Source organism: Ambystoma mexicanum, chromosome 2p, assembly GCF_040938575.1.
Source record: "Ambystoma mexicanum isolate Mex_15411 chromosome 2p, UKY_AmexF1_1, whole genome shotgun sequence".
Classification (NCBI taxonomy): Eukaryota; Metazoa; Chordata; class Amphibia; order Caudata; family Ambystomatidae; genus Ambystoma; species Ambystoma mexicanum.
The window spans coordinates 73423849-73712206 of NC_090923.1; the positions used below are offsets into that span (position 1 = coordinate 73423849).

Sequence of the window (288358 nt, forward strand, 5' to 3'; positions counted from 1 at the left end):
ACATTGCTGACAGAATAATTAGTGTGGTTTCGAGGGAATATCTGCTGTTATTTACAGTGCATCGCAATGGCAAAATTCTGTGGTAGACAGTGATATATAAAACCAAGCTAGTTATTATTACTATTCAATTCAATGTATTGATAAACATTGTATTGGTGTCATGGAGAAAGCAAAAATAGGCATCAATCTTTGAAAGTATTAGAATGAAAAAGAAGGGATATCCACAAAAATAAAAGTATATGCCATGGATGGTGAAAAGCAATGCCCAGTCAAAATGAATTGCCATCACTTGCCAAATGACGTATGAAACTCCAATAGGAATGGTGCTGAAGTGAAGACTAGATCTTAATGCAGCATTAAATATAAATCAAGCATATTCAATCTGTATTCAGAATGTTAAATAATAAGATGTACGCAATACAATTTAGCAACTTTAACTGAAAAGAAGGAAATCGAAAAAAATGTAGCAGTGGCCACCCATCCAGGAACAAAGTTTAACTTAACACAATATTGTGTAGCATAACTTTGCAATGAAATGAAAAAAAAACAATTGGGAAAATCTACAGTGGGTGTCAAGTAGACGTCTTTCATTCCAATTAGTCTATTTATCAGCTTAGGGCGGCTGCAGTATTAAATGCAATATATAAAAGGTGTTATTGTATGTAAATGGTTAATATATATATATATGTATAAACATCAAACTAGATTAATTATATATCAGTTAACCTTTAATATAGCAGTTACAACTACAGCCTTTCTAATTTGTAGCATAGTAATGAACAGAACAGGCGTTAAGGACATACAATTTAACGGTAATTAATGCTTTGCTTTGAAAGGATGTACAGCCGAGTCGGCCACAAAAACACTATGCATGGAATTCTTGTTTGGTGCTTTAAATATCAATGATAGTATCTAATTTAATATTATCCATCTTTTTGAATTTGTAATGATGAATTGCAAAGATGAAATGCTGAGCAAACCCTGGCAGGATTTCAACGTATTGGCAACATAGACAGAACATTTTTTTTTTTATCAGGGGACACATGTACAAAATGTACAATCTTCAGAAAAACAGGTAAATGTTGAAAAGGGCCAGTATTTTAAAGAGAGTTGCCAAGGTAATTTTAATGGATAACAGTTGTTCTTCCAGTGTACAAGTTATCATGAAAAGCCATATCTGTATTTCTGGGAAAAGCCAAAGGTATGTGAAGAGAATAATAAGGAGATGTTGAAATTCCTCAAGGATATCCATTTGAGGAAGAGGAGTTGTTAGTAACTGTACACATATTACAACTCTTGTTCAAACGGGTTAGACGCCAGCAAACATGAACAGCAGTTTAGAGATATAACTTATAAAGTTGGGAATATGTCACAGGGGCACTAAGAGACAAGAACCCCCAGGGAGTTGACACCAGAGACTGCCCTCAAACAAAGATGGCTCCTGAGGCCAGCTTAGGATGTGTGACTAAGGGTGAGCCCTGACTCCAGGGTGCTGGGCCGGATGCGGAAGTGGGCGGCGCTTCCGGTGCTCAGCGGGGCGGCCATCTTGTATCGCAGCAGAGGCCGAGAGGGGGCTTGTTCTTACTAGCCCGGAGCAGAGGGCCTTGGTCGGGGGGGTGGGGCGGCAACTACAGGGGTTCATTTTATCCCCTGGACAGAACACGCTGCCGCCGACATAGGGGCGCGGCGAAGCACTTCCGGGTCACACACACACCCCCTCTTCCCGGGCCGATAGAAAGGAGGAGGAGCCGGGGGAGGAGGAGGAGGAGCAGCAGCAGAGCGGTGGAGCGTCCCCAGGGCACTGCAGCAGGTAAGAGGAGCCGCTGAGCCGAGACCGGAGCCTCCTCCCACGGCGGGGCGGCAGGGGCGCCGCCGCCCCCGAGTCAGCCCTCAGTGCTGTAGGCCGGGAGGTGAACAGCGCCCCGAGGCGGTGGGGGAGGGGAAGGGACAGTCAGTCAGGAGGGCGAGCAGAGGAGCAGCAGCGCCGCCGCCCAGTGCTGTGCCGGGGGGAGGGGCTGTGCGAGGCATCCCAACCCTGGCAGCCTGCGCAGCAGGAGAGGCACAGCCCGCCTGCAGCACTGGAGGTTCATTATTAGGTCGTGGCGCCGTTACAGACCTGCAGAGGAGCAGGCAGAGCCTGAGCCAGGGATTCCTAGAGTTCCTTCCCTCCCTCACAGATGGCAATGTCCTGCCCCTTGTAGGTAAGGAAAGCTGTAGATGCAACCTGCTTATTCTTTCATCGGGAAAAGTTGCGGCCTGGGAATAGAGGAGCAGGCACATCCCACGGTGGCCCCTGCTCATTTGGAGACATCCTGTCCTAAATTGGCAGTGCTTGTGCAAGGTTTCCAATCATGTATTCCTCGGATAAGTTACTGATCTGCGGCTGGAGGAGCAGGGAGAGCCTGTCACAGGGAGCCATCGCGCCCTCAAAGAAGTTAGTGTCCCGTCGGCATCCTGGAATGCACGGTCAGCTGGTGTTCAAGGTTTCCTAACCCTTTAAGGTTCTCAACCTTATGGCTGGAGGCGCAGGCGCATCCTGCCACAGGGATTCCTAGACGGTCTTCCTTGCGCTCTGTGGGTCTTCCTTGTGCTCTGTGAAGTTATTGTTCGGCCTCAGTGAGTGCCACACGTCCCAGGGATTGGCCCCCCACAGAAGTTTGTGTCCTCTGTCAATGTCAGCAGGAACAGGCCTTTGTCAAATGAACACTATAATGCTCAGATAAAGTGCTAAACTGTGGCTGGTGGAGCGGGCACAGCCTGTCAACTGGATTTCTAGATGGCCCTCGCTTTCACAGAAGTTATTGTCCTGTATTAGTCTTTTGCCCATGTAGGCCAGATACTTACAGTACCCTTTATTCCGTGCATGCGTCTACTGATCTGCCACTGGAGGTATAGGAGCAGCATGTTGCAGGGATCTGCCGGTTTTTTTCTTCCTTAAATAAGTTATTGCCTTGATGACTCTGCTGAGCATGTGCTCAATTGCTCTTTCTTTCTCACAGGAATTGTTTGACCTGTGGTGAAAACAGTAGGCGCGGCCTGCCCCGTTTTTAAGCAGTCCCAACCCATGTACTTTCCTCAGTTCTCTCTCTCATTGCATACCTATGTTTATTTAAATACTGAGGAATGCTCTTTTGATCACAAAAGAACTTACAGTAGATAAGAATCGGATTTGACAGGAAGCAGTGAGCTTCTTACAAGGGATCGAGTTTGAGGGGCATTCTGACCAGGCTGTGGAGTGGAGTAAATGGAGTGCACATACATTGTTCAAGGACAACAAGCATTGGACTTTAAGTGCAGGTAGGCTGTGCTTGCGGCGTGGCCATGATTGGTGTAGTGCTAGAATCATATGATATGGCATTCATAAAGGGCCTATACACAAGTGTTTCAAGGCGTGCCGAGGCAAGGGGGGGGATAGATGGAAGACAGACAATGATCTTACTAGGCCAGGTGACATTGAGATCGCAAGTGCATAGGGAAAAGGAATGTAGGGGTTGGAGACGGAGGCATGTTGGAGGTGAGGGGGGAAAAACTGTGTTTATGCACTAGGGTTTTGGGTGTAGGGGTTACATTAATAACCTATGCGTAATTGGGTTTCCCGGGCACATTATCACCAAGAAGTGATCATGTTTGGGTGGTGCACTACATAAATGGCAGGAGTTAAAATCAGCTCCTTGGTGTTGGGCATCACCCAGTAGGATGGAGCTGCTGCTGGAATACTAGGGGTGAGTGAGTACCCAGCGTAATGTGTAGCCAACTTCCACTTGGAAACAGTTTTGTTTTTCCCGTTCTGTATGATCTATTATGTTCAAATGCTTCTAACATTTTCAAATTCCAGGTTAACGTTACACATTGCATGCTTGTAGTGCACTAGTTGGCACTGGGGGCTGGTAGCTGTTGGTTTCGAGCTAACAAGGCTCTCCTAGGCTGATGTCTTTGCAGAAAGTTTATTGGTGAGGGGAGGAGGATGCAGACACCCGCTCATTTTCTGTCTGTCCCTACCTTCCAGAAATTAGCCTTCCTCTAAGGTCTTTTGGAGCCAGTAAAGCCTCTCTGGTAGGAATTCATACATGCATTTACCTCCATTAAATCCACATCCTGCCTTTTTGGAAGAGTTGCTGACTATGAGGCCTATGTGCAAGACAAGGGTTATTGAAAACAAACTATATCTTGCAGAAACTATGGTGGTGCCTGTGGGAGCAGGTGTAGTCTGCGTGTAACAGGGAGATGCAGGCATTATATGCCCTTCCAGATTTTGGCATACAACACCCATGATTATTCACTATTACTATGCTGGGTAGGCCTAATGGCAGTTGAAGACTACATATGTGGTGCCACATGAGTCATGGTATGAGTAGTTATTTTTTATTTAGTATGGAAGGAGATGTGTAACTTGACTGTCTCCATGTGGTAGTCAGTGATTGTAGCTTAATGTCTTTTTAATCCGTATCATAGAATGGGGATCTGTGACCTTTGGCCCTCCAAATGCTTTGGGGTTCACCTCTTCCACAGCTTTGCCCATCATTGTCAGTGATGTGGGATCATAGGATTCATGCTGAGAGCTGCAGGTCCATGCAATAAAGCAATGGGGCAATTAATCTAGTTATTGATATTTTATTTCTATCGCGCTCGTACGCAAGTGTTTCAGAGCGCGGCAAGGGAGGGGAACAGGGGAGAACAAAACAACGATATTACTAGGCCTAGTAACATTGAGAATGCGCAAGTGCATGGGGGAGGGAAAGGTGGATAGAAAGGGGAGAAGTGGAGTGCGGAGCAAAGGAGAAACAGATAAATAATAAAGGCAACAAACAGTGGTAGTGCAGCCAGCAATTGGCAAGTGCTGGGTTTAAGGCAGCAGACAGGATATGCCTGAGTGCAGGAAGAAAAAGGGAGGGGGGCTGTATGGGTACAGATACAGACCCCAGTGCAAGGGGTGGCCCGGAGTCAGTGCGGCAGGATGAGCAGGTACCTGGGCCCAGACGGTGGCCAGGTACAAGGTGCCAAGAGATCAGCAGGGGTACCAGTTGTTACAATCCTTTCTCTTTGCTTCTCAGTGAAGTCGTTGTTATTCTGCTCTTGGGGCTGGTGGAACAAGCACACCTTGCCTGTGCCCTAGAATTTCTGACGGTTGAACTCTAACTCACTGGAGTCCTTGCTGGGGGCGACCTGGTACCCCAGGGGTCTAGGAACAGGAGCTCCCGGGCTCAGCTGCCCCGCCTCTCTAAGGTGAGGGGACAAAGGCCCACCCTGCCTGCGGGCGGGGTCACCAGACCCCTTTCTTTCTGGTGCTTTATTGGCTTTCTCGCAAGGGTGACAGAAGCGTCAAGCGGGCCAGCCCAACCAGCGATGGTCGGCCCCAGACAGTGCACGGGTGCGGTTCGAAGAGGCATGGCTTGTGCTTTGCCAGATGACAACGCCAGAGCTCCACTGTCGCCTCCTTTCCAGGAGTTGGTCTTCCTTTATCCTGTGGGCAAGCGCTGCTTCCCCTTTTCCGTGTATTCTACCGTTCCTCAAGTGCATTAAGCGCACATAAAGGGTGAGCGTTCTGTCTTTTTTGAAGGTGTGTTTTGAAAGGTACTCTTTTGTTTATATGTGTTAAAGTGTGAAGAGAGCTCATTTGATTATCGATTAACGAGCGCGGAAGCTGGTTTAGAGGCCTATTGGCTCGCAATGAAAGTTCTCGTTTTACACGTGTTGAGCGAAGTCAAAATCTGAGCGCTGAATGATTGGGAAACTGCAACTGTGTTACAAAGCGGAACGTTGTCTTTGTTACTGGTGGTAGTTGACATGTGTTGTATGTCAGCAGTGCCCTTTTTTTATTCTCGGAGCTACATCTGACGAATACAGATTTTGCACTCTATTCCGTTTTTTTCTTCTACAGCATTTCTACAGCACTTCTACAGCATTTGGATACATTGTCTGCACAATTCTTCGATGCTTGCATTCGCCCTGACATTTTACGATTGTCGGAAGGCTAGTCATATGATGCATTTCGATTTTGCTCTGAATATCTTACTTGCCTGCAGAGAGGCGCATACGTCACCATGTCGGATCCTAAGAGTAATTTTTGGAAACCTAAAAACCTCCTCATTCGAGGGCAGTGCGGAATTGAGCGCGCAGACTTGGTTCAGGGAAACGCACTTTGAGGCTTAAACGACCGTGAAATAGTGTTTAGAGAACAAAGCATGGCCTGGCCCCACGTAACGGCGTCTATTTAATCGTAGTTTGTGTTGGACAATCTTCTTTTGGCACCCAATTAATGTAGTGAGCACAGTTTCAAGTTGGAAGTGATTCTCAACGTTTAAACATCAGCATACTTTACCATGGCACCACCTATTGGTTACTGTAATTATGTGAACATTTGAGGGCCTGTGTATCCGTTTACTTCTCCTACTCTCCAGGCCACGTGCAGCCGCGCTTACTTTTGAATTTATCCCCTTCAATTGCTTGCCCACTGCAGTGTTGCCAACTCATCAGTGAAGAAAGTAGCTATTGGCTCCCCTAGAAGTCGCCAGACGTAGCTAGATGAAGCCACTGCCTAATTTGCATAATTACCTCCGCTTTCCCCTTACATTTATGGCTTTTACTGTGGCCCCCTCCCCTTTTAACCATTTTATTTAGGTCCATCCCCTTAATATACAGTTCCCCTAGAGCGTTTCTGGGGGCGGGCTGGCTACTTTAAGAACAATAAAATTTCTATGTTTCACAGTAAACACCTCCATTTTTAAGTTTACAGTGTGTTTTTGCATTGCTCCCGTTAGAAAACGGGCGAATGACCACACGTTTTTCAATTTGTTTGGAAACTTGCATAAATGAGCAAGTCTCCAAACCAATTGAAAAAAGTAGCTAGATTTCTCGCTAGCGAGAAAGTCGCTGTTGGCAACACTGGCCCACTGTGGCAGGGAGGCCTGATTGCTTCTACTTAATTTGCCCTCGGATTCTGTAAGTCTGTCTGCGTTTGTAACTCAACTCTTGTAATTTGAGCCATCTTGACTGTTTTGGGATATACCAAGGCTGTCTATGGTTAGCTCTCCCTTCTCGCCCATTAAGTCCTCCTCCCAGCAACACCAACACTTGGAGCGCCACAACGCAAATGTTTTGTATTGGATAGATTGCAAATAAACAATACCCACGTACTCTGTGGCATATTAATTTATTCACATGGGCCCTGTATCTTGCTGTTCTTATGGGTAGAGCATCCATGCTTTACTTTGGTTTCCCTCAGGATTGAATTTTTGGGTTATTAGGTGGTGGTTTATCCAAAACTATTGCATTGGGGAGAAATGGCATTGAGGAGAAATGGCATATGAGTAGAGAGAGACACGGTTTGCAGGTGTTTGGGTTTTTCCCCACCCATTAACTGCCCAAGGCCATGCTAATACCATGACTATTTGCGCCCACTACCTGCCCTTCCTCGCCCAAAACACCTCATGGAAACTCATGCTTTAATCAATCCTTACCATCAAACTTTACACTCAGTGTCTGCCAGTTTTTCTCAAGAGTTAATTACTCAAAGGAGTTGTGAACGTGCTACTGGTTTAATAAAAATGTCTCCACCCGGTCTGTTAAGTTATATTTATAGACTAAATGATTACACACCCCATCTTCTGTGTGGCACAAAACTTCAGGAAAGCTTGAGCATTTTTCAATTTGGAACTACACATTGTTTCTTTTAGCCAAGCACTTCTCGACCCAGCACCAACAACCCTGACCGTCGGCACCCCTCTGCATAAAGGCCAGGTTCGTTTTTAGATGAGGACACCTGCTGCCTTTAGGGAATTCTGGGATTGACAAGGAAATTTGGTGTACCCAATTACATTAACAAGACTACAGTTTGTATTCACGCTGGGATAGGTTTGTCAAGAAGTTAACCCAGCAGTATTTGGCTATAGGGGAATTTGAATTATTATTTATCAAAATATACTAGGTATCTACTTCCATAACCCACACCATTAACTAAGTGGAAAAACAAATCCCCACACTTGGTTTGGTTAGACAAGCTACTTACTTTGAATTTCTGGGTTTATGGTGCACCGGAAAGCCATCTGCTTTTTCAGGACCCTCTCTTGAGCAAGCACAGATATGTGGTCAGGCACTTCAGTCATGGATAGCCGCCATCATTCATCCCTCTATTTTTCTCTTTATAAAAATCCCAGCCTCTTTAGTCTTTCCCAATTGCTGTCTGCCTGGCAATGTTAAATTTCCACCCAGCTTTCAATGGTTCCACCCAGAGGACTTGTAGATGTCCTGGCAAGGTTACATTCTGCATCCCTCTTTCAGTATTCACACAGGTGATTTTTAGGCAGGTCTGCCAACCAGACGCCACACCTCTGAAATATTAAAATGAGCAGTTGCTAGTTTATTAGCCCTGAAAATTTAATTGGATCCCTGCGGTCCTCTCCACCTCAAATATGTGGCTAGGCACCCAGAGTTCTGAAGTTGACATGATGGGAGGGATGAATCCGCCCACTAGCATTTACATTCTTTTTACATGTCCATTCTGCGCTTAAAAAGTCCTACATTTCCCCCTCCTCCCCCCACTTCGGTCACGTGATCTTTTTGGGGGAGCTAGAAATACGCTTCAGATTGTAAGGCTTCCTGAATCGAATTTTCATAACAATCAAATCAACACCTGAATGGCCTCTGTAAGAAAACCCCATAAGTATGATTCTATTTTTTTATTTTTTTTTATTGTTTTAATCAATAAGATTTTTACAGTAGAAGACTTTTCATTTTCAGTGCGAAGCTGTAGTAGCATCAGTGATGATAAGAACGGGAGAAGTATTGAGGCCGGAACTCATCGAAGGTCATTGGACGGACCGATCAACCTGAGGACGTTCGGCTGAGAAGTTCAGTGTTTACATAGACCAACATTTTGTAGGTGGTCAGCAGCCACGAAGGTCTGTCTCCGGCCATCAATCTAGACCAACAAACGTCCTGGTCACTTAAAATGTGCTCCGAAAAGATCTTCGTCAGGTAGACTGTTCGGATCCTGACTGTGCGAGGACATGCTAAGAGCAAATGCCTAATCGATTCTGTTACTCCATGCGTTTTGCAGAATCGGCACTCGTTCGATGGAGAAAGCCCTCTGATTGCTAAGATTTCGTTAGTTAACAGGCGATTTAGCCGCGCTCTCATTATTAAATCGCGAGCGTGTCTAGAGGGGAACTTTTTGATGTACGGTTGTAAGTCGTTGAATCTTCTGATGTTTGGCGGGAGGTGCTGTGTCAGTTTATTCTTTAGAGCTGCCTCGTTGGTTTGGATCCAGTCGATTTCTTTCTGTTTTTTTTTAAAATTTTTGTAGGGTTTCTGACGAGTGTCTCTTCGTCACACTCTGTAGTAGCCAACACAGCCTGGTTTATTTTTGTCCAACGGTTTAGCGTATTGCTTTGGCCGTTTTCACATTCTTTCTTGATTAGATTGCAAATTGATGGATCAGGCGAAATTCTGGTTTTGCGATAAAGCATGAGCATACTAGATTTCACTGTTCCCCCGAGTGATAGTTCCTTCCACTGAGGTGGAATTAGGGAGACCCAGTGTCCCTCTCCAAAACATCGCTTCCAGTCTCGGCCACACAACAGTGGGTAAATTCGGAAGGGCGTTGGCGCCGTAGGTCAAGGTGGGAATAACCTTTTTCTTGTAGAAATCTACAACAGGAATTAGAGAGAAGCGACCGAATTTTCTGTTGATTGCTTTGGCTTGTGCAATCAGCTTTTTCGTTGTTCTTTTGAGGTGGACTTGCATTGCCAGTTCGTTTCTTGAGCCGTCGAGTGTCACTCCAAGGTATCTAAATTCAGAGACTTTTTCGACCCGCTGCTTTTCCAAGAACAGAGCGTTTTTTTTCCACCTTCTTTGGTTTTGTAGACAGGATCATACATTTTGTCTTTTTTTTCGTTTATCTCCAATTTGTTGTCAGCCATGTTTTCCGAGAGTTTCTTCAGTTGATGCTGCAGGCCCACGAGAGTGTGGTCCAGGAGTACCAGGTCGTCTGCGTATAGGATTCTAATGGGTGTCGCTCAACTTTGGTGGGAAGCAGCGGACTTCTTCGAACGTTGTTTGCAGGTCCCCCAGGAAGGAGATAAATGGGGCCGGGGCCAAAGGGCACCCCTGTTTCACCCCTCTGGCGGTTGGAATCGCTGGAGACAGGAGGCCGTGTTGGTTTAATCTTACTCGTATGGTGGTGCCGGTGTACAGTGCTTTTATCGGCTCCAGGATCGGGGTGGGGCAACCCCAAGTTTCGAGTTTCTGCCAGAGCCGCGGGCGCTCTACTTTGTCGAACGCCTGGGTGAGGTCGATGAAGATTAGGTAAAGTCGCGGTCCACCCTCCCAACACTCTCCCTTTGAGCGCGCTGAGCATCAGTAAGTTGGCTGCTGTGCCCAGTCCTTTTTTGAAGCCTGTTTGTAGATAGTCATGGCAGCCAGCCGTTTTGGCCCAGTTGTTGAATTCTCTCAGAACGAGAGAACCAAACACTTTTCCAATACAATCCAGAAGGGCGATCGGCCTATAGTTTTTTGGATCTTCTTTATCGCCCTTCTTGTAAATTGGTACGAATGTGGCCGTTTTCCATGATGGAGGAATAGATTGTACTTGAGCACATCTTTGAAAGATTTTGCTAAGAAGAGAGGCCCATTCTTCCTCGAAGGACTTCAGGTCAACGTTCGAGATGACGTCCGGGCCTGGGGCTCGGGAGTTTTTAAGTCTCTTAATTTGTGTTGTGATGTCCTCGATGTCATCCACTCTGATCCATGGTAATGATGGCTCTGCCAGCTTCTCTGTTTGCTCTTCTTCAGACTTCTGAAACAATGCACTGAAGAATTTGACCCAGGTAGCTTCGCCGATGTTTGAAATCTGCTCACTTGTCCCCCGTTCTGCTTGTGCCTGGTATTTGTGTCCTAGTTCTTTTATTGCTTTAGCCGATATTTTCACTCTTGTTCGTTGGTTATTCGTGGAGAGCTGTGGCAACGCGTAATCTCTTTCCACCTGCGTTGTTGACCAAACTGTCACCAGCAAGTTATGGTCACTAGCCGGCGCATTGATCACGTCAAAAGAACTTATCACTGCCAACAACGGCGTGGACACAAATATGTGGTCTATTGTGGCGTTTGCTTCTCGCCTTTCCAAGTCGGCAGCCGTTTTGGATCTGGAAAGGCTGCGTCCAGGTTATGGAGTTCACGAGAGTTCATCAAATTCGACCACTGGGCTCCTCTCTTCGCTCCCGGGCTGTTCTTGTCCATATGGGAAGTGAATTTGTCTGAGGACTGGCATGTGGCGTTGATGTCTCCACAAATCAAGAGGTTAGGGGTTAACTGGGCCGACAGTGCCTCATGGATCGCTCTTTCCATTTGTTCCAGAAAGGATGTGTCACTGATTCCAGCTGGATTCCAATACGTATTTATAATGATCAGTGGCTCACGTAGTTGGTTGGCTGGGTGTTCTTTGCGATCAGTCTGAACTGCTTTGGTCATCAGGATGGAAGGACTGCTAAATAGCGTGGAGTCGAGTGAAAAACCACAGCCTTGACGACATGCTGTCAATATTCCAGAGGATGGACGTCCTGTTTGTCCTTTTGTGGCAGGTGAAAGGATAATTTCGTATCCCTCAAGTGTCTGGACCTCTGTGAGCCAGGTTTCTTGTAGACATAGAAAATCATAATCTCTTAGTTCAATGGCTCCTGGTCGCATTAGATGCGAGTATCCCCTGGTGTTCCATGAGCCTAGTCGGATGCAGGATCTCTCAGCTTTCTTGACTGTCGTGAAGGCTGAACCGGACTCATGGTGCTTGGACTGCTATTTCCTTGGTCAACCAGTCGGTGCTTTGGATAACCACGACTCAGGACCCAGGACTAGGTTGAGTCTCGAGTTTCACCTCAGCGAAGGTTGTATTTGGTCTGCCAAGATCGTTTTTGTAATCGTGAGGTCCATTTTCCTGTTATTTTGTTCTTGGCTTATTCTTGACAGCGCTTTCTCGCCTCCCTGGACCTTGTAGGCCTTCTCCTTAGTAATAGTTTGTGACTCGTGTCTATGATTTGATTTTTCCCCTCTTGTCTCGTGCCGATGGTTTTTTGTGTACTGACGATGTTTTGACGAGGGGCTTCTCATTTCCAGAGCGGCTGAATGATCGCGTTTTGAGCTTGGTCGGTTGAACCGTGTTGATCTAGTTGATTCTATGATGTTATATCCAAGTTTCAGCAATGCTTTCGTCTCGGCTATCAGGAGACGAAACACAGATTTAGAAGCCACGTAGAGGTGTGAGATGGATTTGTGCTGGCTCTGGCTGGGGTCCACTAGCAGCAGGTCTTTCGTGTTTATAGATCTGAGATTTGGCACGAAGCTCAGTAGTTCTAGCACTGCACCTTTTTTTAGTACTACCTCGTCATCATTTCCCGGGATCTGCTCCAGCTTTAGTATCCTTTTTTTCCTTTCTGTGTTTTTTTTCATCCTTGCAGTATTTTTCCGTCTTGGAGGTGAAGTGCGGCACTTTCTGTTTCCTAGATTCTGTGCTAGGTCGAAGGCTTATTTTGCTTGTTTAGTGCGGCTCCGCCAAGGCAGAAGTATGACTTGGGAGCTTGAACGAGTGTCGATTTTCTTTCTCGTGTGGAGGATTTATGGACTCCTGGTTGCCCTTGCTCGCTGATCCCCTCGGGCTCTTTGCTTTCCACTGCACCCCTTTATTCAATTTCTTACAGCAATCCTCAAGTGTTAAGAATTCTGAGCTAAATGGTTCATCCTCTGAGTTGGTCCCCATGCCCGTGTGTGCCTCCCTGTGGACGTCTCTTGTTGCCATGAGCTGAGCACACCCGTTTTGTACTTGGGTTGGCTCTTCGTCCAGGTGTTGGCTCATGTTCATCATTGAGTCATCTTCAAGGAAGTCTTCTGCAGATTTGGGCGAGCTCGCCGCTGTTCCGGGTTTGGGGCTCCCACTTATAATGAACAGTTGTTGGGCTGGAGGCTTCTGTCTCGTTTCTGCCCCCTGCTGTTTTTTATTTTGCTTAGTGGTAGGCTTGGCTTTCATAGCTGTTGTTGATGAGGGGGGGTTCTTTCGCGATCAGATAACTGAGCACAGTTGAGCCTTTTGCTTTTCCGATTGACTGTTTAGGAAGTTGAGTTTGCTTCTTATGGGGTTTACTTGGGGCTTCTTGGGCTTGACTATTCTCTTTGGAGGTTTCACCGCCCAGCCCCTGCGCCGGCTTATGGAGGCCTGTCTGAGATCCCTTTAAGTGCGGTTCTTTCTCTTGGTCCTGACCGATGTCACTGGTTAGGTCTATAGTTATGTCCGTTTGCGTAGCGGTGGATACTGCGTGCCTCTTTGAGACTGTTGTAGTTATGTTCTGCTCCGTTGTCAGGATTGGTATACTTATCTCGGTAGGTAGGTTGGGAGAGCCTTTATCTCTGGCCATGGTATATGCCTCTAGAAATATCAGTTTGCTATACATCATGGCTTGTGTTGTGCTAAGGTCTTTTAGGTTGTCACTCATGGCCTCGTATAGCTTCATAAAAGGCGCCAAAGCGATTGTTGTTGATGACATAATTGCCAGAATGTCTGCTTTTTTCGAGGGGGGGGGGGTTCAGCGCATGTATAATTTGACGAAGTCGACGTTCTTGTTTTTGCAGGGGTTTCTAGCACTGTGTGCTGATTTTTGGACCCTAGCCGGGTCTCTGAGCAAGAAGAGTCTGTTGGCCTTCTTTGATTTTCGTTCACTGCAGAGGCCCTTGCCGATCCAGTATACCTTGGGATGTTGCTAGTTGAGGGTCCTGTTATTGGACTGTTCATGATTCCCTGCTCCCCTGATCAATTGTGTCGCCGCCCGGGTGCAATTGGACTCCCTCAGGTGGAGGGGCAGGCGGCCGCGGGCTCCTCAGGGTTGAGAGACCCTCACCCTTACAAGGGCTCTTTTCACCAATGGCTACTGTGGCTGTCCGTCTGAATTCTGCTTGTTGGAGTGTGGGTTCACCTTTGTCTCGTTCTGCATCCATGCTCGCGTCTGTTGACTCTGATGCAGGATCGATTTCATGTGACCCATAAGTGTTAGGTGGGGTTTCGACCGCTTCCTTGTCCCTATGTGTGTCTTCCACCACTGGGCTCGGGTACTCTTCATTTCTCTTCTCTTCAGGGTCTAGTACGATCGCCTCTAGAGAGGAGACCTTACCTAGGCCTTCCTCTTCGTTAGCTTGTGTCACCCGGGCCCTTCCTTTTCTATGCTTGTCTTCCTGCGTTGGCCCGGGGCCACCAGGATGCCCCGTCCTTCCTGCAGTCCCTTCTGAGGGAGGACTCATATGTGCGACAAGCTGCGCCTTAGTGGGCAATCTTGATGTATCGTCTATTCTCTGGCATTTCGCCTGCGGCCAGCAATCCTGCAATGCTTGGAGGATTTCCGTGTCTGACAGTTCCACAGTATTTCTACTTCTATGTGTTGAAGATGGCTTAAAGTAGTATTTTAGACTATGGGTTACTGGTGGTTTTCTTATAGTTTTAATCTCGGGTGTCATTTGTGGAGGTAGATCCCCCTCCGCTGCCTCTTGGTTTTTGTATGGCTTCGCTCGAGGCCGTCTGCGGTTACCAGTACCTTCCTTCATCCTTGTTTTAGAGGCCCAAGAGCGTGCATTCTCATTTCTTTTTCTCTTGGCTTTGAATCTGGTTGGTTTGGATGTGCCCACTCCCAGTTCTGTGGAATCGGCTGTCCCCTCTCCTCCTTCCTGGGAGCCAGGCAGAAAGTCATTGTTAGTCCATTGGGTAGGGGCGTGCACCATCGCCAGCACCGACAGTGCTGGCCGCCTGCTCTCTTCGCTGCCTGCAGATGGCGCTCCCTGCATACCGCTCGGGCGCTCCTCTGCTGCCAGCAAGCCGACCGCTTTGAAGTCTCTCCCCTCTCCCTTGTTCGGACTTCAAGCCCGACGCCGTCCTCGGCTGGCATGCTCGGACCTCCTGACAGATCTTCCTCATGATCCCGGACCTCTGCTGGGCTACCGACGCTTTCCTCTCCCATGCTCGGCCTCTCCGACGGCCAGACGTCAGCTTCCCCGCTCCCCGCGAGCTCCTCCCCGGGCAACCGCCGCACCGCCACGGCCTCAACGCGGACCCGGGTCGGCGACCTAGGACCCAGAGAGGTGCTATGCGGGCGGGTGGTCGTAAGGCGGGTTGGGGGCTGCGAGTTGTGGCTGCTTAGTGGAATGTTAACTGTTTCGCCCCAAGCTGGCTCATGGCTGGTGCTAGCGGCTGGGGCAGTTTTGGGAGTTTTTGGTTTGGGACACTGAGTGGGACACGGAGTGATTTCCTCCCCACTCGGTAGCCCCCTGCGCCTCGCTCCTCAGCCCTTCCATGTATACTTAGGGGGCTAGGAGTAACTTTGCTGTCTCTGTGGGGGATTCCTTTGCGCTCACCTTTTTTTTGCTGTAGCAGCTTTGAGGGCGAACGGCTGTCCAATTGTGGCGCTCTCTGTGCCCGCTCGTGATCTCAGACTTTTCAGCCAGCCGCCGCAGTCCTCGCCTTCTTCCTCCTGACTATGGCGTGGTGGAGACTATGTTTCGCTCCTGGCGAGCCTGGCCGCCATGACTGCAGGACTGCATCTACTCGTCACCTACTCCGCTCCGCTGGGAAGTGGGGTTTTGATTGTTCACTTTGCACCACTTTGCTCCACCCACTGAAGAGACTGTAGAAAGACTGCTCCAGAGTAGACTGCAGGACTGCACCTACTCGTCACTTGCTCCGCTCCATAAGTATGATTCTATATGGAACCCATAGCAACTCATATATTCTTAATTTCAAAACTGCTTTAGTTTCTCAATAGCTCTGCATCTGCTGCAGTTGTTGACATTAGCTTACAGTTAGTCATTAATCAGTCTGCAAAACAGGGTCTGTAGGAGAGATCCTCCTCTTTCATGCCACATGGGTCACCTTTGCCCTCAACCATATGAGGCAGTGGCAGTTCTGTAATTTTTCATTCAAGTTTTAAACGCACCATGAAACTACACACCATGAAACAAATTTAAATGCATGTTTTTTTTAATTTTTTTTTTTTATAGCTCAACCCTGACAAGTGCAATACTCCAGTCACTTTGAGCCACCATCTGGGGTGCTGATACTTTAAGGGAACCAAGCTTTGCGTAATTCTAGCTTCCCCTAGAAAGAAATTACCATTATGTCCACAATAGTATTTCCAGGACCTGGCTTTGAGCATGGGCATTTGTCAAGGTAATGGGTAGTGGGCATTTGTCAAGGTGTGGCACTGTCCAATGATACTGACAAGACTGGGCAGAGGCGCAGCGGGCCAGCATGATATGCAGGGAGCTACTTGCATTCCCAGTCTCCGGATTAGCCAGTTCTCGATTGGCCAGCTGTCTCCCGCAGCTGCTAAGATACAAATGCAATGTAATCGTAGAACAAAGTGAGCCATAAAGTCTATGGTATTGCATTAGAGTTACAGACCAGATGGAACTATAGATCACTACCATCTAGTTAGTCTCTTGCTTTCTTTCCTCTTACATAATGAAGATGCAAAGCTAAGTAGAGTGGTGGCGCAGCAAGCAGAGAACGTGGCAAACTACATGGAATATTGTATTTGCTCTCTTCTTACTTTCCGGATAACTGGTATAAAGCAACAGAGTATTATGATAAGAATGTCAAGGAGTTTGGTTTAGCTCATGTTGAGCTCGAGTTGCACAGATGAATACAGTGAGCCGGTCACAGAACTACAGTTGCCATCAAAAGCATTTGGCTGTGGGATCATGTACATTTTCACACGTCAAAATGATGCACATTCTTCCACCCCCCAAAAATTAAATCTCTGCGCTCTGAGATTTATATACACCAACTGAAACTTTACTGAAAAACATCATGGAGAAATTGTAGTGTTTTACAGTCGCAATACTGTAATTATTTTGTAACAATTTATACATTTTAAGGAAGGCAAATGCAGGACTGTCTTAACAAAATAAATAAAGAACACTTTCCGTTCTTTGCCAGACAGGATATAGTTGGCTTAATAAAAATATTTTCCTGATTACTTTGAAAAAGAGAACATTTCTTGCCTAGCATTCCCACACAGGCCTTTAGTATGGACTCGATGATTATTGCTGCACTCTCTCTCCATTGGCCTCTTTGAGCGTGCAGTGAACAGATAAGGGGGTGGATGGGCAAGAGAGGAATGCCGGGTGAGTTGTAAGTTCATTGAGCAAGACACAAATGGCTAGTTGTGCTACAAAAGCGTCCATTTAATTAGCAAATCTACAGAACTGCCTTGCAAATTTCTACGCAACACTGCTTATTTTATGCCCTGCCATATATTCATTTCAAGCTGCAAAATGTCCACGCTTCTATTAAATGATCAGTTGGTGAATACCTCACTTTTTTAGATATCAGGATACTTTTGTTACAAAGTAGGCCATCTCGAGTTCTGCTATGACTTGCAGAGCCCAATCAGTAAGTGAATTCCTCTTTATTTACAGACAGTATTCTGTTATGTGGCAGCTAAAAATTGGAATGCTTTGTTTTTGTCTGTCGGCTCACAGTGTGTTTACCAGGTTTTGGCCCACCTGGCTCAATGCATTTCCTATAGTCTTGCGCCGAAGTATCCTACAGGTCTGCCTTCAGATGCATGTCCTTCACTGAAGTCCTGTCACAAACAAGCATTGGCAAAGCCAACAGTTCTGCTTTGTGTGTATTTGACATTTGTAGGACACTGCTCTGGAATGCCCATGTACTTTCACCATTTTTACACCTGCTACCATCAATAGCCATGTAATACCAGTCCGGCAGTATCTGGCAAGTACCTTTATCATGCCTACACAATCCCAAAATGTTGCTTTTTTAAATATTCACAGCTAGTATTGCCAATAGTAGTCATGCTAATAGTCACTACTGGCAGTGCAGTTCTACTTTTAATGTTGTTAATAGAACTAATGCTACTTGTAATAGTAATGGGGGTTGTAGCAATTCGATATAGTTAACCTAAACAATATCAGTAATACTGTGAGCTGTGATGGGAATACCAGTAGATGTAATACTGTCACCAGCTGTAATAACACGGGTGGTACTACTACTATGAATAGTAGAACGAAGTGTTCGTAAACCTGTGCTACTGATGGTAGTACTGTTAGTAGTGGAGTAGTCTCAATACTGGCAGATTTAGTGGTACTGAATACTTGCTCTACTACTGTCAATAGCACAGCACATTATGCTGGTGTAGTAGCAGTGTTGCTGGTGGTAGCAGGAACAACCTTACTGCTATTGGTCTGAGTGCTGCTGAATAGTAGCACTATTTTGTGTGGTACTACTGTTATTAGTGGAGCTGTATTAGTAACATTGATGGATTTAAGGAACATTAAACCTTCTTACTTTGCTCCCCTTGCTGCTAAAATGGACTTTTTCTACTTCTGATGTCACTGTTCAGCGTACATGAAATACCTCACAAAATGGAGGCCTGCCCCATTGCAAAAAAAGGTCGTCCTTTTGGGCACCCGACTTCCATGTACCGATTTTATCTTGAGAATTGCGTCCTGCAAGTCTCGTCCCCACCATCCCTAGAAATGCTACTTCTCTCAAGGCAGTGTTCGAGCCAGCTGCAGATTTTAGTGTTGCAGTTCGAAAGTTGTCTTGGCGCGTTCAGGGCATTTTTTTTTCATGTTTATATTGTTTTTTTTCCCCTATAAATACACGTGTATGCCCTATTTATATTGCCATGTACCATCTTGGCATATTTTCAGTTGTTTAAACATTCAGAAACTTGATGGTGAAAAAATCTTAAAACATGTTCTACCATTTATTTTAATTATTTTTTTCACCACTATCGCCACTGATGACTAATGCACTACAAAAACATGCTGCTTGTTTTTTTTGCATTCCAGGCCCTACACCCTTTCCTACCAAGTGTGTGTGTGTGTGTGTGTGTGTGTATATAATATGTATGTGTATATATATATATATATATAATGCCTTTACACCGAGCAACTGCACCCTCACTTTGCAAACCAGCTGCCTAGTTAGACATGCACCCTAGAGAAATAAATCTATTTTTTGGAAAAACAAATGCTGTTGTGGAAGAGATTGAACCTCCGGCCAGCCGAATGACCTCTGCAGCCTACACAATTGACTCTCTTTAAAGTATACTTAGCTTGGAGTGGTAGGTAGTGTTGGTCCACCATAGTGTGCTCTTGGTCTAAAAGATTTAGCACCACGGAAACTGATTGCAGTGGCATTTTAGCCTCTGGTGCTATGCATCGCCGTCATTATTCTCCCCAACTCTTCTTTTCTTTACAGTGCCAGTTTCCCGCCTTCACTGTTGAGCTACTTTCTGTCTTTTCATGCTAAAGTTTTAGAATGCTAAAACCTCTTTGTGAACAGCTTCAAGGGCAATAGTAATACTCTTCGATTCGTTTTTTTACACAGTGGCTTGAACATTACTTCTTTTACCCAACTTGCAAGGCTTTAGGCCCTCGCATTGCCTAACTTTTGATCTCTCAAGGCAACAATTCTCCAGTTTTCAGACATTCTGGAATAGTTATTCCTAAAGGCCATAAGCCAGGTTTTTATGTCGATGTCCTTGAGTTGGATTGAGATACCCTTGAGCAATGCACTCTTTTGATTACTGTCTTAATTATGTGTAAACCTTCATACATGAGATGCCACTGCTCCTCATTCTCTTAAACTGTTCTCCAAAATCTGGTAGTTGAATGTCTGGTCCTGTGAGATGCTTCATTCTCTCATCTTTGATGTATGCTCAAACAGCAGGGCCAGTTCTTTTAAGGCCGTTTCTTTAATATCCAGTCTGTCGCCAAACCCTTGGGTTTCAATGCTCTAATCGGCAACTGAACTTGTTGACACCTGTTTCAATACATTTTTTGGGGTGGCTATCATAAGGGCTGGCTGTATTAAGTCTGTAATAACGTTGGAGACTGAGAAATAGAGGGGGAACATATCTTACTTTGAGCCAATGTAACTTCATATTTTCAAATTTTAAAAAGTCGAGTATTGTAAAACTTGATTTCAGACAGAGCGTTCGTGATTAATAAGTCATTACATTCATTTGAATGCTTGAAAGCCGCTGACGAGCACATAGGCGGTGCATGTAAAGGAGCTAAAGAAAATGAGTAATCTGTCTCTAAATGCCTCCCCATGAACACCGGGCGTATGCAGCACGTTTGTCCTCGTCTATGCACAGCCTATGGACTACATGGTCTATGCCGGAATTACCAGCATACGTTCGTACAGATGTTGTAACTTTGTTGCTGAAACATGCCAAAGGTAGGGAAGAAGTTGGTAATTTTCCCCCTTTGCCTCCCCTGGACTCAATATCTTCTCCGAAGCAGGCAACAGAGTATACAATTGTATGTGTGCAATTTCCACGCCAACTCCCCCAAACAGGCTCTCAATCGGTGGCACTAGAAGGTGAAAGTGTTACTGCCAGTAACATTACTTGATCTGACATCGGGGGCAAGTTAATAGATGACTGCAAGGCCAGAGCGAACCCACTCCTCAAATTGTACTTTCTTAAAACTCTGCGGGCATTTGAAGCTATTTCAAAACGGTCACAATGCTTGGGTAGTGTTGGTGGTGGCAAGATAAAGCACTGAGTTTTTTTCCATCAAGCAGCAAGTGTAAAGGGTACTTGCAGTGAAACCAGTAGAGCCGAGCAGGTGTAGGGCTATGGATCCGTCCAAGAGACCACAGGTCCTCGCGACTGCAAAACAGCACACTGCTTGAATTCTGTGCTGGGTAAAGCCTTTAAGGTGGACCACCTCAAAACAGCTGACACTGAAGGCAGACTTGGTTCCCATCGCACTGCTCCAGCCAAACATCACACTGCTCTCACACTCATTTCAATAGCAAATGTAATTTATATCGGTGTATTTATCTCTTATAGGTGCACTTGGTTTGGCTCTTGCTGCCCATGGAGCTTAATATTCTGTAGACCAATTGATAACGTGTGAGGTCTAGCTTGAGCACGCTGAATTCTGTAACAGAGAACCTTGATACTGATTTATTTCTTTTTTTTAGTTATCTTACTATAGAGGCTGTACCCGTGCTTCGCACGGTAATTCATACAACAAAAAAATTAGAGGGGTATATTCATATTTTATACTTTTTTACATTGTCTACACCATGGAACCTACCCACATGCCTAATTTCAGGTTTGTGGCATGTTGGGACGTATTCTGAACAATTCACACATGCACATCCCCAAATTTCCCTTTTTATATATATATATATATATATATATATATATATATATATATATATATATATATATATATATATATATATATATATATATATAATCAGAAAATTTGATAGTATTGGCCAAGGAGGATGCCAAATGTGCACTTGGCACTAGCTATTGGCTATTGATGATTCACTCTTGGCGAGTGTAGTGCTATGGCAGGCCTCAGTTTTCCCTGGTGATTTGTAATTGGTGTTTTGGAGAGTTTGGAATGACTAAATGGAGAACTGAAGGAGCCACATGTTTTTGGTTGATGCATGGCTGTTAGCTTGCAATACTATGGTAGCGTTTATTTCAGCACTTAATACATTTTCTACACACTCTATTCTGGTGTCTTGGGCATACATTGACCCCCTTGATAACCAGGACCATGTGCATCAACTAAGGGTGCTACTGGCAAATCTAATGGCCTAATACACGCAGGATACTGCACGTGTGTAGAGCACTGTGATTGGCTCCCAGAGGGACATGTTGCACACTGCCACCCTAATTCAGTCTCTTCTGAGCATCCAACCCCGGCCTCTGCAGCAAAAGGCCTCTCCCGGCTTGGACTTGTAGAGGCAGGAAAGAGCCTAGGGACCGACTCCTTTTCGAGTTTTAATTCTGAACGCGGTGAAGACTCGCAAAGTCACCACCTCGGAAGTTCCCCTAAAACGTAGTCCCACCCAGGAATGCTAAAATCACTGAGCACGCTGAACTCTGCAACAGAGAACCTTGAAACATGGGCACGAACATAGCTAATCTGTAAATTGGGTGCCTATCTGTCTTGTTTTCCGCGGCTAATTGTGACGTGCAATCCAGATAATTAAAGCGCAGCACGATTCACTGCATATTCTGTTTCTAAGATGAACAAACTACTGAGTAGACATGCAGACTGACCTTTTAGCTTAGCACAAACATAGATAAAGTAGCGCGCGCAATGTTACCTTGTACTGAAGAAAACAATGTCCTCCTACATCCTTTCTGCTTTGCTTCCCAGACAGTAAATAGTCTTCAGGGTGACCTGGAGTGTTCGACCACATGTTACCATGCTGAATTACCCACGTTCATGGGTCTTTAGGTTGCAAGTTATTATCGTGGGATGAGCTAGCTCGAATTTGTCGTGGTATTGTAAAATTGCATAAAACGCACTTATGCCCTTAAGTTTTGGCTCCCTTTTCCTATGCTTGTATGTCGTGCATTTGTAAAAGTCGGTCCGCACTGAGTGTGAATAAACTGTTTATACCTTAGTACCTTGTGACTGGTGTGTCTTCATTATTTTACAGTAGCCTCCTTTTTTTCTGACTAACAGCAGGGGTATTGAGTTCCTTATTAATAAGGATACTCAACACTGTCCCTTTACCACTGACACATCAGCAGCACTGGGGTGACCCATGCCCCACTTAGGAGAGCCATAATGCTGGTCCCTCCTCCCCCTACTGTGGGATTTATATTTTGTAATTGGAGGGGAGTTGGTTCCTGGCTACCTGCATTGACTACAACTACCAGAATTCCCTGAGGACAAAATTGGTATTAATCAACACCTGAACAGACTGCCTCCGTGAAGATTGGAAGAGGCATGAAAGCGCTTGGAGGAGAAGAGCAACTGAACTGCAGAAGGTACACACATCTGGGAAATAGAGTGCGAGCCTCACCCCCTCCTTTTTATTTCTAAACACTGACACCTCAATCCTCAAGGCAGCAGCTCCCGGGAGTCAGGATTTCTCTCTGACCAGGATTTAGTCCTCATAACCCAGAAGTTATTAAAGTCTAGTATCTTGAATTGGGTGCTGAAAGATGGCAGAACTTTGTTTGCTTTCCAGGCTTAGCCCTCCCTCCAGCTCTATGTTGTACTTTGTTGAGAGTTTCTGTGGAATCCTGTCTCTTGCCATGTTGCTTACGTGTCTTTGCTTTTCATTTTCTCTTTAAAATGATTTCCATTATGTTTTCTTTTGGTTCCTCATCTTGCTGCTTATTCTCATTTTCTCTTAACATGTTGGCCTCTACATACGAACTCTGCCACCATATTTGTCACTGCATTTTTCTGTCAGTGCCACTTTACGGCCACAGCATTTTTGCCTCTGTTGCTACCCCTCTCTGTGATGTGTCATTTCTCTTTCTTTCGCTTCTGCAGAATGAGGTACTAATACTTATTATACAACAAATGTAACTTCTAACCCAGAATACACTTTTAACTTGGCGTCCAGTATGTATGACTTCTGTATCACATGCCTTCTAGAGGTTCACTAATGCACCTTTTATGCATATTCCCATATACTTTGAGTTGATGCCAGCTAGGTACATTTGTGTTGAGCTTTAGGGGGCCAAAACTAGCACTTGGTAGCTGTTGGTGTCAAGCTACCCAGGCTCTAAAAGGCCCTATCCAGGAGCCTAAATGGCTCCCTGCAATTTCAAACTGTGCTCTCTGCCGCACCAGACACTTGAATTCCTTCCCTGACATCCCATTGTCGTGCTGAGGGAGTTTAATCTCTGCAGCCACCTGCCTTGAACTTACCTCCTTCCTATCTGACCACTCGCAGCACAACCAGCCTACCCACTTTGGTGGGAACTGTCTTGACTCATTTCTTTTTTTCCCTAACTCTCCTCTGACCTCTCCTTCGACTGGTTCACTATGGCTTTGGAGACCCACTTCAGTCATAGTAAACCCTCCACTGAGACTGCACACGTGCATGACTCCAACTCTCTAATGCTAACAACTCCAAATGCTCTTCTATACTCATTCTTTTGGACCTTTCTGTCACTTTCGGCTACTCCTCTCTTCTTTCACTCTCTGAGATCTTGAGTTTTGTAAATATGCTCTTGCATGGATCACCTACAACTTAGAGAGTTGATGCTTTAATATCTTGTAGAACTTGCACACCTCTTCCTCTTGGTGCTCCCCAAGGATCAGTCCTCAGACCTGCTCTTCACCCTCTGAGCCAATGGACATTAGAAGGGTTCACATTTTTATCACCTTACTGTTGGTATGTATTTTGGTCATTTACCCAATCCTCAAGTGCTCTACTTGCTAGTCATGTGATGGGGCTAATTGCTAGAAGACTGTACAACATAGCATGTAGATGCATTTTAGCCTCTGCTTCAAGGAGTATATATCGACCAATCAAATACATTAATAGACCATTCTTCACCTCCAGGCATATCATGATAATCTATGGTTGTGAAGTAATTCTCCTGCTTGCTTTATGCATTAATAGGTTTCGTTAGCATGCCCATGAAGTACAGCTGTTATAAAAAATCCTTTTTCGTTTGTCTGCATTTCTGGTTTTTCTGGAATGTTGCTATTCTGGCTGTACTGATCTTGTAGGCATCACGCTGCCAAGATTGTATTCAGTTAGCTCCATTATGTTAATGATAAAGGGATTTATATAGCGCACCGTCGCTAACGGACTTGGTCCCAGGGCGCTCAGGCGGGTCTGCAAACAAGGAGGTTGGGCGGGTTAGTGGGGTGAAGAGGGCATAGGAAACTGAGAAGGTGGTGTCCTGTTGGCAGCTTCAGTTCAGTTTTCACGGTGCGCTGATCTTGGGTGAGAATATCGGATCGATGCGAGTCCTCGTGTGCAGTTGGCATCTGTTGCGGTGTGGTGTACGGTTTGCTGTGCGAGAAGTGGTTGTGTGGGTTAAGTATGCAGAAATATGTATTTTGGGTTAGTGGTTAGATTACAAGTTAGATGCACTTTGTCATCCACTCAATGGATTTCAATACGTTGGGATAGTAATGACCTTTTTTTTCTGTGGTATACCAGTCCGGCTGAGGCGCAACTACTTCCGGTGCTGTGATGTCTTGGGCACCGAAGAATGCACCCTCCCATGCCCCGGGACTGGTTTGTCAGCGCTGAATAAAAGCCCAGAAGGTGAACACAAACCTTCTGTCTGCTTCCTTGGTAAGGTGAATGGCAGATCTGCAGATGCACAAAGTGGTTTTTGGGTATTTTGTGCCTTAATTGCACACAGCTTCGCGAACAGACCAAAACCTGCGGGCACAATTCGGAGATAATGGCTGGCCTTCATAAGGCATCACTCTTCCAACAGAATCCCAAAATTACCTTTGGAACAGGTGGGAAGTGCAACTGTCCTTTCACCATACGGTTGTCATCAATGTACAAGTGGATTGAGATCACGTGGCCAATGGCCTGCCCACCTGTCAATGACTGCTAAACTGTGGGTGCCTTCCTGTTTTGCCTCCCCCTTTTCCCTACTTAAGCACCCCTCCAGCTGCTTGTTCTTTGCATTTGATTAGCAGGCAGAAGTGCATCTAGGCCACGTGGCCTAAGTACCACCCACCTTCTTAGCCATGTCTCTTCCTTTCTGCTCTTAAACTCTTAGATCAATGGCGTCTCGCCCTGGTGTCTGATGTGAAGGGCAGGCAAAGAAAAGGGCAATTACTGTTGGGACCTGTTTGGACCGGGACCACCGAAAACCCTGCTCAGATAACAAGTAAGCACGTACGACATGTTTCCTCCCTATTGATAAACCAAAACCGTAAGCACCCTGGGACTCGCAAGAACTGGACCACGGCAAGTCATCAGGAAACGAGACAACCTGGCACCACTTAGGGCTGCATCCAACCTGGCGCTTCTCAAGGAACTCTGAGAAACCCGCCAACAAATAATCAATACAGCCAAGGCCTCCTCATCAGAACACCATAGCAGAAGCTGACAAAAAGCAGAGCCCTCTTGCGGTCAAGCACTGAGTCAACCCGCTACCCAACTATGCCGTACCACACTCTGTCGAAAAATCCACTGTCGAAAAATCCACTGCCATCAACAACACCTTCGTTGACAAAATCAGCAAGATTTGACAGCACATATGCACCAGCTCTGGACCCACATCGCGTCCCTCTGCATGAAATCTCCACACCCTGGACAACATTCAAGACACTCTCTACAGAGAATGCCTTGCTGACTCATCGTATACATCCTCCCTGCATCCATCTTCGAGACCTTCCCGCAGAAGCTTTTCGTCCCTACCTGGAGATCATCAAAAGCTCCCGAACAGGCACCTTCCCATCAACCCTAAAGACAGGACAGAGCCTCATTCTACTAAAGAAACCCACTCTGGATCCCGACAACCTAGGTAACTGTTGCCCCATCACCCATAGTCCCTTTGTTGGTAAGATCACTGAGAAAGTGGTAGCTGTGCAACTGCAGCAACACACTGGCACCAACAATCTCCTCCAAACCTACCAATTCGGATTCACACCCATATGCAGCACGGAGACCGCAACTATACAGGTGGTCAACACCCTCAACATCCTTGAGGGCCACTCCTCCTGGTTCTACTCTGCCTCCCTCCCATCGTCCTACCTTGTGCCCTTCATGCAGCTGCACGCCTCATCAATGGTCTATGCAGATATGGCCACATCGCCCTGGCCTACATCGACCTTCACTGGCTCCCACTGCACGCAATAATCCCCTTCAAGTCTAGCTGCATCATCTATAAGGCATTCGTCCTCAAGTCACCCAGCTACCTCCGAGAGAAACGCTCAACTCTGGCGGACAGCGCACCACCAGAAGACGGGACACGCGCAAACTTGAAATATGGTGCTGTCAAAAAAAAAGGAAAGGACCAGAAAACCTGTCATCTCTACCTATGTCCCAAGATTACGGAACCTCCTGCTGGTCATCAGATTCGCTCCTACAGTTCAGAGAAGAACGAACGGTAGGTAGGTAAGGTAATGTTTAATTATATAGCACCTATACCCAGGCAAGTGTTTCAAAGCACCCAGGAGGGTGGGAACAAGGAGAAAAGTCGCTCGGAGCCCTTGAATTTCTGAGACGATAACCGTCTGCACGGACATATTAAGTGAATATGATACATTTAACAGTTTAGATAGAGCAAATAGGCCCGACAGTGATTCAGCATTACTTCTGAAGTGCACATTAAGGGGTGAAGACAAGGGAGAACAGACAAAACGATCTTCAGGCAGGGCTGTACACAGACCATGCAAGTGTGGGAGGGGACCAAGTGCACCCAGTTGGTGGAGACTGGTGAAGTGCGTAGAGGGAAGCTCAACTTTTTATTAGAAGTGCAGTGGGGGGGATGGGGAGGGTTTTCATTTCTCTGAGGCAAGTGCAGAAAGACTGGTAGGGGTGCCTGGGACCTGTGAGACTCTTGAGGTACACCAGGCGGACGGCCAGTCAGTGAGCTGTGTGGAAAGGAGGGAGAGAAGGTAGAGCAGAGAGCTAGGTTAGCAGGGTAGGGTGAGGGAGAAGGAAGAGGAGAAGGGGAAGGTCTTGAGTTCCGGAATTTAAGATGATCAGGCTCAAGATGGAGGTTGGCAGGAAGGCTGTTACAGAGGGTGGCACCTACTGAGGAAAGGGATCTCCCTCCAGATCTCTGCTTTTGAGAACCGGCTCACCCGCAGACGGTTGGATGTAGATGAGCGGAGGGCTCAACGGACAGTATTTAGGAAGGAACCGTTGAAGATAAGTAGGTCCCAGGCCCCAGAAAGCCTTGTGGGCAATGCAGAGGGTCTTGAATTCTTGCGGCCTTGTTGAGCCAGTGAAGGGATTTCAGCGCTGGAGAGGTGGTTCCTGGGCTTGAGACCAAGGATAAGTCTTGTAGTTCTGTTCTGGATGGGTTGCAGAGGGCGCAGGGCGGACACAGGGAGGAAGCAGGTAGGTTGAGGAAGAGGCTGTTGCAGCAGTCCAGCCTGGGAAGAGCCAGGGCTCTAGAGACGGTGAGCCGCTGGGGGAAAGTGAGAAACGGTAGGGTGCCTCTGAGGAGGTGTAGTTGATAGTTATTGAGATATCAGAAATGTTGAGAAGAGAAGGAGAGTGGAGTCGAAGATGACCCCATGGTTTCTGGCCTTACAGCTGGTGGTCGGTGTGTGCCAAGGGAGGTCGGCCATAGTGAGAGGGCAAAAGTGGGAGCAGATGTCCTAATGCGAACAATCTCGGTTTTACTGGCATTGAGAAAAAGGTCATTAGCAGCACACCATGACTAAATAGCGGACAGTCAGGTTTCAAGGATAAGGATAAGGAGGAGGACCTGAAGGATAGTTGCGTGTCATCCGCATAGCACTGGAAATTGGAGGTGAGAAGTGGCAATCGCATGTGCCAGGGTAGCCATTGAAAAACCAGGGGGGATGGGTACGAACCCTGAATAACGCCGCAGGTTGAGAAGGTGGTAGTTGAGAGAAAGGCACCAAGTTCCACTTGGGATGGGCGGTTGACGAGAACAGAGGTTAAGCCGTGCGATCAGGATCCTGTCGTTAACTGGGTAAAAAGGCAGAGAAGAGATCAAGGAGAATGAGGACAGAGTTGGTGTCAAGCTTTGAGAGCAGGTCTTCAATGGTGTTCAGAGGAGCAGTTTCCGTGCCTCTGGATGCTCTCAAGCCAGTCTGATAGACGTGGAACCAACTGATTGATTCTGTGTGGAGGTTTAGCTGAGAGATAGCCAGCTTCTCCAGGAGTTTGCCCAGGAAGGCAGTGATGGAGATCGGGCGGTAGTTTGAATGAATGCAAGGGTCAGCAGAGGGTTTCTTGAGAAGAGGGTGTGTTTGAGAGCGGTTGGGAAAACTCAAGTGTAAAAGGAGAGGTTGTAAAGGTCGGCCAACACAGGTGCGAGGGAGTCAGTGTTGGCCTTGATGGTTTTGAAAGGGCAAAAGTCAACTTGGATGAGGCCTTCATCAACCGTGTGTGTGTGAGTGCCAGTGCCAGTGCCAGCCAAGAGTTTGGCTGGTGTGGGGGAAGGGAGGAGAGGATGTTTTGTGGTGCTGCCAGAGCCGATCAGAGGTCCTGGTTGGGAGTGACTGGATGCTGCAGGATTGGCCAGTTCCTTGCAGACTTTGAAAAGTTTGGCCGTGTTGTTTAATGCTGCAGAGATGCAGGCTTGAATAAAGGATGCAGAGTCGATATTGCCTTTGAAGGGGTCTGCAGGCTAGTTTCACGAATTACATTTCCGCTCAGCTGCCCTGCACTTGCGTTTAAGGGCTGCCAGGTCGGAAGAGTTGCACTTTTTGGAAGGCTTCAGTAGGGCCCTCATGACATGGGCAAGAATATCAAGAGTGTTGGAGATTAAGGATAGTGAGGGCTGTGTTGGGGTGGGAGTCAGCCGCAAGGGGGTCTCCAAGAGTTTACAGGTCTCCCTATACTGCGAGATCTGTAGACCGTTGCTATGCTTTTGTTTAAGTGGGCTTCTTTTTGCCTATGCTTCATACATTGCAATACCAGTTTGACAGTTATTAAGTTTACCAATTCTGCTTTTTCGCAAAGAGCATCACATCTATATACAAAGCCAATGTGGCTTGAATAAAGAAGCCAGTAACGGGCAAAACAATTCCTGACCTCCAAATAGATGTGAACTGGTGACCCACAAGCCACAATGCTGTGCATAGCTGGGTAGCAGATATGTTTAGCCCAGCAGGCCTATCCTCATGTTCCCATAATGGGGATACTATGTCAAGACCATACTAGCTGCAGAAGCTCTGAGTCCCGGATTGGCACTGGGAGTAACAAATGTTTGTCCCTTCAATGGCCTCTGTATGGAGAACAATCGTCATCAAACAGAATGGTGACAAGTTCTAAGCTTCCAAGTACTGTGACCTACCTGATGCAAAGTTCTAGAATTGTCTGGTTACCATGCTACCACTGCTGTCGGATCATTCAAACATGCTGAATAACTGTGTCTGCAACAGAGCTCGGGCACTCATCCTTGCAGGTGAGCCCTATTTTATTAAATTCCACAGCCTGCGGTTTGCTTCGGGGGGGGGGGGGGGGGACAAGTGACGGGAAACAAGAGGCCAAGTTAATATTGTAGGCAGGCTGGGATTTTCTATTGGCCTCTTTGGATAGCTCTTGAGATATATATATATATATATATATATATATATATATATATATATATATATATATATATATATATATATATATATATATATATTTTAATGCTGTGCGGCAAATGCAAATCTTAGCAGCATAGTAGTTATTATTTTTTTTTATTTTTTTCTTTGCCTCATGGTTTCAATTTAAAATTGTGGTGGGTTGGTGACTTTGAACAGTGAATTGAATTATGGCCGTGTTTTTAGAGGATTTAATCTTGGTGTCAGATAATTGGCATGCTGGATAATTGGGTTATAGGATTGGAAGTTCTAAGTTATCGTTATTCTTGATCAACTGCCTCAAGCTCCCCTCCAACACTCCCTGCTTGTCTGTACAAGTTTCAGTTGAACGTTCCTGGTGATTGCAGTATGCTTTTATGTAAAGCAATGGTCATGTGTCTGCACAGCATGCCACCAGGCATGTGCTGAATGCCTAACATTTGGATCTTTGACCTGCATAGTTGGATTTTCTAGGGTTCAACATTTGATGCGCAGGAGCTTAAACCAGTTCCTGTGTGTGGGGCATCACCCACTTGCAAGGTGATAACTGTTGGGGTACAAGGAGGAGTGCCCAGCACGCATCAAATCTAACTTTCCCATGAGAGCATTTTGCCCATCGTGTACAATCCATTATGTTTAAATGTGTGCTAGGCATGTTCTAATTCCTATTGACGTTCTCAGATACTCAGTTAATGTCATAAATGCATGTTTATAAGTTAGCTGTCAAACGTAGCTGCTGGTTTCAAGCTAATCGGGCTCTGCTTGGCTAGAAGCAGGAGCTAAATGCCTCCCAGCAATTCCGAACCCGTATTTTTCATTTTTAAATCACCTTCATTTGTTGATGCCACTGGAATTGGCCAGAAGTTTTGCATTGCTCCAAATTTCAGGACAAACATTTAAATGTGGCAGGGCGGTACAGAGCTAGGCAACACTTGCACTCACATACATGGTAGCACATTCCTAGCTAGAGCAAACCAGGCGTAACTGCTAATCGCAATGGAGAAGAGAATTTACATCATTTGTTCTTCTCAAAAAGAATTTGAAGTTGAAAATGGCTTAAGTGGCAGTGGAGAGGCACTCAAAATCTGAACATTATGTGCTGCTCGCAAGCATATTCTGAGGAGGGAGGAGACCAAAAGTTCAGCATAAGTACCCAGGATAATTGTACTAGAGAAGATCTAATCAGGCAGAAAAGATACAAAGGTTACCGAGGGGATTAGAACGTTTGACCACTTTGGATTATACTGAATCGAGGAGGTGGGGGGGGGGCGGCAGAGGAGATGTCTGGTTGCTGGTGACTTCTGATGCTAGGAGACTGGGTAGTCTGGCGATGGATTAATTTAAGGAGTACTGCTTAAATATCAAAATCTAACGTGGATTGTCATAAAGTGACATCACGTTTTGAATTGTGGAGGTGCATACAATCCCATTTAGAGTGGATCTGCTAGTGAACGGGCTACTAGCTAGTCATAGTCACTCACCACCTCAATTCTACATACACACAGCACACCATTTCCTACGCTCCAAGAGTGCATTATCATAAGCCAATGGCTTGTGCGGAGTGAAAAATGTGTGCCCTGAATATGGAACACAGGACCATCATTGAAGCGTTCATATGACATTTGCACCTGTAAACCTATTGATGGGTGTTGAAAATGTATGTGGATGGCTGCAAGTGTTACTGCAGATTATTTAGTTTCAAGGAGTCTGGAAATCCGCAGGTTACTGTCAAGGTATTTTATTCCAGTCTTGTTACAGGTAAGCTTGTTTGAGGTACCCTCCAAAGTTGTCTACACTGCCACGTCTTGCACTAGCTATGAACAAATATTTCCTTTTACTACAGTGATAGATCTTACATGATGCAGGATACTTTGGAAAGCGGTAGCTGAGATGAGTCTAATTTCCAGATGCTAAACGGTGCCAGATGAAAGCTGCATGTCTTTCACCCGCAGAAGAGGCTTGCGTGCTGCCCTACTGAAGAAAGGACAACCCTCGGACCACCCCTTTTCTGCGATTTCTGTCACGTGCTCAAGTAGCCATTGCGCTCCAATCTTAGCATGCTTAACATTAACTGCATGTGACCAAATGATCTTCCCAGTGTATGTAAGGATGTCTTATTAATTACTCCAGCCCCTGAATGTGGAAGAATATGTTTACATTTTTTTATTTGGGTAGTGCAGACCCTGCGCAGCCTCAGTTGTTTTAAATGATGCTTGGGGCAATACTGGCTCCACTCGATTCTAGAGTCCGGGGCATGTTGTTGACAGCCACTGTTGGATTAGAGCATGGAGAACTAATGAGAATACAATATAGATGCCACATATCCCTACCCCCATCTATGACATGAAGGGTAGGAATCTAGGTGAAGCAATAGAATAAAAACCCAATGAGGGAGGACAGTAAGTGCACTTCTCCTCTCAAACTCCTTCTGGGCAGGACATGCTGCTCCTTTACGACATCGGCACCCTCCCTAGTTCTAGTTCACTTAAACCCCCCCCCCCCCCCCCCAGATCAGGAAACCTCACCAAGCTTGCTAGTTGCTAGACCTAACTGCTTCTTCCATGGATGAAATTTGTCCACACCACCCTGTGACCCTCCTCGAAGCAAACCTCACCTTATCACTGGTTGTCTTGCTGACTTCAAGGCTGTTAATCACAGCCTGCTCAAGCATTCCCGTGACCACGCGATTGAACCTTTCAACCAGCCTATTACTCTTGGTGAGGTAGTGTCTTAATTCACACCTGCTAAGGCCCCACATCTATCCCACTCTAGCTCCACGGATCCGCTGGAGCAGGAATGGGTGTCTTTGTTTCATGATGCCTGTGTCCAAATTAATACATGGCCATCATTCTCTCACTAGCCATTATACTAAAGGTCAACACCAGGACACTTCTACTTTCACAAGCCTTTCTTTTGTACCGGTTGATACATGATGGTCTTCAGGTGTGGTATGGCACAATCTCTCTTCTGGTGATAATGGGGGTATCTCCTTGTTACCACATGCAATTTAAAAGAGTTCCTCTAGAGCCTCAGAAGGGCAAGAGATCTACCAACTCTGATGGCTGCCCATTTTTTTTCTTTTCTCCAGTAATCTCAACATCGTTTATGCCCAAACATTTTACAGGAATGCCTCAAATCTTCATCTTGGGTTGCACGGATGGGCACCTGTGAAAGAACCTGTAACGGTTTTATATTCTTTAAACCGCAAGCTCTTTCAAACGATCCTTTGGGTGGTTTTAGACATTCCATTAACTGTCAGTACTTCTATCCGACCTTTTGTATGCAGCTTCTAAATGTCTTTTCCCCCATGACTATTTCTTGGAGCCACTTGCGCATTCTAGATGCTCTCTGTAAGAATGAATATCTGGACTGTCTTTGTCACCGGTCAGGAGGCATGACATGTTCCTCCCCCAATACCTGAGAGAACTAACACCCAACACCCAATTTCAATGCTAGGTTACTACTATCTAGCTGGCCTTCCTGTGTCAATTCATGTTTGGAGCATTGCTAATCCCTTTTTGAGGGATACTTTTTTAGCAGGAGTTGTCGCCGGTGCATACGTTTCCAGTTCCCGACAAGCTTAGCAGACTACTACATCCTTACTTGTTGGCGAGGGTGCATCTCTTATAGCTTGTATTGTATCTTGTTTTAGCCCATAACTTTTTATAGTTGTGTATGAAATAATCCACATTGACTTGAAATTTGAACTTCCTTGTCTCTGTGGCTAATCCCTTCTTGATTTATCCAATACAGCATTCAGCCTGGCATTGCGTTCCTTCAAAAGTCCATATACTAATGTCATCTTTGTATACTAGGGTAACTGGAATACCTTTTGAGGACACAGTTAATTAACCTTTGGAAGACAGCTGCTCTTTGGAAGACAACCGCCATGGAAGCCAGTCTGTTACGTTATTAGGTAGAGCCTAAATGATGTGTTGAATGTGAAACGTCTACTTTCACCTGTCATATTTGGTGATATGCTGCAGCTGTAAATACTGGGATGTAAACAAATCTGCTACACGAACATAATTAAACATTTCTGCATTAACTGTTTTAGGACATTTGTCTGCTAAAATCTTTATTCAAGCCTCTAACGTCCATGTTAACTTTGACCTTGCCATTCTTTTTTTGAGCCACCTCCATTCGGCTGATGGTCCCAATGATGCTTTCGCAAGCTGTTCCTTTTCCATGGTCGCACAATCATATGGAAGCATCCTATGGGGAATCGTAGCTGGTTTTAGGAGAAGCATTAGCAAAGGATTCATACCACATGCCAAACTCCCATAAAACCACATTCCTCCCGCCCCCAGCCCACCCCGCTCTGCCAATGGATAATGCAGCATCTTTTTTATACCATGGCGATGACTCTAACTCTGCCATAATATTTGTGAGATTTTAACTTTAATGTTGAGGCATACGATTAGAAACCAACAAAGAAGCTATAATGAAACATTTTCTTGATTGTTGCTGCATCCGTTTTGCGGTAGGTTACATGGCACCATGTAGGGTCTAGTTGTACCTTTGCAGCCGAGTTTAATAGAAGCTGTAGTGACCCCCTTTCTCCTTTGAGCCAGACCAGACTTCCTCTGATGAATATTCACCAGCACCTGCCTACAGGGAATGGTAGGCCACAGTCGATTCCGTGTGTAGGGTAGCCTTAACCTTACTTTGAACAGAACTGACATAAGAACTCACACGCTTCCCATCAGTCATGTAGGCTAGACCAGTGCTCCAGATAAAACGTTTAAAATTGGGAGTAACAATTTTTAGAGTAAAAGTGGAAGTCCAATTCCCAATGGGAGTATTTCATAAGTGAGGATATTATTATTAACAGGAAAGTGGAAATGTTTTTGTAATTTCTTTGCACCTTCTTATTCACACACATTAAAAAAGATACAAGTTTACTTCTTCCGTTCGGGCAGTAATGGTAGTTTCTTCCTGTGGTACTATGTGCACTACTGCTCCAAACATATCCATGGAACTGTGGGTGAAAGCAGGAGCACACGGTCCTATGTGGCTGTTCTTTCGTTGGGAGTTTTTTTTTTTACTCCGTTTTAATAATTGACCGATACACCCCTTATTTGTGGGGCTGGGCTAGAATCAGATTTTGGTGGTGGAATGGAAAGTCTCATGGGTCGACCATCTCAAGGGTGGCAGTCCCAGTTTTCTATAGGAGTGCTTCTGATGCTGAATAACAGGAGAAGGGCAGCAGGCCACATTTCAGTCCCATTTCTTGGTACATTTTAGACCACTTATTTTTCATTAGACTATTCATTCTCTCCACTGCTTCTACTGCCTGAGGATGGTATGCGCAATGTAGGATAGTTAGGGCTGCCAATGGCTTTTACCACAATCAGACCTGTTTATGCTAACTGGTATACCAAACCCAGGTACCATGTCCTGCGTGCACATTTTGACCGGAACATCGTACCCTACAGGCTATGCTGCCGGAGAATATCTCCACAATCGCAAGGAGATACTGCCGAATATTGCAGCGGGAACCTGGCGCAAGTATATCTGGAGATTCTAAATCTCTAAGGAGCAAGATGTGCTCCGTGTGTGGTATTTACCATTTTACTCATGTTATTCTATAGGCAAATGAAGTATTTTCAGTACTCCTGAGACATTCTTGAAAATTAGGTGAACTAGTGTTTAAGTCAACCATCCTTTCCCCACATGAGCGTGGTGGACAAGCTATGTCCTAATGCAGTGTTGGGGGTATTTCTGGAGCCACCATTCAACCATGCTCCGCTCTCCACAGAGTATCTTTGTGTAACCAATGCCTTTTTCCAGATTTGTCCCAAATTGTGGACTTACCCAAAAGCATACCTCGAAACAGTATAAATGTTAACTGAGCGGTCAACTTGCATGCCTGTGTGAATGACACTAGCTCTGCAACTTGCACGGAAGTGACCCAAGGTAACTTCCCACACTCCACTACCTCTGCAGGTTTGCATACTGCACTACCCGCAGCCAGTTTACCCTTTTAATCTCGGAACCGCGACCTATCCACAAAGTAAATCGGGTCTATCTCAGTGGAGGGGGGGGGCATAAATCAGTTCATAATGTCGGTAAGCAATACATAATAGCACCACAATCATGATGTACTTTATCGTGCTGTTTTCCATCCTGGCGAGTGGGAAGCAGAGGTGCTTTGTTCTGCAATGGGCATCTGGTCAGAGTAACAGTGACAGAGTTCAAAAGAAGGATCTCATATTTGTTAGCCGTGATACAGACCTGTGCTGGGCTTTGGTTTGCAAGAGGACGGAGAGCACAGATGGTGGTAGCACAATGTCTGGGGCGAACCAATACGCCATTGTCGCATTGTTCTACTGCCAGGGCAGCGCCGGCAACTGACCAAGCAAGGCAGCGTTCCAGCTACATCTGGGCCTAGACCCTTGCTATAGTAAGCTACTGGTCTGTACAGTGATCAAATAAGAATTTAATTAGCAGGATCTGAAAGCTACTAGTGGGTGTTCTGCATCACTCGGGAAGGAGGTGCGACTGCTGGTGAACCAGGAGCTATTATGTGGCGTTGCACACTATTGTGCATTTGTGAGGTGCTTATACAAGTAAAGTGCCCACAGGGCAACGGGGAGAGACTATGGGGAATGAAAAGTAGAGGCAGACTTAGTAGAGAGGGAGAGCCCACAAAACCACCAGCTCACTGTTGAGCAAAGCGCATAACACACGAGTTGGTGCCGGAGGAAGGTAATCATGTTTGACATCTAGGTGTGTCCAAATGCACATGTATGCACTTTCCCAAACGAACAGGTGTAGTTTCACATAGGTATGCTTCCATAGCACCAGTTGTGCCTTATGATCCAAATTCATCTCATGGCAGCTGTTGGTGTCAAGCCAACCTGCTTTCTCCCAGGCAAGAACTAAATAGCGCCCAGCAATTCTGAACGTTTTCTGTATTGAATACCATGTCTCTGGGTGAGGATGACCAAAGCAAATCCATTGCTTTCATGGCAATACAAGGTAAAGCCTTTTAAGTAATCGTGGCGACCTGAAGCAGGAGCAACAGTTGCATTCCTTTTTATCTTTGTGAATGCCTCTGCAGTCACTGCAATGGTTCTTTGATGTTCCGCCTAGTGAACTGTTGTAGGGGTTAACAATCTCTGCATAACAGAATCCATTTCTGGCAATACTGTACTACCTCTAGAAATGCCCTCATCTATGTGAAGTTATAGGATCTTGTACACTACCTCCTTTTCGGATGATGCTATTACTCTGGGGTCTTGTAATATCCTTTCCTTTTTGTTTTGATGACTGCACTTTTTATGCATTTGCTTGCTACAGTGTCCAGTGTCCTGTTCGCATCATAGGGCGGCAAAGCTATCAACAAGTCATCCACTTGTCTAACACTGACTGCTATCTAGGTCTTTTCTGCAGCTGTTGGGAGGGGGGAGGAGGGAAATGGGGTGGGCAACTCGGTGTAGCCCTGGAGCAGCCTTGTCCTGGTGTACTGGATTCCTCAATGTAAAAAGTTACTGACTTTCTTGGTTTATGGGCACTCAGCAGAATGCTGAGCACAGAACTACTAAAAAGGATAGCTTCTAGAGGGATGCATGGTAGCATGATTTGATACAACTGCAAATGAAGGGGCTACCACAGCATGAACAGCTAGCTCTTGCGTCTTGCACAACACCACATGCATCTTTCCCTGACAGGCATTATTATTATTTTGCATGTGCAAGAAGTGGGGACAATGATACCCTAATTGACGAGTGCTTCAATAACTGGGATGATTCCCTTTTCCGATTCTGGCTTTAATGGGTGTTGAATACAATGTAATTTCTTAAAAGTGTTAACCTTTATCTTAATGAGTTCTTCATTGTGAATCCATCCAGCCTCATTGTTATGAGTGGACCTTGGAGGAGGTGGTTTAGAATTAATCCTTTCAAATCCTCCGACCACTGTGCCCCACTTAGTTCTTCCTGGGGGCACACCTTGAGGCTTGTGAGAACAACCTCTGCATTATTATGGGGAACGGTGAACAATACTTTCTCTGGGTGCATTGTATATTGCATCAAGATTGCATAGAAAATCTTTACTTCATATGTTACTGGGGGCTGACTGGTTTAAAAGAAACTATCCATACGCAAGGCTGATCTACAGGCACTGCACCAGTGTGCACTAAACAAGATACTAGTTTTCCTCCTTCGCTCATTTGTACCGATCTACTGGTATTAAGGGATCCATCCGTACCCCTCCTCCTCATTTAGTTGAAGGGATCCTGATCATTATGTGGTATGAGAGATGGGCCCGAGAGGGTAAATATGTGCATTGTGATTTGGGATAGAAGCTGTGACTTTAAAATTTTCATCTGGAAAGGGGCCAGGGTTATTTGCTGGTGGCAATGTGGAGCATTTTCGTGTCTGGCTACACTAAAAGCTCTATATGGGCATTCTTTCTTCCAATTTCCCACTATTATGAATTACACACTGATGTTTTTTGTTTTCCTTGCTGTCCATCCTGCTTTTGTGGCCCTTGCTGATTCAGCTACCCCTCTGCCACCCATCTGTCCAGGGGCATTAATATGTACTGGATGTAGCACTTAAAGTACACTGCCATGACCTTTACACTTACTCTGGGCTTTATTCTGCACTTACCAGTGTCGATTATTTATTTGAATGGATTGTCAAATGGTTCCCTTTTCTGATCTTGATGATTATGCAGTGGTTCCTCTAGGTACTTTTTATCTGCAACCCGATGCACACATCCTTAAATTGTACTTGTATTTAGGCACCAGACCCGCCGCAATGGAGTTATCTATGGCGTCCTGGCTGGCCTCATCCGGTTTGGACATACTGGGGTAAACACTACCTTAAGTAGATATAAGCACACCTGCAGGTTTGTTTATCTTAGCCTAGTCTTTTGGGAGCAGACTTCTGGCCACTAGTTTTCCCTTGCTTGGTTGAGGGCATCCCTGTTACCCAGCACCTGTGGTGGCAGATTGGCGCGCTCTGTAAGCCGCTGTCCTACCTTCGGTGTCCTTTTCACAGTTGAGCTGATTACTCTCTGCCCAAGCAGGTTATTATTACTGTGAGCAATTCTACCCACCGCTGGAGTGCTGTTTTTAAAATTGGGAATTTCTTTCGCCAGCCTTGGTAAGTGGCTTGGTGTCGATGGGACATGCACCATGATTTAGTAGGGTTGCTGCTCTCGCCTCTGCATCTGCCTGAGAGGTGCTTGGATTATCGTAGAGAGACACATCCGCACAGAGTACATACCTGCGAGAGTTGTTAACCCATCTACTACTTCTTGTTTGAGGTAATGTATGCAACATTTATCTATAGGAGTTGCATACCAACACCATGAAATAACTAGCTGCTTCTGCTAAGAGCTGAAGCTGTTACCAGGGGTAATATTTTAAAGTTTCACACCACTAGCCTTGCTGTCTCAATTATACATATGCACGGCACACCATTTCTTGCTGCCCAAGTCAATTATCACTGGTTAGTGGCACGTGCATATTTTGAGCCCCCTCTGGTTAACTTTTCTTTCTCTAGGTACTTTGCCCTGACTAATTGATAACGATGCATAAAGTCTATACATTGAAAAAGCTTGTGAGAAATTGTACCTCCAGAGGCAACAAGTTGGTGCTCCAAACTTGTGTGTTGATCCTCAGCCCTGCATTCCTGGCTGTTTGCACGATACATTATTGCATGCTAAAACGCCTAGAGACATTCTTCCCCCAACTAGTACAATGTGTTGCATGTTAAAGTTCTTTCCTCTGCTGCCAAAGCACAGCTATATGTGGCGCTTGAACACTCCTGATCAAAGACTGGCTGACACTAGTTGGCCTGATTTCACGCTGCAGAGGAAATGGGGGACACATGAGTAGTTAATTTTAAACTTCTGTTCGGCTAATGCGAAGTACAATTTGCTTTTTCTTAGTCATTTCTTTTTTTTTTTATGATCTCTTGTCAGTCTCTTAAACTACCTACTTTCCTTCTTGGTCAAGACTAATTAGTATGTTCTAAGCCAATGAAAACAATATTGGTGGATTCATCTTAAAATAACATGTCCCACCAGTGTCTCCTTCTCCATGTCCCAATAATCAAACTTAGTGGTCGAATGACGCGGTAAATAGGCCTTAAAAGCTTGCCTTTACTTTAATCGTGTTAGCATTTTGTGTGTGGCAAAATCCGCTGCGGAGGGTGATTTTTGTGCCGAATCTGCAATCCCAGGCGAGCTTTGAGGGAAGTGCATGCACAGTGATTGTTATTTTTCGGTGTCACAGATTGGAGATCACATGTTTCGGCAACGAATAAGTAATACATTTTATAATTCAAAATCATTTATGAAATACATTTTTCTAATGGAGCCGAAAAGAACCACAGCGGTTTCAAATTGCCCAGTAGAACATTTTTACCTGGGAAACAGGTTAGTGTCCCTGATCCGCAACAGTATGTCTGTGGTTCAAGGCTCTGCTGTTGTGGTGGAAGGCCATTCTCATGAGAATCAGGATCAGGCGACCAAGGCAGTTGATTAAAGTTCTGTTGGTCGTCTCAAATAGATCAATGATTTAACTTTGTGCTGTGGGAATTGATCGCAATGTATATTTTTCTATAAGGGATCAAAGTGTGAAGTCCAATCAGATCTGTGTGCAGAGATTTTTTTCATGTTGCACGATCACGTATACTACGTACTTGCAGTATAAAAGTTCTAACCCTAGGGGCGTTGCTTTAACAGTGCCTTTTCATGCAGTTCTGCTCTCCGATCTGTTTGATTCCGCTGTCCCAGCTGCGTCTGGGGCCCTGAATAAAACTGCGTTGCTTCTTGCACCAGCATACACTCCTTTTTGACTAATGTTTTGGTGAGTTCTAAGAGGCGATTTACCCCCCCTCCCCCACCCACCCACCCAATACATTTTTGGAGGCCCCAGCAAGGAATCTCTGCCGTTCGACCAAGGCATGAGGATTCCAGCCGTGCTCCCGGAGGAGTGCGGGACCAATTCCGTTGGCCAATACTAAGAGCCAGAGCCAGAAGAGGTCTGCGGACACCATTCCCAAAGTTCCACCTGGTCCGACACTCTTCACTCCGAATGAAGTGAAGGCCTTTAAAGGGAGACGAGGTTGAGGGAGGATACGTGAGTGTACCCGTGCATGGTGCTGGGGACGGGAGGTAGTATTTTTATGGTGTATAGTACGCACCATCATTGGTGGTGGAGGGCGATTGACTGAAGTAGTATTAGATGTTAGGCCTGCTGTTCCGATGAGGAGCAGGTAGACTGTGGCACATCTGCGCTAGAGCAGAGTATTGCATAGTAAGTGGCAGACCCTGTTAGACAAGAGTTGCATGTAGTGCAGGCAACTGGTATAGTTGTGTCATTTTCTTTTCTTTGGGGAAAACATTCTTTTGGGGTATATGTACACACGTGTTTCTGGAGTAGCAGCTGCTTTAGTGTTGTGGAACGTGACCATAATGTCCGTTTTATGTGGCAGTGGAGAAAACAGATGAGCCAGAGCCAACAAAACTTGTAAATGGTGCACAGCCGAATAGCGAGAGTAACTGGTGCAGGTAACCGCTTTGTGTAACTTACTAACATGGGGCCATGTTAAGGTGGTGGACCTGCCGAGAAGGCCATTTCTGTACTAATACGATATAACCAGGCATGCCTGTGGCGAAGGCTATTGAGTGCAAGGTGTGAAGGGTGGGGCCTGTGGATAAGGCCGGAGTGAGTGACACTAGGGCGATGGAGTTAAGTGTAAAAATTGAGCGAGTGAGATTGTTTGAATTGGGAGTGAGAGTTTAAATAAGGGTAAGGAAGAGAAGAATATTCCAATAGAGGAATAAGGCGGAGAGAATGGCATACTATTGGATGGATGCTACGTTTAATCACATCTGCAAAAAGTTGCACCAATATCGTAAATAGCAAAGGACCTTTTGAGAGTGGGTGCACAACACAGTGGGGAAGTGTTATAAAGAATGGCCCACACAGGGGACATTGGATAAAAACATATTAGAAAGTATATATTCCTATTTGGCAGCTATATATAAAGGAGCAAAGCTTAAAAAGAGACGCGACTTTGTGGGGCTTTGGAAATTGTACGTAGAGGAGGAGCAGGTTAGTGCACTGACCACTCCCTATACAATAGACCTGTTCTTAAAACCAACTGCAGGGTATACGCATCCTAAACCAGTGTCTCAAGATAAGGAAGGAGCACATAAAAGAAAGAAGAGGGCGAGAAGGGAAGAGGAAATATTTAAAGGACATAAAAAATGAGCGTACAGCAGCAACTTGTGTTCAAGGAATCAGAAAAAGCAGTGGAAAGGGAAATGGAGGAGAAAGGAACACAGGAAGGGAGCCAACGAACAGGGGTGGACAAGACGCATGAAGTTTACAAAAGACAATTGGGGACAGGACTCGAGGAAGGGCACACCATAGGAAGACCGTGTTGACATCGATCATGTGGATGAAGAAACAGCCATGTAATTTGACATATGGAGTAGGGACAGAAGAGGAAAGAAGAGTCACTGGGAGACTGGGGAAATGAGCGTTGGCGCAGGAAAACAATAACAGTACCAAAAAAGACCACAACGTGGCAAACGCAGAGCTCACACCCAAATGCCCTTTTTACAGAAGGCGAGGAGCGAGGTTCTTTACATACCATGGCAGACAATGGGCAGGGACAATTTAGTGTACAGTTTACCTTCATTGATGGTGGGGGGGGGCGAGCAAGTGGATTTGAGACCGCGGGAATCCCATTGGCGATAGGAGACATACAAAGTTTATCTATATAAGCAAAATAAACTTTTGGCAGTATTTTTCGGTGTTGGGTAAGAATTGATGCAGCCCAACTGGGTGGGACTACACAAGACTAATCTCATGGTATTGGGTAACCCATCTTTTAATATAGGCTTATTTTAAGAGGTGTAATAAGGTTGTACAATGAAATCCGTAAACACTAGTTATAGTATACATATTTATTTATATATACACAAGATGTTTAAAGCTAGCATTCAATTGAAAAAAGTGAACAACAAAGCAGGCGAGTATTTCTTTCATGTTATACACTTTCCAGCATACTGTCATTTGAGGTCAGTAAGAACACTTATTTTGTATCACCTTTGCAGTATTGAGTTATAAGGGAAGGAAAGGTTATGGTTAGATCCGAACATATTGGTATTGTACAAAAACAGTTAGATTCTCGCAGAGGGATGCAGGCAGACTTTTATTCCAGCCAGCAATAATAGTGTTCAACAATTAAAACCTGTAAATGAACAAGCCAATAGGTTCAGAAGGGGACCTTTTAGGGAGCCAGGACGGCCAAATTCAGTGGGCCTGTTCAAAGTTCTGATGCCCTCTTAGAACTAAATGTTCTAACACAAAAATCACAGCAACTCGGGAGGAGTCGCCTTGAAGCACAAGCTGAAAGGCTAGTGCAAGTGAGCTGAGCTCAACTCAGAATAGGGTAAAATAGCACTCCCCAAGGTAGGAAGTGCCACAAATGCAAAAGGTTGATGTACCTGTGAACTGAAGAATTTGTTCCAGCTGGATGCCTTCTGGTTGCAGTGCAGCAGCCCTGTTTACTGGTCCTTGCTCGTGGTGACGAAAGCTAGGACGTCTGGCGGACTCCTGTGGCAGCATTCGAGAGAGGGACTCTGCAGAAATGGATTCTCCTTGATTCAGTGGCTTTGTGGTTTTGGCACCATTTCAGTGCCGAAAAACCGACAGCTCCAGTTAGAAGTTACTTGGTCCTGGACTCTGGTGGCGGAACACTAGACAAAGATTTTGTGCTTTGTAGGGACCTCTGGATGGCCACTAAGTTTTGGCTGGATTCGTACTTAAGACCATGCAATCGATAATGGCCAGGAGTCCCGGGTATTGGGACTCTGCAGCCTTCGCTAGTCGCAGCAAATCGGATGTTGCGCCTAAATGGAGTTTGTTTTGAGGCTAGTTGGTCCCATCAGCCTAAGGGAGGAAGTCATCCCGTACGGGATTTCTCAGTTGAAATGAAAACTGGGTCAGCACAGCTGCAGGGCTTCACCAGGCCCTTTGTGGTCCAGGTGTGTGCTGCTGGTGTCTCTTCACGTCTTCTTCGGATGTTGTCCTCCAGTGGTTGACTCTGCCTCTAGTCGCTTAAAATGTGAGGTTTTTTGGAAGCTCCCATTCATTCATATCACCTAGCAGGGTGGCGGCCCTCCCGCACTGCCAGCTGGCCTATCGGAACTGGCTTCACTCGGTCACACCTAGATACAGAGAACAGGAAAGTTTTGGGACCCTCCATCCCTGCCTTTCCAGACACATTGGAGCCAGAGCGGGCTTCAGGGCTGAAGCCCCCAAAGGCAAAACACGCTAAGGATTCAGCCTGCAGATACGTGGCACAAGGTAGTAAAAAAGAAACCACTGCCACCAGCCGTTCAAGTGAGTTAGTGTAACACCATGTTACAGGAGCTAAAGGAGTTGCTATGTATTGCACCTCCCCCCGCCCCAGCGCTCCACATAGGGTGGTGTGTTCTGCATCCACAAAGGAAAAGGTAAGTAAGACAGGTGTCATCTTACTATTCTTGGGAACAGTAGTTCACCCAAGAGAATGTTGTTCAACATTAAGAGGAAAAAGTCCAAGGGACTTCTCAGTGGCACTGCACAAAGGTGCTATGTGTCACACTACAAAAGCATATGCCCATGAGGTTTACCAGACTACATTAAACGCAAAAATCCTAGTAAGATAAACACGTGCATGTGAGAAAAAAAGTCCCACTCTGGAGTCCAGCAAAAGAGCTGGGTGTCTCTAAGGTTAAAGAGAATTGGGGTAGAAATCAAAATTCTTCTCCCCAACAGTCCAGGAGAGAGATGACAAAATATGGCAACAGGCTGGTTACGCGGGTTTAAAATTAAGCTCAAATATGCACGATGGAGTACCTTTTAACAACTATCGCGCATTTTATTTGGAAGGCTCTATGGGAGCTGTATCCAGATACGTCAAAACACAGGATAATAGGTCGACTACCCTACCTTCAGTCCCTGAGGAACACCAGGTTATATCCAAGATAATATAATGAGATTTATTTAAGATTACTCATACCACAAAAATTGTACATTTGAAAAAGCAGTTCATTTTATTTTAGGGCATCTTATGCCAGGAACAAAAAAGGCTCACAAAAGGCCTATACATATCTGTGCTATGCACTTACAATCTAGCTGGTGTACTGACACCAGACCTTTCATAGTGACTAAATTCAGAAGAGGAAAAAAAAAGAGAACGGGAAAAACAGTATAAATTACTGTGGACATAAACACATATAGTAAAAGGGGGGATCAGTAGTCTTGATCCTTCAGCATTTATGCATGCCTCATGGATTTTAAGGGAGTAGTTGATGGTTTTTTTCATATACTTCATATTACAGCCACTCTCCTTTGTTTTACCTTGTCGATGTAGGGGGAAAAAGGGGTTTCTTGAGAGATAGGAAAAAGATGTACAGAATTCCTATTAGCAAGTTGACCTATGTTTCGTCCTTTCTAGCTCATACGGTACACTCCCTCGGTACCGTTGGTTCTGATGTTGATGGCCGTCTTCAGGAGAAAATATCTAGTCTTTTCAGTAGTTTATACTTTCCCATTGATTCTTTATCTAGAGGTAAAGATACATAAAAAGTACATGTTACAAAGGATTCATAGACAGTTATATTAACACAAGTTTAAAAATTGTGTTACTGGACAGTGTTTTCACCGTCACTTCCTGGACGAACCTGTGTGTGACTCAAATTTCTTCAGGACGTTGTAGGTCAATTTTTAGATGACTTCATCTTGGCGGATGCCGAGCCTACAGAGTGTGTTCATTCACCATATCTGTGTGTGTGTACATATGTATGTATGTATGTGTGTATATATATATGTATATATATATATATATATATATCACTCATATTTTGCACCACTTCTTTAGTCGAGTGTGCTAGTTTACCGATCATATAACGGTAGCTTTTGTATTTTGGTATCGTGATTGTAAAGACTGGAGGGGGGGTGTCGGTACTTCCACTCTCTATATGGTAGAGGAGAGGCACAGAGGACCCCAGCCAAGATTCTCTATTATTGGTAACGTAGTCGAGCAATCAAGGCCTAGCTTCTCAGGAAGTGATGCAGGCTGGTTCTTAAGTACGGTGTAGTCCCCGAAAAGGAATGTCCACACACTGCATTACTGAAAACAGTCTTTATATAATTATTCAAAGGTATGTACACGATCACAATAATGCACTTTGTACTTGGAAATCAACAATGATAAATATATACAATTCTAAAGTGGTACCACCAATGTTATCGAATCTCATTAAAGTGCATCAACTGTACAATTAAAATGTCACACAGATCAATAACGAGGAAACCATCAATAGAGATAGGAAGGAACGTAAGATGGTTGAAACAGCAGAATGCTGGCCTCTACCGATAGACACAGTTCTGTGTCGAGAACTCACCCACCCCACCTGAGCAACAGGTAAAATAAAGATATATATATATATATATATATATATATATATAGCACAAGCCCAGTCCATATATTGTTCAATAGCCTTATTTCCTCCTATTAAGGTTTTACCCCCACCAATGTACCTGGTGGAGTAGAGTTCTTCGAAGACGCTTCGAAGGATCCTTCTTGAGTGACTCCCTTTAAAGCAGGAGCCACGGATCGTCAAACGTTGAAGATGGTGAACTTGTCGTCGACTGCGGCAATGAGAAGTTCAAGGGTGCCGAGACCCCGGTGTCTATCCAGGCGGTACTCGTCAGCGACGTCCTGCAAGGATCCTCGGCGACGGATTGTTCAGGACCGCAAAGAGTTTCAGAAGAACTGTGGCCCAACAAAGGCGTCGAGTCGTCGAAGCCTTTGTGGCCTTCAGGTGGCGCGAAAGCTACCGGCGGATTCTCCTTGGCGCGTTGGTCGTCCTCGACTTTCTCCGGCGGGACAAAGCGGTCAATGTTGCGGGCAATGGAGTCCTTGGATTCAAATGCTCTTAGGCAAAGGAGCGGGCGGCTCCGGTCGGCGGCGGCACGGCCTCAAGTAGTCCTCACGGCTGGGCAACACAACTTCGACGGGCCTCCAGCGGTTACACAAACCTGCGAACCCTGGTCGACGGCAATAGACTTAGACAGCGGCGAAGTCCGGGTGCTTTGCTTCGTTCTCCTCAGCGGTCCCGTCTCGGGTCAACAGCCTTTCGAGGGTCTGACTTCCAGGGAGCTTCGGCAAAGGTTAGCGGTGCTCGATGGTCCCTCGGAGCACGGGAAGAGGGCGCCTTACCAGGTCCTCTCTCGGATCAGTCCTTGACGAGTTCCGCAGCTTTCAGATCAGGTAGAAGCAAATGCAACAGCAAGTTTTCGTCTTCCAGCTGGGCGTCAAGGATCAGCAGTTCCAGTTACTCTTCAAGTGTAGACACAGCTTCTGAATAATTTCCAGTGGTGAGAGGCCCCCAGATATACTATCTTGTCTCTCATCCACACTGCCGGGTCACTCTCAGCAGCCAATCATACAGAAGGGCATTCATTCATGCAGTCAGTCAGCCAATCGGGCACACAGTGCATTCAGGCCATCCTCCTCCCTCTCAGACACTCGCAACAAGGAATGTGGATTGGGACAAGTACCCAGCCATTCAACACTACACACTGCATTCATGCCAGTTTCAGGCAGGGATGTCTCAGTCTTTGTCTCTCATACCAGAAACCAGACAGCCACAACAAGAAGTGCATATTGGTCACACACTCCATTCACCCAGGTCCCACCCACAGGAGGTACCCACAACATACAATCACTGGGAAGGCTCCATCAGTCTGGACTGGACTTCACAACAACACCATATATGGAACTTCCACCCAACAGCCAGTCGGAGGAAGGGACAGAGTCGGGGCTTCCCAGGACTTTGGGAAAACAAGGTAATAGAAAGCAAGAGGCCACAGGGGCCATCTTGTTTTTTATCAGGAATCAACTGATTCCAATGGCAGGGCCTGGGGATCCCAAAATGGAGGATACTCGGCGCACCTGTCAAATTCAGCATGGAGCTGCCACCAGGCCATACCCCGCTCTGCGGGCCACCCACAGGTGCCCAAAAACATGCACTAGGGGCACAGGTTTGTACCCCCACCAATGGGTGCTATAAGGGTGTCCCACGGGTCTGTTCAAACGAAAAGAGCGAGAGCTGCACCGCCGGGAATCCCACATGAACTCCTGCGCGGAAAATATGACAGAACACACAATAAAAAGGCAGTAAAGGACAAGGATACGGAGGCCCTGTCCCTCCGATGCATTTCCAGCATCACAGTGATGGAATTGGAAAAAGAGCTTTTCATGATATTTCACTGGAAATGACACTTTGTTCAGTGTGGTAGTAATTCTGTCTGTTATTATGGGAGATCACCAACTAGAAAGAAAAATGACAAACAAGACAGTCCTAATTCTGTTTCCCAAATACTATATTTCTGCTATCGTTAAAAAAATGTGAAAAGATAAACCCAATGGGGGACCAAGGTCTACCTTTACATTTACTGTTTTTTAAATGACCAATGTAACTGGCGTTTTTTTAAAATTCACTTCAGTTAAATATGCAGAAGGATAAAGGACGGAGCTCCCGTTACTGAAAAGATGTTTCTTGCTGCATCTACAAAGTGGCACCAGAAGCGAGTACCGTCTGCTGTTCTGCTTCCCACGCTGCCTGGATCAACACGGCACTGCAACTTTAACTTGGGTATAACCGCCATGCTACTCGCATAAGCCACTTGGAATACAAGGGCCCCTATCAACACTTATGAACTTTATGAACCTAACATCAAGTTAACGAGCTTTAATTGTATATTTTCTTCTCGCCCTCTAGCCACGCCCCTGCTCACGTGACCTGCCTATAAAGCACCAGCCCGCGCGCGTACACCAGAAGCGAGTACCGACGAACTGTCTGCTGTCTGCTTTTCGTTTTCTGTCTGTCCTTGCCTCTAATTCTGCCTTTAAGCGTTTTTTGCTTAGCCCTGGCTTTTCCTCTATCCCTTTTGCTGCCAACTCTTTTTGCCAACTCTTTTTGTTAAGTGGTTGCCTCCCCTTCCTTTCAACCCGTGTTGTATGATAATCTCTTCCCGTCCTTCTCCAAGTCTCTGACGCTGACCGGCGTGCTCCCTTTTATATCTGTTTCTTGCTTTCACCCGGTGTACACCGCCGTGTTTTAGAGTATCTAGTATTCTCTAAAACTAATTTCAAACCGCTGTCCCGATTCTAGATAAATCGGTTGATAAGGGTGTGCCAACCCTCGCACTAGGGGATCCAACAGTGTCAGCTGTGCTGCTAACTGTTACGAAGTGCCCTGCGGTTGACAAGCTTGTGTACCTTTCCTTTCAAGAAGCCGGCTGCTAGCATCGGGGGACGGACAAATCTACTTTGATCTTCTTTGCAAGAACTTCGTCCTAATTCTCCCCAGCCGCCAACAAGTGCACTCTGTCTTGCAGGCCTGCTGAAACTCTGTCTGCTCTCGAGCCAAGTGCTCAAATTAAAGGCTTTCCCTTTCACATTACTAGTTCGTGGGCAATCTTAAACGAACAATTGTAAATTTAAACTGTGCAATCTTTTCAATCCTTGTTACCTGAGCCGTTTACTGCTCCATTCATTAGTGGTGCCTTCTTAACAAAGGAGTCAAGCTTTGTCTGCTTAACATACCAGACATACATTTTTTTTAAAAAAGCCTACAGTGTTGCGGCTCACGGCCGGCATGCCTCCCCCTCCATTCTGTTATCAGCGGATGCCCTTGACCACACGCCCTGGTTTCCATCTAGCCTCCTTGGCCCCCCCCCCCGGTTAGACCTCCCGCTTCCATAGACTGACTATATCACCAGAATTATACCCCACAGATCGTCCAAATGACATCATTTCTTCACCTCAGCCTAACACGTCCCTCCCTTTTTCTTATGCCAAACCTCTAGCAAGACCCTCATTTGGGTTCCCGCCTGTTCCCAACCTTGTGCTTGACATAGCACTAAATTATTTTTGGAATATTAGAAATGAAGGCTACGACCCAAGGGAACCAAATGACAATGCTTACTAACAAGGTCGATTGGTTGGCATGGAATCTGACAGCTATACCAAAAACTGCCCCAATCGATGCATCTCTGAATGTTGAGCAACAAGAGCTTCCAGTGTCCCATCCTGTCGACGCTGCAGTGACTGAAGAGAGTAATTCCTCAGTTGAGATTCTGAGGCAGTCTTCGTCCGTTCTTGAATGCAATGATGATAGTCCCATTGCCAAAAATCAAGCAATTACAATCGAACCCTCTCCTCGGGCCAAGGTCGACCCGCCGCTTTACGACGTCTTTTGTCACCAATCTCAGAAGATGCAGAGGAAAAAAAGACGAAATCGGAAGCCGAACGGATGAGCGAAGAGCGGTGTTAAATGCCTCCAATGAGCCCAGCAATCTGAAAAAGTCAAAGAACATGCCAGTCTCAAAGAAAAACAAAAAATCTAATACGAAGGCATTTGCTGCTAACCTTTCAACACTGAGCAACAATGACAAATCCCCCGCCCCTGCTGTTTCCGAGTCTCCCGCGCTAGTGGTCCTGGCAGTTGAACCTGCGGCTACGCCCGACCAGGCTGACGTCCCAGGTAAGACACTTGAAGTTCTTGTTGTTCCTCCTGTTGATAAAAACTTGCCGGAAGTCTCGTGCCCCACCATTGGGAGTTCGGTTACTCAAGATGAACGAATTAATATGTCTCTATACTTGCACAATAATGATTTAATTGCTGATGTTGTCCATCAAAGTTTGCATGATCCAAATCAAACGAATCACAGCTCCAAGTTCTGTGTGAATTTAAATAACTTCAGTATTCCCTTCAAAACCCTTGAACAAAAATGAAAAGATATAATAAAAAGAACTCCCTTTACAACTTCCCCATACGTCGGTGTCAATTGGACAAGCGGACAAAATTAATCTTGCTCCACAAATGCCCTCCTTATGTCCCCCAGTCCGAGAGCCTGAACAGTTGCAATCATGTCCAACTGGGAATTTGGCCCCAGAGGAGAATTTAGACAAATCTAACATAAGAATAACAATGATTGACAGAATTCATTCTGACCCATTTCCTAACCGAGTCACTTTGACTGTGTTCCAGTGTATTCCTGCTTTACGACACATCAATTCCAATGACATTCAACGAGTTTCATATCCGAAACCAGCATACCAAGACACCGTTGACATTGAAATACCTTCATTAATAATCAGGAATTACATCTGGCAACAGAGACCTCTCCTTTATGACAATGGCTTTGCTCTAGAAATAGTGAATCGACCAAAGTTGAGCCAACCTGACCCGTCCTTTGCTGCTACAAACATAGCATGGGACGAAACTTCCAACAAAGGAGAATCGAACTCTGGCTGGAAGTGCAATTAGTCAGTTGCTCCAGTAGCGCCTGATCCCATCTCCAAATGGTCATGGTTGGCAACTGCTAAAACAGCAAACGGCCATTAGCTGGCGGGGTCAATAGACTGCATACTTGCTCAATGGCCTCGTGGAATACACAAGGGTTCTCACATTTACTCAACTCAAAAAAACTCAACTGAATAAATATGATCTCGTTTTACTCCCAAGAATCGTGGATGACTACTTCTCCGGTTTGGCCAGACCACCAAATCCTTGTTCCTGCTTCTAAACAGGCCAAAGGGAGACCTGCTGCAGGGCTACTAATGGCAGTTTGCCTTGACTCCCAACTATACATGGAAGCCTTACCATCTCCTGATCACGGTATCCAACCTGTTATTATTCGAACTAAAAATAAAAATCACCCTTTCTTCCCTATGACAACAGTAATAAATATCTACTGGAACCCCTTGTCTCCTTCTGAACCTCTCTTCTTTAATAAAATTGAAGATTTACTAGACAATATTGTTCTAAATACCAACAACGCTGTAACTATTATTGCTGGTGATTTCAACATGGATCCAGTAAATTCCTCTAAGAGAGTTAAAAACTCTAGAGTGGACAAATGGAAGGCTTTAATGGACATAAGGCAGTTCTATGTCCTCAATGGTAATTCTAAACGCGATTCCCCGCCACAACCGACTTGGTCTAGAGCGTCCTCTCATTCTGTACTTGATTACATATTTGTTTCAAGTAACGCAAATAGACTGGTACAAGAATTCAGTCATTTCCACCAAGGCAAGCGATCACAACATCCTCTAAGTACAGTGGCTCCCCTTCAAACTAGTCCAGAAAAATACTTTCAAGGTTCCATTGAAATAAATTCAGCTAAGAACCGTATCAAATGGAACTCCAAATCCATTCATTTCTTACAAACCAAAGTTGAATCCGCAACTATTGCTGAACTTCAACATGCCCAGTTGTTTTATAATGATCATATTCAGATTATAGCTCAAAACAATGCAAAAAATTGGAAACCTAGGCTCGTATACAAACACAGACCAAACAATGAAATTACTAATTTAAAAAGAGAACTCAGGAAAGCTATAAGAGTTTTGCCTCGGAACGCCAACTCTGCCTTGAAAACATCCCCAAAAACAAAAACAAAATATAAAAATAAAATTAAACTGATCCTGCATACTCAAAAACCAAATGATGCAGAAACCATGTTTAAAGCCTTACTGAACAAATCTACAACGCAGATACGGCAGACCATAAACTCAACTTCTAGAAATGCACATAATTCTACGCAGTTGAATGGTATTAACGAAGAATCGTGGAGTACATTCTATCGAAACTTTCGACACTACTGACCTACAACTTCTACAAGAGCCAACTGATTTATCAGAATTAAAATTTGATATCTTGGATATTGTTATTATAATAAAAAAACTAAGCTCCTCTAGAGCTCCGGGCCCGGACATTCTGTCAAATTTCATCCTTAAAGCAAATCCTGAAGCATGGCCGGAATTGTTGAATACAATATTTTAAAACATCTTACAATCTACTATAATAACGCCATCTTGGCAAGAGGCAATTGTCATTCCAATCTTTAAGCAAGGTGACGGGCTAGACCCAGGCAACTACAGACCTATTGCACTCCTAGACGTGCCTTGGAAGATCATAGCAAGGATTATCAATCGTGACTTTACCAAATGGCTGATCCAGTATGACCTGATGGATCCATTTCAATAAGGATTTGTCCCAGGCATTGGAACAGCTCTAAATATGCTCATTATTGTGGCCATAAAGAATGATGCCTTCAGGAAAAAACATCCTATTTTCATCACCCTGTTTGACCATGATTCGGTCTCTAGAAATACACTATGGGAAAAACTAGATAAAGCCAACTGTCCTCGATACATTTTTTATTTAATCCAACAATTTTATCTTAATACATCTATCAAAGTAAAATTAACAACGGATGGTGCTCTTTCGGAACCCATTGAAACAAACCTGGGCTTGAAACAGGGCTGGGCTGTCCATTTGCATTTTATTTAATTTCTACATCTCTGATTTTTATAAAGCCCTGTCTAACACGCGTTCTTTCTCTCCCCGACTCGGCAACCATCACATTCCATACTTACTATATGCTGACGACTTAGTCTTGTTCGACAGAACCCCGATTGGCTTGAATAAAAAACTAGCTGCACTTACCACTTTTGCGTAAGATAACAACCTAACCATAAACACCAAAAAAAATCACGTGATCGAGAAATTGTGTATCTTTGTGTAAAATGAAAATACATTCAAACTAGGTTGTGTTGTGTCACAGGAGCATGACCTAACTTGAAGATGACACGTTTGAGAAGGCTAAATGTCATTAATCACGAGTCCGTATTTCAAAAAATGAATGAAACCTAGTCACGTGCCCCTATTATTTGAGAAAGAAACTACAGCCAGACTGGGATTTGTCGTTTCAGAAAAAGGAAATGCCTTCGTTTTAAGCATTTCCAATAGGTGAGTAACAAAGATCACATGCCCATGATGTTTTGGAAATACACAATTATTGGAGTATGTGATTTGAAAGGGGCGATCCTTCATAAAGGATCATGTGCTGAGAAGGTTACACCATCATTTCGTTCTTCAAGTGCCGTGTTGTGTGAGAACTACAGCCAAGCTGGAATTTATGGTTTCAAATAAGGAAATGCCTTCATTACAAATTAAGCATTTCCAATAAGTGACTAATGGCGATCACATGCCCATGATGTTTTAAAAATACACTATTATTGCATTATGTGATATGAAAGGGGCGAACCTTCATAAAGGATCATGTGCTTGGGAGGTGCACCCTCATTTTGTTTTCAACTGAAACCCTACGTAGAAAAGGATTATACCAGCAAACTCATCCAGTTCAAAGTCATTGTGCACAGAAATAGTGATATCAGTGTACATAGTCTTTTTTCTTTATATGAAGAACAATTCCATAAGGGATTGTGATTACTCTATATACTTATCCTATTATGGCATTTATATTTTGCCACAATACATTTATCTATATTTACTCAGCATTCTGCATTAAGCTGGTAATGTATTTTCCAGCACTAGTTCAAATGGATGTACTGTTTCGACAGTGGTAACGATATCCATGGTCAGACGATTTTTACAATTCATACATCAGCAGAGGATGCTTAACTTTTGCAGTTAAACTTGGAAAAATGAGCTATGTCTTAAACACCAAACGGACTGAGTACAGTATTTTGTAGGTTGCTCTATTAAAAGAGGTGACGTACAGAATGCTGAACCAAAAAAGCTAACCAAAATTCTGCTATTGTCAGATGCTTCACCCAAGTGACACTTCATAGAAAAGTTTTTTTCTCTTTTCATTCAACACACTGAGTAAAGTATTTGGTCGGTTGTTATATTAACAAGAGTTACAAACGGAATACTAAACCGGAATCACTGACTAGACTTCTGCTATTTGTCAAATTCTTCGCCTGAATGACACGTCATAAGAGTTTGTTCCATTCAACAACCACATTTAGGCCTTCTTTTACCGAAGTGGTTTCATAGATCCAGCGTTGTTCACATCTGGTTAGAGATAAATCACGGTTGCCTCCTCTGGGGGCTTGCTGGATAACCTGTAGGACACACCAGAGCATATCTGTGACTTAATGCTGTTTTTTCACATAATGGGCTACCATAGGCTTGTTGTCTTTGATTTTTTTTATGCACGATTTGTGCTTGCAAATTTGTTGTCTCACCTGCCTTTTTGTTTTGCCAATGTAAGCTAAGTTGCAAGGGCAAATGATTACATAAACTGCCCAAGTTGCTGCGCAATTTGTAAAATCCCACAAAGGGACTACTCAGGTGCCTAAGGTAATATTTTTCATATTTCCAGTCTGCATTCTCCGCATTTATGATGCCCTGTCACTGGAGGGAGACCCCATAGTGTATTATGGATAGCTTTAGGTGTGCGTGATGATGGATAAGTATGTACAAGACTATCTTTTAGATTCTTTTGCTTTTTGAAGGCAAACCAGGGTTTTGCTGGGTTAAAATAATTAACATGTCCTAAAGTTTCAGGATAATGTTACGAAGTGGAGCACTAATTGGGCTGAAGGTACCTACACATGTGATCTTATTCAACGTGGCTTTTTGTGTCGGATTCAAACATGTCTCCCTATTCATATGCTGCGCTCTTTATAAGCTCTTTGAATAGTCTGTTTTGGGTAGCCTCTGTCTTTTAGTCTTGTTTTCCAAGCTTGGCCGGGGGTTTTATAATCGGCTATCTGGGAACAGTTCCTCTGACTATGTAGGAATTGGCCAAAGGGAAGTCCTTCTTTTAGACTTTTTGGGTGAAAACTTGCATAATCTGAGTGTGTTTCTGTCCATGGGCTTCTTATAGAGCACTGTTTGTAGCCTATCATAGTTAGTCTTAATGATTTCTAAATCCAAAAAGGGGACCCTGATGAGTGAATTGGATACACAGATTGAGTATTTAACCAAGAATGAAAGTCCATCAATTGTGAAATAGAGCCTGGCCAGATCATGAACACATCATCGATGTATCTGTACCATGCTTGAATATTTGGGTTTGAAGGGGTTATTACAATGATAAATGAACTTGGCCTCGAAATCATCCGTATAGAGGTTGCAAGGCCGGGCGCAAATGTAGCACCCATACCTGTCCCTTGTAGTTGGGTAAAGGAAGTAGTTCCATATAGAAAGAAGTTTCCTCTTAGGGCTAAACGTATACATTCTAAAAAAAAAAAATAATCGCATATGGTTTCTTAAAGTCGAGTTGGCATTCCTTAGTTGAGCTTGTTTATTGAGATCATCATAATGGGTCTCCACCAAATAAGGATATGTTTTAGTTTCCTTATATTGTTCCCCATCTTTCTTCAACTTTTTTTTCTCGATAATGGTTTTATTGAACCTTTCTATTTCCTCACCCATCTTGGCCAGGACATCTTTAAGATCTTCAATTACATTTTCCTGTTTTATTTTCTGTTCCAACTTGTCGATTTCCTCGCACTGTAGTTTTGTTTCCTCAGCTGAGGTTTCAGTGAAGAATCAAGAGGTCACTGGGGCATTTATTGCTCACTCTGCTAAATTTGCCTTTGAATTTACTGCTGCGAGTGAAAACTCTTGGAATATTCCTAATCTGGAATATTCCTAATCTGTAGGCCTTCCAGTATTTCTCCGGCCTTTAAGTAAGCTAACAAAAGCTGACCCTAACTCTGTTCTTACCAGCTGTTTATTTTTTTGAAGCAGTATTTCCGCCTCGATGGATTGTATATTTACTGTTGGTGCACTGGTGCCGTCCCCCAGCAGAGACGGCATACTCATCAGTTTGAGGTAAACCTCCTCTGTAAATGAGACTAAATTAACGTTATCCATTCTGTTTAGTATAGTTAGGACAACAATTTTGGTCCAAAAAAGGACCAAGACAATTTATTGCAAATCAAGATTTTTTGTCATGATCTCTGCTTCCAAAAGGTCAGGGTTTTCCCAACTCCCTTGGAAGCAGATCCATAACCCAGGTTCCGAGTGCCAACCAGTCCCAATTGGGACCTTTTGGACCCAGTCCTGGCGCCAGTGGCACCAGGCTCATAAATATGCCCAGTCCCAGCGCTGGAAGCGCCGGGCTCATAATGCTTGGGTGGACTTACCTTCAGCAGACCATGCTGCTTACTTGCCTGCCAGTTGAGCCTCTGATCCTCTTCTGTTTGGAACTACTTTTCCTGTTGGGTGGGGCTGGAGCCACTCCCTAGATTCAGAACACTGGAACTCTTCTGGATGGCAGGAACTCTTTTCTTACCAGGAACTCTTTTCTTACTTAGGCGTGGCTGTGGAAGGAGACACCTAAGCACTACAGGAGGCTATTTAAACCACACCCGGTGGATGAATCTTGCTTTGCGTTATTCTGCAACCTCTGCAGCAGAACGCTCGTGTCTTCTGCATCCGGTCCTGGGCCTAAGGAAAAAGGCTTACCATCCTGAATCCAGTCTTCAGCAACACCTATAAAGACAAGAAAGAACAGGTTCGCATTCCGGCATCTGAAAGGCAAAGGCTTACCATCCTGAATCCAGTCTTCAGCAACACCTATAAAGACAAGAAAGAACAGGTTAGCATTCCGGCATCTGAAAGGCAAAGGCTTACCATCCTGAATCCAGTCTTCAGCAACATCTATAAAGACAAGAAAGAACAGGTTAGCATTCCGGCATCTGAAAGGCAAAGGCTTACCTACTCTTCGTGCGCTCCGGAGGTCTTCACACTGCATTCCGGCATCTGAAAGACAAAAGTTTACCAACTCTTTGCACGCTCCGGAGGCCTTCGGCGCTGCATCCCGCATCTGAAAGACAAAACAAGGTGCGTTTAAAGACATTGGGGAACTTTAATACTCACGTGCCATTACTCCTTTCCACATCTAATCCAGTGGGTATTCCGGCACCCTGCAGCCGCTCCGAACTCGTACCTGCAAAATAAAAAGACAGAGCGCATAGTGAAGCAGGCAACAAGCGCTTACTTACGTGCTTCCAGGCGCTTCTATTCATCACACGGGCTCCATCTTCAACTCACTTCAGCCCGTCATCCGCCATCGCCGGAACCCTGCAAAACAAGAGACATCATTACTAAAGACTTTAAAGACATTTGAATGACTCGAAACTTACCGTTCGTGCAGTAAACGACGGACAGCAGTCCCCTGAAGTCAAGAGGCCTGCGCTACCTATCCAGTGAAGAAACTGGTTACAGCATCCTGCCCCGAGGCAGATGGAGAGCTCGGCATTCACTTACCTAAGGTGAGAGCGTTAACCTTTGGGGGTCTACAGGAGAGGAGAAGAGGAAAGAGATAGGGACATCCCAATAACCCCAGTTCATTAACCCCATATTTTCTATCTGCAGACATCTTACTCTACACGTCAGGCATACAGTGCACAGAGGTCCAGCCCAAAGAGCCAACCGGGTGCTACACATCACCTTTGAAGATACGGTAGTCGCCCAGTCAAGACCGGCGCCTCTGCGAGAATCAGGTGAGCGTTACATTTTTGCACAGTAATAACTGAACCCAACAACCAAAGGGTTGTCCGAAAGTAGTATTTAAACAATGGGTACTCCCTGTTTTTTGTTACCGGGGGTTCAACGCGGTATGAGTAATCTTAAATCTTATTAGATTATCTTGGATCTAACCTGGTGTTCCTCAGGGACTAAAGGTAAGGGTAGTCGACCTATTATCCTGTGTTTTGCCTAATAGTCTCCCATTTGATAGCGTTGACCCCCCTCCCCCCCGGGTAACAAAAAAACAGGGAGTATCCATTCTTTAAAAACTCCAGATACGTCAGACATGAGTTCTATATTCGCTCAAAATATACAAGAAATGTGGACGTGGGAAAATAAACATGGGATGAAAAAAATACCCTTGTACCACATCTTAGTGAGGGGGCTCCCCGCAGATGTTTAGGTCTCTTTAGAAAAGATGATGGGAATTCAGGAAAAGGGATGGCCTGAGAAAAAGGCGACAATTTTACACTATTGCAAAAAGAAGTGGGAGAAGGATAAGGAGACGGTCTACACTGCAACCAAAGCAGAATACAAATTGGTTCAGAAAAAAAATGAATACATATGTGGGGAGCAGTACTTGGAGGGCCAGTTCCACAAGCTCAGCAAGGAGGGCTTTCAGTGGCCATGTTAATGCAACCAGGAGGCTACTCGGGCGCCACCCAACCAGTAGTGGGGAGCAGTACAGATGCAGCAGCAGCCAGGGGTCATGCAGGCAGAAGGGAGGGATGGGATGGGAGGGGCACATGGGACAGTATCCGAATGGGAGAGGATATTGTGCACTTGGAACGAGAATGGCATGCAGGGGAATCGCTCCACGTTTCAGAGTAGTGCTTCATATGTGGGAATTTCGGACATTTTGCATGAACATGCCCACTAATTCCGCAGGCGGGACAGCAGCAACAGCAGGCATACATGCAGCAGACTCAACGGGTGCAGGTCATGCTGCAGCAACAGCAATTACTGATACAGCCCACAAACAACGTAGGGTACAACCACCCAAGGACAAGTGCAGGCACAAAATGGGGAAATGGCAGGAACTCAAAGTACTTGGGGAGGGGGCTTACTTCAGGCGCCAGTGCATACACAAATTCCAGAAGGGGAAACCATATCGGGACAGAACACTGTGCCCCCATACAATAGGGTTGACCGTGGTGGGCGGTAACCCATTTTTCTGATGCTTGTTAATCTGCTTAGAATCACATGCTGTGTCTATAGTCTGACATCTAGTGGTAATCGCAGAGCATTGCATCTTTCTTTCGAAGATTGAAAGGGGACGTCAACATTGGCGTGACTTTTAACGCTAAACCCATAACGTGACGTGTAGTGTGCTCAAAATCCCTTGCGCATCGAGGTCCCTCCGATTTGTGTTTTTGTTTTTCTTTTTTCTTCCATCCAACTACGCGGTTGCCTTATGAGGATTTCGAAAGTGTTTAATATTGCTCATTAATTACCTTTGTCCCACGACCGATGGTCGTCTAGTATAGTATACCCTGCTTCTTTTTGATGACTACCTCATGCACTCCTACGCTGAAGACCTCCACCACTGCTCGGCAACTGGTGTATTGATAGACGTATGTCTACTGCGTGACCTTGGCCATGCCCTTACAGTAGGGAGAGTGGGTCCCTGAGTTGATTCCCTGGGTTGATTCTGTTTGAGAATGCATTTCCTTTTCCCTTCTCTTTCCCTTTTTGGTCTGGCTGCCATCTACCTCTGCTATGGAGAGGAGACCCTTTTAAATGTTGTCCGTCATGCAACGTAAAATGCACATGGAAAGGCACCCATCGCCGATGCAATAGGTGTTTACATCGTGATCATGATGGGCGTTCTTGTAAGTCCTGCAAACATTCGTCCCAAGACGGTAAGGGGTATGCGGACAAAGCGGTGGGCGGCCTACGCAATGCAGGCCGCCGTTGGTGCTGTTGCTTCGAGTGACAAGGACTCCAGCGGCAGCCATGGCTCCGACCTAGAAGCCATAGATCTTTCGTCGGAACCCTCTAGTTCCCAGATGCCCGTCCCTGGCCCCGACAGATAGGCCACCGGCATTGTTACGGGGAGTTCACACCTCGGTGACGAGGGCACACGCGCACCACCCAAGGCAAAACCCACAACCCCCCTAAGGCCTCCTCGATGGCCATGTTGAAGAAGCGCCAAACGCCAATGGGCCTGCTGAAAACTACAGGGCTTGTCGAACCTCTCGGCCCGGTGTCCTCTCTGCAACCGTCTTCTCGGCATGCGACTGGGCTTCCCGCCCACAAGGGAGTCCCCTTAAAAAAAAAAGCACATGGCTACCGCCATATCATCCAAGGGCGCGCTTGGACCTAAGGCTTTGGCGGAGTTGGCAACCATGACGCCTTCCGGCGCGTTGAGCATTCAGCTACTGAAAATATGCAAGAGTCTTGCGGGTATTCTGGGAAGGGGCCTACTCGGCAAATTGAATGCCACGATTTCATTTTCCGAGAAAGGGATGGTGTACACCACACCTGGAATGTATCCAGCTTGGGTGGCACTACTGACTCGGGCATACTATGAAATGTTATTTATATTGCACCCATACTCAAATGTTTCAGAGCACAACGAGGCAAGGGAGGGGAACAGGAGAGGACAAAAACGATCTTACTAGGCCAAGTGACAATGAGAATGCGCAAGTGCAGGGGGAGGAGGGGGAGTGCAAGGGACACTGGAGGAATGGGAAGTGCTAACACGAGATCAAACGGGTAGTGTGGCCAGCAGATGGCAAGTATAGGGAGCAGCCAACGGGTGTCTAAGTGCAGGAAAGGGACTGCAGATAGGGTTACAGATACAGACCCAAGTGTCAAGGATGCCAAGAGGTAGCGCAGGTAAGTGGCTGCGGGAGGGTGGGGTATTCAGAGATCTAACCCCCTCCCCCCAACACCCAATTTGTGGCTTGGAGAAGCGACTGACCCCGAGGGAGTTGGAGGAGCAAAGAGCTCGAGTAGGAAGCTGTTTCCGAAGGGAGAGTTTAAAGGTATTGCAGATCCAGGCCCGATAAGGCCTTGTGGACAATGCAAAGGGTCTTGAATTTAATCCTTGCTGCCACAGGAAGCCAATGAAGAGATTTCAGGGCTGGAGAGATGCGATTCCTGGGCTTGAGGCCAAGGACCAGTCTTGCAGTCCTGTTCTGGATGATCTGCATAGGGCGGAGAGTAGTTTCGGGCAGATTGAGAAAGAGGCTGTTGCAATAGTCCAGCCTAGAGGGAACCAGAGCTCTAGAGACAGTGAGCTTCTGGGGGAAGGAAGGAAGGAAAGAAAGAATACCTCTGAGATGCAGTTTTTTTAGGGATGAAAGAGATGTGTGGAGAAAAGGAAAGTGTGAAATCCGAAGAGGACCCCGGGGTTCTTAGCCTCACGGGTGTGAGCAGGAAGTATGCACACAGCTCAATGAGAGGGCTACACAGAGTTGTTTGTGTACGGAGTACACGTGGTAGGATGGTTGCCAGGGATTGAGGGGGGGGGGAAGGTGTTCCGGCTGTCCAACAAATGTTTGTTAAGGCCTCTGTGTCCTTCTGCACTTAACTCAGGCTCTCCACTGTACTGGGAGGAAGCGGTGGTCTGAAAAGACATGATTATATTGGTTGCCACTAACGAGAACATGGAATGGCGTTATTCTATATTGACCCTACACTGACATTGTCTGGAATAAGTGACATTTGTTTGCATCAAAAGACAATAAAGGAGAGGTAGTGTTTGAACTGAGCATACCTTGCCCAGTACACATAAAAGAAAGGGCAGTGACCCAGATAAAAAAGAAAGCACAACATTATATTTGCCGGAAGATTTGGAAAAAGTGCCCAAGAGTTTGTGGACAACATGACCCCTTGATGGTAGGAGTACTTAAAAGGGCCGGGCGATACACATCAGAAGAGCGAGCACTACTGCCACGAGTGAAGCAGTACGCACTTTCTCTAGAAGCAGATGAGGGCATGAGTCACTGCATGCCTTATAGCAGCAAGGCCTAATGCAGGTGAGCTCATCACCTTGCAACACAGCTATCCAATTAAGAAAGCAAAGGGAAGGAGTTGATAGTGTACGCACAGACACGACTACCAAATCATTACTCTGCACAAGCAGCAGACTCGGGGGCTTTGATTGAAGCACTAAACTTGTCGGGTCCAAGCAGTGAACATATTCTCTGATTCAGCCTGTGTCACCTCTAAGCAATGGAACTCCCATTCAGCATGCAGCATTACTGAGTAAACTACTGCTCCCAGTAGAATTGGCATTAATGAAGTGCAAAGCCCATACAGGAGGGCACAATTTCTATCTCACTAGGAAACCAAAGAGCAGACTGAGCAGCAAAAGAAGCAGCTTATATGCCAGAGGGATCACATGTGCTGTTCCTGGCCAAGAAAGTAAAAAACACCCCTCCTAGCAGTACTGAAAGTTTGATAAGGAAAATATGCATTGCCAGAAAACTTTAATGCAACCCCAATGTTGCAGATAATTGAATTCCAAGGAGAAGCATCGGATGCTGAAAGAACTGTGGAAAATGAGGATGTTCTCTGTCCCCAACTGACTTGGTTTAGCGACATGATAGCACAGGAAAAGTTGCCATGCTGAATAAATTGTTCCAACGCTAATTGTAACAGCTTCACAATCCTACCCACGTATCGAAAGAGCATGTTCCTGCAGGGAGAAGTGAGGACTGGTTAGTAACAAATCTGGTTGAACATGTCACTGAGTATGTAAATAACCGAATGAACTGCCTGACGTTTCTGCCATGTCATACAGTCAGAGTTGTACAGGGAACATTGCCGCGACCGGCAGGCCCCTTTCTTCCACTTGCTTATCTTTAATGTTGATATCCAAGATAGGTGTACTTCTACAAGTACCTGCTTGTAGTTGTGTCCATTCTCACGTTGGCTTGAGGCAGGTCACTTTTCCCCAAATGATGCATGCTGTGCAACATTTCTGGTGAGGGAGGTGTTACCAAGGTCAGGGATTCCAGATTAAATTTGTTCTGATAATTGGCCAGACTTTGCCAACACTTTAATAAAGGCAATGACAACACTCATGGGGATAAAGCATGAACTATGCATGGTTTACTATCCTCGAGCCAACGGTTTTGCAGAAAAGATGAATGGTCTGCTGAAAATGCAATAGGCTAAGCTTATGCAAATGCTTGAAAAATCATGGGTGCGCTGCTTGCTTCTTGCTTTGTTTGCACAGAGAAATTTGCCCGGAGGAGAGCATCACTTGAGTCCTCATGAGATTTTTGCAGGGTGTAAAATGCATGCGCCAATTCTGCTGTCACGTACAACCTTGCGGTCACTCTACCTTTGCTATTCTGTGTGGGAGGGTTGTTTGACACGTATCTTGAACTTACCAAGTCCCAATATATCTCCTTGCAGAGGAGGCCTAAAAACCATTGGGCGATCAAAACAGACATTTCCCACAAGCAGCACCTCTTTATTCAGGTGACCACATGCTCGTGCAGAAACCTGTCTTGTGTGGAGAGGAGCGCTTCACTGGTACAGAAACCGTCATCTATTCAACACCAACTGCAGTAATTATCGAGGGACGGCGCGGATGGGGCCACATAACCGACGTTCACAGGGTCCAGATCTCTCCCAAAGCACAACTTAATGGGAAGTATAAGCAAACTTTCTTTTAATTTTCTAACCGCTCTTAGAATTAATAAAAAGCCAGCAAAAGAATGCAAAATGTGTGGCAAAGGAAGACCTTTTTAGGTTTCTGGTGCGTAATGATATGTCTTAGTTTCGTATGAATACTTTTCTTTATATGATTTTAAAAAACGTGGACCAAGAATGAGCAGAATGAGCAGAGATGATGTGGTGACTGTGGAGGGCTTCCACCATGGCACGGAGGAGGATCAGAATTTATTAACCTGAAACATTTGTTATGATGAAATGATGGAGAGTAAATTGCACATAGTGTGCTCTCTCATTCTACACGTAGTTGGAGTGTGAGGAGGTAGGATGCCTAATGCACCTGTCTCTCTATCAATCTGGAAGTTTATTCGGTTCCATGTGTTAATATGCCTGCAAAAATATTGCGATAGAAAAATCTCGCCATATTTTTTGCAGCGCTATTGACCCATGGACCCTGCGGGGGACACTTCCACATTATTTTAAAATGTGCGGGGGACACCCACGCTCCCACAAATTATCCCACCAAAAATATCGCCTATGGGGAGACAAACTGCCATATGTACAGCAATATTTTTGGTGGGGATATTTTGTAAGGATACTGTTTATTCTAGGGGGGAAAGTAGCTGTCCACTGGGTGGGTGAAGTGGAAAATGTATATGAAGATAATTCTGTAAAATTAACACAAATGCTTTGAAATGAGGAAACCCGGCATATGGTGGCAGAGTATGTCGCTGAGGGTCCTAAACAAGGGGAAATTACCAACAAGAGACCATAACAGATTGCAGTGCACAACTAAAGAAGGGCAAAGTGTCCCCTTGTGTCACACACAAGGGCAATGATGAGGATAAAAGGAGCAGTATGGTATGGGGACAAATATGAGGGTGGAATAGTGCAGTGTCGGGCTGAAGGATTGGTGGGCAATGAGCAAAACATGGCAGCCAAGCTTAATGACGGCTGCCGAGCAATTTATGAAAAATATGTACATGCTTTAACTTGGTTACATGAAAAACATCCACCAGTTGACACAAGGAGCTTTACACGATTCCCTTTGTGTTTTCAGACCGAGTGGGTAATTCTCCTGGGAACAAATTCAGGCTGCGCCAAGGTGGGGTGAATGCAGGGCTGTCGCAGGGAACAGCAGCGGTAACAGGTTTTTGGTGGGCCTGCGGATCCAAAGCAAATGCCCAGCTTCCTAGTTTGCGCTCTTGTCACTTTGCACAGCCCTGCAATTGTGGTTCCTCAAAATAGCACTTCACTGAAGATTGCACTGCAGGGAAAAATGGTGCAACAAAATGACGGGAAAGCAATTATTTCTCGAAGTGCGTGCAGAACCTGGCTGCTATCCTGGGTGAATACCGTTTATGATCGACTGCCACCTTTTTCACTTCATTGTTGCTTTCAGGAGTACAGGCTTAGGAAATTCGAAATGGCTGCAGCTAACTCGATATGAGTAATTGCAACTGGCCAACTCAACAAAGGGTTTGAACGCAATTTATGAGAAGATGAGGGCCTTGAGCTTGGTTGCCCTTCAAAATATGTTTGTCCTGGACATCCTAACCGCCAACGAAGGAGTTGTCTGCACCAAGTTTGAGATCTCGTGCTGCACGGCCATACCTGATGGTGAGGCCTCTAATGGAACTCTAAATACAGCTGTATAAGAGATGCAGACACTCCAGGGAAAGATGACAAGCGAGGCCAATGGAGTGCAAGCAAAAGACTGGCTGGACAATCTCTTCACATGGGTACCCCCCTGGCTTCCCGCATTGTTTCGAGTGTCTGTCCCCGTGCTGGTGCAGATTCTCATTTTCTGCATATTGAAGAACATTTTTTAAGTATATTTTAACAAACAAAAAGGACATTTCATGTTACCCTGTATTGACAAAAATGGTTTTGAAATGAAGAGTAGAAAGAAATTAATGTAGAAAGATGAAGAGGCGGATCCTGATGGATGTGTTTTTATACAGCCTGCAGATCTTGCAAATGATGGAGTTCTGGATTCAATGTCTAAAAGATGGGACAGTGTGTATGGTTGGGGGGGCGATTTAAACGGTTGGGCGGAAACTGGGGGAGACATGAATCCATACCTACAGGGGCATAGCTAAGTATAATCAAACTTAGTGGTAGAACAAAATGCAGTAAATGGGTCTTTCTTTAAAAGTGTTATTTTTGGCAAATGCTGCTGCGGTTGGCGATTTAGTGCAGGGTCTGTAATCGCAGGCCAACGTGGAGAGAAGTACAGTGATTGTTGTTTTTCGAGGTCGCAGATTAGAGCGCAAGATTTTATAATGAGCCGAACATAACCACAGCGGTTTTAAATTGCCCCTTAGAACATTTTTATCTGGAAACTGGTTAGCGTGTATGCAACATTTGTATAGCAGTAGGTCTGTGGTTCAAGGCTCTGGTGGTGACATGGTGAAATGCCATTTTCGTGAGAATCTGGATGAGCCGACCAAGGCAGTTGATTAAAGTTCCACTGGCCTTCTCAAATGTTCCAATGACTTAACTTTGTGCTGTGGGAATTGGAGGTGGATGTCAAAGGGTGTAAATGAGGGCGGTGTGGGAAGCTTCGTGGGCCCAATAATTGATTGCAATGTATGTTTTTCCATAAGGGTTCAAAGTGCGAAATTCAATCAGATTTGTGTGGGCAGATTTTTTTCATGTCGCACGAATACTAATTACTTGCCTTGTATAAAAGTTCTAACCACAGCGGTGTTTTTTTGAATGCGCCTTTTCATGCAGTTCTGTTCTGCAATCTCTTTGAATTTGCTGTCCCAGCTGCGTCTCAGATCCTGAAAACTGCGTTACTACTTCATTTTTAACTATTTTTGTAAATTTTTGGTTGAGCTCTGCGAGGCGACACCCCGATTCAGGTGCTTTGCCGTTTTATCTTTTTAATCCATGGGGGGGGGGGGGCTACTCGTATAGTGAAGAGTAAGTACAATGGAGAAAAACAAGAGAACAAACTTCCCCCTCCCTTTTCACACCTTTAGTAACTAAGGGTTATGAAAGTGTTTGAATTTTAAATCATATGCACGTCCATCAGAAATCTGTTAAAAACATCTGAATCGTTTTTTTCTATAAAACAGTTCACATAACAAAAAAACATGAAGGTTTCCGACCAGTTTCACAATCACGTGGATGCCCCTGCAATATCAAAAATCGCAACCAATCACACTGTTGGGTTAGTGCCCTTGGGTGTCAAAGCTCTATTTTATTTCTTTCAAATCTTTTTATTAGCATTTTTATAACATTTACACTGCAATTGTGATGGCCTGGAATGTATACAATAATCTAGGCAGTGTTACCATTTTGACTGTCGTTATGTGCCCCAGCCATGATATTCGGGGAGGGGTGCATTGTAAGAAGTCCTCCCTAGTCCTCTTGATTAGATCACAGTAATTTGCTTTATACAAGGTGGATATCTTATTTGTTAGAGCAACCCCCAAGTACGAGATTGACCCTTCCGCCACCTTAAACTGGGCGTTCTTACGAACAGTTTCCGACTGTTCTTTCTGTAGTGCCAACTCCATCAGTTTTCATTTAGCCATATTTATTTTTAGTCCAGAGATCTTCTCTTGTTCGACTAAAATTCTGAGCAGGGTTGGGATTGACTTTTTGGGTTCTGTTAGCATCAGCAACATGTCATCTGTATATGCAGCGGTCTTATGGTTCTCTCCACCGAAAGGAATCCATTTTATGTTTGGGTCAGCCCCAATTAGTGCGAGTAGGGGTTCCAGGAAGATAGCATACAAATGCGGTGTCATGGGGCAACCTTGCCTCGCGTCCTGTTCTATTTGTATTGAATTGGAGGATTGTCCATTAATGGAAAGTCTGAGAGACCGCTCTTTGTAGTTGGCTTCCACCATGCTGATGTAGTTGGAACCAAACCCTGTATGTTCCATTACTTGAAATAGGTATGTCCATTCCACAGAGGTATGTCCATTCCACCCTATCGAAGGCCCTTCTCGGTATCTATCCGCACCGCCGTAATCTTCTTAATCTCTGCTTTTTTGATCAAGATGGGTTACCCTTCTGATATTGTCCCATATTTGCCTACCTGTGATAAGCCTAATTGATCTTGGCCTATTCTGATTGGTAGAATGTTCTTGATTCTAGCTGCCAAGATCCTGGTATACATTTTAGCATCTGTGTTGGGTAGGGCGATGGGTCTATAGGATCCACCGTTTGTCCTGAAAAGCACGACCTTTGCTTCTGCCATAAAGCGCGTTATGGCCCCTATTTGACTAAACAAGTTGAATAATTTTGTTAGGAATGGAACCAATTACTCATTGTTTTATAGAACAGTGCTGGTAAACCATCTGGTCCTGGCGCCTTAATATTAAGGGGGGGATTTATTAGTCCTCATCACTACTGTTTCAGTTATCTCTTTTTAAGGCGCCCCCTATGTGATTTTTATTTTTTTGGATCTTAACCTTATCGAGACATTCCTGTATGTTTTGTTTGTCCGGATCCACTGAAGGGTAAACCTGGGTATAGAATGTTGAGTGTGTCTGTCTCCCGTATCTGTGATTTATGTGCGCTCTTCCTGTTTGATGCTTTCTGTATTGTTTTTTCTCGATTGCTGTTTTAACAATCTTGCTCGCATTCTGGCTGCTTTGTATGTCTGTACATATAACCTTTTTGTTTAAGATCCAAAAGCACTCTCTCCGCCCTGTCTGACAGTAATATATCCAATTGTCTCTCACACTTTAAGCCTGCTATAATTCTGCTTATTTTTCTTTTCTGCAAGTCTCTTCTGGGCCTCTTTGAGTTCTTCATGTCTAGTTCTATTCTTCCCCTCATTTTCTTCCTTTTCGCTTTCAGTGAGATAATGTCCCCTCTGAGCACATCCTTTAGGGTGTCGCACACTACGTCCAATAGGGTTACTGATGTGTCGTTTATTTCAAGGAAGGTACTAATTTTGCCCTTCACTGCGTCCTGCATTACATAATCGTACAGTATTTCTCTCTGCATTTTCCAGGCCCATACCTGTCTCGTAATGTGTTTTAGCTGTGCTCGTATTGGAACATGGTCAGATAAGGAAATGGCCTCTGTTTCTCCTAGCGTCCCCAGTATCCCTGGCTTTGCCCAAATGTAATCAATTCTGGAGAAAGTTTGAACATTGTGAAAAGCATGTGCATCCTACCTCGTCCCAATTTTTAGCTCTCATAGGTCTCTCAAAGCTAGATCAGAGATGTATCTTCTAAGGGCTTTGGATGGGCCCGCCCCTTTTGACCTTGTATTGGTCCTATCTTTGTCTGGGTCCCAGGCTAGGTTAAAGTCCCCTGTTGGAATAATTTCCCCAACCGCAAAGTCTTCCAATTTGTCTAAGGCCTGATGTATGAAGGATTCTTGTCCAGTGTTTGGGGAATACAGGGTACTGATCGTGAGGGTTTTATTTTCTATACACACCTGAAGGATTAGGTATCTACCATTTAAGATCACCCAGGGATTTTATTACCTTCGCTCCTAGCGCTTTTCTAATCCCCATCAGGACTCCCGCGGTTTCTTTTTGGCTTTCGCCTGGTGTATATGTGACAGTTGTTGTATTTGCAGTCTTGTGCTATTGTTCTTCTTAATGTGTCTCTTGGAGGAGAACAATGTCTGCTGTGCCCAGATTTGTGCTTCTAATTTTTTCCGCTTTCTTGGAGTGTTTAAGCCCCGAATATTATGTTACAATTTTCAATGATCTCACGCCCGCCATTGCTCTGTACTGTATGTATGTTCTGTACAGAGCAATGGCAGGCATTTTCCTTCTTGTTCCACCTTCTTTTCCCTTTGGGGGCCCGTGTGTGCCATGGACATTTCTCTGCCCCCCCCCCACTCCAGATATGCGGGAGTAGTATTCATTAGTGTACTTGGAACCCTTGTTGGTGCTTTTTCACATTACTGTGTGCCCCCTTTTTTGCTGCTTCCCCCTCAACATTCACCTGATAATGCAAGCCCTTTATCCCTTCCCACCTTGTCTCTTCCCCATACCCTCAACCACCGTCCCTCCCACGACACGTTTCGCCTGGGCTATCCTCCCGAGACACTGGCCCCATTGCTCTTCTTTTCTGCAAGTTTGTTGCAGCAAGATCTTGAAAGAGGAGTACTTGTGAGCAGTTTATTGTGATGAATGTCTGGCCCCTGGCCGCCCTTAGGATTTATTCTTTTTCGTCGTATGAGTTCAGAACCACCAGGATGTCTCTCGGTCAATCTCCCGGTCTTGACCTTCTGGGGCCCACCCTGTGAATGCGATCTATGTGGATTTTCTCCAGGGTGCCCCCTGCTATAAGTGAGGCAAAGCATTGTTGGACCAGCAATTTTAGCTCTGCGTAAGCCTTTGATACTAATGGTTGATCTTCTAGATTAATTTCAAGGTCTTCTGCTTGGAGTTCCAGGTTCTGAGTCGACACCATAATTTGTTCCAACAGCTCTGGGTTCTGATGTACCTCACTTCTCACCGTGGATAGGCCTTGCTCTGCTGCATCTGCCCTGTTACCCAGAGTATTCATCTCTTCAGTAATTTCTTTTTCTTTTAAAGAGCTTTGCAGATCTTCTTATAAGTTAGCCGTTTGAACCTGGAATGACGACATCTGATTTTCATGCCTCTGAGGCATTCCTGCAGGTTTTCCTTACTGAGGGGCATATTGACTGTCTCCCTTTGGTCTTCCGCTTCCTGCTGCAATCACTTTCTGTGGCGCTTCTTCCACGTGTGGCTCCCAGTACTTTTCCAACAAGGTTTTTATTTATTTCTTTATTTTTTTCCTTAGTGGCAGCCTGCAGCGTCATGGATTGTTTCCCCTTGGGTCTTGGCATTAGGCTCTCTGTCACCACTTTAAAGGGACTGGCTCTAAATAACTTGGTCCAGGATACTAGGGCGCTCCACTGGAAGTTGCTCCCTGAGACTTTCCTTCTTCCAAATATTTGCCGTGGTCTGGCTTCTCTGGACCCTGAGTTGGAGAAATGTATGGATCCCTCTCTTATTGAGCCCCCAGGCGCTCTCCTTGTGTGGGGGTCCTGTTATAACTTTGCTCTTGTAGCTATCCTACCGACTCAACAAATCCCTCTCCTCTGAGGCTGCCCCTTGCTCTCCCTGAGACTATTTTGGAGTGTCCTTTTACTGTTTGTGCAGCAACCTGTGTCCATGCAAGTCAGTGCCTCTGCTCTCTTGTCATCCGACACCTTATGGTTGGTTGTGCCGCCTTCAATTTAATAAGAGCCTGTTCCAGCTATACAGGCAACCGGAGTAGGGCCGAGGGTTTAATGCCTCCAGTGCCCCTGTGGTGCGGGTCTGGGGAGCTTTGAATTGTGACTGCTCAAATAATTAGTGAGGTGCCTCACCCGTCCCGGCGCTTCAGGGTTCCCTCCTCTCACCTTATGCTAGATGGCTCCCCTTCTGCGGCTCTCTCCTGCCTGCTCTTGCTCTTGGGGACTGAAAAGGACAGGAACACCCCTAGGCTATTCGGAAGCACCTCTGGACAAAGAGAGTAAGAAGCTGTACACAAAGGGGAGGAAAGTGGCCTCTTTGGCTGCCTTTCAAGCGAGAATAGCTAATAATACCACTCTTCTGGCGAGTTATAAGTGCCAGAAATGGGATGAGGTATGAGCTTGTTATCATCCGCTCCTACCCCCTTAACACCATTGTCCCTGGTGGATGCAGAAGGCAGGGCAGTTTCAAGCTGCATTTTAAAGAGTAATCTGGACGCTGCTGACAATGCGGGCAGGATTATCGCAGAGGGAACAATGCTTGGCTACGCAAGTCCGGCTTCAAGCAAGAGAAAGGCAGTTGAAGATGCCTCAAACTATGAAAGAGGAATATGATACACTTAAGTCGTTGGGCCAGGCTAACTAATAAACCCACTGGCTAACACTGCTCGCTAATCTATGTACAGCATGTGATCTAAGCAGATTCCACAAGCCTCAGAGGGGATGCATTACTCACTGTAATCGTATTTAGGATGCTTGTATCTGCTTAGATTCACATGCGCCCACCCTTCTCTCCCCATGGAGAGAAGGCGCATGGATGCTTATGAGCTTGTCTGATACATTTCTGCTTGGATACACCTGTACTTGCGCTACACTTCATGCTACCTCATGTCAGAAACAAAACCATCTGAGGGACCTCGACGCATGAAGGACAATGGGTACAGTGGACATCACACTAGCGATAGTATTACTGGCACGCTCTGTCGGCGTCCCTTTCTCTGCGACACGGCCACCCTGCAAACACTGCTACTGGTGTCTAACATTAAAGAGGCCATGCAGAGCGAGAACGCAATACTGTGGCCCCTCGGCGGCCCCCTCCCAGTCTCACCTTAGAACGAGGAGACTTGGCCCTCTCCGGTGAGGAGGAAAATAGGCCCCCCTCCCCCTCCTAGTGGGAGTAACTGGGTCCCGGACTCCACACCCACAAAGCTCAGCATTTTCAGGGGAGTGTCCTGCGGGGCATAGAGGTGACAACATTAAACACAGCCTGAAATATAAGCGCATCGACCCCAGAAACATCCAGAGAACCCAAAAATATCTAGTTATGCAGTCAGCCCATTGAGTCCCTGTACTTCAACAGAGTGCTGTGTGTAGGGTGCGCAGCGCAGTTAACTGTCCCAAGTGGTGAAGACGGAGAGCCACATCTAGAGTGGAAGGCACTGGGGACCGCATATCCTACACTGGGAGATCTCTTTTGGACCGGAAGCTTTCAACATAGGTCCAGCCACCTTCCACACACACTCTTCCAACTGTGGTGGGCAGAACGCCCATGGACCACGCACGCCAAGGCAGGCAGGAGCCTCAGTATACTGTGGTGAAACAGTGAAGGGTTGGGCCCCCAATATTGGGGCATGTACCCTCCTTCGGACACCGATGCAGGGGTCAACTGAATAGGCCAGAAATACGGTCCAGGAAGTGTGTGCTGAGCTTACAGATTGCAATTGCCCACCTCATAAGCCAAAAAGATCCCACACCTGAATTGCTGAGACCCCTGCCCTCAAGTATAAACAGCCTGCGGTGAACCCAATAAAGTGTACCACCGACCCTCTTGACTGCACGCCAAACCTGACTTTGTGAGGGTTAGGCCTCCAGTCTTGGCGCGTGTGCCCTCTTCTAAGGCTCTGTCCTGTGAAAAGAGGGAGAACTTCCACTTGGGTCCCACCAGCAGAGAACGACCCTAGGAGAAGTGGCTGATCAGGTGAGAGACCCAGGAAAGAGGAGCAGGGTCCACCGTCAAAGTGATTCTAGAGAAGTGCATGGAAATAAGGCTGAAACTAGCATCATATAGGTATACTCCACACTGACTCAGTTACCACAGGAACCCAATATGGCGACCTTGGGGACGAATGCCGCAGCAACTAAGGCAGATGTAGCAGCTCTACTCTAAGAAATCAAAAGCATGAGGGCGGACATTGGACGGAAGGGCGACACGATCACACAGAGGATCAACAAAATGGAAGCGCGACTTGAAGGATTCAAAAACAATTAAGCCTCACTGGGTATCCTCACAGAGGATTACTGAGATAGAAGCCCGGGAAGAGGAATTCCATCTTAAGATGGACGATTTGGAGAATCGTGAACAATGGAACAACCTACGAATCTTTGGGATCCCAGAGAGAGAGGAGAAGAATCTGAACAAGACTTGAAAAGGACCCTCCATGAAATCGTGAAGCTCTTATTCGAGGACGAATTCATTGACGAACCAAAGACTGAACGCATGCATATAGTGCAGGGGGGAGCTGTGAGGAGACCGAAAACCGTTCTTGCATGGTTTCACAACTACCCCGATAAGGCCAGAATCCTGGAGAAGGCTAAACGTAGTGGACCTGTCTCCCTTGACACGGCAAGAGTGGCGATTTTTCAAGACTTATCACTAACGCTTGCCCTGAGTCTGATGTGTTATGTCTCTCACTAAGTGAATAAAAGAAAAAGGAGTCTGATACATTTGAATTGGATGGTAATGGGGTAAAACTGAGAACGGCGAAGGATATACATTGCATAACTGGCCTGCTGGGTAACCAGGACAATGAGCTGCAGCAAGGAGAGAGAAGAGGGGACGACAGACGGTGGCATATTCAAGGACCAAGACTGAGGTGTATACCAGGGTCCAGGAAGTATAGAAGGATGAATGCCTCCCCGGGAACAGACGCCTGAATAATGCAGCATTCCATGCTACTCCCCTGTGATCAATCTCGAAATTAGCATGTTCCAAGTACGACATAGAACTAACATGGGGTTGTTGGACTGCGAGTCAACTGAGCAGTGGACCTAAAGATGGACGACCGATCAACCACTGCACTCATGTCTGACGCCTGAACGTCGTGTGGTTTTGATAATGCTCTTGGGCTTTGCCTCTAGAGCACTCGCGCAATAAAGCGCACAGATTAATCTGCATTCCGGACCTCAGCGATCAGGGTGATGTATCTACTGCGGGGACATATTAATTGTGAGGAAAAATTGGAGATATGGGACCTTAAGCGAAGTTGGGGATTGGGGGTGGTGGAGACAACTGGGGCTCAATGTTTATTTGATTGTTTTGTGATAGGACCGTGATATATCCTGCCTCCGCTGGTGGTCCGGAGTCGGCTTGGTGAGGTTAACTAAGCTGGATCGGACGCTGCCACGGAGCGGGGTAGGGAGCAGGGAAGGGGGGAGGGGTAGCAACGGGATTCTCCTCAAGCACAAATCGAGTGTTAAAGTGTGATGTATTGAGGGCATGGTCGCTGGGGTTCACTTTATGGTCGACCGATGCACAGAGGAAGAAATGTTGGTACAAATAGGCTCTCAGAAAGGCAGCCTCCTCATGGTGGGAACACTCAATGTTAAGGGGCTGAACTCGCCTGCAAAAAGGTCCCTGGTGTGCAGAGAGTTTAGAAGAGCGGGCTTGACGTGCTCTTTCTCCAAGAAACCAAATATGCACATGGGGAAGAACGCAGGGTCCTGCACTCAATGGGGGTGGAACACTGGGGCTCTGGCCCCCTCCGGAAGGCTGGAGTGGGGTCCTCATTAAAAGGGGGTTGTATCTAGAGGTCACCAATGTGTGGGCAGATGTAGAAGGTAGAGCTCTTATGATAGTGGGTACTGTGCGAGTCAGTCCCGATTTCTACAGATGATGCTCGAGGCCTTTGGATATGTAATCCTGGATGGGGGGTGGGGGGTGGCGGTTTAACCTCTGGGCAGACACGTAACTAGACATACAAGCAGGTAAGCCTAACGCACGCAAACCAGTGGCGGGGTGGGGATTCCACCCATGCGAGACAGGATACACTTTTTTTATTTGGCGCCTCATGGTCCATTCACTAGAATGGACTACATATAGGTCAGAGAGGGGTTGGGGGGGGTGGCGACCGGCTCAGAGATCTCGATGACCTCCTGGTCAGATCACAACATGGTCAGTCTTATTTCGATCTGGCAGGCCTCCCAGACAGGATCAAAGTGGTGATGCAACGAGACAAATGTGGCAGGACCCTGTCTTTCGGGCAGAAATGGACAGTGAGATAAAGGAATATTTCAAGACCAATAACACAGGAGAGATATCGAGGAGGACAGCGTGGGAGGCAGGTAAGGCAATGTAGCGCGGGATCCTGATCAGGGAGGGGGGCAACAAAAAGAGAAGGGGCTCTAATACAGAGAAGACCAAGGAAAGGGATGTCCCATCTAGACAGAGCTGCGCGGACCGCCACAGAGGGTAGGGCGGACAATGTCTTGGAAGCCAAACAGAAGACCGAGGAGCTTAGACTCCTAGAGGAAGGGCAAGTAGTCCGCAAACTGCAAATTCTCAAACAGAAGCACTATGAGAAGGGTGACCAGGCAGACGCTGTGCTCGCTGCCAGACTAAGGGGCCAATGCGCAGAGAGGTTGGTCGCTGCCATAGATGCGGGAGGAGCTGGCCAGAATGCAGAGACGGAGGGGGAAATCCCAGAGGCTTTTTGCAAAATTTTAATGAGCCATCTAAATCTGAGATGGTTCATGGGAGAGCAGAAATGGATGGATAAATGGAAGGTGTCGAGGTGCTGATACACTCCCATGAGGAAGCAGGCGCAACCGATGCCCTAATTACGGAAGAGGAAATTGAGAGAGCAGTGAAGAGGCTCCCGCTAGGATGGCCCCAGGAGACGATGGCTACACAGCAGGTTTCTATAAGACCTTTCTCTCCCTCTCCCCTCCTTTATGGTGGAATTGGTCAATGATATTCTGGAGACTGGTGTGGCCCGGACTCCTTCTCACAGGAGCTCATTACGGTGATCCCCAAGTAAGGCAGGGATCCCATGCCGCCCAATATCTGTACTAAATATAGATGCCAAGATATACACAACCTCGCAGCTAGACTAGAAATATACATGCCTCGGCTAATGCACTCGGATCACGTTGGATTTATCCTGGGGAGACGAGGTGCAGGCACAATGCGCAAGACATTACACCTGATCCACGAATCAAAGAATATGACAGGGGACCCTGCTCTCTTATCAGTCGACGCAGAGAAAGCGTTTGGTAGGGTATGATATGATGGGTTATTTATAACGTGCTTAATACCCAGAGGTTTCTAAGCGTGGACCCGGGGACGAACCTGTGGTGCTCCATGTCGTCTTGTTTCCAAGGCGAGCATGTTGCCCTTGAGCGATCCTCACGAGACGAATGGATGGGTAGAATGGGCTTCTTGGAGGCGGGGCTGGGCAAAGTGAGACTAGGTCCTAGGTTTAGAAGAGGGGTGAAAGCAGTGTATACATCCCCCAAGGCATCGGTAATGGTCAACTCCGATTTACTCACAATGGTTCAACCTGGAACGAGGCAGGGGTGCCCTCTTTCTGCAATGATCGCCCTCTCCCTCGAACCTGTGGCCCAGAAACTTGGAGCAGATCAGCAAGTAGAGGGACTTGAGGTGAGTGGGAGGGAATATAAGGTAGCCCTGTATGCGGATGATCTATTACACATAAGGAACCCCATGACATCCATACTGAGAGCAATACACCTGATTGAACAGTACGGGTAACTATCTGGCTTTAAAATTAACCAGTCCAAGTCAATCCTATTTTCATTGCAGGAACCCACCCAAGATGACGCTTCGATTTACCCCACTAGGCCTAACGATTGGAGGGATCACTCTACGTTATTTAGGGATAAATTTTATGAAACCTGGACACTTTATATGATGCCAACTTTCCCCCTCTCCTGTCAAGCTTCAGTACCGACCTAGAAAAATGGCAAAAGCTCAAGATATCTTGGCTTGGCAGACTAAACGCAGTCAAGATGGTAGGTCTTCCCAGATTCATATCCATTCTAAATGCTTCCAGTCCGACTCCCGGAATTCTTCTTTGGAGATGTCAAAATGGCAATCTTGAGGATCCTGTGCCAAGGGATTCCAACCATGGGTTAAAGCAGGTGTCGATAGAGTGGGTCAACTCTGGAGGGAGAGCAACTTTGTCAAGATCATAGAATTGTAGGAAGCATTAGGGATGGTCCCCATACCAGTCTTTTCCTTTTTCCAACTCGAAGGAATCTTTACGAGGGACAAATGGAAGGAGGGGGTACAGAGAGACCTCGCCCCTTTTGAAGCACTCCTGGATAGCAGGACAGAGTTAACGGCCTGATCTCAGCCATGTATAGACCGCTAATAAATGCTGGAAAAGGGTCCGCTGTCGATCTAAAGCTTAGGTGGGAGAAAGATATAGGTTTAGGGATAGACCCTGACTTGTGAGTGAAAATATGCAAAGGGGCCTCACAAATATCAATAGCGAGCCAGTACAAATTGCACGCCATTAAGCTCTTGCACAGATGGCAATGAGATCCCTCACAGATTGTCTTAAGATGTTCCAGTCAACGAGCCCCCTATGCTGGCGTCAATGTGATGAGAGAGCGGACTACTAGCATATGTGGTGGGGATGCCCGCGTATTAAGATGCTTTGGGATGAGGTCCTGGGATGGATTAGGGAGGTGGATGGGATCCACTGCAAAAGTTTACCCCTACTCATACTATTTGGTTTGGAGGAATGTGAAGGCGAACTCAGGAGGGTGACAGGAATAGCAATGCCACTCCTGCTGGCTGCATGGGCCTGCCTCGTGATTCGGTGGAAAGCGGCAAAGGTGCCCTGAAAGAGCATGGATAAATGTGGCCACCAGTATCTGTATAATGGAAAAAATTACTGCAGCCCTTCATGGGAGATCTACTCCGTATGAACTGTTATGGGGCTGTTTTGTGAGTGAATATATGCCCAACACCTAACTAAATGTATGTGGATTGAGTCTGCAGCAGCCTCATGGTCATGCCAAGAAGTTGCAGTGATTTCTCACCCGAGGGGGCCTGTGATTCGCTTTTGACTGTGCCCCATTTTTAAGCGACCAGAGCTATGAAATGAGAATAAAACAAAGAATGCCTGTATGCCACAAGCAGGAGTATAATGTACAAGGATATATAACGGAGTTGACACTGTTCATTGGGAGACGGGGAGAGCGGGAGATTAGTTTTAGAATTAAGGTTTTATGGTTGTTGGTGGGTGGGGCGGAAGGGGAAAAAGTTGATACTTATGACATACACCAAGCAATACTTGTATGATGTGTAACATGTTTCCGTAATAAAACCAAATATTTAAAAAAAATAGTTTTACACACTATCTCACCTGGAGCACTGCATATCACCAAGTAAGGAAAAACGTATTCAGTGTGCTGCAAATCTCTGATGCGCGACTGGCATCACTTTTTGTTCATTTTGTATGACCCACGAGGCCTTTATGCTTCAACTACACAGGCCATAATCTTCCTTTTTATGTGCATGCTTAATGATGTGTTTGAATCCCACTACTTGCCCTGATTAGTATAAGTAACTGTGTAGTTTGGTATCGGTTTCAGAATAAATAACGCTGGTCTCGTGCTCTCAATGTCTTTGCTGGAGCACCAGAGGGTGCTAAAGATTTTAAGTGACCATGCACACTGAATATTACCAGGTGGCTATTGCGGCTGGCAGCTTCGGAGCGAACGTTTGCAGGCTCCACGTCTTGCATGGTACTGTTTCTTGTTTTTCTGCCTAGGACCGTGAGTGGTCTGAGCCTCTGTATGAGCTCACTTTAGCAGAGACAAAACTAGTGGCTTTACATGTTCAGTTTATTGGGACTTTGTGCTCTGCCGTATTGAGTTAAGGCGTGATGTAGGGCAGAGATGAAAGCTTTTGTTGACTACTGTAGTGCACTCTATAAAAAAGATGGGACCTTCATTACAACCATTTACCAACCATTAAAACCTAATCTCAGCTTCTGTCAGGAAACTTGTAGTTGTGGACACATTCCCGCTCCTACTGACACTACATTCCTCTGTTTCACATTTAAATACAATCATATCTGTCATCAATTACACTACCTGCATCAGGACAGATGCACAACCTGTAGAACATTAAAATCTATCTCCCAACGAATCTGTGCAAATGCGTATATTTACAGCCATTAGGTAATTGTCCTTATTTGAATTTGAAAGATGCAGGAAAATATAATTGTCGACTGTTCCACTTATGAGTGTAATTCAATCTCAAGTAATTTCACAACAGATTCTGTGGCATCCTGATAATGGGCGTCTTAAGATCATTTCCATTAAGCAAAGCATAGGCTAGAAAAAAGAATGCAATTATTTTGAAAATGTAATGTATCCCTGTTATGTAAAGATGTAATTGGCATAGATTTGATTTTAAATAAATGTGAACATAATTTATTAGGATATATTTGTCCCCAAGTATAGTAATAGCTATAATTATTCAGATTCTTGTCTCACTTCTGGCGCACAGGTTGTCCGGACAGAGTACAATGCAATCTTGATAATCATTGGGGTCCAGAAGACCGAAAGTGCATTTCAATGAAATTAATATTTTTATTTATTTTCATACTAGAACAGTCAAGTCAAAACAGATCTGCCATGAAATACTGCAAACATTAATACAACAATTATATCTACACTGCAGTCTTAACGTAATTATTAAAATTAAAAACCTTGAAAGCGTGACACAGCCCCGTCTCATCAGATTTTGAGGTGGGAGTATTTCACTCCCTATTTTTAAACTTTGAGCGTAAATGTGATTTTAAGAGTAAAAATTACTTTTCTCCTTTGTGAGTAAAATGTATGTGACAACCAGCCGAGGTGTGCAAAAACTACCCCATTGACTGCAAGGTTGGATGGATGTAAAGTAGACCGGTCATAGGCATCATTTTACACTGTTTTTTTTAATACATTTTTAGTGTAAAAATGATCTGACTCTGCAAGATTATGCATACAGCACCGGAACTCTGAAAAAATACAATTGTGCAATACTGGTTTGCTTTCACTTGAAAAAAATAATTTTTCTTACAAAAATTCAATTCTCAATTGCAACTTAGTTTTCCATCTTATTAAATATACAATCCTAAAATGCTAGGAAAACATGCACAGTGCTTCTGTTTGCTCCACGAGCATCAACACAGCAGAAGCTGAATGAAAATAAATCATTCCATTTATCACAGTATGTTGTTTTTTTTTAAAGGATTCAAGAAATACATTCTGTTTTGGAGGCTTTTATCAATGGCTTGCAATTTCATCCATGTAGATAATAACCAAAAGAAGCATTCTGGTTTGTGTCAAGTAGCCTGACATTTGCACTTCCCTCTGCTCTAAACTTGTGTGTAAATGTACACAGTAAAATAATGAAGCGTTGTATTTACAAGATTTGCATGCATAAGGGCCTGGTACGCACCTTATCCAGAGGCATACTCCCAACCATCAATGTTGAAGCTGTTGGGGGACGTCCAAGCGCACAAGATATTCTTTTTGCAAGCATACAGCCACTTAACACCCATATTTTCTTAGAAAATCGTAGATCACCCGGGGGGTGGGGGAGGGAGATGTCTCCAAGAATCAGAAGCTTGCTTTCCTCGGGATCAGGCATTGGAGCACCAAGCCCATCCTCTCTTTTCCCAGAAAGTTTTAGTCTTCGCACAAAACCACAGTTAGTGGCTTAGAGTACCCACTGTCCGGTTACATTTCCAGCATCTGTCATTATCTAGGAGTCCTCTATTAAACATTGTCTGGTGATCAATATGTTCTGAAGAGAAATTTTGTTAGCGTGGCTCTAAGACCCCAGTCCATACTCGAGAACCAGACATTGTTGCAACATCTTTGCCAGCAGTCTGGACTAACTTCCTCGTCTATTTCCATGGCCCAAACAGCTGCCAGTTCAGGGACGCCCTTTCTTTTCGACGCAAGGATGTTGTATATAGTGGCAGCTGGATGATTGCTCTGGCACAGAGTTCCATTGAAAGCCAGGCTGCACTTTGTCCAAATTCTTCCGGCCTAAATTCAAGTTTGGCAGATATTAAGACTCTCAATAGCAGCATAGCTGCAATCCAGCATAGTTGATTGAATGGGATCCATGATCCGTTTTCCAAGATGTCTTTGATATATCAGATTCCGCTTAGGTACCAGGATGTCCAAAATAACACTTTCCCATGTCCGGTTATGGATGGATTCAGCCCGATTGAGATTCTGGATGGATGAAAGGGTCACAATCCTGCATCTGGATATGGATTGCCAACATTCACGTAAAAGTCAGTAAGCGGGCTCTGCTGATGATTTCACTTGGATGTTGTCGACAATAAGGTTCAGGATTCCAGCTGGAAGACACAGTTGGATTCTAACTCGGCCCATCTGTTCGGTACAGTCTCCCATTGTGCAGGTCAAATGCCTCATCGAGAATGCTAATTGATACTCTAAAGTTTGGCAAATTCCTTCCTCCCTGCCGATGATTGAATACATGTGCAATCTGAACTTGCTAAAAATAAATTGTCGACCGCTCTAATTTAAGAACGGGGGATGTCTATTTCACTCAGAAATTCTATTTTTTTAGTTCCAAAGGACTTTCCACAAATAATTCTTATATTACAAATAATATTCACTATTACATTTTCCATGAATGATAATCTAAAAGCAAAACATTAAATTCATCACAACCTATACAAAGACATTAAAATCATACTTTTTAGTTCACACTGAAGGCCTTCCTCATTATCATTTATCATCTGCAGTCACCAATATTAATTGGCTCGCTACTGTTTTCCAAGTCCTGAACAAATCCATCTGCATTGCAGTGTTGTCAGAGTTGAGGCAATAGTCACAAAACCCATTACTGCAGAAGGCTTCATATTTATACACAGCTCCAAGTAATCTGCTCATGCATAATACTCAATTCTTTACAAGAAGTTCACATGTTGAGGAGATTCTTGAAACCTAGACATGTTACACAATCAACAGATTTTTTGCTTGTGTGGGACTTGTAATTGTGGACCTCCTGTAGTTAGATTCACTTTCTACCCTAACAGCAACATTAATCTACATCTTCTGATGGCTGATTTGGAATCAAGTAACACTGTTTCATGTAACTTAACGTATGACTAATAACATATTTACAGATGTTGGAGGCATTTCCACGAAGGGTGCCTGTACAATAGCACAAAGATGTGAAAACAAGTGGTGGGAACAAAACAGAAAATAATATATTGAAGAAAACGGGCTACTTGGGTAGGTAACTGGGGCAAGCGCTTAAAGAGAAGCATTATATTAATACAGAATTGCATTACGGGTCACTTCAGGAAGTGGTGGGGTCGGGCAGAGGGAATGGGAGATGGCAGTTGTAGCTACTCCTTGGCAAGTAAGAGGTTTAAGCTTTGAAGTGATCCACATTTGGGTTGCTTTGTTTGTGGTGATCAGTAAGGTCCACTGAAGCAAGGAGAAGGAGTGAAAGCAGGAGGCACCACAGGGAGGGCATGGGCAGTGAGTTTCAGTGCAGATCATGATCAGAGTAAACAAAAAGTATCTTAACTCGTAATGAGACGGGTACTGAGGAGCAAGTGCATTGAAAGGTTTATAGACTAGGCGAAGGAACTTGAAAAGGGAGTGATTGTGCATGAAGAGCTAACTAGCATGTTGTTAGGCAGTTCTACAGAGGATCTAATGAGATTCTGTAGAGACTTGTTGGGGGGAACTCTCGGGTATGCCAGAGGGACACTGGAAGTTTGTGGACTTGGAGGACCCAGGACCCAAACGCCCCCCCCCCGCACCCCCCCACCCTCTCTACCCCCCCCCCCAAGGATACACGGAGGACTCTGTCACCGTCAAGTTCAAACTGCGGTTTATTACAGACCAAACCAACGGGGATCAGCACAGGAACAGAATATTCATGCACATCTCGCTCTTCCTCGGCTCGCAGGCTGGTTTTAACCTTGGATGGTGTCAGAACTTTGTCACAACCTGGGCCTTCTCCAGAAAACCTATTGGGCCGGGTGATTGGGTATGGAGTATGTTATAACCTATACAGGACATTATAGATGTTATTCGACGGGCCCTCGCATGCCAGGTGGCTGGCCTGTTCCATCCCCAATCCATTAACTATAACATTGTTGCTATGTTGTGGACTTACCATTGGTTCTTGCCCATTGCTACCCACCCCTAGGGTGCTAAACAGTGATTGGCTAGAGTGGACGCCCCCAGGCCTTGGACCCAAAAAAAGGTTCTCTGCTCACAGTGTACCTCTTCAAGGTGATTAGAACGATTATGTGTCTGTATTGTTACTGGTGTGTATTACCTTTGCCTTAGAGTGCTCTCCTGTCCGGTGCAACACTTGTTGCATACTTGTTACGGTCTGTCTGGCAGCCTGGGACCGGCTCGCCTTTACCACCGCCGATCGCTGTCCATTCTCTGCTTCGGCTGCGTCATGTGTTCAGAGACCACGAATTTGAGCCCTGCATCTCTGAGTTATGAGGATTTTTTTTTGTCTTTTCTGTAGCTGGTCCATTTGTCATCTCGGGATTGGAATGTCATCCGCATCTCTTGACCTTGGCTGTGGGTCCTAACACGTCTTGTTCTCTGTCCAGCCTGAATCGGCTCAGCTCGTCTCTTGCTCAGAGGCCTGCTGTAATTTTCCTGAACCTTATAATGCGGTTTCTACAGCTATACTGCATTTCCATATATTAGTCACCTTTTGGCTCTGTCAGGTCCCATAGGTGCTCCTGCAGTTCCATAGGGTTATTCGCGTTTAAGCATCTGCAATCTTTGCTCAGGATGTCTTGCGCCTTGCGGTTTCTGCGTTGCTGCATTTGGCTAATGACAAAAATAATAAAAGCAATGACAGTATGTATTTGTCCTCTAACTATAGAACTGTACGCTCATGTTCATCTATTCAGTGTGTGTTTGCGCCTCGAAGTTCGGGTGACACGTGTGCTTTATGTCTAACGCTACTATGTCGTGGTGTCTCTAACGACGTCCGCAACATGGCTTCTTGGTGTTTATTCCAAGTTGTCCATACATGTCTCGGATCATGGCCTGCAACTCTGCGGATGGATAGATCTGCATAGTCTTTGGTCGGTATGGCTGGCTGAGGGGCTACCTCCTTAATGTATATGTCAATCATGGGCCCATTAGAAATTCGTCCAAAATAGAATGGATGATTGCAGTGCTTCCCGGCCTTTCCTTTCATAAATTTAGAAAGGGGGGAGGGCTGATGGCAGGATCCCGAAACCGCTTCAGAATGCCGGTTGCTAAGTTGATAACATTTCTGACTGCACGCAAGTGTAGCCACCCTGCCATTCATGACCTTCTGACTAACTTGGCCCCACTAGGACTTCTCTTCACCATGGGGGTAGTATCGCCCTCCGCAATGCCTGATGTAGCCAGTTGGCCTCGGACTGCAACCCACCTGCTCGCAACCGTGTGTCACTCACAACTCCCCCAACAATAACTACAGACGCCACTAAGAAAACTGCAATTCCAATGGGGCCTGCAAACCAAAGAAGCACAGAGGAACCAACCGATGTCACAGGAGGACTTGTGGTCCATCTGGGTAACATTTTTCTTTGTGTGCTTAGGTTCTTTTTTTAAGACTAAAAAACTGCTCTATAAAGACACCATAACGTGGCATTATCGACTTCCGGTCGAATGTATGTTGAAGCCATGCATGGCCCAAAACGATGATAGTTCATTTGGAGTTTAAGACATAAGCTCCAATTTCTTAGTTCCGTAGAAGCTTACGCTGACTTGAACATTTAATTGCTATCCTGATGCAATGCTATTTATGATTGAAGGGGAAATGTATCCCTGTAATGAAATCCTGCTCTGGCCATAAATCTACGAGTGTTGTGGGAGGTAGGTGGTGCTACTTTGTCACTTTTGAGTGACATCGAGTTTGGGCTCTAAAGCACTAGTTTTAATGTAAAGCTTTATGTATCTTCACTATAGATCTAGAGTGCCACAGTATACTACTGACACAGCAGAATAAACTAAAACGCTACTGATCCAATCTTGAAAGTGTAAGGCCAGAATATTTCCAGTGGGCATACTGTTATTGGGAATCCTATTTCAATCAGGCTATCAAAATAGGCAACATTATATAAAGGGAAAAGGCACGCAGATATTTTCTATGAATCCATCCAGTTTAAGGTAGAGCAGAATGCCAACCTCGTATGGGGGATAAATAATATACACCTACGCATGGAAGGGATTACACGTGGGGGCGCGTCCATAGTCAAGGATGGTTACTGTGTCGGTTCATTGCAAAACCGCAGATAATCTACTTCAAGTGGAAATGCAAATCTTGTTGCCATCGACGAAGTCCCCGAAATGAGCTGAACAAAAGGTGTTGATTCACTATGCTTTCTATCGCAAAAAAGACAAAACAAATAGCCAGTTCTAGGCTTAAGCCTACAAACGTCACCCAAAGAGGTCACCTCTACTAAAAAAGGATATTATGACAACACTGGATATGAAAGCTGCATACTTTGCCAGGGCTTCGCAAATATCTCTGCTTCTAAATGGAGAAATTCAAGTTCTCCAGCATGGGGTCTGGCATGGATTCACATGCTCATGAATATTCCCCGTCGTCAGGCTGATCTGTCTTTCGTAGTAATAACCAATCACTGGTCTCTGCGTCATACTGACCACAGCCAATGACTGCCCTCTACCTAAGCACCGCCTCTGGCAGCCATCTTCAGATTTTTACCGCACGTTCATGTGTTGGGATCCTCGTGCTATTGCTCTCGAGCGTTAGTGCTATTTTTTCGCGCTTTTTCACAAAAACTTCGATTCTTTCGGTCAAAAGAGCCTCAAGCTCCACCGATCCTACATCCGATCAACGGGGACCCGTGTCGGATTCATCTGTGCCCCTCAAGGGTGAAGATTTCGTCGAGCTACGCTTCGGAGGACTCCAGAAGCTTCTCAGGCCCGGTCTCGGAGATGGCCCAGGAGAAGGGAAGCTCGACGCCCGGAAAGCTGTTCAGGGCCTGCCCTGGATGCCAGCTGCAGAACGTCTTCAAGGAGGACGAACACTCTTTCTGCCTTTACTGCCTTCATGGGGACAAGACGCACGTGGAGAAGGACTGTGTGTTTTGCGGCAACATGTCGGAACGGACCATGAAGGACCGCCATCAACGTCTCGCCAGCTGGCTGGAGGGTAAGAGCCCGTCTGGCGAGAAGAAGAAGAAATCTGAGCGGTCTTCTAAGACCTTTGAGGGCGCCCCGGCGACGGGGGCCCAACATAAGGCCAAGCACCGCGAGTCCGCTGGCACCGGGAGCGCCGAACGGTCGGGCTCTACGGGCGCCAGGCAGGGCGCACCCTCCCCGGCACCATCAACCACGAGCCAACGCTCTGGGTCGGGTAAGAGGAAGGCCGAGCACCCGGCGAAGCTCCTGGAGAGACCCCGGTCGAGCTCTAAGGCAGAGGAGGAGCGTGGCAGTGCCCCCTCCCTCAAGGATAAGGCGGTGAGCGCACCTAAGGTGGTGAAGGCCTTGATCCATTCGACCAAGCCCTCTATCGAAACGGTCGCGGCGGCCCTGGCCCAGCCTGTGGAGGCTGCGCCAGTGGTGGCGGCCTCGGGGCCCAGAATCTCCCTGCCTCCTCGGAGGGAGTCTTCTTTCGTGCCCATCGATAGGACCCCCGTGAAACCCTCCGTGGGGAAGAAGGGGGGGCAGGGCGTCGGCGTAGATTCGGCCTCAACCTCAGAAGAGGAACTGATCGAGGTCTTAAGCCACGGCCTAGGCGTGGAACAAGACCAGCCCGTCGGAATGGGCCCCGACGCAGGTGACGACGACGACATCGTCGAGGATACCGACGGGGCCCCTGCTCGCCCGTCGGATTCCCCTCTGCCAGCGCCGCAAGACAACTCAGCGGCCATTTTGTTGGCTATACAGTCCTTATGCTCCGAGATAAGGACGAGGCTACCGTTACCGACGGAGGAACCTCTCCCGTCGGGGGATCCAGAACCGGGACCTTCTGGTGTTCCCCCTACCAAGAAAAGAAGGATTCATCCACCGCCTCCTTTTCAACCGTCGCGCCCCGTCCAGCCCTCCTCCCCGTCCACCCGAGGGGATGATACGGGGACTGACACGGCAGCGACGGGTACGGACGACGAGGCATACGACGAGGATTTTCCGTCGTCGCCTCCCACCAGGGCTTCTCCGCCCGACGAGATTGGACCGTTCCACTCAATGATCGCCAGGGCATCCGAGCTTTTCCAACTCTGCCCTGAGGAGAAGAAAAAGGAAGGCTTCCTTTACCAACGGCGCGAGACCAAGAGGAAGACGGTCCTCGCAGTGCCTCTGTTGGACGACATTTGGGATGAGGGCCTTTCCCTCCTCAAGAACCCTTCCACGACGCCAGCGAAAAGAGACCGGTACGAGAAAAAGTACCGGGTCCCGGACTCGGCCCCCCTATGCCTCCGGGCGCAGCCTACCCCGGACTCCGTCGTCTCCGCGGCAGCCAGGAAGAAAGCGGGGGGGGGGTGCGGCCTCCACGTCGACTTCCCCGCCGGACGGCGAGGGAAAGAAATTGGATGCCATGGGGCGCAGAGTCATCTCGTCGGCGGCGACGACGATTAAAGCGGCCAACGCCTTGGCTATCGTGGCCCGCTACGACAGGGAACTCTGGTACAAGATAGCTCCCCTGCTGGATTTTCTGCCGGACGACAAGAGGGCGGAGGCCCTTGAGATCCTGCAGGAAGGTGAGGTGGCCTCGGACCACGCCATCACCGTGGCGACGGACATCGCCGACACTGGGTTCCGCCAGATGGGCAACGGCGTTTGCCTTCGACGTCGCGGATGGCTCAAGGCTACGGACTTTCGGCAGGACGTCCAGACCAGGGTCCTGGACATGCCCTTCGACGGGAACAACCTGTTTGGGAAGACAGTGGACGATTCCCTTCAGGCCATCAAGGCGGATACTGAGACGGCCCGGGCCCTTGGAGTACTGCAGCAACGGCGGACGCCCTTTCGGAGCGGCGGAGGCAAGGGCGCCTCCAAAGGTTCCGGCGGCGGTTTCGCTTCCTACCGTCAAGCGGCCCGCTCGTCGTCGCAAGAGGCCTACAGAGGACGAGGCAAGTCTGGCGGACCCCGCCGTCGTCGCCAAGGAGGCCAAGGCGGCAAGGCCGCGTCCAAGCAGGATTGAACCGGCCGTGGGGTCGGGCCCCCACCGAAGCACCCCGGTGGGAGGCCGGCTGGCGGGCTTCGTCAGCGTGTGGGAGTCCATCTCCACCGACCGTTGGGTGCTGGACGCCCTGGCCCGGGGCCACGCGCTCGAGTTTCAAAGAAGGTGCCCGCGCGTCCCCCCCGTGGCCAGGAAAGAACTTCACGTCCCTCAACTTCTCCTGGAGGTAAAGGCGATGCTCAGAAAGGGCGCCATCGAACTCGTCCCAAAGAGGCTTCGGGGCTCCGGAGTCTACTCGCGTTACTTCCTCGTGAAGAAGAAGACGGGAGGATGGCGCCCCATCCTGGACCTGCGACGCCTGAACAAGTTCATCAAGGCGCAGAAGTTCCGGATGGTCACCCTCCAGCACGTCCTGGGTCAGCTGGAGGAAGGAGACTTCCTATCGTCGTTGGATTTGGAGGATGCCTACTTCCACATTCCCATCCTAAAGGGGCACCGAAAATTCCTCAGATTCGTGGTCCAAGGGCGTCATTACCAGTTCAAAGCCCTTCCCTTCGGACTGCGGTCGGCACCCAGGGTTTTCACCAAGTGCCTCGCACCGGTGGCGGCGCAGCTGCGCCGCGAGGGGATTCACGTCTACCCCTACCTGGACGACTGGCTCATCCGCGCCAAGACGAGGGAGCTCGCCGTGGTCCACACGGCAAGGACCGTCCAACTCCTCACGGACCTGGGATTCTCCGTGAACTACGCCAAATCCCACCTGGTGCCCGCGCAAGTCGCACTGTTTCTGGGAGCGAGGCTCGACACAGTGTCCCTTCTGGCCTCCCCGTCGGAGGAGAGGACCAGGACCATCCTGGGCAAGGTGCAACGGATGTTGGTGGCCGACGCGGCCAAGGTGAGGTCCATCAAGTCCCTCCTCGGGATGATGTCTTCCTGCATCTACCTCATTCCCATGTGCAGGCTCCGGATGCGCCCGTTGCAAGAGTTCCTGGATGCGCGCTGGATCCAGACGACGGGCAGCTTCGAGGAAAGGATCAAGCTCGACGAGAGTTTCCGACGAGCGATACGGTGGTGGGGCACCCGCGCGCATCTGACGGCGGGCATGGACTTCCAGACCCCAGCCCACCAGGTGACTGTGACCACGGATGCCTCCCTAGAAGGGTGGGGAGCGCACACCGAAAACCTGCACGCAAGGGGACTCTGGCTCCCGACGGAGAAGTCCCTGCATATCAACGTCCTGGAGCTCCGTGCAGTGTTTTGGGCCCTCAGGTCCTTCCTTCCGTCCCTCAAGGGCAAGGTGGTGAGGATCTTCACCGACAACACCACCACCATGTTTTACATCAGGAAACAGGGCGGAACCAGGTCCCCAGCGCTGTCCAAGGAGGCGCAGGACCTGTGGCATTGGGCCGTCGCCCAAGGGATTCTTCTGGTGCCGTTTCATCTGGCAGGGATAAAAAACACCATCGCCGACTCACTCAGCAGGGAGCTGCGCTCGTGCCACGAGTGGGAACTACGGCAGGATCTGGTGGATCGCCTCTTCCGACGGTGGGGCACACCCCAGATCGACCTGTTCGCGACGGCGACGAACACCAAGTGCCGGAGGTTCGCCAGCAGGTTTCCCCAGACGAGGAGCATGGGCGATGCTTTCTCGTTCCCCTGGGAGGGCCTGTTCCTCTACGCGTTCCCTCCCTTGCCTCTGCTAATCCGGCTCGTCAACCAGCTCAAGAGGTCACGGTGCAGGATGATCCTCGTCGCACCTGCGTGGCCGAGGCAGATATGGTTCCCGGACCTTCTGGACTTGTCGGCGTCCCCGCCAATCAAGCTGCCGGCGGACGCGGATCTACTCTCCAGGGAAGGAGGCGCCATCCTCCACCACGACCCGAAGTCGCTGAACTTGCAGGCCTGGCTCCTGCAGCGCTAGAGTTTGGAGGATACGACATACCGGCCGATTGCAGAGAGGTTCTTGCAAAGGCCAGGGCGTCCTCGACTCTTAAATGCTACGGACATAAATGGAAGAGGTTTTCTGTCTGGTGCCACGCACAGAAGATTAACCCTCTACGGATTACGGCTCCCCAAGTGCTGCCGTACCTGCTGACGCTGGCCAAAGCTGGTCTGGCACACGCGTCCATCAAGATTCATCTTGCTGCGATCTCCCGATACACCAGAACCACGGGCCGGACGTCCTTGTGGTCTCATCGTCTGGTGAAAGAGTTCATGAAGGGACTGTTCAGATCGTTCCCGCCGGTGAAGGCTCCGGCCCCGGCGTGGGAGCTCAACGTGGTGCTGACCAAACTTATGGGACCTCCGTTCGAGCCTCTGCACTCGGCCCCGTTGAAGTTTCTATCGTGGAAAACAGCTTTTCTCGTGGCCATCACCTCCGCACGACGAGTGGGAGAGATCCAGGCCCTTTCCTGCAAGGCCCCGTACTTGACTTTCCACGACACGAGGGTAGTGCTCAGGACGCACCCCTCCTTCATGCCCAAGGTACCGTCGGACTTTCATCTCAACGAACCCTTGGTGTTACCTGTGTTCTTCCCGTCGCCTTCGTCGCCGGCTGAGAGGACTTTGCACTCGCTGGATGTAGCTAGAGCGCTGAAGTTCTACGTGGACCGCACGAAAGGTTTTCGGAAGACGTCACAACTCTTTGTGAACTTTGGACCTGTCAATCAGGGGAAGGCTCTCTCGAAGGCTTCCATCTCCAGATGGCTCTCCGGCTGTATCATGTACTGTCACCGGTTGGCAAACCGACCGCTGCCTGGCCGTCCGAGAGCCCATTCCACCAGAGCGATCGCAGCTACCACGGCGTTCCTATCTGGTGTGCCCCTGCTGGACATATGCAGGGCTGCTACGTGGAGGTCGACGCACACCTTCACGAAATTCTACTGCGTCGACCGGGATTCCAGGGAGGAGTCCAGGGTCGGCCAAGCAGTGCTGCGCAACCTGTTCGCCTGAGGTGAGCCTGGTGAGGAGGTAAGATGCTTAATGTTGAGTTGATGTGATGCTTAATGTTGAGCCTTTGCCACCTCCCGTGGTTGTGCATGTGTGTACTGCTATGTATTCTTTATTCATGAGCATGTGAATCCATGCCAGACCCCATGCTGGAGAAGGAACAAGTTACTTACCTGTAACTGTTGTTCTCCAGCATGGGTCTGGCATGGATTCACATGCGAACCCTCCCGCCTACCCCTCTGCGGCTCTTCACTTGGTCATACTGCCACTTCACGTGCTTCCAAATCTGAAGATGGCTGCCAGAGGCGGTGCTTAGGTAGAGGGCAGTCATTGGCTGTGGTCAGTATGACGCAGAGACCAGTGATTGGTTATTACTACGAAAGACAGATCAGCCTGACGACGGGGAATATTCATGAGCATGTGAATCCATGCCAGACCCATGCTGGAGAACAACAGTTACAGGTAAGTAACTTGTTCCGTATGTGCTTTTGAGATTACCTTGGCACCACATGTATTCGCAATGGTGATTTCAGTAGTAGCAGCTCGTCTCAGCTGCAAGGAGGCTGACGAGACAATTTCCTATACAAATTGCAATTTCCCATCAGCGAAAAGCAGTGAAGTCTCCAAGCCAAAAACCAGCAATTCCTAGTAGCAATACTAGATGGAAGAATAGCAATACCTTACCCCTTTCAGGATAGAGTGCACGTGGGCAATCTTGCGATGAAACAGAAATTACATGAAACCATCATAACAAATACATCCATGACTGGTTGGGGGACACATTGCCACACCTCACTAAACAGGGGAGGAGGTCAGTGCGCCAGTTATGTTATTCCTATAAACCTGTGGCAGCGCCTATCAGTCAAGGTGGCATTAAGCTATTTTTAAAAGATTGAGGAAAAGCATTTTCATCAACAAAGATGACACAACAGCACCATGTTTATATCAGTACACTAGGGGTTTGGGTGGGAAGCACCCTCAATTGAGTTGTCATGGTTCTCACGAAAAATGGCAGTTCTAACTCATGAGAAATATCCACATTCAAGCACATGTTCCAGGAGAGCACAATTGCCTAGCATGATAGCTGAAGCAGAATCTAATATTGAAACGCGTGTAGGAACTAAACGGTTGGCCCTGTCGCAACAGCAGAGAATGCCAAATGCCCTCACTTTACCTAGAGACCCTTGTTGTGGGCATCTGGAAGCTGTGATATATAGGCTGCTATGGTATATTTGCATATGCTTACCCATCCACTGCTACTGTGCAAAGTGATGCACAAATTGCGTCAAGAACATCTGAGAAAGATTCGCAATACACCAATTTTGACAAGAGAGCCCTGAGAACATATCAGTATGCCCACCATTAGGGCTTATATGCCATATCACGCAGCCTATTGCCACAAGGTAGATCACACAGCCAACACCTCAACTCGCAAGCTTAGCAGCTCGTCTGCTGAGGTCATAAAATGTGGTCATCTGCATCTACCTACACGATGCATGGACATATTAAAGGAGATGCATAAATTAACACCAGACACTCACTTCAGTAAATGGAAAAAGTCATCTGGTGTCCCATTGATTGACCCACAACAAAGCTATTCATTTACCTCCATCTGCTCGACTTTAGTTTAGCAGCATTAAAAGCTTAGACAAGTTATCTTTGTTCCTGTGGTCAAAGCTTTCATGGAAGAAGCAAAGCGCATGCACCAAATGTTGTGCCATGTAAGCTTATGTGTCCAACTTTTGAACCAATGCACAAAGCCTTTCTTAAGGACTTTATATACAAGGTTGTTTTCCTTATTGCTACCACTCAGATGGAAGTAAACCACAGGCATTGTCTTTGTCAAAACCCTTTGCCTCTATTACGAACAAGGTGGTTTTAAGGGCCCATCCGAGATTTTTTCAAAAATAGATCTCCAAATTTGGTGTTGGTCTATAGAACTGCAGGCCTTTTTTCAAATTCCTGAAAACTGGGGTGAGAGGGCACTTTGAAAGACTGATCGATTCTTTTTTTTAATTTTTTTCAATCGCAGTGGGATATTCTGTTGCCAAAAACGCTCTTTGCCGGATACTGTTAGATGTATACTGCATTGTTACATGCTTTCCAAAAAGTCTCTCCCTTTACACCAAAAGCACATTCCACACATGGTATGGGAGCCACTCTTTAATTTCTAATGTACCACTGGATGTAATTTGTAAAGCAGCAAAATGGAGTTCAGTGCACATGTTCACTGAGCACCATTGTGGAGGGACCCAAGAACCAACTTGCAAGTTAGATAAGTGGTTTTAAAGCATTGATTTGTAGCTGCCAGTCAACTTAATTAATCGGCTGCTACTTGCTAGTCTATGCAAGGCATTTGAATCTATACAGTCTGCAGAAGACAAACCTAATGGTATCTATTTCAGATTAACTGCTTAGAATTGCATCATCTCCACTTGGAAGCAAAGACCACGTATACACATGTTAAATGTTAAAGCTATTTGGACCGCGCACTGTCACCTACTGAGTTGGTCCCCAGGCACTCTGGCGGATCTGCAACTGAGAAGGTGGGATGGGCTAGTGAGGGGAAGAGGGAGTAGGATAGTGAGAGGAGTGGTGTTCTGTTGGCAGCTCTGTATACCCTGGATGCTGAGCTTTGGTGCGAGTATCGGATCGATGTCAGTCCTCGTGTGCTGTTGGTGTGGCTTATGTGTTGTTGCAGTGTTGTGATGTGTGTGCGGATTGTTGTGTGAGAGATGGTTGTGTGTTTTTTGAGTCCGATAAGTATGCAAAAAATGTTGAGCTTTTTTTATGGTTAGTGTGTTATGACATTCATCATGCTAACATTCATAATTCTGTCCAAGTGTGGCACTTGCTAACCTTCACAATCCCATCAAGGAGCAACTCAGGCTAATGTTCACAATTCTTTCCAAGTGTGGGACATGCAAACATTCGCAATTCCATTTAGGTGTTGCACTTGGTAATCTTCATAATTCCCTACAAGTGTGGCAGCATGCTAACAATCACATTTACATCTAAGTATGGCATTTGCTAGCCTTCATAATTGTATCTGTGTGGCACATGCTAGCATTCACAGTCCTGTCTAGATGCGGCGCAGGCCAGTGTTCACAGTTCCATCTAAGTGTGAGACATGTTATAGAGAAAAAATAACCACATGCACTAACCACAGAACAGAAAAACAATTGAGGACGTTGATGCATAAGCGATCATTGGTGTCTGTACATGCAGATAAACCCCTTGTTGATGCCCCTTTCCGAATTCGAAAACATTTTAGCCATCCCCAACCACCACTAGTTGCTGCTTATGGAAAGCAAGTGATTATCAGCAGATGTAGGTCGCAGATAAAAACACACATTACTTACCCAGTAGTTCCTATCTATTAAAAATGATGCATTTTAATCCCACTATCTGTTCATTATTTCATACATTACAAGCTACAGCTCCTTCCAAATGTGTAACCCCCTCAACATTAGAACATATAAACCCCTGCTTGTGAAGAAGAGGCAAGTTCAAATAATCTGAACCGGCCATGTTGGTCGTGAGTAGAAACACTACAGTGAACTGGTAAATGAGGGTTTCAGGTTGCATATAGAAATTGAGGTTGAGGTAGGTGAGTGGGTAGCAGGGGGTCACCCTCTATTCCCCCACAATTTGCAGCACATTATTTTTCGTGATCAATAATATGTTCTAACCGAAACACAGAATCTGCTAATCCATTGACACCCCCACAGAGCAATTCACCTTTCAATGGGCACCCTGGTTTGCCCTTTACAGCTGCACAGATCGAGACGAACCAGCAGTGCCATTTGACTTTCATGGAGAGGAAGACCTGCGACCACTGTTGCAGATTATTGAATTGCTCTTCCCAGGTGCAGTCTTAGAAAATGGAAGGTTTAGCACTGTAGCAGGCCTTATTTTGCACTCAATAGTGATCATTCATTCTTGGCAACTAGGGAATCGTGTGCTGTGTATGCAGGGAACTGAGGATGTAACTTAACATTTTAAGTCTGGTTAGTCGCTTGCAACTGACATTTCTACCCCTTAGCACTGTAGGTAGGGTCCATGTACAGTGCATTCCAGAGCATGTCAGTTGCTGCCTGCATATGAAGGCCAAGTGCACTTTCATGCCACTTTAATTTCTTGGACTTGCTAAGTATATGGTGTGGCAATACATTGTTGTGGGAATGACTGAGCAGTGGGAATGACTGGGCAGTTACCTCTGGCAGGTTGTGGGACCATTGATTCAGATGCTTCCGGCAGATTGTATACTTAAAAGATTTCAAAAGGCACTTCAATATAATGGCCAGGTGTATGTCTTAAAAACCTTTGGGCTCTTGCTTCTGTTTTGGTCAGCTACAGGGGCTGTGCTGTTACGTTTCATTGTCTCACATGAGTGTAATTTAAAGGATATTTGCTTCAGAAAGTGACTTCTGGGTCTTTGTGGGTCGTTGGTGTCTGTTGGAACATAGAATATGCCCCAGAATCGTGAGACGCATTCCCCTAAAAAGCATCAGTTTCCTCTGCCATCCCCTGGATTATTTGTTCCTCCATAACCCGTGGGGCAGAGTCCAGTCTGCCCGAAACTCTGCTTGTGTGCTTCGTGTTGGAACTGATGAGGAGCTGCAGCAACAGTGTTCCAGTCCCCTTTCTGCTTCTATATCATTTGAACTTGAGCGCGGCGCGGTGTCCGGCACGGTGTCCAGTCTGCCCAGTCCGCCCGCGTTTGTCCAGGGCGTTTAGGGCCGGCATGGTTGACTTTCCAACGAACGCTTTGGCCGGCGGCCCCCAGACTCGCCACAAGACTTTGCAGCAATGCTGGATGTTAAATCCATGGACGGCGATGCCACAAAATGGTTTGGCCGGCAGTAAGGTAAGCAAACCAGTTGTTACCTTAAACCAACAAATCACTGCCACTCTTTGTTGGTCACCGCTCAAGTGCTACATGATAATTCCTACAAGGTTGTGTGTCCTGTTATTTCTGAAATAACTGACCATCCATCTGCGAGCGCACCCGACTGCTTAATTAATGCACGAGACAGTCCTAGTGACAAAGAAATGACACGTCCGGCTGTGCTGCTGTCGCTTGATAATCTCTCTCCAGAGCTGGAGTCTGTTACACTACACTTCAGACTTTTCGCCCATGCATGTTGACTTGCCTGACATCTATTTCTTTCCGTTTGACGTAACTGATGCCGAGATCCTGTGTGCTTCGAGTCTGGTGCAGTCTGATCTTGCAGAAACTCATTGTGACCCACTTGATTCTAACTCCGCCGATGTGTGTCTGAGTAACAGCTCTTTAGATGGATTATGAGCCTGCATGTACTAGTCTGCCTCTTTTTGCTAGCATTGGAGTTCGAGCTGAAGGCGAGAATGGGCTGTCTGGGCCAGTTAGAAAAGCGTCTGCGACTTCGAAGCTGAAGAAATCAAAATGTTTGTGCCTAAAGCCCTTTTCGTCTCCTACTACCCTTCCGTTTTCATTATCGACTTGCTCGATGAACTCTGGTCAGCGTCGAGACCGGAACCTCATTGGCAGTGCAGAGAAGCAATCTGCAACGTCGCGCTGACTGTGCCAGAAGATTCAACTATGGGGAATGCTCCTGAAAGCCCAAAAACAACCTTCCCTGATGGTTATTCTGGATGATGTTTCTTTACCACTGCAATCGAAGGCTCAAAGCCCTAACTTGTCGACTTCACATTTGCCAAATCCTAATGAACTGTCACTAGTTAAACAGAAACAAACTCCGATGAAAAAGCGGGATCACCAAAGCGCTAATATTGCAGCTACAGCCTCACTTACCGCGACTCCCCAGCTATCTTTTCCATGTGGTCAACTAGTGAACTCTCAAACAACCTGATGTTCGTCATAGTTCCAAAAGAACAAGCTCGATTATTGAACCAGTCAATTCACCAAAGTTTCAAGCCCCGAACAAAGAGTCATCAAGCCACGTAAGTCTGGGTGCCGACAATCCTACAACTCCAAATGTCAATGTCACTGTAGCCATTCAAATCCATAATAATGTGCTTGCAGCGTCATCTCAAGCAATGATACCGTTTGTGAAGTTGTACGTAGCTATGAACGAAACATTACGTGACCAAGGTGCAATGTTAATGAATCTTACTACTAAATTGGAGCAACTTGACAACTTCTCCATGTTTCTAAAAGAACAAATGAGAGCGGAGGCTGTCTTGACTTCGCAGTGGCAACTTCGGCTGGGTGGCTTACTTTGACACCAGCATGGACAAAACGACAATCTTACTATTGGCTTACTGGATGCAATAAAAGTTTTGAAGCAAAAAGACACTCCAATGGAAACTATCTGCGGCGGTAACTCAAAGTCCACGGTCGAAAGGGAGCAGATGAATCCAGGTTTAAGTAACTTTCCTTGGACTTCTCTTACCACAGACTCACACCAGGTTCCTGATCTAACTAACGGGACGAACGAAGCACCAGACGCACCACCAACTGCATCAACCAATGATCTGGGTACGGCAGATAAGGCTGCACGACCATTAATTGACATAGATCAGTCCCTGTCTCTTGCCAAAAAAGACCTACCTGCTCCGGCTATAGTAGAATCTTGTATCGGAGCGGATAAACAACCTGATCTCCAATCACACGCTGAATCGCATGAAAAGCAAGTTTCTTCATTTGGCATCTTTGTTGGCCCTGCAAAATCAGGTACTGTTGGAGCCATGTCGACAGCAAACATGGCAGCGCTTTCAGATACTTTGATGGCGCATGCGAAGTTAGAGAAGAGCTTTACTGCATCAAAAAAATTCAAAAGTGAAGCTAAGTCCTCTGGCCACACCAAAACCAAAAAAATGTATAAGGAACTTGACGTCTCCTCCAAGACTTGGTTTATTTGAGCGTAAGGATGGCCATTGCTGAGGAACTTAACACCAAGGTGTGCAACAGTCACTTGCCAATGGTGAAACCAGCCCCTAAACGAAGACGCATAAGCTCTGATGACTGCCCGTCAGTCACTTCTGTGAAATCTGCATTGATCAATCTTTGTGATTTATCTACGTATTCATCTTCTGACGACACTTCACAGAATCATGATGCTGTGCCAGGGCTGGCTCCTCAGCTCTCAACTCGTTCAGTCCAAAATGTTGAACACTTTGTGCCATCGAATCGTCAAGTTGAGCACCCAAAAAACAGCAGCTGCTGAATCGGGCAAAACCGTTATACCTGCCTTGGCTGGCTCGAGCTTAAATCCAAAATTCACTTCAAACCAATACAAACAGCTCACTCACTTCAAATCCCGGGTTCAGGAGAACAAGTTACACCATGCAACCGCCGCCAGCTGTAAACTAAGATTACAGAATATTCATAGTGACGACGATGAGCTTAACCTCAATCGAGCCAACCTGCTGAGGCTGTTCAAATGTGTGCCACCACTTTGGCTGATTAATTCAAACGACATAAAAATCGTTGAATATGTCACAGAGCAGAGTTCTGATTCTGTTTTACTCCACATTGATTCAGCGGGGTTCGCAATTCGATTCTCAAAGCCGCCGATGATCTCTTGTTCTTTGGCTTTTAAATCTCTCTAGAACCTGCAAAACTCAACGCAAATCCTAACATTGAGTCGGATGACAATCTGACCGTAAATAACTTGATGTGACTCAACTGCGGAATATTATGAGATCGGCCTTTACACAAGGTCACCTGGGGAAATCTAAAGTTAACGGCGTCAATCTCAAGAAACAATGTGTCCAGGACTAGCCATGATTGGAAGTTCAAGAGTCACCATATTACATCCTTTCATGGAACACCCGTGGATTTAAGCACTTGTTCAATGACTTAGAAAATGTTTTTGCAAAGGAGACTTCAATCTGTCTACTACAGGAAACGTGGCTGTTGGAGGCCCAGGTGAGATGATTTTATCACGTTCGTGAATCTAGCGGTCAAAAATGCCCAGGGAAGACCAAGTGCGGGTCTTCTAACGATGATATGAATCACTCAGAGTTGATGATCACCGGTGTGTCTAAATCTAAAACAATATGTGCAAGGATCAATTATGTATACAACGAATTGTAATTCAGTGGCAACAAAACAATGTTTTGATTGTCAATGGTTATTGGAACCCTGCAAAAATAAGTGCTAAGACTTTTGTTAATGCTGTATGTAAATTAATGGAGGAAGCAATGCTGATGTTTAATAATTTAACAATTATCTGCTGCGATTACTTAAATTTCTCATGGTTTCAATATGATTTAACTCAATGTTACAAGCATGCGGGCAACAAAGGATGTGGTGGCCAGTGGGCAAATGTGGTCAAATGCAATTATCGACATGAAGCATGATTGTGTGATGCTAAATGGTGCAGTAAGCAGAGATATTCCTGCTCAGCCAACTTGACATCGAGAGGCTACTCACAGCATTGACTATTTTTGGGTGTCAAGTAATTTTGAGCTGAAGATCTCAAGCTTGCGAATTCAATCTATGTCCCACAGTGACCACAGGCTACTGAAACTGGTTTGTCTTTTGGAAGCCAGCACCTCAGTATCTTTATATAATTTACCCGTTAAATAGTCGGGGTAATCGACTTCGTAGAAATACCACTCAAATCGGTCGTTTTACTGAAAATTTCTCGGGTTTGTCAAATGGAGTTGAGTATACCCACACTGATCTGAGTAATAAACGAAAGTGTCATAAACACCTATTTAGTATGGTTGTGCACAAGCAAAAGAAAGTACTGCGAAGAGATCTCGGGCGCTTAAAAAAAAAAAAAAATCCAGCGGAACAAGATATCAGAGGTCGTTGGAGCAAGAAGATCCATTTATAGGAAGTTGGCCATTTCACATAGAACCATCATCGAACAAGATTGTGCTGAGCTGATACTGGAGTTTTTAATCACACAAAATAATCGGTAAATTTGGTAAATTTTGAACACAGGCAATGTTAATGGCACAGCTTCGCCTCAGAGCACTATTTCTGGCGACGGATGGGCCAGCCTTGTTTCCAAAGTGTTTTCTGGTCCAACACACAATCTGAATCACATAAAGGTCCAGACGGCGGGTCTTGGGCAGTAGAAATGTCACGAGATGACATAATTCTAGCGATTAAGAATTTAAAGCGCGTGCATTCTGCCGGCCCTGACCTGATCAGTAATGTGATGCTTAAAAATAATAGGTTGGAGTGCGCCGTCTTCATTGAACGACTATTTCAGACCATTGCCATGTGTAAACAAATCCCGGACTTGTGGTTATCGGCAATTGTGGTTCCTATCCACAAGAAGGGCAGTCCGGATAGCCTTGATAATTATTGCCCTATTCCATTGCTGGATTCTATCGGTAACATTTTTGGGTTACACTTGCGTCTGAACCTAGCAAAATGGGCATTGAAGGCAGGCGTCCTTGATGTATGTCATACTGGTTTCTCTAAGGGGTTGGGGGTTGATGTCAATCTTTTGATACTCACAACCTTAAAATTAGAAGCGCAGAAAGCTAGAACCAAAATCCTTCTTGCTTTTATCGACATGAAGCAGGCCTTCGATGGTGTTGAACGTGGCCTGCTTTGGGCTAAATTAAAAAAATTGAACTGTCCAAGGAACATACTTGACCCGATAATGGCTCTTCACTCGAATACCTCGATTTGTGTTCGACTCAACAAAAACAGAACTGACAGTCTATTCCAACAGCAAGGGGAGTGAAGCAGGGGTGCCCCCTGGCGGCCGATCTATTCAAATTTTTTTGACAGACCTGCCTGATTACCTTGATCAGGTACACAGTTTTCCTCGCAAAATAAATCGGGTCCCAGTAAGGTGCATTGCTTATGCAGACTATTTGGATTTGATGGACAGAACCCAAATTGGCCTCCAACGTCTACTTAGCGGCTTGTACGCTTACTTATCCAATAATGAACTCGCAATAAACGTAGAGAAAACAAAAATTGTCTATTGGAGACGTCACCAGCAAAAGAGACAAAGCCTTCAGGTGGTGGGTTGGCGGCCAGTCGTTCACTTCAGTCGAATCTATAAAATACCTGGGAGTTCAGTTCAATAACTCTATTTGTGAACATCAGTGGGTGAAGGACTTGAAAACGAAGACCAAAAGGCTTGCATTTAAAGCTGCAAAAATAAATAAGTTATGGTAAATTTTCCTTAACACCGTTCCTGACGTTCTACCTTCCAAAGGTAGTACCAATCCTAACTTTTGGAGCTGAAGCCAGTTGGAACATTAATGAGCAAACCTGGAATACTCTTGAAGGGCGCTTTTGGCAGCAGGTTCTTAAACTTCCACAATAAATTCCAATGATAACCCTACGTCATGAATTGTCATTGAACTCACTGTACAGCCATGTGATCTGCAAATCAATTTCGCTGATGCGAAAGATGACTGTCGAAAAGCTGATGCCGGCTTACCAAATATTCATAAAAAATCATGACAAATATTAACTTACTAGATCAATGGCGACAGAGTACAAGCGTGGGTTGACACTGTGGCAATTGGCAAATGATTTTTTTTTTTAAGCTGACCCCAATCGAATTACTTGCTGCGTTGTCCTTCTCGTTATTACCGAGAGCAACTCTTGAGATTTCGAACTAATACCCTGCAATCTAAGGAAATTTTATGGCAAAGAAAGGATAAATCTGTTAAAGATAATTTGTGCCATTTTTGTCTTGTCTCAATTGAATCGTTAAAACATCTAGTTATTGAATGTCAGAAATGTGTAACCTACGTTCCACTCATCTGGGTCAATTTGCTCCTGTGGATGAAAATATGGCGGATTGGTGGAGAATGATGTCATCTGGTTATAATTGTGCAACAGTCTCTGGATGCGCTCTTAAAATGTCCACCTTGAGTAGTGCTTAAGCTGTTGACACTATGATGTACTACAAAGGTTGGTGATATTTATTTTAATTTTACCTGGTCCATGTGAAAGTATTATCTTAAAAGACATGTGATTTTTCCTTCTTTCTTCCTTTTCCTTTGATTTATGTATGTGAGATAGCTGAAGAAACATCTAATGTAACTGTTGAATTTGAAACAAAAGTTTGTACTTTGTTAAAACTGTGGATTTTCTTTCAAATAAAAAAGTATGGACCAGTGAGCTGAGGGAAGACTGGGCTTGTGTATTTGTATAGCACCCTGTATACCATTGGTATGATATCAAAGCGCTGTGTGTTGAATGTCCTCTGGGACCGTAGTCCAGGTCAGTGGAGAGGGTAGGGTAGTATATAGAGCACAGTTGCACTCTAGATGTTTGCAGCCAATGCTGCGAGTAGCTGTATTCTAATGCCAAGAGTGGTGTGGTGGTCGTGTGAGATCAGTAGAATGTGTGCAGCAATGCTGGTGAACTCCAAGTCTAAATTCCCGCGGTGGTGGAGCTTGTGTATGAGCTTGGGTGCAACTAGGCTGACCTTGACTTGTTTTTTTTCTTCTTCTTCCCTCCCTATGGGCTATAGCCATGTTCTAAAGACTGATGTCTTCATGGAGGTGTTTAGGTATGTGTGCAGCTAGGCTGAATTAAGTGGTATAGCTGCGTTCTGTTTGGTGTAGAGGAGGGATTGAGCATATCTGCATGTGTGAGTGTCTGTGCGGATTGGTGGGACACCCTTATTCCTGATAACCTTCCAGTAACTGTTGAGCTGTTCGTATCTATTCTGGAGGTTCGGAGCTTTGGGTCTGACAGAAATGTATCTGTCTAGTGCAGAGTTTGTTCTGATTACAAGTCTTATTTCCCTGCTTGGCAGTGTCTTTTTTTATTGAGTTGCCATGTTCCTAATCTTAATAGGTTAAACCAAATGCAGATCTATTGTCTGTGTCTCATTGAGTTTGCCACTGTTTATTGGATGACACCTTCTCGTTGTGCAGTTACATCCGGTTTTGTTCTACCGGGCTTACGAATACTAACTAGATTCAATAACTGGTGTTAAGTGGACTCCCAGTCCGACAGCTACTATGGCCATCCCTATGTCTTGTTGAGTCTGCAGATTTCTTATAGGATGACATCTTTTCAGTGTGCATTTACTCCTGTTCTGGTCTATCGGCCGTAAGAGGATTAGTACTCGGGGAGCCCGAAAGTCGAGCGACTGATCAGACCTTGATGTTAGTGATGTCTCTGACTGCCATTGGTACGCAGCACGGGTTGGTGTTCCTGTTCTGGTGTGCGGTTAGAGTGTTGATGACAGGTAGACGCACCTCAATTTCACTTGTAGGAGCTTGCCTTGCCAGATTCCTTGCCTACTTAAGAGCGTCTGAGGCTCGGTTATAGGTGACGGAGGGCTCATTTTCTGGGTCCCAGGTAATTGCTGATAGCTGATGGATGGGTCTTCCCGACGCTTTATAGTTTGGATTGTGGAATTATATCACATCATTGTCCCTTCCGAGTGCAAGAGTTCTAGAGCTGATCTGATTGGAGGGCCTAGTTCAGATCGGCAAGAGACTAAGCGCAAATCCGACCAAGTATAGTTTTATTTTTTTTTATTTTTTGGATTTCTTTATTGGTTTTAACATAAACAAAGCCAATATCATTTATCAAACGGTATGCTTATAACAAAAAAAACACAGTCCCAACCCTAGCCCCCACCTCCCCACCCACACCCGAGACCACGGTTAGTTCCCAGTTCTCCTCGAGTCTGTGCCCTGGTCGGGGCTGCTCACACTGCCTGAGTCGCTATCAGCTACCCTGGGATGGAGCGGGGTCACCGTTAGCGCAACCCAACAGTGCAGTTCCTCGCTGGAGTCCAGCCTCTGCACTTGAATTGCAGTTTCCCAAGCTGCAGTTTCAGCAGTGATCAACTTCGTAAGATTGCCCCACCACTGGGCCTCGTTCAGACTCCTGGGGCTTTTCCACCCCATGGCTATGCGTCTTTTTGCCGTTATATATGAGGTCTGAGTTTGTTTAAGGGCTTATTTTTCCTGTTGCGCCGATATCTGCCCAGGATACAGGCCGTCGGCTCGTGCACCTCCACTTCAATGTCTGCATCAGCCACTTTGTCCTTAACACGGGTCCAGAACTCTGATCACTAAGCAGCCCCAGAACATATGAGTCATTCCCGCCCAGGGCTCACTACATTTGGAGCATATTTGGATTGCAGCGCCCGTGAAACTCGATATGACTTCAGGTGTGAGGTGCTTACCTGATGGTAATGTACAGTTGGATGAACTGCAAGCGGGCGTTTCTGGAGACTTTTTTATGGTAATAAGTTATTTCCCCCAGTCTGTCTTCAAATACGAGGCCGAGTTCGATTTCCCACTTCTTTCTGCACTTGAGTTCGTCCCTGGTCGTGGCCAGCATCAGGGCCTCGTAGACATGTGAAGTCTTGTGGCCTCCCTCGGCGGTGTTTAGTATTGTTTCTATGCATTCGTTCTCCGAGGTCCGGTCTATAGCCTCCGGCCATCTGTTGTTCACGGCCTGCACCACTACCCTGTGAAGCAAGAACTGCCCTACTGGAAGGCCAGTGACTTTGCTGAGTTCCATGAATGTTAAGGTCTCTTGTTCTTGGATAAAGTCTCCCAGTGTGGCCACCCCGTAAGGTTCCCACTGGGTGCGTGTTTCAAGTTGCCCCCATGAGTGATTTGCCATAAGTGCCGCAATGGGGATCTGCAGGGAATACGGATCCATCGACCCAACTAGTTTACAGGCTCTCCTCCAGAGACGGATCCCGAGCTCGGCAAGGTATGGGGTGTCTCTCAAAGCTCCCTCCTCGGCCAACAGTAAGTCCCTTAGTAGCAGATGGGGCAGGGCTGGTTGGAGGAGGCGGGTGTCTGTCGTGCCCTCGTTGGCCATCCATCGCGTCACATGTCTCAGCTGGCTTGCGAGGAAGTAGAGCTCAAAGTTGGGGACCTTCAAGCCTCCCCTCTCGTAGGGTCTATGGAGTGTCTCCAGTGCTACCCTGTTCCTACCTCCCTGCCAGAGGAATCCCCTACAGAGCTTGTTGATGTCTTTGAAGAATGAGCGGGGGGGAGGGTGTTGAAGGGAACATTTGTTCAATTGTGTAGCATGCGGGGGAGAGCAACCATCTTGAGGAGACCCGCCCTCCCAGCCACCGAAAGAGGGAGCCTGCCCCATAATTCCATGGACTTCAAGAGAGAGTCTTTGGCCCTGACCGTGTTGAGGATGTGTTCAGTGTATAACAATCCCCAGGTATTTGAAGGTCACATGCCATTCGAGATCTGGGGGGGGAAGGGCGCCCATATTCTTCGTTGTGTAGTGCCGCTAGGTGGTGGAGGCAGGATTTGCTCCTGTTGATCTGGATCCCAGTGTGTTTGTGGAAACAGTCCAGGGTCTCTAAAATATAGGGCAAAAGGTGCTCAGGGTTATGTAGGTACAATAGGGTATCATCTGCGTACATAGAGATGAGGTGGGTCACCCCATCTATCTCGATGTCCCCATCTCCGTATTCCTGTCTTAAGTAAGCAGCCACCGGTTCCGCGGCAATAACATATAACATGGGGGACAGTGGGCATCCCTGGCGGGTGCCCCTAGGGAGAGAACATTTGTCGGAATAAGTTTTGTTAGTGCGCACTCTGGTAGTAGGGTTGGCATAAACCAGCTGGGTCCACTTTAAAAAAAAAAGCTGCTCCGATTAATGAGCCAGGCTGGTCTGCCCCCACACTCCCGCACCGGTGTCGATTCGGCAGCCTGAGGTCCGCTATTTCAGTCGGCGGTCGGTATCTTCAGTGGCGTGTGTCCGCTCTAGCCCCTCCAGGGGATCAGCGTGCGGGAGCCACCATTTTGGTCTTCATTCCGCCACTTTTCGCTCGCAAAGTTTAAGTTCTTGCCGGCTCACCCAAGTTTGGGAGACGGCTCGCAGAGCTGCTATATGGAGTCCACAGCAGGTGGTGCAGCTTGCAGGGTCCAAAGGCACCTCCGAGCCCCATAAAACAGCTTATTTTGGCACATCAAGCAGAGCTCACCAAAGACACGTCTTCTCTACATGGCAGCTAGCCACGCCTCTGACCAAGTATAGTTGATCCTGCCCCCCGGGTAGGGAGTTCAAGACATACTTTCCTAGGCCGATTAGGGTAAAACTGACTGGATTGGACACCACATTGTATTAACCGGAGGATGTCATGATCTGGCCCCATCATAATGTTTGGAAACCTATTAGGCTCTGGGATTGTCGTTCTGAGCATTAATTCATGGAAAAGTAGGAATGACGGAGGTTAACATCGGCTGCACTGATGCGCAGCGCGTACTTGGGGGAAGATGATTAAGCTGAGTCGTGGCAGTGAACAGAAGTGCTTTTAGGGATCGGGTTTGGAATCTGGGTATTAGTTGCCAGGTAGAATAGATGAAGATAAAACATTGCCTGGTCTTCGAGAGCGGTGCATGTCTGGTCGACAATGAACAAGTCCAGTCATAGCTTAAGAGCATAAGAGTTATGGCTTAGGTTTGGAGTGGTGGGCACGATTTCCGTGTCACGACTGTTCTAACCTTCTCTTGTTGATGCGGTTCCAGCCAATTCTGGCCATTGGTGTTGAGTAGAGTGGCCCAGAGTGATCTCTTACATGATGTAGGGAAAGAGCCATGTTTTAGTGTTTTTTGGAATGCCATGTATTCTTGGCTGTGCTGAATCTGGGGAGGCAGTGGGTTCCACAGTGTTGGCGCCAGGGTTGAGTAGGTGGACCCTCCAATCCTGGCTGAATTGGAGGTGGGAACCACTAGGAGGAGGGCCATACTTGACCTTAGCGTGTGGGTTGGGAGGTAAGGCATAATCTTTTCTTGTAGGCATATGGGGCTGGCTTTGTGCATCGCTCAGTGAGAAATGCACAGGATTTTAAAGGTGGTCCTTCGTCCAATTTGGAGCCAATGAAGGGTACGAAGAGCAGGTGACATGCGATGCTCTTCGTCCCAGTGCCAGAAGCAGTCTGTTGGTAGCCTGGTTGTTAGGGAGAATTCTCAGAAATGTGCTAATTCCCTCTACCTTAGAGACGCCAAACTCTTTTTGGTGTACTTTACAACTTCTAATTTCTAACCTGGAGACAGTGAGACCTTTTTTCCACACTCGTATATTTCTGTGATTTGGACTGTTTCTTTTGACTTTGGAGTCTGACAAACTCCGTAGGCATCCTCTTTACATTATGACACAGCACCTTCAGTGCAGTGGCACAGGGAAGTCTTAGATTTACCAAAAGGTTTAAATACCTTCTCTTGGGTAAACTACTGTTTCCAAGAGCAGTGAAGTGAAATTGACTTGTAACCTTCTAGACACAGCACACACTGTCATATAATAGGGTGCTGGAGGGGTTACTTAGTATCCCCTTTGTCTAGATTCTGTTACCCTTTCTACAATTAATGGCTGGTGGCAGTAGTGTACTTTTTCCTACCAGTGTGTTTTTACTACGGGCTGCAATTGCAACTGCAGTAAAACACCCATGGATGCCCATTTTGTCAAAATGGCCCCGGTGTTCTTTTTTCGCCATTTCTTGTTGGAATGGTCCCTCTTGAGATTTACTCTGCGTGCCAAACCAGGTGTGATCCCTTTGTTTTTGTCTTTGGCGGGATTCACTGGTGAATCCTGTAGGGAGAATTCTCAAAAAATGTGCTAATTCCCTTCACCTTAAAGACCCCCAGCAACTTTGCTGGATTTTGAGGACTTGATTTTTTACCTGGAAAGAGTGATCCTTTTTTCCCCCCACTCTCATGTGTTTTGATGTGTGTTTTACATGTGTATTCTTGGAATATGGGGTTTTATGTAACTCCATAGGCATCATCTTTTCATGTGTGTTACACATCACCTTCAGTGCAGTGACACAGGGATGTCTTTTTGGACTTCCCAAAGGTTTATATACCTTCTCTGGGGTTAGCTACTGTATCCCAGAGAATGTAAAGTGAAATTGACTTTACTAGTCTTTCCAAATTCATAGACCCAGCACACACCTTCTTACAATGGAGTGCTGGAGGGTTACATAGTATCCCCTGTGTCTAAATACTCATGTAGCAGTCAAACGCTACCCTTTCATATTGAAAAGGCTGGTGGCAGTGGTTTTACAACAAACTACCATGATTTTCCCTAGCTAAAAATCACGGGACCCATGTTTTGCAAGATGGCGCCTTGAGCACCTTTGTTTAAACGGGCCCCAGTCTATTGTTTCTTTTTGGAAAGGTCCTTCTAGTGATTGCGTCTGCGCGCCAAACCAGGTTTGGTCACTTTGTTTGTGTGCCTTTGGCGGCTTCAGGAGTGAAGACCGCCTCTGGCGTCTGAGTGTCTGGGGTGGGCAGGAAGTGAGGGAGGTGCTCGACTCCCTGTGCTTAGTCTCCTAGGAGACTCAAATGCACTCTGGCGTGATTGGCTGGATGACTGTCCGGCAAGGACAGCCACCCTGCTGGGTGAGTGACAGCTAGACTGGAATGAAAGGGAGAGAACTGTTTAAAAGGAGAGTCTCTTGGACTGGAAAGCAGAGTCGACCACTGGAACGAAAGAACCGAAGAAGCGCTGGAAGAGAACTGCTGCTGCAACTCCTGGACCGTTGGTTTGCCTGGTGAAGCCATGCTGCAGGTCTGAATTGCCAAACTCCATTCGACAGAGAAGCTCCTTCAGGGACGGTTGCTTCCTTTTGAGTTGGTGGGACCAATCAACTCATGGATACCATGCTCAAGGCTGGTTAGGATTAACCAGGGAGAGGGACACCGTTTGTGTTTTTGAATCTACAGCTACTGGAACTGAAGTGATGCCATCTTGTTTGCTTTCTTCAACAAAATCGTGCATTGCAGGAGTTCCCAACCTCTTCCCTCTTGTCCACACGACTGAGGCCTGGGAACAGCGAGATGTGCAGGAACTGCCATGAACCAACGACTTCAGCAGCATTCGTTTCTTCATGCAAAGGTACTGTGCCAACCTGATTGAGAGAACGCCACTCTCGCAGTGAAAGTTTGTGAAACATTCCAAACTTGCAGGCCTAATCAGCTTGTGACCCAGCCAACATATGATCCTTTTTCGCCTAAACTACTTCTAAGCACCTTTGCAAATACTTTACCATTTGATACTAGAACTGCTCTTTCCTATCCAGAACACTAGCCCATTGTCTTTGGTCTAGGCCTATTGACTTGAATTGAACTCTTCTGGTGTACTGAAACTATTTGCACTGTCTAACAAGTATATGTGATCTATTCTACTTACCTTGTCCCTTTTACCCACTTCTAAGTAACTGAACCTCTAATTTGCTCCTACTTCAGCGGCGCTCAAACTGTCTCAAAAGCTTAAGAGTTTTTTTATTAAAGTGTATTGGTATATAATATTAAGTTGCTTCCTTCTAGTGAAATGTTTTCCAAATGATTGTGTAATAAGTGTTTTTACCAAGAAACCTTGAGTATAAGTGTCTACTTGAACTACTGTGATTGAAGGACCTCTGTGTAACCTCTTGTACTGCTCACATTCACTCTTGAGATGAGCCTGGCTGCTCAGCTCGCTACCAAAAACTGTGTGATACAAACTTATACCAAAGGTTGGTTTGACTTGCACCTGTAGTCCTAATTGTATGTGGTGGTCCCAGAGGGTACTGCATGCAATTCTGTCTAACAAAGCCCGCCACTGGCTCCACCGTGTGTGGCAGGGGCAGAAGTGAGGGTGGTGCCGGATGCTTGATCCCCTTAGTGACAGCTAGGCTGCGAGTGAATGGGAGAAACCTGCATAAAAGTTGAGGCTTTTCACTTGGAAGGCAGAGTCGACCTCTGGACGAAGGAATCCGTAGAAGAACTTGGAAGAGACGCCTGCTGCAACTCCTGGACCGTTGGTTTGCCCAGTGAAGCCCTGCTTCTGTGCTGAAGCTCTGGATTCGCCTCGATTAGAGACACCCTGCAAGGACGACTTCTCCCCTTGGGCTGGTGGGACCAATCAACCCCAAAGTGTACTCGTTTGAACATCCTCTCTGAGCTGGCTGTACTTCCATTGCTGCTGCTGGTGCCAGGGAGAGGAACACCAGATGGAGTGCATTGCTTTTAAGTTGAACCCGAGCTCAGGAAGATCCTACAGACTCCCTTGAAGCAGGACTGACCAAGCCTAAGCCACCTCAACAGAATGCAAGGACCAGCGTGGTTATCCAAGAGGACACAGTGGTGCTATTTGCTATAGACGCGAGGAGCTGAAACCGCAAAGTGCTGCTGAATTCAGGTTTTCCTATTGCTGCAGCTGACATTCAAATTGTAGTGCAGGAGTCCCCAGGCGTCCTCCCTCTTGTCCCCATGACTGAGGCCCAGGATCTGCAGAGCTACACAGGAACAGAAGCCAGCTGGAATCATTACTTCTAACCAAGGGTACTGTACAATTAAGAGGACTTGCCTCTTGTTGTGTAGCCTAACTTGTTCAGACTTGTCTTGTTTGCCATTGCAGAGTTGCCATAGCATTTCGGTGTTAAGACTGCCCATGTGGGCAGGACAAAGACTGATTTGCAAATGGTATTTCCCATCTGTGAAGGGTACAGTGAGCAAAAAGCAGATGGCTGCAAACTCTCAAAGCTGCTCAACCACACTACCAACCTGTGTAGTACAGACTTAAACCAAAGGTTGGGTTACCTATTGCCAGGAGGACAAGGTTGCTGTAGTCTCCCAAAGGTTACTGCATGCAATCTTGCCTAACACTGGTGCACCCAGGTAGATGGCGTTTGCATAGTCCAGTCTGGACCCTACAATGGACCTGATTGCAACCACTCTATTAGGGTAGGTGAGGTAAGGGAAGATGCCCCTCAGAATCCTAAGGTGGTAGTGACGGGATTGGGATACATTATTGATGTGGTGAGACCCGGTTAGGTCTGAGTCCATTGCGCAGCTGAGGTTTTTGATGGAATGCCGACGGAGGGCGGCCATTGGAGCGGTTGCAGGAATAGAGCTGTATTACTGCACACCATGATCTCCTTTTTCTCTGGGTTCAGAAGGAGATGGTTACTAGACTTTTGGATGACATTATCTGTGAGACCTGCTGCTAGGGCTGGGCAAGAATCGGAGCTATATTTGGGAATTCTCAGGACGATTTGGGTCAGCGTAGTTATAGCAGGTGAGGTTGTGAGAATTGATGATCCTGGCAGAGGAGGGGTCATGTAAAGGTTGAAGAGGAGAGGGGCAGGCGCTTTGAGGTACTCCAGTGTTCACTGGGCGTGCAGTGGAGAGGAAAGGAGGAGGAGAGTGATTTTCTGTGTGAATCCTATGTATCCCTCAATGAAATCCTACCTAAAGTCTTCACCCAGGTGGCCGGGAAAAGGCAGACACTTCCTGGTCCTCACCTCTGGGATGGTTTACCGCGGGAGGACCACCTGGGAGGAGAAGGGGCCCAGGGGCGGTGGTGAGATCCCCTGCGATGAGGCACAGTCTTTGTTCTGTGAAAAAGTGCTTTTAGGTTGCATAACAGGTAATTGTATGTTGTCATTATAACATCCCTGACACACCTACAAGATCTGGGACCCGGGGTACAAGTTACGTTAAATCTGACCAAGCCTTGTTAACAGAAATATCTTTAAATATGTTTCAAGATGAACACCCTCCTAACTCCCAGTGGTGAAAGGATTGGACAAAAATGCCTTGCGCCAAATATCTTCCTCTGTAACCATAAATTCTAATTAGTGGGTTTAAGGGAAATAAATCTACCCTTAAAATGAACTCGATTGTTAAGAGCTAACTTTGCTGAAAGGGGCTACAAGTCCCATAATCCCAGGAGTACTGGGACGAGGAAGAGGGCTGAATATGCATGCAGTAGCAGAAGTCGGGCAATTAGGCCTAACCTCCTACACCTGAAGGAACCTGGGAGGTATGAAAGGCCCCCTAAGGTGCATGTAATTGGAAGGAGCGCAAACTGACTGTACTGAGAGCTGTAGCAAAAAGGCATGAGACTGGCAACCAAGTCGAAGTGGGAGATCAAGAGGGACACTGGAACGTGGAGACAGCAGATTTCACTTGCTTGTTCTGAGGGAGTCCGGTCCCCACCGCTCCCGAAACTGACGTGCAGAGGCTGCACAGCGGAAAGTGTGGAAGAGAGCAGCCTTTTCCCTCTGTGAGCCTGATTGCTGTGGTTACCACACAGAGAAAGACTGAGGCGAGTAGCAGTTGTAAAGCTGTGGGTCTCTGGAACGCGAGGGGCTCAATAATTGTGTGGCCGAACCGGAGACGCCTTCACAGAGGAAGGGTATGGTTCACTAAGAAGCCAGAAGCAGTAGAAGTTGTGGCAGAAGTCCGGGAGTCTAATACTTTGCGTGAGCATTGCTGGCAACAGTATCCAGTTCCATATTCACTTGCATATGGTTTAAAGCGAGTAGAAATTGTTCGTTGAAGCTGAGATACTTGAAGAATGGAAATGGAGCACTGGTGTAGAATATGAATGTCCTATTGCGTGAAAAACCAACGCTGTTTAAATCCATTGTTCAACCCTTAAGACTGTTACTGTCTGAAGGAGTGGTCGCATGCCACTAATTTGGAAGAGTGCATGTTGTAATGACCATTATTGAAAACTTAACCTTGATAATACAATTGTTGAAACCTTTAACTTGTGAAAATGATATCAAGGAGTGGACGTGTGTACAGAATTGTGATTACAGAACTCTATCCTTCACTTTCATACAGGAATACAATTCAATACCTATCTTTAAGCTTTGAAAACTACATTAGGAAGTGGTTGTGTGTGCCCAATTGTGAATCCTGAAGGAAAAAAATACACATTTATTTTCTTACTTTAACACGGCATACCTTTCATATATAAGTTATAGTGTATATATTGAAGAAGAGAACAAGCATTGCCCTAGGAAAGAGTCTCCCCATGTTAAATAATACCAACCTTTCTTAGAGTTCTTAACTGTTACTGTGAAGTTAATAACAGTTTAACTAGCCTAAGATACAAATGCATATGTCAAGCATTACCTGAAGCTAAGGGAGTGGCACCAAGGTTTCTCGGTAATCACTTGGGCAGATGCTGACAGAAAGGTGCAGGTAAAGCTGGGGAAGGGAAACTGGATGCTTGTAAACACTATTTTGGAGTTGACCCAACCTGTAGTGCTGAATTCTGTGGAAGCCAGAGAAAAACCCAGATTATTGTTGTGGCAGAGAGAGAAGAAGGGCAATGAGGCTACCCGTTTTGAAGAGACATATTCAGAGGAAGAGTGCCTTGCTTACTTGAAGGTGTTGTAGTACTTGAAGCTGTTGTAGTAGTCAAAGTACTGAAGCTATGGTGGTATGTCTGATTGTTAGTAGATGCAACATATGTAGTAGTCTAAACCAAGTGAAGTTCTGTGAGACAAAGGTGACTGTTCTCATAGTGAATCAAGTAGAAGTGAAGTTGAAGTGAAAGCAGCAGCACTGATAAGTCATCCTGACAAATATACTATAGATTCTAAAACTGTAATTAAGGAAATGTTAACAAAGAGCTGTGTATCACAGACAGTTGTTATTACATATCCTTTTAACTGTGGCAAGTCTTCTTGAAGAGGCGATAAAGCATCGTCGCTGGGATTACTATTGGTGCTATTTGGAAGTGGAAAGTGGATATCTCACCAGGGAGAAAATATTTGCCATCATTGGAACTTTTGTTAACAACCCCTGACTTTTACACATCAAGAACTAGTTTGAGATATTTCTTTGGTTGAACATTAGCCAAATTGACTTTGGATTCTGGGGAAGAGAAATTCCCTAGGCAGGGAAGTCCTCAGCAGAGTAGGGCAAGTGAGGAATTGTTATAACGCATTTCTTTTGAGAATAAAGTGGCATGTTTTAATAAATCAGTTGTCGGCCTTGCATTACTGACCCCTCACAGCTGTGTTATTGAGGAATGGGCTCCATCCAGTTGAGTGCTGAATCTCAGATTCATAGAGTATAGTCTGTCAGGGAGGATTGTGTGGTTAATGGTGTGAAACGCTGCTGAGAGGTCAAGAAGTGGTGTGATGCATCCTTAAGAGTCTGTTGAGACTTCTAGGTCTTCCCCGACTGAGATCAGTGTGGTTTCTTTTCTGTGGAACTGATGCAAGCCCGATTGCGCAGGGTCTAGGAGGTTGTTGGATTCCACAAGAGTTGAGCTGAAAGTATGTAGAGCGGTCAATGAGTTTTGCCAACAATCTGGTGTTGGAGATGGGCCTAGAATTGATTGGTTGGAGAGGGTCGAGGGATGCTTTTAGTAGGGGTTTGACATTGCTGGAGATATTTAGCTCTTGGTTGTAGCCCAGGAGAGCCTAGCTGGCTTGACAGCGAACAGTTTCTACATTTGGTGCCACAGGCAACTGGGGCAATACAGATATAACCATATAAACATTACACTGTGAATTTAGGAATTTGTAAGACCCTTTGCCAGGCTAGTCCACCCAAACACCCAAGCAGTGTTCCAATCGGGAGCACTGGCAGGAACATTCATGCATACCACTCGGACACACAAACAAGTTTGTGGATTGGGACCAGACCGTGGCAACGTGGTGCCAGATGCAGAAGATCAACCCTCCGAGGGTCTCAGCTCTGCAGATGCTTCTGTACTTGTTGTCCTTGGCCAAGCCGGTGCTGTCAAGTTGCATCTGGCGGCTGTCTCCAGGACGGTGTTTTCTCGTTGGTCCCACCGTCTAGTCAAGGAGTTCCCTTTTTGATCGTTCCCGCCGGCGAGGGCCCCTGTCCTGGCGTGGGAACTCAACAGGGTGCTGATGAAGCTCATGGGGAGGGGCGGGGGGGGGGGGAGGAGCTCACTTTGAGCCTATGCATCAGGCCCCACTTACGTCCTTTCCTGGAAGACTGCTTTTCTCGTGGCCATCACCTCTGCCAGGAGAGTAGGTGAGATCCATGCCCTTTCCTGCAAACAGCCTTATCTGACTTTCCACGACACAAGGGTGGTGCGGCAGACGCATCCCTCCATCATGCCAAAGGTTCTGTTGGAATTCCACCTAAACAAGCCTTTGGTGTTGCCTGTGTTTTTTCTAAAACCTTTGTCGCTTGCGGAAAGGACTTTGCACTCGCTGGATGTGGCTTGTGCGCCCAAGTTCTAGGTGGCATGCACAAAGACTTTCAGGAGGACATCTCAACTATTCGTGAACTTTGGTCCTTTGTACCATGGGAATGCCTTGTCCAAGGCTTCCATCTCCAGTTGGTTCTCTGGCAGCATCACACACTGACTGGTTGGCACCGACCGTCCGAGAGCCCATTCCACTATAGCGATTGTTGCAACGATGGCTTTCCTTTCTGGTGTGGCCCTGCTGGACATGTGCAGGGCTGCTACATGAAGGTCCATGCACACCTTCTCAAGATTCTACTGCAGAGGCCTTCAAACTGTGGGGCGCGCCCGCGCCAGAGCCCAGCATGAAATGTAAAAAAAAAATTATTTTTGTTTTGATTGGAGGAAATGGGAAGGGGCAGCTCAAATGGTCAGTTTGGACCATGGGCACTAATGAAAAAATTGCCAGAAGTTACAAATGGATATTCAGTCCTTTTGTCACAGACTCTTTGAATAGTACCCAAGGGGTTGTTTTTTGCTCAAATGTAAACAAATTGTGATATTTAAAGAATATTTATTCAGCAACGATGGTCAAAATGACTAGCTGCATAGTGAAGTAACTCCTCAAACTAGCCCGCATTGGCCAAAAGTGTGGCCCATTTTGACTGGCCTACACTAGCATTTTGCATTTTTGGTACGGTCATCGCCCTATAGGCCAGTCCAAGCCTGCCGGCTCATCCATAATGTGTGAGGGGCCTCCACCCACTGGCCACCACCCACTGGCCACCTCACCCATTATGGTGGAGCCGAGGAGCCAGCCCAAGGGGCTGGCTGAACTGTCAAAGGGAAACACTGTTGCCTTTGACAGTTCATTTCCCCAGCCGCACATGATCACTGAGCCATGCAACGCTGGGGGTGTTTTGCTTCGCCAGCCTTGCATAGCTCATTGGAAATGCTGGCTGGGGCACTGCATGGATGTATGTGCGAGGGGGTGCTCCTGCGCCTCCACGCACATACGGGCAGAACAACCTGGAGCGGGGCATTTTAGCAACGACGCGCATACCCCTGCAGAAGGTACGTTTATGATTTAATTTTTATTTAAATGTGTATGGATGTGTGTATGCTTGTGTTATGCGACTGTGGTGGGAGCAGGATGGGCGGCAGCACTGGGATAGTGGTGGGAGTAGGTGTCATGATCTCTGCTTCCAAAAGATCAGGACTTGCCCGACTCCCTTGGAAGCAGACCCATAACCCCGGTTCCGAGTGCCAGCCAGTCCCAATTGGGACCTTTTGGACCCTGTCCTGGCACCAGGCTCATAAAGATTCCCAGTCCCAGCGCTGGAAGCGCCGGGCTCATAATGCTTGGGTGGACTTACCTGCAGCAGACCATGCTGCTTACTTACCTGCCAGTTGAACCCCTGATCCTCTTCTGTTTGGGACTACTTTTCCTGTTGGGTGGGGCAGGAGCCACTCCCTAGGTTCAGAACACTGGAACTCTTCTGGAAAGCAGGAACTCTTTTCTTACCTAGGCGTGGCTGTGGAAGGAGACACCTAAGCACTACAGGAGGCTATTTAAACCACACCCGATGGATGAATCTTGCTTTGCGTTATTCTGCATTCTCTGCAGCAGAACGCTCATCGTGTCTTCTGCTTCTGATCCTGGGCCTAAGAGAACAAAGGCTAACCATCCTGGAATCCAGTTTTCAGCAGCACCTGTAAAGACAAAGAAAGAACAGGTTAGCACTACGGTCTTCAGTGGCAGCGCATCTCTTACCTGGTCCATCGGCTGTCACCAACGCCTTGCGCTGCATTCCGGCATCTGAAAGACAAAAGCTTACCAGCTCTTCGCACGCTCCGGAGGCCTTCGGCGCTGCATCCCGCATCTGAAAGACAAAAGAAGGTGCGTTTAAAGACATTGGTCAACTTTATTACTCACGTGCCATTACTCCTTCCCACGCCGAATCCAGTGGGTATTCCAGCACCCTTCAGCTTCTCTAAAGCTCCGAACTTGTACCTGCAAGATAAAAGGGACAGTAGTGCGCATCGTGAAGCAGGCTACAAGCGCTTTCTTACGTGCTTCCAGGCGCTTCTATTCCTCACGCGGGTTCGATCCTCAACTCTCATCAGCCCGCCATCCGTCATCGCCGGAACCCTGCAAAACAAGAGATATCATTACAAAAGACTTTTAAGACATTTGAAGTGCCCAGAACTTACCGTTCGTGCAGTTAACGACGGACAGCAGTCTTCTGAGGTCAAGAGGCCTGCACCCTTATCCAGTGAAGAAACTGGTTACGGCACCCTGCCCCGAGGCAGATGGAGAGCTCGGCGTTCACTTACCTAAGGTGAGGGTGTTAACCTTTACAGGAGAAGAGAAAGGGAAGAGGAGAGAGGCACCCAATAACCCCAGTTCATTAATCCCATATTTTCTATCTGCAGACATCTTACTCTTCGAGTCAGACATACAGTGCACAGAGGTCCAGCCCAAAGAGCCAACCGTGTGTTACACATCACCTTTGAAGATACGGCATTCACCCAGTCAAGACCGGCGCCTCTGCGGGAATCAGGTGAGCGTTACAGTAGGGTGGGGAGAGCCCAGGGTCTGTACTGGGAGTAGGGTGCAGTGATGGCACGCAAATGTTCATAGTGATTTCTACATACTGTCCATCTGGCACTTTTGGGGGGCCCCCGGACTGCCCAAACTTTGCTCAGGGGGGGGGGCCATGCCAAAAAAGTTTGAAGACCACTGTTCTACTGCGTCGACACGGATTCCAGAGTCCAGGGTCGGCCAAGCAGTGATACTCAACCTGTTCGCTTGGAGGTGAGCCTGTTCCGGAGGTAAGAATATTTGCTTCTGTTGAGCCTTGCCACCCCACCGTGGTTGTGTAATGTTGTACTGCTAGGTATTCTTTAGTCATGAGCATGTGAATCAATACCAAACCCCATGTTGGCGAAGGAACACGTTACTTACCTATGACTGTTCTCCAGCATGGGTCTGACATGGATTCACATGCAAACCCTCTCTCCTGCCCCTCTACGGCTCTTCATGGTCATACTGCCACTTTACATGCTACCAAATCTGAAGATGGCTGCCAGAGGAGGGGCTTAGGGATAGGGCAGTCATTGGTTGGGGGGAAGTATGACCCAGAGGACAGTGATTGGTTTATAGGACAAAGACCGTTTGTAAGTGAAATTGAAACTGTTTTTCTTTTAACAAGGATTCCTGGCCTGACGACTGGGAATATTTATGAGCATGTGAATCCATGCCTGACCCATGCTGGAGAACAATAGTTACAAGTAAATAAATTGTTCCTTATTGACTTACATACCAAGAAATGATCAGCCGAGATACAGCAAATAATGGAATCTGAGCGCTTATTTTCTTCTTGAAGATGAATACATGGTATACAGTAACTGGCGGCTATTATTTATTTTTTTTTTTCCTGTACTGTATTTAAAATGTTTTCAAGAGCTGCTGGTTTAAAAGCAAGAATCTGTTTGAGCTGTGCCTTTTTCGATTCAATGTTTATACACATAGTATAGTGAAATCATAATGACAGAAGCAGGAAGGCCAATACACGTGGCTCATTACATATCCTGTTTCAACGTTTTTGAAGCCCTGTTTTTCCTCACACTTGGGTGAAATGCATTTTATGGTGATCGGTCCAGATCTTTCAACCTATTAGTAATTGGCTCGCTAAGAAATTGTTTATACAAATAAATATTTTTGTACTCCAATAGATTGTTTTCTTTTTCTATGGGGCTGTCATGACTAAAATTATTTGTAAAAAGAGAAATCCACCATTTAACACTGTTTCGATGTACAATTAATTGCTAAATCTAGATTTGCTTTAGATGGGCATTCGGGTTTGAGTGATTACTCAGTGGCTGACGATATGACCAATGCTGTCTTGCCATGATTTTTTTGATTCATTGGTCCCTTTTGTACATGTGGGGATTTCGGGAGAGCGACTTATTTGAATTGGTTTACAGTACTCTGTTCATCTTTACATTGTACGAGAGTTGGCCTTCTTTTGATGTACTATCCTCTGTAAGGCAGGTGGCAAGGGCACATTTTATGATTTGAATGTATAGTTCAACACTTGCATTAAAACTACCTACATGCACGTGGCTTAGTTTTCAGTGGTGGATGTTCAGAAAGTTGCAATAATCCTATGGATCTAAGTTGTGCAGGACAGCTCAGCAGCAGATAATGCATCTCATTTTGGTACTACCTGGCGATCCAGATTGAAGCCATAATGAATCTGGCTTCTTATCATATCTGATATTTTCATGCAGTAAGCACACACCCCTTACTTGATCAGTTCAAGACCAGCAAGCTCCACCTACGAAGGCATGCAATGTAACACCCCGCTAGACCACCCCTAACAAAACCAATGTGGAGTTTATTCACTCATCCGTTTTTGTATTAGTGCTGAGTTAGTCAGGAGATGTGAGGCCGCTCGTGGTCTTTTCAGTTAACTTCTCGCAAAATAGTAATGTTGCGTCCTGATGCTGCTTTTCTAACTGTGTGCTGTGATCCCCCACTAACCATAATATGTTACATCATGGACTTTAACGAGCCAAATGGACTGACTGTGTTCATCCTTTTTCTGGTACTAAGCAACACCATAAGCGCACAGATAAATATTTCAAGCTGCATAAATAGTCACTGGTCCCTTTTGATTTGTCACAAAAACACTGCAAACGTTTCTCGCATAGAGACCAATGGCTACTGCAAAATGATTGCTTTATCGTGTTTCAGATCTCAATAGACATGTTGTTTAATATTGACATGTTTTTTCCTTTTTCTTTGAGGTGTCCGGTGCTGTTTTCAGATAAATTTGGATCTTGTGGAAGCTACTCGAAGCCCAATGCCATGAATGTTGATGTGGGCCATGTTGAAGAAAAAGCTGTCCATTCTTGGTCGAGAATCTCTTCTGTGGGAAAGAAGGCATTGGAGGAGGCTCTCCGGGTCTTTAACCCAATGTCCAAAGACCTTACAGACACCGAGACACAGCTGGTGGCCTTTCTGCAGGGTCTCAGGGATGAAGGATTTCAACCAACCATTTTAAGGAGTAAGGATGTGTATGGCTACAATTCCTGTACAGCTGATACGCCCCCTCAGACAGGTAATTGGCCACAAAATAATTCCAAAATGACTGCTGCTGTATCTGTTTCTTCTAAAGCTACTTTAAAAAGCTCCTCCGCCTCCAAGCTATCTCATGCACCTGTGGGTATTTCAGTAAACTCATCTAAAGTTTATACCAAATCTGTTTCACGAGGTAATTCCACTCACCTATTGTTGAGACCATTAAAACCGACTGAATCAGACACAACAAAAGCATCAGCAGTGGGTTTTCCTGCACATCTTTTTCCTGGAGTCTACCCAGCAGTGAGACTGTCTGTTGTCCTTGAAGCTTTAGTTCCACTGAAAGCTACAGCAGCATCTTTGAAAGCAAAATGCAAAAGGAGTTCCCTGGGGATTCCACCATCCGAGATAAAGCGCCTTATGCTATCTGGTTCAACCAAGCACACCCCTACAGGAAAGAACACGAAGATTGTATCGAGGCAGAAAACGCCTAAAGGGCTTAAGTATTTTATCAAGAAGGCCCCAGCCTCTCTCATCATAGCTGCAAAACGACTGAATGGTGCTGTGCTTAAGGGGCCCAATGGACGTGTACTAAAGGGGCCCAATGGACGTGTGTTGAAGGAGAATAATGCCTGCAAAGCTTCAGGAATCCTGAACGGTCGTCTCTTGAGTATTTCGTCTCAAAGGCTGAGTGTTGGAGCTCAGTCTAAAGGTCCTAAAAGTAAACCCAAGGTAGACCCCAGTGGTAAAATCCAACAGAAAGACAAGAATAACAGCCAGTTGGGGAAAAGGAGGAAACTGGTAGCAGAGGCTCAGCATGTGCCACTGAAGAAGAAATCAAAGAGCTTAACTGTGGTGCACAAAACCCCAAAACTGAGTCCAAGCCAAGTAAATCTACTGAAATTAAGGGTTGTTAAGGTGGATCGAAGCACTTCAGATGACGAATTGAGGAGGCGAGCACAACGGATCCTTCAGGTTAACTTGTCCCCTGTGATCAGGATCCATCCATTGCCATTAACTGTCCCTTGAAAACATCAAATTTTTGTTTCTTCAAAAAAAAAAGTCAAAACTAAATGTAGTTAGCCAGTGCGTGGAGCAGGGATAAAATGACTAGTCCATGTGCCCAGTGATGGTTGACTTTCTGGATACTTATAACTGGCTTGAGATCTACGGGCAGTTATTGATAACATCTTATAGTACACACTTGACTTGAACTGCAGGGGCACAACGCCATGTCTGGAAAGAATAATGGAAGGCTATGGATTCCAATAACGTGTCTCTCAGTAGTAGCTTTTTGGACATTGTGCACTGTTTTTCGAAACATGGCAATGTGTACTTTGTGTGCAATAGTTGAACGGATGGCTATTCTAATGTGGATGCACTGTGATACTCCTTTTCAAATTTGTGCATATAGAATATTTTTTTTTTTCGTAAACATTTTTTATCGAATGAAGACTTTGCAGCCTTTGAACATAGTTCATTGTGCGTCAATCTTAATTATTCCTTGGGATTCAGTAAAGTGTCATTTGGTCGAACTAAACTTGTGGTTGAAAAGAACCAGAGTTTATTCACCAGAATTCAAATTTTTTGGTTTGTCCTCTTTGAGGTTGTGTCTGGAAAAAATGCTTTTAATTTTTTTCTTTTCCCTCCCCAGAAAAATAAATGAAACTACTGAAATGGCATCAATGCAACCTTCTTAACTTTTTCTAAATCCTCTGAGGTTGTTATAATGTACTTTTGTTTGGGGGAATTGCTTATCCTTTTTCTTTTTCCCCCGTTCTGTTTTTAACCATCATAGGCTTTTATGACTTTACCATGTTAAACATCTTTTAGCTTCAATGGTCATTGAATGCTTCCATGGGTTAGAGAGACTTATTTTATTTGGTTGATTTTATGTCTCTGGGATGCACTACTTTTGACAGCTTGCAGAGCTATTGAGTTGTGTTCCTTAGACTAGCCTGTGATGCCGTGGGTTTTCTTTTGGCAGACTATGGAAAAATACTTTTTGTAAACCTCCTTTTAATCACCGAACGTGCATTCAAATGATTGGTGTAAATATATATATTTCTTTTCAGTGCAATGAGCATTCTTAAGTTTCACATTTTGGAAACTTGCGTCTGCGTTGATGATCTTTCAAACTAGGCCATCGTGTGGCACTCTTTCAATGGATTTCATTCTCCCACAGATTCCTAGATGGCTATCCCGTGTCCGTTGCTCAAATCTTTTCATCTGGACGTAGTGGCGCTCGATGTCGACATTCCCCTCATAAAGCTGTGCCACTCCACTCCTCAACTGACACGACTCTGATCACTGCAAGGAATGTACTAAAGCCCCCCTTTTTTTAAAAAAAAGGTTTCCTTCTCTGCGTGCTCAGCACGCTACTCGGAACGTGCTTGTTGATTTGATTCTAACAAATTCATACATGTACAGTATTTCAGGCCTAAACCATCTGGTTTTAAACGCTGTAAGGACTGAAACTCTGTCCCTCACTGACCAGCACACTATCTGTGAGAGATGCCTTGGTGTCGGCCATGGTACAGAGCAAAGTGTGATCTGCCGTTGAATCTGAAGGCAGTGAAGGGTGCGCTCTGCTTAGATCCATTGACTGATTTTTATGGCAGACCAGGATGGGTTACTGCAACTGGTGGAGGGCCTTCACAATGCCAGTTGACTGGCTGTCTCCAGATGGCAAATTTCCACAGTGCAACTCCCTACGTGCACCCAAACACCCCGTATCGCAAGGCTGTCAAGAAGGTCGTACTGTACTGTGGCACCAGCTCGATTGGCTCACTGAAGTTACTTTAGTGCGCCGACTGAGCTGTTGTCACAGTACGATCTGGCATTACAGTACAACCTTACCGACATACTCAACCATGGGCGGCTATCATGACCACACTTCTATCCAACGCAGGAGCTGCTGTGCCCCACATTCCCGCTAAGATGTTGTGCTCTCAACTGGAATAAACAGTTAAGTTAGAGACACCCTGGGGGGAAAGGGGAAAGTGGATAAAACAACAAACTCAAACTCAAACACTGGATCCTCAATCTTCATCCGGTCTCTGCCTAGATGATAAGTAATACAACATTCAATGCATCTCTTAACTTTCTTAAACAATATTATTTAAGTAAACATAATACTTTTTACCTGAAAATTCCTCTGCTTATGCTCAGAGGAAAATAGTTCTCAGAATGTAAATACGTTTGGATGAACACTAACAATCAATTCTGATGTTGCACTTGAGTTTTTGCAAAGAAATTGCACCATCTCAAAACATGCACGTTTTTTGACTCCATGTGTTTTCTTGAGTTTTTGGGATACAGCATACAAGAATTCACAGGATTAAAACTCACAAAAATCTTTCCTTGTCTCTTTTTTGTGAAAGTTCAAGAATTCTTAAATGTAATTTTCCATACGGAACTTTAAGAATGGATAAAGTATGCCAAAAGTCACCACAGAAAGAGTTCCATATCTTTTAGCACATTGAAACTCCTTTAACACTATAGTCTTCAGTTCAAAATGATAATGAAGAACTTTCTTTTAGAGAATTCAAATGGACCTCTGTAAAGGACTTGTTTTTAATAAATTCTTCAACCTTTATAACTTATAACTCACATGTGCAAACTCCTTGTAGCAATATAACTCAGCAAATGAAGCAATTATAGTTTTAAGTGAATAACACTTTCATTGTATGTTGTTTTCAAGTCAAATGTGTAAAAAATATTAGCTTGTGCTGACTCTGGCAATGTTGCCCTTTATGAACGTTGAGCTTTAGTCTTTACACGTTTACCGCGTAATAGAAACCGAAGAAAAAACACTGAAGTTATCAAAACAAACTCGTTGGCTTACCTTATTCCGGAATGACACCCGCAAAGAATCTCCCTCTCTCACCTTTACGATTGCGAAGCAGAATGGAAACCGCGGAAGAAATCTCCTCATCACAACAAACGAAGAGCGAGCGTGACGCTTTTGCAGCAGTCGACGTACTAACAAGGTAAGCAAAAGAATGTTAGGAAAAATAAGTTCACACGCACGTTGTTTTCACAGTAAACATATTTTGTTTTCAGTTTTGAAATAAAAACAAGTTAAGTCATTCACCCCAAAACCCCTGGAGAAAAGTCATTTTAAAAGTCAAGAAGCTTGATGAATTAATATTTACATGAAAGCCATGAAGTGTTAAAACACCATTATGAATACTTAGCTTTTATATCTGAAGGTGAAGACTTTTTCTGGATATCTTCTTTGCTGTAATGCGGTCCTCTTCTTAAGAGCTGCAGTCTGACCCAGATGAACTGTCTTCACAAAATAATTATTTTGTCCTAAGAGATTATATGCCCAAAACAAAAACATGACCTGCTCTGAAGTCTTAACAAATGAAAGGCAGTTTAGAATGTTGAGATTTGACCATTGGGTGGCAGAAAGACAATCAACACGCCTGCCTCTGCCCTCCATCTTGGCTTGGGGTCCCTTCTGCACTCTGCAAATAAAGGTTAAGGCCCAAACCAATCCAAAAACGAAATGGACAATTATTTTACATAAAACCTTAAATTAATAACATAATATTAATAAAGCTTCTAATAAACTATCTACATTGGGACCTGACCGCGGCAGACTGAGTGGGCTTTACCATTCAATGCTGCCATAGCGCACCCGGTCATGGCCTTCTGTACACTGGCGGAGCTCACAAGTAGAAGCCGGCAAGAAGTAACCTCCCTTTCAAAATCCTCTGGAGCACCGGATCACCTCCTGTAGGGAGAGATAAAGAATGGTTTCCTTGCGATAGTTGCTGATGGAAAGGAAATGGCCTGTCAAGCCCTCCAGCAGGGTTTGGATGCAGCAGACTGGATAAGTCGTGCCATAGTCACCTCAACGGTCCTGCACATGTCTGCTTATCTGAGGGGCTCAGGTTTTTCACCTGCATATTCAGTCAAAGCTGCTGGATCTTGCCTTTGTCAGAGAACATCTATTTGTCCCCAAAGCCAATGAGTCCCTCAAATTCAAGAACTCTAAGGTTACAGCAAAATCCCTAGGATTAAAATCCCTAGGATTAGCTGTGCAGCAGTAGCCTCCACAACAAAATTCTATCTTTAGGTCCAGAGGACAGGCTTACCGGACATACTCTTCCTTTCCCCTTTCCTAGAAGGGTGCAATCGTCCCAGGCCAAGTAGGGGCAATGTAGGTTCCCACGGCCAGGTTAGAGGAGGGCAGAGAAAGTAGACTACTGCTTTTGTGTGAATGGCGCCTCAGAAACCTGAGGTCTCAATTTCCCCTCCAACCCCCCATTACTTTCCTGGTTGGAGGGGGAGTCTCAAATACGAGGAAAGTTGCTGCCAGAGTCCTTCAGTTGATAGTGGTGCTACTGCCTAACATTTTTGAAGAGACCACCGGGTGGACCTCCAAATACGATAGCTGGAATGGAAGCTACAGGAAGAGCTGTAGGCTGTTCTTTTGAAGGGAGCAGTAGAGAAAGTGCAGCCGAGAAAGTTGGTACTTCTGATGCTTACTGGTCTCCAAGAAAGGGGGAGGTCTCTGTCCCATTCTGGACCTTAAGGATTTGGACACATTCAAAATGACGTTACATTTTCATGTGCCTATCCACTGGAACCTGAGGTGATTCCTACGGTTTGTCACTGGGGACACGTATTACCGTGGATACCTGGGAAGGCCGCCCGGTACCCCTGCTGGCACCGCCCCCTCTATCCACCGCCTCCCCCCCCCCTCTGATTAGTGTCACCAACATGGTGCAATTGGTCTATCTCTTTCAGAATTCCAGCAGTCTTCCGGCATCGGCATTCCTGCACCTGCTGGGACTTGGCAACCTGTATTTTCCTGGTACCTCAGGCGAGGCTATGGATGAGATCCCTTCAGTGGCTTCTCAGGAGCCAGTGGTCACAGTATTTCAACGAGATGTCAGATGCGCTCCAGGTGTTTGTCTGTGGTCGAACGTCCTGACCTGGTGGAGTGGTAGGGAGAACGTGTTGGCAGCAGAAACTTTCTGGGCGCCATGACTGGAGGGACAGGTTGTCACGGTCACCTCTCTGGAGGGCTAGGGAGCTCATTGTGACTCTCGCCAGATGAGTGGCCATTGGTCTCAGAAAGAGAGGTTACCACATCAATCTGCTGGAACTGCGAGAGCAGTCAGACTAGCGCCAACGGCATTTGTGCTTTTGCTCCTTCTCTGCAGGGGAAACCTGTCAATAGGGAGCCGTGATGTGCACTACCTCAACAAGCATGGGCGGTGAGATCTGCAGCTCATCTGACGGGGGAGAATAATGGGTTGGCGGAACATCTGAATGGGGAGAGCTCGTTCTCCCACGGGTCTTGGGAAGATAGCTCAGGGAAAATGTGCTCGCCTTGGAAGCAAGACCACGTGTAGCAACACAGGTTCGATCCCCGGGTTGGGCTTAGAAACCTCTGGGTATTAATTGGTTATAAATAACCAATTATAATATGTGTGAGCTGTGCCTGGAGTTCATTAGAGATCTTTACCCTGTGGGGCACCCCGACAGTGGACCTGTTTTCACCAATAGACAACACCAAATGCAAGCAGTTCTGTTGGAGGCAATTTCCCTGTACGGGGTAATTTGGGACCGCTTTTCTGGGGTAGTGGGTCTTCCACGTCTATTTTACATTCCCACCACTACTGGTCATCCCTTGGGTTCTCAGGTGGGTGTCTAGCTTCAGGGCACACCTGGTTCTGATGGCCCCAGACTGGTTGAGGACATGGTAGCCAGATCTGGAACTGGCTGTATGCCCACCTCTGCGGCTTCCTCGGAGGCCAGACCTCTTGTCAGTCAGGAGGCAATGTGCTTCAGCCTACACCGGACGCTCTCAACCTGCATGCTTAGCTCTTGAGAGGCTGAGGTACGGGGACTGGGACCTCAACGAGGAGATGCTGTTGGCTGCGTGTAGACCGTTCACTTGGTCGCTGTACGCATGCAGACAGAGAATGTTTGTGACTTGATGCAAGGCGAAGGGAGTGGATCCCATGTCGTGTCCCACTTCCTCGGTGATGGGGTTTCTGTTGACCATGGCCAAATTAGACCTACAAGTGGGCACAGCATATCTGGCTGCTCTTCTATTTATTTTTTTCTCCCAAAAGGACTCCAGTGTAAGGTTCATTCTTTACTGAGTGCCTGGTTATTCTTTTCCTCCCTCGCCTTTTATTTTCCCTTATTGGGATTTGAATTTGCTTCTCACCTTCCTGATGGCGGCTCCATTGGAGGCATTGCATTCAGCTCCCTTCGGACTTGCCACATTGAAGACTGCTTTTTTGGTGGCAATCAAGTCCGCAAGAATCTTCAGTGAATTGCAGGCACTCCCGTGTAAGGTCCCCCACCCTGAAGTTTTATCTTTGATCAAAAGTGGTATCAGAATTGTATCTTTGCCAGAGCATTAGTCTTCCAGCGTTTACCCTCATGCCCATCATTCTAATGACAAGGAGATGCTCTACAGCTTGGATCCCAAGAGGGTGCAGAGTTTCTACCTTGCTAGATCAGAATCATTCAGGAAGGATGACCAGTTAATTACGGTTTTGCAATCCATACTGGGGCGAGGGGGGGGGGTTAACAAATCTCGTTGGATAGTGCTATGGATTTCTGAATGTTATCTGAACACAGGTAAGTAGGTACCAGCTGGTATTGGGGCACATTCTCCCAGAGTGGTCGCAGCCTACACAGCATTCCTGTGAAGAGTCCTAGGTAGAGACATCTGCCATGCGGCAACGTGGCCCTCTTTGCATACGTTTGCCGAGCCTTGCAGCCTAGACATTGCCCAAGGGGCTGATGTAGACTTTGGTGGGGTGGTCCTCCAGGGTTTCTTGGTGCAACTTCCAACCTTCCACCAGCTTGGACATTGTTCTGGGAGTCTCATTATGAGGTATGTGTGAGAAAGCAATCCATTGAAGTAAAAATGACTTACGGTTATGTTTTTTCAATGAATTCTTTTGCCATATATTCCTCATCGTCCTCCCAGCCTACATGGCTTGGAAGTTCATGTTCTCCATTGCATTCTGTGGTCACGCTTCTATGTCCCGACTGAGGAGCACAATGCTACGTTGGGACAGTGACAATTGGTTGCCTGGCTGTCCAGTTTCTTTGGGCTAATTTCAAAGATTAAGAAATATACAAGTGAAGAAAAAGGTAAGCAAACATTTAATGGTTTGTTTTGATTGCCTTTCCCATTTTATTTATTGGGTATTTATAATGTGCCTATACACAGTGTGTTTCAAGGTGGCGGGAAACCGAGATGACACGGTTCTACTGGGCCTTGTGACATTCAGATTTTGCAAGTGCAGTATCAAGTAGTGCGGATGAGAGCGTAAAGGGGGGGTTGCAGGCCGGAGGGTCCCGTGGGATAATAGTGTCACAGGAGGCCAGGTGGACAGAGCCAGGGGAATGCAGAGTGTGCAGGGGAAGGAAGGTCCACGTGCAAGAGCAAGCGAGGGGGCTAGAAGAGCTCAAGGGGTGAAGGCCCAGCCAGCTAGTGCAGGGGAAGGGGTCCAGAAGGGCACATGCATGTTGGGGGAGGAATTGGAGACCAAGTGCACGGTTGGACTGTAAGATAATGGCCTGGTGCCCTGTAAACATCTGAAGGAACCTGGCAGCCAGTCAAGCGGCAGACAGAGATTAGCAGGGGAGGAAGAGAAAAGGAAAGTCTGAGATCCAGCTCAAATCTGAGGGGGCAGGAAGGCCATTCCAGAGGGAGGTACCTGTGGAGGCGAGACCTCCACCTCCCACTTGCTGCTTAGCAAAGCGTCTTATCTGCAGAGAGTAGGAGCTAGAAAGCCAAAGGATACTAGCAGGAAGGTATTTAGGGAGAGTTAAATGAAGCAGGGTTCCAGCCCCACAGAGGGTCTTGAACTTGATCCTTGCAGCAACCAGGAGCCAAGGGAGAGATTTTAGATCTGGAGAGACGCAATCTCTGGGCTTCAGGCCAAGGAGGAGTCTTGCAGTCCTATTCTGGATTAGTTGAAGGGAGGAGTTGGGCAGATTGAGGAAGAGGCTGTTGCAGTAGTCCAGCCTGGAGCGGACCAGAGCTCTATTGAGTTTCTGGGGGAAGGTGAAGAAAGGGAGAATGCCTCTGAGGGGCGGTGCAGCTGAAAATGGGCCTTCTTGATAAGGTCTGTGATGTGTGGAGAGGAGGAGTCAAAGATGACACCATGTTTCTTTTGCCCGCAGGAGGGTGAGAGGAGGAGGCCCAGTGAGGGTGGCCAGACTATGGGAGGGAAGGAGGGAGAAGGGGTCCCATTAAGCAGGATCTCTGTCTTACTGGCATTAAAGCAGTGATTGTTAGCAGTGCACCATGCCTTCAAAGCAGTCAGTAATGAGAGGAGGAGGCAGAGAAGGGAAGCTTGAAGGAGAGCTGCTTGCCATCTGCATAATGCTGGAAGTTAGGAGAGAAGGTGGAGATCACATGGGCTAGATGGGCCAGGTTGATGTAAAGGTAAGTTGAGAGGATAGAGCCCTGAAGGAAACCGCAGGTGGAGAGTGAAATGCAGGAGAGCAAAGGGCCCAGTAGAACCTGGGAAGGTTGGACATGGAGGGAGGTCAACCAATCCAGAGCCAGGTCAGTGATGCCAAGGGTATCGGAGCTGGTTTAAATGGGTGGCATGATTGACCGTTATCAAAGGCAGAGGAAAGGTCCATTAGGATGACAACGGAAGGAGAGTTGGAGCCAGCGTTAGAAAGCAAGGCTTCTCATGTTTTCAGAGGTGCAGTTTCCGTTCTTCAGGCAGCTCTGAAGCCAGGCTGGTGAACGTGGAGGCAGCCACCAGATTCAGTATGATGGATAAGATGGCCATCTTCTCCAAGAGTTTAGCCAGGAAGGCGGTTAATGGAGATGAGACAATAGTTAGCCAGACAGAAGGGATCGGCGGAAGGCTTTTTGAGGAGAGGATGTACAAGTGAGTGCTTGAGGAGTGAGGAGAAGGATCCAGTGGCAAAAGGAGTGATTGCAGAAATCAGCCAAGGCTGGAACAAGGGAGATAATGGTGTCCTTGATGGTTCTAGAGGAGCAGGGGCGCACATGTTTGGAATAGACTTTCATAGAGCGGACTTGTCTAGTAACCTCCTCGTAATGCGAGAGAAAAGGTGGGGGGGGGGGGCAAATGAAGGTGGCGGCAAAAGTAGCAACTGATACTTGCTTCATAGGTTCAATGAAGGAGCAGACTGGCAGTGCAGGTGGCGGCTTAGCCGGGGGACCGAGAGGACAGGAGAGTGGAATCCGACCAAGAGAGGAGTAATGAGAGGGTTGGAGATGGGGATGTCGGCAGAGATCAGAGCATCAAAGGTGTGTCTGGCTGAGTGTTTCGGGCCAGAGGGAAGAATGGAGAGGGGACGAGTGTCAGAGGTTGCAGAAGAGTCCCGAGGTTGCATCAGGGGAGTTGAGGTGAATATTGAAGTCGACAAGGCGGAGAATCTTGGCACTGGCAGCCAGGAGAGAAAAGGTGCGGTCAGGCCACTCTGAGACAAAAAGGGAGACTGGGCCAGGTGACTGTAGATGGGGGCCAGAGTCAGCGAGAGTGCCGGGCGAAAAAGGTGGGGAATTGAGGTAAGGTAACATGGTGCATTCCTTTTTAATACAGCGATCAACGTCCTGTATGTTGTTGGAGTGGCTCAGCAGTATGATGGAGGGGAGGAGTCAAAGATATTGGTGGCACTACGCCCTATGTTGAAAATAATTCAGAGCAGCTGATGCTGTATAGCGATCTATCACTATGAAGAATCTGGGATAAGAATCCATAGGACTCGTAAGTAATTTTTCCAACTTGGATGTATAGTGACACAATATAAACAGAGCTGCAAACAGTGCCTGAATTTATATTTAGAAGGGTAGACTGAAAAATGTAATAAACTTGCCTGCCATATTCACCCCTTTCCGGTTTTTGATGTCAACAGCGTTTTGTTTAAGATGTTTTAAAATGTACTGGCTGTGTATATGCAAGGCTGGGGCAAAGGGCAAACTAGCGTCCATAGTTAATAGTTTTAGGAAGGAAGGAATTTTCTGCGCCGTATGTTTTCGTTGCTTAGCAATGCCTCTTCAGCACATCTCCGAAATAACATTCATACCCAATGCAGTCTTCCCTTGGGGAGAGGGTGGACAGAAGAATAATCTTCCTTCATGTGTATTGATTACACTTCAAATCCATCACTGTTAGTTCAAAACCACATTTATAGAGGGCTTGGGTGCAACAGGAATGACTCCACACGCTCCACTCTGATGCCTTACGCCTACCCTTCTACTTTTTAACTGCACAGGCCTCCTCCCAAGCTCCCTCGATCAGCTTTTTATCACAGGTCGGACTTGGAATCCCTGGTGCGGCAACAATACACCCGCACACAGACAAGACAAGGTTCCCTGATACCACCTTGGTGGTGGTTTGGCACAGTATAAAAGCTCTGACCTAACATCCCACTCTGCAGTTGATATTTTTAAGTGTCCAAAGGTCTTTGACTATTTTAAGTGTCAACAGGAACATTTCTGCATGTCGAAGTAGTGTGTGCGCCCTTTGAAGAGAAAAGAGAATTAATAATTAAAAATGCAGTTATCTGACGAAAGTGATATAGAAGTAGTGACATGGAGGGTTAACAGGCATCATATCATGCAAGTACAATTTCTATTTCAATATGTAGTAGTTCATGCTAAATTGAGTTCCGATAACGTTTGTTATTGGAGTACAACTCTATTAAACTCCTAGACCTAAACACAATCTAATTGGTTATGTATCCCACTAAGTATCTGTTTATGATAAGAATTGTATGTGTGAATTACTTCATTTTATGTAACTTAATATTTCATCAGGTTGTCAAAATCCACAGAGACATTAGGAAAGTTTGCTCCGAAGAAATCTGCATTTTCTGTGAAAGTCTGCCTACCAAATTTGGACTGTCTAATTGTGTTTCTCAGTACAACGTTTCCCTATGTTGCTAAACTGTGAGAATAATTATACCCCCATAATAAACTAGACTGTTAAAATTTGACCCATAAGTTGCGCATATATAATCTCTGATGCTTGTGAATCTGCTTAGAATCCCATGCTGTGCATATAGTCGGACATCTAGTGTTAACTGCCAGAGTAGTGCATCTAGTCTTTCGAGGATCGAAAGGTGACGTCGACATGGGCCTGCCTGTACACTATCCCTAACGTGATGTGTAGTGTACCCGAAATCCCTCAAGCGTCGAGGTCCCTCGGATTGTTTTTTTCCGCCGAGCTAGCTGGTCGCCTTATGCAAAGCTCTTGCATATTACAAAAAAATATATTCTTTCCCACGACCTCCAGTCGTTTATTTATATTTGTCGCCTCATCGACGACTACCTCTTAATCACTGCCGAATGCCTTGGAAGGCATCTCTGGACTTTGACGGCTGGTGCTCCATTGACGCTGTCGACCGCCTGGCCGGGCCTTCAGCCGGCCTATACAGTAGGAAGAGTGGGGTCCAGGGGTTTCCATTTCTTTAAAGAATGTATTTCCCTTTCCCCTATCTTTGCCTCTTTGGTTTTGCCGTTGCTATAATACACCTGAGGTATGGACAGGACACCCTTTAAATTTTGCCCTTCTTGTAAAGGCAAGTAACCTTGGAAAGGCACGCACCTGAGGTGCTATAAGTGTCTGCCTCACGATCACCCCGAGGCGTCCTGCTGGTCTTGTCAGCTCTTGTGTCCTAGGAGCGTCGAGTGAAACGGTGGGCGGCCTACGCCATGATGCATGCTGATGGTAGCTCCCCGCCGCCACAGGCACCGTGAGTGACGAGGAGTTGAGCGACGGCCGTGGCTCCGATACGGATGCCATTGACCTTTCATTGGAGCGGTTATGCACCGAATCGTGCATTCCCAGTCAGGTGGGACAATGATTCTGCTATGGGGAAATGTACATCCCGGCGACAGGGACAAACTTGCTACACATAAGAGTAAGCACACAAACCCCAGTACCGTCTTGATGGTTTTGTCAGGGCTGTTTAAGGTGCCAGCGGGTACGTCGAGTTCCTCGGCGGCACCCGCCAATCCACATGTTCGGCAGCCCGCACCACAACCCCCGTAAGCGGCATGCATCCGGGCATTCCGCAGATAAGGGCGTAGGCACCAAATGTCAGAGGGCTGTCGAGATTCCTCCTAAGAGCGCGCAGACACCTAAGGTTCCGGCTGCATCGAAAATGATGGTGAATTTGCTTGAACACCCGATTCCCCTCCCGCCAAACGTACACTCTCGTAAAGATTGTTTCGCCGGCCAATAAGACTAAGCATAGGTCAAAAGACACGTCCTCAGGTTGGGACCGACAAGAAGACTACTTTGAGAGCCCTAAATCCTTATCTAAAACACTCTCAGATAAAGCTTGAAATTCTAGGCAGGTAGATCCACAGGAGGAGCTCTTCGCCTCCCCCCCCCCCCCCCTCTGGGACCTCATTATGGACCAGGGATAGGCTTGCAAAGTTTGTAGACTTCTCAGAAACATTTACCACGCCCAATAGGCCCAGTGAAGAGGAGCTTTACCCTTTAGTCACTAAATTAGAAAGGACCTCCTGGCCTCTTCATGAGGTCTTTGACCTGACAGATCGGGAGGAAGTTCCTCAAGACCCCCTTTTTACAAGAGGATGATCCTTTTGAGGATCACATTGACCAGGCTCCTGACTGGGCAGATGAACCACCGGTGGATAACCCACCTTGGTTTTCACTTACCAATACCCCAGATCCTGACATTATATGCATGGATCACCCCACCTCAGCACCAGGCATCTCCCATAGATGACCAGATGGCATTTAATGCCATTCCGAAGAAGGCAGCAGAACATTTCCAAATAGCTATGCAGGAAGTGGTGCATGACTGACTTTGTGGGGGATATTTTAAAGAAGCCACCTGCCAGCGAGGCTATCCCTTTACTTAAAGGCGCACCGCCCCTTCTTTACTGACACCTTCACAGACACAGGCTGTGAACCCCTCCCCCCGCCCCCGGTGGAGAAACATTTACTCCTACGTCCCGTCCCCTTTCCTCCATACTTGTGAAACATTCCGTCCTTTGGGATGGGAGCACTTTTGTAAAGCATCAACATTGATTTTTGTTTTTTTATTTTTACACTGGGTACTGCACTTGGCTGTAACTCCACCCTCCTGAGCTCTGCCCCACGCATCGCCCTTCAGTCCTTTTCTCTGTGCGGTTGGGGCTGGACGCACTAGCATCACCATGAAGTTTTACTTTTATTCCCTTTTGTCTTTCCTTCCTGCTCCGGTTCCACGGTCATCTAGTCCTCTGTCTATGCCGCAGCGTCTGGGATTTGTGTACTGCTCTTCATGCAAATGTCGTTTTGTGAGGGTGGATACCCACTCTCTGCTTGGAGTGTCTAGGCCCGGAGCATCGCTGGGACTCGTGCTTCTATTGCAATTCCCTCACCGTCCAGGCACTCCAGCGTCTTCTTCGGTGGAAGGAAGTGTTTCAGCGTGTTCCTCTACCTCATTTCAAGCTCTTCATCGACGAAAAGAAGAAACGCCTGGTAAGTTATTTACTTTTTAGGGTGCCCCGGCCCTGGGGACTCCTTCCCAGGGTATTCCAGGACCGGGAGGGGCTTGTGTAGCTCTGGCACAAGGGGTTCCCCTGAGGTGCCCCACAAAGGGAATAATAGGCACACCAGAGTTGTCTGAGGTTTCCAGCAACAGACCTGCCAAACCCAGACACTGATCTGAGGTTGACCGCTTGGGTGCTAAAGCTCAGCCCAGTTCTTCTGTTACTCTGGTTAGTGGGGTTCGACCTGAGTTCTTGATTTCTGGAGCTTTCCCCAGGGTATGCCTTGAGGTCTCCATTTCTGGAGTTTTCCACACTGTCGCAGCTCGAGACCCTTCTTGAGCGAGCTATTCTTACCGGATTAAACCCTGAGGTTCCTCTTTTGGGGATAAATCCAGCACTGACAGAATCGAGGGATCCTCCTTTGAAGGACTTTTCGGTGAGCTACGTTCCACAGCTGTCCCACGCTGAGTGTCGTGGTGGTACTGGTTCGGTCGAGGTGGCAAAGAGGGCGGTCACGGACCAGAACTTCAAGCACCGGCTTGGCCAAGGATCCTTGTTTCAAGGCAAAAGTGTTACTTAAGTCCCCTGTCTCTCCTGTGGAGAAATTGTCGCAGTTCTCCTCGGGTGTCGACAAAATGGCACCCCAACCTCCATGGTCCAGCAGCCATTTTGGATACCTCTTACACCAACGTTCACGACCTCTGGTGCTGGGAGCATTTCCTTTGGGGCTGAGAAGCCTTTTCCACGATATGTGGGCAACAAAAACCCGTTCCGCCCTTCATTTGACTGCCGTGCTCGAACACTGCTGCCTCCTACAGCCTCGCTCCATCCTGGTTCTGTACCACTGATCTATGTGGATCCGGCCAGTGGTGGGCCCTCCTGACAACCATCCTACTTGCGTTAATGGGGGTATGCCCCTCAAGAGCGGCTTCTGCCTGTTCCAGCGCCAAAACCTTTGTCTAAGGATGTGCTTTTTGGGAAGTTTCAGACACTCATGCACTCTGACCCCATGAGGGCGTATTTCAAGGGTTTTTTCAGGGAAATGTACCCTGAACCTCCCGTTCCACCTTCTGCCCCGGCTGTTCCTGCGCAGGTCCTGGTGGTGCCAACTCCTTCACCTTGTCCTGTTGGAACTCCACCATCACTCCCTCCTCTGCCCCCTATAGAGAAGACACCGGCAGAGGGGGATAACACCTTAAAACAAACCTGAGGCGTTAAGCGCAGTGGACCAGTCCTCTGTTCCCGCTTCACTGGAGTAGCCTCAAGCGGATCAGGATAGTGATGAGCAGCCCCGCTTGGTTACGGCATTCCACAACCGGGTCCTGTATATGATGTCCCTGCTTGATATTCCCGTTACCTTAGGAGCCCACCGGCCTGTTCCTCCAGAAGGACATCTTGGCCGAGGCCCTGTAAGGTCTGGGGAAAAACTCCATACCGGTCTGCATCTCAACAAGAGGATGGACGCTCGGTACAAGCCTCACACCTCTGAGAATATGGCCTCGTTGGCTTGTCCGCTCTCTTCGTCAACGGTGGTGGCAGCAGCCACCCTCCAGTCCAAGCCAGCCTCTGCATTTTCCACGCCAGTGGCCCAAATCCTTTCCAAAGTGGATAAGTTTCTGGACGCCTTGGGCAAGAAGGTCTTTGCCAATTCGGCGGTCCAACTTAGTAAAGCGTACACTGAGCTCATCCTGGCAGCAGCCAATCTGAGGCTGTGGGGGGGGAAAAAAGCTAGCCGATTTCCAGGAGTGTATTCCTGCGGATAGGCTAGACGACTATAAAGCCGATTTGTCAGACGCCAAAGTGTTGGCACAGGATCTACTGGAAGCTGTGACGCACCACATAGATACCTCTGCTCGAGGCCTTATGGTCTGGGTTGACATCGCCCGCCAGGCGTGGCTCCACACGACCAAGTTCTCAAAGGAAGTGCAAGACAAAGTACTGGAACTTTCTTTTGATGGCAAGGGATTGCTCTAATCTTCTACATACGGGGAACTCTGAAAGACTAAAGCGAGTACCCAAACCGCCAAATCTTTATCGGTCCTGGCGAAAGTTCCTGCTAAGGCCCCTTTTACACAGCGGTCAGGGTCCCAGACTCAGTCCTTCTCTGGATTCAGGGCGGGTTTCAGGATCGCTCTGCCCGCCTTACTGTAGCTCCGGTTTGCGGGCCCCGCCAAAAGCAACAACAGCAAGGTGGTTGGTTTTTCTCTCGCCCATCAGCCTCCTCGCCAGGGACAGGTAGTCTTCCTGCCAACAAGTCATCCAAATGATATTTCGAAGGGATTGTGTCCTCCGACGTATTCCTTATCTTTGATAATACGCTTCCAGCTTGCTGGCCTCTAGACATTTTTTCTGTAGAGGGCGCTGCGCGTCGACGTCCGCCGAGTCGATGTCCCTCTACGGCCACCATATTGGCGCTGATGTCATCGTGCCCATAAATAGCCACGCGCTGCGTCTGTTGCTCAGTTCAGTTTTTCCACGCTTCGTGGGGCTTCGGAACGTCGTTGCTCAGTTCAGTCAGGATAACTAACTATATCTACTCGAATATACCTTCTCGTTCTCGATGGCTTCTTCATCGGAAAGCGACGACGCAGCAATCCGGCTTCAAGAAATGTCGAGACTGCGGTAAAAAAATGTCGATAACAGATACACACAGGATCTGCTTGTGGTGCTTGGGATCCGAGCACCATTGTTCGGAGTGTGAGGACTGCATGTCCATGACTGCGAAAGCCTTGAAGGAGCGCAAGGGGAAGCTTGAGAGGTAAGTCAGTCAAAACCTCCTCGAAAGTTTCTTCGGCTGAGTCGAGGCATTCGGCTCCTCGCCGCCAAACATTCCATTCTAGATCTCGAAGTAGCTCCCACCATTCGTTGAGATCAAGACACTCAAAAAAGAGACGTTGAAGGTCCCCTTCTTCGTCTTTTGTCCCTAGAAAGGGTCTCCTGTCCCACTAAACACAGTTCTCAAGCTGAGTGGGAGGAATTCAGAAAGAAAATGTTAAGCGTCTTCGAGAACGCAGCCTTGACCCCCTCGAAGACAGCTGAGGGTGATACCCCGGGTGAAAAACCCAAAAAATCAAAACGCCGCGAGTCGCAGCACCCGGCGAAACATTCCACCCGCGAGCGCCATGAGCCATCGGGTAAGAAGGCACAATCTTCGGCTTCGTCGAAGATTCCTTCGCACGGAGCGGCGCCATCGACGCCGTTGTCGAAGGGTTCCTCGACGCATTGGTTGATCCACTCGACGCCATCGTCGACGCTGATGAAAGAGGACCAAGGCCACTCCACAGCCAACGGTGATTCCAAGGGCCTCCGGCACGGCGCCGAGACCGTCGTCAATGCCCTCGAGTAGGATCCCGATCCTCTCTAGTTCTTCGAGACCCCATCCAGTTTTTTTGGCGCCTTCGAATCCTGTTACATCGGCGTCGACAACATCGACGTTTTCTCGCCCAATAACGACGAGTTTGGCTCCTTCTGCCTTAGAGATGGGTTTTACACCATTTCAGAGGTCCGAGTACCCTGGACTATCTTCAATTCATGAAGAGGGGGAAGATTCTGATCAGGAAACATTTGGGTTACAGAGGACCACACTGCCTATTTCAGAGGATTTCACCTCTGAGGAAAGAAGGCTGAAGGACCTACAGGAGTCACTACATGAGGCAAGTGGGCTGGACACTTCCCCAGAAGTGCAATTTGCTAAGCCAGACCAAGGGGAACATGCCGAAACACCCTATAGAACCCTGATGGCAAGAATTATTGAATTTATGGGTTGGTCTGCGCCTCCACCTGTTTTTCAACAGGATGACCTAACAGACATAACACCCGGTGGTCCCCTTCCATGCAGCCTTACAAAGGAAAATTGCATCTAATTGGGAAACTCCTGAAGTTATCCCTGCGGTCAATAAAAGATTGTCAGCCAAGTATAGGGTAGCGGCTGCTGACCCTGAATACTTATCAAAACACCCGACCCCAGAGAGCCTGGTGGTTCAAGCGGCAACTTCATCTAGCAGTAGGACCGCTTACCCTGCTGTCCCACAGGATAGAGATGACAAGAGGTATGATTCTATGGCGAAGAAAATCTTCTCTGCCTGTAGTATGGCGTTGAAGTCCATCAACGCCACCTGTACGCTCGCCAGGTTCAGTCACACACTATGGGAGTGTGATTCATCAGCGGCTGACTGCATACCCGAAGGAGAGGAAAAGGAAGCCTTCCTTAACATTATTAAAGATGGCAAAGATACCATGTGCGAATCACTTCAAACTGGCATTGATTCCGCTGACGGTATCAGCAGGGCCATGGCGGAAAGTACAACAATCCACAGGCATGCGTGGTTGCGAAAGTCGGGCTTTGCTCCAGATGTACAGGCCAGGCTTTTGAATATGCCCTTTGACGTCTCTTCATTATTCGGGAAAAAGGCTGATGTCAGTCTGGAAAAGTTACAGACTTCTAAAGCAGCAGCAAAATCTTTAGGAGCTGCCATCCGCCAAACTCCTTTTCGCCCCTCAGGAACCTCTGGGAGAGGAAAGTCCTTTTGCTATTATTCCGCATTCGGGAAAGGCAGAGGACAGCCGGCTCAAAGAGGCCAAAGGAGATCCACCCGAGGTGGGCGGGTCAAAAGTACTAAGACCGCAGCAGGTGCCTCTTTACCCTCGGCATCTGCATCAGCCGCCCCCAAACCACTCTGAGGCCTTCCCACACAAAACACCTGTAGGGGGCAGGTTAACTCACCATCTGACGGAATGGCAGGCTATAACGTCAGATGCTTGGGCATTGGAGACAGTTGCCCAGGGTTACTGCCTACCCTTTCTACACATTCCTCAGTCATCCACCGGGGAACAGCTCTCTAAAAGTTCCAGATCCGCTCCTCTTGCAGGAAATTGTAGACCTGCTAGAGAAAGGTGCCATAGAACCTGTACCTGTAGCGGACAGGAACAAGGGCTGGTACTCCCCCCTACTTCCTCATACCAAAGAAGGACAGAGGACTGAGACCCATCCTGGACTTACGAGAATTGAACAAGTTCCTCAGGAAGGACAACTTCAAGATGGTAACTCTCTCTCAGATCCTTCAGGCCCTCCAGCTCCAGGACTGGCTGGTATCGCTGGACCTTCAGGATGCTTATTTCCATGTGCCAATCCATCTCTAACACAGGAAATACCTGAGGTTCGCAATTGGCGACTCTCATTATCAATTTCGAGTTCTGCCATTTGGGCTGACCTCCGCCCCAAGGGTCTTCACCAAGCTGATGTCGGTAGTGGCGGCGAGTCTAAGGAGGGGAAGGCATCCACGTCTACCCCTGCCTGGACGATTGGCTGATCAGGGCTGTATCTTCGGAACAGGCCCAGGCACAGCTAGATTATGTCTGCCACTTCCTTCACAGACTGTGACTTCTCCCTCAACTTAAAGAAGTCACAGATGATACCATCACAGAGACTCCAATTCATTGGAGCGGTCCTGGACACTTCCCTGGGAAATGCCTCGCCACCAGAGGTGAGGGCTCAAGATATTCTACAGATGGTCACCAAGTTTCAAAATGCCCAACATCTCCCAGCCTTCGACTTTTTGAGGTTGTCTAGGCCTCATGGCATCCTACATCTTCCTTGTGCCAGAAGCTCGCCTGAGAATGAGATCTCTTCAATGGGCACTGAGGTCAGTGGTCGCAATTCTCAGGGAGAATGACAGATCTCCTCCGGATTCCGGACAAGGTAGCCCGCTACCTTCAATGGTGGGCCTATCCAGGGAACATCTTGAAAGGAGAACTGTTTTGGCAGCCATGGCCGGAGATGACAGTAGTCAGACGCCTCACTCACGGGGTGGGGAGCCCATGCCAACGACTTGACCATCAGCGGTCGTTGGTCTCCATCGGAGTCCAGACTACACATCAACGTATTGGAGCTGAGAGCGATCAGACTAGCGCTGAAAGCTTTCCTGCCATCAGTACAGGGGAGAAATGTCCTGATAATGACGGACAACACGGTGGCCATGCACTGCCTCAACAAAAGGGGACGCCTAGGATCACTGCCACTGTGCAGAGAGGCGATGCAGCTCTGGTTTTGGGCAATCCAAGAAGGAATCTCTCTATCGGCAGTCCACCTAGCCGGAGAGAAGAACTTGACAGCAGACGCTCTGTGCAGGCAGAGCACAGTCTCCCACGAGTGGGAGCTAGTTCAGGAAGTCCTTCGAGATCTTCGCCCTTTGGGGAACCCCTCAAGTGGATCTGTTCGCCACAAGCACCAACAGGAAGTGCGATCTGTCCTGTTCAAGGGAATTTCCCCTGAGAGGAGCTCTAGGAGACGCGTTCGTAGTGGACTGGGAGTTTCCACTTCTTTACGCGTTCCCACCAGTCCCTGTTATTCCTCAAATGATCAGGAGGTTGAGAAGATTCCGGAAAACCATGATCCTAATTGCCCCGGATTGGGCCAGGAGAACATGGTACCCGGACCTTCTAGATATGTCCATCTGTCCTCCAATCCGTCTTCCACTCAAAGAGAATCTTCTCTCGCCGAAGGGAGGTCAGGTTCTCCATCCAGACACCAGAACCCTCAACCTTCACGCTTGGCTTCTGAAAGGGTGAGGTACAAGGATTGGGATCTCCCTAATGACGTCATGGAGGTGTTGCTTTCGGCCAGAAGACCGGCAACAAAGTCTTTATACCGCTGCCGTTGGAACAAATTTTGCAGCTGGTGTAGGGAAGAGAATATCGACCCTTTTTCATGTGGTACACCAACGGTGTTCTCGTTTCTACTCTACTTGGCAAACTCAGGCCTTCAATTTGGCACTGTAAAAGGCTCTCTCGCAGCGCTTTCTAGCTTCAAGCGCACTGCGGAGGAACCATCATATTTCAAACTTCCTCTAGTGGTACAATTTCTCAAGGGACTAACTCATGTTTACACTCCAAAACCATTCCAAGTTCCCTTATGGGACTTAAATTTAGTCTTAAACCTCCTAATGGGCACTTCACTCTTGCACGCTGAGATTTCTCACGCTTCAAACTATCCTATTGGTAGCACGAACATCTGCTAGGAGGTTGAGCGAGCTACAAGCTCTCTCCTGTAAACCCCCACATACAATCTTCCACAAGGACAAAGTTGTCCTACAGGTGAAGCCTAATTTCCTCCCAAAGGTGGTTTCTGAATTTCATATTACTCAGAAAATTACCTTACCTTCGTTCTACCCTCCTCCCCATCCGGGGGAAGAGGAGGAAAGGCTACATAGGCTGGACCCAGGGCGAGCTCTCAGCTTTTACATCCGCAGAATGGGTAGGATCAGGCAAGCAGACCAACTGTTTGTAGGATACTCGGGTCACAAGTTGGGACTACCAATAACAAAACAAACCATCTCCAGGTGGATTATTTTGGCCATCCTGGAATGTTACAAACTGGCAGGGAAAGAGCCACCCCAAAATCTCAGGGCTCATTCAACCAGGGGTATCGCAGCCTCTTCGGCTCTCCATAGAGGGGTACCCGTCCGAGACATATGTGCGGCTGCCACATGGTCGTCCGCACATAGATTCACAAAATTTTACAATCCGGATTCCTCCACTGCTCAAGAGACCAGATTTGGCAAGGCCGTATTACATTCGGTCCATCCCTAAAGGGATACATAACATTCTCACTCCCACCTCCAATTACATGCCACTGCTATGGGAGTCTATCAAAGATGAGGAATACGTCGGAGGACACAATCCCTTCGAAGAACAAGTTACTTCTTACCTGGTAACGGTCTTTCGACGGGATGTTCCTCCGACGTATTCCTTATCGCCCCTCCCAACCATCCCCGCAGTGATACTTCCCTTGTGGTTGCTGCTTACGCTCCTTCAAGGTCAATAACCAATTCAGGCATGACTTTTCTTATGCTACAAAACGGAACTGAGCAACGGACGCAGCACGTGGCTATTTATGGGCATGACGACGTCAGCGCCGATACGGTGGCCGTCGAGGGACATCGACTCGGCGGACGTCGACGCGCAGCGCCCTCTACAGAAAACATTTCCGAGGCCAGCAAGCTGGAAACGTATTATCAAAGATGAGGAATACGTCGGAGGAACATCCCGTCGAAAGAACGTTGCCAGGTAAGAAGAAACTTGTTCATCTGGTCGGTCGTACAAGACTCTGGTGGGAGGACGAATCTCGTCTCATCTGGAGGCGTGGCAGACAATCAACGGAGACCGGTGGGTTTTGTCCATTGCTTGGGCGGGCATTGGCTTGCCGCTTCCATCCCCCCACCCTTCATCCACCCTTTCAGGGGTCGCCCTCCCTCAGAGCCGAGGTACAGAAACCTCTACACTTCAGAGCGGGGGTACCCGAGGTACAGAAACCTCTACACTTCAGAGCGGTGGAGCCTGTACCCCTCAGGGTGCAAAAGGGTGGGCTCACCTCCTTCATCAGACAGCGCACAGTGTGTGGTCCCCAGTAGTAGCAACCAACTACATAAACCTGAACTGCTAGCAGTGTTCAAGGCCCTGAAGGCATTCCACACACATCCAGTGGAAGAAGGTCCTAGTCCTCACGGACAGTACTCTGGCCACGTATTACCTGAAGAAACAAGCGGGCACTCACACTCCAGGACTATCCAAACTGTCACAGAACATATGGAAATGGGCTCTCAAACACAAGTTGTTCCTCCTGTCACAACACATTCCGGGGACGTCAATCTTCTGGCGGACGTACTCAGCAGAGACTTTCCATTAGCTGTAGAGTATGAGTGGTGATTACACAAAGACCTGGTTCTCGACGTCTTAGCAGACTGAGGCTTCCCAGAGATCGACTCTGGAGAACGCACAATGCTCAGATTACGCTTCCAGATACCCTCAGAACCGCTCCAAGGGGAACGGTCTCTGGACAACAAGGTCGGGGAAATTTTTCTATTCCACCCCTCCCTCCCCCCACCTAACCCCCCCCCCACCCCCCTCCCCGATGTGGGACCGCCAACTTTAGTTCTCCCATCTCTTGGCAATGTCAGTCTCCCCTTCCAGGAAGCAGCCATACCCTTACAACATGCTGTCGTAAGACCAGGGGGAGACACTACCTCTGTGCCCTCAAACTCTCAACTTAGCAGCCTTGATTCAGAGAGTTCAGGCACCTCCAACTCCCTCAAAGATGTATGGACATACTCGGGGGAAACCCAACACCAGACATTGCTACTCCAGCAAATGGAAATGATTTGTCATCTGGTGTAATGGCAAAAGCGTCAATCCAATTGAATGCACACCAACACATATTGTCCTGTACCTAACTCACCTGCTCGATTCGGGCCTGGTTTTCAATTCCTTAAAGTCCACTTAGCTAAACTTTCAGCATAAACCACGTCCCAGAAGACATTTTGTGGTGGGAAATTCCAGCAACAAAGGAGTTTATGGAGGCGGTAAAAAGACTTCATCCCCCTATTTCCAACCCAGCTCCCAGATGGAACCTGAACATTGTACTTACTAGACTAATGGGGTCTCCCTATGAACCTATTCATAAGGCTAGCCTTAAAGCACTCACCTACAAGACCACCTTCTTGGTGGCGATCCCATCAATAAGGAAAGTTGGTGAACTGCAAGCCCTTCAGTTCAAGACCCATTTGTCACGATTCACAAGGATACGGTGGTCCTGCGCACTCACCCACGATTTGCGCCTAAGATTATTTCAAAGTTCCATGTGAACCAATCCATGGAACTACCCACCTTTTGTTTCCAGAACCCCACTAACTGGGCAGAAGAAGCCTCCACACACTAGATGTGAGGAGAGCAGTGATCGATTATCTGAAAAAGACAAGACCACTAACAAAGACAAACCATTTTTTCATTCAGAGGCAGCTGGTAGAGAAGGGGCCACTGCCTCTAAATCGGCTATTCCGAGGGGATTGGGTCCTCCAACGTATTTCATATCTACGACGGTAATCACCACAGCTGTGCTGCTTCGGAAAATCTTTCTGCGTCTGACGTCGCTACGCCGTCCTCGAGGGCCTCCGTCGAGCCGACGTCAATGGATGTTATAAGTAGGACGCACAACGCCCGTAGCCTCAGTTCTGTTTTGTCCTCGAACGTGTTCGCTTGGGAGATCTCGGCGCGCCTCGCTTTCTACTGAATCCTGTTCTTTCGGTTCTTCGAACCTATTTCTTCATTGGATATTGTATGTCGTCTTTGGCTTCTTCCACCCCTCGGTCCGGGTTTAAGAAGTGTCGGGTGTGCGAGTCCAAGATGTTGCTGACGGACACGCACAACGCTTGCCTCGGGGAGGACCATGATACGGATGACTGTCGACTGCCAATCGCTCACATTGAAGGCCTTGCGGAAGCGTAAGCAGAAGCTGTCGGTCGGTAAGGTGGCCAAGCCCCGGAAGTCGCGTTCCACTGGTCTTTCGACAGATGATTCGAGGGGCGACTCTCCGCATCGTCGTGGTCGTGAGTTCGGGGGTTCTTGGTCTGGGAGTCGGTTCCGCCATTCCTCTGCCTCTTCGATGCACTCCAGGAAGCGCCGACACAGGTCGCCTTCCCCGTCCGAGGACTCCACCCGTTGGCGGGTTGCTTGTCCCAATGAGCATTCCACTCCTGAGGAATGGGATTCCTTCCGAAAGGAGATGTTGGCGATTTTTCAATCGCAGGGCTTCGGTCTGTCCGCACCGTCTGAGGACGCCGGTCGTGGCCGTACTAGAGCCACCGCTCATCCGCCTTCAGGCTCGAGCAGTCGTCTGGACCACCCGGCGCCCTCGAGGTCCTGGTCGGACAAGGCGGCTTTGTCGGGGGGGTACCCCGTGGCACGGTGGAACCCCCCCAGAAAAGCTCTGGCCAAGGCTAAACATGTCTTTGTTCCTTTTTCCCAGCCTTGGGATTATATTTCTGAGGTGGATGAGGGGCCTGAGGAAGGTGAGGTTCCTGATGGCCTCCTTTCTGGTCATAGCCAACTTGAGGACATGCGCCAGTCGTTGCACAACGCCAGTGGGCTGGACACCTCCGGAGGTGGAGTTTGGTAGGTCTGAGCCTGGCACTCATGCCGACGACTCTTACTGGCGCCTGATGTCTAGGGTCACCCCCATCCCCCCCACTCCCCTCCTGGGGATTTTCAGCAGGATGATCTGACTGATCTCCTTGACCAAGGGCCACCAACTGACATGGTACTGCCATTCCATATGGCCTTGCAGAGAAGGGTGGCTGTGGCTTTGACTTCTCCGGAGAGTCTCCCGGTAGTGAGCAAGTCCTTGCCGAAGAAATATCGCCCGGGCCAGTGGCGACCCCTGCTACTTGACCACGCAGCCCACTCCAGAGAGTTTGGTTGTGCAGGCGGTTACGGCCCCTGCAAAGCAGGCCTTGTACCCTACCTCCCTCCTGATAGGGACGACGAACGTTTTGATGGCTAGGCGAAGGGGTTTTCTTCTGGGGGTATGGCGCTTCAGGCTGCCAACTCAGTTTGTGCCTTGTCTCGTTTCACGCACACTCTGTGGAACTGTATCTCCTTAGCGGCTGATCATATTCCCGAAGGGGAGGAATGGGATGGTTTTCTTGCTATCGTGCAGGATGGCAAGGATGCCATGTGAGTCAGTTGTGAGGGTCTGGACATGGTTGATTGCGTCAGCCGGTCCATAGCGGCGAGCACCGTAATACGCATGTTTGTGTGGTTGCAGAAGTCAGGGTTTGCTCCCGATGTGCAAGCTCGGCTCCTCAACATGCCCTTTGATGGTGAACCTCTTTTTGGCAGCGGGGCTGACGAGAGCCTTGAGAGGTTGCAGACCTCCAAAGCTGCAGCAAAGTCGTTGGGCACTGCAGTTCGCCAACCTCCGCCTTTTCGTCCTAGGGGACAACAATGGAGGGGGAGGTTCCTTTGCATATTACTTGTCCTTTAGTAAATAGAGAGGAGCTGCTAGTCAAATGGGCCACCGTACGAGTGCCAGACGTGGAAAACGGGGTACTCGAGGTGCCAAGGCCGCTTGGGCAGTTGCCTCTTTGCCCTCAGGCACTGCCGCTTCAGCTCATTCATGAGGCCGTGTCCCATGGTTCGCCGGTTGGGTGAAGGCTGGCGCAGCATCTTGTAGAGTGACGTGCCATTACTTGAGATGTGTGGGTTCTGGAGAACATAGCCCACGGCTTCTGTCTTCCTGTACGGCAGAGGCCTCACGACAATCTACCAGGGAATCTCTTTGAAGAGTGCGGATCCGCTCCTGGCGCAGGAAATTCAATCCCTGCTGGAGAAAGGCACCATAGTACTGGGGGATTGAGACCCATCATGGACTTGCGTGGTTGAACAAACTCCTCAGGAAGGACAAGTTCAAGATGGTTACTCTTTTCTCAAGTCCTCCAGGCCCTTCAACTTCAGGAATTGTTGGCGTCTCTCGACCTCAAGGACGCTTATTTTCATGTGCCGATCCATCCAAAGCACAAGAAATACCTGAGGTTCGCGGTTGGCGACTCGCACTTTCAGTTTCGGGTCCTGCCGTTAGGGTTAACCTCCGCCCTCAGGGTCATCACCAAGCTCATCGTGGTGGTGGCTGCGTATCAGGAAAGGGGGGGGGGGGGCATTCACGTTTACCCCTACCTGGACGATTGGTTGATCAGGGTGCGCTCACCCGAGCAGGTCCTGGATCATCTGTCCGTCACCTGCCACTCCCTTCACAAGCTGGGCTTCTCCCTCAAGAAGTCCCACTTGATGCCAACACAGCAGCTACAGTACATCAGAGCAGTGCTCGACACATCCCTGGGGCATTGTTTCTCTCCCCACATTCACATTCAGCAGATGGTGCACAAGTTTCAACTTGCACAGACGCTCCCGGCGTTCAAGTTCTTGAGGTTGCTCGGCCTCATGGCATCCTGCATTCTTCTGCTGCCAGAGGCCAGGTTTCGGATGAGATCTCTGCAATGGGCTCTCAAGCGCCAGTGGTCAGTTCTCCAGCAGGATGTCTGACCCCGTTCAGGTGTCGCCCTCGGTTGCCCAGGACCTTCTGTGGTGGGCCGTCGAAGGCAATCTGATGAAGGGGGCTCCATTTTGGCTGCCCTGGCCGGAGGGGACTATCGGACGCATCCCTCAGGGGATGGGGAGCTCATGCCAACGAGTTGACAGTCAGCGGTCGTTGGTCTCCATCTGAGTCCAGACTCCATATCAATCTGTTGGAGCTGCGGGCCGTCGGGCTTGCCCTGAAGGCTTTTCTGCCGACTGTGCGAGGGAAGAATGTCCTGATTCCGATGGACAACACAATGGCCATGCACTACCTCCACAAAAGGGGGGGCAGGGTCACTTCCTCTGTGCAGAGAGGCGATGCAGCTTGGGTTCTGGGCCATCCAGCAGGAAGTTTCGATCTTGGCAGTTCATCTGGCCGGAGACTAAAACAAGATGGCAGACGCTCTGAGCAGGCAGAGCGCGATCTCGCACGAGTGGGAGCTGGCTCAGGAGATTCTCCTGGAGATCTTCGCCCTTTGGGGGACCCCTCAAGTGGATCTCTTCGTCTCCAGTGTCAACCGGAAGTGCAAAAGGTTCTGCTCGCGGGAATTTCCCCCAAAAGGAGCATTAGGAGACGCGTTCGTGGTGCAGTGGTCATTCCCACTGCTGTATGTGTTTCCTCCAGTCCCAGTCATCCCACAAGTACTGCGGAGGTTTGGTTCCCGGATGATCCTCATTGCACCGGCGTGGGCCCGCAGGACATGGTACCCGGACCTTCTCGACTTGTCCATCTGCCCTCCACGTTGTCTTCCCTACCGGACAATCTGCTCTCACGCGAGGGGTGGGGAAATCAGGTTCTCCATCCAGAGGTCAGATCCCTCATCCTTCACGCTTGGCTTCTGAAAGATTGAGGTATAAGGATTGGGACTTCCCTGAAGACGTGATGGAGGTGTTGCTCTCGGCCAGATTAAGAATGTGGATCCTTTTGAGTGTGACATTCCCATGGTTCTGTCTTTTTTGCTTTCCTTGGCTCACAGGGTCTTGCAAGTGGGGACCATTAAAGGTTACATGGCGGCGCTGTCCATATTTAAGCGCTCGTCTGAAGAATGTTCCTATTTTAAGATTCCATTAATTTCCCCGTTTTTGAAAGGGCTCACTAATGTGTTCCCTCCGTCACCTTTTCTGGTGCCCGGTTGGGATTTGAACCGTTTCTTATGGGTGCTCCGTTTGAGCCTTTGCATTCATTGTTAACTCTGAAAACTGTGTTTGGTTGCGGTTACTTCCGCTCGCAGAGTGTGAGTGAGTTACAGGCACTTTCAGTTAAGCCACCCTTCACTGTGTTTCATAGGGACAGGGTTGTCCTTGGAGTTCGTCCTTCCTTTCTTCCGCAGGTGGTTCCGGAATTTCATTTGAGCCTGAAGGTGGTTCTTCCGGCGTTCTGTCCTCCTCCACATCCTGGTAAGGAAGAGGAGAGGCTCCATAGGCTTGATCCTAGGGGAGCGTTGAGCTTTTATATTTCGCGCATGTCCCGGGTCAGAGTGGACGATCAACTTTTCATTGGTTATGCTGGAAAGCGTTTGGGACAAGCTGTGACGAAACAGACTTTGTCTTGTTGGATTATTTTAGCTATCTCCGAGTGTTACCGCTTGGCGGGTAGGACCCTCCGGCTGGCTTGCGGGCCCATTCTACCAGGGGAGTGGCTGGGTCTTCTGCCCTGCAGAGGGGTGTTCCTATTCGTCACATCTGTGATGCAGCCACCTGGGCTTCGGTACATACTTTTGTACGTCGCTACTCCCTCGATTCCATCCGAGGGCACGATCTGGCCTTTGGCAAGGCAGTCCTTTATTCCGCAATTTGATTGGGCATGCTAAATTTGTGTTCTAAATTCTTTTTCTCACCTCTTTGCTTGGTACTTCTTTGGGAGTCTGTCATAGATATGGAATACGTCGGAGGACCCAATCCCCTCTAAGAACAAGATACTCTCTTACCTGGTAACATTCTTTCGATGGGATGGTCCGACGACGTATTCCATATCGCTCCCTCCCTACCTTCCCCGCTGCAGAATTTCTTATGCGATTGCAGCTTGCGTTTCGCAAGGCCTTGTGTGTCTGACTGGCAGAAAACTGGTGTCACGTTCTGGGGGGAAAAAACTACAACTGAGGCTACGTGCGTCCTACTTATCACATCGGGTGACGTCAGCCGTCGGAGGAGGTCCTCGGGGACTGGGCATCGACGTCATCGACGCAGGACGCAGAAAATTTGCCAAAGCAGCACAGCTGTGGACATTACCTGTCATATATATGGAATAAGTCATCAGACCATCCCATCGAAAGAACGTTACCAGGTAAGAGAGTAACTTGTTCATCTCTTTGCTACTGTTCTTTCACACATCACACCACCATCTTGGGGGTACTGCTCGCTAGTCATGTGATGCTAAGCAGATTCACAAGCATCAGAAGACATGCATTACTCACTGTCCTAGCATTTCTGATGGTTTTATCTGCTTAGATTGACATGCGCACACCCTCCCTCCCCTTATGGAATAGAAGGAACATGGACATCTTACACCTTCTCTCTTCTGCACTCAGTCACACTGGTTATAAGGCTCCCTCACAGCAGTAAAAACAAAATTGGAAGGACCTCGGCCGTGTGAGGGATTTTGGGTACACTACACGTCTTCGTGTGAGTCACGCCCATGTCAAAGTACCCTTTCAATCTTCGAATGAAAGATGCAATACGCCACAATTACCACTAGATTTATGACTATTTGCACAGCATGTGAATCTAAGCAGATACAATCCGAAATGCTATTACGGTGAGTAATGCATGTCATCTAATGCTTGAATCTGCTTAGATTCACATGCACTCACCCGTCCTCCCCCGTGGAGTAGAAGGTGCATATATATTTTCTGTATCTACTCTTATCTGCTTTATTACATCTGTCCTCGCGCTACACTTCTTTGTACCTCATGTCGGAAACAAAACAATCTGCGGGACGTTGATGTGCATAGGATCATGGGTACAGTGTACGTCACACTAGGGATGGACACGCACGATGGACTGCACAAAACCATGCCAACCTGCTGGAACTACTAGCAGTATTCAGAGCACTTCAAGCATTCAAAGCGCAACTGATGAACCAGTCTGTTTAAATTCTAACGGACAGCTCAACTGCAATGTTCTACATCAACAAACAGCGTGGCACAACCAGGTTGGCTGTGAAAATATGGAAATGGCCACTGACTGGGGATATCCCTATCCTCCCAACACGTTCCAGGGGTACTCGACACTCTAGCAGACTCTCTGACCAGAGATCTTCTCCCAGAGGAACACGAGTGGCAACTAGATTTAAGCGTTGTAGACCACATCTTCTCTGTGGGGTTACCCCACACTAGATTTGTTCTCTACAGGAGAAAACAAGAAATGCCCAGACTTCACATCCAGGTTCCCCCAGCCAGACTCCAAGGGGAACCCCTATGGATGAACTGGTCAAGGAAATCTGCTTACACTTTCCCCCCGACTCCGTTAGTGAGCAGGATAGTGAACAAGATGCACAGAGAACAGATGACGCTCATCCTAGTTTCTCCTATGTGGGCAAAAGAACCGTGGTATCCGCGTTTCCAAGAATGTTATCTCCAGATGGATAGTCAGATGTATACAATTATGCTATTCATTATCAAACAAAACACTGCCTTTCACACGAAGAGCTCACTCCTCCCAGAGCACAGGAGCTACTCAGGCTTTTATCTCAAATGTCCCCTTAGACTGCATTTGCAAAGCAGCTACATGGAGCTCAGTACACACTTTCACTCATCACTACTGCATTGACGCCCATTCCAAAGCAGATACACGGGTGGGACAAGCGGTTCTAAAACATCTATTTGCTGCTGCTACTTCTCACGACACACAACCTTCTCCTAACGCTGCTCTCTAATCTATGCATAGCATGTGATCTAAGCAGATTTCACAAGCCTCAGAAGAGATACATTACTCACCATAATCGCATTTCTGATGCTTGTATCTGCTTAGATTCACATGAGCCCACCCTTCTTCTCTCCTGAGAGAAGGTGCATAGATGTTATGAGCTTTTTTGGTATTTATCTGCTTGGATACACCTGGACTCCCGCTACACTTCATGCAACCTCATGTCAAAACAAAACAATCTGAGGGACCTCAACGCGTGAAGGACCAGTGGACTTCACACTAGGGATAGTATTACTGGCACGCCCTGTTGACGTCCTTTTACGAGTTTCGAAAAAAACTATAATACTCTGCAGCTTTCAATAGATGTCGCCCTATGCATAGCATGTGATCTAAGCGGAGCCACAAGCCTCAGTGTGTGTGTGTGTATATATAATTTCTGAGGCTTGTGGATCGACTTAGATCACATGCGATGCATAGGGCGACATCTTGTGGTAGTCGCGGAGTATTACATTATTTATTTTGCAAACTAGTTCGGCCCCATACATTAAAGGACTGCAACACAAAGCGCTGGGCCAACCACTCCTGAAATCATAGAGTTTGGACACTTAAAATGAACTCAAAGGTGGATGGATATCCTCAAGGAGGCACACAAACCCAACACCATGCACTTCTACTTCAAGTGGAAAAGATTTGTGATATGGTGCCGATCAAAGACTCTAAATCCAATTGAATGTACCCCATCAAACATTCTTCACTACATGCTCTACTTACTAGACTCTGGCCTAGTATTTAACACATCAAGCGTCACCTAATGGCTCAGTCTGTGTACACCACTTCACAGAACAAGTTGTCCTGGTAGAAAGTTCCTGTTATTCAGGCTTTCAGGGAGGGAGTAAAAAGACTTTACCCTCCCATTTCCAACCCACCTCCAAGTTGGGATCTTAACGTGGTACTCTCAAAGCTCTTGGGTCCACCCCCTCAGCCTAGCACAAATCCAGCCTCAAACACCTTACATACAAGACAGCTTTCTTAGAAGCCATCACCTCAATAAGACTGGTTAGTGAGCTACAAGCATTGTCAGTGCAAGACCCCTTCTTTGTTAGTCACAAGCACAACGAGGCACTTGAACACACCCTAGGTTTTCACCTAAATTCATATCTAAGTTCCATGTTAACCAGTCCATTGAACTACCCACTTTATTCAAAATCCATCCAACTCGGCTGAAAGAAACCTCCCATACACTGGATGTAAGGAGGGCATTTTTGTACTATGTAAACAAAACCGTTAAGGAAAACAGATACTTTCTTGATAGCACCTGGCAGGGAGCGTGATCACATTTCAAAGAACACCATCTCCAAAGGGATAGTAAAGTGCATACATATCTGCTATTCGCTATTAAAGAAAACCCTGCCTTTGACACTAAGAGCTCACACTACCAGAGGTACAGGAGCTGCTTTGGCATTTATTGCAAAGGTCCCTCTAGACGCCATTCACAAAGCAGCTACTTGGAGTTTCATGCATACTTTACTCGGCATTACTGCATTGACACATTCTAAAGCAGATTCACAGGTAGGACAAGCAGTGCTAAAACATCCATTTGCTGCTGTACCTTCTCACACCTCTTTCTCCAGATACCGCTCGCTAGTCTATGCATAGCATGTGATCTAAGCAGATCCACAAGCCTCAGAAGGGACACATTACTCAAAGTAATTGTATTTCTGTTGCTTATATCTGCTTAGATTCACATGCGCCCTCCCTTCCTCCCCTCTTGGAGTAGTAGGTGCAAAGATGTTCTTCTGGCTTTATCGTGTATCTGCTTTATTACATCTCTACCCATGCTACACCTCATGCTACCTCGTGTCAAAAATAAAACAATCTGAAGGACCTAGACGCGTGAAGGACCATGGGTGCAGTGGACGTCACACTAGGGATAGTATTACTGACGCGCACAGTAGATGGCCCTTTTTAAGTTTTGAAAACAAATAATGTAATACTGAGCTATTCGTGAGGATAGCTCGGGGGCAATGTGCTCGCCTTGGAAGCGAGATGACGCGGAGCACCACAGGTTTGATCCCCGGGTCTACATTAGAAACCTCTGGTATTAAGCATGTTACAAATAACCTATCATATCTGTGACTACCACTAGATGGCTTATCCATAGCATGTGAATCTGAGCAGATTAAGCATCTAAAATAGGACTATGTTGAGTAATGGATCATTTAGGGAAGTTTGTATGTTTGGGGTTGGCTCCAGCCCCATAAAAGTTGGTGGGCAGACATTTTGGCCCACAGTTGGCATACCACTCTGAGATTGACGATTTTGCAAACTTTCCAAAAATAGGAAGTTGTCACACATGGTTGGCATACCAGTCTGGAGTGTGCTGGCGATAGTGAAATTTGATCAACCCCACTGTTATGTAAGAATTTGTAGACCGCAACTGGTGTGGGACTTAACAAGACTTCTCTTCGTATTAAGTAACTCACCTTTTAATATAGGACTGTACTACACAAGTTGGTAGTGTGCATGACCAGCCAGGATAATCTTAAGAGGGGTAATGTGAGCTGTACAATGAAATCAGTAAATGCATGTATCCAAGTAAACACACACAAAGTTCTAGTATAAATATTTTTCTGATGCTTGTGAATGTGCTTAGAATCAAATGATGTGCATGTAGTCCAACATCTAGTGGAAATTGCGCACTATTGCATCTTTCTTTTGAAGATCGAAAGGGGACGTCGACATGGGCGTGACTGTAACACTATCCCTAACGTGACATGTAATGTACCCAAAATCCCTCACGCGTTGTAGTCCCTCAGATTGTTTTTTCCGCCAACCTAGCTGGTCGCCTAAGTGGAGCTTGCTAGAGTTTTATATTGCTAACCTTGTCCCCACGACCTACGGTCGTCTAGTCTCCCGACTAATCTTCTCGACGAGTGCCTCGTGGGTTCCTGCTGCCGACATCAACTGCTCAGCAAATGTCCAACTGCTCGACGACTGTCGACCGCGTGGCCTCAGCCCTCCGGCCACTCAGAGTAGGGAGAGTGGGACCCAGGGTTTATTCATCTCTAAGAATACATTTCCTTTACACCTCTCTTCTTGGTCTGGCTGCCGCTACCCTCTACTATGGAGAGGACGCCCTTTACATTTTGCCTGTTGTTAAATGGCAAGTTTCCTTGGAAGGATGTCCCTTGCCGATGCAATCTGTCTTCCTCAAGACCACGAAGAGCGCTCATGCAAGGCCTCTTTCGACCAAAAACGTGGAAAGACAGACCTACTAAACAGTGGGCGGCCCACGCTATGCAGGCCGAAAACCGCTTTGGATGACGAGGAATCCATCGGTGGATCCTGCAGGCTCTCAAATGCCTGGCCCTGGCTCTATTATAGAGAGATCACACCCCAGCAACAAGGGCACCCACGCACCATGGATACAAAAACACCCCTAAGGCCTCTTCGGAATCGTCAAAGAAGCGCGCAATGGCATCAGGGCCACCAAACATTTCAACGGCACCTTCCGAACTGCGCATTTCGGTGCCCTCCATGCAACTGCTTTCGTGGCATGCGACTGGGCAGTCCTCTGGAACGGGCATTCACCCTAAAAAACATACCATCGTCGAAACACCGTCAGGGATGCGCAAGCATCTAAGGCCTCGCAGTCACGCTGAAACCTTCGATACAACCGCCGAAAAATCGCAAAAGCCTTGCGGCTCTCATTTCGGTGGCCTCAGTGCACAAGGGCACCCCCTCTCGTTGAGAGGAGTATTCTGAAGCCCCCCAGCCTCTCTCAAAGGCCTTATTGGGAAAATCACCCCCTTCTGGCTAACCTGTTTCACCTCTGCCTCTTCCCTGTGGACTAGGGAGGGATTTGAGCAATACATGAACAATATGGGCCAGTTTATTGACTTTTCGGACAGGTACATTACACCAAAAATACCCAGGGAAGAGGACTCCTGCCCCATTCCTTACAGACTGCAGAAATTACCCATCCCTGCACAGGGACACCGGGAAGATGCCTTGGATGTCCCTGGAGGATACTTAAGACATCCTTTTGCACAGGACACGGCTGATCAAGACCCAGACTGTGATCAGGCGCAGGATCAGGGCCCTTGGCTATCACCAACGCATACCCCTGACCCAGACATCATCTACCTAGATCCCCATTCTCCTCCGTAGAGGGATTCATCACCTGTAGACGACCAGATGTTTAATGCTATTCTAAAAAGAGCAGCTGATCATTTCCAAATTGCAACACATGAGGCAGCTCGAGTCTCGGACTTCGTGGAGGATATCCACAAAGAGAAGGCTCAGACTAGTCAAGCCATCCTCCTACTGAACTGAGGCGCCTGGCCCATTCCTTGCTGTTCCCGTCTCTCACACGGTCAGTCAACTTCTGGGTCGAAAAATGATTCTGCTCATCACCTTCCAACCCACTCTACATAAGGGGTCATGCTGCACCAGATTCCTTGGTGGTCACTACCACTCGGAAGAGGGCGGGAGTTCCACGGTCTTCGGTGGAAGCCTCTCCGGACAAAGACTGTTTTTATTTCCTAGGTAAACGGGTCACTGCCTCGGCGTCTACTCCACGTATCGCAAATAATACCACTCTCCTGGCGAGTTACAGTGATGTACAAAGGGGCCTAGTTCAGGATGGTCTTCAAGATGTTTCAGAGCCCACCCGATCATGCCTGCTGGCGGTCATGGCTGAAGGCATAGAAGTCACCAATAACATATTGAACACCCTGGATTCTGCTGAGACAGCTGGACGCACCCTTGCCCAGGGGACCTTACTTAAGTCATGCCTGGATTAAGAACTCCATCTTTAAACCCGAAACTCAGGCCTCTCTGTTCAACAAGCCAGTGGAGGATTGCAACCTTTTTTGAGAAGCCTGTTGATGACGCCGTGGAGATGTCTAAGAAAGAACATGAAACACTAAGTGGCTTAGCAGATCCTGGCTAAACCCTTCCACCAATGTGGAGGCTCTAACTCGCGCTGGTCCTTTCGTGGCCAATCCTTTTCCTGCTTTCCCCAAGGACAATATGGCTCAGGAAATACCCCCGGGTCCTGCGGCTAAGGTTAATCTAGGAGGCAATAGATGCCAACAAAGAGGCCCTCATAGGGGCAAAAGTAGCGACAGGAACAATACTTCTAGAGGCTGCCCGGCCTCCACCTCAGCGACTCGCCGGTTCGGGTCCCCTCCCAAGCTTCCCCTGTTAGTGGTTGCTTTTCATTCATCCACGCCTTGGGGGGGATCGCATCAGACCAGTGGGTGCTAAAGACCATTGCTACTGCATCGAGTTTCTCCGGCCACCTCAATTCCACCCACCGACAAGCAGATGCTTGTCGGCAGAACACCTGCCCATCCTGCTGGATGAGGTTCAGGTCCTGCTGGAAAAGGGAGCCATAGAAGTCGTCCCCATTCTCCAGATAAACAAGGGTATGTATTAATTGTACTTAGCATGTGCCCTATTTTAGACCTGTGCCTGGCGAACAAGTACGTCAAACCTCAGCAATTCAGGATGACCACACTGTAGGATATAATCCCACTGCTGCAGCAGGGGGATTACATGACCACATTGGACATAAAAGATGCATACTTTAACATTTCAATGTTGCCAGCGTACAAAGTACCTCAGGTTCATGATGGAGGACACCCACCATCAGTTCAAGGTCCTCACCTTCGGCATTGCCTCAGCACCATGAGTATGCACAAAGGTACTGGTGGTAGTAGCTGCTCACCTGCGCAGACCGTCCATCCCAGTCTATCATTACCTCGACGACTGGCTTATAACAGAGGATTTGTACGGAACCTGCCAAACAAATACCCAGAAGACGGTATCTCCTCTATAACCTAGGTTTCTCTATCAACGAGAAGAAATCCAGTCTAAACCCCAATCAAGTAGTTTCTGGGGGCTTGCATTCGAACCAAATACTGCCTCATCTTTCCCTCACAGGGTCAAAACCTGCTTTTCCAGATGCCTCACTATGTAGACAGTCACCAGGTGACCATACGCAAAGCCATGCGGCTGTTGGGATAATGGGTTCTGAAGGCAAGCGTCCCCAAACAGCACGATCCTCCCCGCAATGAGAGACAATGAAGGACTCTCCCAGGATGGGAATAAGGCCAAGACAGAGTGCGGGTGAGCGTAAATGGGAGTTTATCAATCAGAATAGGGCATGCAAAGAACTCTGCAACCTCCGAGAGCGCTCTGTCTGACAATAGCAAAGACAGGCGTATATATTTACAAAAAACGTCATAAGAACCTACATACTATAGGGGGCACAAGTTCAATGGGATTGGGTGGCGATGACTAACTATAGGTGCTGCTGCGATGTGGTTGGCCGTGGCTGGAGAACGTCACTTGGTCAGCCTCGTGGGCTGGGCTGGGCCTGGTCGGTTGGCAGAGTTCATCCGGGCGGTGTTGTTGTGCCATCGCAGCCGGTGTCAGAGATGAATGTCTTTTCGTGACTTATTTGCCCTAGGCCATGCACACCGCAGTCATTCAGTCATTGTAGTATTATCTTCTTTAGTAAATCTTCCAATAGGTTATACTACAGGTTAATGCAACACAGGAGGAATGTACCTTGTGAGGGGTCTGGAGGTAATACGTCAGGACATGGTTACCCGTGTCCTGTTGACCGGGGCCATAGGTCGAGGGGCTAAGCTTCAGGGCCTGGGACGGGTCTTTCTGCCTTGTTAGAAGTTATGGATGTTCCGCTGTGTGTTGTCAAAGTGTTGGGTGTCCTGATTGCACAGGGCCATAAGTCTAAGATGGTCCGGTGGGTGGTGGGGTTTACGTGGGGGCGCGTGTGTTCAGGCAGAGGTTTACTGCTGTGCTGTAAATAATGCAGGTGGCGGGCCGCGGCCTTGGGTGCTGCAGAGGGGGCTACAAATCTTTGAAGCGGCTCCAGTCTGGTTGGGGGAGGTGGAGTAGCGCAGAGCGGGCCTCTGCTCTCATGTCTTGGCAGCCTTCGCAGGGTGGGAGGGGGAATGGCCTTGCACGCATTCACAAAGGTATCTCCCTCGTGTGTTGCCGATTTTAGGTAAAGACATCACAAACATTTGAACACTCTATGATACTTATTCAAATCAATACAAAACATGCATTTAAACTTTGCTGGATGCGTTTTGATTATATCCAGTCTGAGCACCTTATTCATACATTATATTTTAACAAATACAGTATTTAGTTATATGCATATATATTTGCAGTACGTGAGGTAGAATTAGAATTGGTGGAGTACACAGAAAATAACCCGCCACTGTTCGTGACGGTGGTGGCACATGTGGGGCCTAGACATGCACACATGACAAACGCCTTCTCGTGCATCCTTCACATAAGCCCTCTGTATGGTTACATTCATCTTCTCGTGTCCTCTAGCAGCATTAGTTCAGTTATGGCGCAAGCCCATAGAGTGTAAGTTTCCCAGTGATACACGTAACAAATAGATCCCTGGTGCGTTCCTTTGTTATTAGCACCCAACTGCAATGGTGTGGGCTCGCCATCGCTTATGTCATGGAAGCATGCTTTCTTATGTTTATACATTTTACAGGCTTTTGGGTTTTGTGGAAGAAAGCATACTCTGCGAGTGGTCTTGATATTAATATATAAAGACTGTCTGCCATCTGATGACTGTTTTACCGTTCTTTTCATTTCCCAGGCCTGCTGGCCGGGTCATACTGGGAGCGATGATACACTGCGGGAGGTGAACTGTTACAATGTTAGTGTACTACGCTAGCTCATGTCCGTCTTGTTCGTGGGAACGTGCTCGCAGCGGATTTGCCAGGGTGCTGCGGCGACAGGGATGACTGAGACTCTCCAAGGGTGGGGGCCGCGCTACAGTGCGCTGAGCTCGCACCATCTTTACCAGACAAAATGGTTTCTGGGCCTAACTAAATTTTAATACATGTGGGCAGTCAATATGTGTTGGGCAATCAATATGTGTGGGCAATGTCTCCAGCGGGTGAACCCTCCACCACCTGGGCCCGGGTGGCATGAGGGGACGCCCAAGGAGCCATAGCCCTCACCTGGGGAGAAAACGCAGGCGAGGGGGGTCTCTTGGACCAGTCCTCCCCTACAGTTCCTGTGTCTACCTAGTTCCTCACGTTTGTCTCTGCATGCTGTTCAGTACCTGCAGTGGTGGTCAAGGGAAAACCTTCTGCATGGGAAAACCTACACCACCCTCGCAGTAGAAGCCACTCTCACCACAGACTCATCTGACTGGGTGAGGCACTCAACTCCTTCAACGTACGGTGTATGGTTCCCAGCGGTAGCATCCAATCGCATCAATCTGTTGGAACTGCTAGCAGTGTTCAAGGCCCAGAAGGCCTTCCAGACACACCTCCAGGGGAAGACAGTTCTAGTCCTCTTGGACAGTACTACAGCCATGTATTACTTAAACAAGCAAGGGGGGCACTCATTCTCTAGGACTGTCCAAACTGTCCCAGAACATATGGAAGTGGGCTCACAAACGCAAAATGTTCCTCCTTTCCATATATATATATTCCAGGGGAACTCAATCTTCTGGCGGACGTACTCCGCAGAGACTTCCCCCTACCTGTAGATCACGAGTGGTGGCTACAGGAGGACATTGTGCTCAACGTCTTTGCAGACTGGGGCTTCCCAGAAACAGATTTATTGACCACTCTCGAACGCCCAATGCCCAGATTACGCATCTAGGTACCCTCAGAACTGCACCAAGGGAAACGGTCTTTGGATAACCTGGTCTGTGAAATTTGTCTGTTTTTCGTCCGATTCCCCTGCTCAACAGAAAAGTGCACAAAATGCACCAAGAGCCAGTCAGGATGATTATGGTGGTCTCTATGTGGGCCAGCCAACCTTGGTTCTCCCGTCTCATGGCAATGTCAGTCGCCCTCCCTCCCCCGCCCTCAGGAAGCTACCGTGCCCATACAACATGCTGTCTCAAGACCGGAAGGGGGCGTGGGGGACCATACATCCATGCCCTCAAACTCTCAACTTAGCAGCCTGGCTCCTGAGGTCATAGAGTTCGGGCACCTCCAGTTCCGTCAGATGCATGTACATACTCGGAGAAGCATGGAATCCTAACACCAGGCATTGCTACTTCAGCAAATGGAAGCCCTTTGTTATATGGTGTAATGGCAAGGGCATCAATCCTTTTAAATGCACACCTAAAGATATCGTCCTTTACCGAACTCACCTGTTGGATTCGGGACTGGTTTTCAATTCTCTTTAAGTCCACTTAGCCGCACTTTCGGCGTACACCATGTCCCAGAGCAAGGTTTCATGTTGGAACATTCCTGTAAATCAAACCTTTATGGAAGGGGTAAAGAGACTTCATCCCCCTATATCCAACTCAGCTCCTGAGTGGGGCCTGAATGTTGTACTTACCAGACTTATCAGGCCTCCCTTGAGCCCATGCACAAGGCTAGCCTTCAAGCACTCGCCTGCAAGACCGCCTTCTTAGTGGCGATCACCTCTATAAGGAGTTGGTGAACTGCAGGCCCTTTCAGTTCAGGACCCATTTGTCACGATTCACAAAGGCAAGGTTTTTGCGCACACACCCAATTCATATCGAAGTACCCACCTTCTTCCAGAACCTCACTAACGTGGCGGAAAGAAGCCTCCACACACTGGATGTAAGGAGAGCAGGTATATACTATCTGGAAAAGACAAAGCCACTAAGAAAAACCAACAAGTTCTTTGTTGGTGACACCTGGTAGAGAAGGGGACCATGTCTCTATCAGCGATTTCTAAGTGGATCATTAACTGCATCACACTGTGTTACACTCTTGCCAAGAGAAATCTTCCCTTGGTGCCTAGAGCACACATTACTCTGGACACGGGGGCTACCATAGCATTCATTTCAAATGTTTCTCTTGATTCCATTTGCAAAGCAGCAACGTGGAGTTATGTACACACCTTTACACAACACTACTGCCTTTGTACACACTTTAAGGTCCAATTCCCAGGTGGGACAAGCGGTGCTAAAACATCTCTTCGCTACTGTTCCTTCACACAGCCAACCACCATCTCTGGGCACTGCTCGCTTGTCTATGCACAGCAAGTGAGTCTTAATAATAATCATTATTATTATTATTAAGCACATTCACAAGCATCAGAAGACATGTTACTCACTGTGATAGCATTTCAGATGATTGTATCTGCTTAGATTCACATGCGCCCACCCTTCCTCCCCTCGTGGAGTAGAAGGAACATAGACATTTTACACCTAATCTGTACTCGCTCACGCTGACTAGAAGTCTCTCACGGCAGTAAAAACACAACCAGAGGGACATCAGCACGTGAGGGATTTTGGGTACACTACATATCACCAATGCTGGACTGGCCCACCGGGACTTCCCCTGGTGGGCCTCGGGGCATAGGGCCTCTTTTCTTGGAAGCATACATAAATCATTAAGTTGAAAGCACACGCAGGCCAGCCTTGGTGCTTCTCTATCACCCTGGCTGCTGCATTTCTCTTTTCTCTCTGGGGCCAATGGTCAGGGTTGCGCCTGCGCTTCAGTGAGGGGCACAGCCCGGAGAACCGCATGTGCCCTGCAGCCCTACTGTCTACAGAGTCGTACTGGCCGGTCCGATCCGAGGCCCTGTGGGGCCGGTACCGCCATCTGCTATAAGTGGGCCTGTGTGCTCAGGGCTGGCTGGCTTGCCTGTAGGCTGCAGCCTGCTCAGCAGTCAGCTCGTGCCTCACAACGCACACCTTACCTTTATTTGATGAATGCAGCACGTGGGCGTGCTGACCTGGCAGTGCCCTGGGCCCTGAGCCCATCCGGCAACGGCATAGTGCCAGCGTGGCGCCAGTTGTTGCAAATGCAATGATCGCAACAAAAGGAGCAGCTCCTGGGCTGGAGCTGCTCCTTTTGTTGCGATTCATTGTGGACCCTGCACAATGTCCTGGGCTCCTCTGCTCGCGAGTGTGCACTGGTACATGGTACCAGCAGAAGCCTGGCAACGCCCCTCGGTTGGTCTTGTATATGATGATGATGACGACAGTCAGCAGGCCTTCGGAGGTCTGAACGTCCCAGCCCGGTTATCTGGCTCTGGAGACATGGCCACGTTAAGCATCACCGAGGACGAGGCTGGGTATTGTCTGCCAGACCTGGAATAGTGATTTCACACAGTGGCACATATCAATGGGTAAGTGAGACAAAAGCCTGCCCTGTATACTATTGCCCTTCCTGCAGCAGCCCTCTCCAAATACTCTGCACTGGTGGCGAGTCGGGTCATAAAGCCCCGTAGGTGTTCAGCTGTGTGATGGTTCAAACATTGTTTAGTATATGTCCACAGCACATTCCGAAGCGCCTCTCGATATTTAATGGTGGAGTAAATGACAGCGCTGTGGTTAGTCATGCAGTGCTTCATATTAGCACGAGACTAATTCTCACTGATGCTCAGATGGGCCAAACCTGTTGGCATATATATGTATGGGAAGCAACTGAACGCTTTATCTAGAGGGCACACCCATGCGTTTACAAGAAAAGGTGTCGGGTAGCAGGGGAGCTGAGATGCGTGGGGGAGCAGACGAGGGAAAGACGGGAGGAAGGTGCAAGGAGCGATTTTCCGTTCCCATTTTAGCATAATAAAATAAGAGTTTGTCTTCATGGGACAGCTCAATACAAGTTCCATTTTTGTTTTCCCTGATGCCGAGCCAAGCTTTCAATTACAGCCTTGAGGAGTGAATCTGGCATCACCTATTTTCACTCCAGCTGTTACCACACATAAATACCATTGTGTCATTAATTATGGTGATACATTACCTGACATTGATCCATGTATTTTATTGGTGCACATTGTATAGTAATTCCTGGTATCTTGACAAGGCCTATATTAATTAAATAAAAACTCTTGACGTTTTATCGGGGGCACCTGCCAACTAATTAAGCCCATAGAGGTGGAGATTTGAAGTATGCTTTACACTTGAAGCGCGGGGTCTGCACAGTTGGCCCCTAGATGTTTAATATGCATACTTTAACCCTTGCTTGTGTCAGCTGGGTGCATGAACTCAGACCCAGTGTGCCACACCTAATACACAGGTCAGCACCATTATAGGTCGATTGCATACAATAAGAGGTTATTCATGAATGTGAATGAAGGGCTGTTACATAGATACTACATGATTAAAAAAAATACAAAGAGAATAGATGTGTGGATGGGGAAGGTGAAACAACACTATCAGAGTGATGTGATGTGTGTTTGACCTATGCCTCCCTAATGTGCGCAACGACTGCATTGCATGATAATGAATTAAACCTGTATTGCACATCGGTTCGTGAACACTGAAGTTTTTACGAAAGTAATTTTAGGGCGTAGATCATAATGCATGTTTACTATTCCACACGCTAAACGGATGGGAGGGGCCTTTTTGAAAACGATGCGAATGCAAGAACCACCATCCGTGCAGTCTTCGACAAATAACAGAAAGGTGCCACCAAATAGCCAATAAGCAACACAATAGTTGCATTACCCATCTCGGCCATTCAATAACTTAATAGTTGTAATCTACTATTCTGGATGCGGGTGAATTGAAAAAAAAAGTTGTTTAAGTATCAAAATTAGCTCACTGAAGCGATTTTGTGTGAAAAAAGAGCACACATTAAAAATCGCATGTGCCACTGTTTACATAGGTTATAAGCTGTGATAGTTGTATGATAAAAGGGGTGCACATACATTTCCCCTCCCAAATCACAAAATAACTATGCCACAAAAGGTGTAATTCTTCATAAAGAGAACATAGGCAGAGGACTGACAGAACTGATCTGTTGATGCATTGTTCTCAAGAATCCCCATCGGAGCCAACCTGGCAGCCGCCAGAAGGATCTCTAGCTTAACATATCTTCTATTGCACTCATCTGCTGCTCGGCTTCTCTCGTTTTTAGTCGATCATTTCCATTTGGAATTTGAAACGCACATTCTACTGGACAGGCAAGGTGCACATGCATGTTGATGAAGACCTGCTTTTTCGCATTCATTTCTATAGCTTCAAGGCACAGAAATGTAATTACATTGTTCTCGTGTGCATGATTACATAATGAGAGGGTTGGCTGCTGCACATACAGGTAGAGTGTTCTCCTGCAATGTTTTAGAGAGGTTACTCTTCAACAGCAGTGTGCCTCTTCCGTAGCACATCAAGTGACCATTGACTTCATTGTGCCACAATGAATGCTTTGTTGTAATGTGTCTATCTTTCCCATCTCCCTGGCATGCTGTTTAGGATGTTTGCATGTATGAGGTAACAAGTGCTCAGAGTATGGGATGTCCTGTGAGTGCGCTGCTTTCCCTATTTTGCCAACCTCTGTAGATGCACGCAAGCTTGACCTGTGGCCAAATTTGCACCAGACCTGCAGATGAACTTAACTGGTCTGTTGTTAAATCTCAGTTACCAGTTTAATGGTATACACTACAGAATAATTTCTCATTTTGCTATAGCTGATATGATAGCTTAGTGGGTTGAGCGCTCGCTGCTGCAATGTGTGTGATCTGCAGCTTGGAATCCCAGCATGCCATCTCAGCCTTTTGTCCTTCTGAGGTCGATAAATGAGCACCAACACAGGTTGGGTGATAGTGTATGAATATTTGTTCTATAAAAAAGAGCTTAAGCATAAGGGCTATACAATAACATATTGTCATTTGGTCATGGGCATCTGCTTGCATTCACAGTAATTTGACAGTATGGATCTATACACACAGATTAATGATATATATGGTGATCCATTCTTGTATGCAAAGTTATGTTATTTTATCAATTGTGTTGTAATGTAACAGATACATGAACCCTCCATAAGTAGCATTTTCTGTAAAGTCGTGAATTGACGTGATTCACTGGTGATGGTTTGAGGACCACTTTTTTTGAGGTGAGGGGTGGGACACTTTTTTTGGGGTGTCCGGGCCTATTTCTTGTCCCAGTCCGACCCAGACTGTCTACTGTACTTGCATCACCTGATGCACACATTGCACAGGTTCAGCGCAGCCCATGCAACCTGTGCTCCAAGGATGAGGCATGCAGGGCAGTGTGCTCAGGCCGCGGGCCACTGGTGCTGCCATTTCTTCACTGATTTCAGGTGCGATGCCAATCTATTACTACTAATATATAGTTGTATTTTTTGGGCTATGATTTACATTTGGAGGCTCAGCTGTGTATGAAGTGAATGCTTGCTGCTGCTTTGAATGTCACACTGCAGTGGTAGTTCCCTCCATGTACAGTCCGCCATGTTTACCAAAAGGTACCATACCACGCGGGACAATATGCATTCTATAGAGCAGTCTCTATTGTACAGCGACTTCCTCTTACCATCAGTAAATCTGTGCATAACCAAATGGTGCCATTTGTTCCTAAATCTGCCATGTAGTAAATACTCCAAATACCCTTACTACATTTTCAATAGTTTCATCAAGACCGCTCGCATAACAGCCAAGTATCGACTCCAGGGCAGTTTTGCACTCCTGTGCTCCAGCAAGGCCCCTATTCTCCTTCGCTGCCAGCTCGCATATCCGACAGGCCTGTAAAGTCAGAGCAGCTGGCCCACTTCTTCTGTCATGGAAGTCATTCCTCTACCTAGTTGATCCTCCACTGGCTCTTCCCACTGCAGTGGTGGCCTGTCCGTTTGGGGCTCATCACTGCTCATAGACCTGTGCCTGTCTGACAAATTCAGCCCAGTTCACCAAAAAGTATGTTCTGGTGGAGGATGTGCTGGAGAGGATGCAGTGGAGGAGTGGGATGGATTGCTCAGTGGACGAGGGTGTTAGGGTCTGGACATCACCACCTTTATCAGCAACTAGGCCTGTACTAGGAACTCCTTCCCGTCTATTAAGTCAATGGGCACAATTCTCACCACTATTAGTGTGTTCATACGAGTGTTCATGCAGGCGTAAAAGAGGGTTCTCTTCCCAAGTGGCTTTTTTTTTTGTGGTCATTCAAACCGTGGTACATAGTTTTAGTGACCTGAATCCTGTGTATCTGTTCTTTACTAATGTCAGCATATTTTTTTCTGGGGAGATTCATCCTTCCTGTGACCGTCTCAAATCGACGTCTTTATGTTTGTTGTGGTTGAAATGTACAGATTCTCATCCACTTCGAATTTGGGATCTAGGTTCCACAATTCGGAGTTCTAAATTTATGGGATGTGGGACACAGTCAGAAATCAAAGTATGTGGGCAGCACATGAAATAGATCATCTTTTCAGGATTACAATTTTAAAACATGTTTCTCAACTATCGTTCCTTTTCACATGCACCTTCCGGTTTGTTGACTGTCTTTTACTTCTGCAAATTTCCTTACCCAGTACCATTACTTACATGCAAAGTCTAAATGACCAAACAACTTTGAGTGGCTGTGCTTAGCAACCGCACTATAAGTGCCAGTGAGTCTCTCCGTAACCTGCAACCTATCAATCCAGCTATAGAACGAGGAGAAAGTCAACCTCTTTGCCGTTCCTTCTGTTCCCCTTGGTACCCGCGGGACACAAAACTCCCCTATCAAATGCACAAACTTCTCCAAAATGTTCAACTCGCATATCCTACTGACTAGATCTACAAACAAGAAATGATCAAAATAATGCTATACTGACTGCCCCTAAACTGGAAGAAACACTAAGAAAGGCCTAAAACACTTGAATAGCATGCACAACACCGTTGACCACAAATATCATTCTTCTGAAACTGCATTTCCAGAAATCCATAAATCCTCAGATCTCTGAGAAATCTGCCTTACTTTCTTTTGCCTTCTTTACGTTTGAAGCCCTCAATGGTGCATGTGAGTTTAGGGCATCACGGGGGTCTGGTGTACTCGGTCCTTCTTTCTAGGGTAGGGTGTGGGGTGTAACGCTTCATATTTTGGGAACCGGGTTAACTTCAGAGAATGTGTGGGGTGGGGCGGGGGAGCAGGCATGGGGGCATTTAACTTTACACAATCTGATGAGGCTGTTCTGGTGCCGCTTCAAAAGTGTGGTCTGAAACCAGACTCTTAAGGACTGCTTTAAGAATGAGCTGTCGCCTCCGCGCCCACCCTTTCAATCATTCCCCTGTCAATGTTCCATTGGCAGCAGCCAGAGAATTGGCTTAAAGGGTAGTGAGATGTGGTTGAATTCTGGGAAGGCGAGGGATTGACAGGCAGTCTGATTTTGTAATCACTGCATTTCTTACTTTCCTTCATTCAGTGGTAAATGTATCTTTGGAAGTAGGCATTGAAAATCATCTGATGTTGCCCCCATTTTTGAATGATTGTTCCAAGAATGCAATTATCGTGCCTTTATAACAGTACATGCAGATGCAGTGCTTGAATTTGCTTTAGGGCGGGTGTTATGGGTTGCAGGACAGATGCATGGGATGAAGGAGGGTGGCAGGCAGGTGAAGAAGTAAAGCCAGGAGGGGAAGCAAAGAGGTGCGAGTATTGGAGGGCAACTGAGTGGACCTGGGCAAGATTGAAGTTATTCAGACTGATATTGCACTCGTGGTTTGTCCCTCTATCATTGAAGATAATCTTTGTTCATGAACTTATTTAAAACATAGCTTTTTACCACATACATGTTTAAAACCTGCTTTAAATGCACTCATTTTGACTAACTTTATTCAACATTTTCTTATGGGGCCACTTTGAAAAAAAAAATTCCAGGGCCACTTTTGGTTCCCAGTGCAGCCCTGCATTTCAAGTTCGGGATGGTGTTAGTCACGCCCATGTCAACGTCCCTTTTCAATCTTCGAAAGAAAGATGCAATACTCCGCAATTTCCACTAGATGTTAGACTATTTTCACAGCATATGAACCTAAGCAGATACAATCATCAGAAATGCTATTACGGTGAGTAACGTATGTCATATATAAACCAGGAGAATTAGACAATCTTTAAAAAGCAGCAACTACAAATAAAATGAATCTGAGTTAGGGATTCAATAAGAGCAATACAGCAGTTGAGTACCTTTTCATGTTATACATATTCCAGCACATAGTGATGTCATTCGAGGTCAGTAATAACACTTATTTGTGATCACCATTGCAATATTGAGTTATAAGGAGGGAAATGTTAGATCAGAACATACTTTGTACTGTGAAAAACTGTTAGATTCTCCCAGAGGGATGTAGGCAGTCTTTCTATCCCAGCAATAATCGTGTTGAACAATTAAAACCTGTAAGGCAACAAGCACAAGTTCAGAAGAGGGCATTTGGGGAGCCAGGAAAGCCAAAGTCAATGGACCAATTCAAGGTTCGATGCTCTTAGAAAATGTTTTAGAAAAGTCAGTAGTTCAAATGGAAAATAACAGAATCTCACGAGGAGCCACCTTGAAGAAGCACAAGCTGAAAGGCCTGTGCAAGTGAGTTGTGGTCAACTCGAGGGTAAATGGTACTCCTAAAGCACCACAATTGACAAAAGGTAGATGTATCCCAAGCCCCACAGTACCTGTGAACTGAAGAATCTGTTGCAGCTCCCTTGTTCCTGGTCCTTGTTTGAGGTGACGAAAGGCAGGACGTCTGGCGGGCTTCTGTGCAGCACACGAAACTGGGGTGCTGCAGCAATGGATTCTCATTGATTCAGCAGCCTTTTGTGGTTTGGCGCCCTTTTCTCAGCGCCAAAGAAGAATGAACACCTCCAGTTAGAAGTTACTTGATACCTCGGTCCTGAATTCTGGTGAGGGACTCTAGATGAAGATTTCCTGCTTCTGTAGGTCCTCTGGATAACCACGAAGTTATGGCTGGATTCGCACGCCGAAGAAAATGCACTTGATGATGGTCAGGGGTCCCCCGGCATTGTGATTCTGCAGCTTGGAAAGTCACAGCAAGTCGGGGGTTGCGCCAAAATGAAGCTAGTCTCAAGGCTAGTTGGCGCCACCAGCTCAAGGGAGGAAGTCGTCCCGCACAGGTCTTCCAGTCGAAACGAAAACTGGGTCAGCACAGCTGCAGGTCTTCACCGGGCACTTTGTGGTCCTGGAGGGTGCTGCTGGCGTCTCATGTCTTCTTCGTCATATGTTGTCCTCCAGTGGTCGACTCTGCCTCTCGTCCCAAAAACCTCGCCTTTTAAGGAAGTTCCCATTTATTAACAGCCCTAGGCTGTCAACCCAGCAGGGTGGCTGTCCTCCTGGACAGCCAGCCAGCAAACCAGTCAGAACTGGTGTCACTCAGGCACACCTAGAGACAAAGGACCGGGACGATTCGGGACCCTCCCTCACTTCCTTCAATTCCAGACACACTGGAGCCTTGACAGGCTTCAGGGCTGAAGCCGGCCAAAGGCAAAAGGCACAAAGGACTCAAACCCGATTCAAACAGAGTAAAAACCCAGAAGGAACTGACAAATGGCAAAAAAAGATGGGGGGGGGGGTTCCAAAAATAACCACACGTGGGTGCTGTACTGCAGCTGAGGAATCAACCTGCAGATATATGGTACAAGGTAGTAAAAAGAACCCGGTGCAACCAGTCATTCATTGTTACTTAAGAAGTGGGATAAAGGAGTTACTATATAACCCCCCCCAGCACTCCACATAGGGTGGTGCGTGCTGGACCCACAAAAGAAAAGGTAGGTAAGACAGGAGTCTTCTTACTATTCTTTTTCTTGGGAATAGTAGTTCACCCAAGAAAATGTAGTTCAACATCAAAGGACTTCTCAGTGGCACTGCACAAAAGATGCTGTGTCTCTCAATGCAAAAAGCAGATGCCTATGGAGTTTACCAGACTCCATTAACAGTAAGTAACGCAGAAATCCTAGTCAGAAAAAAACACGAGAGAGTGAGAAAAAAGTACCACTCACTCAGGGTTTAAATTTAAAAAGCCCCGAGTCCAGCAAAAGAGCTGGGGGTCTTGAAGGTTGAAGGTTAAAGGGAATTTCTCCCTAACACGCACCCATTTGGTGGTACCGCTAGTTTTTATGTAAGGGTTCAAGCCGGTTGTCTCCAGCATCAAGCACTTATGTCATGTGATATTACCCAGTTTAATAGTAATTTTCTGAACTCCGAATGAAGTGCTGTTTTGCCAGTGAATATGGTAATTGCTTAAGCATGCTGTGCTATTTACATTGTAGAATTATGACATTCCTTTCGCTACTGAGGCAAAGCATTTCATGGCTTACTCCTGTGGTATTGGCTATTAGGTTTGCGAGCCATACTGCCCATTACCCAGAACTATTGCAATAAGGGTAAGAATATATTGTCTGATGGTGCATGCATTTCGTTTTGATACCTAGAACTTCCAGATTCACCTAGAACCTGCCGTGTTGTCCGCTGTGTATTTCTGAGACAGGCCTCTAGTCTTGTTGCTCCGGGGTTCAGCGGCTAGAGCTCTCCTTGGTCACGCTCCTGCTTTAGCCTTACGCTTCAAGTGTCCTGATTATGCTGCTGGAAAGTGCACCATATAAAGCAATAGTTTTATTCAGAGTAGCAGGAAGACCTAGATTAGCACTTTGGTCTAAGCCACTGGAACTTGCAAGTCTAAACATACATTTGTTCAGGGTAAAGGAAATTACAGCAGTCTGCATTCAGTGAAGGGTCGGTTCATCCTTTATTCCACAATTGCCAGTTTGAGCAGATGTCATTATTTGGAAACTTACCAAAGCTACTTTTTTCAAGATCTAGTAGTCTGCCTTTCACTGTGCCTGTAAAACAGGAGTGTGTCATCGAAGTAGCAGCAAGATTTATTCGTAACATTTCTAGATGGCCTTCGCTGTTTAGCAGAGAACAGGATGTTCTTTGGTGGTCGTGACTTGTCAACATAATTATTTTGCTTCTGGGGAGATCATGGCAGTGATCCATGGCTCCACTCGTGTGCGGCACAGCTGCTGCTGACCCCATGAGAAAGAGAACACCTAATTTTGGTCTTTGGCCCCATAAGAAGGCCATAAAATAGTGCATTTTGTAAAATGGAGTCTGTCGTGCTAACTTGGACAGGCTGCGGCACCACCAGCCCTACAGATAATGGTGCATCAGCCACCTTTAATCACTGCAAATTAGCAAATACTCCGTAAAAATTAGTAAAAATACTCCCAAGAAAAAATAGAAAATGGACACGTTGCCCTTTGTGTCTACTTTCACCTACACGGCTCCATGCATGTGTTTGGAAAAGTATTGCTGCAGTACCCCGTGAAGAAACTAATATCACTGCCTGATCTGAAGAGGTACTCATGTTAATGAGCAAAAAACCAGGTGTAAAGGAATAATTATTACGAAATGTATTTTGTTTGTTTATAAAATACTCCGATTGATGATTAGACTTGTTTATTCTCTAACGAATAGTTTTTCTCCCAACTTTGAAAATAAAATGGGGAGTAAAATACTGTGTAACACGTGTCCCCTTTAGCAATCGACAAAGCTTCAGCGCTTTACTTACAAACTAAATTTCTAACCTACTTATATTGTGCTTCTAGTGGAGCTGTGGTTTTGTTAATTCTATTAGATGGGTGCCCCTAAACATTTAAAAAAAGATGCAAAATATTGTGATGAACCTCTTTTTTTTGGCTGCTGCAAGAACGTGGCGTCAATGATGGATTAGAGCTATATTAAATTGGTGGAACTTTAAAATCTATTGCTGTGTGGAGATGTTAATGCTAGGATCCCCCTGCCAATGGGACGGGTCATGGGTGGGATTGGTGGCCTAGATATAGACCAAGGCGTTGAGCAAGGTGGAGGTTCCATTAGGACGCAACAATGGGGAGTCGATTGGGCCTGTATGTTGTATGGCTTTGTTGCCGTTAATGGTACTTATCCCTCCGATTACCCTCCTAAATTTACCGGGGTCGGCGTAGGGGGGGTAGTAGTATCCTGGACTACATGTTCATTGCGAACTCTGATACAATTGTGGAAGACTTGTGTTTATCAATGCCTGGAAAGCGATCATTACCCCCTACTGGTGAACCTGAGGCTGCAGCAGATGTCTCCTTGTCTAATACCTACAGGCCTGGTAAGTGTTGGTCCATACTTCAATCGTGTCTCTTGCAGTGATGCAGGCCTAGCTAGGGCAGAGAGTGCCGCTGGAAGCATCTTGGTATTGTCTGGAGGTGAAGAGTTGTTTGCATGTCCCAGTTTCAGACCCACATGGCTATGATCCAACGTCACGCAAGAAGGCTCCCTCCAATGGCAGATGGAATGACATTGGGAATTAAAAACCCTCACGGCCATCTCTATGATCGGGAAATCTGGGACTGCAAGAGGCGATTGAGGGGAGAACTACGAGCTATAGCGTTAACTGAGCCATCTCCAGCATCCCATAGTGAAAAGGTTAGAGGATCAAACAAGCTTATTGCAAATTGCTGAAAAGCCATAGATATTTTCTTGATTGCCAGTAATGGCGCAAGCTGGTTCTGGTAGTTATGAACTGGGACAATGTTGACTTTTGGAAGATTGTCAATAGCAGGGAACTGAATGCGAGGGGCATAAATTGATTATCTGAGGCTGCTTGGATAACCCATATACAGCAGATCCTAGTAAGAATTGGGGTCAATGGGCACACCCAGATTCAGGGGCTAAATAATTGGGCCTATGATCTGGGTGCTGATATCGATGGAGTAATTCGAGCAGCTGAAGCTTCTAGGGCTCTAGGCCCTGATGGAATATGCAGCAATATCATCAATGCCGATCCATCTTTCTGGGTCTGTGATCGCCAGTTGTTTTTGAGCATTGAAGTACTGCAGTGCATACTGGCCTCATGGCAGGACCGCATCATCGTGCCTGCCCTAGGTTGTTACGGCGATGATCTGGCTATTTTCGACTTGACCCCTGGAGGGCCACAAAGCTCCTTAAACAACTTAATGCTAATGACCATTCTTTAACAACTATGCGCATTGCCAAAACCAAGATAATGGTCTTTAAACCGGCAAGGAGGGGGGTAAATGTAAAATTCACTTGGGAATTGGCAGACAGCAAATTGGAGGAGGTGACGACCTACAGATAACTGGGGATCCACTTCGACTCCAGGTCAAGTGTGTCGGCCCGTATCAAACTAAAGTCTAGTGCAGTGTCGGGGGATACAGGCACTCTTTCTAAATGGCAGAGGGTTCTCGGTTGGCTTGGTGCTACAGCTTTACCAAGCTAAGTTTGTACCCTTAATGCTCTATGTGGCAGAATCATGGGCCCCAGCAAGAATTGAGGAGGTTGGTATGCTCGGAAGAACACTACTAAAGAGCCTGTTGCGGCTGTCTACTCGGACTGCATTTGAAATGATCCTGTTGGAGTTCGACCTTATGGCCATTCTACATAGGATGGACCTAGGCAGCCTACATCTATTCTGCAAATGGTCTTGTGCACCTGAAAGATCACTACCGAATGTAATCTTGGAGGTATATAAATCCCGAGCATCTCTCATGGTGGGCAGCAATCTCAACTGAGCATGCGAGATGGCCAAGCAATGGCTAAAGTATGTGCAAACAATTATCTTGAGTTGTTCCATGCATATCTTTAAACTAATCGTGAAGCCCATATTACGAGAGCATGGTCTAGAACCGGCATTGTTTAACTTGGGCACCAAAAACCAGGCTGTGGAGTTTGTGCAATACATACAGGAGAGGATGAGTCCCCCCTACATATATATATATTCAGCAGTGCCTGGGTAGTCCTTTGGTTTGAGAGCATCTAAAGTTAAAATGTAACGTAGTCTAAACTTGGGAAAACGAGGGAGCTTGGCATGAGGTACCCCAGAGCAAATTGAGAATGCCGCCTCCGTGGGGAATCTGTTAGACCTCTTCAGTGTCAATGAGATGCACTAGCAGGACTGAGGGTGGCTGCTAGTGCAGCTGTAGGATGGAGAGGGAACCTCCCTGGGTACTGGGTGTGAGAAGTATTTATGGAGGCAACATATCATGCTTGTATTGTTTTTTCAGTTTGTTTTAGAGAAAAATTGCTAGTATTTTGAAGAAATTGCCTTGAGGAAGGGGGTGGGTAAGATTATTGTTCTCCAACCAGCTCCTCCTTGGTCTGGAGATCTGAGTGTTTAACTGTTTTAAAGTGATGCTCTGGAGGTAATTAATTGGCTTGCAAAAAGTCGAAAAAACTAAACCACAATAAATTTGAAAAATCTATTGCTTCGAATCCACCCTTCTTTGGCAGCTGTATTACTCGCGCGTGGACTGGGCTTAGATTGGCCCAGAGACTCTGGCATCCCTAATTGCCTTTGGCTGTCCTGTGTATTATATAGATGTGTTTATATCATATTGTGGAATCCGTGGGCCCCTTGAGAACATGTGCATTCTGCTTTGACAGTGTTCTTTAGATCATAGTGTTCACATTTGTTCCTCTGTCTACTGCAATTGAGTTTTGAATTAAATAGCACGTGAAAGCTATTCACTAGTCCATCCGTTAGAAGAATTGATCCATGTATATAGTATCTCGTATCTCGTTTTCTCGTGTGGCGGCGTACCTGCGTTCATTTTATTAACGTGTTTAACACTGCCACAAGCAATTAACTAGCCTTTGGGATTGCATGGGGGGGTGGGGAAACCGACACAATAAAGTAATCATTCATAGCTCTTGGTACATACAGATCAGAGTAATAGCCGGAGTGAGTGAAAACCAGCACATGGAATCCATCGCAATAGAGTAGGCAAGATTAAATGGAGGGGAAAAATAGGCGATTGGGGGCCTAGTGCACGCCACTCACACTGAGAACATTGTTTTTCCAGAAAAATCGATAGCACTGACCCCCTCATCCTGAAAGGAGTCATTCAGGCAGGTATGCTCATTTGAAAGGTTTTTTGTTCTTTTTCCTGAATTTTACAAAGCAATGTATTCTTCTGTATGTTGGCTGGAAGCCATTTCCACGGACGGGCACCTCCCTGGCACATGTGTTATGAGACAACCTGCTGTAATACCTACTAACAGATGCAAATGGAGGATGCGGGCAGTCGTACGTGCCTTTGATTCTAGAAGGTGGCAACAGTCACGATGCATTGGTACACCAACCAATGTGGCCTACAAATTCAAGCAGAACTGGAGGCTTTATAGGACTTTACAAGGGCTGCACTGACACAATGCTTCTATTGTCTGCATTGTATTTGTATTTATTGTTTTATATAGCGCCTTAATCCAAGGCGCTTGCATTGTAACACCCAACGTTTTCCAAGGGTCTCCTAGTACTTTCACGGATTTGGAAGACCTATATTCCAACAAGAAATTGGTCCTGGCCAACTATCCCATCCCCATGGAAAGGCAATTGGGGAGGGAAGGTCTCCCAAAAGAGGAGGGGTGACCCAAGGTTAGTGCCAGGAAGCGTTTCCAAATGATGAGCGTTTTCCTGTTACCGTGATAATCTGCAAACATTACCTTGCAACCGGAATCACATTGGATTATCACAGGAACGATTACTAGGAATTAATTTCTGCCGGAAGAAAGGACACCATCAAAGAATCTATTCATTGTTGCTTCCATAAATTAAAAGGAAATATCAGAAAAAGGGATGGGATAATAAATAGCCTATGGACCTCTAGGGCTCAGCTGTAGTCTTTTATAATTGCACAAATGAGAGATCTGCAGTGGCTGAAGGATAGTGGACCCTGAGCCCCTGGCCATGGACGTAGGGCATGGCTGGTCGTATCTGGTTAAGCACTAAGAGGAGGTGGGGGGGCCGAAGTATGGGTCTCGGCCTGTGGCTGTACCTTTTTTTTAGTCATTGTTGCAACCTAGACCGTGACCTATAGCATAACTGTGAAGTGCACTGAAAAAAAGTTGGTTGAGAGAGTTAAATCGGATAATATTGCAACACACGCCTTGAAATTCAGCAGGTGTGGGAAGTGATTGCCAGCCCACAACACCCTTTACAAAGTCCCTGAGCGCAGTCCCATCCCCATGGGCCGAAGGGGTTCACAGTGATATACAAAATTACATTATGAGGGACATTTTCTGAGTAGGGACACAGAGTTAAAATGGCCATCTCTTCCTACACCCGCTGAATTGAATTGCAAAGGTATTGTTGTGATAATCCGCTCTTTCACAAGCTCTCAATGAGTGTTAATATATAAAATGAACTCTCTAGGTCAAATCGCCACTTGTGCCTCTTGCTTGTGTACTTTTCTTTTTTTTAAAAAATGGGTCTAATTTCTCCTGCGCTTCATTACTTTTTCCTGAAACAATTCACTCTCTATATGTACTAATTACCAATTTCTGTTTTCTCATTTGTATTCTCTGTATGTGAAGGATTTCGTGGCAAGCAGAAGATGCATCCTGCGATCATATTGAATGTGCAAAGCGTTTGGATGTGCAGTCCTTTTTTAGTATACACAAGAAGTGAAAGGCAACTTGTGTAGATTGAATCTCTTACCTAAATGTAGGACCAAGAAAGAATATGTGGCTTCCAAAACACCAGATGAGCAACGACCAGAAAAGCTTGGGCTAAATAATTCTAGGTAATACCTCAACATTCCTGTGGGACTCTCCTGAAGAGCAAAGTGCTTCCACTGGGATTTCCCTTCATGGAGAGTTGGAATTATAGTTTATTATTCTGAGTGGGACAGATGTGCCCCACCTGAACCAACTGGGAACTGTCGTTATGAAGCAAAAGATAGATCGTTGTGTATTCTCCAGTTTAACTACAGTGAATGCATGTGTGCAGAGAACACCATAGTTTCTATACTAGAAGCTCATCAAGGACTTGGCCGGTTTACAGACGGCACTGGTCTTCCGTCTGTTGCAAGTCCTTAACCTCTACCTTTTCTACTGCTCCTCTGTTACAATTTACTGATTTATGATAAGTCTTTTATGACACACCTGTACACAAGTGTTTCTAGGCATGACAAGACCAGGGAGGACACGACGTACGATCTTACTAGGCCGTGTCATTCAGATCGTGCAAGTGTGAGAACGAGAAGTGCAAGAGGAAAGGGAGGGGGAGGGAAAACCGGCCAGCAAATGCTGAGTAAGTGCAGCGCGGCTCTGGGTAGTGCAAGGAGAACAAGGGACTGCAGGGTTACAGTTGCAGCCCTTAAGTGTGTGGTAAGCCCAGAGGCAGTGCAAGGGTGACTGATCAAGAAAGAGCCTGGTACTTGGTGAGACTCTGAGGGTAGACGAGCAACCAGTCGGTACAACAGATGGGAGGGAGAGAGAAAGCAGAGGAGAAGAGGGAAGTGTTGCACTGCCCCCGGAACTTCAGGTGGTCCGGCTCAAGTTTGAGAGGGGCAGGGATGTATGTATATATATATATATATATTTTTCTTTAGCATTCTAACCTTTTTTTCCATCAAGATCTTTAAACCGTTATTGCCTAGGAAGACTGCTAAATATGTTTGGTGTACGAAATATTGATTGGGATAGAGGGTGACTGGAGTTCAATGTGTCCAAGATATAGGATTGTTTCTTATTTTCTGTCGTGTTTGGAATTGTGTAGCTATTTTGCTAGAGTTAGTAAAAACAGGACTGCTACAGTTTAATTGTTGTAGATTTTAGGTTTGTGTTGCAGGGTTATCCTTTATTGGGAAAGTCCATAGAATGAGTTTCCTTTTCTTTTTTGAATTATTGTAAATGATTCAATTCAGCTCTCCTATAATTAAATTAACGCTTCAACTTGGGGGGTGTTTTCTTTGTTTAACCTTTCCCTGCATTCACCCCACGCGCTTGAAAATGCTTGAAACGGTTGGAGACCTGCTTATAAGCTTTGAGTGACCATTGGGATGGTTAAGTGTTGGGAGGGAAACTGGCCTTGCAATAGTAGTCCTGGTCCACTGCTGAATTGTTGTTTGCCGTTGTTGGCCATTGCCCACCAATATTCCATTGCCATTAGAGTTTGATGCTACTATGATGTGAACTTCTCAGAATGTTTGGGGTTTTGCAGCTGTGCTGAAAGCTTCCCTTAAGCTACGTTTGCACACTGGCCTTACTTTGGCGTTTGGCCAACATGCAACATTTAAAACCAGGAAAAAGCCGAACGTGGATAACCTGTATTCAAGAATGAGTCCTGTTCTTTACATTTGAGGGGAACAATGTATTGGAACAACGAATTTGAAAGACTTCAAAATGGTTTTCCCTGGGGTTTAATTGGGACTGTTAGTTTTTGTTTGTCGACTGATAAACATGATCACTGCAAATACTCATGTAATTTGGTTCTACCTCCCATTTGAAAAATATTCTCACGGACCTGACCATCACATATGAATTCTACTTTTTGTAATTTGCCATTTAAGTTCAGCATAATAAACTGTTAATGTATGAGCAACTAATGTGTTCTTAATGGAATAACTAATTAGAAGTCAATATTGAACGAGCAAATGCCTGTTGTTGGGCCTCTTTGTTCTGATGGGATGTATATAAAATAGCATTCTTTGTTTTCCCACTTGTGTGAAATGTTTATGCTGAAAGACAATACCGAAGGATTAGCTTGAAAGCCTGGCTCTGGCTATGCAGTTTATTTGTAACATATTAACATTGGGTTGGCCTCAAGCTTACTTAATTGATAATTCACCCCCGTAGCTAGCCATTCAGTTTCGATTTGTATGGGTATCATTTGAAACTGGTGTTGGAATAGAAAGCTCGACTTTCTTCTCTGTAATTTTCTCTGTATGCTCCTGTGGAAAAAATGGTAAGCCAGTTTTCATTCACGCAACTGTCTAAAATATTGTCATTTCGATTCCCTTTCCTCCTCACTGCAAGGTCACCCAAAGAATTCCCCCACCAACTACTTTAAAAAAAAAAGTAATAATAAATAACTGCAGGGTAACTTTTTTGTTGAGGTTCTGCGTGTGCCACTATTAGGCATCCCCTGTATTGTTCAATTTGAAAAGCTATTGCAAGGGACCCAGATAATTGGAGCACCTGATTATGTTGATCTTGCACATTGGAGCTTTTCTGGCTGTCCCTCTGATTCATGCGCCTCCATAAGTGACGGCCTGTCACGAGCTGAAGTCCTGGTCTGCAATAACTGAGGGAAGAAAGCAGTCATATCTCTCTTCTCCATCGTAGGTATCAACACAAGCAAATTGAGGATTCGTCCACATTCGTCGCTGTCCACCAAGAACAAGCGAAAACATTGTTCACGCCACTATGATTTTCCTTAGAAAGAACAGGTCCCTTTTGTCGCTGAGATTCTGTCAAGTAAGTTCAGGCAATTTATAATGTCTAGATTTTAAATTGTATCGCTGACTACCAGACAGTTGACTGTATAATAACCTCGCCTTCAAAACTATTGTGCATCATGTTGGGTACCCACAACGGGCACGTTTTCTCCTTTGCTCTCCAAACTTTGTGTTCACTTGTGGTTAACAAAATAAAAGCTGCATAGCACAATGGCAAGTCTGGCCCGAGTATGCTGTGGTAGGAGTGCACTTTGAATTTAACGACCATGTATCATCTAAAATTCATTATCTTCATTTCATAAACTTAAATTGGTAATAAAAAGATGAACTAAAAACAATGAAGTTTGTTTTGTGAAGTTTAAGCAGTTTGTATGCATCTATAATTTAGTACTCAAATTAATTGGTTGAGGTCTTTCACATGCCAAATGGGCGCCACTGCCGATCTTGCACTTATCCCTGAACTCCACAACCCGCATCTGTTGCAATGGAATTTTTCACTGGATGAATGCCAGGCAGAGCTTCCATTTGGCTATCACAGACTGTGCATTCTGACTCATGCATTCATTACTGGCACACTGGATATCAATATGTTGTACCTGCTCCTACATGACCTGTAGGCTGTAACTTGCAATGCGCCCAGTTACCTTGGGGTGTGGAGCGCTATATAAATCTATCCCACCACAGACACCCACCCACACTCTCTCCCAGACAGGACTCTGGCAATGGCATCTGTCCAGGAAAACTGCCTACTGCACACATTTCATGCACAGTGACTTTATGGGGACCTGTTTGTGCACTCGGTTGTGATTTCGTCATGATTTTTTTTTCAATAATAATAATCTGTTGAATAGCCCTGCTTATATGCGGGTACACCCATGTCCCGACCTCTTTCCTTTATACTTCTATTCTTCTGAGACAGAGCAATCTTTTATTTTTTTGTAGCCAAAGGAAATGTAGGTTTACTCATGGCCCGGGGTATGGGAAGACTCGGGACCCACTTCCCCATACGAGCTGTTCCTTCTAGTCCTTTTTTCTCTGTACTGTGGGGACAATAAGCAGGTGGCAGAGATGCACCTTTTGCCAGCACTTTTTTTTCTCTATTTGGGACCCTCGTCCCAGGTGTCAGTGATATTCCATCCTTCTTTGCCAGGACAAAAGGGTTTTGTTACTTTATCTTCATGCGGGTGTCGCTATGATCAGACCCAACATCGTTCCCATTGTATTACAGGGACCCGTCGATAGGTAAGCAGTCTTGGTGACCAACTTCCATTGACTCCTATGCTGTGAATTTCGAGGCCTTCACACACTAGCTGGCCACCTGGACAAGTCTCTCGGGTCCGATATAGACTGACCACTCCTTCAAACAACACATGGCAAGGATGACACAAACAGCTTAGTATTAACTTTCCTGTGGAAAATGAAGCTCTTCATCCCAGAAACAAAACATTGGATCTGCTGTCCAAGTCTTTTCCCATTTGAATGTTGGCAATGCCCTTTATGAAGGCCTTCTGGCAAACGCTAGCTCCTTTTGAGATGTGTCCTGCATGCTGCAGCACGACTCATTGAAGGTCTTTGATCACTTCACCCTAACCAATTTCAGTGGTTCCCGCTGAAAATGCTTATCCTCTTTACATCCTCCATCTACAAGGCTGCCACCCCGAAATCCCCAAGCTACCTTGCCAAGAATCTGCTTCACCCGAGGCACCACCAGAAGTAAGGACATGTGCAGACATGATTTCACTGGTGCAGGAAAGGGAGAACCAGAAGAAAGGTCTTCTCAGTCTAAGCCTGCAGAATCTGGCACCTCCTCCCTGTCAACACCAGACTTGCACCCCCTAACCCCCTCTGTCCAGATTTAAGGAAGGAGCTCAAGACATTCCTTTTCACGGAAAAGTTCCGTCAATACCAACTAGTTCCACACACCCTCCACTCCCTATCCAGCCTGAGACTGGTTGATCTGCTCATCCGACGTCCTCTCCTGGTTGCTTGTAGATCCCTTGTAGCCTAATTGGCCTCCACCCCACCATAGCTACTTTGTATCTCTGCTTCCTGAATGGTAGTCTGTGCTAATGACCTAATACAAGTGGCTCAACCACAAAGCAGAAGCATTTAGTTGAGCGAGAGCATTTTATTGCAAGGTTTCGGGTGGTAATGCTCTGCCCATGAAAGATTAGTTTAGAGACCTCGACCACAGGAACCAGTGAAGGCATCTGAAGTGTCCTTGGCTCTGCCTTGGGTCCCTAAGACTCTGGAGGTACCCTGGTATTACAGCTGCATCCTTCTGAACCAGAATCTGATCCAAAGGACTCCTTTGCTGACCCCTCCGATCCAGACGATGAAAAGTCGACTCTGGAAGGAGAGTGTGAGCTGCCTTGTGAGCAAGGGCATTTCATGATCTGCTAATGGACCTAATGGGCTCTTTGAAATGCCTCTCCTGGAATAGCTGGAGTGTTGGCAGGAGCTTATTCCATTAAGGCCTCCGAAACGTTGGGTGCCAGCCTTCAAGAGGAAGTCCTCCATCAAGCAGGGAAGATTTGGGCCAATACAATCATGACGGCTAAAGGAATTGTGATGTACAGGCTGCTGCAATCGGAAGTGGCTACCCTAGGGGCTTGCCCTCAACCGTCCTCTTCTGTAGTCATTGCCTACTTCTCAGATTCTGAGGAAGGTGGAATAGGCATAGAGAGGAGGAGCGGGGGAGGACATTCTGTGCCTATTTTGCCCTGCAATGGAGGAGACCAATTCCATGGTGCACACAGCTTCTGCAAATCAGATTCTGGAGACATTATTCAGCATTTAAAGGTGTCAGCGGAACAACTGAATCAGTTCAAAGATGGTTTTACTGAAGGCTTTCTGGGGCCCAGGACCCCACTACATCAAACAAACTCCCTAAATACCTCTGTGCTAGAGCCCTTCCGTCTTCTAGCTCCAACTCTGTGCAGATACAACGCTTTTCTAAGCAGAGAGTGGGAGGTAGATATCTCCTTCGCTGGTGCCTCCCGCTGGAATGGCCTACCTGCCCCTCTCAGACTTGAGCCAGATCTCCTAAAGTTCTGGAAGATTCTCATGACCCTCCTTTTCTCTTCCACGTTCCCTCTCTCTTGCTAAATTGGCACTTTCTGAGCCTATGGGCCCTCCCGCCCTGTCTCCCCCTCCCTCTGCACTTCTTGTTACTGAACTTGCACGATACAAATATCACAAGGCCTGGTAGGACCATTTTTGTTTTCTTCATCCCTTTCAACCCATCCCCCTCCTCCCTCTTGTCTTGTTACGCCTTGAAACACCTTGTGTATAGGCGCATGATTAATACCCCATAAATAAAGATGTCAGGGTCATTGCAGCGGATCTCGTGGCTGCAGTGGCACATGTCTGCACCCCAGCAAGGGTGGATTTGTGGCTGGCACAATAACGGCTTATAGGATGAATGCGTGCTTGCGCACCACTAAATTCACAAAAGTTCAGGATTGGGTCCTTGCCCTTACGCTCAACCGTACTGGCTTTTTGTCACAATATGTCCAGGAGCTTGCCAAGAAATTCAAACACAACTGGCCTCCTCAAACGGTGAGCAGTTCTAGGCTGAAATGTCGTCCTCACTCGATAGTAGGTTTTCTGTGGGTTTCAGGAATGACGGGTAAGAAAGTAGACCAAGTCCCACAGACTAGCAAAAAAAACCCACAAAATACCAGCTAGAAATGTTTACTCACATTCTTGTTTCCACTGCACATTCCCCTCTTCTGAAGCCAACACAGGTAATCTGTGATGACTTGGCTCAATCCTGTGGCTTTCTGGTTGGAGGCGGAGACTATCTCTCCACTCTGAGGGCTACCTGACCATCTGCTCAGATCCATGGGTCTTTGTGGTGTGCAGAGTGGGTCAGGCTGCCCCTTATCTGAATCCCCCCTCCCTCCAGCTCTAATTTCTCTTTTCCCCTCGTCTCTTCCTCCCTGTTTGAGGTAACCACCAAGCTTGTAACGATCCAAGCCATAGCGAAAGTGCCATTTACAGAACAAGTCCAGGTATACTAGTCTCTGCTGTTTACGGTGCCCAAATCAAACTAGACAGGCCTGTGAACCTTTTTGTATTAGCTGCACTTCAGTCCGCTTTCGCCTCTCGTGAAATTCAAGATCACTTTGGCACAGATCCAGTCTGCTATTTAGTAGAGGAACCGGATTGGTGTGGACGATCTGAAGGATTCATATTTGCACATACCAATGTGGCACTGCATCGCAAATTCCTTTGCCTTTCTGTGGGAGAATCCCACTTTCAATCTATAGTGCTTCTGTTTATCCTGAATTTAGCACCTGCATCCTTTACAAAAATGGTGGCAGTGGTTGCTGCCGCCTTCCGCCTCTAGGACATCCATGGTTACCTCTGTTTGGACAATTGGCTGGTGGGAGCTTGTTCCCGGGAGTGGTAGAGGCACAACTCTGGTGTCTCCTGGATTTTCTTTGCTACTTGGTCCTGTCTGTCAACTAGAAGAAGTCTGCCTTGGCGGTCACACAAGACAGTATCTTCATAGGTTTCTACCTGGATGCTTGTATGGTCGGAGTATTCCCAATGATGGAATGAACCATGGACCTACGTATGCACTGCTTTCCTCAGTACTGTGTGGGTGTTTTAAAGGTTCTTGGGCCTTATGACCTCAAGCATACAAGTGGTACCTCCTGGCCAGGCTCAAAATGCACAGAACTCAGCAAGGCGTGAGACAGTTCTTGTCCCAAACTTTGGAACATCAAACGCAGTATGTCCTGATCTCAGAAGTGATGGGCCAGGATTTCAATTTGTGGTGCGACTTGCAGAATCCGGTGCCAGGAATGCCATTCATGAAGCCCTCCTTGTGACCATTAACACAGACTCCTTCTCCTGGGATGGAGAGCAACCATGAATCCTCAACGAGTTTTTGGCCTCTGGCCCTTAGCGGATTGGAAACATATCAATTTCTTAGAATTGAAAGCAATATTTCTGGCTCTGAAGACATTCTTGCCCAATGTTCAAAACGAGACAGTCTGCGTACGCACTAACAACTCAGTATCTATATTCGACATCAGTCTGTCGGTGCAGTGCACCCTATTGGCAGAACCGATGTGGGAAATTGACTATTCATCATGGTACTTGGCTTCAGGGGGTACATTAGCCATGAGCGAACAATATAGATGTGAATCGAATGAATGTTGGCCACCACAAGTGGGAACTGCACCAGCGGGTGGCTTAGCCTATTCACTACTTGGAGATTGTTAATTTTAATGGGTCTTGTACCGCTCACTCTTGCCACTTGCGTGGCCTCTTGGCGCACTGGTGGATCTGCAGTGGAAGGCGGGTTGGGGTTAGGTTAGTGGGATTGGGAGGGAGAAGAGCAAGAGCTTTGATAGCAGCTTTAGTTCAGAGAAATTGGTCACTGAGCATAAGTGCGTTTTTCAGTGGGTAGCTGTCATGTGTTGAGGTATGGTTTCATGTTGGGTGAAGTGTTTGCGGTATGTGGTGCAAAGAGGTGTGGTTGCGTTTAGATCAGAGTTTGAGGCTATGCAGAATGGTGAGTATTTTGTACTGTTAGTTCGAAGCAGCACATTTCCTACCCCCAAAATCTATCTGTGATGCATTTCTTACCCCCAAAATCCATCTATGCGTGATAAATTTCCTACCAATTAAACTCCAGACAATTCAAAACAATGCTATACGCTCCATGTACCTCACAAAAAGCTGCCATGTATCAGCGCACACACTGGCTACCTGTGTGACAACGGATTGATTTGAAAATGCTCTCCAACACACACAGATGAGTGCCGAAACATCCTACTGCCCGTTCAGGAGGCAATGAAAAACATTACGTTTCAATTGACTCCTCCTCTCCTCTCTACCAATCACTCCCTTTTATGCCTAGATCACACCCGCCCCCCTGGATCTACCTTTATGTTGACTGGGGTTGTACACAGGTGTCTTTGTTTGAGACCAACAAGAAATATCTGGCCTATGTTTCCATGGAAGGCCAAGGTGTGTACTCCAAAGCAGGATGTCATGGAGATCTCGGAGGGGGGGAGGGGGGGGATAAAATGGAAGGGTTTGTGTTTCCTCCTCTATTAATTCACTGGGTTCTCTGGTGGCATGCCCTCTTTATAAGTTCCCCGGTGGCCTAGTTCTGGTTCTCAGAACTGATTTTCAGGGATCCTCCAGGTTTCTTTGTGGCTCTTACTATCTCAGGAGAGAGTTCAGCTCCAGCTCCCCTGCCCACAATCGCTGAACTCAGTAGCTTGATACCCGAGGTAAAGTCCTTTGGGCATTTAGTCCTTTAGACAGAAAATGATGATTTTGCATGTGGCAAGAAAAGCATCCACAAGTACTCGAAGGCAATTGCTCAGGTTTTGTCTGGAGTCTAGCAAGACCTAAAATCAATGGTGAGCTTGCCCTTGACAATGTCCTATCCTTTAGCTTTGAGCCTAGCAGCCTCTGGCATTCGGGCAACTCTTCCTAAAGGTACCTGTCTGCTTCGGCTGCTTACTTAAATCCTGACTATCCTTGCTTTTCTGTTTCCAACCCAGTTGTGTCATTTTGATGGCTATGCTTGTTATTTCCATCTGTCAGGGCTCCTTACACCAAATGGAGCCTAGGTGTAGTGCTCTCTGCCTATTAGCTATATCATACATTGGTGTCTTGGAAGGATGTTTTCCTATAGCAATTACATCTGCTAGTCTTCTAAGCGAAATGCCAGCTTTGCAGCTGAAGAACAGCTTACGGTATTCCACCGGGATAAGGTGGTGCCCCGCAGTCATTCGCCGTTCTTGCCAAAGGTGGTGTATCAATCGGGAAATCTCTTCTGGTGCTTTTCTCTAATCTGTTCTCTGAAGCAGAAAGAGTTTTTCACTCTTTGGTTGTCAGTAAAGCCCTAAAATTGTTTTTAGACAGAACAAAAGAATTCAGGCTATCTTTCTGACTTCGCAACGTTCGGAAACTGCAATTAAAGGCTCTCATTGTGAGCAAGGTGACACTCTTTAAATTGATTCTATCTTGCATTTTCAAGTCTGGAGGTCTCCATGCTCCCATGGGGAGTGCTAAAGCTATTTCGGATATTTTCCAAAAACCTGTAACCTGAGACTCATTAGCTAACAGTTCATCTTTGGCTTCCCTCCTCTGCCTTTTGCAGTTACAGTTGTCTGAACAAGAACTTCAGAGCAGTTGGGCAAATGGTTTTTGGAGCGGAAGCTCTTCAAGTAGGTGTTAGAACAGTTTTTCTGCCGTCCAACTAAGGGCTTAGTAAAACTATTCATCTGAGGCGACACAAGACTACATTCTTAGTATAAGGCTTTACCACCTGAGTACATGGTAACGTAGATAGAACAGCCAGGCTAATCTTAGGACGGAGAGAGGTCTGTATAATCAGTAAAAGGAAATTGTAATACACATATGGTCCAAGGAGAAACTGAGACACTATTGTAAAAGTGAATGGCTTATTTAAATAAAAGTAGGCCCATATATATCTGGGGGGAAATGAGTACTATCATAGATCATAAAAACACATTAAAAAACACACCACCATGCTTGCAGGTACACAGACTAAAGCATATACCTTATTTGGAACACCTAATACAAGGGTAGTAGACCCTAACAGTTGTACCGTGATGCTCCGAAAGAAGACTCATAGCAAGTCAACTGGACAGTATATTTCTTAGAAGAGTGGAACACTATAACACTGATTCAGGATAATTTATTCTAGGGGAGATGGACCTTTGGGTGTAATATACAATTACACTTACTTTTCAACTCAGTGGAACACAGTCCTAAGATCAGTAAGAACGTATTAAACTATTTTCCATCAGGGTACTGGGTGCAATGGACGAGAGGACTCCTAATTGCAAACACCTCAGAGCTACACAGGAATCACAAGAGACTTAAGATATGTAATACCGTACCTCAACGCAGAAGTACATTTTGCAGCAGGAGGACTTCAGGATCTGTAGCCAAAAACTCAGCCACTGAATTCCTTGTCTTGAAGATGGTACCCTAGAAGAACTTGTGAAGCAAGGATCAACGGGGAAGGCTCCAGACAAGAGTTTCTTTGTGACTGGATGCGGTTCTGTTGTTTCGGTGCCATTTTCAGCACACAGAAGACGACTGAATATCACCAGTCGGATTCTCGTCATTTGTAAGGTCCAGCACTCTGATGAGGAGACTTCCAGACTTGATTCATGTCTTTGGAGGTCCAGCAGGATGCCCACAAACTTTCAGCAAGATTTGACACAGCAGGCTCTCTAATCGCTGGAAATAGTCTCAGACGTGTTTTCTAGATCATCCGCTTCGGTTTCAGTTCCAGTGGTCGACTACCTCTTCAGCTTCCAGGATCTGACTTTTATGCAGGAACCCATCCAATCAAACAGACTTGCAACATTCAAACTTGTGGGACTGTCTGCCTCCCAGTTTGAACTGGATTCTCGCAGTCAGACTGGAAGACAAAGGGCTGCAGAGTTTTGGACACCTCCCTCCCTTCAGACACTCCAGAGCCTGGGCAGCGAATCCACAGGATTCCCACCGAAAGATGAGGGTTTTCCCACCCTGGATGTCACGGGAAGGAACACGAAAGAACAAGGAACGCTAAAATGATGGTAAAAGACCTTGGCCATTTTGGTAAAACGATCACCCATGGGTGCCTTTCTGGCGCTGTGGAAACAGCCTGCGATATAGATGCACCAAATTAGTTAAAAGGTTCACTGCCACCAGCTCTTAATGGTAAGCGCGTCCCTATAACATAAACATTACAATGTATCCGCTTTCTAATTTTAACTGCATCTCCCCAGCACTACATAAGATGGAGGGTGCTGCATTCACCTAATAAAAGCGGATGCAAAGATCCTTTCTACCCTTGGAAACTGCCAGAGGAAATAAAAAAGGTGGAGCCCCAAGGGCAACCCAGCAACAATAGGCAAGCAGTATGTGCCAAAAGAGGATGCACTTGAAGACACTATGGAGAGTCTACAAAATGACACCATATAAAGAATAAAAGATTATGGGAGTGTTGAAAAAGCTTCCCACTCACTGTCGTATAAGGTAAAAGAATCCACCAGTAAAGCAAAAAGTTCTGGAGTTGACAGTATGGGAAGATTTAATTGCTATGTAAATCTTACCCAACTGTGGTAATGGCCCAAAATGTCACCCTCATAATTGAAACAGCTGAAATGTCCCTACTTACACCACATATATATGTGGGGGTGGGTATGTGATATAGTAATATTGGGGGGCTGTGGTGGGGGGGGGTCTCCTCCGCATCTGTATGTGGTGTAAAGGAGGTTAATTGACTTTTTTTTTTTCTCGGCCGTCCCAATTATGGGGATCACAGTGATCACATAGATCCCCTAACAGTAGGACCATTCCTGGTAAATCTGTGCATGGGAATCACCCAGTGGTATTAAGGATAGGAGACTGGCCATAGGTTATTTAATTTTTTTTGTTTTTCAATGCTTTTCTAAGCCCATCATTACGTTGATGGTATTATCAACTGGTAATATTAATCTTGGAATTTAGTGACAATTTACCCTTCAGCTCATTTTTCCACTCTGTGCAAGGACCACTGGACACAACGCGAGCCTTTCAAGCAATTTTTCATTGCCATTTGAATTGTACATATTATTCAACTTTACTCCAAGTCTGGTGTCTTATCACTCACATTTCTGAGAGGCTATACAGTGTATTAACATATGTTGTATTTCCCCTCATTTGTTGGTGTTTTTTTTAATCCCTTGCACTTTTTTCTCTTAATAAATTTGCACTTTTTGACAAATCTACCTTGTGGTGGCAAATGATGATCATTCTGTTTATAGGGTCTTCCCACACTATTGATCAGTCATTTGTCAAAGAAATGCCTTTTATTGGCGTCTCAAAGATGGAGATGACATCAGCCCAAAAGCACAATCTTATGTTCTGGGCTTCCTTCTAAACAGTCACCACCGCCCAACAAACAGAAGGGATCTCTCTGCCTCAGCTTCTGCATCGGTCAGCTTCTGATACCACCCGTGGGACTGTGTGGGAGGGGGGGGGTGTCATTCAGAGCACCAGCCGCATCACTGTCGCACTCACCATCTAATTTCAACTTCTAAAATAACTCTGGTGAAATGTTTGTTGTCGATGTCTTTGAAATCATAACCTCATGGGACCGGTTGATGTGTGTGGGGTCCTGAGCCTCTATTTCAGTGTTGAAGGCTACATCAAGGGACACATCAGTGTAGCCAGCCAGCCACTGAAGGAGCATGAAATGGTGAGAGCCACAACCTTTAACGCCAAGGTCCTATTTCTCTATTCACAAAGGCAGTCCGCTCACACCCTGAGACCAATTGTCAGTAATTGTGGGCGAGGGGGGGAGTATTCGCCCAAAACACCAGACTTGGTGCTTCACAGAGTATTACTTAAAAATTACTTGATTACTTACTCCCAATCCAATAAAATATCCCTATTTCAGTTTCTCACACCGGGGGTTCTGAAACCAGGTTTTCCTGGGTCTGCTAGGTACTGGAGATCTGAGACGCAATCATGGACAATTTGATGATGCCATAATCCTGGTCACAAAGTCATGAAAAGTAGACTTGGGCTCCAGTTCACCTGCTGACTAGTGGCGGCCGTGGTGATGAAAGGTTACCCTTCAGGCTTCTCAGCCTCCCAATCTGCTCCCCTAGAAAAGGAAAACTGAAAGATGGACCTATGAAATAAGACTTGCACAATCGCCTCTACTCCTCTGAGCACTAGCAGCTCAGCTGCTCTGTTAGATATGACAGGCTTCTCAGTCTATCCAGAACTATGCTGCTTATTTACTGATGATGTGAAACATGCTTTCTTGGAAACTATTAAAGAGAGGTTCCTTCTACCACCTCTGCTTCTCATCATGGCTAAGGACATTGCACAGCTAGCGTCCTGTCACTTCCAGGAGCTTACACGAAGAACCATTATGTGCTGGGCTAATAGTTAAAGATGGACTTCCAAGATTTTAGATATGCCTTTAAGGGTAAAATATTTGCTCATTGGCTTCAATGCTGACAAAGAGGTTACCTGCACAAAGACTGAAGCAGACACCCTCAAGTCAGTGGGGCTACAAGTGGAAGGACTACGACAGACCACCTTATTTTTTTTTTTAATTTGTTTAGTCGTATAACAACATTTCAAATTATTTATACAATGTATACCAACATTTCTCTTCAGTTCATAATACAAATCATTTTCTATCAACATTCTCTATGATAGAAAACGAACATAAAATGAAATATCACATAATCACCAATTAGAACAATAATAAAACAGTTACTGATAATAATGGCACTTCCTGATAAATCAACCAAATTAAAAAGAAGGTCATAGAATAAAAAAAGCAAAAGGAATGAAATACTCCATCACCAGCATTACAGTTTACTCCCTTATCCCTGGAATAAAATTGAATTACATTTGTCATTGTTTTATGATTTACAAAACAGGATTTTCATCCTCACTTAGGAGGGTATCCGGTAATACCAGGTCTAAAAATTGGACAATTGCTATTTGTATTGAAGTTCTAGGGTTGGAGAAAAGTGTTTGCCATTTTTGAAATTGGGTTAGATGATTATGGAACATCAATTTATCCTTTAAGCATCTGCTTCTTGCCTCACTTACTGCTTCGCAATCTGTCAGCAAATGTTGCACAGTTTCCATCTGATTTGTGTTCTCACAATACCGGCAATAGTTTTGCTCATTTGTAATAATTTTTCTCCTACATAATATGTCACGGGTGATGTATAAATTCAACCTAAATTTCATGTACTTCCTCCTGAGTTGAGGGCACGGAAATTTTCCAAGATAAGTTGCCATTATCCCATGCTTCTTCACTCCAAACAGGAGAACATTGAAGTCTTTATATGTTGTACAATTTGTTATGTTTGCTGCCCAGTCATACTGAAATATTTTAACTTTTACTCGATTGGGATTCGATATGAGTAAATCAATGGATATGGCTGCATCACTAAGAGCATTTAAAACATGATTACGCCATTTCCATGGAAAGAGGTTGTTTGACGTAAGTAAATTGTGAGCAACAACCTTCAGAATAGTTGGAATCTCTAGACAAGTAAGTGCTTTTCGAAGGAAAGCGCATTGTTTCCACAACACCTGTGAATAAAGAGATGTGAGACCCAGCTCAAAGCGAATCAGCGCTATGGGTGCACATGTCGGGAGTTGTATTACTTGCTTCCAATAGGAGGACTCTATGCCATCCCAGAATATACGATCTTTAGGGAGGCAAGCTTCAACACCATATAATAAAATGGGTGTCACCTTCATCTTATAATGATAATTATAATTATAATGATGTCTTTCATTGAAAACTTCCCAAACTTGCGAAGAAGTATTCGCGATTGAGATACCAATGACTGTAGCTTATTTCTTACTTCGCACTTGTATTGTGATAGTGTCTTTTTATGTTGTATAATTACACCTAGATATCGATACTGGTCAACAATATGAATTTTGCACTGCTGCAATTGCCATTTGTGATCGCTTGCCTTAAAATTTCTCTTCGGGTTACAGATAACTATTTGACTTTTTTGTGTATTGATGTTAAGGTTGTTGGCCTGAGCATAACTGCCAAGTTGTCCTAGCATGTTTTGCAATCCCTGTGGGGTCTGTGATAGTAGAACTAAGTCGTCCGCATATAACAAATACAGGACTTTTTGCGTACCTATCTTAGGTGGATCTCCTACACAATGGTCAAAAATTCACCGATTTCTAATATATAGAAATTGAACAGGAAGGAGGCCATGGCACATCCCTGCTTTAAACCCCTTTGAGTAACTATCCTTGGTGATAGTATCCCATCAAGGGTTATACGCACTTGCATGGATGTGTTTGAGTGGAGCAGTATAATTAAGGATAACAGGGTGTGAGGACAATCGTGTTCTCTGAGTTTAAGAAAGAGTCGCTCACGATCAATTGAGTCAAAAGCGGCTCTAAAATCAATAAATCCTAGATATAACGGTTGTCTTTGCACTAGTTGTTGGGCTTGCACCATAGTAAGAGCGAAAATATTTGGAATGGTCCCCAAACCTCTCACAAAACCTGACTGGAACGGATCTCGCAATGATTTCATTTCAACCCACTCATTCAGTTCTCTCAGTAAGATTCTACAGAAGATTTTTCCTGGGGCGTCCAATAATGAGATCGGGCGATAACTATCCGGAGACAGTCGGTTGCCCTTTTTATAAACTGGTACCGTTATTGCTTGAGTCCATGTAGGTGGTAATTTTTGATAATTGACAGCTGTGAAGATGTGGAAGAGAATGGAAGCCCATAATTTAGGGTGCCTTTGCATGGCAAAATTGGACAAACCATCCGGGCCAACTGCCTTGGATTTACTGGCCGTAGTTATGAGTTGCAGTATCTCCGACTCATCGAACGAAAGGTTGAAGGGTGCTAAGATGCCAGATGTGTGCGAGGGGGAACTATTAATTGGTTCTGCATAGAGTTCACTAAAATGCTTAACCCATGTGTGTGTATCAACTGCAGAGGACTGAATACAGACCTGATGCTGTCCAAGGGATTGATTCAAAGCCACCCACATCTTAGAAATGTTTTTACTAGCAAGCGTTTTTAACATTTCAGCTCCGTCTTTCTGATAAAGCAATCCTCGATGACACTTAACCCAATTCTTAAAGCTGTTACGCAGCTTCTTTACCATTTTCGTTCTGATGGCGGGGAGATGCCTGGCGAGCTTCCTTACCTCTGCCCGATAGGCAGTTTTTCTCATGCGTACCAAGTTGTCAAATGTGTGTAAGTGTCTCTGTTGCGAATTAGTAAGACTTTTTGTCTGCTGAAATATTTGAAGCATATTGCTATACACAATGCCAGAGTTATGAGTTATCACCCTTGCTCATATTTGACTCTTTAAGGAGCTCTCAGCAATACATTAAGGCATCCTCCGACCATCAGAGACGACACTTGCCTGAGTTTGTTACTAAACATCCCTTAGTTGTTTTCTTTTCACCATGATCACCTTGCATTTGAACATTCAATTCGGTGGTCAACATATTATGGTCACTGGCTTCTGAGGTTATAACAGTGAAATCTTGAACATTTGGCCACAGAGTCGCATTTACATAGATGTAATCTATAGTTGACGACACAGATCCTCTGTGCCAAGTCGGAGCAGCTGGTATGTCAGATGTAAAAGCTCCATTCAGAACATGCAGACCTCTATATTGTACTAGTGCTCTCCAGCGTACATTTCTTTGATTAGCTTGCTCGTTCACGCTTTCCAAGCCTCTCAAGTTTAGATCGCCAGCGAGAATAAGAAATCTAGTTTGCCGATCACCAGCCACAATGTCTAATAGACCATTCAGGTCTCTGAAGAAACAGTCATCACTTATTGCCGCCGAGTTCCAGTACAAATTTAACACGGCAAAGTTATCAGCAGGAGTGCCGACTTTGATCAATATCATAAATTCATTGGGTATAGCCCACAGTTGTGAGGATAGGCAATTTTTTTTCCTAACAGCTGTAAGGAGTCCAGACATTGGCCTACCCATTGTCGTTCTAATGGCTGGATTTAAAAACACCTCATAACGGTCCCAGATTGGAGGTGCAGACAGCCAAGTTTCTTGCAAAAGCACCAAATCATAGCTGTTTAACTGATGTTGATCATTATTGGCAAGATGCTTATAGCCCCTAGGATTCCAACTGACCAGGGTAAGCTTTTGCGAACTTTTTGGGCTTAGCTATCTTCGCTCCGTGTTGTGCGAGCAAGAGCAAGGTATATTGAAAGTGACATTACCTTTTGTTTTCTTGGGCATTGGGTGTTCTGTCTGATTTAAATTAGATTGCTGTCTCTGGGGTACGGACACATGGGACAATTGGCCGCTTTTCATTAAATCTCCTTGCAAGATAGAATGATCGATAGTGAGATCAAAGCCCAGTGCAGCCAGGGAATCTTTCGACTGCCAAATAAGATTGTGCACTACCCTGGATTGTATCCAGAGCCTCACTGTATTCAAGTTCTTATTCTCCACAAACTCCACCAATGCTAAATCGGCAGATACAATGTCTTCCAACTGCGGGATGTCTGAAAATATCGCCATCACCGCTCTCCGATTTAAATCTTATTGAGTGATTGGGGGTGGTTTACAGGCCAAGATTAATGAATGAGGGGCTGGTTTCACCTTTAGTGGAGTGCTTCTATCAGCCAGAGTTCTTTTATTGGTTTTTTTAGTTTCAATTCTTTCCTTGCCTATTATGGGAGTAGATTGTAAGTTCCCTAATGCACCCTCAATTAGTCGTATGATAGCAGACGACAAATCATTCAAGGGAAGTGTCATTCTCTCGTGCATCGACCATGAGACATCTGAATAGACATTTCCTTTTTTAGAGGACTCGAGAACTGTTTTTTTTGGGATCTGAGGGTAAGTTCATTTTTTCTAACCTTGATTGTGCTGCCTGTTCTAGTACTGAATTCAAACCACTCTGACTCTGATTATCCATTCTCTCAATGCATTCATAGGCTCTCTTAGGTATTTCAATCTGAGGTTGAACATGACTAGACATGTAAGCATCAACCGCTTTCCTAATTTCAGATCTGTCATGATCAACACTTGACATAATCTTACTATTAGAGTTCTTACTCACATTTGGTTTAGGAATATTAGAATTTTCTAGTTCAGGTGGAGGGGGCTAGCAGTGTTTTGAGATCCTAACGCCTTTAAGAGCTCATCCAAAGGAGGATATTTCATTGCTTGAACAGGCTGAAAATTTAATTTCTCCATTTTCTTTTTGATGAGCATTTGCTGAGCATACCTTTTCTTAATGGCCTGGGAGGTGAGTATTTGATTCTTTTTAGGGAGCGTAATAGCTTTTAAAAATTGTTTGGTGGCAGAGACTCCTGTGTGTTTAAAAGAGCATTCATTTTTTGATAACTTTAAATCCACTTTCTTGGCCTTCTTGATTCCCTTATTCACTACTTGAGGTATTGACTCCTCACTGGAAGTCATTGCTTTCTAGTTTTCCTTATTTTTTTGTTTGTATACATCTAGGATTCCCGGCATAAACATCGGGTATAGTGCACCTTTTGAAACCACAGCTGATTTAATCGGTGGATCTGTGTATATGTCATTAGACAAATTCGAAATACATGCTAATGGGTCATATATGATTGAGGCAATGTATGGTAACGCACTGGCTGTTCTTCCACTTTCACCAAGCTCCACAGCGGTCACATTAAAATTGTCTTGCTCAGAGACCTTATCAGTCTGGCATGCTATAGAATTGGTGACTGTCTTTAGTGACAAATTCTTATAGTAAGAAACCATCTGTAATTGAGATTCACTATTAGATGATTCATATAGTGCTAACATTTTCTGCCTAAGTGTTTCTTGCATTATCATTCAATTGTCTATAGTTTGATATATTTTCCCTAGTGGCTGGATAGCTAAATTCATAGCCTGTAATGTGATATTTATAGATGAATCGCTTTTTTCCAAACAAAATGATGTATTAATTCCCTGTGAGTTGGTCTGTACGACACTTGTCTCTGATATAGAGATAGAGGAAACAGTTTCTATGGAGGTGTGAGTCACCTCAGAAAACATTATAAGGGATTTAGATAGATTTTCAGACATCATTTTGTTTGAAAATACTGAGTCATTAAGATCCAGGTCAATTACCGCTACATCATTAGCGCTTGGGGTCAGATAAATGGGAGCAATAGGTTGGACAGTCGCAGGTATATTCTCGAGTAAAGCAGTGTCTGATATAGATTGACACGACAGAGTTTTCAAAAGTTGCACTCTTGGTGTGCATTCCAAGGCATCTGGTAACATGACCATTTTTTTAAGCACGAGACAGGATGAGGCAGCACTAGGAACCTTCTTTTCCTCTAAGCTGTTCTTTCTCCGATCTAGACTTTATTCTGTGCGCTGATAGAGAACCACTACAAAATGACCTTATGTCCATATTGGGCAGCCCCCCTTTAATACCTTTGGGTCTGATAGGTGTTGAATTCATATTCGAGGAGGTTTGCTGCAGATCTCCATGATTTTCCGTTGCCAACCTAATAGACGGCGGCATTCCAGTTTTTAAACTGAGTGCTCTCATTATGGCAAACGTGTTAATAGGGAACTAGACCACGCCCCTCACGCTTATTTATCCCCAAATAACACTGAGGATTTGAGAACCACAAGATAAACCTCCCGCCTCGGCAAAGAGGTACTTGTGGTACTTGCTTGGTGCGTGCGCACGTCTGTATTTGAGGACGGCGTTTAAGGGGGCATGGCTTCACACACTGCACAAAGATAAATGAGTATTATATTAGTAAGGATTGTCCAAATTAAACATTTTTCACGTCTATAGTTCTTCCCAAGAGCGGTGCTTTACCGTCAATCCAATAGCAGTCGCACGTAGAAAGCTGCAACAAAAAAATGCAGCAGCTGATCCAGGATCCACAAGCATCGTCCCGAGGCAAAGAGGTACTTGTGGTACTTGCTTGGTGCACGCTGGTGCGCGCGCACGTCTGTATTTGAGGACGGCGTTTAAGGGGGCGTAGCTTCACACACGTCAATCCAATAGCAGTCGCACGTAGAAAGCTGCAACAAAAAAATGCAGCAGCTGATCCAGGATCCACAAGCAGCGTCCCAAGGCAAAGAGGTACTTGTGGTACTTGCTTGTAGAAAACAATATAACAAAGGGGTGAGAACTTCGACGTTAATGGATGCTAAAAGAAATGCATATAAAATTCACTAAAGTTCTGGATCCCATACACTCAGCCGATGCTGCCTGGAATCAAGACCACCTTATTGACATAGCAGAGGGATCACCGCCTCCACCCCCTTATCAATTCCAGTACAAGCAGCTGCCACCTACCTTTGTATACTTGTTGAAAATGCCATTGAACACTTCTTTCTTACCATTTCTGTATTTGAGCATGAACCTAGCTTGAGAAAGGAACGGAGTGCTTTAGAGTGATAGCGGGAAAACTACTTGAAGGGGGCATTTAGTAATGTCTGGTTTACTTACTAGTAACCTTCATTACTCCTGCTCTTCCTTGTGACAGTACTTGTGTGTGAGGTGATGAACCTTCTCCAGGAATCCCTTTTCACGTTTTGCCTTTGTTTTACTACATGCCTGCCCTTCACTTGTGAGTAAAACGCCTCTCCCCCATCATCCCGGCATGCAACACTTGAACACTTATTGCACATTCCATCTATGCCGGGTTAGGAGAATGTAAGTACTGTGACAAGGGAGAACAGGAGTAGTGTAGATTACCAGTAAGCTGGGCATTATCTCCATGTCTGTTTTTAGTCCCACGCTGATTAGCCAGATGCCTTAAACACCCAACACTGCTTTGTTGCGACCTACAACCAGTTGAGTTTTCATCACAGTCCTGCCCTCAAAACCCCTACACCGAACTACCATAGTTCTGGCCGTGCAAGTTCAATCTATAGTATCTAACTTGTTTGGATCAGCCCATATGGTTGCCCTAAAAGTGTCCTGTATGGAGAACCCCCTGTGCCACAACCCAGGAAGCAGCCATCACTCTTGTTGTTCGACCTGCAATCCTTGGAGTTTGAGCCAGGAAATCGGCCATGAAATGTTGTTTGTGATGTTTGTTAATCTGCTTAGAATCACATGCTGTGCATAATCCGACATCCAGTGGTCACTGCGGAGTATTGCATTTTGTTTTTCGTAGTCGAAAAGGGGACGTCGACAAGGCATGTCTGTAACACTATCCCTATAGTGACGTGCAGTGTACCCACAATCCCTCACGCGTCGAGGTCCCTCAGATTGTTTTTTTCCGCCCAGATATTGGTCGCCTTTACGCGGAGCTCCTCGAGAGACATTGCAAAAACATTATTCGACCTTTGGTCATTATTAACTTATAACCATATTATTACTTTACACCCCTCCTTCGGCGTCGTAGCTGTGAAGCTGTTCACCGCCGATCAAGATCTCCGACGGCAGTGCCTTCGACGAAGGAGGTTGTTCGGCATTCGCTGAAAACATGGCCTGGCCTCGCCGGCCAAATACAGTAGGCAGAGTGGGGTCGTGGGACATTTATTGTTTCTCTTTGAGAATGCCTTTCCCCTCCTTTTCCTTCGGGGTTGTTGTCGCATGCAATCGGTTCCTCAGCTATGGAGAGGACACCCTTTAGGTTTTGCCCGCGTTGCAAGGGCAAGTTTACCTGGAAAGACGAGCATAAATGGTGTAACCGTTGCTTGCCCCTCGACCACAAAGAGGCCGTCTTCTTAAGCCGAAGACTTTAAAAGACCACAGGGTCAAAAGGTGGGAAGCCTGCGCCATGTCTAGGTTTGATTAATCAACCGCTGCCGCCGAAAGGGACGAGGAATGTGATAACCCGACGTCCGTTTCGGAAGTCGTAAACCTCTCTAAGGAGCGCTCACGCTCCTCGTCTGTCCCCGGTCCCGACAAGCTCGGCTCACGCCCTGCTTATGGGGATGAACACCCCAGCGACACTGTCGCACACAAAAAACACTCCCATAAACACACGACCCACGGCTCTTCCTTGTCGAAGACGAAAGAGAGCATTAGCGCCAACGGAGACGCAGGTCCTACCGGCGGCCTCCACAGACCGTAAGAGCCTTAAGCCCCCAAGCAACCGCAAACGCGACTAGCGACTGGGCTACCCCCAGATAAGGGCGCTATCACTAATCCGCCAGATGACGTGCACCATTTAGAGAGCACCCGTCGGCGTAGAGCAAGCGACGCCGGAGGTACCCTCGACAGACAGTTTAGTTGTCGAGAGCCTGGCACAGATTATTTCCACCGATAGCTAGAGACAGACGGCGAAAGAAACGTCTGTCACCGCTCACAAGGCCCGGGAGACGCCGAAAAGGTCAGAAGGAAGGCAGGAATTGCCCCATCCGTCGAGAGGGACTCCTAGCCTACCAGAAGGCTTTTCAGAAGGCAAGGGGAACCTTTCTTCGACGTTATGGGATAGGTCGAAGCATTTTCAAACTGAAGGCCCTCCCTTCCCCCCCTGACCGCTCTGGGGTACCTCATGAAACCCTAGAGAGACTCCAGTTTTGTATGGACAAAATGGAGAGGTTTATGGAAACTCAGAACCTTCCAACGCCCAAGAGATCAAGAGAGGGACCTCAGGAGGATCCCAGGGCCAAGTACCCTGGGCTGTTTGATCCCCCCAAGAGGATGTAGGACCTCACTGGAGGGAACCCCCTCTTTCAGGAGGATGACTAATTCTTAGGCAACGAAGGGGAACAAAGCCTAGAGGAGGAAGGTTTTGAAGATAACCCAGATATGGGTGATGGGGGCTTCAGAGAAGACCCAGAAGAGGGCGCTTCACAGCCCTGGCAGTTCCCATCAGCGTTTTCAGACCCTGATGCCCTAAACCTGTCCCCGCCCCCCACCCCCAGGACTCACCTATTAGGAATACATCAAGTATAGACGATCAACCTACCTTTAATGCACTACTATGCAAGGCAGCAGCGCATTTCGAAATAGAGACTGGGGAAATTTCTCCTGACATAGACTTTGTAGAAAAGATCATCAAGTAGAAACCCCCTGTCAGCCAAACCATTCCCCTTCTCGCTTCAGTAAAGAGACAAATTATTCCTTCACTATCTACACCCGCGTTGATCAGAGGGGTCAACCCGAGGATAGAAAAATGATTTAGTCCTTCCCCATCGGACCCGTTATACATCAGGGGCCACTCTGTACAAGACTCCTTAGTGGTGACAAATACAAGGAAAAGAGCAGGGGTCCCGCTGTCAACTAGCGAGGCACCACCAGATAAAGAGGGTAAAAAATGGTATGCTCTAGGAAAGAGGATTACAGCCTTGGCTGCCTTTTCCGGAAGAATTGCCAACAACAACTCTTTGCTGGCAAGTTACGCAGATGCACAATGGAGCAAACTACGTAAGGACATCGAGGAGGTACCGGAACCCCTACGTACTCGGCTTCTAGCCACGGTTACTGAAGGGACGTTGGTCAACCAAAGCATCATTAAAAATACTCTGGATGCTGCAGAAACAGCTGGCCGTTCCCTGGTCCAAGGAATCCTCCTCAAATGCCATGTATGGCTACGTAATTCAGGCTTCAAACCTGAAACGCAAGCTTCTCTGATTAACAAACCTATAGAAGATGCCAACCTCTTTGGTAAGGCGGTGGATGAGGCACTAGGCACTGCAAAGAAGGAATTTGACACCATCAAAACCCTAGACCAAATTTCAAGGCCTCCCAACAAACGTGGTTATGGCAACAAACGCTTTTTTCGAGGCCAACGAACAGCAACAGCAACAGCAGCAGCAGCAGCAATACTCTGCAGGTAACTGGTCCTCTAACCAAGGCACCAGTGGGCAATACAACCAAAGAGGACAAAGTCGTGGCAAGGGAAGAGGTCAGGGTCCCACCGCTAGAGGTTCCCAAGCCACCAACACCAAATGACTCAACGATTCGGGTCCCCTCCCATGCATCGCCGGTCAGGGGCCGGTTAACGTCCTTTCTTCCAGCATGGGAGGGTATAACATCAGACCGCTGGGTACTATCAACCATAGCCCGCGGTTACTGTATATAATTCAACAGTTCCCCCTACGTACAGACCCCCAAGGGGACGATGCATGTCACCAGAACACCTCGCCATCCTTCTTCAAGAAGTGGACCAACTACTAGAAAAAGGAGCTATAGAGGTTGCGCCTCTATCTCAGGTAATGGAAGGTATTTATTCAGTGTACTTCCTTGTACCCAAAAAGGACTTAACCATGCGCCCTGTACTAGACCTGCGCCCAGCGAACAAATTTGTCAAACCTCAAAAGTTTCGTATGGTGACTCCACAGGAGGTAATCCCCCTGCTTTCACAGGGGGGTTACATGATAACACTGGACATGAAAGATGCGTACTTTCATATTTTAATGTTGCCAGCACACAGGAAATACCTCAGGTTCATGATAGAGGGCAAACACTACCAGTTCAGAGTGCTACCCTTCGGCATAGCATCAGCGCAGAGAGTATTGACGAAGGTACTGGCAGTGGCAGCGGCCCACCTGCGCAGGTTTTCCATCCTAGTATACCCTTACCTCGACGATTGGCTCATAACAGGGGATTCTTACAAAACCTGCTTCTCAAATACCCAAAAGACTGTAGACCTTTTGTTTCAACTGGGCTTCTCCATCAATGAGAAGTCCAGTTTAGACCCCAGCCAGATCAAACAATTCCTAGGGGCTCTAATTCGAACAACGGACGGCCTTGTCTTCCCCTGCAACGAGAGGGTCCAAAACATGCTGTTTTAGATCCCTCAATATGTGGCCGGTCGAGAGGCGACGGTACGCAAAGCAATGCGCTTACTAGGAATGATGGCGTCATGTATTTATTTGGTACCTCACGCGCGCCTGCGCCCAATGCAAGAGTGGCTCAACAGCCAGTGGTGTTAGGCCAGCGGACAATGGGAAGATCTAGTGATGGTCTCACAGGGCTTGGTTCTCTCGCTACGATGGTGGTCGAAGGAAAACCTGGTAATAGGGAAACCATTTGCCACCCCCGCAGTGGAAGCCACTCTAACCACAGACTCATCCCTCACAGGATGGGGGCTCAGCTATCCCATCAGACTGCTCACGGAGTTTGGACTCCGAGCATAGCATCCAAGCACATAAACGTACTGGAGCTACTAGCTGTGTTCAAGGCACCGGTAGCTTGGATCACCCCCTCATCTCGGGTAGGCAAACTCACTCACCACCTTCAAGAAGGACGTTAGACTCTCCTCTTCAATCTGGCTCCTGATTAACTCATACATTGGTCCTTCTTTTCCCGCTTTACCTAGTCTTCCATGTGTCATGTCATGTATGTTACTATGTGTGCTTTGAGGCCCATGGGCTATTTAGCGTTCCAAAAATTATAAATAAAAGCAGAGTCACACCTGAGGGACAGAGCGTCCTGAATAACCAGATATGGGGCATTGGTATATTAAGGCCATTTTGAGAGTCAATAGCTTCAATGAAATATTGCAAATGTGCTCAGAGGGCTAGATAAATACTTGGGGAAGCAATTAGCTTCACATTCTTTATTCCACCAGGGAGATCCAAAAGGTCTGATTGCCGTCCATTGGACCCGCAAGGTAGATACTGCCAACCCCAATGTAAACTCCTCTTGCAAGAAATGAAGCATCAGGGATCTCAGTCTCCGCCCAGAACATCCTTCCTGGAACACAGATTCTGAAAGTTCTTTCAATGTCATCATGTGTTGTGCATACCATTTTGGACAGCTCTCGCTATATCCTCGAGCGCCTCAATTATCGAAGTTGCTACCTATCAATTTTCAGGTCTCCTTGGATTCTTTCTGTAGGAACCCTATGAATGGATAAGGCCAGTTTGTAAGAGGAAAAACTGTTGAGTGCTAGATATGGGCAACTAGGATCCTTAGGGCCACGTGGGGATCAGTTGCAATAATCTCTGCTGGCTTTTGAGAATTACTTTCTGGCACATTGTGAGCATACAGGGAGGGGGGCATACAGCAGACCCTTGGTCAGCCATAGCCCAAGCTATCTGGCAAGGGAATGGAGTACTGAACTTTGGAGTCTTGCCGTTTCCTGGGTCTGTCCAACTTGGATATCCCAACCCTCCTGCACAGCTAGAGGAAAATCTCCAGGGCTTGTTGACAGGTGGTAGACAGGAACTTTTACTCAACCGGTCTACTTTCATACTTTCAGATTGTCGTTTTCCCTTTATGTGAACAGCCCTGATCTCCAGAAGATTTGGCTTGCCTCAAGACCACAACTCCAGAGCTAGATATCTTGGGGGGGTGGGGGGGGTCAAGGGAGAGGGGGAGGATAGGGGGTATCTTCAACGAGTCCCCGACCCATCCCACCGTCTTTTTGCATATCCTAGGCTATCTGCAGGGTCACTGCCTTATCCTGAAGAATTGGAAAAACTGTTAAGGATCCTCCGAACTGCAGCCAGCCCCTCCAATTAGACGAATGACTTGGTGTTCCACCTCACTTGATGTCTTTGCTCCTCCACTAACCTTCCCCTATGCTTCACTTGTATCAGTAGTAATGATTGCCGGAAAGGGCCGCTTTCCCCCTAAAGAGGTTGCTGCTGTCAAACCACCAGTCCAAGTTTCTTCTTGGGATTGATATATCTTGGAATTTATAACACGCTTGTATACAAGTGTTACTAGGTGCCAAAAGGCAATGGAGGGGAGATGGAGGGAAGACCAGACAAATGATCCTACTAGGCCTCGCTAATTGGATCATGCAAGTGCAACAACGAGAACTCTAGGGGAGGTTTGGAGAGTAGTCAGGGCAACATGGCTTGGAGTAAGAGAAGCCAGAGCAGCGCGGCTCTGGGTAAGTGCAAGGAGGCAGGGGGGCTGTAGGAGTTGCAGTTACATCCCCTAAGTGAGCAGTAGGCCAGGAGGCAGTGCAACGAAGACTGGTCATGGAGGGGCCTGGTACCTAGTTCAGAGGGTACCGGGTGCAAGGCAGCCAGTTGGGGCAGCAGACAAGTATATTAGCAAGGAAGCGAGAGGGAGACGGCAGAGGAGAAAAGGATGGTCCTGAGCAGCTTCCCGAATTTCAGGTGGTCCACCTCGAGTCTGAGCGCGGCGGGGAGGCTGGTCCAGATGGAGGCAACTGCAGAGGAGTGTTCTACCCTGACTCTGCTTGGAGAAGCGTCTGGCTTCAGAGGCAGCTGAGCGAAGGGCTCTAGAAGGAAGGTATTTAGGCAGATAGAATTGGATATAGTGAGAGCCCCGGCCTTGTGGGTAATTCAGGTCTTGAACATGATTGTTGCAGGCACCGGGAGTCCATTTCAGGACTGGAGAGATGCGGTACAAGTCTTGCAGTCATATTCTGGTTTAGTTGCAGGGGGCGAAGGGAAGAGTTAAGCTGATTGAGACAGAGGCTGTTGCAGTAGTCCACCATGGTTAGAACTAGGGCACTGGAGACAGTGAGCTTCTGGAGGAAGGTGAGAAAAGGTAGAATACTTATGAGGAGGTGCAGCTGGAAGTGGGCCTTCTTGGCAAGGTTCGCGATATGAGGAGAGAAGGAGAGGCTGGATTTGAAGATGACACCAAGGCGAGGGTAGAGGGGCCCGGAGAGGGGAAAAAAAACTGGGATTAGGGGTCCAAATGAGAAGGATCTCAGTCTTACTGACATTGAGGCAGAGATTGTTCGAGGTGCACTAGTCCTAAATCGTGGATAGACAGTTAAGGCTGATCGAGGAAGGAGAGGAGACTGAGGGAAGCCTGAAGAAGAGCGAGGTGTCATCCGCATAACACTGAAAGTTAGAAGAGAAGGTGAAGATCAGGTGGGCCAAAAGGGCCATATAGACATTGAAGAGCCGGGGGGGGGGGGTTGGTTTGTGGTGAGAGAGAAAACACACACACCCCGCCCCCCCCTCCTGGTAGGATCAGTCCTGTAGGAAGAATGTCAGCCACGCCAGGGCATGATGCGTGATGCTCAGGTTCATGCAGAGTTGGTTCATCAGGATGGCATGATTGACTGTATCAAAAGCAGAGGAAATGTGTAGGAGGATGAGGACAGAGGGAGAGCTGGAATGAAGATTAGAGAGCAGAACTTCATAGGTGTTGACAGCAGTTTCTTTTCTGTGCCTCTGGCTGCTCTGAAGCCAGACTGATGGTCATGGAGACAACCAACCAATTCAGTGTGGAGTGTAAGCTTTGACATGGGCAGCGTTTCCAGTAGTTTGCCCAGAAATGAAGTGATAGAAATCGTGCAATAGTTTGCTGGACAGGTAGGATCAGCAGAAGGCTTTTTTAGGAGGGGGTGCACAAGGGAGTGCTTCAGAGAAGGGAAACATCCAGTGGCGAAAGAGTAATTCCAGAAATCTACCAAGGCTGGAGCAAGTGTCAATGTGGTCCTTCATAGTTCTGGAGGAGCAGGGGAGCACCTGTTTGGATGACACTTTCATAGATAGGACTTGTCTAGAAAAATCATCATGTGTTATCAGAGAGTGGGAGGACCGAGGGAGAGGCGGTCTAAGGGGGCCTTGGAGAGGTAGAGGGAGCAAGAGGAAAGTGGGGACAGGATGTATTGGGTTTTGGTGTTGAACTGAGAAGCCAGAGCCGTACAGAGGGTCTGGGAGGGAACACGGGAAGTGGAGACTACAGTAGGTTTGGCCAACTCCTTACAGAATTTAAAGAGCTTGGCTGTGTTAGAGGCCGCAGAGACGCGGACTTGAATATGGACCCTCTTCTTGGAGAAGACGGAGTCTGTATTGCCTTTGGAGCAGGCTGCAGGCCAGTTTGTCAGAGGATGCGTTTGATGCCCTCCACTTCCTCTCAGCCACCTTTGACTTGTGTTTCAGCCGGCAAGGTCAGAGTCATATAAAGAGTTGCACTTGGAGGTGGGCTTCAGACGGGTCATGACCGGGGCAAGGCTGTCCAAGGTGTTGGTGATAGAAAGACGCAGGATAGAGAGGGCTGTGTCAGAGTGGGTGTCAGCTGAAGGAAAAGGAAGAGCAGAGATAGTTGAGGCAAAGGCGGCCACTGACACCTGCTTCATGGGCCGAATGACCGAGAAGGAAGGTGGCAGTGCAGGGGCACCTGTGGGACAAGAAGTTCGAGGTGGGAAGAGAGCAGAAAGTGGTCAGTCCAAGAGGATGAGTAGTGAGGGGGTTAAAGAGGGGGATGTCAGGAGATGAGAACCAGCCAAGTGTGTTGGACTAGAGGGTAGAATGGAAAGTGATTTGCATAGGTTGCGGAAGAGCCAAGAGGTGGGGTTAAACACTTCCAGGTGGATGTTGAGGTCTCTGAGAAGTTGAGAGCTAGAGACAAGGAGAGTTCAGCCCATTCTGAGAGGAATAGGGTGACCTGGCCAGCAGGCCTGTAGATGGTGGCCACAGTCGGGGAGAAGCCAGGAGAGATGGAGCTTGCAGACCAGGCATTCAAAGATGGAATAGGCCTGCGTAGGAATGACAGAAGCCAGGGACCCACTTGGGAAACATCAGAGCCACTCCCCCTCCGGGCTGGTTGGTTCTGTGCTCAGGGGATCGGGGAGGAGACTGCCAAAACTCATGACAGCCAGTCGTGAACCATGTCTCGTGAGAGCGAGGAAATTCATGTCAAGGTCTCGAGGTCTTTGAGGAGGTGTCTGATGTAAGAGGAGTTGTTGACAGCAGAGCAGGAGTTGCTAGGTGAAGCAGGTTTGCCACATTTGAAAGTGTTCTGGAGTGTGGTACAGGAATGAGGTCCACCCAGCAGAAGCAGCAGAGGGGCCAGAGAGTGGGGAAGGTGTGGGGGGGAGGTGGAGGAGGAGCTCCCATCGGGTGCCACCATTAATGGGAATAGAGGAGAAAGGCCAGAGACCATATGTGGGATCCATAAGTCTGGTCAGGGAATGACAGAGGATGTCGGTGAGATTCTGGAGGAAACGCTGATGTAGGTTTATGCAATAGGAAGGCCTGGGTTGGAGACCCAATTTTTTTTTTTTTTCTTGCATACTTAGAGGGATAGGAGATGGAGTAGCAGTTAGAGAAGATGGGAGAAATAGACAGCACCATAAATGAGTGCAAGGAGGAAGTGAGGGAGAGAAGAGGGGTAGAGGGCCACAGCGCTGCACAATGCAGGCTCCACAGAAGGGGGCATCACAACAGTAGGGAACACAGCAGAAGAAGCACAGCAGGTAACACACCAGAAGGGTAATAAGAGCACAGCAAGTACGAAGAACAATGGGATAGGGGGCACGGAGATCAACCTAGAGGGGGAGGACCAAGTGGGCACAGCAGTAACCAAAGTGGGAACTTGGAGAGTGGGAAAGATTCTAGTGGGCACAACAGAAACGAAGTAACCAACAGTAGTGTGGGAACCTAGAGGGGGGAAAAACAGACCTAGTGAGCACAACAGTAACCCACGGTAGAGTGGGAACCTAGATGGGAAGAAACAGACCTAGAAAATACAATAGTTAACAGTGTGGAGGCACATCAGCCTCAGAATACAACAGACTTGCTAAACACAAAGTACGGCTAACCATAAGAGGGGAAAGCCTAAGCACGTGCTGATCAGATACCTGCTACAAGCATCTGATCGGAACGTGCAGTTCCCTTGTATAATTATAGCAGATTGTGTGCATAGCATATCAGAGGTGCAAAGCAATTATTCCTTTGCACAACCTGTTTCAGATTCACCACCATTCTTAACCACTAGGGTCAATTCATTCGAGGATGGCCGCCACATGATTTTGGGACGACTCTTTCCTCATACCGAACGCCTTGCTGCTGATTGGTTACTCGCTTTCTACAATTACCAATCTAGTAACGCCGGCAGGCGAAGCCAGCCCCTACAACAAAGGCTGTGAAACTAAGGCTCCTGTCCCGAGCCTGTCGGAGCCGGGAGTAGCCGCAAACCTACCCTGCAACCGCCATACTCCTCAAATTGTCCTACTTATTCATGCTTCGAGTAAGCATCCTCGCCACCTATGAAGTCTGATTCCTTGCCTACTGACTCCCGAACAACCAGACGAACCCCCACTAGGTCGCAGCTATTATCTTCCATCGCCCCATACATTGGCTCCCCAACCGATATTTCTCTGCCAACCAACAATTGCATGACGTTCAGTAACCTCCCCAACCACTTTCAAGCCGTGTCGCGCATGGCCACAAGCCGGTTTTAGAACTCCCAAAGAGATTGACTTTCGCCACTCTCGCTTACTGTGTTAAACTTGGTGCTACCAACATATCAGTATTAACTTATTACTAACCATCTATGACCAGGCCAACAGATGTTCCCTTGTATACTACTATAACTTAGCCATACATGTTTGTTCTATTCATATGTTATGTTATTCGATTTGTAGCGCGCCAAAGCCTGTGGGCATCCAGGCGCCGAGAGACAGAAAGGAAGGCGAGAAGCTGAGCAGGCAGTTCTAGTAAAATAGCATCGTCTTCAGCTGTTTACGAAAGACAAGATGGTCCTCTGTCTTTTGTAGCTGTAGGGGAAGGGCATTCCATGCTCGAGCCCCTTGGACGTGGAAGGTGCGACCTAGACCCCGAGATTGTTTTATCTGGGGTAGTTCCAACAGGGAACCTTCGACAGATCTTAAAGATTTCCTAGGTCGGTAAATGCTAATCCTTTCCTCCAGGTATAGGGGGGGCATTACCATAGATACATTTGACAGCTCGTGAGCAGTTTGAATTGGATACGTGCTGCCACTGGGAGCCAGTGGAGTTTTTTTCTGGCTGCACTGGTGGGTTCCGAGTTTAATCTGGTAGAGGATCCGTACAGCAGCATTCTGCATCTTCTGTAGCTGTTGTATGTCAGCCTTATTGGCACCTCCCAGTAGGGCATTACATTAATCTACATGGGGCAATATCACTGCCCTTATAAGCTTGACAATAATGGATCACTTTTCATTTTAGACAATCGTGCTGCCCCAAAAATTTGCTCAAATTTGATCTGTTCAGCCTAGATATTAATCTTCGGTTGGAACAATGATCTCTACTTAATCCTTCAATGCAATGTTACAAATCACACTTATTGCCGGTTTACTATGCTACCAGTGGCCCCATGAACTCCACTCCGTCTCCCTCGACCATGACCCCCCCCTCTCGCACCCCCACAACCTTTCTTCCTAAAACAGCAGCCTTCCCTCCTCAGCCAACATAACTGCTTCTGACACAGCCTCCCCCTAAATCCACAGTAACTTCAGAATCGGCTCACTCTCCTAGCCCCCTCAACCTAGCAATTTGCACCATCCCCACTTCCATCAGCAGGTCAGCCTCCCCATGCCTAGGACCCACACGCCAGGCGCACCTAAGCTCCAGAACCCAGACTCGCACCTCCTTACGCACCAAGCCCATATTGGGAGTGCCCAGGAGACTCACTCTCTGAACGTACATACCAGAACGTCTCCTCCATACGGAAGCTGAGCAGATCACCATCCACTCTGACCCCCCACTACCCAGAATATGTCCCATCAAACCATACTTCTGACCCAAAAGAAAACTACCACCCCAAATCCATCCCAATCCAAACCACACATCTACCACGCCAAACTACAGCCTGCCGGCATAGCCGACAGACTTCCCATCACCTCTCACACTGCAGAGCTCATCCCCCAACATGCTCATCAAAGGTGCATTGCTCAATGTGAGCTCTCTAGGAGCACATGCCATTGACACACATGACCTTATTCTAGAACACCAACTAGATTTCTTAGTTATGACCGAAACGTGGCTCCACCCCGCCTCATTACACCATCCTGAGAACCGACTGTCTAGTTTCCATGGGAGGAGGAGTAGCCATTATTGCTAAAACATTATTACAGTTCAGAGCTGGTAAAACAGACCATATAGACCGATGCAAGCCTCTAGCCCTCAAACTCTCCACCAACCCTAAAACCACCGTCAATTTCCTCATGGTCTATATAGCGCCCAATTCCACCAATCATCCTGATATAGACATTCCCTTACTCATCACTCCTCTACTTAAGCCTAAGACCAAATTCATCCTACTAGGAGACATCAATTTGGGTTTTAATGTTGAAAGTGACCGTAAAGCTTCAGCCTTCCATACTGCACTACAAGAAATGCAGTTCACCCAAATTGTCAATACTCCCACCCATGATAAAGGCAGAATCTTCTATTGGATTCTCTCCCTCGATATCAAAATATCCCTTGAAGACATCATTAATATTTACTGGTCCGATCATTCATTAGTTTGCTTTAACGTCCCAACTACGGAAGCCCACCATGCTTAGAAATACTCATAAGCTCACTACTGACAACCTGGCCCCTGTCCTCGCCAAATTACTTGAAGAACAGCCTACTTTGAATATGAACCCTGACAGTATTGCCCTTTTCTATCACACCTGCCTAAAATCGGCTATTGATGAAATAACGCCACTCGAGTCCAAACTAGTCCGACCCGATAAACAAAGCAACTCTTGGTTTAATGAGGAACTGATCGATCTCAGAAGAAACAAAAGCTCACTAGAACACATAACTAGAAAAAAAACTCCCCAAATTTGAGAAAAGAGCTACAGGCAATCACAAAAAAATACAAACTCAGTCATTACCCACAAAGCCAACAAATTGAACCTATGTATCTCGAATGCCACCTCCAACAGTAAAGAACATTTTCAGATTCTCAGAGAATTGGAAACACCCATCCTATCTCCTAGCCACACTGTCGCCAGTAAAGCATGGTGCACCACCATCCAGACCCTTCTTGCTTCCAAAATCAACTCCCTCCAAGACTAAATCACAACTAAAAGAAAATGACTGGCAAACTCTTCGGAGACACCCCGCGCCCCCTAACCAGTTAACTGAGAACATGAAACAAAAAACCGAGATTCTCATCGTAGGCTCTCCAGCTCGATTGAAAACATTACACCCGGACTACGCTTCTATCACTATAGATGGTACTCCTATTCCTATCCTAAACCAAGTCAACCCCAGGTGTGTACCTAGACTCAAACCTCACCATGAACAAACCTGTAAACTCGCTAGCCTCTTCCACTGCCTATTCAGCTAAACTCATTGCCCCCAGTAGACAATGTCTCACCCCTCAGCACTGCATTACCTTTGCTAAAGCCCTTATTCTGCCTAAGTTAGACTATTGTAATGTACTACTGCTTGCGCCGTGATACCCTTGGGATTGGGTGTATTATCAAATGCTATACATAAATGAAATAAGGCTGCATAGAGACAAAACACATTAAGCCAGGTGGCTATAAAAGTACTCGCAAAAAGGGCTGGGCAGTTTAGTAGAGAACACTAGTGGCTGCTCCCATTGCCCTTACCTTATAGTCACTGCTGGTGACGTCTGATTCTGACACCACTATGACCACCTTGAAATTCTGGGAGTGTTCGCTCCAGTTCTTGTACAGGTGGTACAGAGATGGCCTACTGTGTAATCGTGCCCATGGTACCAGAAATATACAGGATACGTTGTACCCCAGAAACTGTAGTAAATCCCTGAACTGTGTCTGAGGCTGGACTAAAAGCATACAGAGGGCTTAGAGTAGGCCACATTCTCTGCTTTCTGGAAGAAACCTCACTCTGCTCTTATGAACTGAAGCTTCACTGATTGGAAGCTGTGCTTTCTCCCAATTTATCAGGAATCCTACTGATTTTCTGAGTTCTGTCCTGCTCATGTCTCACTACAATTGCTCCTGAGATGGTGCCTTGAGGAGCCACCTGTCCAGGTAAGGAAATACACGAATACCTTGCTGATGAATCCACACTAATACCGAACCTAGAACGCGGATGAATGCCCTTGGAGCTGGCTGAGGCTGGATGGGAGAGACTTGAACTGTAAATGATCCATGCCAGTGGTGAACCGTAGAAAGCGTTGATGGCTCCTCAATCCCGAAGGTCCAACGATGCAAGATAATACCATCCCTGAATGAGGGAAATGATACTATGTAGGCATTTCAATTTGAAGCTTTTCGTGATGATGAAAAGATTCAGCTTCTTCAGATCTAGAATATTTGACTTTACAAATGGCCCATTTCTGGCAAAGATCTCAAATCCTCATCTGGTGTCCTGTGCGCATTGGGGGTAGGGGTGGTGGGGACTGAGTGGAACAGAATTCCAACTGATATACCCACTGGATTAACCCATCATGGCTTGGCATCCATTTCTTTCTCCGCTTGCCAGCATGTTCATCTGTCTTGAATACTGTAGTAGACTGGGTTAGGAAGGGTATGCCATCTCTATTATTGAGAGAGCCGGATTGCCATCAGGCTGTTGGATGCTAGAATAAAGACTCTTGTACCTCGTCTGGGCATTGGTGTTCTTGTGGCTGTCAGTGGCATGAAAACCGGACTCTGAGAAGATGCAAGGTGTAATTCGGGCTGTTCTGGTGCTTCATAATATACATTTGGAGATTGTTCTGTGGAAAGTTGATGAAATGAAAAATGAGTAGAATGTGGACAGATAGTTCTCAAGTGACACATTATTTTATGATTTCAGTTGATGTGAATAAATGAATAAAAGAAAGGATGATTGATGGCTCAGGGCAGAAGGAAATCCAAACCTTTGTTGGCATTAACCAGTTATAAGTAAATTTAAAATCTCCCACCACGCAACATATCCCTCATTCCCACTGGGCTGCAACAGTGGTTTAGCAGGTGAGAATTAAAGAAGGAACGTGAAGGACATCAACCCAAAGATAAAACTGGTGGTGGTAACTGTCACTGGCCCTCATTACGACCCTGGCGGAAAGTAACTGACATGACCGCCATAGCGTAAATAGCGTTTCCGCCATTGCACGATGGAGCAAAGTGCGGCCAATTCCGACCCATCGGGCACGAGCACCACGCCATGGCGGAAGTGCAAAGTCCGCGATGGCGGAAATGACCCCAAAACGGCCCATTCCGCCGTCGTACGGCGCCCTAGGTGCAATTCCGCCACCCATCTTAGCGGTCACCGTAATGAGCGGTCAGCGCAAATTACGGTCACCGTAAATATACGGAAACGGAAGTAAAAACATGGGGCCGGAACGGGAAACAGGACGCCGTACACCTATAAAATCAGAATCCCAACACAACCATAAAAAACCGACCCTGAGACACATCCCAACCCGTTAGCCACCCCATAATAAAAAAGAAAAATGGGAAAAGTTGCTAAAAAAGCGTGCGATCGCAAGCGGCAGGTCCACTTCTCCCATGAGGAACTCCCCGTGCTCACAGAGACCCTCCAGGAGAACGCTGCCGTCGTCTTCTCGACGCAAATGACCAGGACGGCACTTGCAAACAAGAAGGACATATGGGCCCTGGTGGCACAGCGGGTAAGTGCGGTGGGGACCGCACCCCGCAACCCACAGCAATGCAGGAAGCGATGGGACGACTTGCGGATACGTGTCCGGAGCATACTTTCAGCCAACCGCAACATTGCCACAGCTACCAGGGGAGGATCTGATTCACCCATCAAGTTGACCCCCTGGGAAGAAATCTGTGCCTCCACCATTGGAATGGAGAGCATAGAGGGAGTCGGAGGGATGGAGAAAGGAGTGCAGACATCCGAAGAATCAGGTAGGTGGGCCAAATTAAACAACGCTAAATCCACAAAGTCCAATCATGTGAAGCACCATGTGTCCCCATAGTGCAATAGAAACACATGTCCAGGAGAACGTCCCCATACATTGCCTTGATAGCGCCCTGTAAAAGTCAGATTAAATACATAAATAAGTAAAAATCCTAAAAACACCCTCTGCATGTGCAGCATGCACACCCTAACTGCAGGCTGCAAAATAACTGCACCCTCAATCCACACGAAAATGAGACCTCCCCCAAGGCCCTGACCCAAATCACCCTCAGGTACCACCCCAATGCATGTGATACATTGCCATTCCAATTACAACAGACCCATAAATAACGCTTGCCCTCCTTTACTCCACCACAGGGTCCGAATCAAACGACGAGCTTCAGGACACCCCTACCAGCACACCTGCAAAGAGGGCCAAGACCAACGGCCAAAGACCCTCCACCTCAGCTGCACGGATCAAGACACGTCAGCAGCACGAATCGAGTGGCAGCACACTGGAGGGGACATCAACAGGCACCCCAGCAGCCAGCATGTCCACAACAGCAGCACCACAGGTCCCCCCAATGGATGCCACAGAAGGCACTGCTTCTGGTGGCAGCAGCACCATAGGTGACACTGCTTTCATGCCAGCATGCTCCGACACAGAAAACGGTGCTGTAGATGTAGGATCCATCCATGACCTGTCCCAATCCCCCTGTATGTTTCATCCCGTACACCATGAGGACATCACGCAGGGGCACCCACAAGACGACGACTGGCCAACCCCCACAAGGCCTGTGGCAAGGCAACATGAGGTGATCAGCCCCTCTGTGACACCACCGGAAATGGGCATGGCCCAGCAGAGGCAACAGTCCCTCGAGCAGATGATAGTGCAACAGCAGCAACTGGCCACGCTCCTCAAGGAGCATGCTGATGAATGTGGGGGTTCTAAGGCAGCCATTGAAACATCTACTGAGACACTTAGGGCAGAAATGGAGCGAAGTACAGAGACACTAAAGGCACAAATTGAGGGAAGCACCGAGAGCCTGAGGGGACAAATGGAGAGAAGCACCGAGAGCCTGAGGGGGGAACTGCATGCGACGTCCAAAGATGTATGTGTTGAACTTGCCGCTGTGCGCCGTGTGCTCACTGAGCTCTCTCAAACCCTTAGGGACATGCATGGACGTGAGCAGGCAGAGACATCATCCGTTGCAAGTTCCGTCCAGGGCAGCCCCCAACGCAGATCTGGGAGGAACCTGCGCTCCACAGGCAGGGGTGCCCCTGATACCCGGAGAGGGGGCTTGCAATAGCGTCTGACCAATGACAATGAGCATCTCTGGACACTGGTGTTCTGGGGGGAGGGTGGAGGGGGTGTGTAGGGTTCGTGTAGGGTTCTTCCGGGTGGCGGGTCGATTGGGTGTGTAATACCATTTCACATTTGCAATACATATATACACATTAATCCAATGAGATGTGTGGACATTGATCTTTGTGTACGAGGCCTTTCTTGGCGTACAGGCCACATTGTGCATGTTCCCGACACACACAGTGCCACAAGTCCCGTGTCCATGTAACAGCCACCAGGCGTGAGTACTAGAAGCATGCATCTATGATATTCTGACGAATCTCACGGGCCTCCTGTGCCTCGCGGACTCCTTGAGGTGCTGCCACATCCCCACCCTCATCATGACCATCTTCAGGTGCTTGCAGTTCTGCGTCAGGGGGCATGGCCACATTTCTACGTACGCACATGTTGTGTAGCATTACACATGCCATGACCATCTTTGCAACCTTCTCATGGCGGTACAGGAGTGCCCCGCCAGACCTGCTGAGGCAGCGGAAACGAGCCTTCAGTAGGCCGAATGCCTGTTCTATGACTACACGGGTACGTGAGTGGGCATGGTTGTAGTCCTCCTCATGCTGGTTCTGTGGGTTCCGGATTGGTGTAAGGAGCCATCTCTTCAGTGGATACCCGGCATCACCTGTATGTGGACAAAGAAGGATGTTTGTGGAATAACATTGCTACGTACGCATCCCCCCCCTTCCTGCCACGTCATTGACGCATCACCTACCCCACATTCACATGCATTAAATGAGACTCACCGAGTAGCCAGGATCGGTGCCCTGCGTATCGCTCCATGTAGCGTGGTACTGTAGATTTCCTCGAAGACCATAGAGTCATGGGTTGATCCTGGAAATCGGGCACAAAAATGTGTAAAGATCCTGTTGGAGTCACACACCATTTGTACATTGATAGAATGATATTGTTTCCGGTTGCGGTACTGGACCTCCATGGCATGTGGGACAACCAATTCCACATGGGTGCAGTCGATGGCACCAATGCAACCCGGTATGCCGCCAAGTGCATGGAATCCCACTTTTGCGTTTGTGAGCTCCTGCTCCGAGCGTGGTAAACAGATGTAGTCGTCTGCGTGCTTCAGGAGGGCATCAAGCACTTGGAATAGTGTCCGTGACAATAGTGGCTGTGAAATGCCATGCAACTGTCCGACTGTGTGCTGGTAGGTGCCTGTGGCCAGGAAGTGGAGTACAGACACCACCTTCAGTAGGGGTGGGATGGCGGTTGGGCTATCTATCATGATGACAAGGTCAGCGTGTGTCATGTCGACAGTGGCGGTTATGGTGTCCCGGTCCAAACGGTAGAGGGTGTGGATCTGCTCAGCAGTGAGGTTGAACGGATTGGCACGGAGGCGTGGGATTGCGGGCTGCCTGCGTGGTGGTAGTGGCTGTGCTGGTGGGCCTTGCTGCCCCTGCCTTGCCCTCCTCCTCCTCCTGCGTCTCCTCTGTGCGGCCGGTTGTTGCAGTCGTTGGTGTTCATCTTCTTCTTGAAGTTGGAGTACTTGCAGTGCTATCAGGTCCCCCAGGCCCAACATCGCTAGTCCTGTCGGTAGCATTTGGGAGTGGGTGTGGTTGTGGGAGGGGTTTGGGTATGCAATTTGTGTTTTCAGGCTGTATAGCCTCCACCTGTGGTGATTCATTTCACCTGTGCCAGCTGCAATTACTTTTGGGCGAGCACGTCCCGCACACAACGCTGCTATTTGACGCATGGCATCTTGCAATTACAATCATGTATGTGATCCCGATGGCAGTGAAATATTGGTTAATATGTTGATTCTGCTATGGTCCCATTGTTTCACATACTATTTTTGCAGTCGCGGACAAACTTGTGAAGGGTCAGTGGAATGTAGTACTGAATCAACGGTGGACCCTCATGCAGCACTGTACCGACGTTCACCGACGGGCGGGGAGTCCCATTAATGATTGAAGCCAGTTGCCATTTTCACACACAGCCGCACTACATAGATGTATTTGTGAATCCAAGCGTTCACAGATGCCTTTTCGACGTGATGTTGCAAATGAGGAATTCGAAGGACAGCGCTTTTGCTTTTCAACTAGCGGCGAGGAGACGCCCACAGGTCTGACTGGAAATGTAACGTTCTATTGTTGAATGTCCTTGGGACAGGGCCCATGACGAGAATGCAATGATTGATATGAATTGAATGGGATGCGCAATAGCGTAGTGGACGATGAGGCAGGACGTCCCCAAATACATGTTACTTCACTACACTAGTGAACCGGGCAGGAGCACAGTGGATTTTGCAGACTGCATTCCGCACAGACTCAATGGAAATTTCAAATGTAATGTGAGTAAATATTCAGGCGTTTCTATTCCGGGATGAGGGAATGATGAATGGATGCATGGACAGATGATTTAATTGAGAGTTTGTCATGTGCATGGCTTTTTGATATATATCCCCTTCCCCTGCGCTATGTGATGCAAAGCTGCCATAGTGGGTCCATCATCTGTCTGCCCTTGTTGAACCCTCCCTGTCTCGACGCGCCTTCAAACACTTGTGTCTGTGCACGTTACTAATCACATCTAATGGATTCTGTTTTGACAGACGCATGCACACATACACTCGTTAGTAATAGTGTATTGAGCTCGATTTATGTCGTTATGATTCGCAAGTGATTTTTTGGTGACATTGATCCTTTTGAGTGTGCTCGCATGCATATGGTTGTATATTTAGTGTGTTGAATGAACTGAGTAATTCATATGAAGTTCGGATGCCCATGCTATTATTTTTTTCTTTTGGGTGACCGGTATCTCCTCCCCTTTTGCCGCTGCCATCTGTACGCCACTCCTGCAGATGGCTTTTTCACTCGACACCTGCAGCTTCGAGTTAATCAGTGGAGCACCATTACGATCTTATGGGACGATCGCCAATGGGCCACATGCCCTTACGCAGTACTAGTGGCTAGGAGCAACATATGTACCTTTCAGCTGGACTAGTGCCTACTTCATGGGACTGCCCTGCGGTTCTAGGCGCTTCCGTGTTGCCTTTTTGGTCGTAAATGTAGGCCCTGTGTACCATGAAGGAACAGGGCGTCACACAAGTAGAAGCTGGTCATTCATTGCGGATGCAGCCCACAGTGATGGAAATCATTTGGGAGTTAGTTTGCGAATAGCTGTATGGGCTTGGTGATTTGGATGTGCATTAAAATTAAGTTCAGATATTGACCGTGTGGCCTTATTCTTTACTAGTGATGTTGCATATTCCGATTTGTGGCGCGATGTATTGTGAGATGATCTGCATTGGGTTCCGGCTTCTGAGTGGAGTTGTGTGGTACTGTACTGGCCGCGTTTGCCTACGAGGAGTTGTGCAATGTGGGCAGGGAGTGGAACTGTACTGGCCGCGTTTGCCTACGAGGAGTTGTGCAATGTGGGCAGGGAGTGGAGTACAGGCACTCAGTAGGGCCATGTACGGTTGGTTCGCGATGCCGTAATTCTCACCATGGCGGAAAGGTACTTTCCGCCATGCTTGATGGCGTTGAGTACATGTCCGCTAGGGTTAGAATTAGCGTACTGTTGCGCCATGGCGGAAATTACGGTTTTGCAAGGCGCGCGTGCGCGTGCTTGGTGCAGTTAGCGTTGGCGTTCACTATGGTGTCGCTAATGGCATCGTACTTTACAGTGACGGGTCATGATCGCAACGAGCGGTATTCGATGGCGGTATTTCATTTCCGTCTTCGTTTTTGGAATTCCGCCAGGGTCGTAATGAGGCCCACTGTATTTTAGGTGCACATACAAGGTCACCTTTCCCTCCTTCTGTGTTAGTAATTTGATTGTTTCCTGGAGTTCTGGAAACAAACACGAGATTTATCCATTTATTGGAGGCATTGCAAACGGTGGTAATGCTTATGAAAAGGAGTGCATTCGTGCTGGTATAATTTCCTTTGTGTATCAGAGTAAAGTTATTAACTATAAGCTAAATGATTCTGGAGACCTTATTGCGTGACATTTGAGTCTTCTAGATGATCTCATCCAAATGGTGAACACCACTACGATTTAAGATTAGACCAAGAAATCTCCATATTCACATGACTTGAGTTGACACAATCCTAGTCTTCCCTCTAATTTTTTAGAGTCCTCTACATGGTCTTCTACATGAATCACTCACCCACTTTCCTACCCAAGGTATATACTAGGAAAAACCTATTCAACTCCTTCCTTATATGGCAGTCAGCCTTCCCATGACACTCTAGGTACAGGGAGTAAGCGCTGCTTCTGTGTAGCCTAGGAGTTATTTGAACATTCCTATTTTCGGAATTTGGGCATGAATTATCTTTTTACTCTGAAGATTTGGTTTTAAATGAGACCCATTTAATCCATTTACTACGGATGGGGAAAGTATCTGAGATTGATATTAACAATTCTCAGTGCTAACAACTTCTTCCTGTGATTTGGGCAGTTCCATTTTGTTTTTATCGATCCTAAATGCACAGCAAAAGCCTTGGTGAGCTGTTTTCATGTAGGATAATTTCAATCCCTTGCATGTTTTCATATTGGTTGTGGTAACTTGCTATTCCTTCTCAGCGTGGTATGAAGGATTTTGTGAATAAGTTCGAATAGGCCTAGTTCTTAATAACTGAATTTTGAAGCCCTGTTCGGTTCCATAAAGTTTGTATTGAGCAAATGGTTTCTGAAATGTTGCTCGATCATAGTTGTGTAAGTTTTGTAGGCTTTGTCCATTAAGGAGTACTGTATCACAGCAGAGTTTCCATTGTTCTGTTGGCGGAAGAGTGGTGGCAATTGTAGTAAGCTAGAGCATTTTGAGTTGGAGCGTGTTGCTGGGTGACTAGTTTTGTTGGCACACCCATTCGTTTGAAGAAGCCAGGTGGCATGATAAAAAGTCATTTCCGGCACAGTGGCGAGTGGAGTCAGCTGGCGTTCACTAAGGGCTGGCCATTCTCTTTCTCTGCGTCCTTGATAAGCTTATGAAAATGCTCACCTATAAAAGGTAAGCCTCGCAAAGATGTTTTTATTCATCTCCCATTTGACTGACTGTTTCTACTTGGAGAGATTTTCTGGAATAACCTTGCCTTTAGGCTACCCATCGGACACTATCATTGCTTTGACTTTTGACAGGTATGGTTTCAGTCCGTTCAGTTCAAAAATATTATTTAAGGAGCCACAGAGCTACAATGCTGAACTCTCGCACGTGGGGCAGACGTCTTGATGAGACAAATGAAAATGTTATAAACGATGCTAACAGCACCACATCTACTGAAATACTGGAAATGGCGAAATCTGAAAGACAGGGCACCCCCATGTAGTATGGGCAATAAGCAGAATGGAAAGATCACAACCTTTTTTCAGCCAGCTCCTAAAGAACTTGCGGATAATGTGGGATCTCCTAGTTGGAGATAACCAATACATTTCAATGATTCTTTTTTGAGTATGTGCAACAAGCTTTGAGGACTCCATCCTTTCAAGATCACAAAGTAGCACAAAAGGATTTAAACAAGCATTCAGACAATGACTTGGTACAGGATAATACTAAAGCAGGTTCATTCAAGCAACAAAGCCCCCTTTGGACTCCTTTTATCGGAAAGGTTTTCTTCAGTTCATCAGAAATCCTTTCTTTAGACTCTAAGGACATGTCCTCGATAACCGAATTACACCTGTTTCTTCAGTCTGTAAACCGGTTATATGAGAATATCAAGGAGGTGGTGCACCATAATCTCTTTTGCCTACATTCTCAGCCAAATTGTAGAATAATAATCTGACTGAAAAAGGGAAGTGGGCAAGTTGTCAGTTGACCCACAAGAAAGGCTCAGTCTGACTCTAGACATTTTTAAAACTGATCCAGGAAGTTGGTGAAATTCCTGTCCACTAAGAATAGATTGTTGATTCTCAGGAAAGGCAATGCCAAGACCAGGGAAAAGAAACAGACTGTGGAAAAAGAAAAACAGGTTGAAACCTATTTAAACAAAACTTTCTTCGAGAAAGTGTTTAAGATCCTTGTCCAACAAATGTTATGGTGCACGTTCAGACTGCTGCCCCTCCTAGACCATTTAGATTGCGAAAAATATATACAAATATGGAAATGAGCAGGGGACGGGGAAAGGGGTGTTGTTATAGCCGGGGAGAATTGGCGGGAGTGGGGAATCGTACAGGGGAAAGTTATTTAATTGAATTATGTAGCATGTAGTAAACATATTTCTGATGTTTGTTAATCTGCTTAGAATCACATGCTGTGCATAGGTCCGACATCCAGTGGTCACTGCGGAGTATTGCATTTTGTTTTTCGTAGTCGAAAAGGGGACGTCGACAAGGCGTGTCTGAAACACTATCCCTATAGTGACGTGCGTTGTACCCACAATCCCTCACGCGTCGAGGTCCCTCAGATTGTTTTTTTCCGCCCAGCTTCTGGTCGCCTTCACGCGGAGCTCCTCGAGAGACATTGCAACTCCTCGACCTTTGGTCGTTTTTTCTCTAATATTAATAATCCCTCCCTCGACGCAGTTGTAAGCTGTTCTCCGCCGAAAAGAATCTTCGACGGAGGGTCGAGCGGAAGAAATCCTTCGGCGCTGCCGAACACGTGGCCTGGCCTCGCAGGCCATATACAGTAGGGAGAGTGGGGTCGTGGGACATCTCTGGGTCTTTTCTGAGAATGCCTTTCCCTTTCCCCTTCCTTTCCCTTGGGGTGTTTATCGCGATTTATTGCCTCGGCTATGAAGAGGACACCGTTTAGGTTTTGCCCACTTTGTAAAGGCGAATTCACTTGGAAGGACAAGCACTCACGGTGTAACCGCTGCTTGCCCCTCGATCACAGGGAGGAAGGGTGCGCGGCTTGTCGGCTTCTTAAGCCTAAAACTCTAAAAAACCGAAGGGTTAAAAGGTGGGCGGCCTACGCGATGTCGAAGGCCGAAGGTTCACCCGCCGCTGCTACCACCGACAGTGACGAGGAACGCGATAACACGACCTCCGCTACGGAAGTCGAAACCCCCTCTAAGGAGCGCTTACGCGCTTCGTCGTCTGTCCCCGGCCCCGATGGGCTCGGCTCACGCCCTGCTTATGGGGATGAACACCCCGGCGACACAGACGCACACAAAGATCCACATAAACACACAACCCACGGCTCTTCTTCGACGAAGTCGAAAAGACCTTCGGCGCCCAAGGAGACGCAGGTTCCACCGGCGGCCTCCTCGGACCGTTCGGGTTCGAAGCCCCTCTCGCAACCGCAGCCGCGACCTGCGACTGGGCTTTCGGCAAACAAGGGCGCTGCCACCAAACCATCGGCCGGTGCGCATCAACAGAAAGCGCAGACCGCCGTAGAGCGTTCGATACCCATAGCGTCGAAAACTCAAGCTTCCGCCGACAAACGAGTCGCCGACAAGCGAGTCGCCGATAGCTTAGCAAGGATCGCTGTAGCCGACGCCCAAAAGCGTACGCCGAAGATTACGTCGAGCGTTACGCATAAGTTAAAGGATACGCCGAAAAAGCCCGAAGGGAAGCAGGGACTACCCCCTTCAGTCAGGGAGTCTCCCGACACACCTGAAGGTTTTTCGGAGGGCGACGGGACACTTTCCTCGATGCTTTGGGAGAGGTCGAGCCATTTCGAGTTAGATAACCCTATGTTTCCCCCGCCAGACCGCTCTGGGGTACCCCATGAAACAATGGAAAGACTCCACCTCTGTATGGAGAGGATGGAAAGGTTCATGAGCACCCAGGCCTCTCAAACTCACAAGAGGACCAGAGAAGGGCCTCAGGAGGACCCCAGGGCCAAAAATCCGAGGCTAGTCGATCCCCAGCAGGACACAGCCTCAGACTTCCAAGATGTATATGACCTCACTGGGGAGGAACAATACTTCGAGGAAGAAGATGATTTCATGGACAATGAAGAACAGAACCAGGAGGAATGTCTGGAAGACAGAACAGACATTATAGAAGAAGAAGAAGGCTTCGGGGTTAACCCAGAAGAGGGACCTTCACACCCCTGGCAATCACCATCAGTGTATTCCGACACTGATGTCCTAAACCTAACTCCTCCGGACAATTCTCCAGTTGGGAACACGTCTCCAATTGACGATCAGCCCACGTTCAATGCACTGTTGCGCAGAGCAGCAGCGCATTTCGAACTCGACACCGGGGAACTCTCTCCAGAATTGGACTTTGTAGAAAGAGTGATTAAAGAAAAACCCCCGGTCAGCCAGACCATTCCACTCCTCGCTTCAGTGAAGAGAAGGATCATACCTTCGCTGTCCACTCCCGCAACGATCAGAGGGGTCAATCCACGGATTGAAAAACTTTTCACTCCTTCACCCTCAGACCCCCTCTACATTAGGGGACATTCCATTCCGGATTCCCTAGTGGTATCTAATACTAGAAAGAGGGCAGGGGTACCACTTTCCACCAGTGAGGCACCCCCTGACAAGGAGGGCAAGAGGCTATATGCCCTTGCAAAAAGAGTTACTTCCTCGGCTGCCTTCTCAGCAAGAATTGCCAACAACAATTCCTTGCTTGCAAGCTACGCAGACGCGCAGTGGGCCAAACTGCGAAAAGACGCAGAGGAAGCACCGGAGCCTTTACGTACGCGCCTACTGTCAACTATTGGCGAAGGAACCCAAGTGAACCAGAGCATTGTTAAAAACTCTCTGGACGCGGCAGAAACAGCAGGACGTTCCTTGGTACAAGGAATACTCCTAAAGCGCCATGTATGGCTGCGCAACTCAGGCTTTAAACCAGAGACACAGGCGTCTTTGATAAATAAACCTGTCGAGGACGCTAACCTCTTCGGAAAAGCGGTAGATGAAGCCCTAGAGATGGCTAAAAAAGAGTTCGACACTATCAAGACTCTTGACCAAATCTCTAAGCCCACTACCAGGCGCGGCTATGGCAACAAACGCTTTTTTCGTGGCCAACGCCAACACCAACAACAAAATCAACATCAGCAATACCCTGCCACCAATTACCAAACCAATAGTGGGCAGTACAGCCAAAGAGGCCAACGCCGGGGCAAAGGGAGGGGTCGGGGATCCACCCCCAGAGGCTCCCAAGCCCCCAACAACTCCAAGTGACGCGAAGATTCGCGTCCCCTCCCATGCAACACCGGTCGGGGGCCGGATAACATCCTTTCTTCCTGCATGGGAGGAGATAACTTCAGACCGTTGGGTACTTTCCACCGTAGCCCACGGATACTGTATCGAATTCAACAGTTCCCCATCCTACAGACCCCCGAGGGGACGTTGCATGACACCGGAACATCTTGCCATCCTTCTCCAAGAAGTACTACAACTGCTGGAAAAAGGAGCCATAGAGGTCGTGCCTCTATCTCAGGTAACGGAAGGTATTTATTCAGTGTACTTCCTTGTACCCAAAAAGGATCTAACCATGCGCCCTGTATTAGATCTGCGCCCAGCGAACAAGTTTATCAAACCCCAAAAGTTTCGTATGGTAACCTTACAGGAAGTAATCCCACTGCTTTCTCAGGGAGATTACATGACAACATTGGACATGAAAGATGCATACTTTCATATTTCAATGTTGCCAGCGCACAGAAAATACCTCAGGTTCATGATAGAGGGCAAACACTACCAGTTCAAAGTGCTACCCTTCGGCATAGCATCAGCACCAAGGGTATTCACGAAGGTGCTGGCAGTGGCAGCGGCCCACCTGCGCAGGTTGTCCATCCCAGTTTACCCTTACCTCGACGACTGGCTCATAACAGGGGATTCTTACGAAACATGCTTCTCCAATACCCAAAAGACACTAGACCTTTTGTTTCAGTTGGGCTTCTCCATCAACGAAAAGAAGTCCAGTTTAGACCCCAGTCAAATCAAGCAATTCCTAGGGGCTCTAATTCAAACAAAGGACGGCCTCGTCTTCCCCTCCAGAGAGAGGGTCCAAAACATGCTGTTTCAGATCCCTCAATATGTAACCGGTCGAGAGGTGACGGTACGCAAAGCAATGCGCTTGCTAGGAATGATGGCGTCGTGTATTTATTTGGTACCTCACGCGCGCCTGCGCATGCGCCCAATGCAAGAGTGGCTCAACAGCCAGTGGTGTCAGGCCAGCGGACTATGGGAGGATCTAGTTGTGGTCTCGCAGGCCTTAGTTCTCTCGCTACGGTGGTGGACAAAGGAAAACATGGAAAAAGGGAAACCCTTTGCCACACCCGCGGCGGAAGCCACTCTAACCACAGACGCATCCCTCACAGGATGGGGGGCGCACCTATCCCATCAGACTGCTCACGGAGTGTGGACTCCGAACGTAGCATCCAAACACATAAATCTACTGGAGCTACTAGCTGTGTTCAAGGCGCTAAGAGCCTTCCAGGAACACCTACAAGGCAAAACAGTAATGGTCCTTACAGACAGCACCACAGCCATGTACTACATCAACAAGCAAGGGGGCACCCACTCTCCAGGCCTGTCCAAGCTGGCCCAGAATATATGGAAGTGGGCTCTCAAACAGGACATGTTCCTACTATCACTACATGTACCCGGGGAACTCAATCTGCTAGCAGATAGTCTCAGCAGAGATTTCCCCCTGCCCAAAGAGTACGAATGGCGCCTGCACGAAGACATCGTCTTCGACGTCTTCACACAATGGGGATTCCCAGAAATAGACCTGTTCGCAACCCTGGAAAACTCACAATGCCTAAGTTACGCCTCCAGGTACCCCCAGAACCAATCCAAGGGGAACGGTCTGTCGATGCAATGGTCAGGGAAATTTGTTTACGCTTTTCCCCCGACTCCCCTTCTCAACAAAGTGGTGCACAAGATGCACCAGGAACAAGTGACCATGATACTAGTGGCCCCAATGTGGGCACGACAACCATGGTTCGCTCACTTGATGGAGATGTCTCTATCCCCCCCAGTAAAACTCCCCTGCCCGTACAACATGCTGTCTCAGGACAAAGGCAGGACTCTGCATCCATGCCCCCAGAACATGAACTTAGCAGCTTGGCTCCTGAGATCATAGAGTTCGGACATCTACAACTCCCGCAAAGATGCATGGACATCCTCAGGGAAGTGGAAAAGATTTGTCATCTGGTGCAGGAGTAAAAGCATCAACCCTATTGACTGCTCTCCCACACATGTGGTCCTATACCTGACCCACCTATTGGATTCAGGTCTAGTGTTTAACTCCATTAAAGTCCACCTAGCTGCACTTTCTGCATACACCACTTCCCAACTCAGTGTCGTGGTGGAGGATCCCTGTTATAAAGGCCTTCATGGAGGGAGTAAAGAGAATACACCCCCCGATAGCTGACCCAGCTCCCGGATGGGACCTTAATGTGGTACTTACCAGACTCATGGGCTCTCCATTCGAACCCATGCACAAAGCATCTCTTAAACACCTCACGCTTAAGACTGCTTTTTTAATAGCTATCACCTCCATCAGGAGAGTAAGTGAACTTCAGGCTCTTTCTATTCTAGACCCCTTCGTTACAGTTCACAAAGATAAAGTGGTTCTACGCACTCACCCTAGGTTTGCTCCGAAATTTATTTCTAAATTCCACGTAAACCAATCTATAGAACTACCAACGTTCTTTCAAAATCCTTCCAATTTGGGAGAAAGGACTCTGCACACACTAGATGTACGCAGAGCGGTCATGTTCTACATGGAAAGAACCAGACCACTGAGGAAGACTAATCAGTTCTTCGTCTCGGTGGCAGCAGGAAGAGAAGGAGATGCAGTTTCAAAATCCACTATTTCTAGATGGATTGTTCAATGCATCACTCTCTGCTATACTCTTGCTAAGAGAGAACTGCCCTTTAGGCCAAGAGCACACTCTACTCGAGGCACGGGGGCATCCATAGCATTCATTGCAAATGTTCCCCTTGAGTCCATCTGCAAAGCAGCTACCTGGAGTTCTGTGCACACCTTTACAAAACACTACTGTCTAGATACACACTCTAGATCTGACTCCCAGGTGGGACAGGCAGTATTACGACACCTTTTCTCTACTGTTCCTTCTCATAACCCACCGCCAACTCCGGGTACTGCTCGCTAGTCTATGCACAGCATGTGATTCTAAGCAGATTAACAAACATCAGAAGAGAATGCATTACTTACCGTAAAAGCATTTCTGATGATTGTATCTGCTTAGATTCACATGCGCCCGCCCTTCCTCCCCGCTCGGATGGAAGGAACATAGACTTCCTTTATATATCTCTCTTTTCTGTACTCACTCACGTCTAGAAGGCTCCCTCAGGGCAGAAAAATACAAACAGAGGGACCTCGACGCGTGAGGGATTGTGGGTACAACGCACGTCACTATAGGGATAGTGTTTCAGACACGCCTTGTCGACGTCCCCTTTTCGACTACGAAAAACAAAATGCAATACTCCGCAGTGACCACTGGATGTCGGACCTATGCACAGCATGTGAATCTAAGCAGATACAATCATCAGAAATGCTTTTACGGTAAGTAATGCATTCTCATACATGACAGTCATAACTTGAACTAACACTGCTGCTACGAGTAGGCCTGAGCTCTTGCAGGCGTGTTTTCTCAGAAACAGGATGAGACTTTATCCCCCATTTCACTATTGAATCCCGATTCCCAGGGGCAGCATGGGAACACGCATATGCCCCCACATCAGTTAGCCCTTTGAACTATTTAGGTAGGAATGTATGCAGCTGAAGAAGTGAAGGGCTGTGGCCCGGATGTATACTAATTGACCTCAGGAGAATTGACCTAATTTAAAAGGTCAATTGGGACATAAATGCAGGGGGAACCCCCCCCCCCCCCGCAACCTCTGCCCAATCCCAAACCCCCTGCAATCCCCATCAAATCCCCTTATATTATTTATAATCCAAAACCAACCTAATACATATATAAAATAACTAAAATAATCTAAAGGTCAATTGTGCAGAAGGTCCATTAGGACCACTATAATTGGGTCAATTAGGACAAATAGTCAATAGTAAAAGGTCAATTTGGGTAATACCTGTGGCCAAGCACCATGGTCGTATTCCTGGGGACGAAGGCAGAGGTCTAAGGATGCCAAAACATGAACAATACACCAGCTCTCCCCAGATTGAGGGTCCCTCTATTTGAACTACCACATGAGCAGAGAAATGGGCTCTAAATCCTTGGTGAACACGATTGATTAGTGGGACACAAAGTTCACCCTTGGGGAGGGGAATTGATAAAGGGGAAAGCAGAGAATGACATATATTTTGTGCCAAGGAAAGCTAAGAATGATGCTCATACAGTGGGGAAGGCATGATGGGGGCGCCAACGTGTCTGGGATGAGAAAAGAGCTGCTTTGTTCGTAAGGACCAGGCTGACCTCAAAGTTGCCCACTGGGTTCACATTGATAACCAGGTGCATGTCATGTGGTTAGGATCAAAGGTAGGGTGATGCTAGCTGATGTTAACCAATTGCTTTTCAGCATTTCACAATATAGGACATTACATGTGGTGAAGAGAAGCGAGAAGATGGCGGAACCAATTTGAGGATGGGTGTTATGTAACTATTAGGATATATAGATATTTCTGATGCTTGTGTAATCTGCTTAGATCACATGCTATGCATAGGCCGACATCTAGTGGTAGCTGCAGAGTATTAGTTGTTTTTCAAAACTCGAAAATGTGCGTCGAAATAGGGCGTACCAGTAATACTATCCCTATTGTGACGTCCCCTGTACCCATACTCCCTTACGCGTGTGGGTTCCTCAGATTGTTTTTTTCCGCGGTCGCAAAATATAAGCAGAGTCCATTTTCGGCGTACGCCGTTGAACTTTATTAAGTTAGTGTTTCTTCTTGTCCTTTTGCCGACGCCGTGACTCGACGCGGTAAAGACTGAAGAAGGCTTTGAAGCTGACCGTCGGACGGAGACTTCTACAGCGCCACCCGGCCTTGGAAGGCTCTTTCGGCCTCTGCCTTACAGTAGGGAGAGTGGGGGGTTGTCATAAACATGTATATTCCCACCCTTTACCATAGTCGCCCAGCTGCCTACATATATTATGGAGCGTACTCCTTGTAAGTTCTGCCCTTCTTGTAATAGGAAGTTCACATGGGTCGACAAGCATTGGGTCTGTAACCTCTGCTTGAATAGAGATCACAGCGAGGTGCATTGTCGGGCGTGTAAACTACTCCGACCGAAGACCATCAAGGACTGGCGAAAACGTTGAGCCCATCACGCCATGCAGCCGAGGCCTCCATAGATGTCGAAGAGGCATCCAACAACGGCAGTGACGCTGTCCCTTCGGACGGCGAGGGTGACTGGGAACCCCAGCGTTCCCCAGTGCCAGCCCCCGACCCTAACAGACAGGCCTCTGGTCCTGTTAGGGGGAAGACACCTGGCAGCAAGGGCACCACACTCCCCCACAAATACACACCCCACGGCGATGCGAGTAAGGTCGCACACCAAGAGTTGACGGTGAAGGCCAGATCTTCTGATCAAATGTCCTCTGGGCGCTCCTAGCGGCCGCCGCATGACAAGCCCGTCAAAACCAGTCACCCGACTCAATACTACCACGTCCGGCCACGCGACGGCGAAAGATGCCGCGCATGCCATCCCCGTGGTCGAAGTTCGGCCTACATCCTGGGACAAGCCTAGGGAGTCCTCCTTAACCCCCTCTTCGACACCGAGATCCAAAAAAATCATGGGGACCATAAGGAGAGAGACTAGTCCTGTTCCTCTAGAGATAGAGACTCACTTGGCAAGGAGAAAACTAAACCTCCTGGCCAACAAGATAGGCCCTTAAAGGACACTACAATACAGTCTAATGATACTCATCAGCCTGACCCTTTAAATATTGAGGAAGAAGAGGAACATGCCTCCTGTACCCCCATTCCTGCCTCCACCTACCCAGGGGTTATACCCAGTTCGGCCAAATGGTCTACACAGGATATTGACAAAGTCATGACTCGCATGACCTGCTTGGCAAATTTCTTTGAAAAGCATCCACAAATTCTGCAAGACTTAAACACCACGCCTCCCACTGCACAGGCGTCTACTTCTAACATAACATCTACAGCCTCTCAGTCCCAGGCATCAGATGTACCCTATAAGAAAAGATCTCTTCCCCCACCCCAATAGAATTGGCGGTTGCACCACCAAACAAGACTCCTCGTATGTCCTATGACCTTTACGACCAGGATGTAGGGTGCGGGGGGGGGTGAATACTTGGAGTAGAGTGAACCCTCCTTATGGTGACATCGAGGGTTACGACGACGTCGGGAGAAGACGTACAAGACCAGGAAGACTCTGAGTCTGTGGTTTTTGCAATGGACTCTCCAGTCCCGCAAGATCCTGTCTAACCAGACTCACCTGTAGAAAACCAGCCACTATTCAATGATATACTGATAAGGGCGGCAGAGCATTTCGGCATCGAAACACAAGAGGTCCAACAGGACAAGGATTTTGCAGAGAATATGTTGGGCAATAAAAATACGGCAACCCAGTTTATCCCCCTGCTCAAATCTGTCCAAAGAAGGATCCAACCTTCCCTAGAATCCAACCTTCCCTAGAACAACCTAACGATACCAGGGCGGTAAACCCTAGGATCGAGAATCTCTTCAGACCTGCACCTTCTGACCCCCTATATATAAGGGGCCATCTTCGACCTGACGCTCTGGTCGTTACCACCACCCGCAAGAGATCTGGTGCCCCCTTGTCCTCCTCCGAAGCCCCTCCGGACAAGGAGAGCAACAAATGATATGCCATGGGCAGGAAGGTAGTGTCCACTGCAGCATACCAGGCGCGTATAGCAAACAATTCCACCTTGCTATCCAGCAATGACTGCACAAAGTGGGATGAGGTAAAGGCACTAGCAGAGTCCGTGCCAGAGCCACAGAAGGCAAAACTCTCCCTTCTGGCTGCCGAAGGCAGATCTACAGCAGGCATCTCTTAAAAAATAACTTTGACGCAGATGATAACGCTGGACGTGTTTATTGCAGAAGCCACCATTTTAAAACCACATGCCTGGCTCAGACAGTAGGTTTTAATCTTGAAACTCAAGCTACCCTACAAAATATGCCAGTTGAGCATAACATATGATTTGGGAAAGCCCTCAAGTCCGCCAAGTATGAATATGAGACCCTCAAATCACTTTGCTAACTGACTAATGGACAACCACAAAGAGGTGGTAGTAATTTTCGTCGCTTTCGTGGGCAAAGCGCGCAGAGAGGAACCGGATACAACCAAAACCAAGGTTCCTCTTGGAATACCAATCAACAAGCCACCCATGGTTACCCAAGGGGGCAGCGCAGGACACGCGGATGAGGGAGAGGTTGCCCCACCAGAGGTGGAGGTGTACCCTCTAAGCAATGACGCCCCAATACGGGTCCCCTCCCCAGTCGGGGGACAAATATCGTTTTACACCCACGCATGGGAGGGTATAACATCGGACAAATGGGTGTTCTCAACGGTGATTGGGGGTTATTGTATAGAGCTTCAAGGAAAACCGCCAAACCTCCCACCACGCCAAAAGAAACCATCGCAGGAAGAATAACTTATCCTGCTAGAAGAGGTGAAAGCTCTACTCCTCAAGGATGCCATCGAGGTCGTGCCACACAAAGAGGTAAACGAGGTTATTTATTCAACGTACTTCCTTGTCCCAAAGAAAGATCTGACCATGCGCCTGGTACTAGACCTGCGCCCTGCAAAAAAATTTCTAAAACCACAAATATTTCGCATGACAACACTACAGGAAGTAATCCCTCTGTTTAAAAAGGGGGGATTACATGGCAACATTGGACATGAAGGATGCCTGTTTTCATACCTCAATGTTCCCAGCGCACAGAAGATTCTTGCGATTCAAGGTAGCAAACTAACACATCAGTTCAAGGTGCTGCCCTTTGGTATAGCCTTGGCTCCAAGCGTGTTCACCAAGGTACTGGCAGTGGTGTCTGCGCACCTATGCAGGCAGTCCATCCCAGTGTAACTTTACCAGGACGACTGGCTGATCACGGGAGAAAACTACCAGCTTCGCGAAGTAAACACGCAAAGGACAATAGACCTTCTCTTCCAATTGGGCTTCTCAATAAACGAGAAAAAGTGAAGTCTGATACTAAACACATCAAAACAGTTCATAGGAGCTGTATTGGATACAAGAACAGGCTTAGCCTACCCATCCACGGAAAGAGTACAAAACATGCTTCGGCAAATACCCCAGTATCAAGCAGGTCTCCGGATAAGTGTATGCAAAACAATGCACATGCTAGGTATGATGGCATCTTGCATTTACTTAGTCCCCCACGCGCGCCTGCGCCTGCGACCAATGCAGGAATGGTTGGAAAAACAATGGTCTCAGGTAAGTGGTCAGTGGGACGATCTAGTGGTTGTTGGCCAACACTAGTTCAGAACTTACGCTGGTGGTCAAGTGGAAATCTACTCCAGGGCAAGCCCTTCCACGAACCGGAAGCTCAAACGGTCGTCACGACGGACGCGTCCCTTTCTGGGTGGGAGGCCCACTACCTTCTACACACAGCACACGGCCTGTGGTCACAAGTGACTGCACAGAAACACATACATTTTATGGAGTTATTGGCAGTCCCCAAGGCCCTACAAGCCTTCGAGGAACACCTGACGAACCTGTCGGTACAAGTCCTAACAGACAGCACAACCGCAATGTTCTATGTCAACAAGCAAAGAGGTACACACACTCCAAATTTGTCCAAGCTGGCACAGAAATTATGAAAGTGGGCACTCAGACGAGGGATGACCCTGTCCTCCCAACATGTTTCAGGGATACTAAACACACTAGCGGACTCTCTCAGAGACCCTCTACCAGAAGAGCACGAGTGGAAACTACACACAGACGTCGTAGACCACATCTTCTCCCTTTGGGGTTACCCCTCTCTATATTTGTTCGCTACAAAAGAAAACCAGCAATGCCCAGACTTCACGTCCAGGTTCCCCCAGCCTCACTCCAAGGGGAACGCCCTATGGATGAACTGGTCAGGGATATTTGCTTTTCCCCCGACTCCATTAATCTGCAGGATAGTGAACAAAATACACAGGGAACAAATGACACTCATCCTGGTTGCTCCTATGTGAGCGAGACAACTGTGGTATTCACATTTGGGCAAGCTGCCGATGTGCGATCCCATCAAACTCCCGTACCAAGTCAACACGGGGGAGTAACGTTACACCCACAACCTCATTCTTTGAACTTGGCAGCATGGCACCTAAAGTCAGAGTTCGGACACCACAACAGTGCAAAGAAGCACGGAGACCAAACACCAGACACTGCTATTTCAACAAGTGGAAGAGATTTGTCATTTGGTGCCATCTAAACAGTTCAACCCCATAGAGTGTATCCCATCACACATTCTTACTTACATGCTACACCTGTTGGATTCAGGGTTGGTCTTTAATTCTCTGAAAGTCCACCTAACGGCTTTATCAGCATACACCACCTCTCAAAGTAAAATCTCATGGTGGAAAGTGCCAGTCATCAAAGCTGAGTGAAGTCATCAAAGGGAGTGAAAAGAATACATCCTCCAGTCTCTAACCCCCCACCTGGTTGGGATCTAAAGCAAAAACTCATGGGACTCCCTTTCGATCCTTTGCAACAGGCTACCCTTACAGACATTACGTATAAGACTGCCTTCTTAGTGGCTATCACTTTCATAAGAAGAGTCAGCGAGATCCAAGCCTGGTCAGTGCAGGAGCCCTTCTTTGTCATCCATAAGGACAAATTGGTTTTACGTACTCGCCCTAGGTTTTCACCTAAATTTATTTCAAAGTTTCACAAAAACCAATCTATTAAGCTCCCGGCCTTCTTTCAAAAGCCAACTAGTTCAGCTGAGGTCAAACTCCGCACACTAGATGTAAGGAGGGCGGTTCTCTACTACGTAGATAAAAAATAAAGCTGCTTAGAAAAACGAATCAACCGTTTGTCTCCATGGCTACAGGCAGACAAGGAGAGGGCGTCTCAAAGACGAGCAATATCCATATGGATAGTCAAATGTATACAATTATGCTAGAAACAAAATGCACCAATGAATAGGTTCAAGGGTACTCCTACACGAAGGGCTCCCATAATTGGTTTGAAAAAATGACCCTTCGAAATTGTTATCATAGAGAAAGATCTCTAGAGGACTTTTTATGTTGTAATTCCATGAGTCAAAAACACAACACAATTTACAGAGAGAGAATAGACATCATCAATGGTTTGTTGGACCATAACAGAACATAAACGTAAATGCTTTAAAACACCATTTTACCACCAGTGCTCGGGACAAAGTTGAAAATGGTGTGTGTGCAACAAACCCAACCTCTGTGGAGGTTTGTCAAAACAGACACAGTTCAATTGTGAAACAATTCAAAGCGGAATTCTAAAGACGACGTAAAACAACTAAGAGGCAACAGATAAGATTTTTCATGTGTGAACAGCAATCAATGTGCTGTGAATTCTGGAGTAGTATGTCTACACCAGGTGTTTCGCCGTTTAGAATTGGGCTAAATGAGCCTCATCTTCGGGACGGCCATCATCAGGACAAGGTTCTGTACACAGGACGTCTAAGCTGTGGGGAAGGGAGATCACAATCAGGTGGGTGTATGAGCCGCAGAACTAATTTAAATTGACTTAATCAAAAAGGTGTAGTCACATAATAGAAAACACACAGCTTACCTATGTAGCAATTGATAGGCACTGTATTAGAGATCCATATGCCACACTGGGCTGGTCTCTAGGTACTCCTGTTGTGTTAAACAGAAAAAGGGGGGGGGAGTGAGTCTAAAACCCAACCGTTATGTACATAATAAATATAAATGTACACAAAGCATACAACGTGTCTTACCTTTCACCGAATAACTACAGGTGAAAAGGTCCAATGTGTTGTAAAGCGGTCAGCCATCAAAGGTATGGCTGCAAGTAAACAGAAAGTCACATTTAAGTGTCTGAATGTAACGACTGCTCATGTGGAACTACAAGTGCCCATGCTGGCGAATTTACCTTTGGTGGTGGGCCCGATAGGCTGTCAAAAGGCTGCGTGCAGAGAGCGGGGCATCTTCGAGTGACTGAAGGAGCACACTGCACAGCGTGGGAAAAAGCTGTTGCCAAGGCTGCATGAGTGTTTTATATGGCAGCCATGTTAGGATCAGGCTGAAATCGAGCAGCCAGAGAAAAAATGTATAGCGCTCGAACTGGTGGAGCATAGTGATAATAAATCAATGATAATAAATCAATTTAGAGGGCACACGGGATACACATCTGTCTTAAAAATTAATTTAGGCGGTAAAATTAGCCAACTGGTTGTCATGGTAACCGTCATGTGACTCATACAAAAAAATCATGCATCAACAGAGTGTAAGATGACCTCATGAGGATGTTAACAAATTCGTTGAAAAGTTGGCGCATTATTAGAAAATGCGCCCAATATGTACAGCTCTTGGAATGCATAGGCAAATAGTAAAGCAATAATAAATACATGGCACATAATGCAGGTACATAATTGCATAGTCATAGAAAGCCGCAAAATGCATTAATAGGTACAACTCTTGGAATGCATAGGCAATAGTAAAGCAATAATAAATACAAGGCACGTGGTGCAGGTACATAATTGCATAGTCATAGAGAGCCACAGAGAGTACTGATTAAATACCAGCCGTGGGCATAAGAACATACAAACTGTACCGCTATCCTAAATAGATGGCAAAAGAGAGCCGCAACAAAATGCTCACTAAATGTGCATACAGACATAAGAATTGGACTGGATGGAAATCGATGTATAGAAAACCGAAAAAACGGTGGCATTTTTTGGAAAAGCATTCTAGTAGGCATACCGGACCCATAATTTGGTCTAGATGTAAAAATATCTAAACAAATGAATGTTCAAGAAACCAAAACACAACATTTTTGCGAACAGTGTTACAATGGACATTCAAGTGTGTCAAAGATGGTTTAAAGAAAAGACTTCCATTCCACTAAAATGTTTAAGCCAGAATTTGTATAAATTTATATTTATTATGTACATAACGGTTGGGGTTTAGACTCACTCCCCCCCCCCTTTTTTCTGTTTAACACAACAGGAGTACCTAGAGACCAGCCCAGTGTGGCGTATGGATCTCTAATACAGTGCCCATCAATTGCTACATATGTAAACTGTGTTTTTTTTTTTTCTACTTTGTGACTACACATTTTTGATTCAGTCAATTTAAATTAGTTCATACACCCACCTGATTGTAATCTCCCTTCCCCACAGCTTAGACGTCCTGTTTACAGAACCTTGTCCTGATGATGGCCGTCCCAAAGATGAGGCTCATTTATCCCAATTCTAAACTGCCGAAACACCTGGTGTAGACACACTACTCCCCGAATTCACAGCACATTGATTGCTGTTCACACATGAAAAATCTTATCTGTTGCCTCTTAGTAGTTTTGCGTTGTCTTTAGAATTCCGCTTTGAATTGTTTCACAATTGAACTGTCTGTTTTGACAAACCTCCACAGAGTTTGTTGCACACACACCATTTTCAACTTTGCCCCGAGCATTGGTGGTAAATGGTGTTTTAAAGCATTTACGTTTATGTTCTGTTATGGTCCAACAAACCATTGATGATGTCTATTCTCTCTCTGTAAATTGTGTTGTTGTGTTTTTGACTCATGCAATTACAACATAAAAAGTCCTCTAGAGATCTTTCTCTATGATAACAATTTCGAAGAGTCATTTTTTCAAACCAATTATGGGAGCCCTTCGTTTATGAGTACCCTTGTATTTTGTTTCTGATTTCACCCTCCTGGGTATAATAGGTTCCATACCAGGAGCCCACATTTTTTTATTACAATTATGCTATTCATTATCACAAAAGACACTGCCTTTTACACCTAGAGCCCACTCCACAAGGGGCACTGGGGCTATGTTAGCTTTTCTTGCAAACAAACCATTAGAGAACATTTGCAGGGCAGCTACATGGACCTCAGTTCACACCTTCACTCAGCACTACTGCAACGGCACACATTCCAAGACATACACAGGTGGGACAAGCGGTTCTAAATCATCTATTTGCCGCTACTCCTTCTCACAACCCACCACCTTCTCATAACACTGCTTGCTAATCTATACCTAGCATGTGATCTAAGCAGATTACACAAGCATCAGAAGGAATACATTACTCACCGTAATCGTATTTCAAGGGGATTGTGTCCTCCGACGTATTCCACATCTCTGACAGTAATGTCCACAGCTGTGCTGCTTTGGAAAAAATGTCTGCGTCGGTGTTCTGCATCGATGAATCGATACGCTGTCCCACGAGGGCCTCCATCAAGATCCGACGTCAACGGATGTTATATGTAGGACGCACAACGCCCATAGCCTCAGTTCCATTTCTTCCGCAAACGTGTTCGCTTCGGAATCTTGGCGCGCCTCGGTTCTTCTTCTTTGAATCGGTTCTTCTAACTATGTATTGAGAATATGTCTTCCTCTTCTACCCCAAATTCGGGCTTCAAGAAGTGTCGGGACTGCGGTTCCAAAATGTACCTTACGGACCCGCACGTCGTCTGCCTCTGGTGCCTCGGCGAGAGCCACCCCACCAACGACTGCCAGTCCTTGACGCCAAAGGCCTTGCGGAAGAAGTTGTCCGTGGGTAGGGTTTCCAAACCCTGTAAATCGAAATCCACTGGGCTTTCGACCGACGATTCGAGGGGCAACTTTCTGCGTCAGTGTAAGTCCAGGGCGTCTCATTCTCGGAGTGGATCCTGCCATTCCTCTGCTTCTTCTAGGCACTCTCGGAAGCAATGTCACTGGTGAGGCCTTCCAAGAAGGTATCAACGCCATCGGTGCCATGTCTGTCGTGGGACGCTCTCGAGGCTCCAAGGAAGTCGTCAACGCCATCAGCGCTGAGGCCGTCGAAGGACTCGGTCAGGGCTCCAGCCTCGAAGTCCTCAACGTCTCGCTCGACGCCTATTCCATCGGCACCCTCAACGCCTTTTGAGGAGAATTTGCTGGAGGTGCCCCAGAGGACGGTGGAAATTCTGAGGAAAGCTCTCTAAGTCGGTGAGGCCTGTATTTAAGCCCTCATCCAGAGATTTATTCCAGTCTTTGGATTACATTTCAGAGGTGGAAGAAGGGTCAGATGAGGAGGGGTTTGTACCTCCTGAGGTTCCTGATGACCTGTTGTCTGGTCACAGCCAGATGGAAGACCTCTGTCAGCCCTTGCGTGACGCCAGTGGTCCGGACACCTCTCCGGAGGTTGAGTTTGGCAGCCCTGAGCCTGGTACACATGCTGTGTCCTCGTACAGGCGTCTCATGTCGAGGGTGACTGAGTACTTGGGGTGGTCTGCTCCACCTGTGGATTTTCTGCAGGATGACCTGACAGATATATTGCACCAAGGTCCACCCACTGACCGGGTGCTGCCATTTCATATGGCTTTACAAAGAAGGGTGGCGGCGGCAGCTTGGACTGCTCCGGAGAGTCTCCCGGCAGTGAATAAGTCGCTACAGAAAAAATACTGTCCAGCCAGTGGCAACCCCTGCTACTTGTCTACGCACCCCACTCTGGAGAGTTTGGTGGTGCAGGCGGCTACAGCCCCAGCGAAGCAAGCTGCGTACCCTACCATCCATCCAGATAGGTACGACAATCGCTTTGATGGTTGGCCGAAGAAAGTATTTTCATCTGGGGGTATGGCTTTAAAGGCAGCCAACTCCGTTTGTGACTTGGCAAGATTCACTCGCACTCTGTGGAATTGTCGTTGGCGGCTGAACATATTCCTGAAGGGGAGGAACGGGATGGTTTTCTTGCTCTCATTCAGGATGGCAGGGATGCCATGGGTGAATCCGTTCAGTCTGGTCTAGACGTGGCAGACTGTGTCAGCCGGTCCATGGCAGCGAGCACTGTGATGCGCAGGTTTGCATGGTTGCGGAAGTCTGGGTTTGCACCTGATGTACAGTCCCGGCTTCTCAACATGCCCTTTGATGGTGTCCATCTTTTTGGCAGCAAAGGCTGATGAGATCCTTGAGAGGTTGCAGACCTCCAAAGCTGCAGCAAAGTCATTGATGGCTGCAGTACATCAACCTCTGTCTTTTCGTCCTAGGGGTGACCCCGATGTGATCCCAGAAAAAACTGCACATCTGGATGGGCAGCGCTCACCTGCAGTGACAAGTCCCCCTTGTGCACAATCTCTGAGAGGTTTACATGAGTTATCATAATTTCTGTCTGTTCTTTGGAGCGGTGCGCTGTCCCCGGATTGTGCAGGCTGTTGACGGGTCCCTGTAACGGAGGACTTCAGGTCACCAGGCAGACGTAGTTGTGCAACCTTTTGGAGGAAAATAAAGGAGGTATGAGGAGGGAGTATGAGTGTTGGGAAGTGTAGAAGAGAGTGGGTATGTATGGGTGACGAAAGTTTGATTTGATGAAGTAGAGAACCATGTTTCTTTAGGAAAAGGGGAGACGACTGCGCTGTATAATAGAAGAAAAGAGGATACGGATAGAGTCTTCGTACATTTAGCGGTTCTGGGAGCTCTGTCCGGTATATACGAGGGGGGGGTGTGCGAGAACAAAAAAATAGTTGTGGCAGAGGCCCTTAGTGGCCTGGGATCGCCTCACCCGATATAGTGGGGGTGTTAGAACGAAAAAGTTGAATTTATTATAATTTTGTTGGTGAATTTATTTGTGTTGTGGCTAGCAGTGTTTGATGCAGGAGTGATTGAGTTGTGATATTGGAAAGGTGTAAGGTGTGTGTGTGGGGTGAAGAGGGGTGGGTGTGGGGGGAAGACGGAGTGTTGGAACGGGTTAAGGGTATTGGGAATATTGTCCAAATCCTGTCGGGGAAGGGTAGCTATCACAGAGAAAACAACCCGGTTGGATTACATTTGCAAGGCCCTTCTGTTGTATCGAGATAAGATTCTTAAATACCATGGGGAATGATGTACAGAAACAAAGGGAGGGATGTTTAAGCCATGGCCGGACCAGGGAACAAATAATGGAGAGATATTAAGCCACACACATACAGTTAAATATAAGGGATGAAAACAAAAAAACCAGAAGGGAAGTATTGGAATTGTGGAAGATTTTGACAATAGTTCCACCGATTCTCCCACAGCAGTATGTGAGGTGATCACTCTATGCAGTGCTATTACTACTGTGGTTACCATCCCAAGCGCCCCTGTGCCCCCCATGGAAATACACGTGTCCTCCGTTATGTTATCCTACGCGTCCCGATACACGTATCCCATTTATGTCCCACTGCGGCGACCCCCGCCACCTGCTCGGCACACTATCAGATTATTCCTCACCCCACAGCATCAGTAGCCGGGACGGATAAAGAGACGGAGCGAGATGACGCTTAGCCACAAAGAGTTGGTGGATGCATTAAGGAAGGTAGCGGGCGAGTTGGCGCAGCTAAAATTAGAACAATGGGATGGATAGCGGAAACATAGGGGTGGAGGAATGGAGGGTGGGGGGACTTATTTTGTTCAGATGGCACAGCTATCAAAGATGTGCACATAGAAAAGGAACATGAAAATAGGAGGCGAGAGGGGATGTGGATTATGCAGTGGCTAGCTCGTAGGAATAAATCAGTTATACACAAGAAGGAGAAGAGGAGTGAGATACGGTAGACCAAGGGTGCACAACTTCTGGGCCGCCGGCCTGATGCGGCCCTTCACATCCTGATTTGTGTCCCTTCAGGCCAGAGGAGTTCCAAGAATAAGTTGCAGCCCTTATCTGGTCATTTCCTCTGTAAACGTTATAGCGCAAACAAAGTAACACAGAAGTAATAGGCTGGCAACTTCCTTTTTTATTCTATTTTTTTTTTACAGCAATGAAGAAAATCACCAAATCAAGTGAAACGTTTTCCTAACATTTTTTAAATCTCCTAAAGCACATAATAGCTTCATTTTAAAGGGACAGAATCTCAAACGCTATGTAGATCACATTTTAATTTTCCAGATATTATTTTGTTTTTGGTATTGTAGATATTACACAGTATGACTGTTGAAATGGAACATGCTATTGGATAAGTGAAACTGAAAAGTAATATTTTTTTCTTTAAAAAGTCTACCAAAGTAAAACACAATGGGCATCATGGCACCGGCGGGTTGCTGCTGACCCATAACACTGTTTCCGGCGCCTGACTACCCGGTGCTATCTGGACATTACGAGTCCTGGCGGCGTGTGAAGTCGGGCGTCTTTTGGTAAGTCCCCATTGGACTCCATGGGGATGGGGACTTGGAAGCACCGGCACCGTTGCTAATGGTGCCGGTACTTCTGTGACAACACTGCCTACCGGGGCCGTGGCGTACGGCAGGATCAGACCTGCTGGGCGCAATGGCCCTTGCAGGCAGACTTGTAGTGTGGCGGCCTGGAAACAAGGGTGCTGGTAAGCTTACCAGTACCCTTGATTCTGGACCGCCAAACTCGTAATGATGCCCAATTACATTTGGGGAAAGAGTACACCTTAAGTGTTATTTTGTCAGCATCCTTGTATTGTCAACCATAGGCCTCAAGAACTTTCCTCTTTAATGATTTCATTATGTTCCTATGAACTATTACAGGGTTTTCTCAGAAATTAGGAAATCAAACACTATATACATATTTATATTTTAAAAAAAGCATGTTCAGTACATTCCAGAATGCGCCTTTTGTCTCGTTTCATCTTGACCTTTTTCTGGTGCAAAAAGCCCACAGGACTCCCTTACACAGTCCAGCCCACCAAGAAAGTTTGCTAATTCCATCTCGCAAAGACAGTTGTGCACCCCTTTGGTAGACAAATTGATAGGAGCAGAGCAGACCCCTTTAATATCCTCACTGGTAGAAAGCTTGTGGGGACCTAGTTTACATAATGGGTTTGGACGAATGGCGTTGGCTAAGAGGTAGACAGTGAAATGAAGACAGTTAGAAAAACGGTAGGGGCCTGTCAGGTTTTCACATTTTGTACCTCACATTGGCAAGGGTTCTATGAGAATTGGTTATTTAAAATATTTTTACAGGAAAGTTAGAAAGGGAGGTTTGTTAAAATATTGGTTAGAGAGTAGAAAAATTAATTTGTAAGTTTGATCTATTTCCCTTAACTAACTTTCATTTAGAAAGATGAAATGCTCCCAAGCCAAGATGGTGGAACACGTTCTCAGCAGTGATTGGTTTAGTTTACTGCAGGCAGCATTGTGTTGTCATTTGGAATGTTCTTGACAGTTCTAAACTGCCTTTCATTTCTACCAGAGTAGGTCATGTTATAGTTGGCTCCAGTAAATAAAGTTTAAGTTTTCATTTAAAAAAGGTTGTAGATAACTTATCTTAGTTTTCACTACATCTAGCATAGTACTCAAATTAGGCGAAGACTACAGTAGAAGAAAGAAACTAATTCTAAGTGACTCTGATGCTGTGCAGCTGATTCCAGTTCTCCAGCTAAAGACAAAGCTAAGTGAACTTTTGGATCATCAGAAATAATTGGATTCAAGTGTATTTATTTTTATCTGTTTAGTCTTTTCAACTGCATTTGGAACTGTACATTTTGTGAATTGGTTTTTAAGTTTTTAAGATTGCTTAAATGTGATTTAGTGTTTTTAATACTATTAACAAGGCGCGCGGTTCTTATTCGCCGAAATATTAACATAGAATGTTTTAGAAGAACTAATTTCATTTTTCTACGGACACGAGTCGTGTTCGTTTGACTGCGCATATCGTGTGTTATTCTTTTATGCGCACGATTAGAGAAAAGGACCTTACAACGTCGTACGTGAGTCACGGCCATCTTGGACTTTGTTTTTTCTACGTTGCAAGTGCGTCACTTCACTCGAAGGACTTTTGAACTTAAGACTTTTCTTTTTAGAAACTGAGTATACCGATTTTGAGTTTACATACTACAATTTTGAATAATACCATCATCTCATACAGTATCAGGTACTTAATATTAAGAAAGACTATTTTCTAAAGTAAAATTTTAAGACTAGGATAGTAATAGTGATAACTTTCTTTGGTGTTTATTTTTAAGGACATTCAATCATGGTTCTTGAGGAAGCGTTTACTTGAGAGAACTTCTGAAGAAAAAATTGTTCTTTTAAAAGAAAAGATATTTTGACATTACAAAAGAGTTGCAGAAGTCTCATCAATATAGCCACATAACCACTTACGGAAATAAAACAGCCTAACAGCAATTCAAGCTTAGGCTAAAGGTAATAGAATTTAGTAGATTAGAAAGTTTAGTCATTTGTAGAGAGTTAGAAAATGTATTAAAAGATTGCATTCCATTTTAAGAACTCAACTGAAATCTCTCTCTCTCTCTCTCTCTCTCTCTCCTCTCTCTCTCTCTCTCTCTCTCTCTCTCTCTCTCTCTCTCTCTCTCTCTCTCTCTCTCTCTCTCTCTCTCTCTCTCTCTCTCTCTCTCTCTCTCTCTCTCTCTCTCTCTCTCTCTCTCTCTCTCTCTCTCTCTCTCGCTTCCCCCCCCCCCTAATTCTGCTTTCCCCTTGGGTTTGCCTGTCCAGTAGTTTTCTAATTACTGGATTGTTTGGCAGGCAGACTTAGGGGGTTTAGAGGACCAGCTTCACTCCTGCAGGATCCTTCAGCAACAGCGCCTTGACAGGGCCCAGTTCTTATTGTTACATAAGAACCCGGGTAGAGCACAGTATATCCCTTGGGCACACATGCACAAAAATAACCTCATAAAGACACTCCCGCCCCTCACAGCTGGGGTGGGGAAGTGGATATATGCATTTGAAGAGCACACAGCTGTGATAACGTTGGCTGTAGGGGAGTTGAAAGATATTTGTGTGCGTACAGGGAGATCAGGCTGTTGACATATGGGCTACAGTAGGGCATCCTGGTGTTAAGTTGGGTGATGATGGCCATGATGGAGTGACATCAGATGTTACAGCATGCATACCCAGACACACCGGATCTTCAGTTGATTATGCAGCGAACAGTGCGTGATATGGGTCCTGCGCAATACATATTACACATACAAGAGATGTGACGGCAGAGACTGGGGACTCATGGGATTGAGCAATTCCATTTTGCAGTTGAGGTCTCGCGAAAGAGGTATGAAAGGCGCCCAATCAGATGGTGGGGATTGAGGCAAAGGGCAGGACAGAAATGCAGTCCATTATTTACCACTGTAAATGGTTGAAAGAAAAGGAGTAGGAAATGTGCAGCGAGCGCAAGCAGAGGAAGCAAAACTGGTTCAAAACATGTTGGCGAAGGACGCATTGGAGAGGGCTGCGACCGCAGTGCAGTTAGAAGGGCTGACTTTAGAGCGACACGTGTGGGGAGGAGAACACGGGTGGACAGGTGGGGTACCAAACTCCATATCAAGGAGGGTTTCCAGGGGAGTTCCCAAAGGGGCAGAGGGTCGATCTTCAGGTGCCTGGGGAGGGCACAGGGGTTTTGGCGGCATGGGACCGTGACGAGGCTGAGGAGACCAGTGCTGGATATGTGGATTGATGGGCCATTTATCAAGACAATGTAGGGGCAGGCAGGCATATGCATATCCTCAGCAACAGATATACCCTCATTTTCAAGGAGTGGTCCAGTTTTATACCCTCAGTCCTATGGACAGATGCCTCTGGTAAGCCCCCTTATGGTGCACCAATGCCTACGGCACTGCCTGCTCCCCCACCAACGTTTCCGCAGTTACCTACCCCAGGATCTAGTAATGTGCTGCCATATGCTATACATAAGGGCCAGCAACAGGCACCCCACAACCCAAGCAATAATGTTTCGAATGACAGTGACCAAAATTGGGGAGCCACTGTGGTCGGAGGAAACTCATTAGTTTTTCTGGGGACAGACATACCCAGATTAGGACAGCCCACAGAAAGCCTTGGCGTGTCCAGTTCTATTGATCACTGCCGACCCAGGAGAAGAACCCATGGTAGGCATGGAGTTGGCATACAACCCTTTATTTTTATGTTCGATACAGGTGCAACTAAATCATTTATTAGTGAGGGAGAATTCCCTTTATCAGGTTAGGTTATTGAAATGCAGGAGTTCTTTGGGGCAGTTCAATCGGTTCAGTTTACAAATAAATTACCCATCAAAATAGGGGGCAGAGAGGTGTGGGCTTCCTCGTTGTACTCCATCGCAACCCCAACAATTTGTTAGGACGGTATATCTTGAGTAAGCTCAACATGACCATCTTGTGTACAGAAAGGTGTGTGGTCTGTTCTATGCACGGTATATGAGCTGTGAGGGTAATGTTGGCTTTGCATGCATCGGTAGCAGTACCAGTGGCCCCTGATTTGTTTCTATATGGTATTACCATATTACTCAGTGCCGTGCCACAGGTGGCAAACACATTCTGGTGAGTACCCTCAGAGTTTCTGTTAAGGCCTGACCAAGTTCAGGCGATAGTTGCAGGTACCATTATCGAACTGGATATTGAGGGAGTACTGGTGACAGAAGACCAGATTGTGTTGATAGCAGTTGATTCCAACAAGGGAGAATGGTGTATGGTTCTGTGAATTGATCCTACATTACCAATGAAAAATGTCTCGGACAAGGAGTTGTTTGAGAACCAAGAAAACAAGGGAAACCTAATACTGGACGTTTGAGTCCCCTGTGAAATAATGATATGGTACAGACATGTAGTTTGTCCTATGCTGCTAGTAGGAACTGCTCCTTCATTTACCTCTTCAGATTTGGCTCAAGATCCTGATAAATTGTGAATGAGTAATCTACATGATGTGGGATTCTTAAAGAGTGTTACGCCCATATGTATCACCCTGAGACTCAGCACTGTGTTGCCGCGAGTAAAACAATATCCTCTATTGACTGCATCGGAGGAGGGCATTTACAATACTATCATAGCCCTTATACACCAGGGCATCATAGTCCCTCCAATTTGTCTTGTAGCATGGCCATTTATCCATTTTTTCTCAGTACCCTTGCATCCTGATTCACAGTATTTCACCGCATTTGTTTGCCAGGAGCTGATTTCAACCTACTAGGCTTCCTCAAGGGTACTGCGGGTCCCCTAGTATTTTAATAGGGTGATACATGAAGATTTGGGTAACATCGCTGTCCCTAGTACCATCATTCAATATGTGGATGACTTGTTGATATGTAGCGGTATGGCACACCCATGCAGGTAGGACTCGATAGCACAGTCCAATTGCTGGCAGACAAATTGTACAAAGTGGATCGAACACAATTACAATATTGACAATAGGAGGTGTTGTATTTAGGACAGTTGATTTCAGAAAATGGTAGAAGAGTAACTCCAGAACATGTAGCAGTGCATGCCATATCCCAGCCAGTGACAGTTAAAGATATGCCAACATTTCTCGGGTTATGTAATTACTGTAGACATTGGGTTTTTGACCACACGTCATACACTAAACCATGGTCCAGTCTCTCAAAGAAGCTCAGCAGACAGAAAATACTATTATTCGTATTATTTGGATGGATAAAATGATTACTAAGTTTCAGGAGCTTAAAGATATTATTTCTACCACAACAGTATTGGCTACTCCTGATTATCCGCAATAGTTTTTGCTCTTCACATTCTGATGGTCAGATGACTGCGGTGTCGATACAATGCAGTACAATTGGGCATAAACCTTTGGTCTATTACAGTGGCATGTTAGATTCTGTCATGTAAGGGCAATTCCTGTGCGAACAAGATTTGGCTGCTGCTGCCTTCGCTGTTGAGAAGTCTGTGTATTGTCCTGGGATGTTCGTTAACCTTATACACGGAGAATGCGGTTTTTGCAATACAAGATGTCCAAATCCACCTTGACTACACAAAAAGGCTTCAGCAAACAAAGTGATACACTCAAGCCTGTCTATTCACATTATTCGTCAGTGTACCCAGCTACTGTTTTGACTGCACCTACTACTGATGATGACGAAGTGCACGATTGTGTCACATATGAAGGTCCAGAAAGATGATATTCTCAAGGCACGTGACTATGCTTTAGACGAAGGAGAAGTGTACTTCATTGGGTCTTCAACTGTTGATCAGTAGATGGGTCAGAGACATACTGGGGCAGCAGTGGTGCGCTTGGTTGGTGGCGAATATGAGGTTGTCTTGCAGCGGAGGCTGGCAGGACAATATTCCTCACAAGCAGCAGACCTAATTGCCCTCATTGAAATGCTTAAGGCAGCACAGGGGTGCTGAGTGACAATATATTCGGACTCTACGTACGTCATGTCAATTGTTCATTCAAGACTGTCAAGATGGACGGGAAATGGGTTTTGCAAAACAGATGGATCCCCTGTACAGCATGCAGCTTTGTTGGACAGACTTGATTGCAGTACTTGCGCAACCTACGCTTGCCGTAATAGTAAAGTGCGCCGCCCACACAAGTGGTGTAGATTTTGTCTCCCTCTGGAATGATGCGGCGGACATTGCGGCAAAGCAGGCCGCTTATTTGCCAGTACCAGATATACTTGAGTATTTAGCGTTTGTAAATTTGCAGTTACAGTTACAAGTTTCATACACAGCCCTCCTTGTCACAGAAATTATTGAGATACATGACCAGGCCCCACAAGGTGAAAAATGAGTGGCAAAAGAGAGGGTGAGCGCAGTACCTGACTGACTTGGTGCGAAGACATACAAGTACAAGGAAGTTTGTGATGCCTCAAGCATTCTTTGGTCATGTTCAACCAGCTCCACTACCTTGCTCATGTATCTAAACAACCTATTGCAGCAGATATTCAAGAAGATTGGTATGCGCCTAATATCTAGGAATTGTTATCTCTGTTTACGTCTAACTGCGTCATATGCCAGACCTATAGTAAGGGAGAGACTTTGAAGGCATAATGTACTCTACCATGCCCACTTAGTCCGTTTCGTGATTTAGACATAGACTTTGCTGATATGGGAGGGAGATGTAATTCCTTTTGTAACTTGATAAGTAGTAGTTTGTCCCTTATCCTGTTTGATTGAGACTGGTCAATGTGCACATCCTGATGCTAAAGCGGCTGCCAAATTATTGGTGAGAGAAGTGATTACCCAATGGGGAGTTAGCAATGCCCTTCAGAGCGACAATGGCACCTACTTCTTTAATGAGTTGTTTAAAGAAATTGCAGCTCTTTTAGGAATAAAGCACAAGCTGGGTTTCATTTATCACCCTGAGGCCAACGGGGTTGTAGAAAGGATTGCTGAAAAAAAATTATCCAAGTTGGGTGCAACACTGAAGAGGAACCGGGTGCACGATCTCCCCTTGGCCCTGTTCAGTTAAAGGACACAGTCCTGTAGGGACCATCACCTCTCCTCATGTTATTGTTACGGGGAGACTTCTGCACACGCCATTAACTCATGTGCGCAGTGCTTCAGATGCTCACAGTGCTCCGATGATCCTGGGGGATGAATTCCATTCATATTTACCGGAGTTAACAAAGTGCATTAAATACCTTTCTCAACAGATTGCCCCACGGCAGTTGGAAGACATCGACAACAGCACTGCACCGGAAATCTTGCGAGGTTTGCCCTTGGATTGTTATATATTTAGTGCTGTTTATATGGGTAGGCCATATAAAGGGGGTGGGGGTGTATTAGCAGTACCTCAAAGAAATTACATATGTTCAAAATGTTACAACACCAAATGATGAATACTTAACCACACTGGTAAATTTTAAGCGAACAAAGTTGCAGGATGTTTTATTATGGGATTTGAAAATACAACTGAAAAGGGGTTGGGAGGAAGAAAATGAGTATGACCAGTACAAAGGAGTAGTTTGATGGGTATCTACACAAAGAGAAACATTGGTTACTCCTTGCCGTGTTGGTAGAAGCAATACAACAGCTCTAAGGTAGTTCTAGAAGGCTCTTAGGGAGTTGGGGTCTTTTCAATGCAAATAAAATAAATGGAACTAAATGTTTGGAAAATCTAACCGGTAAAGCTAATTGTAGTAGACAATACCACCCTCAGCATACTTATTCCACTTTATTAATTGCTAAAAGGTCAAAAAGGGCTGAGCTAAGAAAGATTAGGAAAGATTTAATTGTTAAGCGCATGTGTTGCTGGGAATTATTTTACTTTTTAACAAGAGTATCGTAATTGATGTAAAAAACGGCACATGCTGATATTACATGATCCTAGTAACCTTTTAAAGGTAAAATCGTGTCATGCCCTTGGGACGTTTAAAATGGAAAGGTTCAAGGGGTATATTCTATGGCTGATAATTCAAATGGAGAATCTGTAAGGGTCTCATTTTAAACTGATCTATTCTTCACTTGTTCATACAAACCTTAATGCCTGCTTTCAAAATAAGAATCTGAAAAATGGGATGGTTATTTCTCGAAGGAAGACATCTTGGAGTGCATTAGGAAAGCAAAGAACTCTAGAGCACCAGGGCTTGAAACTCTTGCACCCATTTCTATTCAGCATAATGTTGAGCGATGGTCATATATATTGGAAATATCTTAAAAACAGGCATTATGCTGCCTTCATGTCATCTCTCATATATAATTCCTCTTTTAAAAAAGGGTGACCAAAGTAACGATGTGCATTATTGATCCTTTGTGATCTTAGATGCTAGTAAAATCTTCACATCTCTGATCCTTAAGGAACTGGAGCACTGGGTCCAAGAAAGAAATATTTTCTCAAAATTCCAGGTGGGTTTTTATTGAAAATGTAGGAACCCTATTTGAATGATATTACTATTTCTGTTCAGGCTATTGTCCACGAGAAATAATGGGAAACAGTTGTATAGCCTCCATCGACTGTCAAGCTTCAATAGAGTAAATGGAAAAAATGGTGTACATTAAGTAAAGCTGGGACATTTCTGAGGACCTCTTGATGCTCATCATGCTCCTATATGAGAAAACAAAGATTCAAGTAAGACTATGGAGGGTTCTTTCCTGTTCCATTGACCCTCATGTGGGGCTCCGACAGGGTTGTATTCTGCCCAATGCTTTTAAATCTTTAAATAGCTGACATTAAGGAATTATGACCTCCATTAAATTGTTTTATAGTGACATTGGGTACAATGTTACTGCACCAGCAGCCTATGCCAGTGGCTTGTTATTGTTTGATCTGACTCTGATGGACCTTCTCACTGAAATACATTCTCTGGGTTTGCCGCACAAAATGATTCGGTAGTCTCTGCAGCAAAATAGAAGATACTCATTCTCTCAAAATCGATTGCAGAATACAAAATTTTAAGAGGAGAAAACGACACCCATGTTTGTCCAAATGAAATGTATATACAAAGTTTCTCAACATTTTTCATTTGATCCTGGTCTTTGTTACTCTGTGACACTTGTGCCTATCATGGTCTATAAATCATTCTCCATAATGTTAGACCTTTTCTTAACTCTATGGAGGGCATGTTATGGAAAAAGATCATGGGGTTTTTAATTGGAGTAGTTCATTTTTATTCTTAGACATGAAAAAGGTCTTATTTCTCTGGAAGCAATTGTTAATTGGAAACAATTATCCTTGATATCTATTAGTTCATCTGATGACTTGATTTTTATAGATTTTAAAAAAAGTCAGTGGAAGATAAATCCATCCCATCGCTTACCCGTTTTGTAGATGTACAAGTCAATCTCTTAAATGAAATTGACACTGACATTGGTGAGTTGCCAGGTCATGGTATTATTGAATCTGCATTGATCTGCTGGAAGCCACAGAGCCTCACAAATGTTCAGTGAACAACTAATTATGCACAGTTGAACTCTCAACACTCCAGAGGGAAAGGGGAATTGGACAAAATACCCAGCACATGAGCTTTCTCCTCAATTAGTCTGGAGACCTGCAGAATGGCAGAGGAGGGCCGGAAAAGAGGACAAATATTGGTCTTCTGCGCCACTCTCAAATATTCCCACCACCTCTTTACATGTGTAATCCTCGGCTGCGCTTGAGCAGTGTAGGTCACCTAAGCCTTGGTGCCTTAATGTTCTTGTGAACGCCTATGAATGTTTACCATTGGTTACTCAAAAATCTAAAAGGGCTTTTTCAAAGTCTTATTATATATACTTCTTATTTCAATGAGACGTGAATAGACTATAACTATTTACATCAGAATTCCTATTGGCTTTCACCATGGATTTACTTTACAATTGCGAGGTTGAACGTTCCTTTTAAGGTGTTTTTTTGACTATATTAACGAGTTCATGTGGAAGTTCCATTTCTTCTGTGAACGTTGCAAGCATCTGTCTGTCTTACCTCACAAGTTCCTCGAAATAAATATTTTCTATGCTCAAATCTTCCCTTTGAGTCACTCAAGCTACAGCGATGAAAGGGGGTAGACCTGAATGCGCACTCACACTAACATTCCCATGCTCTTTCACGTTAGAGGGATATACGCGCAGCTCTGGAAACAAACCGCGCTTCCTGCCTGCTACAGGCATAAACACCGGACAAAGTACACAACCGCGCACACAGCAACACTAAAGCGCAGATGATTTCCTCAAACCGTACTTCTCCACAATAATGTTCAAGCTAAATTAAAAACTCTTAGCAACAGCTGGCAGTGCTCCCACTATGGCATCTGCTGCAGTGTACCCTGCAGGCCCTGAAATTCAGGACTGCAGGTACTTAACTTCTAAAACTGAAATGTTAATATAACTTTATAGGAGCCCCTACAACAGTGGACCTGCTTGTTCAAGGGCTTGGATTATAGGCACTTTAAAATTGCCTTCAACATTCCTTCCTGCCTCTCTCCTGTCCCTTTTGGAATCTGGAATTGTCTCCATCTTGAATGTTCTCCTGCCACAACGTTAAAGAAATTGATTTGCACATTACATAAAAACATCTCCATTCACTGCGCATCCCTTAACACTCCCCCTAAAAATTACTATACTAACTCTGCAGACGTGAACCTGACGGCAGCTCCTGTGTAACCCTACGAGAACCAGGAAGAAGCTTTACGAAAGAGATTGGCTACTCGCTTGTTTATCTTGTTGTTTACTCATATCTTGAGTACCCGAAAACATTAAAAATAAACTAGCTAAAACATGTGTATAATAATACATATATAATTTCAATGCAGTAAAATGAAATTTTGCTATGAGGTTCACATTTATTTTGAATCCCTACCCTAGAGATGTTAGGCGTAAGACTAGGTTTGGAAAAATCTGACATTGTTTTCCTATTTTATAAGTTTCCCAACAAGATTGAAACAATCAACCATCTAGCCATTTATTGTCCCAATACGGAAGGAAAACTTGAGAAATATTTATTTCCATACGTTTTGTAATATTAATTACCTGCCCTCAGGTAAGCCCTTTGGTACAGAGTAATGCGTGGCGATCACATTTCTCTAGTGTTGAACTAAATTACGTTTTTATATTAACTGAATGAATTATTGGGAGTTGAAACTTCTTGACGTTGCTGCTATGAATAATTCAAAATAGTGTACCTTTTTATATAGTGATTGAATTAATTTTATGTGGTATAATTGATGTTTATTGTGAAAGTTTTAAATATAAACCAAATCACCATAAAATTAATTTAAAAAAAAATGTTCAATTGTTTCAGCACTCCGTGAACATTGTCCTCTGCCAGGGTGGCAAGCCATTAAAGGTCCCTTCTTCACGGAGTCAGGTGGTGTGATGACTGCACATGCATGTACAATGCGAAACCCCTCCTTTATCAATGATTCTTTTAATTTTATAGCGTTTTTGTGTTTGTGCACAATTGACAAATGTTCCAAGAAGTAGTTTTACATTCACGGTTTTCTATGTTCCCATAAAAAGGTTTTGTTCATGACCAAATTTCACTTTCAACATCTCTAAAGCCCGGAAGTATTCTCGCAATGCTGCACTGAGTGTTTGATGGAGGTTTTCTTGGTGTTGGCGGTTTGGCAGATTTTTCTCAAGGACTTGCCCATTTTGTAACATTGTAACTTCAAATCGGTGGGGCGTCAGTCGGAAAGAAGGAGCAAGTTTTAAGTTTCTTGGGGGTATATATATATATATATATATATATATATATATGTATGTATATGTGCAATTTGGAAGTCATTGGGAACCGAAGAAAGCAGACGGATCAGTGCTTACATGAAAGCTGATCACCAAGAAAAAGATGGCAATGGTGTTGTCCTTTTAAAAAAGATGTCTATTTCGGTCTGAAATTACACGCAAAAACAGATTTGCACATGGCTTAAGCGTTCCCCATAAGGATGCCTGTACAATTGAACAAAGAGGAAAACCAGTGCTGAGCCAGTTTGACAGTGTGAACCAAGTGGGACATAGACCAGAGAAAAGAGCACATAACAAAACAAATATAAGAAACTGGTAACTTGAAAAGGTAATATTAACTTTGGAGGGGCGGGGGGTGTGAGAGGGGGCAAGTGCTGCAAATTAAAAGTGGCACTGTTCAAAGGTGATTTTTTTTTTTTCTTCTCCACAGCGTCCTGCTATATTTTCATACTATCCTATTTATTTTGGGTGCCGTCTCACCCATTCATAACACGGATGCAAAACATTTCTTAAGGCGAGACCAAGAATTGGGTATTTAAATTGACAATTGCGCCATTCCATAACAAATGTGTTTTGCATTTTATAAGGCAGCGATTGGGGATGTTGGAACCAGAGTGTCCGGTTTGAGAACGCACGGCCACACAAAGTAAGGGTGTACCGTTTTATAGCAGAGGAGCCAGATGCCCTGAGGTACCCATGCCATTTTTATTCCACAGACACCTAATTAATCCACTGGGGTTTCAAATCTTCAAGTCTAGGTAACATGAGGTCTTTGGAGATTCTCTGAGGCAACCCCGGTGCACTTTCCAGCCTCAGGAGCCGCCTATAGTATGGTATTGCCAAACCAGCCTGGGAAACCGGCAATAGGGCAGCCTTCCTGCGGCTGAGTTTGTCTGCACAGGCAGCAGATCCCAATGAGACCGTCACCAAGGCAACAAGCTTGCCTATTTGTGAGGGTACTGGGCTGGCAGATCCGCTTTTATTGGAGGGGGGGGGGGTTGAATTCCACACATCTGGCTCGGCTTCATTGCTGATCATCTAAATTTCTGCTCTAAGAGCTTCCCACAGCAACACCTTCATGTGTCGCATATGACCGCGGATGCAATTCTGCCTTTAGGTAGCTTGATGAAATGTATCCCCCTTCTCTAATCGCCCTAGTGTGGAAAAGAATGGCCATCTGAAGACAAAGGTTTACCCACATTACGTTTTTTTTTTCTAACTTGGATAGATTTTAGACATTTTCTTTACCCCACATACAAACCACATTTTAAAATAAATATTGTTGGCTTGCTCAGTGCAGTATATTGAAATGTCCATCAACACTGTTTTGCACAACTATAGGGTCAAGCCCTGATGTTTTTAAAACCGACCGCCACAGGGAGGACGTGCATAGGAATAATGACAGAGGCCCAAGCACGTTGTTCAGGTCATGCAGGTGTATGGGCTTCTGTGTGATGGTGCAGGCAGGTTGAGCTGGGCACAAGGTAATGGCCTTGGATTGCAGCGTTTGTCTATCCACATGCATGTGCTGGTATGACTTGCGTCGAAGTCTAGGGATAGAGTTATGGCCAAGGGGCCCATGGAGGCAATGGTTGCTGCACAACAGGATGTGCCAGGAGGTAAAGTGATGTTGACATTGGGGGTTGGAGAGGGTATCACCACTATATAGCCTTGTTAACAACACACACCTCTGCAAAGAAAATAGGAGTGGGAATTGTAGTGCTCTACAATGTACGACATTGTAAGTGGTATGTATGATAAGCTACCGCCACTAACCCAACCTCACCAAAACATGAATCCCTCTGCATACACCTCTCAAGCACTGGACTAAACGCACACATCCCTCTACAGTGCAACAAAACGCATGCACTTGACTACACTGCAACAACGAAACAAACCACACATATCCTCGCGCAACAGAACATGACCGTTACCGACAGAAAAATTCACATCTATGTTTAGCGAATGCTGTAAACCGAACTAAAGCTGGCAACGGCACATCAATGGAGTGGCCTGTGGCATCCAGTAAAATCAAAACCTCTTCAGCACTGTGTGAAGCCATCAGTGTTTATGGAACTTTACTGCTTAGTGTTCACAGCCCCTAGATTTAAATGTTGTGTTAAAGGTTTTTTTTATACCGCATACTATTACCACCTGCGTGGTCCCTTGGTGCTCTGGTGTATCTGTAAAGTAAGAGGGTAAGGTGTGGGGGGTACCTCCGTAAGATTGAGCGGGAAAAGGAGCAAGAGAGCTCAGTGGTTATCCCTTCGTCCTTCAAATTCCCTATAAACTCCTGGTGCAGTTTCCCAGTGTTTAATGACTTGTAATCCTTGTGCTCCTCGTGGGCTGCCACCACGTACTCCTTGTGTGCTGCCACCGCCTGATGGATGGCTTACCCGGCTCTGCTAGGATTCCAATCTTTGACTAGGTTGCACTCCGATATTGGTGATAAATGAATACCATACTGGCTCGGTCCTTTCAGAGAGACTAGTTTACGCAACAATGAAAATTAACCAAATAATCCAAAGAATGGATCCAACAAATTGGTTATTCAATTGAAATTATTTTTACATTATAGCAACATACAAAAATTTTGGGCAGTTTTCTTTTTTTGTTTTTTTAACTCCTCATTGGTAAAAATGATGCAATAATGGAATTGCCCTACACAAATGCAATCTTTTTGACTAGTGAACAATTGAAAGTTTATAAGACAATGTATCCCCTTCCCTTTTAATACATTTTTTTATATTATTTTATCAGGTAAGGTTCTATAGCCGACACGAGGACAGACCAACACTCCTGGAGCCTGCTTGCTGCTCAGTTCCCTATTGTGACCTTTTAGCACAGGAGGATGTGCTTTGCCAATAATCCTCCTTGGTCCATGGGGGTTAAGTAAATGGGTATCTGGAAAGCCAAGAATTGATCCATTTACTGACTCCACGGAACTTTGAGCATAATAGCAGAGTGCTTGGATGCAGAGGAGTTTTGTTCATTTAAGGGAGTTCATTTGTACTCCATCAACCGGAATGTTTGGTACCAGTACTCCAGTGTTGCTTGGCTGATGCGATTATCTGCCTCGTGCTGCTTTCTTATTGGAGCAGTTATGGTGTTTGTTTCTAGGATATTTTTTCAATCTGGAATATTCAGACGAATTCCATCCTTGAGCTCTCCTGGCTCTATCTTAAGACATATTTGGATGGAGCCCACACAGTAGATTGGAACTGAAGGGCAGCCTTCTCACAAGACATCCGCTCTGTCCTCCCAGCTGGCCTACGGCAGTCCTATGGGACTGGTCCCATCTGCTCATTAATGCATAAGCCAAGCAGTCCCAATAGCGCTGAGTTGGCTGCAAGAAGCTCTGTGTGAAGTTGGGTGGAGAGGCAGGGGCAAGGGGAAGCTCATTGTCTTGTTTGAGAGCTGAGGACACAGCTGGCATTTTCGGTGCAAGTTAAAATAATTGCAGCAACCCCTAAAAGCAGTGCGGGAGGAAAGTGGTGTTCAAGCAATGAATTGCTCTCCACTTTTGTTCTGTTTTTTTTTTGCCGCACAAGCACCTTTGTTGCCAGAAGACCCCTTCTACTTTTCTCCTTCTTGCACAGTTTAGTCTCCGGATGTAGGCTTAAAAACTAGACGTCTCGCAGAAGTGCTCTATTCTGCATACTTATTACTAGATACCCTCCATGCCAACATGGTTACATATTTAATGACTTCCTCTAATACCAGTCCATTTGATGGTGTTTATTTTATCCTAACTGATTTGCTTGATAAATCGCATCAGGAATACTTTTTGTGCAGCTTTATTCTGATTTCTTGAAATGTAGGAATTAACTTGTTCCAGGTATATCATCTGCCTTGCCCCCAAACCTTACCTCACAGGCTGGTGTCTGCTCTGATCACTACCAATCAAAAATACTTTTCTCAGCACACCACATGACGAAGATGCTCCTGCAATTAATTCTGTATCTGGACAAGGAAAAAGTGCTTTTTTACCTGAGAATAACGTTCGTTTTTACCTTCCTGACCTGACCTGCACTGCGAGCTGAGACGGGGCTCTTGCAGGTGCAGGCACTCAAACGCTGCCTAGAGGAGGCGGCGCTTGCGCTCACCACGTGACCTATCACATGGTATTCCTCAGCTTCAAAGCCTACTGACATCCACCCTTGCGGCGATAAGCCCGGTGGAGACAAGCCTGCTGGCTGTTGTGCGGCTGTTAGGTGGATGGTAGCGAACTATTTAATTTGCCACAGGTACTGTTTTCTTACGCTGCCATCACCTAGCTACCCATCATGCAATAAGGTTTTGCTTGCCTGAACATACTCCTCTTAAACTGACCTCCCTAATAATTGATTGTTTTCGTAGTACATACAAAGCGGAAAATTTAACTCACTCTTAGTAACTGTTTGTAAACCATTTTATGTTCTCCTTGAAAACAGGTATGCCATCGGAGATCACTAGAGATCCGATGAGTATACCTCCATGCTCAACGCAAAATCTACCAGATCACGAGTGCCTCCCACAAACTCCTGTGAATTTGAATATATCTAAATTGCAGAACAAGCCTAATAGTCGTATGCGTACTTCTAAGAAAAATATCAATCTGACACCTCCTATTAGAGCCCCCACTCAACATGATATTCACAAATTTTATGAGAAAACACCATGTGGTAGGGCGACAGTTGATCCGATCGATTTTGCATCTTCGGGGAACACACCCATTGTTTTGTCCTCACCCAAGGCTCTTCAAAGTGTTGCGAGTCCATCAAAACCCCCCTCCACAAACAAATGCCGTCTTATTTCCCCTTTGAGTATTACCATTTCAGACCAAACTCTACTAACTGTGCCTCACTCTCCCAATAAAACTATTAAACCTTTTCAAATATTTGCTACAGTCGTAGAAGAATCCACTCATGATAGTGAACAGTTATTACTAGACAACAGTAAGTTAGCTTGTGATAAGTCTGTCATGAACACCTCGGTGGCATCAGTACTTATTGAAGACGTGGGTCAAGTTAGCTTAAATAAGCCCTCACCATCTCCCCGTCTCATTCATGCTGACAATAGAGACCTAGAAAGTTCTAGAGTCTCAATTCTGACTGACTATGAACAACCATGCTCTATGGACTCAACAAGACAGGAGGACGGGGTGTCCTTTATCCAACCGACTCCCCGTCGCTGTCCTATCACTGATAAGAAAAAACAGGCTTTCACATCCCCAGCTAACCCTGTCTTATTAGAAGTTACCCTGGGAGCTATTAACACTACTATTTCTAGTCTATTCAAGCTTTTTGAAACTCTAGATCAGAAAATAGTCAGTCAAACCACACAACTAGACCTAATAAGCAATTCGATGAGAGACAAACTACCTAAAAACGCTAAAAGCCTCTCTTTAGAAAATTTGGAGCAAAGAATAACCACTCTTGAAGCCAATTGGTCTTCTGTTCGAAGCTCTCAGGAACAATCTCGAGCCACCATCACACAACGTCTCTCAAATCTAGAAGCACTAAATAAAGCTTCCCCGTCCACCTATCCAGTGCTACCAGCTTTTTCAAAGATCATTCGACCGATTGAATGTGTTGAAGATGCCTTGATCTCAAATCACAATGAGTCTTATTAGTGTTGACTCCCCAGTGAGAACTGCTGTTCAATTAGTGACCAACCCCAATTTGACTGCTTGCTCAAAACAAAATTCACATAAACTGGTCGTACATCTGCAAGCACTGGCAAAATAAAAAATGTGTCTTCTAAGGCCACTCAAAGACACAAACCCTCAGGTGCCACACAAAAGCAACATCAATTGACTCCCCCCGTGGGTGTTATCAACACTTCTGACAACTCCCCTGCATCTCCAATGCACACATACAATGAAACTACAAACAATGACACGGCCGGTATGTCAGCAAACCATGTGTTGCCGTGCGAGTGTTTTCCACTCCAAATTACCCCCAAGACGGTATCTAACACTTCACTAAACTATGATCCTTTGAATGAGCTGGTACACTTGCTAACAGCTAAACCTGACAATGTGCAAATCAGGCAACCTTCTCTGGTTGCACAAACACTGACTGCACACTGTGACGCAATCTCTTCTAGCGCTGGTAAGCTACCCCGATCTACCATCTCCACAACAGGGGCTAATGATCGATTAAGCTCACTAAAAGCAGCAGTTGACACTTACCTATACAATAGAATCTCTGAGGTTATGCCCGAAGCTGTAAATGCTAGTACCCAACCTTCTCAAACACTTAATGTTCAACATATCACTGGAAATGAAATCTCACTCCCAAAAGCCCAAATAGACACTTGTACCAAACCATTTAATTGCCATCGCAATCAAGCTCCTCTTAAACAAAACAGCAAGAGGAACTTAGATTCTCGCAATGGTGGCACTAAACCTCGCACTGATGAAACCAGCGTTGCACTATCAAAAAAATGTAATTTGTTACACAGTTTGATTCTGAAGTGTCGAGATGGGCCGTTCCCAAAATGATTTATGCCGTGCTAGTGTTCTTAACATTCTCCAGCATTGGATCTTTCATGGATTCACATGCTTAGAATATTCCCCGTCGTCAGGCTGGGAATCCCCGGTACATTATATAGACCCTTTCCCGTAGGAGAACTTTTTCGACGCTTATGCGTCCTATCCACCTCGTTTTGTATCATGCGTGCCCGCGCCGTCAGGACGCCATGATATAAATACAGGACCCGCCCCCGCGCTCCCTCAGATTTCAACCGTCTTTCAAAGTAGTGGGATCCTCGTGGTTACTGCTAATTGAAATTAGGTTGTATTGTCGCTTCGGCGATGTTACATTCTGGAAAAAATATGTCCGGAAAAGCTTTATTTCGTCCTTGTGCGACATGTGGACTCAAAAAAGTCTATGAAGGTGATGCCCACATGGATTGTATCTACTGTCTCCACCCGCACCACACGGCGGATACATGCGAGATATGCCAGGGTTTCTCCCAAAAAACCCTTAAAGACCGGAAAAGAAGGTTGGTTGAATGGCTTAAGGACGGAGCGGGTGCCTATCCGGCATCAGAAATTGGCTCCACGGCCTCCAGGAGCAAGTCGGAACCTCCCTCGAAGAAGGTGCGGCCCGTCGAAAAATGCCCTGCGGACAAGCATACGGGGAAGCATGCTGGGTCTTCCTCATCACACAAAAAGTCCTCCTCATCCTCTAAGACGGAGAGGCAAGCGGCATCAAAATCCTCCTCAGGGGACCGTCCTAGGTCTTCCGTGAGTCGAGACGCTTCGGCTGGGAAGTCGGCAACGAAATCAGCTACGAAGTCTAAAGGCTCGGTGCCGGCTACTTGCTCGTCGACCCCGGTGTCGCTGACGATGCCTATTACTATTCTGGCTGCAGCGGTGGGGATTCCTTCGTCGACGGTGACTCAATCTATGGCCTGGCAGCCCAAGGTCTGCGACCCGGCCCCCCCGAGGTCCTACTGCAGCCAGACACGGCCTTGTCGGTGTCGTCGGTGGAAGGAGAATGTGGCATGGTTATGCAGCCGTCAGACTTGGGCTTACAGCCTTCCAATACGTCGACGAGTGCGAGTGGGGGTGTGGTCCCTCTATCCTCGACGTTGCTGACCCCCCAGACGGTTTTGTCTCTGGATGTGCTTAATACACTTCAGAAGCTCCTGCAGCGTCTGGATACGCAGATCCCTCAGCCTGGCACTTCATCGTCGATATTTTCTGCACCTTCCTTCGACGAACAAGCTCAAGCAGCTCGCTCGACGACCAAAAGCCCGTCGGCCTCCCAGGTGGTGAAGGATCGTCCTCGAGCGCAGGAGGAGGGTGAGCTATCGGAGTCCGATTCTATACGAGGCGACTCAGGGTCGGACATTTCCCTGTCACCGTCGAGAGACCCAACATGGAATTCGGATGTAGAGGTAGAGTCTACGAGGAGCCAGCCACAACCATCTCCTCCGGATGATGTGGGAGCCTTCCATGCAATGATGGGAAAAGCGTGTTCCGAGTTCGGCTTAATTCCTGAGGAGCAAAAGAAAGACTGTTTTCTTTTTGATCACATGGGTCAAAGGAGAAAATCGGTATTTGCCATCCCAATCCTGGACCACGTGTGGCAAGAAGGCCTCAAGACGATGCGTCATCCGTTCTCGGAACCGGCTATTAAGGGGCGTACTGAGAAAAAGTTTAAAGCTCCGGCGTCCACTCCAAAATGCCTAACATCACAGCCTCTGTCAGACTCTGTGGTTTCGGCGGCGGCGGCTAGGAAGGCCAGAGTACAGCAAAAATGTTCAACCACACCAGAAAGCGAGGCCAGGAGGCAGGACGCCTTTGGAAAAAAGGTGCTCTCAGTCGGCGCCACGACGGTAAGAGCAGCCAACTCCTTGGCGATTGTATCACGATATGATCGGGAGATGTGGCATAAACTAGCCCCTATCCTAGAACATCTGCCGGAAGAACATCGAAAAGCAGCCATGCTGCTAGTACGAGATGGTGAGGAGGCCTCGAACCATGCAATTAATATTGCGGTGGACCTAGCAGAGTCTGGGTTCAAACAAATCAATCATGGCGTAGTTCTACGTCGACAAGCGTGGCTCAAATGTACTACTTTTAGACCTGAAGTCCAGTACAAAGTCCTAGACATGCCATGTGAAGGAGAACATCTGTTTGGAGACAAGGTAGATGAAGCCTTGAAGGGGTTGAAGGAAGACACGGATACCGCTAGGTCTCTCGGCGCCCTCCAGACAGGTAAAAGTTTTCGCCCCTTCAGGGGTGCTTCCGGAAACTCCCGCTTTGGAGCCTCTAGGGACCGTGGGTTTAACAGGCCCTCATACTCCTCACAAGGTTACAGACGGGCATCCCAGTCGGCACGTAGAGGCAGAGATTATCAAGCCTCCAGACGACGCGGCTTGGGTCCCTCGTCGACGAAGGACAAGCAAACCAGCAACCAATGACAGCCTTCGGAACGTCCTGGGGGGTCGAGTCTCTCATCATATCGACCAATGGAAATGCATCACCACAGATCGATGGGTTCTGGACACGATTCTCAGGGGTCATGCGCTGCAATTCAAAAACAAGCCTCCAAGTCTTCCGCCAGTGTTTTCGACCCAGCCCCACCTTCGAGTTCTAAGACAAGAGGTGGCACTTATGCTGCAAAAAAGGAGCGGTAGAACGGGTTCCTGTGGCACAGGAAGGAAAAAGGGTTTATTCCCGGTTCTTCGTTGTCAAGAAGCCAAATGGAAAATGGAGGCCCATTCTCGACTTGAGGGTACTCAACAAATGGCTAAAGAGCTCAAAATTCAAAATGCTAAAGCTCCAGGAGGTTATCAGGTCAGTGCAACCCATGGATTATCTGTCGTCGCTAGACCTTCAAGATGCATATTTTCATATCCCAATACGTCCACGACACAGGAGATATTTAAGGTTCGTCGTCGGGCGAAAGCATTTTCAGTTCAAGGTCCTCCCGTTCGGTCTCAAGTCCTCCCCAGGACGTTCACCAAGTGTTTGGCCCCTATAGCGGCCCATTTAAGGAAGGACGGTCACCATGTCTATCCCTATCTAGACGACTGGCTGGTCAGAGGTTTGTCCATGGAACAAACACGAAACAGTCTGGGGGCCACGATGTCCCTCTTACAGGAACTGGGCTTCACGATAAACTTCAGCAAGTCCTCAGTAGAGCCTTCGAGGACCTTGGTCTTTCTAGGAGCGGAGTTTCATAAGCACACAAGCCTTGTAAGACCATCCAGCGAAAGAATACAGAAGCTACAAAGCAAGGCTTCGGAATGGAGATGCGGTACCAGGGTGTCGGTGCGCAAATACATGTCCCCGCTAGGGACGATGTCATCCTGCATTCCGTTGATAAATAACTGCCGTCTGTTTATGAGGCCTTGCCAGGAATTTCTAGCGGATCGTTGGGCGCAGAGCCAAGGTCGCTGGTCCGACAGACTGGTCATCGACGAACAACTGGTACAAGCACTCTGTTGGTGGAGAGTCTCTACTCATTTAACAAAAGGAATGCCTCTGGTGGAACCGGAGTTCCAGAAGACGGTGGTGACGGATGCATCGCTGAGCGGATGGGGAGCTCATCTGGATACGTTACAGGTACAAGGCCGGTGGTCGTTACAAGAGTCCTCCCTGCATATCAACCTGCTAGAACTGAGGGCAGAGCGGTGGGCTCTAAAATCTTTTCTCCCTCAACTGAGAGACTCCGTGGTGCGTGTCATGACGGACAACACGACTACAATGTTTTACCTCAGGAAACAAGGAGGAACACGTTCCAGGTCCCTGTCGAGGGAGGCACAGAAAATCTGGCATTGGGCCCTGCAACACAACATGCTAATCTTAGCGTTCCACCTGCCAGGGGTGAGAAATGTGGAGGCAGATGCCCTCAGCAGGGAAATGAACGAAGTTCACGAATGGGTGTTGAACGACCAGCAACTACAACATGTATTCAAGAAGTGGGGACATCCTTCCATCGATCTGTTCGCGAGGAAGGACAACAGGAAATGCCCGCAGTATGCAAGCAGATGGCCTCAACAGGGCTCACTGGGGGATGCGTTCTCCTTCCCATGGACGAACAAATTCCTGTACGCATTCCCTCTTATCCGGAGGACGTTGCAATGGATCCTCAAGTACCCATGTCGGATGATTCTGGTGGCCCCGTATTGGGCCAGACAGGTGTGGTTTTCAGACCTGCTGCACATAGCGGCAGCGGAGCCAATGAGGTTCAGGAAGATCCCCAACCTTCTGTCTCGACAGGAGGGTACCGTTTGGCATCACGACCTGGACAGCCTCAAGTTGACGGCCTGGCTCCTGACTTCGCCGAATTTGGTCAGCTAACGATTCCGGAGGAGTGTCGTCGTATTCTGCAAGCGGCAAGAGCACCTTCCACAAACACTTCATACTCGTACAAATGGAGAAGTTTCTGTCAGTGGTGTGTGGATCAACCAGGTTTGGTTCCGCAGTCGATTACGCCGGAACAGCTCCTTCCATACTTGCTGTTCTTAGCTCAAAAGGGCTTATCGATGTCGTCGATAAAAGTACACCTGGCCGCCATCTCCAGGTTTACGCGTCAACGGCATTCCTCACCATTATTCAGCGACCGCCTGATTAAGCACTTCCTTAAAGGTTTGTTCAGGAGTTTCCCTCCCGAGAAGAGATTTCTTCCGGTGTGGAGCCTCAATCTGGTGTTAGCGTCTCTTATGAAACCTCCTTTTGAACCAATGTCATCATCGTCTCTAAAGTTTTTGTCGTGGAAATTGGCCTTCCTGGTGGCCATCACTTCAGCCCGACGTATTTCGGAAATCCAAGCTCTAATGGTAGACCCACCATACTTAAGATTTTTCAAGAACAAGGTGGTCCTTGCCACTAACCCACAGTTCATACCGAAAGCTCCTTCAGTGTTCCATAAACATTCCTCTATTGTCTTACCTACGTTTTTTCCAGAGCCATGCTCGGGAGCGGAGCGCACGTTACACACATTAGACGTGAAAAGGGCTCTCAAGTTTTATCTTCATCGCACGCAACCTTTCAGGAAAACGAGGCAATTGTTCGTGGCCTATGGTTTGGGTGCTAAAGGCAAAGCCATTTCAAAGCAAGGACTGTCAAGATGGGTATCGTCTACCATTTCGTACTGCCATTCCAAGGCTGGGAAGCCTCTTCTGCGACGCCCAAGAGCTCATTCAACTAGAGCGGCGGCATCGTCGACAGCGCTGTGGTCTGGAGTCCCTCTGGGGGACATCTGCATGGCGGCTACCTGGGCGGCTACACACACTTTTACCCGCCATTACTGCCTGTCACAACAACATGCCGAAGATACTCGGATGGGACAGGCGGTGCTTCGACACCTATTCCAATAAGGTAAGCCCCGGTTGAGGGGTTAGATCTTGTTGCAATTATGACTGAATATTGTTCGTTTTCTATGTTAACAATTGCTTATGGGTACACAACCATAGGGAACGGGCATTGTGAGGAAAGTATGTGAGTTTGCATGCACGCCTCCTCTTTTCGGGATGGTACTGCTATGTAATCTATTCTAAGCATGTGAATCCATGAAAGATCCAATGCTGGAGAAGGGAATAGTTTCTTACCTGTAACTCCATTTCTCCAGCATTGGTATCTTTCATGGATTCACATGCGCCCGCCTGCCTCCCCTGGCCATGCAAACTGGTTCCCCCACTACTTTGGGGGCCGAAATCTGAGGGAGCGCGGGGGCGGGTCCTGTATTTATATCATGGCGTCCTGACGGCGCGGGCACGCATGATACAAAACGAGGTGGATAGGACGCATAAGCGTCGAAAAAGTTTTCCTACGGGAAAGGGTCTATATAATGTACCGGGGATTCCCAGCCTGACGACGAGGAATATTCTAAGCATGTGAATCCATGAAAGATACCAATGCTGGAGAAATGGAGTTACAGGTAAGAAACTATTCCCTTTTTGGGGATATAGAAGGACTGGACGCCATTGCCTCTACTGATTTAGACCAAATTGAGTTTTTATGTGATCAGAACCTCTCCATTGTTAGACTATGGATAAAGTCCGGAATTGTACGCAATACCTTATGGAATGCCAGAATGGATTTATTCAATCTTGGCTTTCTACTAGCACAAGATCCGGCACGCCAGCAAATAAAGAAGGTTGATTTTAATTAACCCACTGCAAGCACGGCATCTGAACCTTTGTGTTCTTGCAACTTCTGCACTCAAGAATCACTTCCTGATTCCTTGTTTTCCACTAATCCTCACTCATAACCACGAATATGTACCAACTCAACTGAAATTTCCCTCGCCAGTTGGAATACGCCTGGTTCATCTCACCTGCAATGGACTTTAAACACGCAATTGAATACATATGATATAGTAGCCTTGCAAGAAACGTGGCTCGTAAATCCTCCTACATGGGATGATCATGAACTTGTTCTACTCCCAGCAGAACAAGGTGATAAAGGGAGACCTACTGCTGGTCTATTAGTTGTTGTAAAAGCAAGCAAGGGTTTCAAAATCTCTCCCTGGCAGGCCCCAAACAAATTCATGCAATTGGTAAAGATTTCATTTAATTTGCTAACTTACGCTCGCATTAACCAATATCGTAATCCGCTGGGTATTATCGACGATAGCTTCTATACGGCTCTTTCGACTATTTGAACTTATCTCTGTTCAGGACAACATTGCTGGAATTTTGGTAATGGGTGATTTGAATTTGTCTTGCTTTGAGTCTAGTACAAGCTCTAAGAATCGTGAGGGATTGAGGTGGTTGTCCTTTATGGAAGATCTTGATCTAAAGATGGCAAACGGTGTGATAATAGGCGACATACCTCCCATGAATACCTGGGATAGAGGCATCTCTAAATCAACTATTGATTACATCTTTATGTCTAATAACATCTTTATGAATACTAAGAAGTTTGTTGTTGTAAAACAGATAGCTAGTGATCACCATCTCCTAGCATTATTTTGGTCGGTCCGAATTGACAACCACCTTAATCCTGCCCGTTGGTACAAACAGACCTTATTAATCAATAATGCCAGAAATCGCTTTAAATGGTCAACTGATAAACTTTTAGCACTCAACGATGCCATTTTGAGCAATCAAAAGCTACTCAAAGTCGATTCTTATATAGATGTTTTGAACACCTTTTGCAAATCTACTTCCTATTTCTAAAAATCCATCAAAGAGACATGTTCACGGGTTTGACTTAGCTCTCTGTGAGAGAAAAAAAGCTTATAGAAAAGAAATTAGAACTCTTCGAAAACTACCCATGAATGCTCAGATCAAAGCCGTCAATACTGCTAAAGCAAAATACCGCCGCTGGATCCGGTCCAGAAAAGCTGCATTGTATCAAATGGATGGTGAAAACTTTCTTGCAGCTTGTTACAATAAAAACTCTGCAACAATGTGGGAACTACTGAACAAATGTAATAATGTCCCCCAAGTCCATTTGCAACTCAATGGAGTATCTGAATCTGTGTGGGTCACTCATTTTACTGCACTGTATGATGATTCTAAAATGAGTCATTATAATTACAACAGCAACTCTGTGAAATGTTGGAGTTTGCGTTGTACACAACATATTATTCAGAACTTCATTAAGTCATCATCCTCGTGAAGAGCGGCAGGCCTCGACGGGCTCACGAATTGGATGTTTACACAACATATAAATGAATGGGCATTAATCCTGAATAATGCTTTTAACTATATTTTGCAAACTAAAACCATTCCTGAGTCATGGTGTTCATCTGTAATTATTCCGGTTTATAAAAAAGGCGACTGTATGAATGCTAAGAGTTATCGTCCAATAGCAATACTGGATGCTCCAGGAAAATTATTCTCCAGACTGGTGCTGAGAGACTTTAATGACTGGTCAATACTGGCTAGTCAACGAGATCCTGCCCAAACAGGTTTTGTGGCTGGCTTGGGCACTAGTGTCAATTTAATTAACTTAAACGCCATAAGACAACAAGCACAGAATAAGAGACAACCTAGATATTTTGCATTTGTGGATCTTCATTCCGCCTTTGATTCGGTTTCGAGACCGAAACTCGTAGATAAACTAATCAGGGCGGGATGTCCCTCCACTCTAGTTGATATCATTTATGCTCTCCACTCAAAAACTAAGGTCTACATAAGACTAAATGCTGAGGGCCTCTTATCTTCTCCAATATGTACATCTAGAGACCTAAAACAGGGGTGCATTCTAGCGTCAGCCTTGTTTAATTTTTTCATTAATGATGTCAGATGGATTTTTGATAAAATCATAACTGATGCACCTAAACAAAATGGCGTGAAAATTTGTGCCTTGTGGTATGCTGACGATCTTGTCTTAGTATCTAAAACACCTAGTGGCTTATGTAACCTTCTCTCAGCCCTTTGCCATTACTTTAAAGAAAATGAACTGATAGTAAACACTGGTAAAACACAGATTGTCACGTTTGTCCCTAAAGGTTTACATAAGCATTTGTTAAATTGGCAAATTGAGGGCACTCCCATAAAGATGGTTCCAAATTATGTTTACTTGGGTCTCATTTTTGATGGCTGTCCGGCACTAGAGTTGCACCTGAACAAAATCAAACAGAAATTAAATATGGCAATTTGTCACACACGCTTGATTATTTCAAAATATGGTAAGTTTTCGATCAAGGCAGCCATTACTTATTGGAACCAGAACGTTGTAGCAACTGTTCTTTATGGTCTTGAAACGCAAATCATTCCTAAAGGTTTCCTAAATTTATTAGAAGCCAAGTTCTGGAGAGCAATTTTTCATCTACCTCAATGTGTCCCTGGTGCGTTGCTGCGCTATGAACTAGGCCTAATATCCTTAATGGCCCTTCACAATTGGCGACTATATGCCTTATTTCGTAAATGCTTGCTATCCACGTGTGACAACTCTACACTATCCGCTATTTCGAGTTATTTACTCGAATCATCAGAAACTTTTCCTAAAAATTGGTCCACAAGTATTTTGAAGATCATGGTGAACGCTGATATACCACTTGATCTTCTTGTGTTCCATCCGGAGCAAGCAAAGAAGAACGTGTACATGATGGACTGGATCGACACTAGAACCCAGTGCTTAACTTATAAAGACTTTGATTCTGCAATATTTGGTCCTAAACGATACAGAGAAACTGCATCCTATCTATGTTTGGCTCCATCTGCTGCTATTAGATCAGCCACCTTGCGATTGCGATTTAACATCTGGCCCACTCGCCAGGTTAAAACAAGAAGGAAGCAGATCTCCCCAGATCTCAATTGGTGCAGATTTTGCAAAAATACCACCATTGTTGAAACTCTGCAGCATATAATATTGGACTGTCCGGCCCTCATGAGTACGAGAAGTGTACATTTTGTGAATCATTTTGCGTATTTTGCACAAATTGACCCAAGTAATAGATGGGCCGCGTTGGCTGCAACCGAATGTATGAGCATAAGAATTGCCACAGTTAATTTTTTAAAGGCTTTGAACATGGAATGAATTTGGTGCTACACTATCTGTTTAGCAAGATGATCTTGTCTATAGACATTTTTTATCATATCATGAAATGTTTTATTAATATTCTACCAAATTTTTTTTTTCTTCAAGCTCTTTGTCCTCTCATATCGGAAGCCACCATACATATAATAACACAACTTTAAATTGGCCTGTTCCTCTTGCAGGCAACTGCTGTGGGTGTGGCGTGAAGGAGGGACTATCTTGTATTGACTCCCAAATTGAGCATGGCAGTGTAACCATCAATTCAAAAGCAATCTACCGGTAACGTTCTGCTGAGTCCACAAAAGACACTTGTCCTTGCTTCAACCCTTGGACTGTTGGGACCAACCAGTCGTATGTCCTGTAACCAACGCCTACTATTGGAAGACGTTGGAAGTGTCCCAATAACACCCCGTAGGCGACCCATCTGAAGACCAGACATCTCTGCTGCACTGGTAGGGGTCCTGAGCTGGAACTTGTGGTTCTGCAGGTCATCGAATGGTGGGCCAGGATAATCTCTGCTGTTGTTATCCCGATAGAAGATGGGCCTTCCTGGAGCCTGGTCTTTACCACTGCAACAAGTCCTGCCTGTAAGCAAGTGTCCCCAGCGATAGAATACCCCAGACGTGGTCACTTTAAGAATTTGCTCCAAAGGCACTCAAACACCTTAAACCCTTGGTAGGGATTGGGGTGTGTGGTTGATGCAGGAACCACATTTACGGCATGGTAAGGCAGCAATATCAACCAGGTTGAGGGAGGCCTCATCCTGAGTCCTACAACACTCGGTCGGGGTGGTGCGGACTTCCTTGCACTAGCAATATTTTATTATTTGGATAGAATTACAGTAGTAGTGATGGTACGTTTGGCTCAATAGCACCAGCAAATTGTATTAGTATTCTTTTTCTTGCATTTTTGTGTGGAGACTTTTTACTTCCCTTTCCTAGTAAATCTGGATTTTTGTTTTGATCAATTAAATTTTGCAGATTGCACAACCTCCTGGCTCAAACCGTTTAATCTAGGACTCGACACAAAAGATCTCTGCCTCGTTTGCAAAAACATTGTGTGCTACCACGATCAGTGAAATTGCTTATCTTCGTTCCCTGTTGAAACGCACAGTATTACATTTCTGAAAGGTGAACACATTTTTAAGCTGCACACCTTTCCTGTATTCTGCATGGTAATGAGCTATGTTAGTCACTTTTTGAAGATTAATATCCACTTTCTCTGGCATTATCGTGAGAAAGTGTCTCCAAAGTCTTGTTGAAAGTGTATCTGATATCTAACCTCTAGTTAGCTTTTTCCTCTCCTAACATTACATGGATCCCTAATTCAGCTTTGTTATGCATTTCACATCCTTGTTTCTCGCCTACTAAGATTGAATCATCTCATTTTTGTAACCTTACCTTTACTATACCAATACTCAGACTTTGGGCTTCTGCTCTTTGCCCACCTTGATTCACTTTTTGGTACAAAATCTTCTCTTCTGTCTGTCGTCCCATAAGCAAATCACTTTAAAGAATCACTTTTTAATGTTCTACTTTGTATTGTTTATCCTACGTAGTCTACAATATCAGAAGTTCTTGTGAAGCACTTTGGTGGAAGCACTGTACACATTTTTTTGCACTACTGACTGGAATCTGCGATTGCGGTCTCTAGTCTGGAAGCCCGACTCACTAAAGGCTGCATCACGTTGCATGCTGCACAGACTTGGGGAAAGCCGGTGGCAATCCTTGAAAAGGATGATCTTAAAGATATCCTGGAAAGAGGGCCCCCAAGGGAGCCTGTGTTACCTTTCCACATGGCATTGAGAGCCAGTGGGTTGGTGAACTGGTTAACACCAAATACTACACAGGTTGACAAGGATCTGGCCAGAAAATACAGACGTGCCACAATAGATCAAAGTTTTCGATCGTAACCCCCCAGTCCTGAAAGCTTGGTGGTTCAGGCTGCCACTTCAATTTCCAAGGCTTCAGCCTACCATACTACATGCACACCCATCCCACCCAAGTAGGGTAGATAAAATGTTTGACGCCTTACAGAAGAGGGCGATTTCCACAGGCTGCATGGCCCTGAACGCCATTAATGTGACTTGGAGCACATGCACACCTTGTGGGACTTAATGCTTTTGGCAGTGTTGTAAATCCCTGAAGGGGAGGAGAGAGATGGTTTTCTAAACCTGGTACAATATGGCAAAGGTGCCATGTTCCAGTCTCTCTGGTCTGGACTAGATTCTGTGGATTCTATAAGTAGAGCAATGATGGCGAGTACTGTCGCCAGCAGATTGCCTGGCTGAGAAAGTCTGGTTTTGCACCGGACGTCCAATGAAGACTCTTGGACATGCCTTTTGATGGCTCCCAGCTTTTCGCTCCAAGGCCGATGAGAGCCAGGAAGAACTACAGGTGTACAAGGCGGCAGATAAGTTGCTTGGAGCAGTGATAAGCCAAACCTCAACAAACACAAGCGTCTTCTCACAGTTGGTGGGGGTCAGTCTTTTCGTTTCTATTCCTCATTTAATAGAGGAAGAGGCCAGTTTGGACAGAGGGGTCAGAGAAGGGCTCCCCATCGCTCACAGGGATGAAGAGGGAATCTCTCCCCTCTCAGTCTCTGCTTCTTTGCCCTCGCGATCAGCAACAATCCCAAAACCACGGAGTCCTTGGTTTACAGGACTGTGGTTTGGGGCAGCCCGATGCAGCATTTGTATTGTAGTTCTATAGCACCATTTACCATTATTAGTCTCAATGTTCTGGTGATGGTAACACCCTCTGGAATCGAAGTCCAGAGTGTTGGAGGTCACAGAGTAGGATTAGAAGGTATCGGGTAATAACATCACCATATATATATATGGTCGCCGTAAATAATATCGCTGGGAAAATGTTGTGGCGATATTATTTGGGTGACCATATATATGGGTACAGGGGCAAAAAATTCCATGCAATAATGTCGCCACAAAAAAGGCCATTTCTCGGCGATATTTTTGCATGGCAAGATTTTTGTGGCGACATTATTACATGGAACCTATTGGAATGCGTGTGTACATTTGGCCAAATAAAGGTTATCAGGACTGGCAGGCTCCGTTAGAGTCCGGAGATGGCGCGAGTGCTAGAGACTCACTGTGTGTCTAGCGTGCCAGTATTTGTCATAGGTCTTTGCTGTATACTGATGTCAGAGGTGTTGAGGCATAGTCTGGTGTAAGTAGGCGGTTCAATTATGTGACCACTGCGACCGAATTTGTCGTAGTAGTTGTATTCTGATGTGTGCAGGTAGACACGCCTGCAGCCAGTGTCCACCGGAGTGGTGCGTACTACGTACCTAGCATTTCAGGTGGAGATTTGTTTTATGTGTGCCCGATCAGGTAGTGGCTTCATCTTTCGATTCTTGCAGCTACGATGGAAAAAGTTAGCAAAATCTATGCGTTACAAATTTCAACTAGAGGAGCACGGGCAATACTTAATGGCTCTTCAAGGTAGAGAGAATGCCTTATCATCCCAGATACTGTGCGCGTGCTAAACCTTCACAATTTTTTACTTTTCCCATGAGAGGCCAACATTTTGGTTCATCCCGGCACAATACCTGCCTAATCCTCAAGTCTTTCCAGTATGATTCTGGATTAGTTCTTGATACCCCCACCTGGCCTTCTGGAGCGAGACACGGCCATGGCACACAAATCCTCCATGACAATGCCCTGCTGTACATCCCAATGCAGTGGTGCTGTTCTATCTCAACTACTTCGACTGCAATTTGCCTGTTTTCCCCGTACATGCTAGGCGCAGTGACTAATCGATCTTCTGACATTTCTTTGTATGAGAAACGAGTTGATGGCCTGTGTTTCCAGCTGGTTGTGATTGTGGGAACCAAGGTCATGAATGGTGTTTGATAGTGTGTGAGGTCCGGCCCGCCACGATAATGGCTGGTGATGCCAGATGCTGCGAGGTCAGTGCCACTGCGAAAACGTTCAGTGCCGTCTGGTGGTGAATGTTCATATGGTCGAATTGGAAGGTTAGGGACGGGTTTGAGGACGACGTGGCAAATAGGCAGGTTTTGAGTGCTTTTTTTAAAAAAGAAAAGTTAGTCTTGGGTGTGGCAGAAGTGCAGGGGAAGAGTGTTACCGATGATGGGAGCTAGGATAGAGAAGGCAGAGCTGCCAACTCTAGTGGAGTGGGAAAGGGGAATAGAGAGGAGTGCTGAGCCTGATCAGGGGGTTTCTAGTATGTTGGTAGTTGTGTGTGTGTGTGTGTGTGTGTGTGCTGGCGTGTTGACGTGTTGGCTTTGAAGGTCTCTTAGTCTGATAGTGAGCCAGTGTAGTACTCTTGGGGCAGGGGTGATGTTATCTGGGTGAGAGGGCAAGGAGCAATCTTGCTGCTTGGATTTGTTGGAGTTTCTTGAGCTGATAAGCTGGGATGCCTAGATAGTGAGTTGGCGTGGTCTAGGCGAGAGGTCATGGTGGCCAGTATTGAAGAGACTCTTTGAGGATAGAAGAGAGAGGGAAAGATTTGCTTTAGGATATGTAAATGCAAGTTACAACTTATGCCTATGGAGTTGATGCGTTTGGCGAGAGCGAAGTCTGAGTTCATTGTGCATCCAAGATTCTTTTTAAAAGAGATGGAGCTCCCAGGGCACTGTGCCCATGGTATAGGTTGGGAAATTAGAGCAGTTTTGCCTCATATTGGGATATCTGATTTGCCTGGGTTTTGGATAAGGTGGTTTGTAGTCATCCATAGCTTGATATCCGAGAGGCAAGAGGCGAGGTTGGGAAGTGGGTAGCTGGGTTCTTGGGAATTTTGAAAATGATATGGCTGTCTGCGTAATTATAGCAGGTAAGGTTGTGGGAGCGTATGAGAGCCGGCAATGGGCTTTGGATAGAATTTGAAGAGGAGGGGTGAAAGGGAGGTTCCTTGTGGGACCCCTTTTGTGACTGGGCGAGGGGTGGAGGAGAAAGGTGGGAGCTGAATTTTTTGTTAGCAACTAGAAATGAATGAGGAGATCAAAGATTCTGCCCTCAGTTGGATTTCTTGGGCAAGGAGTCTGTTCCTGAGTATTGTGTGGTCTATGGTGTCATAGGCAAGATCGAGGAGGAGCGCAGCGAATCCTTCTGAATCATCAGTTCTTTTTAGTTAGTCCCAGATAGACTAGTGAGGATTCTGTTCCACAGATTGGGCTGGGTAGAGGAGTCTGTTGGCTTCTGTGAAGAAGCCATGTTGCTTGTATGCAGCATGGACAATTATGAAGCGGGTGTTGGAGATTGGGCAATAGCTTGATGGGGAGAGTGGGGACGAGACTGGGCTTTTTGAGTAGCGGTTTCATATGAGAAGTTATCAACACCTCTGGGAAGGTGCCAGTTGAAAGGGAGTTATTGATGATGGAGCAGACGACGCTGCCTGTACAGCTGGTGGTAAGGATCTTTTTTAGAAGGGAGGCTCCTCTAGGTGATCCCGAGGGTCAGCGACGTGCTAATAGGTAGCGAGAATCAGCTTGGTAGTTGGGTGCGAATGATGAGAAGGTTAGTAGCCAGGGTGAGGAAAGGATAGGGTTGGAAAGAGGGCAGGATGTGGGTGGGCCATCGGGGCTAGTTTTGCGGTTAAGCTGCTATGCGCTTCAAGCGCAATGTTATGAAAGTGGTTGGATAGTTGATCGCAGAAAGTTTGTGTGTTAGGGAAGGGGGGGGTAAGGCAACTGTGGATTTTGTGGAGTTCTCTGCATGGATCCATAGTGGCTTTATTTTTGGCTTTCTTGATTTTGGACAGATATGCCATGTTCAGTCTTGAACATTTTGTTGAATAGGGTTGGACCTCCAAGTTTGCTCTAGGCCAGGGGTGCACAACTGATTTTGACAGAGGGCCGAAAGTACCTTACATGAGGGCTATAGTGGGCCGAAAAGTAAAAGTGGGCGGGGCGGTAGACGGGACATGTCAGGAGGCTTTTTCAACCCCCAATTTGTATTAAACACATTGAAAAAGATATGTTTTTGAGGGGTAACGATTTTTATTGCATTTCAAACTTACATTTTGTACTACACATTTTCCATTGCTATCATTTATTTCGATTTAGTTATTGTATATCGTCTGTTTAATTAAATTATATATATTTTATTGACCCTTGATTGGACATTCCGTTATTTTGGACTGCTATAGTTTGCTGTTTGGGTTACCCAAGAGGAGTATGGCCTTCGTTGAGTCAGGTTTCCTCAAAAAAGCAAAGGATGTACATCTCCTAACTGTGCCTGTTTTAGCTTTATTATTGAGTTCACTCTTGGAGTGCAACACTATGCCCCATGGCTCCCATCCCCAACCAAACACTATGCCCCATGGCCCCCTCACCCCCAACCAAACACTATGCCCCATGGCCCCCTCACCCTCAACCAAACACTATGCCCCATGGCCCCCTACCCCCAACCAAACACTATGCCCCATGGGCCCCTCACCCCCAACCAAACACTATGCCCCATGGGCCCCTCACCCCCAACCAAACACTATGCCCCATGGCTCCCACCCCAACCAAACACTATGCCCCATGGCCCCCACCAAACACTATGCCCCATGGGCCCCTCACCCCCAACCAAACACTATGCCCCATGGGCCCCTCACCCCCAACCAAACACTATGCCCCATGGCTCCCACCCCAACCAAACACTATGCCCCATGGCCCCCACCAAACACTATGCCCCATGGGCCCCTCACCCCCAACCAAACACTATGCCCCATGGCTCCCACCCCAAACAAACACTATGCCCCATGGGCCCCTCACCCCCAACCAAACACTATGCCCCATGGCTCCCACCCCAACCAAACACTATGCCCCATGGCCCCCACCAAACACTATGCCCCATGGGCCCCTCACCCCCAACCAAACACTATGCCCCATGGGCCCCTCACCCCCAACCAAACACTATGCCCCATGGCTCCCACCCCAACCAAACACTATGCCCCATGGCCCGCTCACCCCCAACCAAACACTATGCCCCAAACACACTCAAGCATGCACCCATACAGACCTGAACCCCCCACCCCCCAAATCAGCACACACACAAACATGCACCCATACAGACCCGAACCCCCCACCCCCCAAATCAGCACACACACAAACATGCACCCATACAGACCCAAACCCCCCACCACCCCAAATCAGCACACACACAAACATGCACCCATACAGACCCAAACCCCCCACCCCCCAAATCAGCACACACACAAACATGCACCCATACAGACCCAAATCCCCCACCCCCCAACTCGGCACACACACAAACATGCACCCATACAGACCCGAACCCCCACAAACATTCATAAACATCCGACACACCCCCCCACCCATCCGACACACCCCCCCACCCCCGCATCTCAACATGCACTCAAAATACATTAAAACACAAACATTCAAACACATCCGACACACCCCCCACCCCCGCATCTCAACATGCACTCAAAATACATTAAAACACAAACATTCAAACACATCCGACACACCCCCCCCACCCCCGCATCTCAACATGCACTCAAAATACATTAAAACACAAACATTCAAACACATCCGACACACCCCCCCACCCCCGCATCTCAACATGCACTCAAAATACATTAAAACACAAACATTCAAACACATCCGACACCCCCCCCACCCCCGCATCTCAACATGCACTCAAAATACATTAAAACACAAACATTCAAACACATCCGACACACCCCCGCATCTCAACATGCACTCAAAATACATTAAAACACAAACATTCAAACACATCCGACACACCCCCCCCACCCCCGCATCTCAACATGCACTCAAAATACATTAAAACACAAACATTCAAACACATCCGACACACCCCCCCACCCCCGCATCTCAGCATGCACTCAAAATACATTAAAACACAAACATTCAAACACATCCGACACACCCCCCCACCCCCGCATCTCAGCATGCACTCAAAATACATTAAAACACAAACATTCAAACACATCCGACACACCCCCCCACCCCCGCATCTCAACATGCACTCAAAATACATTAAAACACAAACATTCAAACACATCCGACACACCCCCCCACCCCCGCATCTCAACATACACTCAAAATACATTAAAACACAAACATTCAAACACATCCGACACACCCCCCCACCCCCGCATCTCAACATACACTCAAAATACATTAAAACACAAACATTCAAACACATCCGACACACCCCCCCACCCCCGCATCTCAGCATGCACTCAAAATACATTAAAACACAAACATTCAAACACATCCGACACACCCCCCCACCCCCGCATCTCAACATGCACTCAAAATACATTAAAACACAAACATTCAAACACATCCGACACACCCCCCCACCCCCGCATCTCAACATACACTCAAAATACATTAAAACACAAACATTCAAACACATCCGACACACCCCCCCACCCCCGCATCTCAACATGCACTCAAAATACAATAAAACACAAACATTCAAACACATCCGACACACCCCCTCACCCCCGCACCCCCGCATCTCAACATGCACTCAAAATACATTAAAACACAAACATTCAAACACATCCGACACACCCCCCCACCCCCGCATCTCAACATACACTCAAAATACATTAAAACACAAACATTCAAACACATCCGACACACCCCCCCACCCCCGCATCTCAACATACACTCAAAATACATTAAAACACAAACATTCATACACACAAACATAAAGCAAAACAAACCCGACACACAAACACAAACAGACCACTTACCGGAGACGTGCTGGAAGGCAGGCAGGTAAGCTGGAATCGCACTACGGCTGGCATGGTCCAAGGCTGAAATGCCTTCCGGCATCAAGCCTTATGGGCCATGCCAGCCGTAGTGCTGCTGGCCCTCCATTGGTGCAGCACACACGCATTACGTGGCTCGTAGGAGCGACGTGATGCGTGTGTGTGCTAGCCAATGAGGGCCAGTGTTTTCACCGGCCCGGAAGACAACAAAGACTTTCCTAATGGAGGGCGGCCGCGGGCCGCCCTCCATTAGGAAAGTCTTTGTGCCTCGCGGGCCGGTCAAAAGGGCATGGCGGGCCGCAACTGGCCCGCGGGCCGTATGTTGTGCACCCATGCTCTAGGCAATGCTTGAAGGTTTTGAGAGCTTTTGGGGATGGTGTGTACCACTTGGGGTGTGGGCTTGATTGTTGAGAGGGGTGACGGTTGGTGCGATGGGGGGGGTTATAGCTTTGAAGAGCCATTGGTCTAAGAGGTCAATGGATGTGTCCTTCCTTGCAAGAGAGATCAGGAAGTGTGAGTAGTAGAGAATTGGCCAGGTCTGGGTTGATGAGGTTTTATTCCACAGAGTGAGGGTGGCGGGTGTATTCTAGGATATGATTGCTGGATGTAGTGGAGTGCGGGTGTGATGCCTGAATGAGTACACCGTGGTGATCCGTCCAGATGAGCGGGCAAGGTGGGAGTGGCGAGACTAGGTCTGATGTGTGGAATAGTGCATCGAGGGTCTTCCCTGCAATGTGGGTAGGATGGGAAATTGGTTGTTGGGCCTATATAGAAGGAAGCTGTGAGAGAAGGAAGAGCTCAGGTGGAACTTTGCGAGAATAGATTTGCTTTCAGTGCCGCAAGGTAGATTCCCAGTGGATATTACCAAAACGTGTTGGTTGTGGAGGATGGCCAGATCCCTTCCCCCCCACCCCCCCTGTTCTGCTGGGCCTGTTATGTATGAGCAGTGAGTATCCAGGTGGGAAGTGTGTGTGTGTGTGTGTGTGTGTGTGTGTGTGTGTGTGTGTGTGTGTGTGTGTGTGTGTGTGTGTGTGTGTGTGTGTGTGTGTGTGTGTGTGTGTGTGTGTGTGTGTGTGAGAGATAGGATTGAAGTTGTCAGTGAATCTGGTTTCAGGGATGAATAGGATGGCTCGGGTTTCAGTGGCTATGAGGTCAAAGGTGTTGCATTTATTTTTGTCTACCGATCTGGCATTGATGAGCACGCAAAATAGTTTCAGAGAATTGTGGTGCAAGATGGAATTTGGGAGTGGTGGAGGGGTTGGGGAGAAGGTTGCGGGTGTGCAAGGTGGGAAGTTCAGAGGGGGGGGGGGGGTTGAGGAGTTGTTGATTTGGGAGGGGAGGTGAAAAGGGCTAGGACAGAGTTAGGTGTGTGCAGGGAAGGTATGGAAGAATAGGGAGGAAATGGGGAGAACAATGTGTCTGTTATAAGCATGGCCTGTGTTATTTGTGGGGCAATTATGATGGAGGTTTCTAAGCGCAGACTTAAGGTTCGAACCTGTGTTGCTCTGCTTCCTCTTGCTTCCAAGGCGAGCGTGTTGCCCCTGAGCTAGCTTGAAGGGCAGAGGAGTGCGTGAGAGAGTAGGTGGGTTTGTTGACAGTGCTGTTGACCAGGGCGGCTTGTGCTGTGCCGAGGGCGGGGAAGCGTGAGTTTGATGTCTGAGTGGACGGGGTGGGGGGCTCAGAGGAGGAACCTGAGGGGCGGTGCAACACTGCGACGGGAGGGGCAGATGGTGGCTTCGGCGATCATGGGTGGGTTATGGTGCGGGATGTAGGCTGGAGTCCAAAGCCTGGGTTTGGGAAGGTGGCGCTCCATCAAGCTGTCAGACACTTTTTCTTGTATGGGTGCAGGAAGTGGTCGGGAGTGAATTTGGACGGATGGGAGTGTTGTGTGAGGGAGGGGTTGGTGTGTACTAATGGGAGAAGGGTGGGGTGGGGTGTGGGCAGTCCGGGACCGGCACGATAAGGCTAAGAGTGAAACTACGCCATACAATTTCTGAGCTCCCCTGGGAAGAGTAAATTTAACTGTCACAAATTGTTTGCACAAATTAATATTCGTTTGCGCAACTGGGCGTGAAATTAACACAATGCAAATGCTTACGATTCTCTTTTCTGCGCGCAGTGATTCTCTCTTTAGACTTCAGATTTGGCAAGGTAAAGGGAGCCAATTGGATTTAATTTAGGCAGAACTGCCAAAGCAGGAAGAGTCGCCTATTTCTCAGTGATGAATACCCCTAAGATTCCAGCTTTTACAGTAAAATAGAAAGCCATTGAAAAGAAACCTTTGGCAGTGCAATATAAAAAACACTTGGATGTAACTTTGGCCCAGAAATGGAAATCGCCTAGATTCAACTTTGGCAGTGCAATAGCAAAACACCTAGATTTAACTTTGACTATGCCAGATTCAATTTAGCAGTGCGAAGGAAAAACCCTCCTATTTAACTTTGGCACAGTAATGGAAACACACCTAGATTTTAATTTGGCCCAGCAATGGAGAACGTCTGGATTTATGTTTGCCAGTGCAATGGAAATCGCCTAGATTCAAATTTTGGCACAGTAATTGAAAAATACTCTGGTCCGATTGTGGTAGTTCAATGGAAATCACCTGGATTAGACTTTGGAGAGTTGGAGGGAATAATCTCTGATGCTTGGGCACTACGAACAGTGGCTCATGGTTACTGCCTCTTTCGTAAGAAGACCTTTAACTCGTCCTCCAACTCTTTGTGGGTTCGCCATTTTTCTAAGCAGAGATTTAGGGGTAGATCTTTATCCTCTGAAGGTGCCTCCCTTTGGAACAACCTCCTTGCCTCATTCCTCCTTGAGCTGAAGCTCCTTACATTCTGGAAACTCATCAAGACCATTCTCTTCTCTTTCTGCGCCTCTCTACCTCTCCCTTGCTAACCTCTTTTTCTCTCCTTCTCACTCCTGCTTCCTTTCCCTAACTCTGTTCAGTTTTTGCTGACTGGATGCCTCGTTCTCCTCAGAGCCTCACAGGTCCCAGGCTCCCCTGCCAGTCTTTGCACTTGCCTCTGGGTCTTTCTGCATACGTTCCATGAGAGGGGTAACCTCTCTGCACTTAACCCAGGGCTCTGCTGGACTGGGACACACTTACTCTCCACACCCACCCCCTCCCTCGCCCGATCGTCTGTACACTTGCATGACCTGAATTTACTAGGACTGGTATGTTTTGTCTTGCCCCCCTCCTTCGTCTCCCCTCCCTAGTTTGATTGCGCCTGAAACACTTCATGCACTTGCGCTAGGAGAAATGCTGTCAGACCTAGTACGCTAGTTACTTTTTTGTTAGATCATTCGGAAACTTCAAGGCCTAAGAATGATTACTGTATTCCCTACTCCCTTCCCGCCTTGAAGTGCTTTGAAGCACTTCCCTTGTGTATAAGCGTTGTACGAATAAACAATTACAATTACCTGTAACAGAGAAGAATCAAAGCTGATACAAACTTTTTTTTGTAATCCCCAAGAAGGATGGAGGACTGCAACCCATCTTAGACTTGAGAAGTTTGAATAAGTTCCTCCGTGAAGACAAGTTCTAGATAGTTACTATTTTGCAGATCGTTCAGGCCCTTCAGCTTCAGGATTGGTTGGTGTCATTGGACCTTCAGGATGCTAACTTACATGTGCCAATTCATCCCAAACACAAAGTACCTGAGGTTCGCCGTTGGCATTCTCACCATCAGTTTCGTGTTCTGCCTTTTGGGCTCACCTTGGCCCGAAGGTTTTCACTAAGCTCATGAGCGGTGGTGGCTGCAAGTCTAAGGAGGGAAGGGATTCACATCTACCCCTACCTGGACTATTGACTGATCAGAGCTTGTTTTCCTGAACAGGCTCAGGATCATCTAGGTCATACTTGCCACTCCTTACACAGGCTCGACTTCAAGAAGTCCCACTTTACACCTTCTCAGAAGCTTTAATTGAGGGCTCAGATCTTTTGCAGCTGCCCAGTATCTTCCGGCCCTTTATTTTCTGAGGTTGTTTGGCCTCATGGCGTACTGCATTTTCCTGGTGCCGTAGGACCATTTGAGAATGAGGTCCCTTCAGTGGGCTCTCAAATACCAGTGGTCACAGTTCTCCGGCAGAATGACAGACCTTCAAGTCTTGAACAAGGTCACTCAGGATCTCCTGTGGTGGGCCTGTCGGGAGAATATGAAGAAAGGGTACCTTTTTGGTAGCTGTGGCTGAAGATGACAGTTGTTACAGATGTCTCCCAGGGTGGGGAGCGAACACAAGTGACTATTAAATCAGCTACCCTTCAAATGAATCTTTGGGAGCAATCAGACTAGCGCTGATGGCTTTTCTGGATTCTGTGCAGGGGAAGACAGTGCTGATAATGACAGACAACATAATAGCCATGTATAACCTCAACGAAAGAGGGGGTGTAGGGTCACTGCTACTGTGCAGAGAGGCAAATAAGACCTGGTTTTGGGCACTACGAAAAAGGTATCTCTCTGCTTGCAGTTTACCTAGCTGGAGAAGAAAACCCAGGGGTGGACGCTCTGAGCAGGCAGACCACTGTCTCCCATGAGTGGGAGTTGCCTCAGGAAGTACTTTTAGAGATCTTTGCCCTTTTGGGGAACCCCATAGGTGGGTCGGGTTTGCGTCCTGTGTAAACAGGAAGTGAATGTTCTCAGAGGTGCCATAGGGTACATTTTCATAGTGGATTGGGAATTTCCATGCCTGTATGCGTTACCACCAACCCCCCGTCTTTCCTCATTTCATCATGAGGTTAAGGATGTTCGCGAAATCCATGATCCTGATTGCTCCGGATTGGGTCATGAATACATGGAAGCGTGCTTCTCGAGAAACCAGTCCCAGCAGCATTGGCCGAACCCGGCACCATCTGGCTATCCAGGCCCCTGACGCCCATACATGGGAGGATCAGTCCATTACCGTCCGGAATCCACCTCAAACTCAAATGGTCTTGAAAAAGACTAAGGTTGAAACGCGCGTCGGCTGTGTTGCTATTCACCATGTCAAACAATTGTCATTCATTCATACAATGATGTTTTTTTTTGGTGCCAACTAACCAAGAAATAATAAAAAAAAAAGACCTGTAATGACAAAACACTTGACGTGATCATTAATATAACCAACTCGCACAAACTGGACTTACATATCCAACCAGCGCCAAACCAATCCATAGATTTGTCACTCCCACAAATCTCTTTAACGAAACGGGAACCCTGGAGTTGGTCCCTAGACAAACCAGGATTGAGGCTGTAGGCTCAGTTACAAAGAAATATCAGGTGCGCAGGAGAGTGGGAGTCCCGACACCTTAACTCCAAACCTATGCCAAACTGATGCTGAACAAACACATCTATGTGAATTTAACTCGGTGCATTTGGAACAAGCTATAAATAAACAGGACCTATTTATACAACATTTTAAGCATCATGGGTGGTCATAAATAAGGGACAAACTGATATGTTTGCATCTCATGTGGTAGTTCGATTTGGGGAGTGCTATGCACTAGGTCCTGGTTCTCCAGTGGTAGCTCCTGGTCACTGTTTAATGCTGGGGAACCAGGAGCTGGATATTGCACATGTCAACAATTTTAAGGTAGGAGATGGGGATAGTGGGTCATGCATCAAAGAAGTGGGATTAGTATCTGCAGTTTACGCTTTACAATTTACCAGGCAGTCCAGATCAGACGATCTGTGCCCCCAAACCAGGAGGTTTATTGGCCGATTCATGGAATCAACGTGCGCCGAAAAAATGGCGCACGCGTGCGAAAACGTACGATTCGCAGAGAAACAGCGAAAATCGCAGTGCAAGTGCGATTATCGCACAGAAAACATCGCACATCAATTCATGGAAGTCCGTGCACGCGCGAAATGTGGGATGTGCGCTGAGAAAGTGTGCGGCGCACGCTGGCGCACAGGTCAACGAACGCCGTGCGATAAGGCCACAGCGAATTCGCACATAGCGAGGCGCACATAACAAAAGTAGGCGTAACACGGGGCGTCACACGCAGAATGGGGAACAACTCGTGAAAATGTGGGCGTCACGGGGGGAAGTACAGGAGGCAAGTGCGCAGAACGCCCACACGCTCGCCTACAACACGTATTCATGGAATCGAACAGGGAAAAACAGCGCACGGCCAAAGACGCGCACAGGCCCATACATGTCCGCCACACGAAAGCAGGCGGTAGCGTCCCTGCGCAGGAAAAAAATGTGCGCCAAAGGCCCACACGCGCGACAAGGCCCACACGCGCGACAAGGCCCACACGCGCGACAAGGCCCACACGCGCGACAAGGCCCACACGCGCGACAAGGCCCACACGCGCGATCTGGCCTGGGGGAGCGTGTGCGTGTATTTCAGGGGTGCGCGTGAAGTTCCACACGCGAATGGCCTGGGCGCGTGTATTCCGGGGGTGCGCGAGAAGCTTCTCACACGCGATTGGCCTGGGCGCGTGTATTTCAGGGGTGCGCGAGAAGCTTCTCTCACATGATTGGCCTGGGCGCGTGTATTCCAGGGGTGCGCGAGAAGCTTCTCATACGCGATTGGCCTGGGCGCGTGCATTTCAGGGGCTCACGGGTGTTATCACACGCGATCGGGCCTGGGGGAGCGGGGTACGTGTATTCCAGGGGCTCGCGGGTGTTCACACACGCGATCGGGCCTGGGGGAGCGTGTGCGTGTATTTCAGGGGTGCGCGTGAAGTTCCACACGCGATTGGCCTGGGCGCGTGTATTCCAGGGGTGCGCGAGAAGTTCCACACGCGATTGGGCTGCGTGCGGGTATTTCAGGGGCTCGTGGGTGTTTTTACACGTGATCGGGCATGGGGGGGTGGGGTACGTGTATTCCAGGGGTGCGCGTGAAGTTCCACACGCGATTGGGCTGCGTGCGGGTATTTCAGGGGCTCGCGGGTGTTCCTACACGCGACCTGGCCTGCGGGAGCGGGGTACGTGTATTCCAGGGGCTCGCGGGTGTTTTAACACGCGATCGGGCCTGGGGGAGCGTGTGCGTGTGTCAGGGGTGCGCGCAAAGTTTTACACGCGATCTGGCCTGGGGGAGCGTGTGTGTGTGTATTCCAGGGGTGCGCGAGAAGTTCCACATGCGATTGGGCCGCATGCAGGTATTTCAGGGGTGCGCGAGAAGTTCCACACGCGATTGGCCTGTGTACGCAATTCCATTGTACCAAAGGCCCTGACAGCGCAGGCGCGTCTGTGACGTGACACGCGCGGGCGTGTCCCTGTACCCGGGGGAATGTTACAAGACCAAAAACTGCACGTCCGAGTGTCAGCCTGCGTGATTGGAGGATAGTGCCTCAGTGCGTATACGCGGAAGTGACGTTGGACGTGTGGTGCGGTTTAAAAGGTGCGTGTAGTACGTCATTTCCTTGTACGTGCTTCCCGTGGAGAGCGAGTGGGTGAAATCTGTACTTGTCGGTTCACACGCGATTTACTTCACAGCGTTTCCAGTTCGTACTCCCTGTTACCTCTGTCAGCATTTTTCTGATTTTCTTTTCGACCTGTTTCCTCAAACAGCGTTGACTTCTCCTTTTGTCCTGTCTCCTCAGACAGTGTACAATTCTTCAGTGCGCATATTTTTCACGCTCTTTTCCCAGGCAGACGGTGAGTCGCGCACGTATTTACCAACTGTGCTAGCCCCGTGTGTAGCGTACCCCTTCAGAGGTCATTGTAGGCTGCGTGTGACACGCATACGTTCATTTTTGTGTTCCTGAGTGCCACAGCATAGTGCAGGTTCCTTTTCCCACGCACGTGGTCTACGAGGGGTCGCGTGCACGTCATTTTCTGTTTTAGGGGTGCCTGTGCGTTGCGTGACCCGTCATCTTTCCCCAGGGGTTACATACAGCCTTGCTAGAGCACTTGGGTACGAATTCCATCTAGTACCCTACCCCTTTGACCCCCAATTGCCCAGGACAATTGTCCACTCCAACTCCCATACGCACAACTCCATCAGTGCCATGGCTGGGAGGCGAGCAAGTGGCAAGGGTGGCAAAGGTGGCCGAGCCTCAAGAGGTGGGCGTGGTGGGCACGGTAGGGGAAGTGGCCAGGATTTGCAGACTCCCCCAAGCCCCCCACGTGTGGAGGACCAGTCAGGGACACACATCCCCTCCCCCCCATGGTTGAGGGAAACGTGGCTGACACCATCCCTGCTCAGCCCTTGTTGGACCGGCCCGTTGTGGCACCTGACCTAGCACAGGGTGACTCCCAGGCTGACTTCCAGGTCGCCAAGTCTAGGCCACGGGTGGCGGCGCAAGCCAGTGTCACCAGGCCACGTGGTACAGGGGCAGCCATGTCATCTGCTGCCCCGAGTAGGCGGGGTGGGGAGGCTGCAGGGGCAGCTGCAGCTCCGTCCACCCCATCTCTGACCCCCCCCCCAGCAAGGACAGTGTTGGTCCCGGTACATCAGATTGAGGTTCCCCCTGCCATCATCACACTTCAGCTAATGCCTGCAGAAAGTCATGTGGTCAGTGTGCCATCGCACACTACTACTACACAGTCCACCGGTGCTCCTGCCTCTAGTGTCCAGAGCGGCGTAGGGCACTCCGGATCCCCACCACCCACAAAAAGAAAGAGGAAGAGTGCTTGTCCAGTACAGGCTGATGACCCCGACACGGCTACACGGTCCGGCACGCCAAGGAAGGCTAGCTTCAATGATGCCGAACTGGATGCACTTGTGCAGTATGTGTCCGAACATGACGCCGAAATGTTGGTCACTTCAGGGTGTAGGATTACACCTGCTCGACGTCAGGCACACTGGCATTCCATCGCGGACAGCATAAGTGCCCTTGGGTTTATGAGGCGCACAGCTGTTGAGTGCTACAAGCGCTGGAACGACCTTGAGCGTAGGGCAAAGAAAAAGCTGGCCTCAAGTCATGCCGCAACTCTGGTGACTGGAGGTGGGTCTCCACAAGAGGACATAGAACTCACTCTACATGAGCATGTTGCTGGGACCTACGTCACAGAGGAGCAGATCCAAGGTGTGGGAGAACTGCCAGATTACGAGGCATTGTCGGGTGAGTGCACATGCATGTGTGTGTGATCCATGTGTATGTAGTTTGTGGGAGGGGATCTGGTTGAGTGCCAGGTCAGGGTGTGTGTGCCTGAGTGTTTTGTCCCACCCATGTGCTTCATCCAATGCATTCTGCGCCCCGGATTTGGGTATTACAGTATCCCTTCTGGCCACAGTAGGCGTTCTGCACTACATTGCGCCAGTTGCCCTTGAAGTGGCATCTTGCCACCACATTGTTCCGTATTTAGCTGTGTTCATTCAGGCTGATAGTAGGAATTCACCTGGTTCTACTGCGCATCACTCTGCCCCATTGTCACATATATGACATGCCCATGGTACATGCCATCTGTGTGATGGCATGTGTCATGTATGTGTATTGGACATGCCACTCACAGGCCAATGTGTGATATCACTGCTAGACAGCATGCAACTGATGTGTTGCTCTCCCATCTTGGTGTCATCAGTGTCTGACATTTCCCTCCACTTCCAACTCATGGACAGTGCATGCATGGGAGGGTTATAGTCATGTGGGACATGTGTAAATCAAGTACTGGTACTTTAGCTTGTCTGGCCTAATAGCGTGCCATGGTGCTAATGCCTGTTTCCATTTTCTGTCTTTCTTGTTTTTGCAGAGGATGACGCACCTGATGCTGTTGAGGGAGAGGAGATGGTGCAGGCCCAGGAGGGATCTGAAGCACGACCAGGCACCAGTGGGGGACGTGGTTTGGTGGTGGGGGAGAACCCTCTCTTGCTGCAGGCCATACTGTCCCGGGGTGTCCCTGGCTGCACCTCCCCAGAACTCTTTTCAGGTGTTGATTCGGATGAGGCCTATGTGGATTTGCAGGTATGTGTCCATGGAAGGGATACTGTTCTGTCCGACCCACCTGCACCAGGGGTAGAGCCCACTATGGGGATGTCAGTGTTGGTAGGTGCGCCTGTGGTGGTTACGGATGCAGGGCCACACTCCGCAACATCTGATCCTGTTCCTGGGCCAGCAGTTCAGAGGGGAAATGCAGTCCTGCAGCCTCAGGCAGTGCCGACACAGCAAGGCGCAGTTCGCCTTGCCCCAGATAGGTGTGGTGCCCGCCAACGCGGTGGCCGTCCGCCAACAGGCAATACCGCATGGGAGCAATCCATTTACGGTATGGCCAACCAACAGGCAGCATCATCCGAAATGATTGCTCAGGCCATAGAGAGGGTGGCCACTTCCATTGTCCCCCCAGAAAGGCAGATGGAGCTACTACAGCAGGCAACAGACTCCATTTGCCATTCAGTCAGGGAGGACATGTTGGCGTCCAACAGGGACAGACAGGCGGCCCTGGACAATCTCAGGGAATCAATTTCTATAGATGCCCAGGGACAGAGGGAAGCCCTGAGGGGCGAGGTCCGGAACCTCAGGCGGACTCTTGTGGACCTTGAGGCTTCCACTGTCACCAGGACGGAACAGCTGCTTGAGCGCGTCACCCGTACGCTCTCAGCAGAGATGCAGGCAACTCGGGCGGAGGTCCGGGCAACACGTCGGGTGTTGCATGGGGATCTCCGCCCCATATCCCTCCAGAACGAGGCCTTCCAGGCCCGCATGCTTGCTGCCATGGAGGACCAAACTAGGGCATTGCGTGGGCTGCCTCCCATGGCACCACCACCTCCTGTGGCAGCAGCAGCAGCAGAGGTTGAGGAGAGCAATCCAGCAGTGAATCCCACTATTTAGTAGCCGTGCAGGCCATGAGCCCATGGAGGTGTTTTTTTTTTCGCAACATTCACGCAGGTGACTGTTGGTGGGCACCCTGTTCTCGGACCTCCGGGGTGGCCTCCCCCACCCCCTTGGCCCACACATGGCCATTTTTGATTTTTGATTTTTTGTTGCAGTGTGTTGCCTTGTGTGGCTCCCGTGGGCGCATCCACTGTATTCCGGCTGGGCACATGCAGGCTTGTCCTGAGTTTGGGTTAGATGCTTGGGTCAGTGAGACACATACCCCTCCTGCTTCCCGTTTCCATGGGCTTGCAAAGGGTGTGCCCAAGTGACAGTGAATTACACAGTGACGTTGGACTCCGATGAGCTGTGTGGGCAGTCTGTAGTCGATACTGTGTATACATTCCTAGTGCATATTGTTGTTGTATTGTGCACTGCATGGTGTATTGATGTG

General features: G+C 46.7%; 1 protein-coding gene across 2 annotated transcripts; it reads left to right on the forward strand.

The window, feature by feature from the left end:
- The first annotated feature begins 1498 nt into the window (after window positions 1-1498).
- On the forward strand, window positions 1499-121998 carry CCDC71 (coiled-coil domain containing 71). 2 transcript variants are annotated; one of them, XM_069643276.1, is made up of 2 exons: window positions 1499-1810; window positions 120043-121998. In XM_069643276.1, exon 2 carries the CDS (start codon window positions 120104-120106, stop codon window positions 121343-121345), a length of 1242 nt encoding a protein of 413 aa, XP_069499377.1. In that variant the 5' UTR covers window positions 1499-1810; window positions 120043-120103; the 3' UTR covers window positions 121346-121998. The 2 variants fall into 2 exon arrangements, with proteins under 2 accessions (XP_069499377.1, XP_069499379.1); XM_069643278.1 differs by lacking the exon at window positions 1499-1810 and adding an exon at window positions 1842-2201.
- The last annotated feature ends 166360 nt before the right edge of the window (window positions 121999-288358 follow it).

Coding starts and splice junctions, on each gene's coding strand:
- CCDC71 (XM_069643276.1), top strand. CDS start 120,104: ATGAATGTTGATGTGGGCCATGTTGAAGAAAAAGCTGTCCATTCTTGG.